Raw genomic sequence first — 288,358 nt, 5'->3', positions numbered from 1 at the left:
CATTGTTTGGCCCAATTTGAAGAGGTCAGGGCAGGAGAGTTTCTGAGGGGCAGAGGGGCACAGGGCTCAGGGTTACAAAGCCCTTGGCCCCATTGTTTCCAGGGCCAGCTCTTTCCCTGCTCTCTTCTGAAGTGGCCAATCAGTCAGTCCCCCCTTGAGGCCTCTTGGTCTCTGAAAGGCTTGGCATCCACTCCACATAATGCAGTAGGAGGAATATTTAGGTTCCCTGACACAATGGTCCAAACAGCTTCTCTCCAGGACTGGACATCAGATAAGAAAGGGGACCAGCATGCCCCCAAAGCCTTCTTCCCAGCAGCAGACCTTTCAATAAAGTCCTCTGGTGTCCCTAGGACTTTGCACGTGTTTGGTCAAATGGGTTAAACATTAGAGGTATCTTTATTATGGCCTTAGGCTATCCTGAACAGCCTCCTGGGGTGGTGGGGGCGGGGATTGGGGTAGAGAAACACACACAACATGACACACTTTACCTCCTGGGGGTAGAAAAAGACAAGTGGCAGCTGAAGGGGAGAGGGAAGCATTGAACCCATTGTTTTTTATAGGTTTATAAGAGAGTGGGGGAAGAGGGCTTTGAATAGAGTGAACCAGCCAATGGGAGACAAACCCGGGCAAAGCTATAAGCTTTTCTATGGGGCATAGGGCACGTCTAGGAGTCTCTGTGGAAGGAGCTTCTTGGAGATTCATGGTGGGTTTGGGGCCATGTTGGGAGTTAGATTGAGTCTTTACAAATTTTAAGATTGGAAATCGTTTCTAATTCTTCAAAGCTTACCAGCATCCATTGCAAACCGGGAAGGAATGTTGAGTTTTTTTCCTCTCTGCAAAGGAAGGGTTTCACAGAGAGAAGCATGTACATGCCAACACACAGTCCCCAATTTAGGATGGCTCAACCTGCCAACTTTATGACGGTGCCCATCAGTGAGCACCACCAGGAGAGGAGGACACAAAGGCTCCTTTGGAGAGCACTGTGCAGTCTTGCCGTGGTGTTGGGCAGTTTAGGTGTATTCAACACATGTCTGACATTTCATGTTTATGATCGGAACATCATCCCAGGTTGAGTATGCTAAGAATCATCTACATCAGATTACAAAATTTCCTACCACACAAAAAGGAATATTATCAATTGCCTGATTATATGGAAAACTAAGGGGTCAGGTAAGAGCCCATTGTGGGTCCCATCAACGACACTTTCTCCCTTGCTGGGATAGCCTCTGAGCATGGCTAACTCATCACCTTATTTGGAATAAACTCTTAAGACCGCCCTGAGGTACATTCTCCAGGGGTGGAGGTGATGAGTGACCCAGAGTCAGTGAAAGTCCCAAGTAGCCTTTACTTGATCTTCCTTGACAGAGATCCTTCATGTGAATGACCCCTGGTGCCCAGGAAATGATACCAGCTAGATGGTAAAGGGAGAGCCAGGTCAAGAGCAGCCTATGTCACCTCAGCTGCCAGGATGCCACTGAAACTGAGCTACGAGTCCCTGTAAATTGGTTAAAGAGACAAGGCTCAACAGGAGAAAAGTCAGTGGGAGTGATCAGAGACGGGAGGGCTTTGTGCCAGAGGACACCTCAGCAAAACAGTGGAAAATCTGAGCAGACCCAGGAGCCCTGGGGTATCTGAGAGTCAACATTTGCATGCAGCTGGAATCTGAGAGGCAACCCACAAAGAGGGAGTGCACCTCTGGTGGCCATTCACAGTCTGCCAAAGGACAATGCCTTTGTAAAAAAGAAACAATTCTTCATCGATCCATCGCTTTTAATTCGGAAACCATCAAGAAAATATAACTTCCTCGAGCCTCTCCGGGATTTCCACACTAGCCCTACATTTTTAAATCCTGCAGCGTTACAGTGAGGCAGGTGTTTGAATTATGGAAGCTGAACCCATGAAGCAAATATTTATTTTATTTTGAATTATCTGATTATCTCAGGTTCTCGAGAAGGGACAAGGTGGGGGAGGGGTTGCGTGTGGGAAAACCAAAGCCCTCACTCCCTCAGGACAGTTAAGGCTGACCCTAGTTGTAGCCCAGGCAGCCACTTCCGGGGCAACGAGCCCACTCAGCCATGGGAGATGAATTAACTGTTTCCTGCAAAGGAACATGACACTGTTAGTTTCTTCTCACACCAGAGTGGGCTGTCAAATTGGAGTTAAGAGCAAGGCAATGATCCGGATAATTTAGAGATGAGGGGGCAGATGGTTTGGATATATATTTATGCCTAAATACCAAAAGAAGGCTACTGACCAAGGCAGCCTGAAGCAGTTCTACTCTGAAAGATAATGATGTCTTTAAGGAAAACCTAATCTGTTGAGTGTAGACATCAGCACTTGAAAATGTTGACTCAGCCTGCTAATTTTAAGACCATAATCCATTTCTGGGAAGACAAACAGGTCTTCCCTTCCTTGCGAACACTGTTGTCCTTAAAAAGAAACCCAAAGAAAAGTCAGTCGTTTCTCAATGTCATGAAGACCGCACTCTGGAAACAGAATGTGAAACATGTAGGCACAGGCATCTGGACCCCACCACGAGGTATACTGGCTTGTGCGCCATATTTGCTAACCTACATATTTGGTTGATTTTTCCAATTGATCTGGTACTGCTCTTTGGCATGTCCTCACTGGAAACAGGAACTGTTGCCAGCTGCCTCTCCATGGGATGAGGCCCATGTGACTTTCCCTGCAGGTCTCGGTGTCATTGTCCTTTGAACATCTTTGTAGACTAGTTCTGTATTTCTTCCCACACATAATGAGCAATACTCCTTTCACTGCAGCTCTTTCTGCCAATAAAACAGGTTAATTTATCTCTCCTGACCTCAGTTTCTTCATTTGTTAAATGGAGATTATGCTTCATAAAAAGATACAAAAAAAAATATCCACATGGAAGATAACAATTAGTGCCCAGTGGGTATATGATAAACACAGTTCCTTCTTCTCTTCTATCTATGTCATCTTTTACAAAATGTATAAGGTTGGTTTGGGCTGTGTGTGTGTGTGTGTGTGTGTGTGTGTGTGTGTGTGTGTGTGTAAGACAGAGATGTAGAGACTACAGAGACAGAGACAAAGACAGACAGGGACAGAGATGCATCAGGTAGCCCAGACTGGTCTTGATCCGGCAATCCTGCCTCTGCTCCCCAAGTGCTGGGATTCCAGGCATACACCACCATATTCAGCTTCGGGTGTGTTTTTGTATGTTGTTTTACCTATTCCTCAATATCAATTACTGTCTCACAGAAACAACTTATTCACTTTTGTAGCAACAGGACCTAGCACAAAGCATAGAACACAGGAGGACATAATGCTCAATGAAGGACTTACAAAATGATAACAATTTAGGAGACTGATGAATATTTATCTGACGCTTACTATGTTCCAGACAGTTTCCAAGGTATTGGACATACAGAGTGAATAAGAACCCTCCGGAATAGTTTAGTCTAGAGGACATGTTGGACTATAGGTAAGGGGAAGAAACCAGCCAGTATCCCAAGATGCGTCATGGGGAGGCCATGATGATATACAGTGCTCAGAGATGGATGGGGGTAGGTGGATGGATTGACTCACAGATAGCAAATGGGAATTTTTGAAACAAACCTCCCAGGAGGTCCATGGCATCAAGGAAGCACTAACCTATACATTCAGGTCTTTTCTTGCCACTCATTGATACTTAATGACCCTTTTGTTTTGCTGTCTTTGAAGACTGAGGTCATCTTAGGGAACAGTAAAGAGCACCCAGTGTGACAGACAGCCGCCCACTTCCCTCATCGTCCTATGGCTGCCTATGGGACCAATTATCCTACCGGCCTAGGCTTGAAGTGGCCTTCAGTGTGTCCCTACGTTCAGAGGGGAGATGAGGTCCTGAGTGAATATGTATCATTGACATAGCACAAGCATGTGAAGGACTCCAACACCCCAGACCCGCAGAAATGGCAAAGCCTTCCCCTGGTCCAAGTACAAGCGTTGACAAAGATTGACTTTCAGCTAAAAAGGGCATACACAGAAAGTATCAACCACAGCTTGCTCCTCCTGATGACTGCAATCTAAAACTGCTCCCCTATGAATACCTCCAACTGAGATTAGCTAAACCTTCTTCCTCATTCATCTCTATACAATAAACCCACTTCCTCAATCAGTAGTATGAAAGAAAAAAAAAGTGCTGAATTTCCTACCTGCCGGTGTGTCTCCCTCAGATCACATGGCTCACCCAATCCTAGCTTTTCTGTATGGGTGTCTGCCATTTCTTTATTCCCTGTCACCCAGATAGGTCAACACCTAAGTCGTTCAGGATGTAGCAACTGGATGTTCCTGCCTACTCTCCTTGCTCAGGTATCCCTCTTGCTCTTTGTCCAGGACCCTTGCTAGAATCCCGTGGGCATCATCCCACCTGTCCAGTTTGAATGATATAGCTGACACTCCTCCCCTGCAAGAGAGGTTCAAGAAGACCATCTCTGGGTACCAGCGCAGCTCTCCCGTGTGTGGTGCTAAGTCATCAGGACACTGGAGAACCCACTGTCAGGGAATCGTTGGTTTCTTTCAAGTAGTCACAGAATCACAGCCACAAATAAAAGGAAAAGTACTTTGTTTTATTTTTAAATAGATGAAATGCCTTTTAAGTCCAAGGTTTCAAAGTGCTCTTAGAATGTGTCATATTTATCCCTCCATGTAAGGATTTTTCTTGTTCTTGTTGTTGTTGTTGTTAGAAGGACAGACAAGAAAAGCAAAGTGTCTTGACCAGGAGGACAGCTGGTGTCCTTAACAGACCCAAGGAAAAATAAAAGCAAGACTCAGGGTGTCCCACTTAGTGAACACCTTGCACAGAAATGCTCAGGTTCCAGTTTCTGCCTCATAGCTCACCCCCCTGCTTTGCTGCCCCACCTCACTCTACCACTGTGGTCTCCTGACCCACTCTACTCTTGGGAACTCTCCTGAAATCAGATAGTTGCCAGCATGCCTCCAGTGGACCCCAATCTCGGTTCAGACTCACTGTTTTTTGAATACTTCAGTGTTTTCCCTGATAGGGACAGGGTGCACCTCCCCCATCTCTGCCTAATACAGAGCCAACCGTCTACCTTTCGAGGGTCTAGTGCACAATCATTTTCTCTGTCTTCTCCAACCTTTCTGGTGCTCAAACGTATTTGCTCTGTAGGTAGCACTTGTTGCTAAGTATAGTGCGCATCCTATTTGTTTTGTGTGTACACCACTGACCTGTGTTCCCTGAGTCCTCAGTAATGACCCCGTGTCATAAAGTGTCATCCAGCCTTTGTGGGGACAGAATACAGAGGTGGGGCCTTGCACAGTAATGCTTACTGGATGAATGAATGAACAAATGAATGAAGGAGCAAACAAATGACTCATTGTTTGCCAAGGGCTGCTCTTCAACACAAATTCTCCTCCATCACAGATGCAGTAACCATAAAGGCAAGGGAAATCATTTTTTCGCCTTTGTGGCTTAATTCTTAGTCTCTCGAAGCAGATTTGTCTATTAAAATGCCCTTCAAAGGTCCCCTAGGTTTTGTTAATAAGACTAATGGAAATTTCATTTCCACCATCGCTACCTTCTAATGGAATTTTCTAGAGGTGCTTTTCTTTCCTCCAACACTTTTCTAGGCAACAGTCTTTCTCTTTTATGTCAATAACTTTGAACGTGCAGAAACCCTGATTCTAATGCATAACCCAAGCCAAAAGTGTCATTTAAGACGTCTTAAATCTTAGAGATAGTAAGAGAAAGGGGATTAATGCCACATCCCCATAATTAGGATATTTCCAATGAGTAAGCTATTGGCAGCCCTTACAGAGATGTGTGGATAGACTTCGCTCCTGGAAATTGAGGCCAGGTGAGCTGGGCAGTAGTGCACATTTGGGTTTTAATGCCCAGAAACTTTCTCATGCCAACATTATAGTCAATAATTCATGCCTTCATGAGATGGGAAATTAAAGAACCAGACAAGTTTTCGGTTGTTACTTTGTTTGTTTGTTTAAATAAAGATGAACTTCTGGCAACAGCAAACAGACCACAGCATGGACCCTGGGAGACAAGATCTTGTTAAACAACACCCCTTGGCCATAGCCCAGCAAAGGCACTTCTCACTGTTTTTAAAAATATATTTTGAAAAACCTTGATCTGGTTCTGTCAGAAGTCTCTTTGGGGAAAGTGAAATTCTAGAAGAAGTGTGTTAGCACTAATTTATCCAGGAGCTGTCATCTAGATACCTGATAAGTGGCTGTTATCTGCTAGAACCAATGTGTTGATAGTTTCTTATTTCCAAAGGGACCATGCCCTTCTTCAATAGTCTTGACCAAATATGCTGACACAGATGGACAGGACGCCCGTCAGCCCCATAATACTCCTCTCTGGTTCCCTCAGCAGTCACATAAAAGACTATCATTATTTTTGTTTTGTCTTGTCTTGGTGGCTTTGGTTTGTTTTGGTTTTTGTGCTCTTTTTCATTGATGTAAAATTCCAAAACATCATGTTTACTATTTTAATCAATTTAAATCACTGAATTCAGTGGCATTTGGTACATACCCACTGTTCTGTCATTGTATACTACTGATCTATTTTCTAATTCTTTATATACCTCTTAGGGATAGTTCAAATGAATGGGATAATACAATATGGAGCCATTTGACCTGACTTGTTTCACTTAGCACAATACTTCCAAATTCACCTGCCCTTTTGTGGCTGAATAGTATTCCATGATGTGGGGGAATCATATTTGTATTTATAGGATTTAGTAGTTCATGTTTGGGGGACATTATTGGTTTAGGAAATCATGACAGAGACATAGAAATAGTGTTCTTGTCAGAAGTCAAGCTCACATATAGGAAAAATCACCTAAGAAGTAGTGAGTGAAATTTAGACCCCAGCAATTCAATGCTGGAGGCCTGAAGCCTGTTTATAATGTAACTACTCACATAGGAACACATACATATGAAATTGTAGCTCAAATCTTAAATGATCTTTTAATAAAAACCCAAAGCCAGATATTGGGGTAAATGCTGAAAGATCAGAGAGACAAAGAACAAGCCACTGCCATGCCTCACCTCACCAACTCCACGAATCCTCAGACTGAAGTCCTCTGAGTCCTTACCCAAAAGGCTCCAGCCAACCAAGTCTTTTAGTTCCTATCTCCCCATGCCTTATATACTTTGCTCTGCCCAGCCATCGCTTCCTTCCCAGTGCTGGGATTAATGGCATTCGTACCTCCCAAATACTGGGATTAAAGGTGTGTGACACAACTGCCTGGTTCCCTTTTCTCTCCTAGACTGAATCAATCTCATGTAGTCCAGAGTGACTTTGAACACACAGAGATCCAGATGGATCTCTGTCTCCCAAATGCTAAGATTAATGGCATGTGCCACCACTTCCTGGCATCTATGTTTAATCTAGTGGCTTGTTCTGTCCTCTGATCTTCAAGCGTAGGGTACACAATATATCACCACATGAAATGATAGGTAGATGCAAAGCTTACACCCCAACCTGCTTTTCCCACAATGATTCACATCAGCAAAAATGTAAATACCTTGAAAGTGGTGAACCCTCTGGATTGAGCACTCTGTAGCACTTAAAAGATTCTTAGTTCTTAGAAAAGAAGCAATGCTCACAATACTCAATTAAAACATAAAGCATCATGAATATTTACTCCTTTGTTTTATTTATTTATTTTACATGTATAGGTGTTTTGCCTACATGTATGTCTGCGCACCATGAGCATGCCTGACGCCCATGGAGGTCAGAAGAGGGCATTGGATCCCCCTGAAGTTGCTGTGTGATGTCATGTGGGTCCTAAGAATCAATTCTAGGTCTTCTGGAAGAGTAGCTAGTGCTCTTAACTGCCTAACCATCTCTCCAGTCCAAATTTAAGTACTCTTAACCTACTTTCTTCTTTAAAAGTATGTGTAAATGCTATATTAACAAAGAGCACTTCAGAACAGCATAATCATTGAATAGTCTCTTTCCAAAAATAATCTTCTGAATTTTTCCATCTTTGTCTTTTAGGATTAAAAGTCAATAGATTGGGTAAAACCAACAAATACACAGCTTCTAAGCCATTCCTCCCTCCTCCACCCAAAGCCTGCTCAGTGACAGTTGGAGATTCTCAACCACAGAGGTCTGTTCATTACAGCTGCAGAGTCAAACCTTTTTCTCAATAAAAGAAAATCCATCATTCCCACGGAAGGAAAGGGTACCAAAGTCAAGTTTCTACTTTCCTCTTCATTTCCCGTTAAGTCTCCTCCCTCTGTAATCTAGCCAAGATGTGGCCAAAATGGTGGAATTGAGGCACATGGAGCCAGATATAACCCCTGATTTCTCATTTTGATCTTTGGTAAGGGGCTCAGTGAAGGATTCAGCCTCAAAGTCTCAAGAAAAGGCATGTAGCTCTAGGGTTTGAGTGAGATAAGATACTTAAATCTGTGTGTCTGAAGGGATTCATTGAGCTGTGTCAACACGACAGACATCTTACTGACGTGAGGAAGTACAGACAGACCAAACTGAAGTAGGTCTGCTGTAAATCTTCCCAGAAAACCAACTCCAACATGTCTGGTTCTTCTGGAGCCACTCCAGCACAGTCAATGGTAGACACAGGACTGGTGTGACAGTGAGGCAGAAGCCCCCACCTACACACTTTGCAAAGTGATTTATATCAGCAGGAGGCTTGAAACTCCTGTTTGGGTTCTTTATTAAATTGCCTTTAGGATATTTGATTTTCTAAAGTGGAGTCAAAACCTTCACCCAAACTGAAAGGAGTCCCTCCTCTTTCTCATGAAGAGTTGGAAATGCCGTCATAACGAGCCTCATCTCCTGGCCTAGCCCCACTCTGGCTTGCCTACCCTCTCTCTCTCCACCTCTGGTCCTGGCTGAAGTCAAGACCTTCAGCAGGTCAGGCTCATTTCTAGATCATAGACTACGCACACATCCTTCCCTCCCTTTGCTTTAATCCACTTTGTCTTCAAGAATCGATTTAAATATCACTTCCAGGGACAAGGAATGGGGCTCCCTACACATTTCCCAACCTGATGATCTAAGTGTGGTTCCTTTGTTCTGTTCCCATGGAGCATCTTAGGCTTAAGTTTCCCAAGTCTAAAATGAAATGTTGGCATGATTATTTGTTTGAAGTTTATCCCCTCAACTAGGATGTGAAGCTTGAAAATCTGGAAACATGACTCTTTTGCTCATCCTAGGAGGTAGGTTAGCAAATACTTGTAGACTAGACAATCAAGGACAGCTTTCCAACCCTGGACTCAGAAACCGCTCTGGGCTCTGTGCTGGTGTCTCACTTTCTGACCATTCCCATTACCTACTCTGCACATTTAAAGGGAAGACAAAACTTAGTCCACCTTAATCTGGCACTCCTGGGACTCTCACATGTTTACTGGGAAGCTCTGAGACATGCAGACAGCTAAACCACGATTACTATGCTTTCCAAATTCCCAAAAGAAAAACATGAGCACATGGAGTGGTGTCCTGCGTGTGTCCTGCGTGTGTCTGCTGGAGCAGAAATACTCCCTGTGGTGTCTGTTTATTTCCTGAATTTTATGGTTCTTTTGGAAATTCAAATGAGCAGCAAAATGAATGTGGAAATGGCTGCCCCATTAGCTTCCACCAGAGGAAACTCAACTGCACTACACAGAAGACAAATCAAAGCCCTGATTGTCACTAGAAACCCAACATGGCTGCCATAGAAAAGGTCAAACTGAAACTATCGGAAGCCAGGTATAAAATGAGATTAAAAAAAAAGTTTGTTTTTTTTTTTAGCCTCCAATAATTCCCTACATCTCCAGCAAGTAATTCCTTCCCATCTGCTGCTGATAGCTGAATGTCCCCTCTGATAATGTTCTCAGGTGTCAACAGATAAAGTATGGCTGCTTTGATCTCAAAGCACTGATTGTCGTCGGTTGCCCACGCTTTGGACACGTTCCCCTTGGAAGCCCATCCAACAAATTTCAACAGTTACGGGGCTAGTGTTTCAAATGTGGTCAGACTCTAAGGCCCCTGCCTAAAAATGGGCTTGAATGGCTTCCACTGAATAACGCCAGATTCCTGACCAAAATAATAATAATAATAATAATAATAATAAGAAGAAGAAGAAGAAGAAGAAGAAGAAGAAGAAGGAAGAAGAAGAAGAACCCATCCTTACCTGCTCTTTGCCCTATTCTCCTTCTAATCTGTACTCCCATCCCTTAAAAAAAAAAATTGGAAACACTGCCAAGATCTTTCAAGAACCATTCCAAGGAGCCTTGGACAGCCTGGCTCGCTAAAAGGATACCATTGTAATGTCAAGCGCTCATATTACAGCGACGTACATACATGTCTCACTGAAACCAAGGTTTATGTGTTTCAGGATTTCTCCTTAGTTAACCACAATTGCAGGGAAATGGTACCACAGTCATTGAGTTAAATGTGGTAGCAATTACTTTGCTGGCAAAGGAGGAGGAGGGGCTTGATGGCCTGAGTTCTACGAGTCGGGATTAAATAACCGTGTCTTTCAGAGTTACACTGATAACTTGGAACGCTCCCCTCACGCTTGCAACTTCTGAGAAGCCTGTGTTTCTCACAGACAAGCCATTTGGGCCTAGCCAGGAGGCATGTCAGACAACTTCAGGAGGGAAAAAATATATCAAAGAAAAAAAATTCATATGTATGTGCATATGTGTACCAGCACAGGCGCGGACACAGGCACACGGACAAAGCTACTCTTGAGTTTGCAGATTATTAAATGCTTTTAGATACCAGGAAATAACTTGAAAATTGCTTTCCTGTATCATATTTACTGAAACAGTTCTATGGCATGCTTTAGGGAAAGAAAGATAGGGGTCGGGTAACCTGAGCATTGTTTAATGGTCACTGATTTTACTAATGGCTGGCCAGCCTTTTGGATTTCATTAGAACACAAGAATTCGATAAGATTCCTGGGAGCACACTAAACCTAGAGGCCCTTTTCAAATGTAATATAGTTTATGTTTAGGGTCCCAATTTCACTTAGAACAGAAAATGATTCCCTTTCTGTATCTTCCACCACTGGCTAGAATGCCACAAATAGTTCAGACCTAGAGTTCCATAAGTCAAATATAAAGAGAAATATAGATCCACACCTATCTCTTCTTCTGCCACCAAAGTATGTCAGCTCCTGGACTGAGACACAGACACTCTTAACACAGCACAGCAAACCAGCAGGTTGGGGACAGAGAGGTTTTTCTAGCATGAGAAACGATGGAGTGAGATGTTTTCTTCTTATTGGGCACTGCACTGATACCAAGTTCAGAAATCCAATAATCTGCAGACTCACCAGGGTGTCTAACAGCTTGGGCTACCCAACTCACAGTTACTAAGAAAAACACCCAAAGGAATCGGAATTCGATGAGGTGTCTCTAAGGGTGGGAGGCAGAGTGAATTTCTCTGAAGAAAAGAAATTCCCTAAAAGAGCAAGGTAGATTTGAATGGAGGGAGGGAGAGACAAAAAATGAATATGATCGATCGACAAGTACACAGAAAAATAGGTGGTGGGTGGCTGGTAGATAGATAATAACAACGTATCTATTGACTTAGGTAGGGAGAGAGAAAGATCTAAAACAAAAACCTACAGTAAACAGGGCTAGAAAGGTGTTTCTTGCCTATAGAGAGACTAGCTCTTTAAAAAAAGCTTTTCTTCAAATCCCTTTGAAGCTCAAATGGCAACAACCAACTCTAATATTTATTGACTAAGAGAACATGGCAGACACTATATAACAAGTCTAAAAAAAAAATGTCTTTTTGATGCAATCTAGTGTATCAGAGGTGGCCCCAAATTCACTGTCTAGACAGGGATGACCTTGAAATTCTTCTCCCATCTCCACCGCCAAAGCACTGAGATTATAGGTATGCACCAGCAAACCCAGTTTACAGGGTGCTGGGGTGGAACTCAAGGCTTCCTGCATGCTAGGCAAGCACTTAACCAACTGAATAGCATCTAAATACATAAAAGCAAGGTAACAAGTTAAGTAAAATCTGTCAGTCCTCCCTCTAGAGTGATTTGGAGGACCAGACTGTCAAGGAAGAGCCAGCCCTAACCTGCAGCCCAACCTACATCCCCCATCACACTTATCACTCTGTATGCCTCAATGGCCCCTGGGAACACATACATTCATCTTCTAGCCTAGGTATCTTATATCTGCTCAAGCCACAGCACCGTAAGTCCCCATCAGGAGTTGAGGGGGCCCTCCAGGTCCAAGTCCTGGAAGCAATTTGGGGACCTACTGGCAGAGATCCCAGCGAGGTGAGTCAATGTCCCATGGGAGACATCAGGCGACACAGGCTGTGTAGTCCTTAGTCCAGGAAAGAGATGCCTGAGTGAGCACAGGAAAGCACAGGGCAGGTCTTGCCTGGGTCTAAGGCTGACGCTTCCAGCAGCTGTAGTTCTGATTAGCCATTGCAGGCATTAAAGAGAAGATCAAGAGCGTGCTGAAAACAGTAGGAAGTGAGCATGTGAGTTATCACACTGTCCCAAATCTTGGCAGGTTAAAGCAGTAAACATCACTTTAATATTCAATTTCCCTAGACCAGGAGCTGGGAACAGCCTAACAGGGGGGTGGAGGTGGGTGGGTGGGGTCTTGGAGCAAGGTCTTTCCTGAAGTTTCTGTCCCTGTGAAAGTCTGGAGGAAGAGCCTACCTCAAGCCCCACCCATGTGGCTGTTGACAGGCCTGCATCCCACACAAGATCTTAGCGGGGAGCTGTTCCCCACCACATGGACCACCTCACAGAATGAAGGACTGGGAATAAATTTATCTGTCCTTTTACGCTTTGATGGAGCTGGGGTATGTTTGAACTTAGAATGCTTCCCACTTCTCTGAACGTTCCCATGATATAAGTGGAGTTTCTCCACATACACTCCCAATTTCCTACACTCAATTCAGAGTGCAACCCCTAGGGAGTAAGGCTATACAGGGATAGAGGAAACTACACACAGGAAGGAACCAGGGAGGCATACGGTTGTGGGGGGAGGAGGAGGGTGTTCTTCCCTGTGGGAGACAGGGCTATTTTCAAAGGATCTTTCTACAAATCTCTTTGGAGGTCAAATGGCCATGACTGACTTTAACATTTGTGTGGCCTAGAAAGGTAAAATAGAGGCTCATATGCCATAAGTCTAAATATTTTGCAGTACTGGGATCATGCACAGTGCCTCCCACATGCTAAAGGTCTACCCTTGAGCCACACATACACACCCCAACCCCATGAGTCTAAATATTTAGAAGCTATCAATCACAATAATAAACTGTGTATTTCACTCACTTGAAGCCCCCATATGACATAACCAGCTTCGGTCCAGAGATGTCCGCAATAACTAGCTTTGGAAGAAAGTGAGGGGTGGGGGCGGGGTGGCTGAGAAGAAAGGTAAACAGGGAGTGGTGGAATTCTTCCCTTCTCCACTTTCCTGGAGGACCAAGTGACTCTTTCCTCTGCCTCGCTGTAATAAATCTGGGTCTAGCACTTAGAGATGGAACGTCTTTTTTTTTTTAAACTCTTCATTGGCATCCTTCAAACTGGCACATATCCCCTGACTCCAGCTCAGATATCCATAAGCAACATCCGGATGGCCAAACCCCAGTTGATCATTGGCGTCCTGGATCCGATGACTCTCTATGGCCCTTCCCTAGTCTACTGTGACTGTTTGATTTTGTTATCGTTTCCCTTTATTTTGCATTTTGCATCTAGCTCCAAGACTCCAGAGGGATGGTAGAGCACTTTTGAGTAGGATGGTGTTACCACATGTACCATCCTCACCATGAGCATGCTCCACACAGGCAACCATCCACACACCATCCCCTGGGGGCCCCCCACCCTCTCTTCCCTGTTTTGTGCAAGGCCAGACCCCCAGAACACTTCCCTATCTGCCTATTCCTGAGCCCGGCTCCCCAGCCGAGGGTACCCAAATCCCTTGAGTGACTCCTGTTGAAAAAAGCCCACCCTGCCCCAGTGCTGTGGGGATTTCAGCCTAGAGAGGAAAAGGGGAATCGTCGTCTAATTTTTTCCTCTGTAGTCCCACATCCCTCTTCCGGGGTCTTACTTGAATGCTGCCTGGAACTCTGTGGCAGTCACATGGAGGTATGCTGTCTGGGTCAAAAAGCCATCTGCTAACTCCATGCTGCAGTAGATATCACAAAAACTAGCGCTACTACCCAGAAGTCACTTTAAGACAGACTTCCTTTGGCGACGGCCTTTAAAAATACGATCACTTAAAAGCCCGGCTCGTTCTCCTAAAAGGATAATTCTCCTCCCCCAAGGAAGGGAGCAGACCATGGGAACACAAGGGACGGAGTTCCGATACCGTGTGGAACAAAAGGCTAAGACGTTTACGGACTCTCCACTTAGTCCCCAGTTCACTATGTCCATAAAATCCGTTACAATTTTTAGTATGATAAATTTCAGACAACCTATAACTCCACCTGATGACTTAGCAGTGAGTAAATCATTTCTTATTTCTAAGGAGCACTCAAGGCATCCATTAAATAGGAGCGGAACTGCGTGTGCAGAGTTCGCTGAGGCGGACTAGAGCTGCGGCTGCGCGCCTAGGTCCCCGCCAATCAACTGTGGAATGCAGACTTCCAAAAGCCTTGTCACATCTGGTTCAGGTTGCTGATGGTCCACAGTGGCCTGCGTTCATTACCATCTAATAACCACCTGGCCTCTGTCAAGGCCGCCTAGAGTCGAGACTGCAGCCTGACACCTACCTCTGCTGCGGATCTCTGGGTCCCCGAATCCCTATCCTTATGACCTCCATGCTGGCTGCCACAATGTCACGGCATAGTGGGTCAAGCTGCCAGTGCGTGCCTTAGAGTCATGGATGTCAGTTCTGAAGGACACCCTGTAGATCACATAGGCTTTCATATCAGCCTGTTCTTATTCACAGCGTGGGGACAGGAGAAGCCACGTCTGGGAACAGTTGTAAAGAGTCAAGGAGTTTTTATTTGGGACACCCTCATAATAAACACTGGCACCTTGGAAGTGCTACAGCTGTTGGTTGAGTGAATAAATAAATAAGTAAAAGGCTCTTTTAAGTACAAAAGTGATCCTGGATTGTTTTTCTTTGCTAAAGCTGAGGAATCCACTTGTCCTTTTGTTTGTTTGTTTCTACTCATTTTAGTTTTTGAGACAGGGTCGTACACTGTAGCCAAAACTGACCTAAAACTTCCTATGTAGCCCAGGCAGGCCTTAAATTCATAGGTATCAATCTTTCTGGTTCAATATAAATAAAAAATCTAAATAAAATATTACACACACACACATGCATGTATGTTTATCTCTTCCTATAAACATTCAATGACAGTTTTCTCAATCATTGAATGCATGGACATATAACAACAGCATTTGCCCCACTCACCAGCTGAAGGTTTATGCCTCCAGTCACTACGGTTTTTCTGAGCAGTTAGGATGGCTCCTCTAAGCAGCCTCTGTGCCAGGGCTCATGAACAAGACCCTACATCACTGTCAATTAAGCCAGCAAGTGCTGAGGACATAGACTGAGCCCAGCAGGCAGGCGCTAATGCAGAAACTGTGACCTAGCTAGCTCAGGGGAAAGTTCGGAAGCAAATAGTTACTCATCCTAGAATTTAGTTGTCTCTGCAGTTCCATGACATCACTTAAAAAAAGCATGGCTTTGCTTTGGATGCCTATAAGTGACTATGAATAAGGAGAGTCTCCCATTCCTTAAGTCAGCCTGCCGGTCCAGGACAAGGGGTTCTCTGAATTGGACAGTAGTCCTAGAGTGTCTGGAGTATTGCTAAGCTTAGAAAAAGGTTTGGGGCCTGGGATGGAAGGACCTCGCTCTCAGAGCTGGAATGTACAGAATCTTAAGAAAGCAGTGTGTTGTCTTCCCCATGTGCCTGGGTGGATGAGGGACAAACAGTTATAATTTAAAAGCTATTTTTTTTTTTTTGTAATGAGAAAACGTCTCACTACATATCCTCAGGTGGTCTGGAGACCAGTTATGTAGACCAGACTGGCCTTGAACTCACAAAGATCTGCCTATCTCTGTGATCTAAAGTATGTGCCACGACACTTGGCGTGTGAAAAGTTTTTCCAAAAGTGCCGGGGGAGGGGTCGTTGGCTCCTTTTTAAAAGCTTGTCCATCCCCTCCTCAGCACCCTCCCCTCTTGGTTTCATTGCTGGTCTTTACAACAGAATCCAGTGTCATCGCTTTGGGTCTTCCTAAGCAAGGCTAACGATTCTGATAGCAAGGGGCACTCAGTGGGTTGTTCATTCCCCAAGGGGCACTCAGTGGGTTGTTTACTTCCCGGAAAGGGGAGAAGCAGATGCTAGAATCACTTGGCGCTTCCTAACTGGCGCTATCGTGGGGACTCTCGTTGACTTCCCTGGCGGGGCTTTTTGGACTGTGGTGATCCGTGCTACAGACCACCCAATATGAAAATAAACGTACTGCTAATTCTCCTAGCACACAGCCAAATGCAACAAAGCCAAAGGGAACAGGCGGGCAGCCCCCCTTGCAAGGAGCCACGTGTGTATTGCTCACACAGGGAGTGCTGTGCTGTGGCAGGCCATTGGGGGAGGGGGATCTAATGGGAGTTTGTAGCACTGCAGGAGGGGTGGGTCTAGGTAACACGGGGGGGGGGGGGGGGGGGGGGGGGGGACACTTCGCACTGCACAGGGCAATGGAGAGGGACACTGTGGGAGGTTTGTACTGTAGATGGGGGGGTTCCTACAGTGAGGTTTACACTCCAAGAGAATATGTATGGGGAACGCAGTGGGGTTGTCCTGCATGAAAGGGGTGTGGAGGGCTCACACGGTGGGAGACGTTTGCACTTCAAGGGAGATGTGAGACTATCACACTGTGGGGGTTACCCGGTGGGTGTGTCCCACAGTTAGGGGTTTGCTGCCAACAAAGGCCTTTCTTAGGAGGCAGCAGAAGGACCCGCCCAGCTAAGCCTCCATCTTTGACTTGTGAAGATCAGCACCATCTTTAGAGATGACTGTCCATTTATGCAACATTTGTTTGGAAACTCGCTCGATTTCACGAGGCAGACGTTTTCTGAGTACAAAATGAAGATGAAAAATGACAAACCTCTTGTTTTAGAATGTCCCCAGTCCTAGTGAACTGTCACGGGTGAAACTACAGTCACCTGCCAGCTCAAGGGTCTGAGGGACCAGTGTCCTCAGGGACACAGGCAAAGAGTCTGTGGCAGCTTCTCCAAGAACTGACATATGAACACTCGGCCACAGTGACAAGGAAAAACCCATTCAAAGGAAAAGGAAAGGAAGGATATTCTAGAAAGAGGAACAGACTTGTGCCTCAGACCTCCCAGCAGTTACTTAAAACACTGTGACCTCGAACCAGCAAGCACACGCTCCTCTTTTCACCCAGGAAGCAGTCAGGGTTCCAACACTTTAAAAACCTGAAACATGGGCCGGCAAGATGGTTCTCTGGGCCAGGGAGGGAGCTTAGCTGCTGCCAAGCCTGATGATCTAAGATCAATTCCAAGAACCCACTCGGTAGAAGGAGAGAACCACCCGCAAGTTCTCCTCTGACCCCAGAATGTGTGCTATGACACACACACTCCCCTGTCCTCCTGGCACACACACACACACAGACACACACACACTCCCCTGTCCTCCTGACACACACACACACACACACACACACACACACACACACACCACACACACACACACACTCCCCTGTCCTCCTGGCACACACACACACACACACACACACACTCCTCTGTCCTCCTGGCACACACACACACACACACACACACACACACACACTCCCCTGTCTTCCTGGCACACACACACACACACACACACACACACACCACACATGCACACACACACACACACACATACACACACACAACACACACACACACACACACACACACACAACACACACACACACAATAAATACATGTAAATTTTTTTTAAAAAAATGAAAACTGGCACAATTTAGTGAAGATGACAGGTCATTTTATACCCGGACCGAGCGTGGACCGTGGGAGGCAAGTGTGCAGACACCAGAGGACACCTCCATGACTGTTCAGTCAGACCAACTCAAACCAGGCCCCAGGGGAAAGCACAACTCCCCACATACCCAACATGCTGCTTTCAAATAAGCTCCATTAGGAGAACTGGAAGGTAGGATTCTTTTAAGTGTGTGTGTGTGTGTGCGTGTGTGTGTGTGCGTGTGTGTGTGTGTGTGTGTGTGTGTGTGTGTGTGTGTGTGTGTCCAAGCACGCATATGGAAGTCAGAAGACAACTTACGGAGAAGCCTTTACGCTCTCAGCTATTTCACTGGCCCTCTGAAAAATAGAATTTTTTAAAAAAAAAAAATTAATTAAAAGTAGAAGGCTGAGAAAGGGCTGTTGCAAGTTCAAGACCAGCCTGGGTTATATAGGGAGTTACAGTGTGAGACCCTGCCTTTAAAAAATGAAACATTGTAAAGCAACTGAAGCCCTGTTAGCACAGCGGGAATAACAGAACACTTCGAGTAAAAGTCAAAGAAAAAGGGCAGGTTTCGCGTCACCCTAAAAGAGATAATGTGTTCCATCCTGCTGTTTTACTATTTAAAAAAATTAGTAACTCACAGGCCCACCAACCTCCTTACTGGGATGAGCAGCAGCTGTCCCTCAGTCAGCTTCTGGCTCGCCATCAGGTTTTCTAGAAAGAGAAGATAGGCAGAAAGGAGTCCGGCACTCCCAAGACCAGAGTTACAGCTGTGTTCAAGCAGGCCCCACCGGGAAACGGAACCGCGGGGAGCCATAACGCGTATGTGGATTGCATTGAGGGCCAGGTGCTTGGAGAATGAAAAAGAAATGGATAATGTACATGTGTGACTCTCAGACTAGATGGCCAAACACTACCTCAAAGCCTTCACAGCAGCCATTTCGGTACACTGAGCACATCTGTGTAAGTAACCTTCACACACCAGCCAGCAAGGCATGTTCTGTCTCTAAACAAGGGCTGTGACTAACCATGAATACTCCAGCTGGTACATGAGAAATGGGTTGCCGGAGGTGGAGCCCAGAGGATGCCCTGGACACGGTGAGATGTGAAGGCCAGGGGTCAAGAGCACAGCCTCCTGTTGCTCTGAGAACTCCGTTAAAGAGTCAGGCAAGATGATGGTTCTCCTCAGTGGAATCCTGAAGCAGTCTGGCAGCTGGGAGACAGAACACTTAGCTCATGGGCTGGTGTGCAGGAAGAGACTTGAGGGGGTAACCCCCCCCACACACACACACACACATGCCCAATATGCTTAGTCTGGAACAAATGGGTGATATGGAGAGGGGATCATAAGTCTAGGGCGCTGAGACAGGGTTTTGTCAGGTCCGTCAGCCTTTCAGCTTCCATCTCTCTCAGCTTTCTTTTTGTCTGTGGTAATTTGGTGGCTGGAGGGCTTATGAAGGGCTCATCCCCTATCAGAATCTGGAACATCTGGGAACCTTTATTATGTGGAGATTTCTGGAACTTCTATCCCAGTGGTCTTCAGAAAGACTCCTCAAATCCCAATGCTCTTGAAGTCCTTAAAAATAGCCCTTTAAGGGCTCAGTAGATAAAAGTGCTTGACACCAAGCCTAAAGACCTGAGTTCGATCACCCATGGAACACACATGGTAGAAGGGTAGAATCGATTCCCGCAGATTATTCTGATTTCCATGCTGGGCCATGGTACATGTGTACACACACACACACACACACACACACACACACACACACACACACACCCCGAGATCTACACTGAATAGATATTAGTTTTACTAAAGTGACTTCTCCCACCAGAGGCTACCTGCCGGAGGAATCTCACCCATTACTAAGTGGAAGCTGGTCTTCTCGTGCCTTGGTTTGTCCCGTGGCACTACAGAGAATGAAGAGATTTGGTCTCTCTCTTGGGAGAGTACCTCTTGATCTCTTTCTACCATGATGTGGTCCAACCAGTTGGGTGAAGAATCTGTGGTTCAGAGCAGATATAAAGAACAACTTAACAAATAAACTGTTGGGGAAGGAAAAGCACTCACTATCTACCACAGATCAGTCATCCTAGTACCTGCGAGAAACCAGAACCCTGAAAGACTTGAGAAAGCTTTATCTCCCATAGCCCACAGCTTAAGCTCTGCAGGAGGCATCAGTGCATTCCTGGGATGGTTAGAATGTCAGAGGCCAGTTCATGGGAAAGGGAGACTGCAGCCTAGATGTCTTCCCTGCTCAGTGGGTCCTCATGAGTGACAGGTGAGTGAGCTTGGGGGGACGGGGGTGATGAGGGCCATTTGACCCTGGAGTTTTTCTCTTCGAAAGAAACTAGAATGAATGTGGTTTTGCATGGCAGGATGAAGATAATGAACTCTGCCCTCCTGCAAACCCCAGGGAACTAAGAGCAAGAGCGGTTGAGCATAACTCAGTTTGAAATAAACTCCAAAGCAAGAGGCATCTTCTGAACCTGCTCCCCACTTGCTTTCCTTGCTGTGTCCTTATACACCAAATGCCCTCCTCTCCTCCATCCATGCCACATGCAGGCTGTGAGATTTAGATCAACTCCCATCAAAGATCATTGGGGTCAGTCTATACGGGTTCATTTACATCTTGGCTTTGCCCTTTAGAAGTCATGTGAGCAAGAACAAATGGTTTTCTCATTTCTAAACTGAGAATAATAACTGTTAAGGATTAAATTAGTAGGAGTAGGGAGATGGCTCACTTGGTAGAGTGCGTACCACACAAGCATGAAGACCTGGGTTCAATTCCCAGAACCCACTTAAAAGCCAGGCATGGTAGCAAACACCTAAAACCCCAGCTCTGTGGAGGCAGAGACAAGAGAATCCCTGAGGCTTTGCTGACCAGCCAGTCTAATCAAATCATCAGGCTCAGTTAGGGGCCCTAAGGTAGATAGATAGATAGATAGATAGATAGATAGATAGATAGATAGATAGATAGATAGATAGATAGATAGATAGATAGATGAGGTGGATAGATGGATAGATAGATGATGAGGTGGATAGAAACAGAGGAAGAAACCCAGTGGCAACCTCTGATCTTCACACATACATGCACATATGTACACATACACACACATGAATATTTACACACATAAAATTAAATTAACTGCCTGGACTGATGACACACACCTGTAATCCCAGCACTCAGAGGCTGAGGCAGAAGGATTGCTACCAGTTAGAGGCCAGTCTTGGCTGTATAAGTTCAGGCCTATCTGGACAGTGGTGTGAGTCTTTTATCTCAAAAACAAAAACGATTAATTAATTTAAAAAGAAGTAAGCCATCAAATCGAATATTCACTTAGAATACATAATTTCTTCCCATTAAGATTTTCTTTGTTAGTTACTAGTGTATGTAGACCACACCAGATGTTATGTAGACCACACCAGATGTTGGTGGCTGCTTTATTTTTCCAGATACTTATTTGCAATTTTGGTTTAGAATTTCTCCCTTCCAGACAGATAACTCAGGAGAGATAATGGATAGGAAGACAAGCCTTAGGAGGTGAAAGCAGGAAGATCAAGAGTTCAAGGCCAGCCTCAGCTACATAAGTTCAAGAACAGCCAAGGCTACATACAAACCATGTCTCAGTTTTTTAAAAGTTGAGAAAGGATAGTAACAAAGCAAAAAAAAAAAAAGAATAAATAAATATAATATAACTGTATGTCCCCAGTGCCTGGCACAAAAGCAGTACTAAATAAATGGGAATGTACTGCTCAAAACACCATCATCATCATCATCATCATCATCATCGAATGCATTAGTGGACTAAGAACTGAACATTGAATGTACAGTGCGGAAAGGGAACAGAGGGTCAGAAGCAGACAGGACCAGAGAGAAGAGAGTCCCGGAGTCTGAAGCTAGGAAGCTAACCTCAATAGAAGGGGTGTGCGTGAGATGGAAAGTGGATCCTGGAAGCATTTTCACATAGGGATAAGGGCAAAGAAGGAAAATACACTCAGGACAGGCTTCATGAATGTGTGGTCCAGAAGCTATCCAAGGCCCTGAGCTCAGAAGGCAGCAGCTTGGCTGGCGTCTCTGCACTCACCATCTTAAAGTTCTTACTATGTTTGAACAAGAGACCATGCCTCCCCCTCATTTTCCTCTTACACTGGGCCCTGCAGAGGATGCAAATGGTTCTGAATCTATAACATTGCTTTTTCCACTCACTCTACAAAACATGCACGAATTCAAATGTGTCATGTCATTATACAACGTCACCGCCCACTGGACGGAGTAAACCGAAGTCATGTTTAGAAATGCAACAGTCGCTAGGAAGGCTGATGGACAAGAGGACTTTCAAAGCAGCTGGAATCTGATTTTTCCTGGAAAGGGGCCTTGTTGCAGGGAACTGGCTTGCTCCAGGTGACAACCAGGCTGTTTATCTTAAGCCAGAATAAGGCAAAAATCCCTGTCACAGGATTCAAGCCACAGGGTTCATAAATTCCTGATATTCTAAGAAACCATAGAAGGAAGATCATTCCAATGAGCAGCATGGACGGGGTTAACTTTTTCCCACACTGAAGAGTAGGGTCTCAAAGAGATTTTGATATTGAACAAATATCTATATACAACCTGACAGCTGAGGGGGTGAGGGCCTTTCAAGTCAGTGTAAACACCGAGGCTGACTTCAGAGTTGGCGAACTCAAACTTCTGAACAGCGTTTTTATTTCCAAATGGCATCCCCACTCCCGCCCCCAATCCCCACCAAGAAGTCACTTCTTTAAATAAGCAGCGAGGGTAATGGCATGACGAGCAAATTTCACTTCTGTTCAGCTTTTCCATCCCCAGCACGGCCTCCGTGAGGCCAGATGGTACTGGAGTCATCGCTCGTAAGTCAATACATCTGGCGACATTCCTGAAATGACCAACCTCGGCAGAGCAGCATCAGGCTCCTACACAAAGCCCCTTTTCAGAGCGCCTGCCCTGGGACCTGTCTGCCATAAGCAGAACCTAATGTGTGAAAACAAAGTAAAACTGAGCTCCTTCACCGGCCCTGGCCCCCCCTCGCCTGTGAGTTCAGTTTTCACTGTTCTTGCTAATGCAATTCGCACCCCTTGCCCTGATTCTGCACCTCCACCTGAACTCTGCCTGATAGTGAAACAGCCTCTGAGCCCTGACTGTGTTGGAGCTGCTGAGGGTGCAAAGCCGGCCGCCATCAACCCAGCCAGTCAAGTTTTGACATCCAGGTTGCAGAGCCCCTTGGGATATGCTGTACCTCGAAGGACAGAGAAGAGAGTCTAAGAGGCATGGGGACCAGCCCCAACACCAACCTTTCACCAGGGGAGTTTATGAATCAGACCCTGTCGGTAACCTCTGACCTCCCACTAGACAGCAGTCCCTTAGAGAGCTGCTTGGCATAGCCATAAAAGCTGATGAGATATATCTATAGGTGAGGGAAAGGACTGAAATTTAGATGTTTATTAAAACCTTAGGCCACTTCCCAAAAATGACTTGGGTGGTGTGTCCTGAACCTTCCAAGTGACTATTCTAAGCAACACATTTGAATGAAGTCTCTGCCTAATGGGGATTTCATCACCTCACATTCTTGAGCCAACGTTTGTTGTCTTAATTCCAGTCAACTACAACGGGCTGGATGTCAAGGCATTCCACATCAGGATACAGGAAGAGGTAACCCAGATTTCATTGCTGTTCTCCGAGACTTACTTCCCTGCAGTGTCTTTCTCATAGCAGCTTCTTCTAGTAGAAGACATCTAACAAAGAGACAGTGAGAGATACTAGCTCATTCCAGTGTGGCTAGGCATGATGAAGAAAAGAAATTTCTGGGTGCAACAGAGTAAATGACTTGAGGTGACTTTGGATGAGAAAGCTTTGACCAGAACCTAAGTATAAGATGGAGACAGCTATGCAAAGCCAACAGACCTCCATGCTAAGGGGTTTGTGTCTTGAGCAAAACTCCGAGGAGGAGACGAACTTGGCTCAGAGAGTAGGAATGGGATGAGCCTGGGGAGACAGCAGCAGGAGAGGCTTTATTGACCCAGAAAGGATTCTAGATACTGATGGAGTCAGTGGTTCATAACGGCAACACCTTTGTTGTCATGGTCAGAGTGAAGGCAGTGCTCTGGCCTCTAGCTGAGTAGAAACCAAGGATGCAGCAACCATTCTACAATGCAGACCCCCCACAAGTCAAGAGTGATCCACACTGTCAACAGTGCTGGCATTCCCAAACTCTCATCTAAGTGCAACAGGGAAACAAGGAGAGGCCAGGCTTGAGAAGAAATGGCCCAGTTTGACAAAAAGAATATACTAGAAAAAAAGTATGGTATGACGTCTGTGATCACCGGTATGTGAACTTTTTCAGGGGAGGAGGGTGGACAAACACCTGCTTACCCAAGACAGAACATCAAGGACTCACCAAAGGGACAGATCCCCCCAAGTCCAGCTTGGTGAAGCAGTGAGTTTACTAGGTTCATTTGCAACAGCATGGATGAGGGGGTTTACTTACAGGAGGGCTGGGGACCCCAAAACAGCTTCATCAACAGAAAGCCTCACCCTGACACAGACGACACACACCTCCTCACAGCTGCAAAGATGGAGTTCCCACTTAAGCTTCTACTACCTAGAGACTCAATCACCTACCATGCTGGCTAATCTTTGTTGTCAACTTGCCTACATCTGAAATTAATTAAAACCCAGGCAGCCAGGCACACCTAGGAGGGATATTTCTTGGTTGGATTATTAGAAGCCCCACCCTAAACCTGGAGCACACCTTCCGGTGGCAGCCCATATAAAAGGACGTGGAAGAAGGAAACCTGCTGGCCTCGCTCTCGCTGGCAATTTCATCTATCCTGAGATATCCTTTCACTGGTGTTAGAACATACTTCATCGGGACTCCAATGTAAGCTGAAAACAGGAAGCTCTCTAGGACGTCCCTAGGACTCCAGCACCAGATTGGGACTACTGAGATATCCAATCTTGCTGACCGAACAACTAACTACCTGATCTTTTGGTCTTTCAGTCAGGAGATAACTACTGTTTGACTGCTTGGATCGCAGCCTGTAAGGCACCCTAGTAAATCCCTTTTAATCTCTGTATGTATTACTTCATTCTGGGTTGTTCCTTTAGAGAACTCTGACTAATACACCTACCGAGACCACGTGTCACTCAGGCAGAAGTTCACACAGCTGGGAGAGGGTCCTGGAGGGAGAGGCTGGAACCTTGGGTGACAGTCTCATAACTCTGCAGCTCCTCCTTCTATAAGGGGAAGTCTACAGTCTACAGCCTCAACTTTATCGAGGGTCTCCCACAACTAATCAGAGCTGCTCTCTGTAACCACTCCAAGGTTTAGACAGCATGGAGGAAGAGTGAGCAGAAAAAATAGTGGAAGAGCTGAAGGACAGGGAGGAGGGTTGTGAAACACCGTCTTCAGGACACGGCCATCACACTCAGGTACTCACAGCAGCTGTGGCAAACTGTGCGCAAGACTGGGCCCATCGATACGCCATCAGATGGGGAATGGGCTTAGGAGGCCCCACCTACCCCAGGAGCTAAAAGCAGTTAATACTTCACTGGAGAGGGAGACTCCTATGCCTCAGTGGTGCAACCACTTGCTTTAGTTAATAGCCCCCACTCATGCTCATGACCCTAATCAAACTTGGAACACACACACAGAAGCATTAAAGTGAGGGGGGGGCGGTGATGGGAAGAAGAGGTTTGCCAAGGGGGAAAGACATGTGAAAGGACAATAGGGATGAATATGATCAATGTGCTTCATATATGTGTATAAAATTGTGAAAGAAATTTGGGGGAAAATACAGTTATTGCTATAATGCTCCAAGTGTTACACAGCAATTGCCCTGATGCATCACCTTGCTGGCAAACGTTTTTGCCCTCCTTCAGAAGAAAACCTACAAATATCTCAGTACCACATTCTCATACCCAACTGCCCCCCAAAATAGGCACCACCAAAGCTCAAACTTCCCAGAGCAGCAGCCAGATGGGCAGTGCTGTGTGTCTTGAACTGAGTGGCCATCTTGGCAAATACAGCTTCCCTTCCCACTCTAAGTGACACTGGAGCTCCACACCTGGGTTGACCAAGAGCGCTGACAAGACAAGAATGTGGTTGGGCATCCTTTCAGGTTTAGAACCTGGTGGTAGTCAGGGCTTCAGAGTCCTTAGGCACCAATTCACGAGCAGAAAGTTGTCTCCTAGGTAGAGAGGCAAGTGGAAAACTCTGTGGCCAGCCATAGATTCCACATCATGAAAGGCAGTGGGAGTCCCTCTAAATGTTCGACCCCAAACACCAATGATGCTGTTCCCTTTCTTCGGGAACATGTGGGTATAGAACCATTCAATATCACCAGGGCCTACTCATCATAGAAGAAAATGGGAAGTGGCGATTCCTATTACCCCATCAGCATTTCCTTCTACAGCTAGAGATTTTCAACGAGATCCTTCCTAGCTAATTCTATTCTGCTCCGACTTTCTTCTTTCTCATTTCCCATCAGAAAATACTGAAGCTGTGTCTTGCTATGTGCTCACTGACATGTTGCTAGGAAGCCACTGCCTAATCATTTTCTGTGGAATATTCTGACCCGTGACAAGACTGTAAATTCCTTAAAAGTAGAAACTGTGTCTGGCCAATCTTTTTAAAGCTGTCCATGAAGCCAGACCCACTCCCTACTCTATGCCTCTTCCTTCATCTGTAAAAGGGTTAAACTCTTCGAAATGGTCCAGATTTGATTCATTAATATGAAGCACTTTTCTCTTTGATGTCAAACACTGAAAGATCTGAACAAAGCATGTGGGATATTTAGCATCTTAGAAAGAAATGAAAAACATATTTAAAAACCAAACTAACTGAAGATTGGGTTTATAGGCCAAGCAAAATTGAAGCCACAATATATTAAAAAAAAAAAAGAGGGGGGCACGTAGTACATTTGGTGACGTTAGGAGGACATTTGTAATGTTTCTGTTAGTTTTTACTAAGTGCATGTGTTTTGGCTTCTTCTTTGATTTCTCAAAAAAATATTGAAGGCCATTTTAGAATGACACTGAGCTCTCAGTCCAAAGGACAGGAACAGTAGTTTAGAGATGATTTGTCAGGACCTGACAAAGTTGGAGATGGAATTCCTTGTACATTCTATACCCTGAGAATCCCACGTGTACCATTGACAAAGACATTCATTATAGTAGAGATTGAAACAACCATCCCTCATGTAGCACGTGTGGAAATAACCTGTCTCAGTCATTTGACAAAATGTAAAACTTCATTTCACAAGTAAAATAAACTAAGAAGAATTGCCTATATCAACATCATTTGCTCCAACTTTCAAAGTGTGTATTTATTATTTATGGATACACACTCATAGTTTAAAATGTATAATACATAAGCTCGGTGTGGTGGTGTGTGTAATCCCAGCACTTAGAAAGTTGAGGCAGGAGGATGGTTGCAACTTTAAGGCAAGCCTGAGCTATATAATAAGATTCTATCTTTAAAAATACCAAAAATAAGCCCTATAAAACACAAACAAGAGTGACACCCATCAAATCCAAGAGACGGAGGTGACTGGCAGGCACTGAGTAACAGTGATATTATGATTTTTTTACAATGTGGATATTCAACTTTCTGACTATCAAAGTAGCAGGAACCATTTCTGCATTCCAAAAGAATCAAAATGTATTACTCCTTCGAGGCAATGACTATGAAATTTGAGCATTCTTTCGAATTCCATTGACCATTAGTACGGTAGGAATCAGCTGTGACTAGTCACTGAGTGCATTTGCTTTACTGCACCATTAAGAAAAAGTAATTTTGAAAAATTTGTTCTGGGTGGAAGGGTTTTTGTAACCTAAAGTTCTCCTTTTTCTTTAAAACTATACCAAATTGTTCTTTTATAGCATTATTTAATATGTAAATTATATTGCCATACATAAAATATTTTTATAAAAAAGAAATAGACATTTCTAGAATGTGCTGACTGTGAGAAGGGGTGACCAAGGGCTCAAAGTCAGCCACAACCAAGGGCTCAAAGTCAGTCACAACTGTCATATTTTCTTTTTGGTGGTACTGGGGATTGAACCCAGGGCCTCCTGAACGCTGGGTAAACTTTCTACCACTAGGCTATATCCTTAGTCCTCTGTCATATGTTCATTATTTCTTTTTAATGGTCTCTGAAACTAATCTGACACTGATTATTTTTATGATAGTATGTAAGCAATGGTATGTTATCCATGCCATTATTTTTGGATATAGTTTTTAAGTTTTGAAACTGAAGCTAGAGCAAAGTTTTATTAATTTGACTTTGAATTAGGCTCTTGAGTGAGACAGGATTTTGCAATATAGCCCAGGCTGACCTCAAACTGGTGACAATCCTCCTGCCTCAGTTTTTGTTTTTTGTTTGTTTGTTTGTTTGTTTTAGCTGTCATTTTTTAATTGAAGGAAATTTTCCTCATACACTATATTCTGACCATGCTTCTCCCCTCCCCCAATTCCTCCTAGATCCTCTCTATCTACCTACCATTCCCCCATTCTCTCTCCAAAAATCCAACCCCTCCCAAAATAAACCTAACAAAACCAAAGCCAAAATAAACAGGCAAAAGACCAAAAGACCAAAAATAATGCCCAAACAAAGCAATATGAGATAAAAGGCTACAGAAACACCACTGAATGTGTTTTGTATTGGTCAACTGCTCCTGGGCACGAGGCCTGCCGTGAAGTGCATTGAACACACTGAGAGAGACTCCTTTGGAGAATACTAATTGTCCCTTAGCAAGCGGGTATCAGTTACAAATGACTTCTTGGTTAGGGGTGGGAGTCCACTTCCCCCTTTCAGCACTGGGACCCCATCTGGCTTGAACCTATGCAGGCCCTGTGCACACTGCCGCAGTCTCTTGAGTCCGTATGTACATCAGCTCTGTTGTGTCTGGAAGACTCTGTTTACTTGGAGTCACCCACCACCTCTGGCTCTGACAGCATTTCACCTCCTCTTCCACACAGATCCCTGAGCCCTAAGGGGAGGAGTTTAATGAAGAAATCCATTCAGGAATGAGTGCTCCAAGGTCTCTCACTGTCCGCACATTGTCCAATTGTGAGTCTCTGTGTTAGTTCCCATCTACTGAAGGAAACTTCTCTGGTGATGGCTGACATGCATGAGTTCACCAATCCAGCGAGGCTGGGCTGACCATCAATCCTCAATGATCCCCATCTGCTCAGCGGAGCGATTGCAAGTGTGTGTGTGCCACCACACCCGGAGACCTGAATTCGGGACCTCATGCTTGTACAGCAAGGACTTTGCCCACGGAGCCTTCTCCTCGGTTCAAGACTTCATCGCAAAATTCTACAGTCAACTATTGAGGAAAGCGTCTCTCCTAACAGTTTTGGTCCCAGCTGCCTCTCTAAGAATGCCAGAAATGTTACTCTTTAGATTCTCAAAGGCAAGGAAAAATAGATCTATTCTAATAGATCGAATCTACAAAGAGCTTGCACTTCCTGCGTAAGGAAGGTACAGTTGGGTTGGGTTTGGAGCTCTGCTCTTTGGAGCTAGACAGCAGACATAGAGGGAAGCTGATTCAGGGAGGTGTCTGCAAAGAGCGTGGCCCAGCACCTCACTCTAGGCCCAAAGCGTGGGAAATACAATGATTGGTGAGCACAGCGGACCATTGCCTTTGTGCGCATCCTAGAATCTCCTGTGATTATTGCTGCAATACTTCAGGGGGCCTGTGAATGCCAGCTGATCCCAGTGAAGCATTTCTACTTTTTGCTGAGCTCTAGCCCCTAAACAAGGTAACATGTGTCAGTCTCATTCCCAACAGCCTGGGCCACCTGGACTTCTAGCAAAATGCTTGACATCACCCCAAGGTGCTCTCTATCTCATGTAGGGCCTGGGTGAGCTGGAAAATGACTCCCGTGGCTCTCAGTGGAATTAAAGCCTTCTGGGACCATCCTGCCCTGGAAAGTCGGAAGGACTGGACTGAGTGTGACCATTGGCACTTGTCATAACAGCAGCGAGTCCAGTTCCACACTCTAAACACTCTTAAACTGAGTGTCTCAGGCTGGGCAGTAGTGGCGCATGCCTTTAATCCCAGTACTTAGGAGGCAGAGGCAGGCAGATCTCTCTGAGTTCAAGGCTCTCCTGGTCTACAGAGAGAGTTCCAGTGTAGGTAGAGTTTTCCTGCCTGGCCCACAGTCAGGACAAATCTCTCTCACCTGCCAGTCCCACAGCCTTTCAAACCCAACCAAGTAAACACAGAGGCTTATTTTGCTTACAAACTGTATGGCCGTGGCAGGCTTCTTGCTAACTGTTCTTACAGCTTAAATTAACCCATTTCTATTAATCTATACCTTGCCACGTGGCTCGTGGCTTACCGGTATCTTCACATGCTGTTTCTCATCGTGGCAGCTAGCAGTGTCTCTCTGACTCAGCCTTCCACTTCCCAGCTCTATTCTCCTCCTTGTCCCGCCTATACTTCCTGCCTAGCCAATGGCCAGTCAGTGATTTATTTATTGACTAATTAGCAACACATTTGCCATACAGAACATCCCACAGCATTCCAGGACAGCCAAGGCTACCCTGTCTTTAAAAAAAATTTTTTTTTTAATTTTTTTAATGTCTCCTTGCCATTTTCTCGTCCCTAGTGAGGTCCTGGGTTACTATGCGAGAGAGTCTTTAGCTATATTCAAGCCATGAAACTCTTTTATTGCACCCAAAATAGACTGCAGATAAGGCTTCTCCAATGAGAACATTGTTCTGAAGAAAGAATTCACTGACAGCTCAGCCATCCAGAGCTGCAATGTTCTCTCCTAAAACTCCACGGAGATTGTTTTCTTCACAGCAAAGTAAATACATAATAAGTGCATAGGGCTGGTTGAATCTCTCCTTTCCCTGGAGTTACGTTCACAGCATTGGTGAAGCCTGCCTGACTTCACACCGCCAAGTCCACACAGAAGCCCAGTCATCCACTTCAGCTCTTCTGCTCTAGGCCAAATTAAATGTCCACTCTGGAGGAGGAACAGTAAAATGTACAGGGATCCTCCAGCTAACGCTTCCAAGGGAGTGTATAGAGTGACGCATGCGTCAGCCACTTCTACCCGTCTCTTCCCGGGTCACTTTGCCTCTTCCAGAAGTCATCTCCAGTTCAAAGACACATGGTCTGAGAGTGACCCCATACATAAGCCAGCTCGATGTCACAAGGTGCAAAGGCAACAATGGTAAGATCTCCCAAAGACAAAGGTCATGTGGGCCCCAGTGAGGCTTATTGAAACGGCACAGTGCTGTCATGCTTTGATTTCATGTAGTTATTTGCCTGTGCTCTAACATTATGTCCTGTTTGGTTCTGAATGCCAGTTTGGCACAGTCTAACATCCCCTGAGAAGGGACTCTTAATCTAGGGATTGCCCGGCTCAGCTTGGCCTATAGACATGTCAGTGGGGCAGTGTCTTGATTATTAATTGATGTAAGAAGGCTCGGCCCACAAGGAACAACATCATTCCCTGAGCAGGAGATCTTGAGCTAAGAAAGAAGCCAGCTAAGCATGGGCCTAAGAGCAACCCAGTAAGTAGTATGCCTCCACGGTTTCTGCCCTGACTTCTGTCAGTGATGGACTGTGACCTGGAGGTGCAACCAAATGAACTCTTTCCCCCTGTGAGTTGCTTTTTGACAGAGTTCATAGAGCAGCAACAAAAGGGAGACGAACACCTTGGCCCCTCACTCCCTTCTGAGAAGCATCCTCTCTTAGTCACTTGATTCCGCCCCTATACCTTGAGACCCTAGAGCCCAGAAATGTGTTCTTCATGCTATGTCTTCTCTAAGAGCCAGCATCCAAAGGCACTTAGCATTGCATGCCTCAACCTGAACGCAGGGATCAAAGGCATAATCACTCCACATCAAACTACAATGTTCCTTAGCTCATCTTGTCTGAACACATAGTCCTCCAGAAGCACCTGAAGCCAAATGCATTCCCATCTACAAAATACCACCCTTGGATTAATTTACCAACTTCCTAAAATTTCCAGATCAACCCTCTCCCAACTCCCCACCCCATTACTGAATCAAGAAAAACGTCTCGATGAATACAATGAGCCTGGCACTAACATTTTGAACAGCAGTTTTGAACTTAACTTTCAAACTAGCTTCTCATCTATCTGCCAGCTGCCTTTAAAACAGCATGTCCTTATTTAGTTTAGGCTTCTGGCCTGAAAGCAAAGCAAAGCAAATATCAATAACAATGAAACGTACACTACATTAATTGCAAAAGGAAATGAGTTTTTAAACAAAGCAAATGCTGCGGGCCACGAGTTGCCCCTGCTGTGGCAGTGTTCTGAGCATTTCAAAGGACATTGAAGAAAATTGGGAAAGATCAATATCAAGACAACAGTGATCTGCGGGAGTAATAAGTAAAGATGTCTGTCAAGGCCCATTAACTGCTAATCACACGTTGGATCAAAACCAGCAGAACAGCTCCTCGGCTAATGCAGCGACTGCCTGTGGGTCATCCTAAAAACTCGGCCAGAGCAGCCCTGGGTTTGAGTCATGTTAATAGGACTCCTGGTGTTTTGTTGCTGATGAGGGGATGGAGGGCCTTCCAGAGGGTCTCCACTTGAAAGTGTAAGTGAAGGTCCATTCCAAGCCCCATCAGATTCTGCAGAGAACACTGATAACAGGGACCAGAAGATGTACCACTCCTGAAGAGAGCTTGTCAGAGCCACAGAGCAGATCGGGATCACCCCCAGGGTCTGCCCCATGCTGTGGAGTTGGATTCCAAAGATGTGAGCCAGGCTTTCTCTAGATGGGCGGGGAGGGGGGAGTTAAAAAAACAAATAAACAGAAAAAAATGTGTGGTTTTAACACATTGCATAGAAAATAGAAATCTCTTAAGACATACTCCAGGGACTGCACATTTTTGGGCAAACTGCACATTATTTAAATCATCATAATTACAGATGATAATGCACTTTAGGTGTTGTTTTTCAGTAATTATAACATTTTTATTTATAAAAACAATTAGACAATTAAACTAATTAAACAATTAAAGTTCCTAGTACCTTTTTTAACGTATGGTACTTCATAAAACATTTTCCTCTACGAAGAGGGACCAAACAAAATTTACATAAGTATCTAGATTAGCTCCTTTTTCCACGGGCAGCACAAACTCTGCATGCTCTCATAGGAAATTTTTTCTTTCCACTTGCTGGAATACATGTAGGTTCATGCTGCTTCAAGTCACCTGATCGCCTTTTGGGTAGATCTTTACGGAGGTGCTCCTCTTGCACCCCCAGGGGAAGGGCTGGACAGATGTATCTCTGGTTCCTGAAAGCCTTCATTACTGTCATCCATTATCCAGTCTCTCGCCCCCGACAGCAGAAACTGATTACACTTCTTTTTTGCTTGTGGACTGAGGATGTTGTACACTCTGAAGGAGTTAAAAAGTCCACAGTTTATAAGGGACAGCACTACTTTTTTTGTCCATTTCACTGTTTTCCTTAGAATGGATAACATGTAAGGAACTGATCTGCATGGTCAATGCCTTCCATGTGGGCACTGTGTTCTTTAATGCAGGTCTGTTTTTATAATATTCTCTACCGTTTTCCTATTTTTTTTTTCCCATTGTGGAGACAGAAGTTTCACAGACTGTTGATATCATTCGGACAACCTGCTTGTCTTTCCATGCTAGGAGAAGAACATCACCTTTTCTGGAAAATATTGTGTCACCTTTCTTCATTCTTCACGTTTTTCATTTTCAAATGTGGCGGTAAACCTCTATTCTCCCTAACAGTCCCACAGACTCTAGTATGGTTCTGTAGCAACAATTCAACAGTAGATGTAGCAGTGTAATAATTATCCTGGTAAATATGGTGCCATATGCCAAGACAGGGTCTAAGGGCTAACAGAACAGTTGTTTGCAGTCTCTCCTTCAACAGTGTATATTTCCATATTACAATCTCTCCTTCAACGGTGTATATTTCCATATTACAGTCTTTCCTTCAACGGTGTATATTTCCATATTACAGTCTCTCCTTCAACAGTGTATATTTCCATATTACAATCTCTCCTTCAACGGTGTATATTTCCATATTACAGTCTTTCCTTCAACGGTGTATATTTCCATATTACAGTCTCTCCTTCAACAGTGTATATTTCCATATTACAGTCTCTCCTTCAACGGTCTATATTTCCATATTACAGACAGAGCCAGAGTCACTCTCACACACCATCCCAACAAGCGAACCGTAACTGTTATTCTCACTAGGTTGTATGTGGGAAATTTTAAACATCCTCTCCATGGAATCATTCCCTCGTCCAAAGACAGCTGTTGCTTTGGCTTGTATATTGTTCAAAATTTATGGAAGAAATAATCCAGCACAGGCTGGATCTTGAAAAGTCTCCTCGAGTGACTGTCCATTTTGGTGTTATCATTGAAATGCCAGAATGTCCATATTTGCTCAAATCTATGGCGACTCTTTGTCTGTGGAAATATAGGGGTACATATCAAAGGATCTGTTGACCAATAGTCTCCCAAGCTATATTTTCTTGTTTGGCCCATCAGAATAATTAAGTCAAGGGATTTCTTGATATCCTTCTGTGGAACTGGAGGCCACTTCAGTGTTCTAGATGGTGTTTTGAGTTTCACTGCAGTTTGATCATGATGGTTGGGACAGCTCTTTGTACAACATCTCAAACAACTCAATACCAAATGAGACATTAAATTCATCACCAAAAAAGAGATTGGTCACAGAGAATACAGAGTCACACTGAGAAGGAGATGCAGTGACCCCGGCACGACCTTCAAACATCTGTAAGTGTGGTAGTGTGATAACCAACAATTATCAGGAGCTTCATCAGTGTGGGAATCTCTTGAAAGCATCACCACCTTGGTTTCCTTCCAGGGGTAATAATGTCACTGTCAGGAGAATCGGGAGAATCATCTCCAGCATCATCAGAAGCAGTCATCAGCATCTTTGATCTCACTAGCAATATCTGAAAAATTATCTTTACTTCTGGAAGTCTATCAGTTTCATTGGTTTCCCACCTTTTTCTGAGCGAGGACATTTCTAAAAGTGCCAGGAACTTGAAGACAAAGATTATTCGAATGATCAAAATACAATGTAACTGCAATGCTTTATGGGTTTGTGCAATTATATAGTTTTTCGTAGATTAACCTGCATGGTTTCCACCAGTGAGATCTCCTCATTCGATGTGGACAAGACAGTATGCTGATATCTAAGGTCCATAACAGATGGAGAGTGAAAAAAAAAAAAAAAACATGAGAAAACTTGTGAGTGGTTCTTAACACAGAGAAACCCTCTCTTGTAAAAGCAAACAACAAAATAAGATTTATTTTTAGTTTAGGAATAGTTGCCTGCATATATGTATGTGCACCCCAGGTGTGTAGTACCTGTGGAGGCCAAAAGAGGGGGTCAGATCACTTGGAACTAGAGTTAGAGGCAGTTATGAGCTGCCTAACCTGGGTGCTGGGAATCCAGTTCTCTGCAAGAGTAGCAAGTGCTCTCAACAGCTGAACCATCTCTCCTGCCCCATATATATAATATTTAAAGAAGCTATTTAAGGGAAGCCCTCCAGTCTCAGGATAAGCATTCATGGGTTCTATAGCTGATGCTGAGCAACCAGTACATCCACAAACCTGATTTCCAGAATGATCCAGCCCTGCTCTTCAACGTGGATCTGCAGCAGAAATGTAGCTGCTGGGGCCTCCCTCAGCCCCACTGAGTCATATGGAAATCACATGTTATGGGGAGTCAGAGGCAAGAGAAGGACCCTGAGATTGAGGCCAGTCTGGGCTACATAGCAAGACCCCATTGGAGTGGAGGGGGGGGGAGCGGTCAACAGAGAGTATGGATTTAGTGGCAGGACTTGCTTATCAATATCTACAACCTTCCAGATAGTGAGTGCTCGTGAGGTGGAGGCAGCGGTTTTTGTTTTTTCTAATTGCCTGGAAGATGTTAAGTCCTGAAACTGCAGGAATGACCTAACTGAACACTTGATGTAATCACCGAAACTCCACCTGGCCTCCCTCATTTGATGAAGGAGGAAACAGAAAGAGATTAGAGGATTGAGCAGGGCTTAAAGAGCACTGCCTTTCAAGTGCTGGGTCAACTTTTCTTTATTTTAAGAAAAGCTCAGTATATCTTCTGGTTCTACCACTCGATGTAGAGACTCAGTGTAGGTTAAGAAAAAGCCTTTGTTTGCTTCCTGTCTCATCAATCAACTTCCTTGCCTCCATTCCTCACGTGCACAGAAACACGTTTAGCTGCTCTCTCTGAACAACTCTTTATATTAGAAGCCTGAGGTGTCCTCAGGTTCAAAGAACAGCATTTCTAAGGTGTCTTCCAGTTCAAAGAACAGCACTTCCTGGGGGCTGCATGCCTTGTCTGGAGCCCTTGAAGGTGGATTACAGACAGTAGCTGGCTGCATATTTGAACAGCAAAGTCTTGTGAAAATTGCTTCTAAATAATTGGAGATGTGCTGGACTGTCACATGGATCCCATGAGACAGTGAAAGAGACAGATGGTTCATTTCCAAATCCTTCTCTATCTAGAAATCCAAGCTGAGGTGAGGTGGGGTTAATCTTGGCACAGGAGAAAATTTGGTTTCTCTGATTCGCATCTATAGTCAATAAAGGAAAGCCTCACAGATCTGAATCCATGAGAGTAAAAAAGAATATTTTAAAAGCATGTTTAGTAATAATTGTTATATAAAGTCAGCAGCAAAACTGGAAAAATACTATATATGCCATAGACAAAGGACTATTATCACTAATATAGATGGCTCAGTGGTTAGGAGTACTGGCTGCTCTTCCAGAGGACTTGGGTTCAATTCCCAGCACCTACATGGCAGCTTACAGGTGTCTCTAACTCCAGTTCCAAGGAATCTGACACCTTTACAGATATACATGCAGGCAAAAACACCAATGCACATAACTAAAAATAAATAATTTTTTTAAAAAAAATCTATGTGGCGAGGGATAAAATACAGTAGAAAAAATGGAAAAGAGCATAAATTAACAATGTGAGAAATCAAATCTACCACTGATGGTTGGTGGACAAACAGAAAAAGATTCAAACTCAATAATAACTAGAAAATTTCAAATATTCCTGAGACACCATTTTCCTCTGTGAGACCAGCAAAAGTTTCAAAACATGACCACATATTCTCTTTGTCTGGTTGGGGGGATGTAGACTCTAGGATGTTTCTGAGGAGAATGAAAACTGATAGGACCCATCTAGGGGGAAATGTGTTGATATCCAATAGATAAAATCATTATGTACACATGCATTTATGCTCAGCCATTCTACCTCTGGAAATCTCTCTTGAAGACATCTCTCCAGCAATACAGCAACATATATGTGCTCACAGTCCCTCTTCTAGGCACCTTTTAAAACAGACTCTACCTGGAAGAGAAGTGGGATGATCTATGGTACATTGATCCATGGTCTTAGTTAGGGTTTTGCTGTGATGAAACACCATAACCAAAAAGCAAGTTGGGGAGAAAAGAGTTTATTTGGCTTACCCTTCAGCATTGCTGTTCATCACTGAAGGAAGTCAGGACAGGAACTCAAACAGGGCAGGATCCCAGAGTCAGGAACTGATGCAGAGGCCATGGAGGGGAGCTGCTTACTGGCTTGCTTCCCATGGCTTGCTCAGCCCACCTTCTTATAGAAGAACCCAGGACCACCAGCCCAAGGTTGGCACCACCCACCACGGGCTTGGCCCTCCCTCATTGATCACTAAGAAAATGCCTTACAGAGCTCATGGAGGCATTTCCTCAAACAATAGTTACTGTCTCACACTTCTGGAGGCTGGTAGTCCAAGAGCAAGGTGCAGGTACTCCTAAGGCCTTAAAGATAGGCAACAAGTTCCTTGACCCACTGGGCCATCTTTTCAGGCCAACCAGCCTTTTAAAACACACACACACACACACACACACACACACACACACACACACACACACACACACACCACACACACAAAAAAAAAAAAATACACACACACCAAATAAGAAGTAACCACTTCATTAGTTAAATTAACATAAAGTATTTAGATCCTAGTATCTGATTCTGCCCACCACCACCCCCTCCACCTCCAACATGATTTATTCCTCCTGGTGCTTCTATGAGAATGAACATGAACACAGCCAACAGCCCAAGGCAACCTAAAAGCTTGTTGATGTGGGATGCTGGTCATGTCGTCTCCAACTTGAGTTTTCTGTACTAATAAAACTTTATTGCTCAAATTCATCCCCCTCCAAGTTTCACATCTGAGAGGGAAAGACACAAATTCCCCAGCACATTCAGTATGGAAGTTGTACCCTTTCATCCCAGGAAGTGCGTCCTACCCAGACAAGCTTGTTTTCTAACCCTTGTTCCCTAGCCTCCTGCACTTCTTCTGTTTGATGCATCTTTCCTTTTCCTTACTCTTTCAGTCCCAGGAGGATTTTTCCATGTGAGAACCTTTCCTAACAGCCTGAAGGCAGAGGTCACCTCCTCTGATCCCTGCTTCCCACAGTTCTTGGAGAATGTTGTTTGTGATGATCTGATAACACTTAGCCACTGTGTGCTCTCTTGTTCACACCCCCCCCCAAAGAGGCTGAGTTCTGTGGAGGCCAGCAGGGTTGTCAGACATACCTGAGCTGTAACAGGAAATGCCTGTGTTTTCTGGCCAGATGTGGAGCAAGAGTCTTTGCATCAGGCGGGCCTAGGGTTGACCAGGTATATGGGCTCTGTGGTTGATGTGCTGGGTCTTCAGCATCTTTGTGCTCACTCCCTCCACAGCGTCTTCACCCTAACAATCCTCATTTTCTCCTTAGTCCAAGCTTTGCTGATTTTCAAGTCTATATTTCAGTAGCGCCCATTTCTTTTCAGGATTAGAATCCCAGCTCCAAGCCTCAGATAGATGTTTCACTCCTATTTCCTTGTGAGCAAGGATTTATGATGCCTGGGTACCCTCACCTCTCTGGACTAGCTGCCCAGCAAGCCCTTCCCATCCCCCACTGCCTACCACCACAGCTGCCCATCCCCCATTCTGAACTAAACTCAATATAGAAATCAGGTTTTATTATTCAAGTCTACCTGATACAACATTTCCAAAGAATAGCACAGAGTACCTGAAAGCTTTAAATTGATATGATTGTAATTGTTAATGCAGTCCATAGCTGTATTTCAATGTGACCAGGAATAATCATTGTGTTGTCTCAAATAAGGAAGTCCCATGCTTACACAAGCAGATTATCTTATAAGAAAATCAGCCAGTGCCAATAGCCTACAGCTTTTCTCTCCTTCCTCTGCCCTCTCTGGGCTCTGTAGCTGTTACGGTACCTATGAGAACCCAGAGAAAGGAAGTATAAATGCCACAAGAGGAAATTCATCTCTAAGGGTGCTTTTGGTCAGTCGCAGATCTGTATGAATTAATTAAGTCAGATGACATTCCTCCTGAACCCTAGCTAATTGAAACTGTCTGTACCAAGGGAACTTGAGTTTTAGTATGAGATGAGAAAGGAGCACAAGAGCTTTGGTTCTGAGATCATCTGAGAGGCCAAAGCTGATGGGATTAAATGTCACCATTGGGAGGCAAGTGATTACTGTAGCATCCAGGAGATGGACAGAGATACCCAAGGGGGTTTGCCTCATGGGAGGTTTAACAGACTACCAATGAACTTGGGGAAGCTCTTCAGCCTGAAAACCATTAAAATATTCATCTCAAAATGTAACATCAATATGCATCCTTGCCCATGAGCCAGATCTCTTGACCTGAAAAGATGGAAAGTCTAGAATCTGCAACAAGCCTCACTCCAAGGCCACAGGATCATGAAGTTTGAAGCAGGAAAAAAATAAAATGAAAAGATGAGGGATGGTCTTTATCCAATGGTTCTCAACCCTAGGAAGAGGCTGGTGTTTAATGTGAGGGAAACTTCATAATTTCCCTTTGTAATATTATCTCTTGATTAAAACTAAAACTAAAAGACAGAGAGCCCAACATCATTTCATCACGGGGAGGGGCTCATTAGACCTCAACCCTGCCTAAGGAGCCATAGGCAATTAAGATTGCAAAGGGAGGTCATACTCCATAGTGGTGTGCCCACCGGTACGTTGTCCCCACTCAAGGAAAAGCCCCCCACACCTGTTATGCTGTTAGCAGAGTAGGTGGGTCATCAGCCTCGCAATGACCCCCACCCATGCTCATACAAGCTGCCCTAAGTATACACAGTAGTGCACACACACACACACACAAGAAAAGCAGATGTGAGAATAGGGAGGGAACTTGGGAAGAAAGAGAGTTGAGAGAGGGGAAGGGGGACTCAAAGTGATAATGATAATCTGAGTTTTACATATGGATTCTATATAGGAGCATAAGATTCTATAGTAAAAATTAATTACTATTTGAAGTGAGATCAAATATGGCTACTAATTCAGAATCTGAGTCAGCTCATGCATTGAATCCTGCAACATCTATGTGCATGTGTGTGTGAGTTTGGTGTTCATGTGGAGTCAAAGGCAAAACACCCTCTGCCACCTTCTCTAGGGTGTCACATCTCTGCCAAGCACTTGTGGTACAGAATCCACCCAGGAAATTCAGAGAAGGAGGTGTGCCCTCACCAACTCATCTCTGGTCCCACGTACAAAGCCAGCAGGTAAAGTTCATAGAAAGAAAACATGAAGGACACACGTGCTAGGCTTTGCCCTCTGTGAGGAAGGTCAAGGGTGGCTTCATTTGAGGCCAGCCCAAAGGTACAGAGAATTACCTGACGCAATTTCTCTTCAGCTTTTGAGCCTAGGCACGGAAAATAAACTGGTGCCACCCTGAGACTGTCAGCTCTGCTTAATTCTCCCTCTGAGACATTTCCATTTCTTATTAGCTGTGCAGTTCAATCCACGAGGCACACAAGTACTCCTCTTATGCACAGGGAAACGATGCTTCCACAAGCGTTTGACCCCTGGGACACATGAGACAGTGTGCCCCTGTCCTCAGGGCCCAGGGTCACCAGCCTTGTCAAAGGAAATGCTTTGGACATTTTGCTCAAGGCAAGGACAGAGACACTTGTCACCTGGGGTAGAGCCTTAAATGGAAGGCCCGGCCTCACCTGTAGGGCCTAGAACAAAGCCCTGGGTGTCTTTCCTAAGCTGTCATGAGCACTCAGACATGCCTTCCTTCTTACTCACATTGTAATGTTCTTTTGTGTTTAATATTTGATTTTTTTCCATTTTTTTTCTTTAAAAGGACTGAAAAAGCAACAAGAGTCGCATAACCAAGAAAGGAGATGATGTGTCTAAATGTGAATATAATGGCACCAGGGCATAGCCAGTAAAACCCAGTAAATCACAGTGAGCAAAAGTCGTTCTGAAAGCTGCTGCCTGCGCTGTGCCAATATCAAAGAGCCAACGCTCTGCAGACGGGCGCAGTTTGGGACGGTGTGGTAACGCTTCAGCAGTGCTGGAGGACTGGTCGGAGGTGACTAAAAGCTAGATTTGTGTCCTTATTTTAAATCCCATTTCCTCTCCTCTGATATCTTCACCAGCGATTGACTACAAAAATGAAAGTATACAAAGCATGAAAATCAGCAAGCATGCCTGGGAAATATGCAGCAATTGATAACCTGTTATCAGGCTGCAGGCAAGGTCTCAGCAGGAAGGGTGGTCAGTGCACAGTGACCAATGCTAGTTTATTGCTGCTCTTGTTGCAGGCAACTGTGTGTGGTGTATATGTGTGTGTGCACATGTGTGTGTGCACATGTGTGTGTGGGCACCCACACCCATGTGTGCAGCCTGCCTATGTGGATATTAGAGGTCCACATCAAATGTCTTCCTCTATTGCTCTTCTTTTTTCCTTTAAAAATTTATTTATTTATTTACTTATTTTATGTGTATACGTGTGTCTTGGTCAGTGCTCTATTGCTGTGAAGAGACACTATGACCACGGCAACTCTTAGAAAGGAAAGCATTTCATCGGAGCTGGCTTACAGGTTCAGAGGTTTGGTTCATTATTGCCATGGTGGGAAGCATGGCAGCATGAAGGCAGACATGGTGCTGGAGAAGGAGCTGAGAGTTCTACATCTATATCAGCAGGCAGCAGGAAGAGAGAGTGACACTGGCCTGGCTTGAGCATCTGAAACTCAAAGCCCACCCCCTCCAACAAGGCCACATCTACTCCAACAAGGCCACATCTCTAATAATGCAACTCCCTATGAGTCTATGGGAACCGTTTTTCATTCAAACCACCAGAGCATGTTTTGTCTGCGTGTATGTAAGTGTATGTAAATATACTGCCCCAAAGAGGCTGTTAGAGCCTCTAAAACTGTAGTTGCCTATAAGTGTGAGTGGCCATGTGGGAGGTAGAAACTGAGCACAGGTTCTCTGCAAGAGTAGCAAGTGTTCTTAATCAATGGGCCAGCTCTGCAGCCTTATACACACACACACACACACACACACACACACACACATACACCTTATTCCTTGGTCAGCTTCTCTCACTGAATCTGGGGCTCATAGACTGGCTCCTAGGAGCGCCTGTCTCTGCCTCCCTATACTGAAATTACAGGTATGCCCATACATGCACAGCTATACCAGTGCTCTATAAAGATTACAGGGTTTGGATTCATGTCCTCATGCTCACACAGCCACCACCTCGTCCACTGAGCCATCCCAGCTGTCTGTCTGGAACTCACTATGTAGACCACACTGGTCTTGAACTGAAAGCAGTCCTCCCTGCCTCAGCCTTCAGGGGGTTGGGATTACAAGCATGAATCACCTTGCATGGCTATGGTTTTTATTTTTAAGCTCTGATACAAGAGTTATTAATGAATACTGATTCCTAGAGTCAAGATCTGACCATGTACCTTGGCTTAAAAAAAAACTCCTCAGAATCGCTCTCCTGTCTGAAGCAGACAAAATATGTAAAACAATAGTTATCTTGGCACTAAGTATCAGGCTGTGGAGAACACTGATCCCTGGGAGACAGAAAGCAAACAAGGTAAGTCCTTCAGTTCTCTGGAGAGAACTGTCAGGGTATGGCACAAAGAGGGGGAAACTGAGGCAGAGCTTCACAGACTCCCTAAGTTGAAGTCAAAACTGAGAATCTGTAAAAAGCAAGGCAACTCAGGTTCGCAGAACAGAACACCAGAGAAGAATTAGGGGCATAGAGAGAAGAACCTGGAGATCTAAACAGATCTCTTCGAGGTGTGAACAAGGTATAAGGACATTAAGGATGCCAGGGGAATAGCCACAAAAGGCTGCAGGCAAAGGATGCCGGGTACATACACAGAACCATCCTAGTTCCCACCAGCCAGCCTGAAAAGTCAACATTCATGAGGGAGGCATTGTGTAGAGTCCTCAGGAAGGTCTTGCTTCAGTGACGGGGAATAATTAGTCCGAGAGAGGGCTGTGCTCTGGCCCAGCCTAACTAATCACACACAGAAGACTCAAAGAATGATACCGTTTCCAAGTAACTTAACTGCAGCCTAGAACAAAGCTCGAGAGTGTTTATAGTAACAGAGAAACAGCACCTACCACGGGCAAATCACAAAGTGTGGCGTTCCACCAAAGATCACCAGGCATGCAGAGAGACAAAGAAGAAAGAGTCCAGAATGAGAATAATCAGCCAATGGAAACTTACCCACAGCTGATTCACATGCTAAATTTAGCAGAGAGAACATTAAGGACGTAATTTGAATTTTTTTCATTTTATTTCACTTGTATTGATCTATTTCAGTTGCATTGAGGGTATATATGCTACATATATGCATGTGAAGACTCCACAGAGTGTGTATGGAAGTCAGAGGACATCGTGCGAGTCCCAGGGTTAAAACTTGGGTCATCAGCTTGCCAGCAAACACCTTTACCCACTGACTCATCTCACTCACCAAGTTACTAGAACTCTTTGAACATAGGAAATACAGTTATATGGAGTCCCATCTACAGATTAAAAACTGTTAGATGGGACTCATGGCTAATTAGACAGGGAGATGAAAATCAGTAAACTTGAAGGTTGAAACCGTGGGGAAATGTCCAAAACAAAACATGCTATGAAAGTAATAAGTAAGCAAGGAAGCAACACATTAGTTCCCTGAGGGACAATCCCACATCAACATCTTAAATCGTGAAGCTCCCAAGGGAAAAGACACCGACGGAAGGGTACTTGAAGAAGTACCGACAGAAATGTACTAACAATAAAAATGACAGACCAGTAATTCAAGAAACTCATCAAAACCCACGTGAAAGGAATGCAGAAAGCTGCAAAAAGAGACATCATCAAAAGTAAACCCAGAAAGATGGTTGATAAAGACGAAGCCTTAAAAACAGCCAGAGAGCCGGGTTCTGTCCCGGGCCCAGAGGAATGAAAAAAAACAAGAATGCCACCAGCACTGGAGCTGGCAGTAACACAATCAAAGAGTTGGTGAAGCAATGTCCTCACAGGGACCAATGTCCTCACGAAACATCTGTCAGTATTGAATTCAATAACCAGGGGAAAACACCTTTCACAATGGAGCTAGCAACAAAAGAAATAACACCGACGGGATTTGAACTTGAAGTGTGGGATAATAAGTACGAAACCATCCTGATGTGAACGAATGTTCAAATAAATCCATGGGGCTAAGAGACAAGTTCTCCATATAGCAGTTCCTGAAGGATTTCGATAGCAACGACACTGTCAGGTAAACGTAGCTCCACTCTCCCTCCTGAGCGTGGTTGACACGGAGGAACTTCCTTCTAGAGTACAGTGCGGAAGGGAGCAAAGAGGACGGACGGTGGCCACCATGGACAAACCTGGCAAGCACACGCTCACGCAAGTGACTGAGGCTGTACCAATCGTGACAGGTCACAGGGATGGGACTTGACCTAGACGTGGCGGGGCAACGCTGACAACCTTCGTGGGTTTTGGATTTCCTCCTAAACTCTACAACTCCAGTCTGACCATGAGAAAAGCATCAGAAAGTGGGAGTGTGGGGGAGTACCAGGGCCTGGAGAGATGGCTCAGCAGATAAAAGCACGGGCTGCTCTTCAGGGGACCTGGGGTTCAATTCCCAGCACCCACATGGCAGTTCATAACTACCTGTAACTCCATTTTCAGGTGATCTGACACCTTCACACAGACATACATGCAGGCCAAACATGAATGCACATAAACTAAAAGTAAATAAATTATATATTTTAAAAAAATACTGCATTTCAGGGTATCCTACAGAATGAGCCTTCCTCAAAACTTTCTCAGATCTGAGTTGTCCTTGATGATCAGTCTGTCTCTGCCAGGCAGAGCCTCAGGGCACGGGCAGGCTAACTTTGTAGTGCTATCCTGGATGGACGTCTCGAATACAGAAAAGGTATTAGGTTAGAGGAAATAAAGTTAAGGAAATGCCAATAAAGTTTAGATTTAATCAATATTCTTCTTTATTTGAAAGCTGCTGGGGAATGGGAAGCTCTTTTTATTAACTTGGTGGTTTTCAGAGTTAGACTCGTCCCCAAAAAAATGTAGTAGTAACAAAATGAAGGTAAAACAACAGTGTTCCCCTACACTCTATACAGGTGACGTTAGAAGATGTCCTTCAGGTGAACGACAGCGGACATCATATGGGATGTGGAAATTCATAAACAGTTACTACATGCATAAACACGTGGTTGTCTTGTTATTTGTCTCAAAAAAAAAAAAAACTGGTGTGGTGGTGCACACTTTTAATCCCAGCACTCTGGAGGAAGAGGCGGCCCGATCTCTTGTGAGTTCCAGGCCAGCCTGGGCTGTACAGTGAGACCCTGTCTAAAACAACATCAATAGCACCAACAAGATGGTTGACTCTTGGTTTTACCACAATGGACAGCCCTATCCCTCACCCCCACACTCCCCGGTACAGCGCAAGCTCTCGTGGATAACTCAAAGCAAGCAAGCCTAACTCAAGCAGAAGAAAGGCAACAAAACACAGAAATCAAAAGGATCTACCCTAGGAAAACAGCCACAAAAACAGAAAGCCAGTTTTTTGTTGTTACTGTTTCCATTCTGGGGGTAGAACCCAAGACCCAGGACCTCATACGGCTCAGACAAATGCTGCACCATCAAGTGACTCCCCACCAAAAAGCTAACTCTTCAAAAAATACAAAAAATGAAAATATACATCAAAATGGAGCTAAAAGATAACATGACAGAGGCGTTACAAAGAAAATATGGAAACCAACAGCTTTATGACTATGAAGTTGACAGCTTGGAAAAATGGAACAATGTCCTGAAAATCACAATGACTCCGCTCCTCAGAAAGCAGTATGAAATACACCAGGTCTATGACAGCTCAAACCAAAGCAAGACGTCGCCATGTGTTGATCAGGATGGTTGTGATTTAACAATAGTGACAGCATCACATGCCAGCAAGAATGCAAGAAACCGGACAGTTCACGTACTCCCAGGAAGTCTGCAAAATGGTAGAGTCACTCCGGAAACCAGTTCCTAGTTTTATAAAATGAAACATGGAACTGTCATGTGGCTGGCACTGGCTGCCTCGGGCATTTACCCCAGAAAAGCAAAAACATATATTTATACAAAATTTTACACATAATCTAGTGTGTGAATTGCTAAAACTGTGGTATATCCATTCCATGGAATATTATTTGGCAACAAAAAGAAACTGACCATTGACGCACACAATGACTTAGAGAAATCTCCAGGAATTGTGCTTTGATAATTTTTAAAAGCTGATGTTTGAAGGCTATATACTATATATATATATATATATATATATATATATATATATATGCTCATTTCCAAAACATTCTTGAAACGACAAAATTATAGAGATGGAGGGCAAATTAGTGAGCAGGGTAGCATATGAACAACAGAAGTTTATGTCTCTCAATTCTGGAGGCTAGCAAGTCCTAGACCAGGCACTAGCAAATTCTGTGTCTGAAGAAGAATCACTCCTAAGAGAGTTCACTATGACCTCAGAGCAAGAAGGGGCAGAATAAACCTCTAGGGCAGTGGTTCTCAACCTGTGGGTCACAACCCCAGAGGATAGAATATCAGATATTTAAATTATGATTTATAACAGTAGCAAAATTACAGTTATGACTTAGCAAAAAATAATGTTATGATTGGGAGTCACCACAGCATGAGGAACTGTTTTAAAGGGTCACAGCATTAAGAAGGTTGAGAACCACTGCTCTAGGGTCTCTTGTATGGGGCATGAATTCCATCCGTGAGGTCTCTGCCCTGTAACCTAACAACCTCCCAAAGTGCCCATCGCCTTGAGGGCTGAGATTTTTAACATCTGAACTTAGGGTGAACATAAACACTGTTATACCTTGAGTTAGGCAAGCAAACATTTTGTTTGTTTGGTTTTGGGGTGTTGTTTTGAGACATGAACTTGCTAGTTCTCAGAGAATGACTGGGATCCCTGATCTTCCTGCCTCTACCTCCCAATGGGGTTACATTGAATACCATTATGCCTAGCTAGACAAATGTTCCTAACCCTAGACAGCAAAAGATGCAACCCATGAAGAACAAACCCATAAATTGGACTTCACTAAAAATAAAACTTGTGCTCTTTATAGGATGAAAGACAAGGCGGAGCCTCAGAAATTTTTTCCAGACCTTTGAAATGTGGGATGAAATTGTGGGAGGGGAGGGCTTGTCTTTATGAAAACTCACTGTAACTGTAACCAGGTTGATGAGCAAAGAAAGAAAACCAAAAGCAAGCTGAGATATGAAAGTGGGTCTGTCTGCCTCTGGGGAAGCAATCTATACATCCCCTTCATTCTGAAACCAGCACCAGTGGGAGGCCCAGTTCAGCGCACACACCCTGGTCCGGTGAATTCAAATGAATGTCAAGGTCCTGTGTTTCAGAGGAAGACCTGGGATGAGGGGAGAGGACAAGTAGGGTCAAACAGTACCTGAAGACAACGAAAATGGCAGATGGGGGCAACTTGGCTTCAGAACTGTGCCTCCCAAACAGTGGCCTCGGCAGGAAGCAGCAGCAACATCCCCTAGAAACTTGCTGGAGACATCAGCCCTCACTCACCATGGACCTACTGAACCTGAGGCCAAGGGTAGGCTCACCTCCTGTGCCTCACCAGCCTTCTGGTTACTGTAGGGGTGTGAGAAGGAGGCCTTGGCCTTGAGTGCATATTGGACTCATGTGGGGCACTTTCAAAGCCAGTGCCAAGAAGAAGAGCTCTTCCCAGAGATCTTCATTCTAGTGATTGATTGGTTCCACCAGGGATCAAGCCTGGGCTCTAACATTCCACCCCAGGGGCATGTCGGGTCCCTGGGGACAATCAGGAAAGATCACTGCCTGATGCTTTGCTCCGGATGCAGACTCTCCAGAGAGGGCTGAACATCTCGAGTCCAACAGGTGTCCCTGCACCCAGGGGATTCCAGGGGTCCTGCCGGTTTTCAGAACCATTCATTAGGAACTTGTTTTCCCATCAGGTGCTCTCAGCATTGCCTAACAGGGCTAAGCCTCGAACCCAGGACCTCATTCAACCAATACACTGTTCCATCAGCCCTTCACCAAACAGCACCATTCATGTGCCAGCTCTGGTGTGCTCATCTAAAAGACAAAAAAGGAGCAAGGGGACTCTGCCTTGGCCACGTGGCTCATGACAGTGTGAGGGCAGGGACAATAATATGAGAAAGGGGACACACAAGGAAGAGAGAGAAGGGTTCCTTTTTTTTTTTTTAAGTGCATTTCAGATAATAAAAGAAGGTGAGTCAGTCAAGATCTCTTTGGAAATACCCAGAAAGGTCTGCCCACAGAACAATAAACATGCTTCCCTTCCCACGCTACCCCTGGCCCACTTCTTCCTAGGGAGGTTAAACCAACAATTTGTTTTGTCTTTTGAAAAAGGGGGTGTAGACATCCATCACCAGGGAAGAAAAATTAAACAGCGCTAAAGCCAGCTGAGATGCTTCCAAGAGAGATAAAGGCCAGAAACAGAGTCAACTGGGCCGGAGAGGAGGGCGATGAGAGCGATTAACCCGTGCACAGGCGCTGCCAGCTGCCAGCTGTAGTGGCTAGGGCCAGAGGGGCGAGGCCTGCAGGCAGCTGCCAGGGCCAGGGCCGAGCTGGTTCTCGGAGTGCTAAGTCAACATCTCCCAAGCATTGTTCGGGATGGAGCCTTGGGCTCTCACCGGGCTGATAAATGGACAGATTGTAATTGCTTGTTTACAAGTCACTCTCCTCCTCGAGAGAACGGCTCCCAAGGAGCCGAGTTGACTGTCACCTAGCCCTTGGCTCCTGGCAGCTGGCACAGACCACCTGGCATGAACCACCTGGCAAGTGACCCTACGAGACGTTTTCTGTGGCCTTACATAAATAGCCTATTCTTTCGAGGGGATTGCGAATGTTACATAAGATCCCGGCTAATTTCCCATGTACCGGTTAGCACGGGGGAACAGGGACCTTCACTATCTGAATGGCCCGCACTGCACTTGGAGCTGCACAGTGGATTGAATGTGATGACCCCTCACCCCGCTCATGTTCAGGTGGGCCTTGGAATAGGACCTTGTGTGGAGTTAGGATCGGTGGGCTTAGTGACTGAAGAGTTGGAGAGTACCCGAGGATAGACTGGACCCTGGGACCAAAGAAATGGAAAAAGTCACAAAGAGAGGAGCCACAAGGGACAGGGGGAGGGATATTGGCACATGGCATGAAGCGCCCAGGGCTTCAAAGCTGGAAGAGATTTTCCCTTTAGCATTTAGAGGGACCATGGCTCAGCCAATGCCTTGATTTCAGACTTCTGAGTTTCGAGAAGAGTGTGACAATCCATTTCAGATGTCTGAAGCCAAACCAAGTCAGCAACCCGTTTGTTTGAAGGCAGGAGGACAGGAATGCGGGCACTAGGGGCATTGGAGTTTAATCCTCACAACCGCCTTGGGTGGAGGTGGCAGTGCACGTGACTAACGAGGATTTTTTTGGCGGGAGAGGCACTAGGAGGAGCTCAGAGTGTCACTCAAGTTGACACAGCCAAGGGCACACATCGAAGGTCCTCGCCTTTCTACTCCTGTCCAGAACACTTCCAAAGGAAGGGATGGGAAGCAGGGAATGCAGTCAGGACTGACTGACAGAGCGCACCCACACCAAGGCTAGAGCCCCATAGAGACCACCTGGGTGCATGGCCTTCACCATTGAAGACCAGGCAGCGCCATCCTGCTCCTGGGAACAATGCTGCCCCACGTCTCAGCAGAACTCCTGTTTATGAGGAACACATCACCTTTTCAACTACAAAGACACAGTGTAACAAACTTTCTTTTGGGCCACCAACCAGCTCCTAAATCATGACACGGAGACTTATTATTAGTTATGAATGCTCAGCCTTAGCTCCTTTCTCGCTAGCTCTTATAACTTAAATTAACCTATTTCTCATTATCTACATTTTGCCTTGGGGCTTTTTATTTTCTTTCATTCTGTATGTCCTACTCAGTGTCTGGCTGACAGCTGCCAGGCCCCAGACGTCTCCCTTTCTTTCTCCTTTGTTCTTTTCTTCTCTCTTAAGTCTAGATTCCTCCTTCTGCTTATTCTCTCTACCCTCCAGCCCCTACCTATCCCTCTCCTGCCTAGCTATTGGCCATTCAGTTTTTTATTAGACTAATCAGGTGCCTTAGGCAGGCAAAGCAACACACCTTTACGTTGTTAAACAAATGCAGCATAAACAAATACAATACACCTTTACATAGTTAAAATAATATTCCACGACATAAACAAATGTAACACATCTTTACATACTTAAAGTAACTTTCCTCAACTACCTAGAGAGGCAGGATACAAAATCAAAGAAGCACATGAAAGAGGAGCCTGTGTGCAGGATGTGATGTGTGAGTTCTGCTTAGGAAGAAAGAGTCACCTTTCTCTAGAGTCACATCTATGATTCTGTTTTAAGATGATAGTAAAGCAATATTTGTATCTGACATCGGCATGTTAAGATCTCAAAGCAAAAAAACATAAGGGAGACAAACACACACAAGTACACACATACACTCACACATACACAGGCACACACACATACACAGGTACGTACACACACATACACAGGTGCACATATACAAGTGCACATGCACACACACACAAGTACACACATACACTCACACATACACAGGCACACACACATACACAGGTACACACATACACATACACAGGTGCACATATACAAGTGCACATGCACACACACACAAGTACACACATACACTCACACATACACAGGCACACACACATACACAGGTACGTACACACACATATACATGTGCACATACACAAGTGCACATGCACACACACACAAGTATACACACATATACAGAAACACACACAAGTACACAATACACATACACAGGCACACACATATACAAGTACACACACATACACAGGTGCACATACACAAGTGCACATGCACACACACAAGTATACACACATATACAGACACACACACAAGTACACACACTTACACAGGCACACACATACATACACAAGTACACACACATACACAGGCACACACACATATACATGTGCATACCCACACATACACAGGCACGCACACACACACAAGTACACACTCACACATACACACACAACTTTTCTTCCTTCTCACTCTTACCTACCCGTACTCTGAAGGGTGTTTAAAATGGGTGAAACCTGGAAGACAAAGCCCTCCTTGCCCTGATGCAGACTTTAAAGATTTTAAGATCCTGAAATATAATAGATTTTAAAAATTTTTAATTAAAAATTAAAAAAATAACCCCAGTTGTCAAAGGATATGCTTCCTTGGCATATCCTATCCATGGGGGAAACTAGAGAATCTCCTACCTAGCAGTCAGCAGGTAACCAACTCTCATGGCAATTCCTGGAATGGGCAGCCACAGAGCCACAGAGGACTGGTTTTGTTTGGAGTTCTCAGGGGGTTGGGGGGTGGGTTGAGACAGGATTTCTCTGTATAGTCCTGGCTGTCCTGTACTCACTCTGTAGACCAGCCTGGCTTCACACTCACAGAGATCTGCCTGCCTCTGCCTCCTAAGTGCTGGGATTAAGGGTGTGCGCCACCACTGCCTGGCTTTACAAAGGACTTTTGAAATATTTGACAATTTTAAGCCTGCATATTCTGTACGTTCCTCCACCCTCAGTGTCTACCATCTCTCATCTCTTAGACACAGCCTTCCCCGGATGGAGGACAGGTGGAATAAGTAAATCTTATGAACAGAAGAGAGAGTACGAGCCTGGGAGAATCAGCAAGCCACCAAATTTAGCAAGTGGAAATACAAGGTACCTACTTAAGCTGAACTCCATCTACTACATAGTGTTAGGAATTATTGGGCAGGGGTGGGGGGGGGTGGGGGGGGTGGGGGTATCCCGAGCATGCAGGGAAACATGCTGGGTAGATGCACACCATGCTGGTGACAGCCAGTAATTCACAACCCTGATGCTGCATCCACGTGGAGAGTTTATTATCATAGAATGATGAAGGAAAGAGATGATAGGAAAGAGAGAGAAAAGGAGCGAGAAGGGGGTTGAGGGTGCGCGCCTCGTGGGAGGAAAAGCAAAAGAGAGAGGAAGGGGAGGAGTTTTTCCTTAGATTGAGGCTTTTATGTCAGGATGTGGGGCGGCACCAAGGGGTGAGATTTCAAGGGGCAGATCAGAATATTAACACATGCAAATGTTTTGTAAATATAAGTTTTCAAGTTGGGGATTCATGAAGCCCAGGCAGATCTCAAACTTGCTATTTGAGGGTGACCTTGAACTTCAGAACTCCTGAATGCTGCAATTTCAGACATGCCCAGTTTATGGGATGCTAGGGATCAAACCCAGGACTTTTGTCCGACTTAGCCACACCCCAGGCCTGCATTTGTGTTCTTATTGACTAAATTTGCAAGCCTCCTTGGGAGAGCTAGGTCTGGATTTACATGGCGACGGTTCAGCTGGGAACTATGCAGATGGGCATGGATTAGTCGGCTATTCAGGGATTCAGCTCCCTTGCCATACAGTGTACAGGGCTCCCTACCAATTGACAGGGTGACAGCCATGGACACAAGGCTAATCAGGGTCCTCACAGCCAGCTTTTCCACAGCATTCCTGGTGTTCTTTTAGGGACGGTGGGATATTGACAAACTCAACAAGCACCATTTTCTTTCCAACCTTAGGTTTGTGTTCCTATGGTCACAGTTGCCTAAAATACTTTCCCTGTGTATTTGTGAAGGTGTGTGATGGGTGCACACATGCTCGAGCTTATACATACTCAGTTGTCTCTCGGCTTCATCCTTTGCTAGGAGAACATCTATTAGTCCTTTGAGAACTGATATCACATAACAGACATCGCATTGGAGTTCACTTGGCTTCTTCAAAATTAGGAGCGGGAGACCTCCATGCTTAGTCCTTTGCCCAGGGCCATCCAGAGTCTCTGTTGTTGTAGACAGGCTTGTAGCTAGAGTTTTCCTGCCTGGCCCACAGTCAGGACAAATCTCTCTCACCTGCCAGTCCCACAGCCGCTCAGACCCGACCAAGTAAACACAGAGACTTATATTGGTTACAAACTGTATGGCCGTGGCAGGCTTCTTGCTAACTGTTCTTACAGCTTAAATTAATCCATTTCTATAAATCTATACCTTGCCACATGGCTCGTGGCTTACCGGCATCTTCACATGCTGTTTCTCATCGTGGCGGCTGGCAGTGTCTCTCTGACTCAGCCTTCCACTTCCCAGCTTTATTCTCCTTCTTGTCCCGCCTATACTTCCTGCCTGGCCACTGGCCAATCAGTGATTTATTTATTGACCAATCAGCAACACATTTGCCATACAGACCATCCCATAGCACAGGCTCCTCCACTAGCCGGTGATGGACAAGCCTCCTCCCCCTCAGTGTGACCCCTCCCTTTCCTCACTCTGCTCCCCTGAACCCAGCAAGCCACCAAACAGGATTCCTCGTATGAAATTAAAATGCAATCCTCCTCCCCCCATCCCCACCCTACCCCAACCCCAGCCTGATTCAAATGTTCTCAAGAATTTTAAAAATTAAACCAAGAGAGGGCCTGGGTGTGTGGGGGGAGTGGGGCACCTGGACAGTCGTTCAGGTCCCGGGTCTGTGAAGGCACCCTTCACCCACACCTCCTGTTCTGCCATTTTGCCCAATGGGTCATGTGACTGTCATCCACCAACAGCTGCAGCTTGGGGTTCCGGTTGAGTCACCAAGAAAGCTCAAGGCCTGCTTGTGCCAGTGTCCTCTGGGTCATTCTCGGAACTCTCTGAAAAGGTTTGCGTAGAACAGGCACTGACTTGGTGCTCAGTGGCCCTCATAAACAGAGACACACACACGTTTTGGTCACCAATTTCAAGGATACGGTCAGGCACAAAGGCAATAGTAAAGGCCGAGAGACCCACAGCCTCTGCCAGCCAGCTGTAGGGAACAAGCAATGTCAAGAACCTCATCTGTATTTCAGGGGAGGAAAAGTCACTTGAGAAAGCCCCACGGTACAAGATCAAGCGGAACACAGAGAGACCATGCAGGCTGGGAGTCTGAGGCAACCTTTGCACCCAGTGTAAGCCCTGCCCCATCCTCAGGAGCTGAGCCCTAGAGGGTTGCCGCTGGACACCCACACATCCACAGAGACTGTGTTAAACACAAGGGCAGACACTTATTATACACAGCCACTAGTATACCTGCCACAAACTCGGGCCCAGCATATTCGGCCCCGGCAGTCCAGGATCTACTACCCAGAGCTTACCAATAGACACAGGGGACTCTGACCAGTAACATCCTGCCCTCACCCCTAGGGTCAGGATGCTGGGGTGCTGAGGACCCTGTAAATGGGAACGGGACTTCTCCTGAGGAGGCTGCTAGCCATGTGTGTAGTGTGGCAGCTGCTGTTGAAAAGAGCCACAGCAGCCTGTTCTACCTGTTAGAGAAGAGAGACAGAGATTGTGACATTCTGCGACTGCCTATAATGCAGCTAACACTCATCCCACTGGATTTATTGTCTCGTTAAATATCCCAAGCCATGGGTCAGGTAAGGAGACACCGGCCCATGGCAAACAAGACCATGAGCTAGCCAAGGTCACCTAACAGTAGCAGATTTCAGAGGTGGCATGTACATTCAGGCTCTGTCACCCCATCACCCTGTGGGGACCCTCACAGGACATCTGGTGTGCCCAAACTTAAAACTCCAAAACTCCAGCAATGAAGGCCTGGCTAGTCTCCTCAGAGCCAAACAGACAGGATGACCCAGTCTCTCCTACTCAGGCTTTAGAAATGGACCTCAAGATGTCCACTGTCAACCATCAGAGAGCTGCAGGACACGGGAGGAAGAAGCAGCGGAGGATGAGGGGTCACAGCCGGGGCTTGATCCCTGAGCTCAAGAGCCCTGCTAACCCTGGCAGAATCTCACAAAAAGGGACAGACTCCAGGGCTCTGAGAGTGGGGAATGACAGTCCTCTTCAGGGCCATGCCCTGTGGTTCACGGCCAGGATGACTGGGAACCATATCTTTTAACCTGCCATGGCACAAGCCAATGTCTCTATTCTGCTAAGGCCGTACGTAAACTTTTTACAAAGATTCGATATTTCAAGTGTGAACCAGCAAAAGTTCACAGATGTATTGTGTATTTTAAATTCTTCACATGGGTTGATGAGGGGGCTCAGAGGTTGAGAATACTTACTGTTCTCGCAGAGGACCCAGGTTTAGTTCCCAGCACCCACACTAAACAGCCCACAACCGCCTGTAACCCCAGTTCCAAATGATCTAGTGCCTCTGGCCTCTGAGGGCACATCCCACCCCATTCCCCAAACAGTCTTGGTTCAGCTACATTCCACAGCAAAGGACACGGGACTGTCACTCTTCTAGTTCCTCCAACTGAGACTGGAGGGAGAAACTCTCCGCACTGGCCTCTAAGAGGCGACTCAGTATGTTTTGGAAGACCTTGAGACACCCACTGCAGTGGGTAGCCTCTAGGATCTAGAAGCGAACAGCCACCTAGAACGCAAAACCCTCAGTTCTACGACCTCAGGTGCTAAACTCTATAATGCCCTGGAAGGAAGTGCTGGCCCACCTGCTCGACACTGGGCTACAGCTTGGGGGACCCCAGCAGCAAAAGGCCTGTTCAGCAATGCCAGTCCCCAGCTCAAGGAAACACTTGGGGGTAACAAATGTGTATTGGTCTCAGCTTGGAGATTTATGGCAAATAGATACGTGCCGTAGAAAATTAGCACAGAGGCAAACTTGGGATTACGTGAAAGGCTTCGGAGGGGCCACATTGCCCCAAACTCCTGCATTTGGCAGGCTGTGTCCACAGCTCTGCTGGGCAAAATGCTGTGTGGGCAATGAGGGGGTAGGCTCCAGTCAGGGCTAGAAGCCTTTGCTTCAGCATCCCTCCAGCAAGCGTGGAAGAAGCTGGCACTTGCTGCTCTAATGTCATCTCTGAAGCTGTGACCAGGATGCCTTATTTCACCATGAAGCTTGGGGTCTCAAACAAGCAAGATGGCACCTGAAGATGTGTGTGCTACCCCTGACGTAATAGCCTGCTTCCCTGCCTACTGCGAGTCTCCTATTAGAGAAGACACTGACTAGTAAGTGATGGGGTGCTTTCTGGGTTGCAAGTCCTGGGTTTCTTCAGGGCCTCCCCCAGCACACACTAGGCCTGTCTCTGCTTCTGCTTCAATCTGCAAATAGTCACAAACAAACAGGGTCAGCACGCCAGCTGTCTGTCCTGAGCTCTTTGGTCACCTGCAGTGAAATGGCCCTTACAGCTTTTCATTTCATAAACCTGCCCTTAAACCACTGGACAGCAAAGCCGGAGGTGTATGAGCTACACTAGTTTGTATGTGTCTGGGGTGTCACTTTAAATGATGTCCATCATGAGGTTGGCAAGGGGCGTGGCAGGCTTCTCTCCATCAAGGTCTGGATGCAAGGCACGCGTTCTCTGCTCAGCATGGAGATAAAGCTGGGTGTGGTAGTTCAGGCCTGTAAGGGCAACTCTGAGGATACTGAGGTCAGCCTGAGCTAGAGCGTGAGTCTCTGTTTCTCTCTCTCTCTCTCTCTCTCTCTCTCTCTCTCTCTCTCTCTCTCTTCCTTCCTCCTACTTCTCTTACACACACACACACACACACACACACACACACACACACACACACACACACTCCAAAAACAATTGACATAGTACAAAAAGGATGATGTTTGTTAGGAAGAGGGTGCAATATTCAAGAAAAGAAGTGATGTTAAGGTAAAATGGATTGCCGGGGTGGGGGTGGGGCAATTACTCTTTATTTCATCCTGTCAGTTCCAGAAAACTCGGATTTTTAAAGAAACTAGAGGGGAGGGGACAACTCCAGGTTTTACAGCTCCGGACTCAATCCGCTCGCAGCAGCATTTCCAGTTTGCAGACCGTCAGCCGAGCCGGCTCTCCCTGTGCAGCGGGGTTAGGTAAGTGGCTGGTGCCTGAACGAGGCTCTGGAGTCCCCAGCACTGCAGCTGGCCACAGCAATTATGAAAATGAGGAGCTTATAGTGGAGACTGCAGGCTTGAAGGTGCTGGCAGCCTTGTGGCTACTGCTTGGAACTTGTACCCGATGTCAACTCAAAGAAAAACAGAACAAAATGATGGAGAGGGACCAAGACTCCATGATGTCATCCAAGCCCTGGATCTGGTTATAACTGAAACTTAAATTTCCCACCCTTCACACCAGTATCATTTGCTGGGTTTCTTTTTCAGTCACTTGCAACCAAACTGCCCCTTTTTAAGATATGAAATCCCTTCAGCGTTATAAATGATGCTTCGTTGCAATTATTGGCATGCCATTTATTAATGACCAAGGGATGAATCCAGATGTCTTCTTTCGGAGAATTAGTCACTCTCTCTTGATTTGTTTTTCACAAATTAATGATTACTTACTTAAGAAAGCATTGAGCCACAAGTATCAGAATAGCTAACAGAAAGTAGGTTCCATCATTAGCCTCGAATAGCAATTGAGCTAGAGGTTAGTCGTCCCAGGTTGATTGACTCAACACTTCCAACTCTCCAGCAAAGCCCTCGGGTTTTTCTCTCCCTTCTATTATGCCGCCCCCCCACACTAACGAAGGAAAGCAGTAGAGACAAAGGGCTGTTTCTTTGTAGTACGTGCTACCTACCCATTGTCAGAAAGGAAAAGCTGCCCTGAACGTGTCCCACACCCCACATCGTCCGCCAGGACTTTGTTATAGGTTCCCTCATAAATCACCTCCCAGCAAGAAGTGAGGGGTGGTTTCTGTGACTGGCTTTGACCAGCTAAGGTTGAGATTTTTTTTTTTTTTTTTTTTTTTTTTTTTGGTTTTTTGAGACAGGGTTTCTCTGTGTAACTTTGCGCCTTTCCTGGAACTCACTTGGTAGTCCAGGCTGGCCTCGAACTCACAGAGATCCGCCTGGCTCTGCCTCCCGAGTGCTGGGATTAAAGGTGTGCGCCACCACCGCCCGGCAAGGTTGAGATTTTTATCAGGCACAGTGGTTGTCTGTAAGGAGGTGTCCATCAAAATGGTTTCATTCACCTACCGTTTTTGGAAGCAGGACATAGAAAAAGAAAAAAAACACTAGGCAGGTGAATCCCAATTTACGGAAGTCACGCACAGCCTTTATCTTTGCCCGTAAAGTAAAACCACAGTGAGCCAAAGGGAAAGGCACCTATGTGAAAGCTATTTCAGATGCCTGGAGCTAGAGGAGATGAGCCAAAGCCAGAGGGTGGGGTCAGATCTACACACAGCTTTGCCTGCCTTTGGCAACGAATTCTAAAAATACAGACCTCTGACAGCATCTATTGTTTTAAATAGCAAATGCTATGTATAGGGCCTCTACTCCTGCTTTACTAGTTACTAATTTTTCATGGTAAGGAATGAGTGACAGCAGGTTGGATTTAGCAGAACAGGTGACGGTGGCATTTGATGCTTGGAGGTAGTATTTCCCGGCTCTATGGCTCTTCTCTGTGCACCGATGCCCTCATCCACAATATGAAGACATTAATAATGCTCACCTTGGGAGTCCAGAGGAATGGCTCAGCAGTTGAAAGCATTCATTGCTCTTGTAGACGACCCAGGGTTTGGTTCCCAGAACCCTCATGGTGGCTCGCAACTGTCTGTAACTCCAGTTCCAGGGGGATCCGATGCCTGCTTCTGACCTGTGTGGGCACCAGGCAGGCACATGGTGCACAAACAAATGTGAAGGCCAAATACTCAGACAGATAAAATACGGAAGGCTAAAAGACAATTTGTTAACTAATAACGTTCACCAGCAGGTGAAGGTGCTCGCCGCCAAGACGGACAGTCTGAGTTCAATCCCCCTGGAAGACACACGGAAGAAGAAAAAAAGAACCAGCTCGCGCAAGTTGTCTTCTGACAACGCATGCAACATGGCATGTGTATGCCCAACACACACACACACACACACACACACACACACACACACACACACACACACTACCCACACCAAATAAATAAATAAATGTAAATAAATAAATCAATCAAAATTTAAATACCAACAACAATAACATCACCCTGTAGGTGCCAGCTGCAAACTGGCACAAGCCAATTGGGTTTACTCCCTGTAAATGGCCTCCAACACTGAGACTCACCTGGGGCCCTCCTCTCCTCCCCCATCCTCCTTTTTGAAGGCCACTCTCAGGCAGAGTTCTGCCTCAGCACTGAACACTGATAAGCAAGCTGGCAGGAAAACAGCTGTACGACCTCTTCTCTAGAGCCCGGCAGTGATTCTGCTTGACCTGCTGAAATAGTCCCCGCAGTGTCAATGGCACAATAGCCAAGCTTCAGGTGCAGGCACCAAGAGCCCTTCAGGGGCAGCAGAGATGACTCAGCCAGTGAACTCTTTGCTTTGTAAGAAGGAAGTCCTGAGCTCAATCCCCAGAACCAGTTCTGGAAACAGTGGGTGCTATGGTGCCACTTATCACTCCAGGGATGAGAGGCAGAAACGGGAAGGCTCCTGAGCATCCCTGGCTAGCCAGTCTAGACTACTCAGTGAGTGCCAGGCCTATGGGAAAACTTGTCTCATACAAAAACAAGGTAGATAACACCAGAAGAACAACATTCAAAGTTATCTTCTGACCTCCAGGCACAGGTACACACACCACACACACACACACACACACACACACACACCATACCATATACACAATACCACAGACACACACACACACACACCACGCATACACACACCACACCACACCACACACACACACACACACACACACACACACACACACACACACACATCACACACCATACTACACACTAACACACACACCACACACCACCACACACACACACCACTATTCATCTGCTCTCTTCCCTACTGCCATGTCCATCTCCATCTCCATGGACCATTGCTCCCCACATCTCATTCTCCCAGTCCATCTTTCCCACACTGCCTTCTAATGGCAGAGCTTGAAGCCCCTGGTCCAAAGCTTCCCGTGGCTCCCACTACCTCCTGAGTTTGTCCTGACTCCTCCTGATACCACGTTCCACATGAAATGAGAGTCTTGAGGGGAGGGAAGCTAATAGGGATAAGCCATTAAATTTTCCCTCTTGTTTTAGTTAATTTAGGAGATGTTTACATATTGGGGTTTGATCATTTGTTCATTCAGTAGATACAGTCATCCAAAGACACTCAGAAGCAGGGCTGGCTCTTGGAGAGGTCATGTGACCTCTCTTTTCCATATTGTCTGGAAAGCGGAGAGGCTGTCCCTTCAGCACTTCTAAGGCCCAAACATTGCAACCTTACCCTCAAAGGAAAGGGGCCTTGTAAGGGAAGTGCTTCCTCACTGGACCACACTAGACTGACAAGTGGAGCCGTACTTCAGGGCTAAGATTTTAATTCGGGTCTAGTCTTTTAAAATGCAAGACATATGGAGTGAGTACAGAGTGCCAAAGGAGGCAGCATCGCTCCCTTTTCCAGTAATCTTCACCAGCCACAAGATGGATGACCCCTTGACCCTTGTTGATCCAGTTACCCGAGGTCAGCTCACACATCATTAAAAAGAGTCAGTTCAAGCCATGGGCACTTTCCCCTGAAGGCCCAGTGATATTTTGCCTTTAGCATGGTGTGTTGTTCAGAATCCTCTGGGCTTACTGGAATTTCTCCACTGCGTTTGATTCCCTGGGATTCATGTTAAAAGAGAATTTTAAATAACATCCTTCAAGAGGCAGTGACCTGTAGGTGACTTTCCTACCCCCAGCCCAAGTCATATCCACCTAAAACAGCCTGACCTGCCATCTTGAAGCAGGCTGTCAACTCCTATCTGACAAAAGGCAACCAGATCAGGGCCTCCCCTGCCCCAGCTTGCCTCACATCAAAGCTAAGGAGCAACTGGTTGGATTATTCATGCCGGTCATGGTAGAGCTAGGAAGGACACATTCTGCAGGTCTCTCCCTGATGCTGGGTCCAGTGACATCATGAGGGTAGCTGGAAGTCAGCCCTAGCAGGAGTAGTTCCATAAGGGAAGTCAATAAACCCACGAGTCAAGGCTTCTCCTGCCCCTCCCCCCCCCTTGAGCCTTCCTCAGCACTTACCCAGCATGCACTGCTTTCCTGCCATGCTCAAGCTGAGGCTTCATCGGCACTGATCAACACAAATCCGTACAACCCCATGGCTTTGCTTCGTTGTGGTTATTGTAAAACTTCCCTGAATCCCAACAAATTAAAGAAGCTTGGCATTCCTTGGTGAGAGCTTGTGCCTGTCCCATCATCAAACTGTCTTCTAGAACTCTCTCTCTCATTTATCTGCTAAGACACTTCCCAAGCCTTTCTCCCCTCAAAACTGGTCAGAAAACAAACTGGTCTTTATTGCTGTCTTCTCTGGGCTTCCCTGAAATCACATTTTCCAGCCTTCAACACTCTCCTGTGCCCAGAGGAAGCCTGGAAGAAGGGTGCCAGGTTAGACTGGGTTGCTCTCTGTTTTCATTGGATGGCTTTCACGGACTTACACGGAGGACCGCCTTGTTCTATGAGTCTTAAGAGGCGTCAGGCTTGAGCAAGGGCTCACATCTGGCCGAGAACCTACCCTGCTTGATGTGTCCCCAGCCTATGTGGCTCTTCTTGGTAAAAATCAAGAGCACTTGGACAGGTTCAAGGTTGTTCTTACACTCATGGTCCATGCCTCAGCCTAGGCCAATGGGATGTATGGGCCTTCTTTCTGGCCACAGAGAAACAGGAGCACCTCGTGGTTAGCAGGTGGGAAGCCAGACCTGAACTAGGTTCTGAGCTAGCTAAATGTTCTTAACACCTCAGTGCTTCCTGTGACCAGAGGGCCCCTTCAGCCTCTTGGGGGACCATTTGACCTGTAACCAGTGCTTACCTGGAAAGAGAGCATTCTCACTGCACTGCTGTAGTACTCAGGTTTAGTCATCCACATAGCTGACCTGAGTATAATCCCCAGAACTCACATACTCACATGGTGGTTAGAGCTCTAACTCCCACAGAGTTGCCCTTACACTTTTCCGTGTGCACACATGCTCAAGTACGCTCATACTTGAACAGACACACACACACACACACACACACACACACACACACACACACACACACGCTTTTCTTTTTTAATTCAGAAAAAGAAGCAGAGTCCCCACACCACCACTGCTACCCTCTCCCAGACTCTTGCCTTCCCCCCATTCTGCTCCCTGCCCCCCACTTCTGTAAGCTCCTCATTGATTTTCACCAAGGATCAGACTAGGAAAGCTAGACAGAGCACCTGCCTCCTTAGAACAAACCACCAAGGACCAATGATCCTTAGAAATCCAGGGACAGAGCTCGGGAAGTTGCCCTTGGTTGCTGGACAGAAGGTAGATATAGAAAAGGAGATAGATTTAAAAGCCAGACTGCCTCACACCCAAACTGTGCACCAGAAGTGCACCCCTCCAGCTCCACCCGTGCCTCACCCCACCCCACCCCCACCCCCATAGGAGATCCTACACAGTAACAGTCAATCATTTAAGTCCTAGCAGCAGGGGAGACAGTATGTGCCTCCGCTCATCAGAACCACCACTCCAACGTGCTCTGAGTTCAAAAGGAAACCCACAGATCAGCTTTTCCTACCCGCTCCAGCCATCGGGTGTGGAGCAGGCCATCCTTGATCTAATTTTCAATCGGTAAGCAGAAGTGGCAGTAGTCAGGGAGAAGAAGGTCAAGGCAGCTGGATTTGTGTGTAGCGGGTGCACGTGTGTCCGTGCACACGGGTGTGCATCGGCACTCTGGCGGGAGCTTGTGAATGGGCACGATCCAACGGTGGCTGAGCTGATGGGTAGAGGAAAAGAGACAAAGAAGGTCGCTCACTCCCCAGTGAATCATCAGACGTGGCTCCAACTGCGTCACCAACTAAGAGAGGTTAGAAACCTCTAATACAGTGAAAGCCACAGCAAAATGATCCTGAGCTTCTTCGTAACCAGCTTTTTAGTAAAACCTCATGTTAGCGTTATTCCTGTGTCTCTGAACACTCTCCAGACCCATGGAGCTTTTCCATTCAAAGAATTTTCAAATCCGTTTCCTTCAGCAAACATCATTTGGATGGGGACATCAAGTTTGTACTCTGTGGTACAGGGCCTGGCGGATAGCGCTCTCTCTCGCTCTCTCTCTCTGTCTCTCTCTGTCTCTCTGTCTCTCTCTGTCTCTCTGTCTCTCTGTCTCTCTGTCTCTCTCTCTCTCTCTCTCTCTCTCTCTCTCTCTCTCTCTCTCTCTCTCTCGTGTGTGTGTGTGTGTGTGTGTGTGTGTGTGTGTGTGTGTGTGTAAGACATCAAGATGCCTGAACTTTTTCTATGCCTGAAGCAACCTTTTACGGGCATAAGCACATAAGCCAAGATTCAATTTGGCAGCCCCAGGGAACAGCTTAGCACCATGATGTACCCACCCAGCTCAATTTTGCACAACCAGGAAAAAAAAAAAGCTCTGTGGCTCCACACTGTGCTCTGAGATGAAAGCAGGAATTTCCTGGCCCACAGTACAACTCAAAACCACGGAGGCAAGTATGAGGGAGAAAGCAGAGAGAGAAACTTGGTCACTCATCCTCAGTTGTTCAAAAGAAGAAGAAGAAGAAGAAGAAAAAATTACATTTCTGATAGCTGGAAGAACTACCCAGCCCTTACAATCCAGCTGTTGCTATATCGTACCTCAAAAGGCTTGAGTAGTGTAGTATTCTGTTTGCAACAGCTTCAGTCCAGAGCCTGGAAGATTCCCTAGCCTTAGTGGTCAGACCTGGGGTCAGAAACCATGTGGACCCAAGAGGTTGCTCCTGGGGAAGAAGGGTGAACACCTGGGAGCAGATGACAGAGGCTCGAAGTGACCTGGGTGGTGGTGAAGCCTACAAAGCTGTGTGCTTGCTTCCTGGGAATCCCTGCGTTCTGTGAAAATTCCTGTTTCTGTGTTATTATTCAATTGTTTTCAAAGAATATTTAGTCCCATCTCTTCTGCTTTGGGTTAAACTGTGCTTCTCCTCAGACCCAGCCTTTGACGTCATAGCAGCCTGTGTGACTGTGTGTGCAGAGGAGGCCCTGTCATAGTCCATCTGGGATGATATAACAAGATACCTCGGCCTAGGTAGCTATCAAAGCTGAAATATGTTGTTTATAGTTCTGAGTGCCATTAAGCCCAAGACCAGATGGCTTCACTGTCTGACAAAGGTGGGCTTTCTGCTGTGGGAACAGCCCCTCTTGCTGCAGTCTTGAACTGGAGAAGGTGCCAGCAGGTTCCTTCAGACTTGTTTTACAAGGGTACTAAACTCACTCCTGAGGGTTCTGTCCCCCAAACCCAACTCATTACTTTTAAAGACCTCACCTAGGCTTCAAGATATGGAATCTAGGATTTGCAAGATGGCTCAGTGGTAACGGAATTTGTAGCCAAGACCCATGACCCGAGTTCGATCTCTGGGACTCAAATGATAGAAGGAGAGAGCTGACTCCCACAAGTTGTCTCTGACTTCCACACACATGCCATGGAACATGTGCACACACACAAATCAATAATAAAAAGACAGGAAATGTGGGAAATCACAAACATTCAGACAATAGCAGGTCTTCAAGAAGTAGTTAAGGTTGGATGTGAGGGAGCCCTGATCCAGAGAGTAAGTATTCCCATGACATCTGTCAGAGAACTTCCTCTCTGCACATGCTCAGAGGAAAGGACAGAGCAGCTGTGTTGAAGCCCAGCCCTCACCAGAAGCTACCAAGAGCATAAACGTCTGCCTAAGCCACTCAACTTGAGGGATCTTGTTCTCACTGCCTGAGAAGATTTGAATGTCATCACTTCCAGGAAAGTGAACTGAGTCCTACCCTATTAAGTTGAGGGAGCAGATGGTGAATTAAGCATCTTCACTATCAAGTTTCTGCTCTGTCCAGCACAATGTAGCAGTTAATATTTTGCCTAAGTGTTGCGTGGATTTGCTGAATACATCCAAATGGATGAGAAACTATCATTAAGGACTATGTCCCATTCTTCTTATTGCTCATGGATACACACACACACACACACACACACACACACACACACACACACACACACACCTATAAACCCAGCTGATTGTCTGCTTGGTACAACAGAGGTACTGGGAAGTTTAAGGTCTGTGCTTGACTTTATGCTCTTCTAATCCACACTGTCTCTCCTCTTACGTTACTCATTGTTATGATATTGGGCATGGGAGGCCCTGGCTGGCCCAGACCAGGGTGCCCCACACATGAGGGAAAACATGCCAGGCAGATGCAGCAGCCAGCTTCAGCTCATGGACAGTCACTCATATCCCCAGGCACTGTATCCATGTGGAAATAAGTTTATTATAACAGAGAGATGAAGAGAAAGACAGGGAAAGAGGGAGAGAGAAAGAAAGAGGGGGCAGGAGAGGGGTTGAGGGTGCACACCCCGTGGGAATGAAGAGAGAAAGAGGAAGAGAGAGAAGAAGGGAGAGATTTTTCTTAAATGAGGATTTTAAGTCAGGACACAGGGTGGCCCCAAGAGGCGGGTTTCCAAGGGGCTTGGTGGGGTGGGGCAGAATACTAACACCCATCTACTGGAAGCCCATTTTATTTGAGGTCTTTAGGTGCCTGCTTTGTTCCATTCTCCACTAGCTTCTCTGGGTACCCTTCTGCCCTGGGGAGGAAGCTGCTTACACTAGTGTAGGCAGAGTTTTTTATGTCTCAACCTCCTGCTCCCAAATAACCAGCAGCTGCTTCCCAAATAACTGACTCAGAGACTCAGTATTAATTATAAATGCTTGGCCAATAGCTCAGGCTTGTTACTAACTAGCTCTTACAACTTAACCCATTTATATTAATCTATGTGCTGCCCCGAGGCTCATGGCTTTTACCTCTACCCCATTTTGTGTGTCCAATTTGTTCTCCATCTGGCTGGTGACTCTAGACTCTGCCCTTCTTCCTCCCAGCATTCTCCTAGTCAGGCATTCCTGTCTAACCTTATTCTGTTCAGCTATTGGACAGTCAGCTTGTTTATTAAACCAATCACAGAGACACACATTCACATGGTGTAAAGGAATATTTCACAGCACACTAGTCCAGTGACTCCTAGTCCAGCCAAGACCCATGCACTCCCAGGAGTGACAGGGCAAGAGGGTGAAGGGAGGAAAGTAAGGAACTCAATTAAGTGACAAATCAGTGATTTGGAACTTAGGTCACCAAGGAGAACAAAACAACACTATCCAGGCTAAAGGAATAAAATGTCTATGATGATGAACTACTGGGGAACTTCTCAAAAATCTACCAGCTGTAAGAATAAGTAAGCACAATACAGATTGCTTAAAAAGGGAAAACCATGAGGAGGATGGGGTGGGGATGGGAGATTGGGCTGACAGAAAGAAAAACCACGAGGAGGCTGTGTGGGGGGGGGGGGGATGGAGGAATGGGCTGACTTGTAGAACCTTCCCAGTGCCCGGGAAGAGGTGAACTACACACGCTATTGGCTCTGGACAAGGGAGAGTGTCAAACAGGATTAACACTCAACTGCTCTTCCTCCACCTAAGATTTCTTAAGCTTCATTCCCAGATGCCTCTCTCCAATGGGGAAGCCAGGCTAGATGGACTGAAATAACTGCTTTATCCATGTGAGATTATAATGAGCAACCATAAAACTGTGCCTTCCCAGAGAAGTGTTTTGCTCTGTGGTAGAGAGCTTCGTGTCCTTGTCCAGTCAAGAGAGGCCTATTAGAGTACGGTGTAGAAGGAAGCTAACTGCCACGTGATACTTGCAGTTTCTCCTGGTCAACATTCTGTGTGAACACACTGATTAGACTCTCTTAAACAGGTGGCCAGTGCTTAGGAATGTCACCCAGGCTGAAGAAATTCTCAATAGAATCTATATATTGGCCTTCTCATTCACATTTGGGGAAATGGCTCTAGTCCCTTGAAATCTCAAGATGACAAAATCCAGGGATTGATATTTGACCTCCATAGAGCAAAAGACTAAGGACCCCATTTGGGCCTGGGTTCCAACAGTGAAATTCAACTTCCATTTTAACATTCAGTATTGCTCCTTCTACTTTCTGAGTTTTTTTTTTTTTTTTTAAGAAATCCACAAAATTTCCATTTATAAACCTTTGCCAAGGCAAGAGGGCTGAGCCATCAAACTGAACTTGATCTTGTGGGGGATGAGTAGGTTTGAATCCAAATTCAGCAGTCCTATATACCTATCAAGATTTATTGTCTATTTATGGCCACGTTTGCAAGGACAGAGGTTTAACGGCCCCTGTTTTACCAGAAACCATGCAGACCCAAATAGTGTGGTTTTGACAATGTTTATATTAAAAAGAAATATGTGATTCTCCAATGCTGCTCTAGAATAAAGTGACCACATTCGAATGTGTTTCTCATAAGTTTAGAGGCTGCTAAATGTGACAAGGGGGTTGTCTCTGGTTGGCAAATGAGGAGCAAGGTTGAGGTCACACCTAGTGGATAGCAGAAGGCAGTCAGAGTCTTGGTTCAGAGCACCTTGCACTAACGCCAACCCCACCCAGGACAGGAAGCACAAAGGACGGTGCACCCAGGTGATGTGTGCTGATGTGTACTGCACACCAGTTGTGCTCACAGTTGGTAGAAACTGAGGAGAATCATGGACTTCGGGCTCATTCCATGCCTTCTCCTCATCTGAGTACTCTGCAACCTCCCAGGGAGCATCAACAGTTATACCCAGAAGTACTGGTCAACATCCCGCCAATTATCTTGCTTATGAGGCAAGTCTAGCATGCTGTAGTACTATTTAATACCCATTGGTACTCAACACCCATTCTCCCATTCTTCTTACACACCTGCTTGAGTGGTAGGGGCTAAAAAGCTGGACGCTCCATTTCCTGGATGCCCCTGCAACTAAGTCTTCAGACACATGTTCATCTTACCCAAGCAGACTCAAGCATGGTGATCAGGAAAGCAGAAGGAAGGCTTCTGCTGACTCTCCCCCTTCTGGTAAACCTGGCCTTGGAGCCATGTAGCTTCTCCATGGCAGCATTAGTGTCTAGGATTCATGGGTGTCAGGGACAGGGGACATCCATCTGGCCAGTGTTTATCACAGCAGACAGATGTGGTTGTGCTCTGGAGCTGGTGGGGACCGTGGTGGCTTTGGATTGCAGGAGTCAGTGGCTTCCATTCTGCATTTGTCAACCTGGAGCCTGCTTCCTCACTCCGCCTCCTCAATAATTCTATAAAACATTTGACATTTGGGAAAGCACTAAGTAAATAAAACTGTGCTCATTGAAATGGTGTCTGAGAGAAACGCCAGGCAGGAACAACACATGTATGGATCACTCATTGTGAGTTAGGAAGTAGAAGTGGCAATCTGTGTAACTCACTTTAATCTTTACGGGACAGAGCGGGGGTGAGTTACTTCTTCCAGCCCTGAAGCAGTGAGGACCCAGTACAAAGGAGTGACTGACACACCTTTGTTGTTCACCGTGCTTCCAGAAGTGCTTCTTTGGGACCCGAACACACCCGGGAAAGACGATGGAACAACTCTTTCCCTTCACAGGCCGCTCACAAGTTCCGATGCTGTGTTTTCGGATGGCCGAGGCTGTAAAATAAACTTAGATTATGCTCCTTGACCTTAGAGTGACAAACTTAGAGTGTACAGCCACACAAGGTGTTTACAGCATCAGAGGCAGACGTCATCAGAAAGAGTCACCCACATCCCAGTGCCTCTCCATACAGTAGCCAGGAAGCAGGTGACTACCCTAAGCGACCCAAGTGACTGAGCCACTGCATTCAGAGCCCTAAAGGACATTTATACTTGAAGTTGACTTTGGCCCTTCAGCCTCAATGTCCCTGAGCAGATGGGGGAAATGGTGCCCCTGAGTACCTGTTCATCTCCACTTTGATCCCATCACTGGATCAGAAATCAAATTCCAGTGAGACTACTACCCTCTGTGACATCTGCCCCTCCCCCCACACTCCAGTGAGGCCTTCTCAAGGACTTGCACACACACACACACACACACACATACACACACACACACACACACACACACACACACAATCTCCAAATGGCCATCACTCCACATTCAGGTAAATAGGCCCATTCCTTCCATTGCTCTGCCTGTCTCTGTGACAGCCAGTGTGGCCACGCCTCCACTGGCACTCTTCCTAACTCTTCAGCCCCCTGTTCCCTTGGGAGAAGCCCTGCAGGTGGGCAGCCCTCCCAAGCCTGCCCTCCCGAGTCCTTGTTGTGGGATAATGCTTTTTTGTACACTAGTTTAATAAAATGCTGATTGGCCAGTAGCCAGGCACGAAGTATCAGCAGACAAGGAGGATTCTGGGAAAAGGAAGGCTGAGTCAGGAGACACCAGCCCGCTGTCCAGGGATCAGCATGTAATGGCAACACTAAAGCCATGGAACATGTGGCGACATATAGATTAACAGAAATGGGCTGAGTTTAAGTGTAGGAGCTGGTCAGTAGTAAGCCTGAGCTAATGGCTGAGCAGTTTTAATTAATATAAGCTTCTGAGTGATTATTTTATAAGTGAGCCACCAGGACTGCAGGGGCTTGGCAGAACTGGAGAAACTTCAGACTACAATTCCTTGACCCTTTGTTTCCATTCCCAGAGAGTTATCTGTTAGCCAGGCAGGCAAAGCCTCTAATGCTTATAACACAATCACAGATTGGGACACGCTTTCAGAACACAGCTTTCCTTCCTTCTGACAGGTTCTCCTCATGCCTCGCTGTCCACTGTTCACTTGCCCCGGTTTCCACGCTTTCTGCCCCTTACTCCTTTTTTCCTGTGTGGTCAACTTAGGTTCAGTCGTTGATGCAAGCATTCTCCTACAGTATTCTAAGTTCCATTTCTCTTCCCATGCTGCCATGTCAGAAGCAACATAAATGCCAAATGTACCCCACGGTCTGTCCACTTCACCATATGCCCCTGACTTCTAAGCACTAGAGTGTCATATCTAGACTGAAGGGTTGCCATCATGCAACAGCCTCCCCTCACCACAGGGCATTCTCATTTTGCCTGTCCACAATGTCTCCTCACTGAGTTCAAACTTCTCTTCATCACAAACATTATTTAAGACTCACATTCTACCCGAGTTCCTATTTCTATCCTCCTTGCTCTCTGCAGGTGACAGAGAAGCAGAAGCGTGGTTTGGAAGAGAATGCTGACTGGACCTTCTACCCTTCCTGTTCAAAGGGAGAAGTTGGGGCTAGAAAGAAGGCTCAGTGGTTAAGAGCACTTGTAGCTCTCGAGGAGGACCGGGAGTTCGAATCCTCGCACCTCAAACAAGGAACTGAATGGAAACAAGATGAGTCCTTTCCTTGATACAGAATAAAGATTACCAGGCTAAGAAAAAGAGAACCAAAGGGAAAATTAACTTAGATAATCGTGTGTGGGTAGAAGCCACCACCACTCACAATCCCACTGCAACTCGCACACCGGGCGGGGGGAGGGAGGGTGCGGGGCACACTGAGCCGGGTAGGCAGGGCTTCAGGCACTTAGGAAAGCTCTATCCCATCTTGGTGTCACACAAGAACCATGCCACCTTGGGGACTTACAGAATGGAATGAGGACACTGCAGCAGCAACCTTTGTTGCCCAGGAGGTTAGTAGACAATTCTGCAGATATTAGTCTGCTCAAGTGGCTCTCTGGGGCTTGGTCCGCCACCTTTGGAAGTTTGCTGTCTCATGAGTAGCACCTCTCTTTTTGAGAAAGAAGAACCTCCTATGTTAATGAAGAGTCTTTTTCTGCCATGCCTTGCTTAAAATAGACATGGAACTGAGAAGGAAGCTAAACAAAGTGATTGTCTATTTTGGATGCTGGAGTGGATGACCAGTATACAGAGGACTGGGGTGATACCCACATAGTAGACAAAGGGCATAGACTCCCATAAATGACTACACTAGTCTGGAACTTTTTTTTTCCTGAAGAAAATACATCAGGGCCTTAAACCTACAGGCAGGGTCAATACTTAGTATTGGAGGGTTACCTTGTTGTAAGTCAGGCTTCCTACCATTTGGGTGTCAGAGTAGCACATGGTTGGGAGGGGAGCAGGACCAGAAATAACAAGGTCAAGTATGAGAAAGTAAAGCCGGAAAGGTACGGAGGAAGGTAGCCTCTAAGATCTACTCTGGCCTCAGCCACACTCATAGGAATCTTACTTACCCTGAACTTGTGCCTTCCAACCAGATGATACCCCAACCCCTCAACCCATGGCCGGTTTAAGGACATAGCACCACGTAGAAGGCAAGTAAAAAGCACCTGTCACAAGTTCAGGATACTGACCCAGCCATTTAAACCTTGATTCTTGTCTTAGTTTTATTTCCTATTGCCATGATAAAAAAAAAAAAATCCTGGCAAAAGCAACTTAAGGGTGAAAGGGCTCATGGTCCATTATTTTCGGGAAATTAAGTCAACAGGAACTTGAAGCAGCTAGTCACACTCACAGTCAAGAACAGAGAGAGAGTGAAGGCATGCACACTAGGACCGGGCTCACTTTCTCCACTCTTACACAGTTCAGGACCCCCTGCCTAGGGAATGGTGCCACCCACAGTGGGTAGGTCTTTCCACCTCAATTAATACAACCAAGATAATCCTCCACAGACATACCCACAGGACAACCCAGTCTAGACAACCTCTCACCGAAACACTCTTCCCAAGTGATTCTAGACTATGTCAAGTTGACAATTAAAACTAGCCATCACCCCTTACCGGCAGGTCACACACTGCCATGGAAGAAGCAGGGACCAGTTAAGGCAGAAGAATAGGGTCTCAGCATTCAGTCACTTTATTCTGGACAGGCAATCTACCTCCTAGTCTCTCTTTTCTTCTGGACTTGTGCAGACTGGGGAAGTCAGGGATGGAAGAAGGGCCGGTGAGATTCCTTAAAGCTAAAGCTCTGATTTTTTACTTCACACACACAACCCAGCTGCTGTGGAGGAGGAGCATGAACCAGACATGCCCCTCCTCTGTGTCCAAGTAGTCTCAGCAATGGTGGCCCAAGTCTCTTGTCCCATGGAACATTGCTCTTCTGCTCTCTTCTCAGGCACGTAGGAGGTAAGATTGCTTTTTTTCCCCTCACTTTTCTACTCTTTGTTGGTAAACATTGGCAGGACAGGCCCCATGTCTCCTTGTTTCAGAGACTGCATCCAGGAAGGGTCTATTTCTTCTAGGAAAACAAGACTAGAGTCTCAGTAATGGACACTTAAGCAAGATTACACAGGGTCTGAGTCCTGTGGTCCCATGTCATGCAAACAATTCCCCCTGGCAAACAGTTTCCTCTTCCTGTCAGCATCTAGGTAACACAGGGCCACACCCCTGGCCTTGGCAATTCATCTACAGATCTGCAGAGCCTGCGGCAACCGGGCATTCTCCCCAGAGATCTAAAAAATCAAAAAGGAGTCAACAAGTCGAGCTACAAGGCTGCCTTGGCAAAGAGAGACGTATTAGTGAGGCTTATCACTATGGAGCGAGCCCCCAAACACAATCCTCATTCCAACCACAAAACCAGCGTGACCCGGCCACTCCCAGATGCTTCCTTCTCTTTCTTCCCTGGAGTCTTCTGCCTCCCCCCCCCTTAACTTTTTTTTTCAAGTATTACACTTGGAACTTTTTGCTCCAATTATGGTTTGGAAATTTTTTTCCTATCCTTCAGACAGCAACTGTAGCAAAACTTCTCTCGAGCTCCAGGCTCCTCCATTGCCCAGGCAGTGTAATGGTTCCATCCAATTGACTCAATCTACTCAAGCTGATATCTGAAATGGTCTGACACCCACTTCATTAGCATCAAGGGCTAATTTCGTTTGAAAGGAGTTTAAAGCAGCCAGGGCTTAGATTCTGGGGTTAATTGGTCTGTTTGCCACTGTTTGTCAGAACTCTATTGAAAGAACATCTTCAAAGCCCGGCTGTGATACTGGCTCCCACACTGTCTGAAATGCTTCAGATGTCTTTATCAATGCCAAAAATGCAGTGAGTGAAACAGCCTTTTTACTCAATTATTTCTGCAAACCAAAAAGGGGAATCCATGCAGATAGATAATGAGAATTGACACAGTGAAATTAAAGTGCATGCTCAGACAAGAGCCCAGCTTTTATCAACAGTGAGCAATGGAAGACTCCACCTGCCCTCGCCCATTGCCCTCAGTCCACAGCATCACACAGTCCTGGGCGCTTCCTGTCATCTTGTCTCCCAGAATCCTTTCTATCCTAAAACTCCAACCCACTGGAGTTCACCAGTTGCCTAGCAACCCATCGGCCAATTGGATTTGATTTTCAAATATCAACATCTGCAACTGCATTCCAAATTATTTTTTAATTCAAAAATTTATGTCTGGAGACAGGGAAAGAAATATATATTTAAAACAAAATTGTATTTCCTCATACAGCTTCCTCCTAGCACCTGTCCTCAGGCAAACCACAGACTCCTCAGCTGCTTTTCAGAAGCCCAAGTCTACACTCCTATTTCCCATTTCTTTTGGAAGAAGAGAGGAGTAGAAAGAGGGAGCCAAGTGGGACGTCCATCTAGGAATCCAGCAGGAAAGGAAAATGAAAATATACCTCATTTTACTACAATTAGGGACGCTACAAGCCCAACAGAAAGTCTATCTCTGCCTCAATTTCATTAAAAATTTCAATTATTATTGATCTGAGCTTACACACATATCAGATGGGCAACCGTGAGAAGTGAATGAGCTACCATTCTGTGATGGGTTATTCTGCTTACACCAAGATATCACTGCTGCTCCTTCCTCACATCTCCCCAAACCGAACTACAAGCCCCAAACGAAATTGGACAAGTCAGCTAGCACAGAAACTGTGATAGCCCACACCTAATAAAGTTAACTTTATACTGTCTCCAAGTAGCTCACCTTTTAAGGCCCTTGGCCTCTACTACATGAAAGCCTTCCCTCCCTGGGGTGGTGTGTTGGGCCTGGGGTGCTTTGGGAATGTAACTTGCAGTTCTTGCCACTATTGAAATTCCCTGGTGTCAATATGTTTGTGTGCTGTTTGGGGGGAAGATGATGAAACAGAAACCCCCACAGGGAAATCAGATTTGGAGAGCTCAAGAGCAAAGGCAACTCTAGCAATAGCACCTTTCTGTAAGAAATCCAAATGGGTTGCAAACCGATGCTATCACTCCATTGGCCTCTGCTAAAATGAACACATTAGCCTACCTGCCTTCCATTCTAGAGGTCAAATTACCTGCTGGAGAGGAAAGGAAACACTAAATCATTGGCTGTAAGAAAAACTAGTCAAGAGAGACCTAAGCAAGGGGGCAACAGAGACTCGCCATCCAGGGTAGGGTCTCCTTTCTGGAAGGGGTGTGAAGAGAGTTAGCTAAAAAGAACTGCAGGATGGGCAAAGTGCCAGAATCAAAAACACATCAACACATTTGACTCACCTTTCAGCAGAACACCCAGGCCTTGGTGAGGCATGGGCCATTCCTTGCTTGCCCAGAGCAGAGATCTGATTACTGTTATCTTTGCTTCCACAACTACAAATGTTATCATTACTTCCCCCGCTGATATGGCTCTGTTTTACAAACACAATAGAAGACTGTACCACTCTTGCCCTCTCACCAGAAGGGCTGGCTTAAAAGGAGGGAGGGGGGACCGAAAGGGGAGAGAGAGAGAGAGAGAGAGAGAGAGAGAGAGAGAGAGAGAGAGAGAGAGAGAGAGAGAGACTGGGGACTGAGACGCCCAGGATATTAAATGAGCCTTTCAGGAAGAACTGTGAGAGCATGCACACAGGCGCAGGCACATGCGCATTTAAAATGCCACAGCTAGAGCTCAGCATCCAACGGGCATCATGTCAGAAAGAGTGATTTATTTCACTGGTTCATTTCCTCCCTCCCCCAAATTCCCAATGTGCTTTGGGCTCAGAACCTTAAATGTGAGGAACAGAAGCCTGAATCATGATAAACAAGAATTAGTTATAACTATGACGGTGGCATATCCCTGGCCTCCAAAGAGCCCCGTCTGCTTGCCCAGACTGCTGACACTTTTTCCATCCAAAAAATAAAACCGCTCAGGGTTGGAAGTGGGGTTCCCTGCAGCCAACCTGTCCTGCTCGCCGACCACCTGTTGGGGCAGAAGGAAACCTGATCATGGAGCCTCTCCAAGCCAGAGCACCTATGCGCACACACACACCCCCAAGTCATAGTCAGGAGTACAGAAAATATGGCTTCCTAAATGTGCTGATCCCATTTTGCAAGCCTGACTTCTATCAGTTCTCTCTCTTTCCTCCATTCTTTCTCTGGGATAGTATCAAAATTCCTGAGCGGTCCCTCTAGGCCTGAGCAGGAAATGTAGATGCGGTTGTGGCAGGCCTGCTCCCCAAGGCCACTATCTCCAGGACAGCCACTAGTAGGACTCTCTGCCCTACGACCCTCTGGCAAGCTGTCTGTTCCTTTGTCATACTGGAGCTCAGCACTACAAGCACTTAGCATTTAGCACTACAGTAACTAAACACTAAGAAGACCCAGCACTGTAATACAAACCACACTTTGCTTTGGCTTCTCTCTTGTTTAGACCCTACTAGAACCCTGTAACTGGATTTCCTTTTTCGGCAGGCCCAGCTTCACATTCTTGTTTATTTGTTCTAAGACAATATTGCTAAGATTCATTTTATTTTTTAATTATGTGTACATGTGTATATACATGTATGTCTATGCATGTAAGTGTAGGTGCCAATGGAGGCCAGAAGAGGGCGACAGATCTCCTGGAGCTAGAGTTTAAAGGTAGCTGTACGGTGTCCAATGCAGGTGCTGAGGATCAGATTTCAGTCCTCTGGAAGAATGGTGCTTGCTCTTAATTACTGAGCCATCTCTCTAGACCCCAAACAATGTCATTTTTCTTTCTTTTCTTCTTGAGATCTAATCCACATGTCTTACCGTGCATTCTTTTAGGCCTGTCATAGTGGCATACACTCATATTCCCAACACGTAAGAGGTAGAGACCATAGAATCAAGAGTTCAAAGCCAGTCTTTATTACATGGGGAATTTGAGAACCTCACCTACAGAGACCCTACGTGTGTGTGTGTATGTGTGTGTGTGTGTGTGTGTGTGTGTGTGTGTGTGTGTGTGTGTATGAAACAAATCACCTTTGACCAACTAGGGCAAAGGTAGACAGATTTCTGTGAGTTCCAGACCAGCCAGGGATACTTAGGGACTGTCTCAAAAAGAACACACACACACACACACACACACACACACACACACACACACACACACACACAAATCAGCCTTTTAAAGTATAACAACAGTGGGTTTTGTGCACTTGTAAAGGCATAGGATTGACCCAATCCCAGCATATTTCATCAGCTGCAACAGAGCCCTGCCTGCTGCTGCTTCTGATTTGTTTTCTAAAGAGGATCTCAAGCCCTATAACCTCTAAGTTATATATTGAACTCACCCCTGGATTTTGCCAAGCCCTATAAGGCCAGCCTCCTACAGATCACTGGGCAGCCAGTTCCCATCAGAACAAGGTTTCCAGGAACAACAGACCCCTCCTACAACTCAGATCCCCTAACCCTCCTGAGAGTTCTGGTAAGTCAATCTGCCATCTTTCTTTGCCCCACCCACCCCCAATCCTGAAAGAGCTGGCACCCAGCAACCCATCTCTTCGTGGATTTTCCCTTTCAAGTTTCAAACACTTGGCTCTTCGGTTCACTGAATTGTGTCATCCTTCCCTGAGGCTGGTGAGAGGGAGAGGTGATTGCCACTCCAAAGGTCACAGGGCAAAAGGAAGTAATAGTTTCCCAAATAGAGGCTAACTCCTCCAGTTCCTCCGTGGTGTACCTGGAACCCAGGCTCAGGGGCCTCCCACACAGAGGTGCGCCAGAGTAATGCCCTTTCTCTGCATAAGAAAAGTGAGGAAATGACTTCTTTAGACTTTTTTAAAAAGTCGTAAAACTTCTGAGCCCTTGACACAACAAGCCAATAGCAGGTATGACCAAATGCTACATAAGGATGTGTCTGAGGCCTGGGCCTGCCACAGAATTTTTAATTTGGGTCTCTGGTCGTCTTTACACTCTGAACTTCGGTTCATTCTGCAAAATGGCAAGCTAATTCTAACACATCAGGGTACTTACCTCTTGTGAGAGCTTACTCTCCCTCGGTGCTTCAAGAAATTTCTGTTTTTATTTCATCTAATTAAAAAGTTGAGGAGGGGCTGGAGAGATGGCTCAATGGTTAAGAGCACTGACTGCTCTTCCAGAGGTCCTGAGTTCAATTCCCAGCAACCACATGGTGGCTCACAGCTTCCTGTAATGAGATCTGGTGCCCTCTTCTGGCCTGCAAGGACACATGCAGGCAGAATACTGTATACATAATAAATAAATAAATCTTAAAAAAAAAAAAAAAAAAGTTGAGGAGATGGGAGAACTTGGAAGGAGGACATGGAAAGGGAGAAATGGTGTGATTATAATCTCAAAAAGCGAAAGCATGCCTTCTAAAAATGTGAGGGGGTCAGCAAGCTGGCTTAGCGGCTGGAGATACCTGTTGCCAAGCCTCATGACCTGAGTTTGATCGCAAGTCCCTGCAACTCCTGCAAACTGTCCTCAAGTTTCTATGCAGATGTGGCACGTGCATGCCCACGCAAATGCACACAAATAAATAAACATAAAAATAAAGAAAAATGTTTAAAAAGTTGAACAATGGGTGAAAGTTAAGTGGTGACCAGGGCACAGAAAAATCCCAGAATTCCCCTCACAGTGGCCAAGGCCAGACACATGGGGTCAGTCATTGTCACTAAACAGAGGAGTCAGTGCAGGTGGCCAAGGCCAGCTCCCTACACTGGGGAGAAAGGAAAGGAGCCAGTGAATTCTAGTCATGTGTCAGCAAGTGGGGGAGGGGGAGGCAAATCTGAGTTTGGAGCTATCGGTTGATGGTGATGATGGTGATTTGGTCAACCACCGTGAGATTGGACAGATCCCCTATGCCATGGCTGAACAATTGACATTCAGCGGTTGCTACCATTTAGGAGATGAAGGACCCCTGTTAAAGAGGGTTAGAGGATTAAAAGAGGTTAAAGAGGTTAGACGATTTTATCAGGGCCATACAACTTGATACTGAGAGCGAAGAACTTTTCCTCCACCTGCCTTTGGGCTCTGCTTTTCTATGCAGTTCTAGCTCAGCCTAGGCTACAATATGAGACCATATCTCAGAAAAAAAACCAACAAAGCAACTACTTTAACTATCTCATTGAGAAAAATGTATCCCTACCTCATACCATATGACCCAAACAATTTCATTAGAGCATTGAAGTCATAAGACTACCACAGGGTGTAACAGGATGATGAACAATGACACTGTTTCAGGATGAACCCGTTAACAGTGCAGTGGAAGGGCTCCCGGAACACCTCAAAAGTCCTAACAGACCGGAACACCTCACAGATTACCTTTGTCCCTGTGAAGAAGAACAAGGTTATTTAAAAAGCCAAAGGACAGAAGAGAAACATATTATAGACACATACCTCCTTAACTTCATAAATATCTCCTAGGAAATAAATACCAGACGTCCAACAGAATACAGGTTAAGGCGATGAAAGAGCTATAGTAAAGACGTGATAAAAAGTCTCTTGACAAAACTCCTAATGAAAGCAAACCATAGAGTTGGCCGAGGTCTAAAGGATTAGTAAGAGTGTGGGCAAACACGTCCCGAGCCAGAGCTGCCGGGCATGCATGTCCTTTCAGCCTCCAACAGGAGCAATTAGGCAGCCAATACTTGCCTCCGCAATCCTACTTTCAGAGATTTAATACGCACGTGCTTACATATGTAGGAAGTGATTACACACACATATTATTGTCTCATTGTTCTAAGTGAAAAAGGTTGGAAGTAAATCAAACCGTTTAATAGGAAGAAAAGTGGTTAATAAACTGTGGAACAGAAGTGGGATGTTGAGTGTGTGAGTGTGTGTCTGTATGTGTGTTATGTGCTTGTATATGATGTAGTATCTTTGTGCGTGATATGTGTGTGTAATGTGTATGTGATGTGTTTGTATTTGTGTGTTTGATATGCTTGTGTGCATTTGTGGTATGCTCGTGTGTTATGTGTGCGTGATATGATATACTTGTGTGTGAGGGTGCTTGTGTATGACATGGTGTGTGATGTGTTTCTGTGTCATATGTTTGTGTGTATATATGTTGTGTGCTTGTGTGTGTATTGTGTTTTTCTGTGTTACATGGTGTTCTTCTGTGTTATGTGTGTGATGTGGTGTGTTTGTGTATGATGCCATGTGTGTGATGTGCTTGTGTGTGTGATGTGGTGTATGTGTGATGTGGTGTGGCATTATATGTGTGTGTGTGATGTACTTGTCTGTGTGTGTGTGAGGTGTGTGATGCGCTTGTGTGTGTGCGATGTGGTGTGTGTAATGTTGTGTACATGTGGTGTGGTGTATGTTTATGTGTGTATGTGTGAAGTGTGGTGCATGTGTTTGGTGTGTGTGTTTTGTTTGGTGCATGTACATTTGAGTGTCCTGGTACAGACACCCATGCATGCACATGTTAAGGCCAGAGCAGAACTCAGGGTACTTCCTCTATCACTCTCTGCCTTATTGCCTTGAACAGGGTTTCTCACCAAGCCAGAAGCTCACCCTTTCAGATGGGCTGGCTGGCTGACATGGTCCTAGTGTCTATGTGTCTGTATCCTTCCTCTGTCTTTATTAAGATTGGAGTTACAGGCATACACAGTGTCTTAGTTAGGGTTTCCATTGCTGCAATGAAACACCATGACCAAAAAAGCAAGTTGGGGAGGGAAGGGTTTATTTGGCTTACATATCCATATCGCTGTTCACCATTGAAGGAAGTCAGAACAGGAACTCAAACAGGACAGGAATATGGAGGTAGGAGCTGATGCAGAGGCCATGGAGGGATGCTGCTTACTGACTTGCTCCCCATTGCTTACTTAGTCTGCTTTCTCATAGAACCCAAGACCACCAGCCCAGGGATGGCACCACCCCACCATGAGCTAGGCCTTCCCTCATCCATTAATAATTAAGAAAATGCCCTAGATCTTATGGAGGCATTTTCTTAAATGAGGTTCCCTCCTTTCAGATAACTCTAGCTTATGTCAAGTTGACATAAGACTAGCCAGCACAAAGTTGACATAAGACTAGCCAGCACAACTGACCCCTTGTCAACTTAACACATGAACACATCACTGTTAAGCCACAACCTTTCCTTTCTTATTCATCCCCAAGATCTTACATTAAAATCATAAATAACTTTAAAAATCCCACAGACTTTACAAATTCAAACACATTAAAATTTTAGTCCCTTTAAAATTGCCAACCTCTTTTAAAATCCAGTCTTTTAAAATTCAGTCTCACAACTGTGGACTCCAGTAAAATAAAAAATAAATAAAATACTGTCTTACTTCAAGGGTAAAGAATCAGGGCACAATCTGAACAAAGCAAAACCAAATGCCAAAAGTGTAAACAGCTCAATGCCCAGTGTCTGGGATTCACTCACGATCTTCTGGGCATCTCCAAGGGGCTGGAGTCACTTCTCCAGCTCTGCAGCACACACAGCTTGTCTTCTAGACTCTGGCTGGCTCCACTCCACTGCTGCTGCTGTTCTTGGTGGTCCTCCCACAGTACTGGCATCTCCAAAATGCTCGGTCTTCTGCTGCAACTGGGCTGCATGTTCACAGATAGCCTCTCTTAGACTGTTCATGGTGCCAAGCCTCAACTTCTCTTCATGATCTCCTCACTGGGCCTTCAACTGCCACTGAGGCTGCACCTTCACCAACAGCCTCTCCTGACCTCTCACAGTTCCAGGCCTCAGCTGCTCTCCATGACCCCTTCATGCTTTCAAACCCAGTACCACCTGGGTGACTCTTATATTACCAAATTTGGCCGCCAGCATGAAGTAACAATCTTGGCTGCCTCTGGAACATGGCTTCTGCATGCTGAACTGCAGGAAACACTTCCTAGAAGATTTCACCTCAACGATGCTGTTCTCTTCTTAGTCATCACTAATTTCTCCACTTTGGTTGCCCAGCATCAATTGTCCCAGCAAAGCAAAGTTTCACTTTAGTAGTTCTGGTATCTTGTTAATCATAGCTGATTCTTCAGCCCCAATCAACCAGAACCACAAAATCTTCAAACTAGCAAATAACCCTGATGGAGTCTTTAAACTCCCCTCTGAAATGTCGCAAGCCAGGCCTCCATCTTCTGCACTGCCCTCAACTTTCTTATTTTCCAGGCTCCTACAGAACATCTCACCAAGCATTGAATACTCAATGGCTTTTCTTGTTCAAACTTCCAAAGTCTTTCCACAATCCTCCCCCAAAACAACATGGTCAGGTCTGTCACAGCAATACCCCATTCCTGGAACCAACTTGTCTTAGTTAGAGTTTCTATTGCTGTATGTGTGTTTCTTTACATGGGAGCTGGGAATTTGAGCTCAGATCCTCATGCTCGCACAGCAAGTACTCTTAACCACCGAGCCATCCTCTCAGTCCCTGGAACAAAATGCTATGCAAATATCAGAAAGGTAAGTGGGTCCTTTATCTCACTCTGTGCAATAGGCTACATCCCAGCCTCTATGACACCATTTTAAAAGTAACATAGAAAGAAGTCAAGTTCCATGATTTGGGATTTGATAGTAGACTTTAGATATGACACCAAACATGTAAGCAACCAAAGAAAGATACGTAATTTGAAACTTATCAGCATCAAAAACTTTTGAGGATCAAAAGATACATGAGAAAAGTGAGAGGACAAAGCTGAGCACCGTGGTACTGTGATCCCGGCTTTGGGGGACTGAAGGAGGATGGCGAGGCCAAGGCCAGTTTGGACTACTTAGTGAGATCCTGTCTCCAGAAAGAAAGAAAAGGAAGGGGGCAGGGGAAACAAAAAGAAAAGCAAAGACTCTGAACAGATGTTTCTCTAAAAAGGAGATGCAGCCAGTTAACCACTGGGATTGGCTGTCACTGATACAGACTTTCCTTTGATGATAATAAAAATCTTTCCAATTACACAGTAGCAATGCTTGCACAACATTGTAAGCGCATGGGAAGCTACTGAAACACACATTTCAACATAGTTGTTATGGTCTAGGGATGTAGCTCAGTTGGCAGAGTGCTTGCCTAGCATACAGGACACCCTGGGTTCAATTGACAACACCACATAAAGCTGGGTGTGGTGGCACACACATCTCATCCCAGTACCTTGGAGGTAGTAGCAGGAGTATAAGAAGTTCAAGAGAATTCTGAGATACATGAGAGCCCATCCCCCCCCCCAAAAAAAGTTGAAATGGTAACTTTCATGTAACTTATATTTTACCTTAAGAGCAAAAGGAAGTTCTTTATGTATCAATAGGACTAATCCCCAAGATACCTGTTAAGTAACATTAAAAGTAAGTCTCTGACTGTAGAACTATAATCAACTCTCTGATATAGAACTAGAGATCACAGGCTATCATTTATACATTATAATGCCCTTATTAATATGACATAATTTTCTGGGAAGACAGGCAGAGAAGCAGACCTACCCCTGAGCCACCTTAAACTCAAGCCAAACACATTCTTCCCAGGGTGCATGCAAGTGTTGAACAGCGCTTGCCTCTGGCCTTGTTCTACAAGTCAGTTTGGCTCCCCACCCTTATCCTGGGCTTCATACAGGCAGCTCTAGGCTGAGCTTTGCATCCTCTGGAGAAACCCCTTCTTTGGTGCCCAGTTATAACTGCTGAGCAGGGTGCTTGGGCAAGCTGCCCAGGACAGAGCTCCACAGAGAGACTGTGCATCATGTGCCTTCCTCCTCATCCAAGGCTGGAACCCCATGCATCCCAGTCAGTCAGCTTTATCCAATTCTGTTATGAACTAGGCTCCTCCCTCATATGTTGAAGACCTAATTCCAGTAACATTAAGAGGTAAGGCCTTTGGGAAGTGGTTAGATTTAAATAAAGTCCTGAGGTAGGGTCCCCAGGATGCGATAAAAGAGACTAGAACTGCTTCTCTGTCATGTGAGGACATGTTTGGAAGGCAGCTGCCTTCACACCAGGAAGAGCCTCACCAGACACCAAGTCAGCAGTGCCTGTTCCCATACATCTAGCTCCAACAGCTGTGAGAAATGAAGTCTGTCCTTGAAGTCAGTCCATCTGCATGTCAGCTTTGCATTACTGTGACAAAAGACCTGAAATAAGTGATTTATAAAGCAGAAAGGTTCACTCTGGCTCACTGTCTCAGTTCGTGATCTCTTGGTTTCATTACCTTACAAAACTGGGTCTGTGGTGAGGCAAGACATCCTAGCAAGTGTGTGTGGCAGATGAATCTGCTCAGTGCACATAGTCAGGACGCAGGGAGGTACAGGAAGGGGCCAGTCCTCCAATAACCTACATTCCCTCTGTTAATCTCCATGACTTAAAAGTTCCACTACCTGCAACACATGGGAAATCAAGCCACAGTACCATAGACCGTGCCTTATGATAGCTGTCCAAACCGATGGGGGGAGAGTGGGGAGGAGAGGGAGAGGGGAGGAAGAGGGAGGGGGAGATACAAGGAGAGGGAGAGAGGGGGAGCAGAGGAACAGGACAAGGGAGAGGAGACAGACAACAAAGGATTTTCAAGGCTACCTGTCTAGCTCATGTGTGCAGCCAGCAGGAATTGGGAGCTTCAGTTCTACCCCTGGATTTAGGGTACCTGTAGCAGGAATCTTAGAGAGTCTTATTAATAAAATCAAACCTGTGAGACAGGTATTGGGGTGAAGCTGGAAGATCAGAGAGACAGAACAAGCCACAGCCACCTCACCTGGCCAGCTTCTCAGCTGATCTTGTTTCCTCAGACTGGAAGCCTCTGTGTCCTCATATCCGAATGGCTCTCAGCTGAACTGTGCTGCTCAAAACCTAAAAGCTTAACCAGCCAAATGCTTCTAGTTCCTGGTCTTCACGCCTTATATACCTTTCTGCTTTCTGCCTCACTCCCTGGGATTAAAGGCTCTCTTTCTGGGATTAAAGGTGTGTGTCACCATGCCTGGCCATTTCCAATGTGGCCTTGAACTCACAGAGATCCAGAGGGATTTCTACCTCTGGAGTGCTAGGATTAAAGGTGTGAGTGCGACCATTTTCTAGCCTCTGTATCTAGTGGCTGTTCTGTCTCTGACCCCAGATAAGTTTATTAGGGTGCATAATATTTTGGGGAACACAATACCACCACAGGTACCCTCAACTGTCCCCCTCCACTGAGGGCATCCCACTAGTCAAGTAACATTTTTATATTAAAAGTTAGGCATTTTCATCTAGCATCACCCCAAAAACACATCCCCTACTGTTCTTGGTGCTCAGCTCAGAGGAAAACAAAATCGTCAAATCAGTTCCAACGCTGGAGGCATCGGCAACTGAGGAAAACTTCTCAAAGGACAGCACAGCGCTATATTTTATGGGTGATTTCTGGGATTTTCAAGGGTAATTTCGACCATATGTTTTCCTCGGGTCACGTGATGGCTTTAGCCTCTATCCCCCGAGTTAAATGTGATTGCTCTCTAACTGACTGTACGGCCAACGTCTCTGTTCCAAGATCCAACGTTATTAGGAGACAGCAAACTCCCCAACCCTCTGGCTCTTACAGTCTGTCTCCTAGTAATGTCAGAAGCTACGACCATAATGTCTCACCACCGTGACTGCCCAAACTGAACAGAGACGACAACACCAGCCATGGTAAAGTGGGTGGGGGAAAGCCAAGGAGGCTTCAACCCTATGCCGGAACTATAGGCAACTAAGAGATGCTGAGAGTGGGAAGAGACCACTAATTGCCACTAATCCAATGCCAAATGGTCAGCCCTGAAAGCATACACGTGAGTAACATTATACAGACTGAGCAGAGGTATTTATGTACTTAGGAATATGTGTGTATATACACAGACGTATGTAACAACAATTAATGAAAAAAGAGGCCATGGATTAGAAAGAGAGCAAGGAGTGGGTATATGGGAGGGTTTGGAGGAAGGAAAGGGAAGGGGGGATGTTGTGGTTATATTTCAATATAATCTATAGTTAAAAACCAGACAAAAGATGCAGGGGTAGTTAGATCACTCACTCCCATCCAAAGTGTCTTCACACACCTCTGACCTACCCCTCCTGAGTGTCTACACTGCTTGCGTTGTTCCATGGGGGTGCAAGGAAGGGTGCAGGTGCTCAGAGAGTGACCACGCACAAATCTCCCCCAAACTGAGGCTTAGTAAGGTGACATGATTATCCTGTTACACGGCTGAGCTGGGGGTTGGGGTGCGGCTGGAATCCAAATCCCCAGTTTCGCCCGCTTCGCCATTTGGGCTAAATCACTCTCCTCAGCTTAGCTCACCCGATTCTTTTTCCTCAGTGCTAATTTATGTCTTCAGTTTGCATCCAATTTAGCCCCTTCTACTCAGGCTGCTTCCTTGCCTGCAAATCCCCCCGGGGAGGCCTTCAGATGACTCCTGCCCAGAAATTACTGCCTTCAGCCTGAGCACACGTGCCCGAGGCATTCCTCTGGGTCCCGAATAACACCATGACATCGCCAGCCACCTTGGCCAGCAGCTTCTCCACTGGCCCGCTGACATTTCCAGCCTCTCCGTAGCCCCGTGCTAGAGCAAATGCCACTTGCTTCCACAGCTACCTGCAGTTCTTGTTATTTTCTTGTCATTGACTTCGTGCTGGGGTTTCTAACCACCCAATCCAACTTCCCTGCTTTTATTTCTTTTTCTGTCCTTGGAATCTGAAGCATCCCCCGATTTACCACCATCTGCTACCTTAATTAATAGGCTGTTTACCTCCCCTGCAGGACCTCGCCGAGATGCTCTTGGATGCCATCCCTGACTCTGTAGAGTTGCGGGGCCTTCATTAGTCTTGGTTTATAATCCAGCCTTCAATCTAGCTGACAGCTTGCATCTCCAAGCCAATTTGAATTACATTTTTTTCTCGTAGGATTTCATAAGACACAACTACGCTTTATTCAAACCTGGAACAAATTACAGTTACAAGATTCTCTCTGTCCGGTCCTTTTATAATTTGAAAGGAACCAGAAAGAGGTGGGGGTAGGGTGGGCAAAAAGAGCATTAATCTGGTTTGTTTGATATAAATTCACTGTGCTCTTCTCTGCATTGAAGTCTCGGGATTTTGTTGCAAGCAATTCTCTTGCTGCATGACATAGTTGGGTGCCTTCTGCCTCCCTCCATGTCACCACCCTCACCAGCAGACTTACATGATACCCAGTGCAGTCACACACAAATCTATGGCCAAAAAAATAAATGAAGAAAGTGACTTTTTTAAAACCTGAACTGCCAACGCTCTTTACCATCAAAGATGGCAACTTGTCTAGAAGACAAAATAGCTTGTGATTAGATCCTCGTTGTTGTTGTTGAGCGGAGGAGGTGGCTCAGCAGGTCATCCACTTACTGGACAACTGTGAGGACCGATGTTCGGATCCCAAGACCAACGTTAAAGCCAAGCACAGTAGACGGGCCATTATTGCAAGCGTTCCTTAAAATGCAGTTGTCTATGCTCTTTCTTCCCGGATGAGTAGGGGGAGAGGGATGGTATAGCATCTATCAGGATCCTTCTGTGGCTCAGACCCCGAGTGAGGGGTTCGCCCCTGTGATCACAATGATGAGTTTAAACCAGCCTTGTCCACATCTCCTAAAGATCTGGATCAAGGTGTAGATCTCCAAGGCTCACTACTATACACTCTGAGCAGGGGTTTGAGACTGGGACTCTAAAAGGCCTGCTGGGTGTTTCTTTGGTGGCTAAGTGAATTTTGGAAACACCAAAATTTCAAAACACCCCAGAAATATCTATTTCAGCACCTTTTTGTCTGCCATTTGTCAGGTATAACGCTCAAACAGCTTTAATAATCTGGCCCGCATACTCAGACTGTGAAGACATAAGCCCAGTACTGAAGAAAGGCTTATAGGCTTCTGGAGCCCATGCCTTCTTCTTGACACCGAAGAGCCTCCATTGTGATGGGAAGCTTCCTTTTCTGTACAGTTTTTTTTCTCTAAGATGTCTCAGCATTATTTTTATAAGATAAAAATGTTTTTCAGCATGCCCAAAGATATTGGTTCACATCAAAGCTCACATTAGCTCTACTCATCATAGCCAAAATGCTAGACCACCCAACTCCACAGTAAATGAACTGAGAAACAAAAGGAAGAAACATGTCCATGCAGTGGAGTATCATTTGCCTATGAAGAGGAGTAAAGCTCTTAGACACACTACAACATGGGGGAAACTTGAAATAAGATGCAAAAGACAGATACTGAATGATGGCACTTGAGAAGCCTGAGACAAGCAGGCTCATAAAGACTGAATGTAGAATCTTTTATGGCAGACTGGGAGGAGGAGAAATGAGGAATTATTTAATGGGGACAAGAGTTTCTGTTTCAAGAAAAGGGAAAGTTCGAGAAATAGGTTGTGACTCGGGAGCCCATAATTTGGCCTTCACTTTCTCTGTAAAGCCACATTTCTCCTTGATCGGGGCCTCTGATGCCTGCAACACAAGGACCCTCTGAATAGTAAGGTGTAAGTCCGATTGCTAAGACATCTTCTGCCCCCACATTTTGTTTCAGATAGACCCTTGCTAGGTAGCCCAGGCTGATCCTCCTGCCTCAGCTTCCTAAACACTAGGATTACATGCATGCACCCCTCGCCCCCGCCCCCCGTGTGCCTTCTGTTGTTGTTGGTGGTGGTGGTGGTTTTTGTTGGTGGTGGTCTGTAAAAATAAATATGGCCAGCAAGATGACTCTGTGGGTTAAAGTACTTGTCTTGTAAGCCTGGTGACCAGAATTCAATCCTCAGAACACACATAAAGATGGAAGGAGAAAACCAAGTCTACAAAGTTGTCCTCTGACCTCCACCTGTGTGCTGTAGCATGTATGTGTCCATATACACACACCATGCACACACAATGATGATGATGATGAATATTTTAAAAGAAATGTTTAATGCAGAGAGTAAGTGACCACAGGGAGCTCACCCCTAATTGGTCCATCTACAACACAACCCCTACACTGAGGCTCAGAAACGTAGTGGAAGAGGGGGCAGAAAGATTTAGAGTTAGAAGACCAGAATACCAACCTACCTACCTGGTCTAGACCTACCTGTACGGTCTAGACATGACAGGGAGACTGAGTCCATGAAATCTCAACAGTACTGTTGCCTAAACAAGGCCTGAATAATGACCACACCAGTCAACATGCCAGCACGGATGGAGGACATGTCACAAGGCCCCACCTCTCGATGAAGAGATACAGGCAATCCATGGCTGCTCTGGGAGGAAGAATCACTTTTCTCCAGGGTTGAGTTTCTTGACAGGTTATTGAACCCCAAGCCCTGAACACATACACATAGAAACAACACTAAACAGACTCAATAGTGTGTGTGTGTGTGTGTGTGTGTGTGTGTGTGTGTGTGTGTGTGTGTGTGATAATTATAAGAAAGAAGTCATAAATTCAAGCAGCCATTGGGGAGGAACACGGGAAGAGATGGAAGAGGAGAGGGAGGAGTGGAAATTATATAAATACAGTACTGACATATAAAATACTCAAAAATGATAAAAAAGAAATGATTTTGGAAATTTGATGTATATGGGTGTTTTGCCTACATGTTTGTGCACTATGTACATGCCTGCAGAGCATCAGACCTCCTGAGACTAGACAGTTGTAAACCACAATACAGGTGCTTAGGAATCGAGCCCAGGACTTCTGGAAGAGCAGAGTACTCTTAACAACTGAGCCACCTCTCCGGCCCCAGAAATGATTTAAAAAAAAAAAAAGAATGAATAAATAAATGCAAATGTAACTCCCTTGACCCCTGAGAACATCATCCCAAACCAGTTGGACCAAATGAAAAATTTCCTTTTATGGACAAAGCATCTCATCTGATAAACGGGTAGCTGGCTAACCAAGAACATGCTAGAAACCTTTCAGGCTGCAGTCTTCCCATTCAAAGAGCAGATGAGAACAGGAGATAGGGGAAAGAGAACCATGGAAAAATTGAAATAATTAATGTATGCCTTAAATTTGGCTGGAGGAGTTATTTAAGAGCATTGTAGCTTCCTCTACATGATCGGTATCTTCAAGGAAAATGTGATTTTTTTTTTCCCTCTTCAGAGGAAAGCGGTTCCAGCAAGAGGCTATAAAGACTGTAGGCACACAAAGGTTAGGAGACGGTAAGTCAAAGAGGTGGCAGGTCTGTTGTGTCTGAAAAGACACGTGCAGCCTGACACTGAGTTCCTTCCTGCCCAGGGACTCGTAGGGCAAGAGAAATAAAGACCATGATGGGGCCAGGGATATAGTTCATTCAGAAAAGTTCTTGCCACCCAAGCACAAGGACCTGAGTTCAATCCCCAGCATACATGTGAAAAGCTGGGAAAAGGGACATGTACTTGTAATCAGTGGTGGGGAAGTAGAGGCAGGAGGATTATCCCCTGGGGCTCCCAGGTCAGCCAGCCTAGCCTTCTTGGTGAGTTCCAGGCCACTGAGAAATCTTATCCCAGAAAACAACATGGATGGTACCAGAAATGTAGAAGCCAAGGTTGCCCTCTGGCCTGTATGTACATGTACACATTCATATACACACATACATACCAGACCAGACCATGACGATGTCCTAAGCCTTTGCGGACACTGCTTCTGTGCGGGACAGACATCTATTTCCCTGCAGAAAATGAGGTAGCACTTAACCATCACAAGGAAGAAAAATACCATTAATCTTTGCCTGGAGTGATTTGACAATAGAACTCGTGAGAGCCAGAAAAGAGCTCGAGGCGAAGTGAGATGTCCCCTCAGAAGCGGTGGAATGGGGCATGCCTTAAACAAACCGCAGGTTTTGTTAGACATACTTTCTGCCCTCTTTTAATAGTTAACCTGACCCCAGCTCAGGAATCCAAGATAGCAAGGCATCTATTGTGCCCCTGGAGAAAGCTTTGCAAACCCGAGTGCCTTACAGCCTTGGCTGCAGCCATTGTCCCAGGGATTCAGGTATGGCCCTTCCTTCTTGGATCATACAGCCCTCCAGACCCACACTGAGCTTATCTCCCGCAGGAGACTCAAGGGTTTATGATTTTAAAACATAACTTGAGTACGTCTCCGTCTTATCTCAGAATGAGTTTCCCTCGCACTCAGCGTCCCAGCTGCTTCTTGCTGCGCAGCCAGACTCCTGCAGAGATAAAAATACCACTCATTTAGGTAAATGATTAAATTGAAAGTTACAATATTACTGATTAAGTTTGCACAACGAAGAGGGGAAAGAAAGCAAATTCTATGAGAGGGTCAAGAAGTGCCTGCCCTCCTAGGTGACCCCCAGGCAGCTCCCACCCTGAATGGCAAGGTTCTTATGAGGGTTCCCTTAGGGGAACCTCCTCCACTCCATGTCACTAGGGAGGGTCTCCGCTTTCAATCTCAGAACAAATACTTATTGTCTCCTCTGTGTGTGGGAGGGGAGGGGGTGTGGGTGTGTGGTGTGCTTGTGTGTGCTTGTCTGTGTGTACCTTGGGCTGTGGAAGGAACTTTCTGGAGTCAAGCATATTTCTTAAACCTATCAGTCATGAAGTTGCTGGGAAAGAAGATGTGGGTTGTGTAAAGAGAATCAGGGTGATGGCACATAGTGAATGATTTGGACTATGTAAAACTGAGTGTAACGAATACAGGTAACAGATAAAGATAAAATAGCCACCAAGGTATATGATAGGACAGAACACCTGGGATGAAGAGAGAGGTACCTTGAAAACCCAATGTTAATCCTTTTCAGAGGCCAGTCCCACATCTACAGAAGCCAAGCCCAAGAGTCAGTGTCTCCCAATAACAAACTCTGGTACAATTCTTGCTACATCATCACTCCAGCCCTATGACCCACAAATTCCCAAAGATACCAAAAGCATGCTCCACCCTCTTACCTTAATTTTGGTATGATAGGAGAGAGAAACATTCTAGCAAGCCAAAACTTGTCTGTCCATCATAGCCATCCACCAACAATCACCACAGCTTCCTACTCACCCCACCTTCTTGTTGAATTCCTAGTCACAGGAAGCCCCAAGTAGCCTGGACAGAAGAGTTGGGCACCCTCCAGATCCTCACAGAGAGTGTTGGAAGCCATGGAGAGTGGCGTCCATTGTTCTTGCTTCATTTTGCCCTAGAGCCCAGCCCTGTGCTACTGATGAGGATGGGCAAGGAGATATGCCCTCATGAACAAGGCAGCTGCCACTCACCTGTCCTCTAATAATTAGTCACACCACCAGATTGGCCTTACAACCTTTCACCACTTTAGACTCTGGGAGGCTAAGTTGATGGGAGAAAGATCCTGGAAGACACAGCGTCTAGGGGAACAATGTTTCACAGGAACCATATGTCAGGAGAATGATGTGTAAGGGGAGCCAGGTTTGAGAGTGGAACAGTTTCCTGTGTAGTGGTCCAGTCAGAGCCCAGGATTCCATTGACCCACATAACCGTTCAACCACACAGGGCCCCTGATCACCACCACCCAGTTTGACCTCAGCCTTTGAGTTTTTGTTTGTGTGTTTTTCTGGGGCCCTTTGTTCCATTTTGCTCTTTGTTTACAGAAAAAAAAAATTAGACAATATCAAGTTCCTAGACAATACCAAGTTCCATGTCCCCCTTTATTAAAAATGGCATTGAAGTGATATTTTTACAATGGACATGCTAATATAGAGTCATAACTATTAGCTAAAGCCCATTGTTTACATTAGGGTATGTTCTTGGACTTATACATTCTATGGATTTTAACAAATGAATGATAACATATATCCATCATTATAGGATTGTGTAGAAAACCTCCAAATCTAAAATCCCTACGCTCTGCCCTGTCATCCTCTCGGCCCCTAAACTGGCAGAAGTATGTTTTTATATCCAATTTGCTGGACAAATATATGCAGTCTTAGTTTTCCTCTTTAAAAAGTTGATCAACTCAGGTAGAATCATCACAAGGCTGAGCTCACCGAGTTTCCCCAAGCCCAGTCAGAGACATTCGATCCCACCCCACCCCCCCCCACCCTGTTCCTCCCAGTCTCTGAGCAGAATACAGCACTCTCTGCTCCCTCTGCAGCAGAGCTGAGCTCCGTAGGGAGCTCTAGTCTGGCCACAGAGGATGCAGGCAGAGGATGGAGGCATTGTCTTGTACCCTTGCCTGTGAGTGAATAGGTGGGGTACAGATGATATCCAAGTTGTGCTGAAGTGGATGGAGAGAAGTATGAGTGAGCGGTGAGAAGACAGAACAGAGCGATGCCAAGTATCCATTCTCAGAGCGTCACCAAGGCGTCCACTGGGGATTCCAAGGACCCTTTCTAGGGCTCATGAGTTTATAATGATTTTCATAACAATATTATGACATACTATCCATTCACATTCTTGAAACACCATATGAACAAGTTTTCTGTCTATATGATATGCCATCTCTTAACAGATTGGATGTATAAGCCGTTATAGAATCCCAACTGTCTTCTGTTAAAACAGACAATAAAAATTTTTCAAAAGTAAAGAAAACAACTTTCCCTTTTTAATATATTTAAAATATATTTTAATGTATTTTATACAACACACGTATGTATGTGTGTGGGCATGCACATGACAGATGCACATGCGGAGATTAGAGAACAAAGTGAGTTTTGGGGGATTGAACTTGGGTCATAAGCCTTGATAGCAAGATCCTTTACCCACTGACTCATCTTGCCCACGCCTCTTCTGTTTAGAAGAGTTTGAATGAAGCTGAGAAGCAGCAGTGGGCAAAGTCTTTCTGCACGACAGACTACCTGCTGGCACACACCTGGGTGCACACCACACACAGCTACGCACGCAGGTCCATAGTGAGCAAAGGCTCACAGGAAGAAGTGCTTTCCTACGTACATGAAAACAATTATGTCCCAAATCAGGTTTCTCCAGTAACCATGCTATCACTAGCCAGACCTGGGTATATCACATAAATACACTGTTACCAACCACCTTCTGGGATGTACCTCAACCTTGTCTGCTTGTCTCATCCCAGGCCCCATCCAAGGATCTGGGCATCCACATAATGACGCACTTAACCACTGAACATCACTCATTCACTGATTGCTCAAGTCATACTTCTTTGTTCAAGCCCTCTGTAATCAAAGGCCTAGAGGGCACTAGAGATACCAGGAGACCAGGCCCCTGGCCCTGGCAGATGTGCAGTGCAGTGGACCGTTGTAGAAGGTGGTTTCATCGCAAACCATGGTAAAGATTTCGACCCCCTACCTCAAATGTGGAGGAAGTGGTAGAGAGTCAAGTCTCAATGCCTCTCATCCACCTCCCATCGCTGGATGTGAGGCACGCCTCCTCGCAGCCTCCTGGGTAATTCCTCCTGTCCCCTCTGCCTACTAGAACTCCTTCAACTCCAGCACTCTCGATAGTTGCTAGCCCCAGAAAGCTGGAGTGACGCCATTTCTCACAACACTCCCTCTTCACATGTTTGAAAGCACTATCTTTTCTCTAAAAAAGAATCTGATTAGGAACAAGTTCTTCACTCATGTGTCTCTGTCTCTGCGTGTGTGTGTGTGTGTGTGTGTGTGTGTGTGTGTGTGTGTGTGTGTGTGTGTGTGAGCATGCAGGGTGTGTGTGTGTGTCTTCGTGTTTTCTTTTGTTTTTTCAAAATGGGGCCTTGAGCTTGTTACATAGGATGATCTTAAACTTCTGATCCTCCTGCTTTTGCTTCTCAAAACGCCAAGATTACAGGTGTGCACCGCCATGCCCAGCTTACACAGCACTGGGGCTAGAACCTAGGGCTTCAAGCATGCAGGAAAGGATTTCCCCACTAATCTACCAAACCATCTCCCTAAATGCCTCATCGTGCTCTGAGAAGGCCAAGTCCCTGGATCTCCCCTGACCCACTGGCCTCCTCAAGTCTCCCTGCACTCTTTCTGTTTCTGCTATTCTGGATGCACACCAAGGTTCCACAGTTCCACTTCTTCCCCTGGCAGCAGGCATACCTCAGAGATAACAGGAGCTCTCACAGTTCATTTAGGTGGCCAGGCTTCCCCTTGGTGGGGGACACTCACTAGGGAAGGTCAACATGGCTTTGTTAGAACAGAGATAACCCTCCTGAGTAGAGAGCATCCTAGCTACCTAATGAGTAGGTTTCCCAGGCCTTTCTCTTGGACTGTACATGTGTTTGTAAAAGAAAACAGCCGAGAGCCAAGGACACTACATTCCTTTCTTTATTTCCTTTTCCTTGTCTTCTTTTTATCCTAAAGATTAGGCCTGGGCATAGTGAATCATTTTTTTTTAATCAAATAGAAGTATCAAAGATCATCAGAGTATGTAAAGTGGCCCAGGATGAACCAGCCTCCCGAGCAGGCCCCAGGCTGCACTCTACACTATCTGTAGCAGGGGCTCCTGGGATCTGCATGGAAAGGGCTGCCAAAGTGTACGTGGAGGGGAGCAGGGCAGGTTTCCGTGTGGGGTGTGGAGGACGACAGCCACTGCTGAGATGGCTGCGGATAGCCCAGGCCCAGGTGGGGAGGACACTGCTAAGAAACATTTCAAGTCCTCCACTCTTCAAACCTTTAGCCAAGGCAAGAACATGAGAACACACATGAACCCAGAAAGCACAGGAGTCCTCTTCCCTGCAGCACGTGCTCTGTTAACACCCAGATCTTAAAAACCCCTCCCAGAGAAGAAAAGAGGAAGATCCTAACAGCCCTTGTCTGTTTTTGCGCACGCGCGCACACACACACACACACACACACACACACACACACACACACACACACACACTAATGCCCACTGACTTTCTTCTGAGGTCATCTGTTATGACCTGTTTCTATTCACAGCCCTTATTCTGGGGACACAGATGGAAGCTTGGGTTTGAAGAAGGAAACATCTGAGTCCCTGGGGTAGAGTCCTTCCCCTGTAGTCCTTTGCGGTGACTAATTAATGTCTCTTCCCTATTAGTTGTACATTCCCTCAGGGTAGTGTTAGGCTTCAAACTCAAGACAAAGCTCACTCAGTACCTGTGGCTCCTCCCAGCATTCCTCACCCCACCCCCTAACCTAAACCTCTCCCTCATAGGGCTGGGCTTCCGTGCCCCACCCACCCCCACCCCTGCTCCTCCGGCATGATCCCTAGATAACTCAGCCATTTTGGCCATGCCAGTCTCTTGGTTGATGGCTCCTCTCTTGCTCTCCATGCCCCCCTCTCCTCTCATGGTCCAGGTTAGTCTGCTGGCTGTGTTCAGCCTGGACTCTTCCTCTGCCTGCTTTCTCCTTTATCTACAATAAAAATCCTCCATACTTTAGGAGTGAGTAGTCATGTCCTCTTCCTTTTACTTCATTTTTTTCATTCAGGTAGTGTGTAGATTTCCTGAGTCCTGGTATACCCACAGAACCACACGCACAGGAGATGCTTAATAAGTGGGGGCTGATAGACTGACTACGTGTCAGGATAGGTGATGGAACAGTGGGGTTAGGGTGAGGGACACCCTTGGGGAAGTTTAGAGATCCCTACGAGTTCTCTCAATGGGTTGTCAATCAAATGCACAGCCTTGGTTTCCCTCTCGAAAGTAACAATTGGCTTGGACCTAAGACCCTGGTTTTCCTTCTATCCTTCCTCATCTTGGGAGCACTTCCTGGCAGCTTCAGAGAAGAGCTTGGTTGGCTCCTAACTTTAACTGCAGCATTTCCTGCCAGGGGAGTTTTCATAATTGCTACCCACAGCTCCTCAGGGCCAGCCCTGGGTGGTCCCCAAAGGCCTCAGGCAAACAGGGCTGGGGTTTCAGAGGCCTGAATCGCAAGCCCTAGCGGACGGTATTCTGAAGGAGGAAGCAAGGCTGCAGTTTCCTGTCTCAGCCTTTGCGGCCACTAGGCAGCTGAGCCAAGCCATCTCTCAGAATGAGCGGTCGGTCAGCTCTGAACAGGCTGATGTTCACAGGCCTGTGCCACCCAACAGTGCACTCCTGGCTCTAAGATGTTCAAGAGGGAGTGCCACAGAGAGAAGCTCAGCAGCTCCCAGGTGCCTGGGCAATCTCAGCACCACGGGCATTCCCAGCTTGCTGGCCCTTCAGCCCACACCCTCTCTCCTTCCCTTTCTTTAAGCAGCACCATCCTGCTCTCCTTCTGTGGAATGAGCTCTTAGCCACTTGGACACAGTCTGATGGGCTCATCATTCAGGACATATGCCTTCCCCCCCATCCAACCACAGATGCCTGAGCCCCCCAGCAGAATACACGTGCTCTCCCGGGAACCTGAGTTATGGGCAGAACCAAGGCAGGAGCAGGTCTGCTCCCATTCTAGCAGCCGCCCCCCCTCCCGCCCCCGCTTCCGCCCCCCATTCTAGCAGCAGCTCTGTGGCCACATTCCATGTGCTTCCACCAAGGGTCCTCTCTGGGCAGCCAAGCCTCTACGAGTTTGCCCTGACCCCCCAGCCTTCTCTCTGATCCCTCCAGCTGCTGCCACGTGCTTTTTTTTTTTTTACTTCCTCTTCCGTTGCACATGACTAATAAGCCCCAACTGACATGTCTACATCCTAGAGCAAAGGCAAGGTGATCACACAGCTAACTGTCTTGAGCAAGCCGAGCCATACTCATGCCACAGCGGCAGGGCACAACGATGGCAGAAAGGCCAGAGCTTCAGGTCTGACACCACCTCCCGCACCGCCTTGGCCTGAGGACTCCGTGGCTCTGACTGTGTTTCCTTGTCTCTAAAATGGCAATGTTTTCTCTCCTTGTGGCACGGGGGTGTGTGTTGATACAATGCACATAGGATACTTCTGTGTAGTCGGGAGTGGATGGTGGGGGTTCGACGTATAGTCCTGATAGGAACATTCTCCTTGCTCCCCACCCATTCATCCCAGGAGGCATCTGAGAATCCCAGTCAGCCTCCTGCTGATCAAACACAACAGAGTCAGTCACCTCCGTGCTTTTTGACTGTGCAGAAACCTGGGGTGTCCGAGCCCAGCCTCCCAAAGCCCCTTTCAGGAAAAGGCTTCTTGAAATAAGAAGGGTTTGGGCTGCCAAGTTGAAGCAGCACATAAACCTTAGAACCCACAGATTTGAGGCAATTCTAATCTTGGCCCAAACTGGCAGAAGGAGGGGTGTGGGGGAGGGGCGGATGAGTCAGAGATTCCACCCCTCCGAGGGGGCAGCCTAATATGGCGTTGGGGAGCCAAGAGAGACAACTTAGGTATGCTTGGATTTCCAGACTGGAGCCACGGCTCTGGCCAGGGACCAGCTGCGCACCCCCACACGCATGCACACACCTACCTCTCAGACACACGGAGCAGAGCTCAGGGTAGGGAATGAATCAAAACTGAGGCCCAGAGCAGCTCAGAAGAAGCCAGCTGACCTACTTGAAACTTGACACAGGAGGTGAGGGCTGGCTGCTGTCACCCAGAATGCACCGGGGCTCAGCCCCTTGTGGCCCTGTGTCTTTGGGCATAGGAAAGCCCCTGGCTGACTCTAAGGTCTCCAAAATGCAGCTGCTTTTGGATCTGTGATACAACACCCATGCTGTGACTAACAGAGGCCTCACCCCAAAGGACGTCTGCCCCTATGAATGCCAACGCTAGGAGCGGAGAGCTTCCAGAGGTGAGATTTCAGCTCCTACCATAACTATGGGTTATGAAAGCACAAGTTCAAGATGGCTCTTGAAGGAGTTGGTGAGAAGTTGGCTTAGTTTGGTCCTGGCTAGGCTCCTCGCTAGCCATGTATGTGACTGGGGGCATCTGCTTGGCCCATCTGTGAACTGATGGAAGTGGAGATGTGGTCCTCATATCCATTGTTCCTAAGAATCATCTGGAAGTTTTGCTGAGCCCTTGCTCAATAGACTGGGGAGGAGCCTAAGGATCTGCATTTCCAACAAGTCCCTAGGGTTAAATTAAGAGGGAGAAAGAGTGCTTTATCTTATCTCCACATCCCAAGTCCTCTAATTAGACCAACTTAGATCACACGCCCACTCTGGCCAATAGTTACACAGCCACCTTGTGGTAATTGACCAGGCCAAGGCCCTGGGCTCCATCCCTGGAGACAGGATTAATCAGCATCCCCAGAAACACATCAAACAGCAGTGGGACTGTTGGAATGAGTCAGGGGAGAGAATTATACTGGAAAGGTGAGTAGTAATTACCCATGGGGTGGGGCAGTGGCAGAGCCATCGTGGAGCCCGACCAGGCTGTTCCCTCCAGCACACCTGACTATTTCTGTTTGGACCCTCTGTTGAAGAGGTCAGATCTTGATGGTGTTTGCTAGATGTAGGCTCCTGATGAGGGTGGGAAAACTCTAAAGAGACACCTTCTCCTTCAGTAGGAGCAAGGCTTGACCATTACAGACGAAGGAATTATATCCCAATCCTTGCAGGAGAGTGGTAGTTCCCTCAACCCCCCGAATGGTATTCCTGCAGAAAACGTCAGTAACACTCTAGTCACCTGGGTGCCCCAAGCACAAACCCATGCTCTGCAACAAATGTATAAAAAAACTATAATTCAGTCTGGGACACAAAGATATTTATTTATTTATTTATTTATTTATTTATTTATTTATTTATTTATTTAAGAAAATGTGAACAAGCGTCTACCTTCCCCATAGAGAGCACCAACAGCAGGTCAAAGTATAATTCCTCTAAGGTCCACCTTGGCAAACCAACAAGTTTATTTGGCCTACTTAAGAGCATAGGTAAGGGGTTAGTTCCAGGAGAAGGGGTGACCCCAAAGCGGTAGCACCAGTAAGAAGCCTTACCCAGCATGGATGACAACTTTTCCCAAAATGACGGAAGCTCCTCTTCAGCTAATCTACCATACCCTGTACCCACTATCCCCTCCCAGGACCATGGGATTCAGTACAGCTGGAGCAGAATTACATACAGCTGGGAGAGACATAGAAGAAGGAGTGGATGGAATCAATGGTGAGGCTCTAATGACCCTCCTCTAGCCTCTCTCTTATGAGGGACCATCAACAGGCCTCCTCTTGAGGGCCTTCTCTGCAGGACCTTGCTCTCCAGCAATCTGATATATGAAGTCTGCTTCTGACATCAGAGAGACTCCTGAATAATGACGATAATAATAATAAGATGATGATGTGGTTGTTGGTGGTGTTAATATGTCTCTCCCTTTGTCTGTGGGGATTTGGCACTCTCTTTTAGGTACCTGTTGGGATCAGAAGTTCAGGTTTGTAGTGATTTGCTCTAAAACAGGTCAATGATTTGCTCTCCCTCCACTGGTTCACCTAAGTCTGCTAGCTGAGGAGATGAAGATCACAGAGATTTAGCATTTGGTCCACAGTCTGAGATGTAAATCTTGGACCAGGAGGGGCTCTCGAGTTTAAACCTCAATTGTATTCAAAGAGAATCAGAGTGCTCGACTTGAGCCTCAATTACTGGGAAATGGAATAATGTTAGAATTCAACCAGCATGGAGGCTCTGTGCTCAAGACGTCTGAATTCACTGAAACCAGGCCATGTGACCTCATGTAAGTCCTGTTCCCTCTCTGTGCTTCCGTTTTCTCATCAGCAAACATAAGTGTTTATCTCTCATAGGTGGCTATGAATACTACAATGTATAGGGCACTGGAATGCTTGCCAGCTGTCTGACAAGTACTGATAAATATTAGCAATGATTATTTGAGTCAGATGACATAGAGGAAGTCCCTCCTATGGGTCACGAGCTAGCAGAGCAGTTGCACATCGACAACCTTGTCCTCCACGTGACCATAGTCTTGGAGAAGATAAGACTCAAAGGTAATCCACAATACACGCTATCACTGAGCTTTGCATGAAACAGGAGCTCTGTCTGGAAGAGACCAGGAAAGACCTTGGAAGAGTAGGGTGGCTGACAAAGACCTTGACTCAGGAGGGTATCAGGAGGAGGAAACTAGATGGGGTGAACAGAAGGTATGGTATGAGCAGGCCTGCTTGTCCATGGGATGACGGCTTCAGGGCAAGAGAACCATGCAGTTCTGAAGGGGAAGGATAGGACAAGACTAGAAAACTGGTTGTGTAGCGGGCCTTGATTTGGGCTTTGCCCTGAGGCCGCAAGAGGCAACGGGAGTTTTAGGCCAGAGAAAGGAATGGGACTGTAGGATTTAAAGAAACAAAACCAAACAAACAAAACTGGAAAGTGGGGCAGAGAGGAAGGGATGAGGCCAAGCCAGTTGGGAAGCTGCGCCCAGGCAAGATCTGACCATGGAGATGGGAAAGATAGCCTGGGCTTAGGGCATTTCGTAGGAGGATAGACAGGAAGTGGTGGCCAACTGAATGTTAAACAGACAGAACAAAGGGGGTGGGTCATCAGTCTCCAGCTTAGGAGGTTGGGTGGGCATCTTGACAGGTTAGAAAGTTCCAGAAACAGGAGCTGTGTGAACGGAGCCCATGGACAAATATCAAGAATAGTTACATTTTCTTCAGGCCACTGCTTCACACTTAGTACCTTTCTTTTATTTCTTTAAACAGAATGTGACGGAAGGACACAGGGTCAACTTTCAGAAATTTCCCTGAGAACACCTCCATGAGGCCTGGAGCTCCATTTCCTGATCACTCCATCCAGAGCATTACAAATACATCCCTAGGCTCACTCAGAGAACAGAGAAGACACAGCCACAAATGCAAATCACTCCTCATGGAGGACTTCAGCGCAAATGGTAGTCCTCCTTTATGTAACCCTGTCCTCATAGGAAAATATGAGAAAATACCAACCTTAACCATGGAATAAATAGAGGGGATGAGGGCTTTAAAATTAGGGGTTGGAAGAATGGCATACTGTGAAATCCCAAACCCCAGGCAGGGTCTAGGGAGCCACAAACCACACGGATTTGAACTTCAAGAGGAGATGATGTTTTGAAGGGCCTGGAAATAAAGAGTCCCAGGTTCAGCTGGGGAAGGACGAATTCTCATCCAAAACACATCTTTATGGCTGGGCTTTGGGGCCCGGAAAGTGTTCCTCATGGAAATGCTGAACAGTCTCTCCACGTCCTACACCAGTGCGGCTCTGAGAAAAATCAGACTTTCCCCTGCAACTAGGTCAACTGGATGGGTGGAAGGAGATTCCCTGAGAATTTTGAGATTTCTAGGACGTTAAAGAAAGAATTGCATTATGGACAGGGATGTCTTTTTGTTTTTAATGTATTTATCCTTTCACAATTTCATACATATCTACAAGATTTACTTTGGCCCCCATTACCCTCTCTCATTCACTCCCCCCCATTACCTTCTCTCATTCACCTCCTCCCTCACAGAGCCCCTTTGTCTTCCCACCAAGCCCCGCCCCTTTTATATCTTGTCTTTTGTTTGTTTCGTTTGTGGTCCACTGCATTGAACTAGGGCTCCTTGCTTGAGCAAGAGGGACTTTTTACTTGAGTAAGGACAGTTTACCACTGGCTATGCCACTAAAGGCTATGAATGCCCCTCAGCCATCAACCATGAACTGTCAGTATAGCTCCTTTAGGGGAAATAGAACCTGACAAGCCCCTCCCTATCCATAAAGAGATGTTGATGGACCCCATATTGTGCAGATAGCCACTGCTGCTTTGAGTCCATGTGTACAACGGCCGTCCCAGTGGACCTGAGATTTCTGACTTTGCCTCTATCTGAAACCCAGTAAACTACTTGTGAGAAAGAAAAGGCAACCAGACAAAAATCTCTTCTTGTCCAGAGATGTCAATTTGTGAGCCCTATATCATCAAAGACCCTGGACCACTAAGCTCCACTCAGGAGTCAATGGCTCAAGTGTCCACAAATGCCAGAAGACACTTCCAGGGGTGATGCTGGCTGGCTAGATGGGCATTGACCAGATGAGATGTTATGTCCAATCTGAAAGGAACAACATCTTACATACACCCAACAATTGTGGCTGTAAGGAAAAGTAAGCCAATGGCACCAGCATCGAAATTCCTAAAAGACTCATTGAAATATGCACAATCTCTTGAAATCCTCTAAATTTTAACATTGAGAACAAGTTCCAAAATATCTTAGACACAACACGGGCCAAACAAAGCACAGCACACTGGCGCCCTTCGAGATCTGGGCTCTGTTGCCTCCCAACATTATCAAGACAGAATTTCAACACATGGGTAGAAGGAGAGAGAGGCCTTGCATCATGCAGAATTAGGGTGCAGCCAGCTCCCAGCCTAAGTCCCTTCTGCAACTCTTCTACCTACCAACACCTATGTTGCTTGGTCTCAGCTCCTTGATCTGTGAAGAGAGGGGAAAGGGTAAGGTGAACATCAGGGACTTCAACCAGTATTCTACACCAGGGGTCAGTAGACCCATTCACTGAATAAGGTATTTTCTGCAAAGCAGAGAAGCCCTTCAGCTTTTGATGGCTCAAGAATTAGGGTAGGTGGGTCCCTGGGTACAGTGTTCCAGATCTCGGGTGATGTCTCATGAGGACTCTCCCCAAAATGATTGAAAGTAGACTAAGATGAAGCCACACCGTGTGAGATACAGTGGCCATGTTTGTATGAGTATCAGACCTCAGCTGTATCTTTCATTCTTCTCTTCACAAGAGGCTCAGAAGGTAGGGACCTTATCAATGCCTTTGTCTACATCTGGAAAATGAGGAACTGGAGGCTCAGAAGGGCTAAGCCAGGCAGGCCAAACAAGAGAAACAAGGAAAACATGGAGAAATGCAAACTACTACTTCTTTACAATTGAATCCTATCTGGTTAGTTTCTGTTACTAACATTGGTTAGTATACTCAAGAGACTTCCAGTTTAAGATTGTCTTGGGTTACTAAGTGAGGTTACTAAGAGGGAGAGGGAGAGAAAGAAATCATGGAATAAATACAGGAGAGAGTAGCTTTAAAAGGTCACTAGCAAATACTCATAGATCAGTCCCTAGTCCAGCAGTCACCAGAGAGGCTTCACTGACACCTGATGGGAGCCGATATAGAAACCCACAGCGAAACATTAGGGAGAGAGAGAGAGAGAGAGAGAGAGAGAGAGAGAGAGAGAGAGACCCCAAATCAGAGATCTCCATTGGGTCCCTTCCCTTGGAGCTCATGGAAACCCTACAGAAGACAGGGAGGAAGGATTGTAAGAGCCAGAGAGCTCAAGAACACCAGGAGAACACAGCCCACAGAATCTACTAAACAGGACTCCTAGAGGCTCACAGTGACTGAAGAGATAATCATAGAGCCTGCATGGGTCTGAGCTAGGTCCTCTGCAAATATGTTATGGTTGTTAGCTTGGTGTTCTTGTGGGATTCCTAACAGTGGAAGTGGGGGTATCTCTGACTCTTTTGCCTGTTCTTGGGACCCTTTTCCTCCTACTGGTTTGTCTTGTCTAGCCTTGACATGAGGGTTTGTGTCTAGCCTTATTGTAACTTACTATGCTGTATTCAGTTGCTCTTTTCTTAAGGAAAATGGAGGAACAGTAGATCTAGGGAAGAGGTGATGGGGGAGTGGCTGGGAGTAGTGGAGGGAGGGGAGGCTGCAGTTGGGATACATTGAAGAGTCACTGCAAGAGACTAGAAGGAGGCCATGATAAACTAAGGCAAGTCTCTGTCAGGAAAAGCCACCCTTTCTGGGCAATAAGCTCCCAGCTCCCACTGGAAGAATGGGGCTTACTATAGAGAATTGGTCAGAACCACCTACAACCACTTAGGGGCAGCATGGGAAGCTCTGTATTCCAGTTAGTGTAACAAACTGCCTCATCCTGGACTTCACTTCTATTGGTTTGAAATTCTTCCACCACGTGGCACACTTCTCTTCTACAACTCAGTTTAAAAACAACTGAGTCACATGTGAAATGAATGAGGCTCTCTCTCCTCTCTGATATTGTCATCCACACACTGAAGGTGGGGAGGATGGAACTCTGTAGATATCTATTTGATGTCTGTGAGAGACAAGTCTGCTGGACCACCCTTCTGCCTGAGTGTCCTGGTATCAGGGAGGACATAGTAGATGCGTTCCTATTCCCTGTCCACTGAGAGAACTAGGGTCCCTTTCTCTGGTGTTTGTACTTGGGACACCCAGAACCACCTGGAGAGCTCCTGTCTGCTCCTAGCATATGCACTGTGTCCCAGAAATCTATATCCTTAAACAAAATCTTGAAGGGAGCTTAAATCTGGGCCATGGCATCCTTCCCATGGTCCATAGTTGGCCATTTCTTTTATTGGGACAGGGTCTCATTCTGTAGGCCAGGCTGGCCTTGAACCCTCCTCCATCTTCTTGCCTCAACTTAGAAAGTCCTGTGGTTGCAGATGTGTGGCACTACATGTAACCTATAAAGTCCTCTGTTATATTTGTACATTTTCTTGTTTTGCAGCCCTGGGGATAAGCTATGTCCTGATCTACTCTGATTTCTTATTTACACACATCTATGTATCAGACTTGAATATTGTTTTGCCTCTTCCGGGGGAGTTCTCAAGGTTCCCCGAGAACAGCCATCTCGAAAGCCGCACCAAGGGTTGTGATCTTGCCCATATACTATGCTTGAGAAACTTGGGCACACAGGGCCTGAGTGTTCACCAGGGACACCTGGATGGTGGGGACTGAGATGGGTTTGAAGTGCGACTTCAAGACTTCATGGATGCTGAGCTTCCTGGCTCCAGTACCATCTCCTCTCAGCCTTTTTGGAACGTTAAGGGGCTCCTTGTGCCCCACACAGAAAGCTCCATCGGGAAATCCAGTTGAATTTTGCTGAATGTTGTAAGTAAACATGATGCTGTCTCTGTCCGTTGCTATTTGTTCTTTGACTTGGAGGATGCCTTTCCAAAGGGGACATACCACTCTGTTTGGGGCTCTCAGCTGTGACCCCCAGCTGATTGCCTCAATGGGCTTTCTCAGTTGATTTCTGCAGAAGGTTTTAAGTCCCTGGTTTGATGATACCTTTCTATCTATCATCTATCAAACTACCTCTTGCTATTTATTTTTTCACTTCAGCTATACACTTAATAAACTCACCCACTCTAAACTGAAAGCATGGCTATTGTAGATTGTTTCTGAACTATGTAGAAAGAGAAAAACTGATTTGAGTACACCACACCGTTTCATTATCACCAAATTCACACATTGAAGCTCCAACTCCTAATGTGGAGATAGGCTTTGGAGATAGGGCTGTATTAAGGTTGAAAAGGGGCTGTAAAGGGTGGGACCTTATCTTAGTTACTTGTGGGGGCCCACAGAGGCTCCCTAGTAAGGCCTTACTCAAGGTCAGAAAGTCTGAGCTTGCTTTGCCCAGCAGGGCTACAGAATGGGATGATTTGGCCAAGGGCACAGTTACCAGGTGTTTTGAAGAGTCTACACTTGTTGGTACTTTATACCTCGACCTTGAAAGGGGAGGTCTTTTGTTCCTCCCCTTGCTGATGTATACAAAGCCCATCATGATTATTTAACTTGGGGCGACTGGGTATTGACCCGGGGCTCTCTCAAAGTTATCCTGTGTCTCTGTCTTTCTCATCGTCTCCGTCTGTATTTCCATCTAATACTTCCTCATTCCTCACTCCTCCCTGCAAGAACCCTTCGACAGTTTGGAACTGGCTTCCTACTTCTCCTCTTGCTGTGATGAAATTCCACGGCAAAAGCAGCATGGGTTAAAGGGTTGATTTGGTGCACAGTTCAAGGGTACAGCTGCAGGGTTCGAGATTAAAGGGTTGATTTGGTGCACAGCTCAAGGGTACAGCTGCAGGGTTCGAGGCAGTTGGTCAGGTTGTGTCCACAGTTAGGAAGCAGAGTGGTGGATGTCCATGCTCAGCTAGCTTTCTCCTTTTTATGCAATCTAGGACCCAGGCCTAGGGAACCGTGCCACCCATTTTAGGGTGGGCCTTCCTACTTTAATTAACCCAGTCAAGATAACCCCTTACAGGCATATCCAGAGATTTGTTTCCTAGGTGATTTCCTCTTGTCAAATTGATAATATTAGACATCATAGGCTTTAACCAGTAGGATTGGTGTTCCTATAGGAAGACTCTCTCTCTCTCTCTCTCTCTCTCTCTCTCTCTCTCTCTCTCTCTCTCTGCTTTTATTTCTCACTCTCTCTGTTCCTCCCTCGCTGTCTTTATGACTAAGCACCAAAGAAAGAACATGTGAGGACTCAGAAAATTATGGCCATCTGTAAGCCAGGAAGAGAGCCCTCACCAGACCCCACCGGACTGCTCCCTGAACTTGGACTTGTAGCTTACAAAACTGTGTGAAAATAAGCTTCTATTACTTAAGCTTCACCTTCTGACGTATTTTTATCCTGGCAGTCAGGGCTAGAATGACAAGGACAAACCTAGAAGATGAGGGAGAAAGAAGAGACTTGGCAGGGCCAGGCACCGCCCAGAGGTCTCTCTGCCTAACACCCCCCTACTCCCATGATCTCCTCCACCCTAAGGTATCCTATTCTCATTGTCTCCAGAATGCCTTTCCTCTCATGGAAACAGGCTGTGCCTATTGCTAGGATATACCAAGACCCTTGGCTCTGCCAAGTAGTAAAGCACCTTCCTTGCTAGGGCTATATTAAACATATACCTAAGGCCCCCTTTGTCTCTGACTCAGAGGTCACTTCAGTTTTGCAAGCCTCATGCTATCTGCGTTCCTCTGAGGATCAGTCTGGCTCTCCAGATGCGTCCACAAGGCAATATAAGGGTTGTAGGCAGCAGGGGAAGGACACCTCTTCTTCCTTCTTATCTGCCTGAATGGGGAGAAGGGATGGTCAGAACTTGGACGTGACTGACTGCTTGGGAGAAGGACTGAGATCCAAACTACTCAGGCTAAATTAGACTCCAACACGTGGCAGGGTCAAAGTGGCTAGTCAGGGGAGATTTTGATACTCTCTGTTTATCTCAGACCCTCACATTCAGCCCCCACCTAAACAATGTGGTTTCTATAAAAACGTGTGCTTGGTGTACACAAGTACACAAGTGCTCTGAGCCCAAACCCCCTGCTCCCCAAACCACTCTCCACGTAGACTTCAGCCAACTTATCCCTAAAGAAATTCTAGAACCATCCATGCCGGCCCTGATCCTGTACCCACCATCCTTTCTCACTAGCTGCTCTGCTCTCCAAGCCCATCTGAACTCTCCTGTTAAGATGCTCCTGGGTCACGTTAAGGATCTTATGTAACCAGCTGGCCCTACACAGTGTGTCCACCATAAGAATCTTGAATGTTCTTATTGTTCTGAGAAGCGATAAAAGCCTGGTCTACAAGAGTGTGTGTGCTCATGCTCATATAAACAACTGTAAATGCCCCTTCTCAGGCCTGGTCTACAAGAGTGTGTGTGCACATGCCCACACAAACAACTATAAATGCCCCTTCTCAGGTTTTCTCAGGGTCTTTCCCAGTCCACAGGTGCCCTGTAAACCAGGACAGGCCAACAATGCATGCCTTCACTATGCTCTCTGCATCCTCACCTTCTCCCTCGAGCCCACCCAGTCTTTGAAAAGAGTCTAAGTTTCCACCCTGGGGATCTCCACAGGGCTCAGTTTCCCTAGAGCGGCTGTGTGTACCCAGCTTCCTTTATGAGGGGTCACCCCTTCCTCTCCTATCTCCTGCACTTGACTGAATTTACCCACTGTCAGGTCAGTAAAATAAGAGCTAAGTGCTTGATTGGCTTTCAGCCTCATTTGGAAGACAAGGGATTGTTGAAACCAGATCTGAGCGTTTTGATTATCAGTCTCCATCACCTGTACACATTTACAGCCAATGGAGGTTTTTCTGTGGATCTGTTTACACGGGGGAGTGGCGTGTGGATTTATGGGGCAAGTGACTCTTGGGTCATTTCAAGTCTTCAGCAACTGGAGCTTTGCGAATGCTTTTAACTGCAGTTGTTGAGAAGGGGGAAAAAAGGATAAGAAAAGAAAAGACACTCCTAGTTACGTATCCAGGTGAGCTGCAGTGGCTCCAATAAACATCTATCCTAAGTGACCTTTGCCTTCGAAGGGAAGACAACAAAAGACCTTTTAGCCATAGACATCTGAATGCACACAACACCACCACAGTGACGGAAACCTCAACTGGGCCAGCAAGACCATGAGAGGGCCATCCGCCTGCTAATCCAGACCAGTCAAGGAAGATGGTGTTACAGGACCAAGTGTTCCCTCAGTAGAGAGGCCTGGTTGACTTCTTGCCAAACAAGCATCCCTCACAGCTCAATGTCAACCTCTCACCCTCTCTCCTTCTCCCAGAATGGTGCTATTTACTTAGCCTTGGGTTTGTGGATCTCTGTGGCAACCCTATTTGGAAGAACAATGGCATGTTGCTTATATGGCACTCCAGGGGTGAAATGGTATCAGGAGGGCTGGGTTAGACACACACATGGATTGTCAGCTACCTTCAAGGCACCTTAAAAACATTTGCTTGGCCAGAGCATGTTTAGTGGTGCTCACCATACCCCTCATCTCTCTCTCTCTCTTTTTAATGTGTATGTGTGTGTCCTGCATATATATGTATACCATATGAGTGTTGATTCCCATGGAGACCAGAAGAGGGCATCGGGTCCCCTGGATCTGGAGTTATAGACAGCTGTGAACCACATGATGTGGGTGCTGGGAAGCAAACCAGGGTTTTCTGCAAAAGTAGCAAGTGCTCTCAACCACTGAGCATCTCTTCAGCCCCAGCAGCTCTCTCTTTCAATTGGATGCCATTCTTGAAGCATCATCTAGTTTCAATAAACTGCTACCTCGAAAGTCCTTGCCTACAGGCCACCTTCAGAGGTCCAGCATCCCACTAGCACATCCTGTCTAAAGCAGGGTCCATCAAAGTATTCTTCACAAACAACAATGGATGGGTGGCAAGCATTGTCATTCTCAGCTCTGCAGGTCATCACTGTTCAACCATTCCACTCGGCCATCACCCACCAAAGCTGCCCTAGACATTATGTAAGTGAAGGGGTATGGCTGGGTCCCAATAATGTAGTTATGAACACCGAAACTGGAATTTTATATATCACCAAATATATCTTTTCATTCATTTTAAAATTGTTTCTTAGCTTACAGGAAATACAAAAGCAGGCAGGAGTTCCATTTGGGTCCAAGGACCTTATTTTCTCACTGTCTGATCTAAGCATGAACGAACAAGCTCTCCCACTACCACATTCCCAGCCTAGTGATTTGCTGTGGGTTACATGGGTCAGTGTTTTGAATTTGCCTTTCTTACTTGCAACTCTGGCTGCTCGTGGGTGATGACAGCAATACAAAAAATGTCTTCTGCCTTTTTGGGTCAACCTAAAGGCAGCAAGAGGCCACCAAAGGGCTGGGCTCCTGGGGAGAAGAGATCATGCCAGGAAAGAGGTTTCCTATTACCTTCTCTACAGTGATAACGTATACAGGGAAACAACCTTTCCTGTAGGAAGCAGCAAGGCAAGTCCCAGTGCCACATGAAGGGGCTGCCCTGCGTCTGCATGAGCCTCCAGCCCGGCTGGCCGGAAGGCTGGGGATGTTGACAGAATGCTTGTCTAGCATGCAGGGGCCCTGGTTTATGTGGTCCAGTTCCCAACACCACATAAACCAGGTGTAGAGTTGCACACCTGTAATGCCAGCCCTCAGGAGATAGAGGCTGAAAGATCAGAAGTTCAAGGTTACTCCTGGCTACACAGGGGTGCAGGGCCAGCCTGGGATATATGAGGCCCTGTATTTAAAAAGAAAAGAAACAAACAAACAAATAAAAACAAGATACTCCATTGTTAGCCAGGACCTGGGAGACTTCCCTATAAAGAGGACAGCTTGTGCCAGCCTCTCCAAGCCCCACCTCACACACGGCAGTCTATCAGCATAGCCGAGTCAGCATCTGACTTGAAGAGTGTCGGGCTCCTTGATTTTTCAATGTAGAATTTCCCTTTGTCTTAGGTTCCCCTTTGGGTTTACTGATCACAGCACAAACCCTGGAACTAGTCTTGCCCTGGAGAAACCATCAAAAAAATGCAGTTCCGCATTTTGCCTGAGCGTGCGAGCTAGTGGGAGTGGAGCGCAGCGGCCGTTGTCGCCGTCGCCTTCCGCCTCCCCACACTCCAGACAGCGGGGTGACTAGGCCGCCGGCCCTCGAGCCGAGACTTGTCTCTTATTTAGTTCTCGGGAACTCCTGGCCAACATGAGTGATGTAGAGGAGAACAACTTCGAGGGCAGAGAGTCTCGCTCTCAGTCAAAATCTCCAACGGGAACTCCTGCTCGCGTAAAATCAGAGAGCAGGTCAGGATCTCGTAGTCCATCAAGAGTTTCCAAACATTCTGAATCCCATTCTCGATCAAGATCAAAATCCAGGTCAAGGTCAAGGAGGCATTCTCATAGACGCTACACTCGGTCCCGGTCCCACTCTCATAGAAGACGATCTCGAAGTAGATCCTATACGCCAGAGTATCGTCGACGACGAAGCCGGAGTCACTCTCCAATGTCTAATCGCAGAAGACATACAGGCAGCAGGGCAAATCCAGATCCCAACACTTGCCTGGGTGTCTTTGGCCTCAGTTTGTACACAACAGAGAGAGATCTTCGTGAAGTATTCTCTCGATATGGACCATTGAGTGGTGTCAATGTAGTTTATGATCAGCGAACTGGAAGGTCACGTGGATTTGCTTTTGTGTATTTTGAGAGGATAGATGACTCTAAGGAGGCTATGGAAAGGGCAAATGGGATGGAGCTGGATGGTAGAAGAATTCGTGTGGATTATTCTATCACCAAGAGAGCACACACGCCTACACCAGGCATTTACATGGGCAGACCGACTCATAGTGGTGGTGGAGGTGGAGGAGGAGGCGGCGGCGGTGGAGGCGGCGGTGGTGGTAGACGACGGGATTCTTACTATGATAGAGGATATGATCGAGGCTATGACAGATATGAAGATTATGATTACCGGTACAGAAGAAGGTCACCTTCTCCTTATTACAGTCGATACAGGTCACGGTCAAGATCTCGTTCCTACAGCCCAAGACGCTATTAATAATGGAGTGGTTGTGGCCAAGGACTCTCTGCCCCCCCCCTTTTTTCCCCTTCCCCCTTTGATTCTGGATTTCTAAGCTTCCAATGCTTCCTAGTCCTAAAAACAAAACAAAAACCTCATTTATTTCATCTATAGTGTGGCCAGTTATGTTGCTATTTTCCACCCTTCGTTATACTCTTAAAGGTGTAATTGTCATTTAAGTCCTTGAACATCTGAGTAAAAAGGAGCCCAGTGTTAGACTTTGTGGTTCTTCTCTGCCTTTACTATGAGGAAAAAATGATCTTTTGAAAGCTTTTGTGACGAATATTGTAGTAGATGTCCTTTTATTAGAAATCTGCAGTTATAACAAACTGCTTTTTAACCTTCTTTGGGGAAAGATAAATAACACTTGAAGTAGGTCAGTCATGTCAAGTTTGTCTGGAGTGGCATGGAACAGGATTAGTTGAGTGTAGAAAGTTTGAAGCTGTAGGAGAAAAATATGCAGAATGTAACTTTGAACCTAAAAAATTAAGTCACCTTTTAGGAATTAAAAACTTGTAGATTCCTATAAAACTTGTTATATTTGAAGTTACATGTTAAACCTTATAAACTTAAAGTGTGATTTTTATGTTAAATTTACAGAAACTTAAGTATTCCCTTAATCACTGAAGGAAAACCTTTATTTATTACCTAGAACAATTGTATAACTTGCTGTTAGAAATTTTGGTATTGGTTGGTTATTGGTTTCGTGGGTTATTGTATTGGATAGGATCCTAAAATTCATGTGGGGAAGAGTAATTTCAAATAAAAGTTAATTTGAAAAAAAAAAAAAAAAAAAAAAAAAAAAAAAAAAAAAAAAAAAAAATGCAGTTCCTATCTGGTCTAGCTTTTGGACCATAGTACGCAATCCATTCACCAGCTTGGTCTGTTCCATCCTCAAAATGGATAATGGTCCTTTAAAAACCTGATGGAGCCGTAGAGTTAATGCGTGTTTACATGGTGAGCACAGCAGACTGACTGCTGTGCAAACATCATGATTGCTTGAGATTTTGATCATTATTTTCAATGACTTAAAGCACAGTGAACGGTTTTGTTTGTTTTAGAAGAGCCCACCTGGTAGCTCACTGGGTAAAGGCCCCAAGCCTAATGATTGAGTGTGACCCTGTAATCTATGTAAAGATGGAAAAACAGAATTATCTCTACGAAGTTGTCCCTTGACCTTCACAAGTGTGTCATGGCATGTGCATGCCCATACACACATTAAAAAGTAATAAATACATTTTTAAAAAGAGGCATGGGAGAGAGCATGATCCTGGGCATATTCACAACCAACTAGCAGTAATAGTGGCATATATATATATATATATATATATATATATATATATATATATGCTTATTTTATCTTTGTATTTGTTTATCTCAATAACTGCAAAGAGAAAGAGAGAACAGCTAATAATTGAATGCCACATAACAGGGACAGTTTGGTTCATCCCACATAAAAATCTCATTTAACCCGAATTTCATTTGACATGGAGATCATTTATTACCCCATTTAGAGATCAAGAAAACATTAACATTCTTTTTTATTTGGCTTGGTGTTTTTAACTTTTTATTACGTGTGTGTGTGTGTGTGTGTGTGTGTGTGTGTGTGTGTGTGTGTACAAGTGCTATACTTGTGGAGGTCAGAGGACAACTTGAAGGTCAGCTCTCTCCTTTCACCATTCCGGTCCTGGGGATTGAACTCAGGGCATCAGGCTTGGCGGCAAGTGCCTTTACCCACTGAACCATCTTGCCAACCTTGAGTTTGTTTTGTTTTGTTTTTGAGATAGGGTCTCTCTCTATGGGGGCTGGCTGACCTTAAACTTGAGATAGTCCCACCGCAGCCTCCTCCATGCTGGGATCACAGCACTACACCACCATTCTAAGCTCCTCCTTTATTCTTGGTTTATCAGATGATGTGTTCTGTCTTTTTCCAAGTACATAACGCTACAGATTTGACTTGTGATGGATATAGGCAAAATTCACTGACCCTCAAGAAAAGGAATTACAGGAGGACCCAGAGCCTGAACAGTCATGCCCAAAAGGACACAGAGTTCTTTGTGGAGAAGCAAAGTCATTTGTCCACATATATATTTTAAAATAAATTTTATCTCTGAACTACTCCATGGCCTGAGGCTCCACTTTGGAAATGTTCAACACTGGCTGAGTCAGAAGTGCAAAGCAGTTTTGAGGCTTCCATTCAAAACTGGCCCCAAAGCTCCAGGAAAATGGGAGCCCAAGGGGCCCTATTCAGAATGATACGTGAGAAGCGGAAGGCTTCTCCTGTCCCTGCCCAGAATAGACTGCCAATTCCCTTGAAGGCTTCCTAGGATGAAATGTGACAGGTGATAAGCTCCACTTTCATCTCTTAAAAGCCATCAATAAATAAGTAAGTAAACAAATGACATGAAAACGTGGGCTGGAGGATTCCAGTGTGCATGCAAGAGCAATGGCACATTTATCCGTCCACACAGGCTGCTCAAGGTTGCCAGGCTGTATTTGGAAGAACACTGGAGATTTGAGGTAGAGATGAACCAGAAAATCTCCACCCATCATCAAGTACAGGCTTCTTCCTTCATCTCTCAGCCAAGAGGGGAAGGATGGAATCATTGACATCTCAATGTCGTGTGACTTTTGCTGGGAGGACATAATCAAATATCTACTCATCCCAGATAGGACACACCAACAGACCACCCAACTGGTTTGGTTAACCACAAACTACTAGACTTATAGGAGCATGGGTGAGGGGTTACTTACAGGAGTGTGGGTGACCCCCAAACAGCTACATCACTGAAGTCCCCCAGCATGGACAATGACTTCCCATATCTGCACAGAGTACCCCTTCAGTTAATCTTCTATACTCTATAAGCTCCAGCATCTCCCAAGGCTGTGTGCATCTGGGGCAGAACTACATACAGCTGGGAAAGAGCACGGGAGGGAGAGAGATAGGGGCTGGAAACTCAAGGGAGTGTCTCTGGGGAAGGCAGGTAGCCAAAACCACTCTGGTTAAGGTGGTAATGGCTGCTACATTCAGAGGACAAAATCAGTAACACTCAACCGTTCCATTGCATGAGAACCCATGAGACCTCCCAATTGTGGAAGCTACTTTGTAAGTGTGGAAGGAAGGCCAATTCATTTGGAAGGCAGTGCCTTTTTCTGAAAAGCCCAGGAAGGTAGTATATGCCTTTGACCCATGATCTGAATAGTACCCACCTTCTCAGTTATGAAGTCCATAGGGCACTTCATACCTGTGAGCATGAGATAATAAAAATATAGGCAACAGCAAGTGTTAGTAAGGATGTGGGGAAAGTGGGAGATTGTTAGTGGGAACACAAAACAGGGTAACTGCTTAGGAAATGAGATGACAGTCCCTCAAAAGTTCAGACACTGGGTTATCCTGGGACCCAGCAATTCTGTCCCCAGGTATATACCTAAGAGAAATAAAAACACATGACCCCATTTTCACCCCACCCCTGTCACTGATATGAAGAGACACCATGACCACACAACTCTTATAAAGTAAAACATTTAATTGAGGTGATGGCTTACAGTTCAGAGGTTCAGTCCATTGTCATCATGGCAGGGAGCATGGCGGCATGCAGGCAGACGTGGTGCTAGAGGAATAGCTGAGAGTCCTATACCTTGCAGGCAATAGGAAGTCAACTGAGACACTGGGCAGTATCCTGAGCATAGGAAACCTCAAAGCCCACCCAACAATGACACACTTCCTCTAACAAGACCATACCCACTCCAACAAAGCCACACCTCGTAATAGTGCCACTCTCAGATTATGGGGGCCAATCACATTTAAACTACCCCCCCAAAAACAACCCCTATAGATGGATGCTAAAAGGCAGTGCTATTCATAAGGTCCATCAATAGATGAACAAATAAATATATTGTGTGTGCAATATACCCTCACAACAGAATATAATTTGGAAATAAAGATGACATACTGATACACTGCAATATGGATGAATCTTATGTTAAATAAATGAAACCAGACATGGAAAGCAACCTACTGTAGGACCCAATGTATGTGAATCGTCTCCTCAGAGAACAGATGAGAATTGCTAGGAAGGGAGTTGGGGAGTGACTGCTCATGGGTACTGGGTTTCTTTTTGGAAACTTGGAATTAAATTTGGAGACATTCTGGTATTGAAGGTTGTATGGTATTGTGAATATACTTTACAAAAAAAATCACTAGTATGCATAAAGAATTCCCATGAAGAGGGGGACTGTCTGCCAGAGCTAAACCTCTACAGGTAATCCTTATGGTAAGACCTATGATGAATGTCCAAATAGAACCTGGGACTTGGCCAACACCACCAAGCTCTACAAAACATGTTGGTCGATTCAATCCCAGCTCACCTGCCAGGTCTTTCTATGGCACCAGACAGGTCACAGGCTTAGTTGTTTAAGCTCTTTGGGTGACTCTTAGAGACCTGCAGCTCAGTTTCAAGTTTCTGTTTGCACTAGCTAAGCCCTCTGGAATGGTCTAGAAGCCTTCATTAGCCAGGACAAGCTGGCAGCCCAAACCGCTATGCTCAGCATGGGAGTGGGGTCCCTGAACCACAGCTGTGCACAGGTCTGACACTACGAAATTGTTCTCATTTCCTGAGTGTGAGGTTCAAGAAGATCCCCCAACATCAGATGGTGAGAAGTTCCCAGGGGAAGAGACTGAGCAGTGGATGAGGAGCCCTTTGTGCCCAAGAAATCCACAGAACTCTCCCAGAGGGGCTATCTTTGTTGCCCAACTGTCCATCCTCCCCATCCTATGATACATCACAAGTAGCTGGACTTCGAGGTAGCCTTCTGAATGTGCCCCTCCTACCTGGAAACAACAGGGTCCATGACACACCCAAAACACCTACCATCTTTTGGTTCTTCACAGATGAACTCATTTCCTGGTTCATTGACAACCATCTACTTCTCAAAGCTTTCCTTCCGTCTGGGGTGGGGTGGGGGGTGGAGTATGTGGGTGTGGCCCTGAACTCCAGGATTCTCATCAAGCTCTGCATATATTCCTTTAGGGTGGTTTTTTTTTTTTTTTTATTTCCTATCTTTTTCAGGGATTTCCTGTTTTCTTTCCCTCCATGACAAATCTCTCAAAAGTAATTCTAAAACTAAAATCACCAATAGCTGCTTTAGGATTCCTGCTGACCCAGCTCCCTAAAACAGACAAGTCTGGCAGTTCTTTCACTGGAATTGGCATGGTCGAAGTCAGTGTCCTATGAGATGTGTAAGGCTGATCTACACAGAGACGAATGAACATTAGATCCTATGCCTGGGTTTAAATACACCAGTAACAGCAACAGGTCCATTCTGCCCAGATCAAGGGCATCCAAAAGATGGGGATGGCCAGCTAGTAGCATAACCACCCTGCACCTAGGTGACTTTTCACATCTTTGCTTTCTCAGTGCTCTGCTGGAGATGAAACCCAGTGCCGAAAGCTTGTAATGCAAACACCCTGCCAACCGAGCTACAACCCCAGCCCACACCCACATTGCTTTATTTATTTTTTTTTTTTTACTCACATTCTTTTCGTGGGGTCATTACCTTGCTCTACTAATAAGAAACTGAAGTACAGACCAAGACCAGATGCCACCCTCCTGGTGCCTAGTGAAACCCTGGCTTCAACCACGTCCCAAGCCAAACAGGGACAGCAGGACAGCACTATTGAGTGACCCTCAACCCCACACGGCTACAATTCCAGTGAAGCAGCTGCTCCTAAGCAATTCCAATGGAGCCTTAGAGGTCCTAGATCCACATGCACAGACAAGCGACACGCTCTCTTCAGAGGTTTAGCAGCAGGAAGTAAATTCTCTCTCCACGCACCACAAGGAGGACAGCCTAGACGGTTCTAAAAATCTTGTCATTGACACCTCCTCATCTTTAAGTCACCTTTAAGGTCTCTCCCATGATGCTTCTCTGGGAAGTGTAAAGGACCCAGGAAGGAACAATGTTGAGGTAAGTAACTTAGCCAGGGTTGAACCAACTTCTGATTTTCCACTGATCAATCCGTCCCAGGCACTGCTGTTCCCAGGCAACCCTGTTAAGTCACCTCAATGTGTGGCCTTCCAGCTCTGCCTCTTGCACATCCACGCCACCAAGCACTCTGTCAACACCTCTGTCCGAGCACAGGAAACCATTGGGTAAGACACAGGTATTAAAAAAATAAGCTGCATGACATTTATTTTGTCTTGTTAACATTAATATCTGTAGAAACATTTTTATTGTCAGTATAAAAATTAACAGGTCTTATTAAATACTTTCTCCAATTTCAAAACACATAAAATCAGTGTAATCTGCATTCATTTCGCACAACTGTAGCAAAGTGAGTGGGTGTATCCAAAGCCAAACACAATCCTTGAATATGGAAATCAACAATAACCACCATCTTGTTGGATGTAGCGATTAAGCCAGATCTTTCAGTGAGGTCTTGTCTGACAAAGGCGGAAGCCAGAAGCAAACCCTTAAGACAGAAGGAGCTCCCAAATTCCCAGCAGAGTAGTACTGAGATTGTGATATTCTGAGAGCCCCAAAGGGGTTTCTGATGCTGAAGAACCTGAAACTGTTATCAAAACTCACGGAGGAGAAGCGAGGCTAGTGTGATGGACGTGTAACTCAGGCAGAAGGCCAGCTGCCAGACAGAACCCACCCTGCTATCATTCCAGTGGAAGTCTGTCCCCAGAGAGTAGATTAAGGCATCTTGGGAGGAGGACGCTGGTACCATTTGTCTTGGGACGTCTGTTTACATGATACACTGGGGTGACAGAGCTTAACAGGTTTCTTGTAAGTGGGCAGTGAGGTGTCTAAACATAATCATCGGACAGCAGAGTTGAAATACAGATAAATCAAACACATCATTTCCCCCCAAATTAGTCATATATCGTAAATATTTCTCTTCTCAAAGGATCCAATAACCAGTTAAGTCCAAGCATAGATTAACTAGTCTTCTGTGCTGCCTGCATAGAAATGTCACTTAAATTACAAAACAAAAAAACACCCTATAAATGATTAATCGTTTCGTATATTACCAATTGGTTAATAAATTAATGTGACACCATTTTCCCTGAAAGCAAAAGTATTTTCCCACCTCTGCTCGGTGAAAATTAAGAAATTCTAAGAACAGCATTTAGCAAATATCTATTTAAAAAAAGAGAGACCAATTTTCTAGGTGCATCAGGACATCCATTTAAAATCAATACAAAAAATAATTCCTTGTAAATATATAATATATATTTATACATAATTTGAATATATTTACATACATCCAGCACCTATATACTGCATTTGTGCTCTGTAAGTATGTGCTGACATATATTTTCTCCAATTATTACAAAATTAACAAGGGAAGGCAGAACACGTGTCTGCCTCGAGTCCTACTGGGGTGCACCCCAGTACACACGGTGGGGGAGAGGATGGCGTGGTGGCTTGCGACTGTCCACTTATCAGGAAATACTCGTCCTCTCCTGGGAAGGTGACATGTTTCCAACCGTATAAATCTTTACACATGTGCCAAATATGCTTCCCATTATTTACTTCTTCTTTGATCCATATGTACAAGGGGAGGTGTGTCACACGCTCCGGAGGCACAGCCTCTCTGCTCAGTGTCAGTAGGTTCCTGGTGCTGTCCCATGTGGGGACAGGAAGACACATTCGCTCATGTTTTAACACTGCCGTTTATGTGTGGATACTGAGGCAGGCAGGGTTCATAAGGCATGGGGTCTGGAGAAAACACAGAATCGTCCCCTGAAGAACAAGAACTCCTTGTGTCGGGATAACTAGGAGAATACTGTTCGAGAGGCTGAGTGAGGTCCAAGTATTCCTGCAAGAAGGGAAGAGAGACGTTTTTATTTCATCTTGGGTCAGGATAACAAGGTGAATACGGTTCGAGAGGCTGAGTGAGGTCCAAGTAGTCCTGTAAGAAGGGAAGAGAAGAATCTCATTTCAAACAGAAGTTCCCGAGACATCTCTAGCAGACTTGGGAAAGGACAGGGAACCCACCCCCCCAAGGCCCAGTTCACCCCCACTTCACACAGACCTCCCTGAGACCTCAACCTCATCCACTCCAGGCTGCCCTGAACCTTCTCTTATAACGCGACACCGATAAACCACCAGCAAGTAGTAGACAATAAAAACACAGTGAACTGCTCGTACTGGGCAGTCAGCTCTGCCCGCAGGACCTGGGTACCTACGATCGCCCTCCTCACTAGAGCTCATGGTTGGAGTTTCAAGCCCAGTGAAGTAGAAACACCACAGGACCCCTTTAAATAGCCAGGCCATGAATATGTATTTTCTGAATCGCGGTCTACAGTTGTCGTTCCTAGGATCATTTAAGGGGAAGGCTTCTCCATTTGTTGCATAATTTAACAGATGTAATTCATTACTCTCAGAAGCTCTCAGAGTTAACAACGTAAACAGGTTGGGGAAAGGCCTGGATACCCTCATGAATGTTAAATCCATAATGGGCTGTTAAAGGAAAAATCTAGGGAAAGGGGGGTTTAGTCTTGAAAACGTGAAGTTCATAAAGTTTCTCCACTCCTCAAAGCATCCCTGACTACTGCCGAGGTCTCTCTGGCTCACTCAGAATTCCTCTTCCTCCAGCTCTGGGCAGGGAGAGAGCCCTGGTATATTTCTGTTTGACCCATGAACAAGGCTGCTTCTCAACATTTGTACATGGGCAGTCGAAAAATCAAATTAAGAGGCATATCTTATGGCAACCAATGACGTGAAATGATATAAATTCATATGAAATGATATAAGTTTCCCAATTTCAGAGTCCATAAAGTTTTAGTGGAAGACAGGCACTCATTTATTTACATAGAGTTGGGGCTGCTTTCGTGCTAGGACAGCCGAGTTTCGACAGAGACCATATGGCCTCGAAGCTGAAAATGTTTACACTCTGGCCCTTACAGAAAGTACTGGCCAACCCGGGTTGGAAACTAGGAAAAGATTTCTCTCTGTCTCTCTGTCTCTCTCTGTCTGTTCTCAATGTGTATCTCTCTGTCTCTGTCTCTCAGTGTGAGTGAGTGAGTGTGTTGTGTGTGTGTGTGTGTGTGTGTGTGTGTGTGTGGTCTGTCTCCTTTTTTTTCTTTCCTTCCTTCCTCTATGTTTTGAAACGGGGGTATCAAGGATTGCAGGCTGGCCACCAACCTGCTGTGTGGCGGAAGATGCCCTTGAACTTCTGATCCTCCTGCATCTACCTCCCCGAGAGCTGGGACCACAGGTGTGCACAATCATGCTCGGTTTATGGAGTGCTGGGGGATGAACCCAGGGCTGTGTGCACACTAAGCAAACACTCTTATCAACTGAGTTACATCCCCAGCCCTGAAAAGATTTCTAAACAGGGGCCTTCCTACTCTCACTGCCTAGCAGCCCTGGCACAGTAAGGTGGCTTTGCTTACACACCCAGAAGCCAGCAATCCTCTGTGACGTGTGGTTTTGCTGAGAGGGGGCAAAAAGCGCAGACTACAGCACAAACTGCCCCAGCGTTATCAGCAGAGAGTCCATGGAATGTTGGCGACCGTACGGTTTAAAAGACAAAAACCACTATAATTCATCACCAGGGTTGGCAAGAGAAAGAGTCGCCATCCAAGAAGGGGGATGTGTCGGCTCCAACAACATCAGCATTAACCACACAACCAGAAACAAACACGCCCACCACATCAAAAGAGGACTTTTTGCTTACAATGATAAAAATGAAATTTTGTCCTAAACGGAACCATTTTTCTTGAGCATGTGGTAATGATTTTAAGAAGGAAAGAAACTTCGATTTTTATATCCGTTAGACAATAAGGCATTCTGCTCTCTTATTTTAGGATCTGAATATAAAGTTCAGTCGAAATGGGTCCCTCTTTAAACATAAATATATCAATACTTAACATTGAGTGCAGACCTGGGATCATTATATGAAAACCTTAGTGCCCTTCCCAGTTTCTAAATGAAGTTGTAACTTTCAGATCTGATGGGCCGGGGGGGGGGGGGGGGGGGGGGGGGGGGGGGGGGGATATCACTGGATTCCAAGCCTAGGGTTAAAGGAACTTAGGCTAGAAACAACAATTTTGGCAAGAGAAGAAAGTTGGCTTTTCCCTCCTCCCCGCTTCAACTATTCCTTTCTTTCAACTTCTGAAGGTCAGCTGTGTTCATTTAACGCAGGCTCCCTCTTCGTCCAGCCCAAGCCCCGGCCACGAGCACGAGATAAAGTTGCCACATTAAGGCTTTACATCTCTACATTCAACTGTTTTTCCTTCTCATTACTCTATTTTTTTTTTAAATCAGAAATTAACTATATTCTTTTCCTTTTAAGTATCTGGGAGATTTTAAAACTTTTTACAGGTGTAAAATCTACATCAACCTCTTTTTTTTTTTTCATGAGGGAATATTGCTTGACACATTCAGGGAATATCTCAAAATTTGTTTACAATTTCTAGCAGAGGGTTTCCCTGGACTGTGTGGGTCTATCAGCTTTTTTGCTTGTAGAATACTCTTTCTAAAACCCTAACAGTCACTTGGTTTATGTTGAAGTCAGAGACATGGCTGTATTTAGGCAAAGAGTAACAGAAAATGGTATCTTTGGTTGGCATAAATTATAAGTACAAAAACTGAAAATATTCTGTGTGTATTTGCATGTGTGTGAGTTTACGCGCATATGGAGGCCTTGTTTTATGAGACAGTATATCTTGTTGGAGTTTGCCCAAGAGGTTAGATTAGCTGGCCACTGAGTCCCAGGGATCCACCCGTCTCTACCTCCCCAGCGCTGGGATTACAAGAGAACACCATCACACCAGGCTTTCGGGGTGAGTGCCACACTTGTGTGGCCATCACTCTAGCAACAACTAGCTACCTACCCCCCAACTCCACTCCTAGGATAAATATTTTAACTATAGGCTCCAACTGTCAACTTAAAAATCCTGTAAGTCACTCATAACAGAACTACATAACTCATACATGATATGTGTGACACATGTGTCACACAGAAAGATCCAAGCCACATGTCTTTCCAGATAGGCTCACATAGGGCAGTACCACATGGAAACGATAGAATCTCACTGCCTTTCACCAAGCTGCTCAGCCCCCGAGCACAAGCAGCATTCACACTAACTACCAGGACACAGAATCCAGGGCTCACGTTACATGCCAGTACCTTCCCATGCACACCAAAATACTACCACCAAACATTTCCACTTCTTCCTCTCTCTTTCTACACACACACACACACACACCACCACCAGTTGCCATTAAGACAACTCAGGAGAGCCTCATCCTCCAGCCTCATGAGTCAGAATTCTCAAAACTCAGTTCTGAGGAAAAAAAAAAAACCCAACTGGAAAGGAACACACAGTTTAACTCTGCTTGACCCCCTACACACACACACACACACACACACAAGCCACCGACTCCAACAAGGGAGCTTGCATTTAACAAACAGGCATCTCCTGAGCCAAGCAGGGTCTCCAGGCTTCTGGAAGGAGGCTTTTACCTCGTTGGTTGTGAGAGTTAGAATCCGATCCAAGTCTTCCACCAACTGCTTGAATGTGGGTCTCTGTGAGGGTACAGCATGCCAACAGTCCCTCATCATCATATACCTAGGAAAAAGGATTTCTCTGGTGAATTGATGGCATTAAGCACTTGATACACAGATGTGGATGGTCTGAACAGGTGGCAGGGAGACATGCCCGAAATAATGAACTGTAACTACAGAAGCACTAACATTACAGCAACTTCTCTGCAACCCAGAACACTTTAGGGGAGCGACTCTGCGTCCAAAAGGGGCATCTATGTGTTTTGCTACTACCTCTCTGACCTCTGTGAGCCACCATGATGTCACACTTTTCAGCCACCTCTAGAGAATGGAAGAGACAGAGCTGTACTCTCCTCTCCCTCCAAACACTCCTGCCTGAACTACACTTCAGGTTTTTTTGTTTTTTTGTTTAAAGGTCTGTTGACAAAAGTTCCTCAGTTCAAAAAAACTATATGTACTCAGTAACCACAATTAGAAGGTTTATGCAAACTAATCTGCCACCTCGGAGCTTTGAGCTAACTTCCTGATTAACTCTTAGATCGTCCAAGCTTCCCACCTTATCTTGATTATCAGTTTCGACAGACCCTCTATGTTAGAAAAAGCAACAGGAACACAAGGCACACAATAAATGCCTTTATATAATACGCTATAAAAAGTGGCCATTCATCAGCTCTCCACTGCGCACCCGAGAGTGCTCCTTGGGATTACTGCTCTGAAATCCCCATGAAGGAGCACACAATAGAAGGCAGTCTCTGGGACAATCACTTTCTTAGTTTGCCCCAGAGGAGGGGGGGCACCTCACTGCACAAGGCACGCGTCATTAACACAACACAATTTCACCTACAGTGTGAGGAAGGCGTTCCTAGAAACCAGCTCACACTTTCATAAGCAGAAACGGGACCCTCACGATGGCACCAGATGGCACCAGGATAAACTTTGGGTTCTCTGCTTGAAAATACGGGTAGCCAAACACACTAGTCCATTCCATCAGAGTTAGTGTGGTTAATGTAATAGCAACTTCCTTTTCCTCTGTGTGTGTGTGTGTGTATGCATGTGTGCACATTTGGAGGTCAACCATGGGTATTGTTCTTCAGAAACCATCTACTTTATTCTTTGAGATAGGGTCCCTCACTGAGACCTGAGGTTTGCTGTTTTAGGCTGGCAGGCTGGCTGGCAAGCCCCACGGATCTTCCTGGCTCCACCTCTGCAGTCTGTGGGATTACAAGTGCACACACCACTGTGCCCAGACTTTTGTGTGGGTGTTGGGAATGAACTCAGGTCCTCATGCTTGTGTGGTAAGCACTTTCCCAAATGTCCCCATCACTTTTTTAAAAAATTAACTTATTTTCATTTTATTTTATCGAGAAAGGGTCTCATTCTGTAGCCCAGGCTGACCTCAACCTTGTGGGAATCTTCCTGCTCCAGCCTCCAGAGTACTGGGATTACAGGTGCGAGCCACTGTGCCTAGTTGTCATGACAACCGATCAGTGATTAATGGAAAGAGCCCATTTCCTACTTGGCATTGTTGGCACCGTGAACAACCTTATACATTCCACAGGAGCAGCCCTGTGGCATTTCTGCTTGGTATCTGACCTACGGGTGTTCATGTCACTGTGTGGCACAGCACACTCCTTCCCACGGGTATCCAGACTGAAGGCCCACTCCATACACTTTGGCAAGATGCCTTTCTTTAGGACAAGCCATAGTTGTCTGTGGATCTTTCTATCTCAGTACTGGGAGTGAGCCCAGACAGTCTCAACAGTTCTCCTTAGAACATGTTTAGAAAATGGGGGCCTGAGGAACCCAAGACGTGTCTGGAGAAACAGGGCAGATGTGGTGAGACTACAACATTGTCAGCAGGGCGGCCTCAGCCCTTACAGCTCATTGGTGCAGTTGGCGGGCTTGTCCATCCTGTGTCCCTCCTTGAGCAGCTTAAAAAGTTCCTCCACGGAATCCCTGGGTAGGGCGAGCCCCCTAAAGTGAAGATCTCCCACATTAACACCCCAAAAGACCAGCTGCAAAGAAAAAAAACACAGCATTAGTAATGTGCCCAGATCGCAGAAACCTAAACATGTCAGTTAAAAAAATAAACACCCACTCACTTCTAACATCCATAGATAAATGAGCCCTCCCGCAATCCATCCTACATGCCCTTTCCTGACCCCTCAGGAGCCTCCCTCAATGAGGACGACATGCGGATGGTCTGATGGAATTTTCCACTAATTGACAAAGAGCCACACCACTGTCTCATGAAGTTCTTTGTCTTTTATGTGGCGCGAACTAATGTGGGAGGTCTAGACTCCTCGCCTTCAGGCTTCTTCTGGCTAAATCACCCATCTCCCTGGTGGCTGCCACAGACCTGGATCTACAGATGACAGAATAAGGCCAGAAAGCTGACTCTGTGAGGGGATGCCTGCCCTAGATGGCTGGTGGAGCACCCGCAGGGCAAAGATTCTGTGACTTCGTGTGATGCGGAGGGAGCCAGCCCAGGGCTGGGATTAGTGTGGAAGAATTTCACGCCCCAGAAGAAGAGGCTCATCCAGCAGAAAGTGAGAAGACCTCGCAGGGTGCTGTTTTTATGCAACTTCTCAGAGAGGTACATTTGGATTTCCCCAACCTAGTTTGGTGGACTCAAGACTAAGAGAAAATTAAGCAGAGAATTGTAGGTTACTTGTGTCCTGCAGTTCTGGACGACACTCATGCAACACTGAAACTGTCCCTGGTTTTCTACTAAGCATAAGCAGGGACCACAATATAGGCAAAAACAGTTCAGAGCCTCAGTATATTTATGTACAAGCAAAAACTGTGACTCCCTCCTAGGAAGGCTGCCGGGACCCAGCATGCTGGGGCAGAATCAATAACCCACATCAGAAACCTCCCCCCCCCAAAAAAAAAACTTCCAAATTAAAAACAAAACAATACAAAACCTTCGTCCTTTGGAATACCTACAGACCCATAGGAACTTGCAAAAAAAAAAAAAAAAAAAAAAAAGCATCTTTTATCCAGTTTCTTCTAGTAACATCTTTTAGCTAAATTTCCCAATCTACAATATCAGTTGGAACCTAGCTCTAACAGTAGTTTAAATGAGTCATCAGAGAAATATTATGTAATTTCTACTGTATTTCTAGAACATCATCAGAGGCTAAGACAAGACTGAAAAATTTATAATAACCACAGCAAGCAGATGTGGTGATCATCCAAACTGACCACGCCTCATTCAGCACTGACCTTTAAGGACAAGCCCGGGCTAAAGAACAATCCCAGACACCTAACTAGGAAGGACTTCAGGGTCTTCTCTCTTTTCTAATTTTTATAGGCTTTTTGTTATTTTGTCTTTTTTTTTTTTTTCTTTTCAAAGCTGAGGACCCAACCCAGGGCCTTGCGCTTGCTAGGCAAGCACTCTACCACTGAGCTAAATCCCCAACCCCTCTAATTTTTATAAAGATAGGTTCACACTACATATCCCTGGCTGGCCTTGAGCTTGCTACATGTAGTCCAGGTTGGTCTTGAACTTGCGATCCTTCTGAGTGCTAGGACGAACACGTACACTCCCAGGCCCAGCCAAGAGTGTTTCTTTATGGGAGTGCAGAGCATGCCACCCACTTGACAAATGAGACCGAGTATGGTGAGTGAGCATCTGGCATCTGTGATGGGTGCAGGGTGCTGCCACTGTGGCAGGAGGATGGCGTCCCCACCTCCCAAAGGTAGGCAGATCAGTAACCAAACACTGGGTACCAATCTACCACAAACTCATGATGCCATCTGAGACCCCTGACTCCTATGCCCTCTACGAACATGTAGAACCTAAGTAGTTCTACAACTCAACCCATATAGAAGCCAAGGACAGATGTTACTTACACGTCACTCTGATGGGTGTAAACTCTATCAAAAAGGGCTTCAGGAGCCATCCACTTGACTGGAAGTCGCCCCTGTAAGAAAATGTAGAAACCCCTAGGTTTTACAAGAGTACTACAGAAGGCCCAACAGGGCCACATGCTATGTCAGAATACTGATTCATTTTTGCAGCCCAGGCAGGCCCACAACTTACAATTAACCCAGGGTAGGCTCAAACTCTTGGCAGTCCTCCTGCCTCAGCTTTTGAGCTCCCACACCTGGCTTTCTAATGCTGTCAAAATTTAAAATAAATGATTTAAGAACTATACTGATTGGTTAGGTCTTGCAAGACCTTCCCACATGTGTGGAGGGAGACAAGTCTGTGCATTTGGTGGTATGTGGAGGAAATTACTGTGGTGACATGCACAGGACCTCTGTTTGCTTGTCTATAAAAATTAAAAAAAAAAAGTCTCAGATCAAGTCAGGACTTCCTGGCTGGTTCCAAGAACCAGGTCTGAAAAGTAGATTTAGGTCCCTGTCTTTTCTTCATTTCCCTCCTCCAACCTGTCTTGAATTTGGGCTCCAAACCTGAGCACCCATCTAGCACCCAGTGGTAGGCAGCCCATGTTCCCCTAATACACCACTCCCAGGTATCTATCTACCTTACCCTCTGAGGGAAGAGATGGGTTTCTAATGGGTTTCATCAGTTTACCACTACGGGTAGAAATAAGCTCCAACCAGCTCTGTAAATAATGGCTAAGATGCATAGTGTCCAAGTTTCTTTGCATTCTCATTATCATCTGTCTCCCTAGCACACAGCTATACCCCAACATCCTCTGAGTCAGAATTGAAGCCAGCACACTTCCAAGCTCTAGTCCTTGCTTTAAGAGCTGAGCCATCTCGCCATCCCCCAATTATGAAGGTTCCTAAGAGAGCCATTACAAAGCCCCGGAGACTGATTGTTATTCTGTAAAAAAAGAGTGCTCCATATATACTAAACCTATCTCAGATGTCGCCTAAATTGGGTGATGGAGAGTTAAGCAAAAACCACCGAATGAAGTATGGAGGAGGGAAGCCCCCACGGCTCTCCCACTGATAAACATGCGTCATCCTGTAACCTTCCTGGCCCCACCCCCCAGTGTGACGTCACGCACTCACATTTGTGGTCTTTTTGTAATAGTCTATGTTGTTGATATCCCTGGCCAGGCCAAAGTCTGCTATCTTCATCACATTGTTCTCTGTCACCAACACGTTTCTGGCTGCCAAATCTCGATGGATACACTGTAATCAAGGAAGAAGAGAGAGAAATAATCCCTATGTGTTTTAGGAATCAAAAGAAAAATAGACTCTTTAAAAAAATGCAAGACAGAAAACACATCCCAAGTCAAAAACTGGGTGCAGAATACTTTAAGAGCCACACTGGGCTGTAAAGTCAACAAGCTGACTAGTGTCATCAAGAGCCCCAAACCTCATGATAATCACTCATCCTAATTTAAATAAACAAACAAAGGCCCTGGTCATCTTAGTCAGGAAAGGCTGATTACATCACCACATTCTCTTTTATCTGCAAGTGCTCCACAACATCAGTGTGTCTCTTACAGTTTCACACAAACTGGACATCAGATACCACTCAAAAATCCTGGAGTTCAACACTTGCTCTCTCGAGTAGGCAAAAGCCCAACTTTCAGATGACTGGGTTCAACTCCACCTGTCTTCTTCATCCCTGTCACTTCTCTAACAATGTGACCTCAGGTCCTACAAACACTGGCTCTCCGCAAGGTCTAGTTCTGTCATTTCTGTCCTTCCTTCCCTGAGTGCTGTCTGTCTTTCCCACCCTTGCCTCCAGGCTGTATGAGGTCGGCCCTCAGTTAGACCCAACTGGCCTCTTCTAAGACCTGCACGTTTTCCCTCTCTGCAGATGGACACTGTAGATGTCTGTTTCTAGAAATGATGCCTTTCCTGCAGCCCCCGCCCCCTTTCCCCTTGCTTCACTCTCTAGCAGACCCTTGGGCTGACTCTCCTTTCCCCCTGTCCCTCCAAAGCAAAGAAACTGCTACAAGCTGTTTGTGTTTCTTCTATCCTTGGGGCATCAATTCTCAGATACACAAAGCAGTTACAAACCTCTACCTCCATCCCGGCCTCTGCGGAGACTGGAGGATTCACTGTCAAGTCATTCTGGGACATTTCCACAGTCAGTAATACCCTCTTGACATCTCAAAGTCAACATTCCTACTTCCCTGACTCCTATCCTGTTTGGTCCTTACACAGAAAGGTCCATATTCTACACTCAAGGCCTGATCATTCCAGCTCTAAGATGTCTCCAAAGTCTGTCCTCCACAGCTCATCCCTTAGGCCAGGTTGCAGTCACTGCCCTCCCCTACCCCCGTGGACTGCTATGCTAACTGCCCAAAGGCTTTCTGGATTCCCCTTTTGTGCCGCATACACCATGTGCTTCAGACACAGTCCAGCATGTCCTTTCCTGGCTCACTGCCCAGCCAATGTCCATCTATCCATATTCTCAGTGCAGTCTGTTAACAATGCCCAGCCTGTGCAGGGGCTAAACTGTGTCTGCGCATACATCAGGACCTGGTACGTCTCTGCTTGTTATGATACATCTGATGGGAGGGTGCACTGTCTCAACAGTAACCAGTCTCAGGAAGGTTTGGTCACTATTATTTACGAAGGCCAGGCCATCCACAACTATTGTGTTTCAGCCGTACTTTAACAGTCTCTGATTTCATTAAGATACACGGTAAATAGGACCCCGGATCACCCACCTCTATTTTTAGAAGAGATGTGGTACAAAGAAGCAAGCACCACCCTCAAACACCTTTATATAGGTTACGAATCAAGGTTAATGATCACCCGAAGCAGAGAGACTTCATCCACTGGCTGAGCGAACTGGGAATGACCTATTGTAAGCGCTCCATGAAATGACCACATAAAAATGGAACTAGCCTAACTGCTTCTGAAACATGAATAAGGAATTTTAGCTTTGCCCTCACCCACGCCCGAGCATCCCCTGTGTTCACTTGCATGTGTGGGTGGGCCAAGATGAGAGATGAGGTAGCAGCAAGCCACCCAAGTCTGCATGTCCCCGGCCAGCCTTGGAGTGGGAAATGTGAGTGCTCCCAGGGCTGCCTGCAGCTCTGCCTGGGCTGGAGCACATTGCCGGTTTGGAGGCCTCTTCAAATTCAACTTCCAAGGCCCCGGCCAAGTTCCCCTGGTGGTGTGTGTGCTCCTGCTGACATGTGTTCTCTCTGTTTGGCAAGCCGAGTGGTCAGAAGAATCTGGCTTTCCTTGCAGGGGGCTCCGACCACACATCGAGGCTCAACAGGGACAGAGAGGCTGCCACAGGCTACTGCTACCATCTTGCTCATTCTGTATCCCAGGAAATAAACACCAAGGGCTAAACAGAAGACCGGGAACCAGTGCTCAAGAAGAAAATAGCAAAAGGCAAGCCAAATCCCCAAATCCTACCGCACACAGAGGTCTGAGTTGTTCTCCGGCCTAGAGTACTTACTGTCTACAGAATGTAGGCCCTAGGGAAGTTTCCCCACAGGTTCTTAAGGAAAGGAAGTCCAAACACCCCTGTGATGAAGACAGGGAGCTGGTCCACATGTCATCTTACCTAATTCTCATGGTGACCTATGAGATGAGTGTCCTAGGTAGGGATGTGGAGCTTGCTTTTAAATAAAATGAATATCCTTGAACTAGAAATAGCAAGGATTTTTATAAGCACTTTAAGGCAAAAATACCCCCATTGCTATCTAGTTTACTATATGTGCCATACTGTCTCTTTCCTTGGCTGGCTCCACCTCCTACTCACACAGAAATGTCAGTGGCCTGAGGTCAGGCACAGTGTCTCATCTGAATACTCTCAGAGCTGTCCTCTGGGTTGTTTTCAGAGCTCTGGGGCACCAGCAGTTCTTTCTCACCTTCTACAAACTGCACCTCTGAGGCCCACCACTCCCCCACTTCCTCATCTTTCACGTTCTAGAACTTGCTCTTCATTTCTAGAAGTGATGCCCCCTAAGGGAAGCATTCTTAAGATCTTCATCCAGCGCCCTCGCATACCTCTGCAGAACCTTCACTGCAGATGGGCATGAACAAGAGATGTTAGGACAACACAGCTAACCAGAAACGCACTTAGAATCATTTACCCTGGGCTCTTCTGCAAACTGATGGAGACAGCCACATAGTGTGACTAACCACAGCTGGGGGCAGGGACTCTATTGATCTGCCCGGATCTGGAGAGAATCAGGAAAGCACTGAGGTCAGAGTGTGCCTGGGCAGAGGTCCAGGGGACCCATGTCTGGAACCAGTCCTTCCCCCTTTAACCCCATGAACATATAGGTCTTACCACAGAAGAGAAGACAGCGATTTTGTCTACCTGGGTGCAAAGCATCCCCATCATGCCCTAGCTATCCCTGGCACTCTCCTCCATAAAGGGATCCTAGCCTATCTATGGTGGATGACCTTAAGTACCCATGATGCACTTGTTGTCGGATGCTTGCCGCGCTGTGTCAGGCGACATAGACTCTCAAGCGGTAGCTGGCAATTAGGAATAAGAATAACTATAATGGTCACCATATTATTTGTGAGGACAATCCTACTCCCCACTGCTTCTGCAACCCCCAAACGCACTCACTCCCCTTTGCAAAGTTCATGGGACAGCCCTTGCTCCACTCTACCTAGCGGCTGCAAACCAAGAAACCTCAAGTCCACAATACGGGGGCAGTGCGGAACTTCCACTAATTCTGTGATCACACGGAACTGCATGTTCCTCCCGACTCTGAACAGGGATACATAGCTGACCTCAACTTCAGCCCAGAAACCCTTTTTGTGGTGCCCAAGAGTGGCATCCTGGCCTCTCAGCCTCCCTCATCTCCGCTTCCCCCCAGTTCACCACCATAATCGAAGTCACACCCTTTGGTCTCCTCTCCTCATGATGTGCCGGCCTCAGGGCTGAGCTCCAGTCTATGGCTTGTTGGCTGACACCTTCCCTTAACCAGCTCTCCAACGTGAGCTCTGCATTTTCTACTGAAATTACTTCCTGTCCCGCCTCCTGGCTCCCAGGTCTTCCTCATGTTGGGAAGCTACACTACCATTCAGTCTCTCAAGCTGGACATCAAGAGTTGTCTTTGATCACCCTGCTTCCCCTCACCTAATCATCCCACTACATGACGACAGTAAAATGTGCCCAAATTCCAACTACCAAATTCTTTTCAGTGTCTTAGGACCTGATAAAAGTTTGGCCCAAAGAGGAACTCGGTATTTCCATACATGCGCCATACAAGGGCAAACTATAAAGCACACACCTGGCCCCAATAGTCACCCTTGATCGCTCTGCACAGCCCAAGAGCCAAGGCCAGGGGCCCTGCCTGGCACTGCAAGGCCCTGAATGAGTAGGGCTTTATCACAATGTTTCTAGCTGTTTATGTACTTACTTTTATTTCACATTTACTGGCATTTTTTTTTCCTACTGTTACTCATAACTCTTGTTTCAAGAAATCAAGAATGACATCTGTTTGGCCACCCCACTGGACATTCCAACCCAGAGAACAGTCATCTGGGGAATCCTGGGGACTGAAGAAAATGAAGAGGTGGTTCTCCTACCACTTCTGCATCAGCTGCAAGCCATACTGCATACAAACACTTCCCCCATCTCCCACCAAGGAGGACTTCCAGCAGCGACCAAGCCTAGAGAAGTTAACAGGCTGCCTATGGCTGACTGCCTGGCCCAGGCTTCCATGGGAAATAATTCAAACATTTCACGGTGACATAGTGCCATGGCTGTCCACGTTGGCCAGATTTGTTTATAATGTTCATTCAGTTACTCTGTGTGCAGCCTACACATACCAAAAACAAACACACATACCCACGCGTACAGGCATATACATATACCTATAGGCACATACATGCATGCACACATATACACACACAAATGCACACATGTACAACTCCATACGCATACACACGCACCCGTGCATAAGCACACAATCTGCTTGTTTTCACTGCTGATCCCTTTAGAAGTGAGCTGCAAGCATCACAGTTACTTCACATCTTGGTTCCTCAACATTTCCTAATCCAAAAATCCAAACCATCGCAGTGTTGACGGGATGCCATGAGTGGAAAATTCCAGACCACAAAACTTTGTTTTATGTATAAAATCATTAAAAATACTATGTAAAGGTACCCTCTGGCTATGTGAATATAGTTCATAGAAAACAGTTGATTTTAACAGACTTGGGTTTCATTTAGGTCATGTCTCGTTATGCACAGGCAAATATTACAAAAACTCACCCTAGAACTCTAACTCTGGTGTTTTTAAGAATTTGGGGCCGGGCGGTGGTGGCGCACGCCTTTAATCCCAGCACTCGGGAGGCAGAGCCAGGCGGATCTCTGTGAGTTCGAGGCCAGCCTGGGCTACCAAGTGAGTTCCAGGAGAGGCGCAAAGCTACACAGAGAAACCCTGTCTCGAAAAACCAAAAAAAAAAAAAAAAAAGAATTTGGGGTAAGAGATATCCCAACTATGCATCCCCCATCTTAACACAATGCCATGGTTACCCCAGTCCAAACCCAACTTGAACATAGTAGTGTTACATAAGATACAGTCCATGTTCAAGGATCAATCCCTAACAGTAAGATCTGGCCTTCACCTCCCACTCCAAAGAGCCAGCCTAGGATTGTCACACTTCTGCATTGGGCTGTTTTATCTCTTAGCCTCTTTAATCAAATCTATCTTTCTGTCTCTGCCTGTGTGTCTGTCTCTCTGTCTCTGTATTTCGTGTCTTCCAGGCTGGCTTCAAACCCGATACTTAGCTGAAGATGACCCTGAATTTCTAGTCTCCTGAGAGCTGGGACTATGGGTCTGTAGCACCATGCATGGTTTATGTAATGCTGGGGATAGAACCCGGGGCTTCATGCATGCTGGGCAGTAACATTCTACTGCATCCCCAGCTCTCCCAGTATTTTTTAAACAGGCATGACACAGATAATCTAAAGTGGTATCTTGTCAAATGTCTCACATTTTATTTCTGTCTGTCTGTTTCTTGATGCCAAAGATTTTCTTGAGGGCAACCCCCTCCCCACCATGTGCACATACACATGTACAAAATCAGAACACTCAAAACTGCTCAAATTTGGCTTCTTGAAACCTGTATGTTAGGAGGTTTTATAGTTGCTACAAGAAAAAAAAAAACAAAAAAGAAAACTTATAAGCTGTAAACTCTAAAGAAAATAGAAAAAAGTAATAAAATAAAGCAATGCAAAACTCAGAGCACATGATAACTCTAAGCCATTGTTCCCAGGCGATGGAGAGCAGGGCTCAGGACCATCTAGCCCTAGAGTGCCCGCCACCTGCACCTTCCGACACAGGTCACCTGATTCACTCTTGACACTATCGAGACACTATCTGGAGAAATCCAGATTTATGGCCCTTCAAGTAACCCATGCTCCAAATGACAGAGGAGCGCCTTGCCAGAGGATCATCCTTTTTGTCTCTAGCAACCTGAGGAGTTAAGGATGATGGAAATGCAGCCAGCTTCATTCCAGGCAGGAGCCAGCCCATCTCCGCCCACACAGCACCCTTGTGCCCTGTGTGGGATTGAGGAAGGGTGTCCTAGGTCCTCGGAAATACCCACGAAAACTCTGAGCACCTGCCTAACACCTTCCAGAATAACTGGAATGCTTTGAGTTCCATTGTGAGTGACTTGCTTGGAATGCCAACCATTCACCTCAGGGGACCTGGCCAACTTCTGACCACAGGATCACCGAACGAGACAAAATAAACAGAAATCCCAGACTCTCAATGTCAAAACTACTCCTGTGCTCAATCTCCATTCTCAGATCATTTAATTCCACATCAGGCTGATCATTCTAAATTTAACACCCAAGTCTATGCCCCAAGCTCACTCCGAATGAAGCCCATCAGCCCAGGAGCACCCCACCTGCCCTGCCTTGGAACGGAGCCCATTCTCCTGAAGTTGCTATGCGTTTGCTCTGGCCATTCAAGAGTCCATTAAACTGGAATATAAACAACACCACAAATACTTTCCATGTTGTACAAGACATGCAAGGACTTGACCACGCAAATGAACATGTCTGAACCGCCCAGCTTCTTCAAAGACTTAACTGGCTTTTGCATTCAATCAAGCGGAATGGGAAGGACTCACTTTTTGGGAAGCCAAGTACTCCATGCCTCTAGCCAGCTGGTAGGTGCAGGACACTAAGTCCTTGAAGGTCATCTGCTCCTCAGGAACTCGGTTAATGTCATAGGAGTACTCCATGCCAGGTGGTCTCCGAGCTCGGAGGTATTCCCGGAGATTGCCTTTCGAGGCATATTCAACTATGACATAGAGTGGCCCTGTGACAGAGAAAAGAAGTTTCCTAAGGCAGTGAAGGCAGGAACAACCCTTGGGTGACTCAGCAAAGTTTTCGGTCATTTTCAACCCACTGTGGTTTTGTAGTGCTTGAAGATTGAACCCAGAACCCTGAACACACTTGGTAAGTGCTGGATAGGTAGTCTGTCACTGGCAAGAGAAAGGCATGGATAAAAAAAGACCTCCATTTCCAATCTTTCCAAAATGGTGATGATCAACATGATAACTTCCAAAGGTTTAAAGAAATAAGACAGAGTTGTAGTAACTTTCGGGCCAGTGCCCTTCAGTGCTTCTCAACCTTCCTGATGCCGCAACCCTTTAATTCAGTTCCTCATGGTGTGGTGACCCTCAACCACAAAATTGTTTTCGTAATTACTTCCTAGCTGTGATTTTGCTACTGCTGTGAATTGTAATGCAAATATCTGATATGCAGGCTATCTGATATGTAACCCCCATGAAAGGGTCATTTGACTCCCAAAGGGGTTGCAACCCACAGGTTCAGAACCACTGCTCTATGTCTTCCTGGGAAAGCAACAACCATCAGAAGCCTGACCCTTCCATTTCCCTTGAGCCACTTGTGTGTGTGTGTGTGCGCGCGCGTGTGTGCGTGTGCATGTGTGTGTGTATGCGTACACATATATTGTAACGATATATATATCGATATAAATAAATACTAAGTTTGTAGGATGAAATAAAAGATGAGAATTTAGATGGCTCAAACAGCCAGAGCATGCTGTCGACTCCAGGGCTGGAAAGAATGGTCCCCGGGCCACATCCTGCCCAATACCAGTCTGAGTCATCATATTTTATTGTCCCACAGCCATGCCCATTCACATCTGTATCATAAAGGCTGTTTTTCCAATATGATGGTAGTGATGAGTGTTTGTAGCAAAGACCAAAGGTCTAAAATATCTACAGTTGCCCTTTGGAGAAGAAGGTTCCAATCCCCGCACACCTTAAAGGAGCCGCACAAGCATTTTTCAAGTCTCCCAATTACTGTCAGGTTGATTTCTAAAGCGCCTGTCGGCACTCCTGAGAGCACCCAGGGAATCGTTCCCCCTGAGGGAGATTGCTCTTTCCTTCCACTTTCTCTCTGTAAAGCTATTCTTGAGAGCTCAGCCATCTGCTACCTACAGCAAGACAGGATTCCTCAGTCCCCATTTTAAGGGAAGAACTTCTCAAGCAAAACATACTGGCCTTATTTTAAGATATCTCTCTTGGCCCCTCACACAACAAAAGCATCAGAAGAAAGCCTTTTCCAAAACAGCCCCCATGCCAACTTCCCATGACCCCCAAGGGCAGCCACAGACCTGCTGTGCATCTGAGGCTGGTAACATTTTCCCAAGGGTAGAATAAAAGTGACTTTTAAAAAAAAATGTGTGTATGTATGTATGCATACATTTGTTTGTATTTGTATACGTGAGGACACAAGCAGGTACGTGTGTTTATCTGTGGCAGCCAGAGGACAGCCTTGTGTTTTAGACAGGGCCTCTCACTGACCAGAAGCTCACCGAGAAGGCTAAGCTCGGGGTCCAGTAAGTCCTGGGATCCACCTTTCTCCACCTCCCCAGTGCTAGGATCACAAAAACTCAACTTAAATACGGATTTGACAGGTCCTCATGCTTGCAAGGCCAGCCCTCTATTGACTGAGCTATCTCTCCAGACTCTACTTTTCTGTATTTTTTGAGACAGTCTTATTATGTACCCCAGGCTGGTGTCAACTTGTGATCCCCCTGTTTCAGCCTCTTGGGTGCTGGGATAGGTGTGCACTACATGTCTGATGGGAATATACGGTCTTGAGAAGCCCTAAGAGCAGAAACCCGACAGCACCGTTGTTTCTAGATGAAGTCTGCTGGCCAGCAGTGCAGTGTGTGAACAGAACACACCCCCTCCTCCTAACTCACCATCCTGGGTGCAGGCGCCCAAGAGGTTGATGATGTTCTTATGTTTGCCAATCATCTTCATCATCTCCATCTCTGACACCAGATCAGAAAGGTCCTTCTCTGTGGCATCATCTAGGAACATGAAATAGGTGAATCATAAGTCAGTTGGTTTCTCCCAACTCCCAGGCTGTCTGTCACTCTTAACCATCAAACTCTTAGAACACCATGGAGCTGAATTTTAGAACCGGAAACATATTCCCATCTAATCAGTGAGGAGATAAAAGCTGAGGCAGGGAGTGTCATGCTCTATCAAAGAGGTCACATGGTCAGAGCTGGGACCAAATCTACGCCCCCAACACTAAGGCCAAGTCTTTTACAGCAAAGTTCTTGATCGTGAACTAACCCCATCCTGTGATGTATCTAAGATACCTTCCAGAACACACCAAACTTCCTGATGCCCCCCAACAACTCCAAGAGCGATAGGGAGGAAACCCTAGGAGGAACATTGGGAATCACTATAAAATTTGTTTTTACAGAGCAAAAATTCCGAACATAACCTTTAGCTTTTTATAAGTTAGGCCCAGGAAGTAGGCCAGAAGTGCATCTGTAAATGTGTATGCATACAGAAATAGTCTGAGTGAGCAAAACGCCTTCTCAATAGCTCCCAATTACCACCCTAAAAGAGAAGTACAAGTCACATCTCACACGCATGGCAGAAGCCCAACACACACGGGCTCACAGCTTCTAATAAGTGCTAAGACCCTTTCCAGTGTGCCCTCCTTAAAGCTCATTCCTCAGCTGTCATTTTGTCCTGTGTAGTGCTAGGGCTCAAACCCAGTGCCACGTGCATGCCACTCAGGCAGTCTACCACTGAGCTAATTCAATACAGAAAAAAAAAAAAAAAATCTGAGCTAAAAGAAAAAGATAAGGGCTGAATCCAGCTTAAAAAATGAAATAGGGGCATGGATCTATCCTCACCTATGTGGAGAAGAGGGAAGGGAGGTGGGAAGAAAGCACTCAGTAGACACATAGTTGAGCATGCTGCCTTCCCTAGACTTTAGCCATACTCTGGTTGTCACAAAGAATCTGAGAAGGCTTTGGGGGTAATGTCCTCCCACCATGATTAAAAGGATAGTGGACAATTGTGCTTAAAGAAGAGGGCCAACCCCTAAACCTTCCTTTTTACAGCAGCCCCAGGGATCTAAAAACCAGGAGTCCTATAGAAAACTGTATGATGCCTGGTCCTCCCTACCCCAGTTCCCAGCAGGTACCAGGGGCTGCCTCTGCCCTGCTACCCAGATACTTGCTATCTTCTCTGTGGTATCAACCTCCACAGCAAGGACCATCCGAGTTCCCTGGGAATCTCAGGTCAATAGCTAAGAAGACAAAATGAATGAATGGTGTTCCGGCCCTTTCTTGTCTTCATGTTCTCAGCAGTGAGGGATGTGGTAAGCATCCTGCTAAAGAAAAAAAATGGCCTAACTCCTGAGCATGTGCAACATCTACACTTACAGGACAGACCTCTCTGCCGACAAGCTGGGGAAACACTGGGCACGAAATCTTTCTGAGATTCCCACAACAGGATATATAATGTGACCTTTCCTTTTAACTGTTCATATAAAAGAATACCATGCAAGGATAAGTTAACAGTAAAAAGTAATTTAAGTTCCTTGGGCATCAAGCTGGGTTGGAAAGGTTGTATGCAAACATTCAGACTCCCACCAAAAAAAAAATAAAAAATAAAAAATAAAAGGACATTTACATATCCTGGGGTGATTACTTACATGTCCCTGATATTCTGCATCAGCCCCAGTCCTTCCTCTTTGGCTTCTAAGTGACTCTTGAGATCCACATTTTGGCAGACAGAATGTGGCTTTCTGTTTCCTTGCCCTCCTCCTTCCCACTCCAATACCTACCTCTCCTTATTTGCATGTTAAAGTTTGGGTCCCGAATTTACCGTATCAAACCATATCAACATTCCCACCCAAACCCCGAAACTTCCTAAGCCCATGAATAACCAGGAGAGGCGAATCAATCAGGACCTCTTATTAAGAGTCAGTCAGAATAACTGGGCCCAGCAAGCTTCCACTTGCTCCTAAACTGGCTTTTCTTTTCTAAGCACACAGAGCTCAAGGTAAATCCTCTGTCTCAGATGCTCATTTATCCTGAAACCCCTTCAACCACGAGGTCAAGTATGTGCTCTTTGACCCCACATCACTGCAGAGTTCACATGTCACAAAAGGAACACTCTCGATAAGGCCCTCCCTGCCCTCCCATCCACCCACTCACCTTTCAACATCTTCACTGCCACGGTGACGGCCTCCTTGGGTTTGTCTTTATCGATTCCCACTGCTTCAGCCATGACTACTTGCCCGAAGCAACCTTCCCCCAGGGGCTTGCCCAGCGTCAGCCTAAATGTGTAAATAGGGGATTAGCGCAGAGCGTCTGGCAGAGGGGCACAGGGGAGGGAAATTCCAGAACTAAATATAAAAATCTTCCAGCGGCATGCATATGGAACCAATGAGACTTTGATGCACACACGGGGTATTTTCTTAGTGACGTTTTTCCAGAACGTCAATTACTGTTGGAGCAGCTATTAAATTTCACGTTTGTGCTCTCCATTTATTTTCTTTTGCTTTATGGAAGGTGTCCTTGCTAGCGAGGTGGTCAGCTTCCCTTGTGTGCCAACTGTGAGGAGCTTTTGGTCTTGAGCCAATTAAATATTTGTAATTTAAAATGGTGCAGAGGGAAAAAAATGCAAAAGGCTGCTCTTATTTTCTGTCCCCGGAAAAGTGGCAGCTTTCAAATCACTATTACACAATACCAGTAGATTTTATGGTTACACTGCTTGCCAAGTTACAGGATAGGACTCTTCAGCACATTGCAAAGAATCTGTAGTTTTTCATTGGAAGCAACTTCTAGAAAATGGGCAGGATATTTTTTTGACATAAGTTTAGAAATCCTTATCACTACCCAAAATAAACAAGGAAGAAAATAGAAAGAAAAAGGCACAAATTACATTTTTAAGCATAAAGGCTCTCTGCATGTCAGATAAACAGCCTGCCACTGTTTCAGGTATTCATAGGGAAGTCTTTGGAAGACTTTTGAGTGGTTTCTATTTTTAGGGTTTTTTTTTATATTTATTTTTAATAATGTGTGTGTTTCTGGGGAGGGGGTATGGACATGTGAGTACAGGTACCCATGGAGCCCAGATACATCAGATCCCCCAGGTCTGGAGTTACAGGTCGGGGAGGTCTCTCATCACGGGTGCTGCGGACTAAACTCTGTTGCTTTACAAGACCAGTACCCACTCTTAACCATGGAGATCGCTCCCCAGCTGTTTTTTTTTTTTTTTAACATAAGCACAGTACAGACAAGTATTGAGCTGTCCTCAGTATACAGCATTTACAGTAAGTACACAATGTTTTCAAAAGCTCAAAAAAGAAAGAAAGAAAGAAAGAAAGAAAGAAAGAAAGAAAGAAAGAGAGAGAGAGAGAGAAAGAAAATGAAGGGCTATGCTGAAGGCATCCCCTTTCAGTCCAGAAATAAAATTAAATTGAACATCTTGGCAGAAAATAAACATTTGCGTTGGAAAATGGTTAATTTATGTCCTATTGCCCCGTTACAAGCATAACAAACCTCTCTTTGTGTAATTTTTGCCTCCAATCTAATAAACCGCTTCTAAATAGCCTTCATTCATTGGAAATCTGCTCCACCTACATTTGTGCTAAACACCGCCTGGAAATGCACAGTGCTCAGATTTTCCACACTTAGGTACCCCTGAGTGGGAGCCCCTGGGCAACATAGACTCGCACTGTTGACTGGTGTCACAGGTGGCCAAAAATACAGACTTAACCTGAACGCTGCAAGTTTCTAACTGAGGAGCACAACTCCCCAATTCAGTCTTGTATACATAGGAATGTGCACATGAACCCAGCTATTTATACAATCACACACAGCTAGGAGGCTGGCAGGGGTCGAGAGAAACATCTCTTCCTCTCTCAAAAGTCTGCAGGTAAAGAAACCGTGCTTTGTGCTTTCTCTGGTACCTCACCAGTAACATGTCCAATAAACATTCCCTGAATGGATGAAGGAAGGAAGGAATGGATGCTCTTTTCACTCTCTTTCACAGTACACAAATAAGCTGGAAATGATTTCCATTGACACAAACTGTAGGCTACATAGACAGTAACTCAGCCCTGGATTAGGGTATATGTGAAAATCTCTAAATTGGGAACCAATGTGCCTGGAATTGTATGACTCAAAGACCCAAGTGAGGTCCAAGCCTCCTTCCCCTTCCAGTTAGAACTGGCCATCCAGTCGAGGGAAATCTCATCTTTGTGTTCCTGAATCTCTGTATATACATACACACACCCACATAGTGTGTGTGTGTGTGTGTGTGTGTGTGTGTGTGTGTGTGTGTGTGTGTGTGTGTGTGTGTGTGTGTTAAACAAAGCACTAACGGAATCTTAGGAAGACACTGCAAATGTCAAGATAGTGGGCTAGTTGTTTTTAAGCAAGCCGAGAGCTTACTCCTGTGTCTCTGATGCAGAAAGAGCCAATATTTCTACCTTCTGCTACTCTCAAGCTGTTTAGACTCCAATCCTACAAGAAGGAAGCCACCAGCCCTCCAGGGAGCTTCACTCCCTGGAGCTAGGGTTGCTCTCTACCTGGAGGGGAGATGGCCTACCATCTGCACCACCAGCTCTGTTAAACACACCATCTCACTCAAGTTTGCAGTTCAAAGGCCTCTGGTTACCAAGACACACGTGAAAATGAGAGTCTGACCACCGAGAATTGTGCTCAGTCCCAGGAGGTGCAGACCGTGACCCTCATTTTATAGGCAAGACATCCAGAGGAACTGAGTTAATCCCTCGGGTCTGCCCAGCCACGAACTGGCAGAACTGGAATTCAAATCCAGCCCAGGCCCAGGCCAAATTACACGGAGTTATTCAGGCTGGGCCGAGACACAAAAAACAGCTCCTAGGAATGTCCCGTTCAAGCCTGCGTGGCAACCTTGTGCCTCAGCACATATCTAGATACCTCCCTATCAACCAATAAGCAAAAGTATTGTAGAGCATAGAACTCGGGTACCAGGTGCCAGATTTGAAACTTTTCAGCCCAATATCACGCGAATAACTATTAAAAACAAAACAAAGCCGAGCGGTGGTGGTGCATGCCTTTAATCCCAGCACTCAGGAAGCAGAGCCAGGTGGATCTCTGTGAGTTCGAGGCCAGCTTGGTCAACAGAGCGAGATCCAGGACAGGCACCAAAACTACACAGAGAAACCCTGTCTCGAAAAAATAAATAAATAAAAACAAAACAAACAACAGCAACAACAAAAAACCCAGATCCTTAAGGCAATATCTAGTAACCAGAAGTTGGAATGTCAGCTCTGTTTTAAAGACTGCATAACTCCATTTTTGTTCCACCTAACTAGGTCTAAATTGTCTAGAAACTTAAACAATGACAACCACATGCCATCTTGCTTGGTTACTAGGCAGAACTTTGTAAATAAATAAATAAATAAATAAATAAAATAAAAATTTCAATTCTTCTTTCCAGGAGTTGGTTATTCAGACACACAATCTCACTCCTATTGACAATGTCAGAGTAAGACCTTTGCAGCTAAAGGCCATGAAAAGAAAATGTCAATCCAATATTCCCATTTATAGCTAAGCGTTCACTGGGGCTATGCACAGAAGAAGTACTCACTTATCTCTGGGGAACTCCCATTTCGGATCCTCTGGCAACTCATACTCGGAGACCCCTGCTAGCATTGGGGTATCTGCCGTTGAGGACAGCCGAGTCGTTATCCTCACCAGCGGGGTGTTGGAGTTCATGGACGAGCTAGACTCAGCCGAAACCTGGATACAAAATGCAAAGAGGCAGATGTAATCCTGGCTCTACCTGAGGAGCCTGGAAGTGAGCTGGGACCCAGCCAGAGCATCAGTTCTTACAAAGAAAGGGGAAGGAACAAGGCAAAAAAAAAAAAAGTGGATCAAAAGGAAAAGTCACAGGAAAGATCAGGTTTCCCCATAAAAATATTTATAGAAGTTTAATCATGGTATTTCTTCTTTTCATCTTAATTTTTAAAGACAGTCACTTAAGAATGTGCAGACAGACCCCACAGGCTTCATTACCATCTTTTTGCCTTTCCTTATTCAGAGCCTTGGATGAAGAAGCTCTCTTAGTCCTGCTCAGGCCACGGACTGATGTTGTGCTCCTAAGATTCACTAACATGCAGGCTGGGCTCAAGTACAGGGTGCTGGTCAGGCATGGACAAGGTCCTAAGTTCCATTTCCAGCACCATAAAATAAAAACAAATCCCAAACTGAATCAGCAGCAGGGATTCACAAATACCTAGCAGATGAGTTCTCCCACTTGCCTTTGCAAAAAGCAAAAAGGGGATCTCAAGGAAAGAGCTGTAGGGTATGCATGGGAAGGGCATTCTGGTAACTCAAGGGTCTTTCATTCAAGGAAACCCAAGGCCCAGGCATTGGGAGGTCATTCTTCATCTCTAGTCCTTCTGAAACTTGATGATGTCCAGACCATTTGGTGAAAATGGGTTGGCTCTTGTCCCTTTAGCTCCAGTAAGCAGGGCAGTGAACCCATGAGACCAGGAGTTGAGGGAAAGACACCATCACTCAGAACCACCCGGGAAGGACCCTCTCCCACCTGGCAGTACACAGGCTTCACCGAGCTATTTTCTCATGTCCCTTGATTTGTAGCAGCCTATGTCAGACACAGTGTTTATCTCTTAAACACACGGTCTCTCCTTGGCGGATGACTGAGGAAGAAAATTTCCTCAGAGCCCATGTGAAGGCTGTGCCTGGGTATGACCACACAGCCTTGGTCTGACTGTGGGCTGCTGGGTACTGCTTTATTCTGGACCTCGACTGAGGCTTTGGCCGAAGACACATGGAATGTCAAGGTTAGACAGGAACCATCCAGGGTATCACACCAAGCCATCCTGGCTTCCATCCCCTCATGGCTGATGATCCCCAGCTGAGCAGACAAACATCTCCTCAATCCAACCAGCACAGATGAAGCCAAAGGAGCTTTTCCTGGGTGGATCCTAGACTCTCGTCAGAGGAACCCAGGACTTAGGTTCTTCCCAGGACCGTCTCATTTGGCACACCTTTCTGCTCTTTGTAAACCCCAACCACCCTTAACAGAAGTGAGAAAAGGTGCCTGAGGTATTAAAGTCAATGATGTTCAAGGTTATCCTTAGCCACATAGGATCTCTGGGCTTGAACTATCTCAGAAAAAAAAAAAGAAAAGAAATATTAAAATCAAGGAGTGAGTTTTGATGTGAAATCCTATTATCATTTAAAATAAACATGGGAACGTTTCTGAACCTTCTGAAGTTGTCTTTGGGGAAAAGGAAAGGTGACTTTTTTTTTTTAATGAAAAAATTCATCTACGTGTGTTTGTATGCCTATCTGTGTGGAGGGTCGGAGGACAATTTCTGAGAGTCAGTTCTCTCTACCACATAGGTTCCAGGAATCGAACTCAGATCATCAGGCTTGGCAGCAAGCGCCTTTGCCCATCGATCCATCTCACCAACCCCCAAGGAGAAGCTATATCTAAATTTTACTATGCAAACAGGGCCTTTACTCATCGTGGCACAACAAAAATTGATTTTCTTTTTTAAAAAGAAGGAACCAAAGGACCGATAATTTTGTAATAGAGAGCCACACCCTCAAGGGTCCCAGTCTCAGAGGCAAATGCAGAAGCAAGCAGGAAAAGACGAGCTAGGAAACATGTGAGTTCCTCTAGAATCCACCCCCTTGCTCCCTACTAAAGCCACCAGAGTAGGAGCCACTAAGAGCCCCAAACAGAGCCAACAGGGGATGTCTCCGAAGCCCCTTCCACACTCTGCGTGGCGTCCAGCCTGCGGTGGTGAGCGGTCCTCGTCTGCAGGCTGCACCAGAAACCAGGAGCTTTCTGATAACGTCACGATGTCCACTTTCCACTGGCCACAAAAATACCATGAGCTTCATCCACAGGAAAGGGACTCAGAAGATTCTGGAATGGGGTTGGCCCACAGGGCTTCTCTGGAACCACCTACCTGACTAATTCTGAATCGGGGCCACGGGTTATGCTTGCAGAAAGTGTGTGATTATTCATTCATTCATTCATTCATTCATTCATTTGTAAGATCTTTCTGGTAGTCCTTCCACACAAACAGGCAAAAAAATCATCACTTACTGTAGTAGAAATTCCCGCCAGAGGAGCGGAGGCAGGAAGTCACAGTCAAATTAGTAAACGTCAGCTCGGTAATGATGACAGGCCCCAGAGAGCAAAGAGTCAGCAGAGGCTGCATGTAGCCGGGACACTCTTTACAGGGCCATCAGATCAGCTTGGCCCTGCATCATCGACCCTAAAGCTGCAGAACTAAACTGTCAGGACCCTCGGTGTGCTAGGACCAGTGTGGAGGGGACACTAATTGGGAAATCTCAGGAGACCATGGTGCTGAATGATGCTCATGTTCAGCAGCTAGCGGCACATCCCAGCTGTGGCTTGTCCCTGAGAGTCAGTGCTCACCCAGGGGAGGCTTGCAGGATGGGATGCGACCACAGGCATTTTCTGGAAGGCTACCTAAGGCTAGCAGTGGTCACCTTCGGGGAGAAAGATCAAGAATTGGGAGCAGAGTAGGAAACAGGTCTTATTCCAGCACTTTCTATATCATTTAGATTTTATTACCATGGTCTCATGTTTCTTTCGTGTTTTAGTAGAAGTTCTTTAACTAAAATATCATTTGGAATAAAACAAGCATGAACTAAGAGAAAAAGGAAGGCCCAGGTTTGAAACACACAGATTTCAGGTAGAAAACAGCAAGATCCTTATCTTCACCCCTCTCTTGAGCCACTAGGCTGTTTTATACGTTTCTACATCCTTCAATGTATGTACCCAGGGACCATCCAAGGCCAAGCTCCCCTGGGTCTGGTGGGCTACATCCTGGTCAACGGCACTGTGTGCTCAAGATCAGATTCCCGGGCCTATAATCCACACTACCTGTGCGTCTCAGGAGGTCTCAGTCCCAGCTCACAGAATGAAAACAGAACAAGCTAAATGCCTGCTGCTGAGCTGGGCCAGCCATAGCCCATCAGAGTGCTTTGTTGCGTGGGGTTGTTCTGATGTTAGACAGGATACACTTTAATTGCAGGTCTGACTTGCAAGATGGGCCCCTCAGCTGCCAGCCAGGATGGCCTGGGGCTCCAGTAAGCAAGACATCTAAAACAATGTAGGAGTTAGGGGACAGTCCTAGGGCAGAGGTAGGAAAGCTGAGGGGTAACACAATTCTGCTGGTGAATATGACTTAGGGGCTACCTCAAATCAGAGAGATGTCCCGTCGGGTCTGACACTAACTGCTCTGTGGAGAACCTCTGACCCCACCCCCACCCCCAGGAATGAATACCATAGTCCTGCGACACAAGTTTCCCATACACCTACACACCTTGCAATAACGCATCTCCACAAGGGTGCAATGTGGACCTTTTTCAAAACAGAAAACAGAGGGAAAAAAAAACTGAGAATAACATGGAGAAAACCTTGACAGTCTTTGCTGTAGCCATTGCTATTAAAATATAAAACTGTGTTTACTTGTGGGAATTGCGTTCAGTATAAAGTGCAGATTCAGATTCAGTGTACAAGTCTGGGAAATACCTTTGTAAAAAAAAACACACCGAGAGAGAAAGGGTAAGAAAATACCCAAAGTATCTGAACATACAGAATCTGCTCTCCCTGTCTACAGAGGGATATCTTAATTTTTCCTCCATGTATTTTACTATACTTTTAAGATCCCCTCTGGGACTGTAAAGCATGGCTGGCTTTCTCTTCACTCCCCTTTCCTCAGAAACTCAACCTGTCTGCAGGGCTTGGCAACATCTCTGGCAGGGGCTCCCCCAGGAACCCTGTGTTTCAGGGCTCCTTCCTCTGAATCATGGCCCCACCACCCACCTTGGAAGACATTCATTTCCTCAGAACCGACACATTACTGATTTTATTTCTTTTCTTTCTTCTTTAATTATAACTTCCCTCCTCAGATATTCTTCAATCCTTAATCTAGAGACTTCAATTTTGGAGTTTCCCTTTCAACATACTTAAAAATATTCCCACTGTTAGAAGTCACTTACAAACAATAAATGCTAACACTCTAGTAAACCATTTCCCCACCCACCCAAATCTTGGCAGGCGGTTTTTTAAAAGCCATGCACTCTTCACAGTCTCCAATTCGGCTGCCTTACATGGCGGGATCTCCTTACCACGTGCCATAAATCAAGCTTTTAACTAAATGTGCTTTTCATATATTTCCATAGCACATATGGGAGATTAAGGGAGGAAGTGGGTTTTCTCCCCATTTCTTTTTAAAGGGCCACCAAGAAATAGCGGTATCTCTTTATTCTGGATTAAGTTGAACACCCAGAGGAGACCTCACAGATGACAGAGCAGGCAGAATCGAAGATGCGGTGGTGAGAGATGAGCCCTGTTTACTGACACATACCCTTGGACCACAGCAGACTTGAGACACCCTCCAACTTCCAGGCAGTGGATGGAGCCTTCCACATCAGAACAGAAGCCCAGGGTGCACGTACCTCTGCTACAAGTCTAGCTCCACCACATCTCTATGGCCAAGTAGAAGGCAAGCCCCACACCAAGCTTCAGGGGACTTTTAGGGGTGGATTCTTTCCTCCTTCCATGACAAAAGCTGCGTTATCACTCAAGCTTCCCCTTAAACAACCCCTACCACCTGCAGATGCTTGAATGGTCTGTCACAAAAAGAAAAGCACCTAGCCCAGGAATTCTGATCAGACTTAGACCTCATCAGCAAAAGACCAGGGTAGATCAGTGTCAAAGAAGCATGTCTTTCAGAGGCTGAGAGAAAAGACAGGCTGAACCGAAGGGCAAGGAAGGTGAGAGATCCCCATGAAAGGGCAGGCTCCACTTGGGTCATCTACAACTATCCAGGTGCACAAATGTTTTCTAGAACCAGTATACTGCAGCACTGGATTGACTCCATCACAAAGGAGATTCCAGATCATGGTGTTGAGCTGTTAAGCAATGATCGAGTCAGAACTAACTTTTGCTGAGTTTGGTATATCCCAAGACTATGAATACATCGCCTTGAGAACAGCTCTGGAATCAAGCATCCCTCCATCCCAGCCCTAATAACCATATGCCACAAAGACATTATGAAATTGTTCTCTGGTTTTCTCAGCTACCCATGTCAGTGGTTGAGGCTAGGGACAGACTCACTACAGTCCCTTGTGAGACTGGGACATGGGTAGGTTATGGATTCGTCTGGACATGGCCAATCAACAGATAGCTGAATCTCCATCTTGCCGTATTAAAGCTTCTGGCTTCAGAGGAAGAGCTAACACCCTGGGAAAGGTGAGCCAGGCTTCCTCTGACCCTCTGTGCACCCATGCTCTCCCTGACAGGGATTTGTGGAAATAACAAGGCAAATCGCTCCCCTTGGACTCAGGGTACACAAAGACCATTTCTCATTGGCCACTGATGGTCCAATTGACTCACAAGGTGCTTCTCTGGGTTGGCTACTGCCATTTAACACACTAAGTTGTGATGATATTGTGTCCTACAATACATTGTGCACCCTAATAAACTTATCTGGGGTCAGAGAACAGAACAGCCACTAGATAGACATAGAGACCAGAAAATGGTGGCGCACACACGCCTTTAATCCTATCACTTGGGAGGCAGAGATCCAACCAGATCTCTGTGAGTTCAGGGCCACACTGGAAACAGTCAGGCATGATGACACACACCTTTACTCCCAGGAAGTGATGGCAGGAGCAGAAAAGTATATAAGGGGTGAAGACCAGGAACTAGAGGCTTTTTAAGCTTTTAGGCCTTTATCAGCAAGTTCAGCTGAGATCCATTCAGATGAGGACTCAGGATTGAGGAAACAGGATCGACTGAGAAGTTGGTGAGGTGAGGTTGGCTGTGGCTTGTTCTGTTTCTCTGATCTTCCAGCATTCACCCCAATACCTGGCTCCTGAGTTTTTTTATTAATAAGACTGTTTAAGATTGGTGTCACACTAAGTACCAAGAAGTAGAGGGGAGCGAGTAGGTGCCTCCTGCAAAGTGTCCAGTCCTGACCTTGGAAAGGAGGGATGAATCCTCATTAACAGGCAGATCCCACAGGCTACTACTAGCTTATAAACTTGCTTTTCTTTCTCCAAGCATCAAAGTTCATAAAAAGTCTCCCAAAATTAATGTTTACTAGAAAAAGGCTATAAAGACTTTATTTGATACTGAAAACAATTAAAAAACCTACCTTTTTGCTTCAGAAACATAACATAAAATGAAATATCTGCTTTAAACAAGGTCAGGGCAGGGAAGTAAACATCAAGGAGGAGGAAGAAGGGCTGAGAGGGAGATGGTTCAGTGGGTAAAAAGCCTTCCTTGACCTGAGAGCAATCTCCAGAACCTACATTACCAAAAACAAAAACACCAAAAAAGCCAGGCACAGTAGCTGACACTTGGAATCCCAACACAGAGCCCCCCGGGGCTCACAGGCCAGACAGTCTAGCCTACTCGGCTAGTTCCAGGCCAGTGAGTGAGAAACTTCGCATGGAGGAAACCAAAAGGGGTAGGGAGTGGACCACACCTGAGGAACGATACCTGAGGTTGTCACTTTGCCTCAGCACACATCTGTACACACCTACACACCTGCCTGCACAAATGCACACACACGGAAGAAACAACATGAATAAACACACCAACTTCTCTTGTTCTTAAACAAAGACAAGGATGAAATGAGTGGAGAGAGGCTGTGAGCCTCCATGCTGTGCAGGTCACGAATCAGGGCCAGGCTGCATCATATAGGAGCTCAGGCCAACAAGAACCGAAGCCTAGCCTCTGAATGCCTGGGAGCAGCCGTCCTCCAGACATCTGATTATAGGCTCATCTGTCGCCAGGTAAAGGCATGCTTGGCATCCCTGAGGAATTCACTCTGTCATTAGCCTATCTTCGGGCCTTTGTGGGACTTTTCCCTCCAGCCACAGCCCAATACCCTCTTTATCCAGGTACAAGATAAGCATCTCCTCCTCCACTCAGTGGGCTGTGCTTTGGGAAGTCCTTTGGGAAGAGCAGTACCACACTCTAGGAAACCCTGGGGTACATCAACACCTCTTCAACCCATTTATCTCTCAGACTTACTTATCCAGAGGGCCTGGTATTCACACACTTTCCTTATACAATGTGACCCTGCTGGAACATTTCAAAAGGATGTCGCAGCCAATGGCCAATGGGCAGGCTTTATCTGACATGAAATGGGTTCAATTTATTTTCTTTTGGTGATGCTGGGGATTGGACGTGCTAGGCAAACACTCTACCACTGAGCTACAACCCCAGCCCAAGAATCCTGATTTAGGCCCGTGCAGTAAAATACGTGCCCGGTTTAGGCTGTGCATTTACTAGCTGACAATGAATAAAAGAAAAGGGGAGGAAAATGAGAAGAAACCCAAATTTTCCCCTTGGCTACACAGGGAATGTGAGAAAAACTGAGAGCTTAGGTGGAGATGAAAAAAGTCAGCCGGCCAGAGAGAGAGGAGAACATGATGAACCCGGGTGTCAAAGGGAACTCAAGAGCATCTGCCTTCTTCATATAAAGCAAAAGGAAGAACATGGCAGCAGATGTGAAATTTTTTCTGTAAGAGATGATGGAGCCAACAAGTTGGTTCATCGGGTAAGAGTGCTCAACACCAAGAGCCCTTTTGATTCCTTGGAACTCATGATGGAGGAAGGCCCTGGCTCCCATGGAAGTTGTCCTCTGGCTACTGTAGACATGCTATGCCATATGCCTGCCCCCATGCAAACACACACATGCAAACACACACACACACACACACACACACACACACACACACACACACACACTACATAAACAAAACAATGTGAGAAGAGTTTTCTTTAAAAGTGATGAGGCTGGAGAGATAGCTCAGTGATTAAGAGCACTTGCTGCTCTTGCAGAGGACCCAAGTTCAGTTCCCAGCACCCACAGCAGACAACTTACAACTACCTGTAACTCCAGCTGCTAGGGATACAATGCCCTCTTCCGGCTTCCCAAGGGCTCCTGTACACATGTGTAAATATACATACACATAAAGATGGATTTTTTTTCCCAAAAGATGAAATAATTTTGGGCCAATGGCCTAGCTACATCAAGTTACAGAGTTCACTTGTTTCCCTATGACAAAAACAAATAATAGAGATGGGGACATCACTCCCTTTGCTTACACTCCCTATGCCAGAGTTCCAGTGTGGAAGATGAATGGTCCAGGGGTAAGAGATGAGGATAAGAGATAAGGCTACGAAAGGGTGGTATTCAGCCTAAAGCCTTAGCAGTACCTGGCCAGGTAATATCTTATGATTAGATTCTCCTAGCAACTCACTGGGCAATGAATTAACTTCAGCCCCATCTTGCTTCTCTAGTCCCACAAATGACAGCGGTGCCACTCAAAGTTGTAATAGCATTCTCAGGGGCCAGAAGGAACCTACCGGACCTCTTTGATCCCCACGCTCAACACAGTTGGTCCTCGGCTACATCCGACATATACTGCAGATTCTATCCCAAGACTCTGCAAGAAAACACCTGAGGGGAACAAGGCCCCAAGGACCTGCTCAGCCTGTAGTGTGAAGCAGGGTTGAGAACAGCCAGGCCTGTGTCCAAGCCACGACTGGCCAGCTGGTTCCCAGTCCCTCCCAGAACTTGTCCACAGAAAGGACTTTACTAGCCAAAGGCCTAGGAAAGGCAGAGTTGGGTCAAACACAGAGACTCTTAAGGTGTCAACGCAGCATCACCTGAGGAAGAGTTCAAAATGCAGGCTTCCAGATCCATTCAAGATCTACTGAATAGGAATCTCTGAGGCTGAGACGAATGAATATACAATTTGAACACATACCTCCAGGTTCTACTAAGATGCACAGTGGAACCCAGCCAGTGCTGGCCATTTCAGTTTCTACTTAAAAACTAATGGCAGTCTTATCAGAATCAAGTTCCAAATCCTTTCCTAAAGATTTGCATCCACACATCCCTGGACCATAGTCCCCATGAACAAGCAGAGAAGAATTCAAATACTTCTTTTCCCATTTGCTTTTGAACGAACGACACAGAGAAGGTTCTATCTTGCCGCACAGAACTAGAACTTGCCATCAAAAACCAAGCCCCAGGTTAAAAGTAACATTCTCCCTGTCTCATGTAACAGTCACCTTGTCTGGGGGCTGGAGAAGTGGCTCAGTAGTTAACGAGTGCTTGCTCCTCTTCTAGAGGACCAGAGTTCAACTCCCACCACCCATGTCAGGAAGCCTCCAACTGCACATAACTCAAGCACTAGGGGATCTGACACCTCCATTTGGCCTCCACAGGCACCTGAATACATGTGCTTATAACACACACACACACACACACACACACACACACACACACACACACACACACACACACGTGCACATATATACATAAGATCATCTTATCACTGAATCCCTAGCCACATCTATAACTTATAGGCAATAATATAGGCATACAATGTTATTCTAAAAACTAGACAGATGCAGCCAAAACCCAGTTTAGAAGAAATCGCAGACCATTCTCATGCAAGCAGTAGTTCAGTTATACCTCCAGACTGTATGTTTCTTTCTGATCTCTACTTGAAACAAAAAGGCAAACTAGAGTCTCTTTCCAATTCATCGTGAAAGCTCCATCTGAATTTCCAAGCCTGTCTCATACAGGAGCAACGTATCCCAGGCACAAATACCTATTCTTCCAACAGACTCCTGTCCTTAAATATTACCACCAACCCAGAGGGCACTGCCTCCAGAGTAATCCCCCTGAGCAGCTCTGATTTGCACACTGCTGTCTTTCCTTCCTTTAAAATTAGACCCCATCCACCCCCACCCCCCACCCCCCAGCAGCACGGTGGCTTGAGACTCTAAGTTCCAAACGCTGACTGATCTTCCGCACAGCGGCAGGTTAAACCTGCCTGCTGAAGCTCCCCGAAGTTAGAGGGGGATATCAAGGCAGAGGGAAAGATCTAAGAGCTGGCTGGGGGATAAAGGGGAATAAGTTTCTTCAAACTCTTTATCTACTTTCTGTTACCTGTCTCCGCAGGGGGATGCGCTTGGTCAGCTTGTGCACAGCTGGCTGGCTGCTGAAGTCCGGCTTCTTGGTCGTGGTCTTCATTCGGCACAAGATGACGGTCACCACCATGCAGGCAATTAAGAAGACCCCTATGCAGTAAATAGCTATTTCCAGGTAATCTGGGGAAGCTGTGATCTCCTTTTCTCTAACAGGCGCTAGATTGCAGATCATAGGAGAGGAACAAATAAGCAGGCCACAGAGTTAGGATACCAGAGGGATGCATCACAGTGTACGTAGCTCAAGGAACCATTCTGGCAACGAGTACTTCCCCATCAATAAGTCAATGCAAAAGGATACCCAGAGGCAGAACAGCTATGTGCTTCCTGCCTGGGCCCAACAAATAGCCAAGGGCTCCTCAGTTTATCACTGCAGCCCAGGCAGCCACCTTCTCTAGCCTCAAAGGGCCTCTGCCACCAGTGAGTAGCTGATCCTAAATTGTAATGGGAGACTACAAAGCCACATTCCACTAGGCCCCTGGACAGAGCAGGACACCCAGTACACCCACCACAGGAAAGTGTGGTGATGATGTCGCTAAACATAAACCTAACTGAGAATTGTTTAAAAAAGGAGCACGTGCACTTTTGCTTCTAAGGAAACAGGGACAATGCTTTGCTGTTACTAAGGGAGGCACTTCAAGGGAAGACTCAATAGAACCCTAGCGGACCGCAGCTCCATATGGAGTTCACAACCATCTAGTAGGCTGGCCCAAAAAGTTTCTGTGAGTACCTTCATACAATCTAGAATATTATTCAGTTAAACAAATCTATCAACCATGAGATAGTCACATATAATATATATATATAAATACCTAACAACCACTAAAATGTTGGTATATCCAGTTATATTAACTTGTTACTGAGCCTTTAAAAAAGATGGTACTGCATGTGAATAGAGATGGGATTGATTTAGCACGTTCTTCTGTCAACTCTATTGGTCCCTCCTTGGTTCTGAAATGGTCACTCTACAAGCAGTGTATTCCCAAACATTATTATCCTCAAGCTGCATTTCCTTAAGGGGGTAGTGTTGTCAGGCAAATTGGTTAAGAAGTGCCAGTCGGGCACTCACAGAGCACAGCATTGTAAGTACAAGCAAGCTCAACAGGAGAGGCATCTCTGTTTCAAGAATAAATACTCACAGAGCAGATTCATAACCAAAGGGGAAGATGGGTGCAATGGTTATTCTTTTAAAGCTTATACATTTTAATCAGAAAAACAAATATTTGCAAAGACAATCAAAACTCTCAGCAGCACAGCACAAAAACAAAACGATCAATTTATTTTCATGAGCTATAAAACAAGCATGCAGTAGGCATGGTACTCTAGAAACAAGGCATTAATAACTGGAGTAGACGAGCATCACGAGCTGCAGCACACGGTCTATGCAGTTTTCCAAAGGAAATGTGAGGCAATGCATGAGAGAAGGCAGCATTTATCGAGAAAGTTGGACCAGAACAGAGGCATTGGTTAAAGACTTAGAGAGCAGTGGGCTTCGCTGATGTGTATTTCTCTAGAAGGCAGAAATAACATCAAGCCCGAGATGGCATACACATGCTCTGCAGTAAAAGCGAACTGAAGTCCACCCTGTTAAGGCATGCAGCAAGCCACCCGATTCCCAAGGTAACACACTGCTTCTGCACACCTAAATCCAGAGGTGCTCCTCGGGCACCCCGAGAGAAATCTCTGTACTCAATTGAGATGTAAGTAAGATGGACTGAGAGGCATCAAACCACACAAGGGATTTCAGCAAAGTGGAATTTGCAATGGGAAAAAAAAAATTACTTTGAATTTTACCAAATAATTTTGACTTCCTTCTTAGGAGCAGAGGGGTGGGCTCATTGAGTCATCAGCTCAATGATTCACTAAAATTTCAAGATCCCTTTGGGGTTTATAGGTGAAATTTTACTCAACATACAAGCATGGGATCTCCTTTAATGTGAATATCTAAGGCAGTTCTTCTCCCTGGGGGGGGGGGGTCATTTTGAACATTTTTCTTTGCACCTTTATGCAATGGATAAAAGGGGCTATTTCTAAGAACAGAAGCTGTGTTAATTTTATAGCAATCAACCAAGAAAAGAGAAAAACCCACCGAGAGGAAGAGCAGTATGTACCTGGCAGAACTGTCAACCATGCAGAGTGAAAGGATATCCCAATAGAGTTACCCGCCAAGCACGTGTATTCCCCAGCATCCTCAAGAGTTACATTCCGAATATAGAGAACCTCAATCTCTTTGTCCGTGGTGTTAACACCGGCGGCCTAGAAAACAAAGGAAGCAAGAAAAGGGCTAGACAGAGGAATGATTGTGGAGGGGGCCTTGGAACCAAGAGGCCTCGTAGCAGCGGCTCCAGGGGGTGCCGGCCGTCAGGAGATTCCGACTGCAGCCCATCCACAAAGCCCACAACCGAGAGAGACATTGAGAGACACTGGCCAGCTCACCTCTGCAGGCCCGTCACCACACCGGCGTCACCACCTAGACATGCATGCAGTTGAACACATGGAGAAATGAGCCCACAGAGTTCTCTTTGACTTCGTTTTCATTTGGATTTGGGGGTGGGTTGTCAAAAAGTTTGTTGCCCAGAGGGCTACTCTGGGTTCTGGTCCTGTTGGATGCAAACTCCCATTGTGAGAAAAGGGGAGGCTCTTCTGTGTGGTGGAACAAAACATGGAAGATGAAGCTGTGAGGTAGTCGGCTCGCACATCCATTGCGCCCCATGGGAACCAAGGAGGTTATCTTGGTTACCAGATTTTGGTTAATTTCTCTCAGGCTAAAATCATCTTGTCTTAAAAAAAAAAAAACCTGGATTTTTTTTTTGGTTTACTTTTTTAATATTAATGTCTGAATGTGACTAATAATAAGTGAAAACTTAACCTTCTACCTTCAATATCATCTAGTCACACATTCACTAGAAGATAGATAACCAGCCTCCAGTTTCAGACAGGCTTGGGTATGGGATCAAAACAAACAAACAAACAAACAAGTTTTCGTTTGTTCGGCAAATCCTATCATGCCAGCATTTCTCTCCACAACCCGTATAAAAAGCAACGTGAGCCCTGCCTAATAATCGGATACTGCAGACTCAACAGGCGTGCAAACTCCAGGTTCACATGCTACTCAGACTCAGTGAGCACGAGAAGTGTGCAGTCCAAACACGACAGACCAGAAAGAAGGGCTTGAAACCAGGGCGGGACGGGGGGAATGGATAATCTTCAAGCACTTTGAACACTGTGGGCATTTTTCCATGGCCGCTGGCATGATGCCAGCTGCACCACCAAAGAAAGATCATTATAAATATACCAAGGCCATAAGAGTTATTCTAGAAGCTGCCTGCTGCCTCCCAAAGCACCGAGTCTTTTCAACTTCCATATCCAGTTTTCTTTAAAAATAAAAATAAAATAAAACAAAACAAAAAAAAAAACCACAAACACAAAAACATTGTTACCTTGCTGTTTGGGCAGGACAGTGAGCCAGGCAGACTGGTTGGCCTGCCCTATATAATTGGAGACCTTACATATATACTCCCCAGCATCCATCTCCGTCACATTGAACAGAGCCAGCACTTCTGCATTGGAGCTATTTATCCCCGAGTGCTAGAACAGACATAGGAAAACAATATAACGGCCAACCAGGAAGGACTCGGTGCTGCCTATGGTCCCACCACCAACACACCACAAGAAAACAATCTCCATTAATCACTTCTAAAGGGCTGTGGGAGGGTGGTGAACAAAAAGTCGTGGAGTGGTGGAGATCAGCGTGATCCGACAGAGGAGGTGGAGAAGGGTGAACGGTTGGTGGAATGGGTGCAGCGCTCCCGGCCGGTCGGCTTTCTCCAGCAATTTGGATCCTGGGTATTGCTGGCTAGAGAGGAGACTTTATTGGTTGAGAGTTCTTCGTTAGCCTCCTGCCACTCCCATAGCTGCATAGGAAGGCTGTTCTTTGTAAGCACACTCCCTGCGAGCATGGTAGACAGGCAGTCATGGCTCAGAATGGACAGTCGAGACCTGGCTAACCATGCGGAAGTGGAAGCTAGACCTGAAAACTAAAGAGGCTGAAGCCAAGCCACAAAAATGCGAACTTGTGGGGGAGGGAAAAAAAAGGATTTCTTTTAATGAGAAATACAAAGAGAAGGGAGTTCTCTTCGTTATTTGACAGGTACAGAAACATCCCCCCAAGTTTACTCTCTGGACCACACGGAAGTCAAAAAAGGTGAGAGAGAATTTTTTGAAAAAGCAAAGTACTGTATCTAAAAGGTGGCTACGAAAATTTGATTCTAATAAATATGACATCAAATATCAGAAAACAAAACAACATCAGAAGAACACGAATACACTGTCTGGAGGTTTTCAGGTATTTCCACCTACTCCATCCCATTTACTCTGCACACTGCCTTGTAAGCAGGCACCACGATCCCAGCTTTAAAGATGTGCACTAGAGCCTCCTCTCAGACCTCAGGGCTGATAAACAGCTGGATTCTCTGACTCCAAGTGTAGGAGCACTTCGCCTACACCACAGCTCCCTTCAGAAATGTTACCAGCAGGCCTAGTGGCTACCAGTTCCTGAATACACTCTACTGACTAGTCCATAAAGAGACCCATCTCAAAAATACAACAGGAAATCAAAGATCTGGTCAAATCCCCAAGGGAGCCCCTCACTTGTGGGCCCCTCGGGATCCAGAAAGTCCTCACCTTCAGGACCTTGAGGTAGGGCAGCCCATCAGGCCCGTATTTACTGCCGTTTTTTTCCACGTGCTTGATCCACTGGATGTGGGGCTGGGCGTCACTGTACACCTTGCAGACAAACTCCACGTCCCCTCCGACCACCGCAGAGGCATTTGCAGGCAGTCCAGCTTGGAGGATGGGCCGGTGTGGTGATCGCTCTGATGGAGAGACGCGGTGGGAGGGGGGGAGAGAGCAATCAATGAGTTGTGTTGTCCAGAAGGCTGTCCGGGAACTCAAGCCAAAAAGGCCTCCCATCTGCTGGCTGACTCCGCTGGAATAACACGGGGGCCCCATGCACAACGCACAGGACTTCAAAGCGGATCACTGGAGCACAGCCCTTGTAAAGGACACTTATTTAGAGAACCCAGAAAAGAACGCATTACATCGCAAGTTACAGACTACCTAATGAACGAGGGGAAATTCTTTATTTCAACCATCCAGGAGACAGATGGAGCCGGTGGAAGGACACTTATTCACTTACTTGGCTTGACATAATGCCTGGATTCACTTTAAACACAAGCTAGACAGCAGGGGCAAGTGACATGGCTAACTCTTAAGGTCACCCTGAAAAATCAAGAGAGGTTCTTCTATGCATGATCTCTCCAAGTTCATTGCTAACATGCTCTGGGAAGTCTTGTATCCCCCGCTTTAAAAAGCAAATTGCAAACTAACGTTCCAAGTGAGGATGAAACCAAACTAACTGGATCCCTCTTTCTATCATGACACGACTCTATTCAGCGGTCTTTTCTTTAGTTATTCATTCATTTTGCAAGTACCAAGTGTCACGATGTGCCAAGCACCAGATGTAGATATGTAGATATTCCTTAGCTTTATCAGATGTGGTACTAAAGAAACACAGGGACAGATGCCTGTTTCCAGGTTAAGTTTCACAGTCTCAGAGGAGGCCCCACGGGAGGGATGCTTGCTTGGCCCTTCTTTTCTAGCCTCAGAGAAGAATCTCAACAAAGCACACTCCTCCTTGTCTTATACCAGAAGGTTCCTCTCCAGGTGAGAGGCATTCTCAGCAGAAATCCATAGAGGGACTGGGTCAGGCGTGCTGGCAACTACACGTGAGGTCCCTCAAGAACTAAGTAATAGCCAATTAAAAACGGACTAAGAACTTTCACCAAAGACATCCACATGGTTAACAAGCAGCTGAAACGATGCTTAGCATCTGTAATCATTAGGGAAGTGCAAATCAAAATTATCATTAAAAACATAATAAGACCATTGAGGGCCTGGAGAGTGAACCCCTGCACCACTTCCTGTACTAGGGTAAGTACAGAAAGTCTGGAGAAAAAAAAAAAAAATGTAATTTATCTGATCCAGCAGTCTTCATTTTAATGAGGATCTGAGACACATCTATCACAGAGCTATTCACAACAACCAAGATTTTAATTTAAACAACACCTTCAATGCCCATCAACAGAAGAATGGATAAAATAAAGACTCTGGTCTAAAAAAAAGCCGGGTGGCAGTGGCGCACGCCTTTAATCCCAGTACTCGGGAGGCAGAGCCAGGCAGATCTCTGTGAATTCGAGGCCAACCTGGTCTACAAAGTGAGTTCCAGGACAGGCACCAAAACTACACAGAGAAACTCTGTCTCGAAAAACCAAAAAAACAAACAAACAAACAAAAAAAGAACTCTGGTCTCTATATACAATGGAAAAACTAACTATCTTTAAAAAGAAGGAAATCAAGCCGGGCGGTGGTGGCGCACGCCTTTAATCCCAGCACTCGGGAGGCAGAGCCAGGCGGATCTCTGTGAGTTCGAGGCCAGCCTGGTCTACAAAGTGAGTTCCAGGAAAGGCGCAAAGCTACACAGAGAAACCCTGTCTCGAAAAACCCAAAAAAAAAAAAACAAAAAAAGAAGGAAATCATGCAATCTGATGCCAATTGACAGCAGGAGTAGACCTGGAAGACATCATGCTAGGCAAAATACACCAGTTACAGGACAAATACTGTGTGACCCCACTTCCAGGAGGGATGTAAAACTCTTAAATTCATCTATCATAAGAACAGAATAGTGGTGGCCAGAGATGGAGAAGAGGGGAAATGGAGTGACTAATCACAGAATATAAACTTTCAGTCATGTAAGATGAATACATTCTAGAGATCTGGTCTACCTACGACTGAAGATAAGGTACTATACACTTACAGCTACATCGGGAGTACATCACACGTTACTGCTCTTACAACAGTAAAATGAATGAATAAGTAAACAAAGAATTAACAGACTGGGCTGCTGTTTGATCTCAAATACAAAAGCAGTGTCATTACAAATTTACTGGAACCTTCCTCACAGCAGCTCTATCAACAGCCATATGCACCCCAGTTACCAACCCATTCACAAATACATGCTTATACACTCCAACACTTGCCCCTTCCTCTGTCTCCAACCATGAGTTCCACTGTGCCAGCTTAACAAATGCACTTCAGACAGAGCTGAGCATGATGGCATATATCTTTCATCTCAGCACTTGGAGGCCAAGGCAAGTGGATCTCTGTGAGTTTGAAGCCAGCCTGGTCTACACAGTGAGTTCCAGAGCCAAGGTTACAATGGTAAGACCTTGTCTCATAACAACAACAAATAGTTAATAGAAACAAGGAGAACCCCTACATACCATCACTACTAAACCAGCCCAACAACAGCCCCATGTTTGAGACTCTCTGTGAACTGGGCTGGAAGCGGCAAATTAGAATGATAAATCTCTAAGTCTTTCTGTGTTAGGGCCTTTCTGATCCTGTGGAATTTGCTGAACCAAAGCCAGACCATATACAAATTGACTCTACTCCATAAGCCTGTTGCTGGCCCTTAAGGAACTTTTTAAAAAGAAAGAAAAAGTCTGAGCACATTTCATTCTGGAATCTTCCATCACTTCATAGACACCTACATTTCCATACAATAAAGATAAAAATTTCAGAGCCCCCCAAAGAGTCATTCATCTGCTCCTTTATCACCCATGTAGGCTGAGCAAAGAACAGAGGAGTTGGACCGTTCATTTTTGTGATTGGAAAACAAAAATCTCGAAGCTTCATTTCTTCATACATCACAGGAAACCCTCGAACCCGGGATGATGCCCTGCTTCTGGGATGGGCCAGAGTGACTTGTGTGCTATCGGGAATAACCAAGGTCTGTTTTAATCCCAGAGGGGCCCAGTAATGTGAGAAGTACAGAATTAAGTCCCCCTCATCCATGGCTCCTCTGTTTTCCCCAAGCCTGTGTCCCAGGAGTTCTACCAGCAGGATGGAGGCTCTCTGCTGGGCTGGCTATTGCCAGCCAAACTCACAAAATATGTTCATTTCTACCTGTCAAATATCAAGAAGGTCAATTCCTTCCGATAAAGAAGGAATTGTAGGGCTGAGGACATGTGTCTGTCAACCAAGTACCTTCTACATAAGCTTGAGAGTCTGAGTTCAAGCCTCTAGAGGACACGTTTAAAAAGCCAGGTGTGTGTGACGGCACACATCTGAGAGAAACTGGAGAAGTGGAGAGAAGAAGGTCCTTGGAAACCAATGGCCAACCTAGACAAGTCTGTGAGTTTCAGGTTCAATGGGAGCCCCTGCCTAAAACATATAATAAAGTGTGTGTGTGGGGGACTAAGGAACATAAGCCTTTAGCCTCCACAAATGTGTGTGTGTGCGCATGCACACACACACACACAGATCGAAGGTGACTGTGCATGCGTGTGCATGTATGTGTGTGTGTGTGTGTGTGTGTGTGTGTGTGTGTGTGTGTCTGTGTGTGTGAATGCAGGTGTCTTAGAGGCCAGAGGAGGGCACTGGATTCCCTGCAGCTGGAATTACAGGCAGTTGTGAGCCCCCCCCCATCATGAGTTCTAGGAACTGAACTTGGGAGTCCTCTGCAAAAACAGCACATGCTCTTAGCCACCAAGCTGCCTCTCTCTCTCTCTCTCTCTCTCTCTCCAGCCCTAAGGAAAAAATTTTAGGTATCAGTTCATTCCTTGCCTCGGTTTTCCAATTTTGTACTCACAAATATGCTTTAGTGCATGTATGCATCCATGTGCATGTGTGTGCATGAGCAGTCTAACTATTGACAGTCTTTCTTTAGAAACAAAAGGACAACAAAATCTCTGAGGTTTTGAGCCAGATCTACCGAATTTCATGGCAAGCCTGTTTTCCTTCGCCATACTTGTTTCTAATAAACGGTCTCACATGCAAACACTACACACGAAATACAGGGACTGCGAACAAGGAGTGCTTTCAGAAGGCAGCGTCTCCTCTTGCGCCAGCCTTGGGCAGGGAATCTGTCGCTGGGGTAACACTGGCAGGGCCTGGGCCACAGCTTGCAGTCTTGTTATACTTTGTGGTCAAAGGGCTGCTGAGCTCCGGTTATTAAGTTATTCCAAGCTATCCGGACTATTTTCACCCAAAGGGAAAAAAGAGACCTCTGCAATGGTTCAGTGTTATTGCATTTGCAAATTACAGCATACCGAATGTTAGAGCTCGCAGTCTTGAATTCATCTTTCCAAATTTTCTCACCTTATACGAAATGACCTCCTAACTACTCCCTCTCCCCTCTCGGCTCTTTCTCACTTTGGGCAGAAAAACTGCAAGTACGGTTGCTGTGTAATAGAAACCTTACACCGTCTCCCCAAACTTCTTACAGCTGCGCTCAGTATAAAATGAAACCTCAGAGAATGTTATTTAAAATGTTTTTTAAAAGTCAGTAGGCCTCATGTTTCATTTCTCCACACCAGGCTTTGATTTCCTTTGCAACCTTAGTCTCTGCCCTTAAACAAGTCGGAGAATGAGGCCTGAACCGTCTTGGAAAAGGTCCCAGGATGCCAACATCTGCCAACTACCACACTCCTCTTCTTGTCCCTCCTCAACCATGGATCTTCCACTGGTGTCAATAGACCCTTAAGAATAGCTATGGGCCTGCCAGGGTGGAGGGTGCACACCTGTGATCCCAGCACTCAGAAGCCCAAGACAGGAGAAACACAAGTTCAAGACCAACGTGGGCCACGTAGTGAGACCTTCTTCTTGTTGTTGTTGTTGTTGTTGGTTTTTTTTTTTAAAAAAAGGACAGACAACAACAAAAAGCAGCCACCAGGAAATTGGTGAAAGTGCATGGGAACACTTCCGGAAAGTTGGGGTGCAAGCAAGTCAGATGGCGGATGAAGAAGCTTGGCAAAGCAGGTGGCCTTCCCAGGGGGCATAGGAGAAGAGGGTGGGGGTCCCAGAATGACAATCCTCCAAATAGCTCCCCTGAACCTCATCTAGCCCCAAGCAAATCAAAGCCCACAGGTTTGCAGCTTTCCACAGCACCCTGAAATAAAAGGATTAGTCCGTGAATTATTTCTGGATGAGAGACTGAAGCCTAGTGCTGGCTCAGCTCCTCTACGTGACAGCAAGAATCACATCTCCTCCAGCAGGCAGGATTTACAGTGTGAGGCAAGCTTCTCTTACAGCATGCTCAACTCTCCGATATTATAGAAAACACATTTTTCTTTTTCCAGGGAGTGAAATAAATACGCAGAAGGCAGATAGGCTGACGGGCAGCTTACCTCTATTTCCTGACTGCAATTTAAAATAGTTACAATTTGGACTTGCACGTTGTAGATACATGGACCCAAAGTGGGGGGAGGGGTGTGGGGGAGGGGGGCTCCCAGATAGCCATTTGAGGCCCCTGTGTGAATTTCAAATTAAGACACCATGCAAATGCAGTCCAAAGGGTGTGGCTGTGGCCGATGGGACAGTTGGCTGCAGCTCTGGAATGAGGTTCCTCTAAATAAATGCTTAGTAAATACAGACTGAAGTGCTTTAAAAAAAAAAAAAAAAAAAGCCCTCCGCTTGTCTCTCCCTCAGGCTTGCTCTGGCCCCCTCGCTTCAAGTGCCCACTTCACTCCTGCAGAAAGTCCAGCTGCTCAGAGACTGAATAGACACATTAACTCTCTTAAGCCTTGCTCTGTAGCTGGGAGCCAAGACCCAGCCAAAGAGGGTAGACGCACAACCGCTCGCTTCATTCCAAGGTAATTATGGAGCTGGGGGGGGGGGGGGAATATCTGAGTGACGAAGAACAAATCTTTGTTAATTGACCACTGAAACTTTATAACACGTCAGGACTCCTCTGGACATGATGATATGTCGACCTATAAGAGACCAACAACTTCTGCTGTGACAGAGCAGAGGTCTCCTGTCTTCAGATGCAGTAAACAGGTAGCTCAGGGATCAGAGGACCGAGCTCTTAAATCACACCTATAAATTAGTCAAGCCCAGCGTCCCTGGTTTCCTGGCACACTCCAGTATCCTGAGTTTTTCTCCTCAAAAGTTAAGCAGCACTTTGTCTGTCTGTCTGTCTCTCTCTCTCTCTCTCTCACACACACACACACACACACACACACACACACACACACACGGAGGAGGAGGAGGAGGAGGAGGAGGAGGAGGAGGAGGAGGAGGAGGAGGAGGAGGAGGAGAAGAAGAAGAAGAAGAAGAAGAAGAAGAAAACAAAAGAAAAAGTTGAAAGTTACTTTCTCTGGCAGCACCACTGAAGCCATGCCGAGTTCCCAGGAAGGTCCTGGAAACAGCCAGTGCCCTCTTGGACAACCCATTCATTGAAGGAGTATGGATAACTTCGCCTGCTCTGCCTTTAAATCGAAATCAAATTTTAATTGCCCTTCTTCCAAAATGGCAGTTTCTTAGCAACTGCACAGGGCTGAACAGAGAAAGAACCTTCTGCGACCTAGAAGATGAGTGGAAACAAGAGAGAATTCTTTTTCTAAAGCCAGCCTGGCTTTTCTCTCAACAATAGGCGGTGGCTGATTTTGCTGCATGAGAACGCACTAAACCAGTTCGTGAGGCATGGCTGTTAGGAGAGGTAGCCATCAAAGCACTGCTCACTGGCGTTCAGGGCCCAATAACCTGCTGAAGGCCTCACCACGCTCATGCTCATTACAATTAGCAGAATGAGTTCACTGCCCTGTCAGGCCTCTGCTGACATAGTCACACCAGACAGGCTCAATCCGGTTGAATTCTGAGTTTTGTTTTCTTTTCCCTAACCTTTTCCCGGCCTCCAGATAGCAGCACAAAAGATGGCCAGAACTACAAATGATCGACAGACAAAGGCAGTGCGGAGTTGGGATTAAGGGAGCACTGCACTTTCAGAGTGAGTGCGAGTGCCCAGGGCAGGAGAGTAGTGCATAGCCCTCCCTCTCTCTCAAGCCCGCCCCCTCCCCAATAGCTCCAGCTGTCCTGGAACTCTCTGTGTAGACTAGGCTGGCCTTGAACTCACAGAGATCTGACAGTCTCTGTCTCTTGGATTATTATTATTTTTTAAATGCGGAGTCTTGCTCTGTAGCCTGAGCTGGGCTTGAACTCATGGTCCTTCTCCCTTGGCTTCTCAAGTGTTGGGTTACAGGCATGCACCACAGGCCCAGGGCTCTTGATTACTTTTTCTGTCTTCTCATCTCTCTTTTCTTGTGTGTGTGTGCGCGCGCGCGCACACACACACACACACACACACACACACCCCGTGTGCACAGGTGCACACCTCCATGTGGAGGCCAGAGGTCAATACTGGGTGTGCCTCTGGGCTACTCTCTCCCTCCGGTTCATTTTATTACTGTGTAGGACGGATGCGGGGAGGACCTGCCCCAGCACTGTGTAGAGCTGCTTCTCTCCTTGCACGTCCCGGGGGTTCCAAGGATCAAATTCAGGTCATCAGGATTGTAGGGCAAGCACCATAACCACTGGGCCATCTCAGCAGCCCCTCCCCTTTAGTTTCAGAACTAAACTGACCAGGACTGCTCATCAACTGACATGGTTGGCTGGCCAGCAAACCCAAGAGATCCTCCTGTCTCCCCGCTTTTTTGCATGGAAGCTGGGGATGGAAACCCCTGTCCTCGCGTTTACACGATGTGCCCTCTCCCCAACCCCTCCCTACTCCTGCATTACTTAGAAAAAAAAAGATTTATTTTTATTATTATTAATAACATGAGTGTCAGGAAGGTGCGAAGTATGTGTACTTAAGAGCTCAGAGACACTGGATCTTCCAGAGCTCAAGTTACTGGTGGTTGTGAGCCACCGGATGTGGGTGCTAAGAAGCAAACTGGGTCCTCTGCGAGAGCAGTATGCACTCTTAACCACTGAGCCCCTCTCCAGCCCTCCACACCGCTTTTAAAAGAACAGAGCTGGTACTGCAGAAGGTGCCTGGCTTGCTGTCTTTCCTCTGATCTTTGCTGCTGTGCCAGCAGGTAACCATCCCCTCCTACGGGAACATCTGCCTATGCAAAGTCCTGCAGAACTGGGCTGGCACTCTGGCTGCCTCCAACCAACCCCACCCCAGACCCTCTCCCACACCTCTGCAGAGACAGCAGAGTCTGGGGAACAAGGTTGTTTAGGAAGAGGTGAAGTGCCTCCCCTCCAGTGAATGCTGAAGTCACATGAGTTCTTACGAAGGGTGCACCACGCAAAATCAAAGAAGCAAAACACCACTGATTCCTTTGTGCTTGCTCACTGGCGTGGACAGGCAGAGTGAAGGGCTGGCTGGCTGGGCTCAGGGCTGGGAAGACCAAGCGAGTACAAGCAAAGGACCTTCCCTAAAGAATGTCACAGATGGAGAGGGTGCCTGAACTCGTCTTCTCATGCAATCAGATTGGTGACTACCGTAATTGTCATCATAGAACCTTCATCCGGTAACTGATGGAAGCAGATGCAGAGATCCACAGCCAAGCACTGGACCGAGCTCCTGGAGTCCATTTGAAGAGGGAGGAGGGATTATAGGAGCAAGGGGGAGTCAAGATCATGATCGGGAAAATCACAGAGGCAGCTGACCCAAGCTTGTAAGAGCTCACGAACTCTAAACCGACCGCTAGGGAGCCTGCATGGGACCAACCCAGGCCCTTTGCATATGGGTGACAGTTGTGTAGCTTGGTCTATTTGTGGGGCCCCTAGCAATGGGACCAGGACCTGTCCTTGGCTAATGAGCTGGTTTTTTAGAACCTAGTCTCTATGGTGGGATGCTTTGCTCAGCCTTGATGAAGCAGGGAGGAGCTGGGTCCTGCCTCAACTTGATATGCCATGCTTTGTTGACTCCATGGAGAGGGAGGAGTGGATGGGGGGAGTTAAGAAGGAACGGGAGGAGAGGAGGGAGGAGAAACTATGGTTGGTAAGTAAAATAAATTAAAAAATTTGATTTAAAAAAAAAAAGAATGTCACAGACGATGACTCGGCTTGTACCCCAAACGTTTAAGACACCCTTGAGCCTCAGAGGCATGCCAGCACTGACGGCGCTTACACCATGTTTAGATTCGAAAGTGCCTCTGCTTTTCTTTAAAGGGGACTTGGCTTTGGGAGATAAACAAGTTCAGGAAACCAGACAAGGGTGATGTTTTGAGTGTTAAATATCACTAACCCATACCTTCAAAAAACAGTTTTAAATGGTCAGTTTTGTGCGATACACGTATCGCAGGCTTCAACCTAGCTGTATTGCTGACAATGACCTTAAACTTCTGATCCTTCTGCTTCCACCTGGGATTATCGGTGGACACCACCACACCCGGTTTCTGTGGCACTGGAAACGGAACCTGGGGCTTCGTGAATGTTAGGTAAGCACTCAACACCTGAGCTACAACTACCGCTTTCTAAAAAGGAGACACAGCAAATATCATGGCTATTGTGACAATATCGTGGAATCACTAAGGTTTACTCCTAGGGTTGTGGCAAACCCACACTCTTAGCTGGCAACCCTTGCTCAGTTTACTGAACGACAGTTGTTCTTGCAACACTAAGTCTCCACAAGGTTCCCCCTCCACTGGGCTTCCGTGTGGAGGCTGATGTCAACTCAGACGTCAGATGTCCACAGGCTCCCTCCTGGGGAGCAGAGGTAAACACAGCTGAGAGCCACCCCACCGGGCAGGACACCATAAAGCCCTGCACCCCACTTGCCTAGGGGGAGCAGCACAATTCAGGAATGTGTGATTTTAGCTGGTGTGTGCAGAGCTGGGCTGCCCTCACAGGAAAAGCGTGCTGGACAAGGTTTTGTTCCTTTGAAATTGCTCAGGCATTAAATACACCCTCTTATTAGACAGGCTGAACTCAGAATCAGACTACATCTTCTCTCAAATGATTTGCAAAGAAACAAAATGGGAATCACTAGAAAAGCCCCAAAGTCAAAATGCTATGCCTTGGGTTTCAAATGTTATGCAAATATCTACCTGAAAGGATCAAGTTAGCCTATATTTAGAACTATGTCCCTGAAAAATATTCACAGGTGCCCAATTAATAGATGTGTACAGAGCTTGTTGTGGTCATGTTTTAATGAGAATGAGGGTATGCACAACCTAAATGTGATTACATACTATGGCTACGGCAGCAGCATATGGGTCACAAGGAGGAACTGAAGAGACTGGCATGTGTAGGCACAAGGATATCTCGAAGATGACTTGGCACCTCTCATCAGCTTTCACCATTTAAAGAGCCTCTCTTAGAGGAAGTCCAGAGAGCTCCATGCTAATCCCTCAGATGCCTTGTTTTGCTCCTGGGGTGGATCAAGCAGAAGGAAAAGTCTTCAGCCCATCTGAGCAAACAAGAAATACCTCCCTCAGGTACAGACAACATGGGACGCTGAACCATCAACTGCTTGGAGCCCAAACAAGGACGCTGAAAACTACTTGTGGTTCAAGAAGCACTGAAGTAGTGGAAAGACTTGAAATCATCACCCAGATCCCAAACACCGCACTGCCAACGTGGAGGATTCACCGTCACAATACGATAAAATGTTCTAATGTCTCCTCCAAACCTTGACAGTAATAGCCTCTCTTCACAGGAGAAACAGAACATCATCCCCACAGCAACATCAGTGTCTTTGGCCACCTCCTCCCCACAGCCTCCTGCCCTGGACCTGCTATGTAAAAACCACACCAGTAAGAAGCAACAGACACCCTTCAAAACCTATGTTAATCGCTGGGCGATGGTGGCGCACGCCTTTAGTCCCAACAGCACTCAGGAGGCAGAGTCAGGCAGATCTCTGTGAGTTCGAGGCCAGCCTGGTCTACAGAGCAAGACCCGGGACAGGCACCAAAACTACACAGAGAAACCTTGTCTCGAAAAAAAAAAAAAAAAAACCAAAAAAGAAAAAGAAAAAAAGAAATAAAGAAACCTATGATAACTATCTTAGCAGCACATCCTAGCCACATCCCCCTTCTCCATGGACATAAACCAAATGGGAAGATGATAATAAACACAGCAGCAGGGTGTTCTCTGAGAAAAGGAGTCCACGAGAGCAAACCTGGATGCATCACTTACAAGGGGAAGAAAATGGCGTCAGGGTCATACTCACTCCAAATGGGAGCTGGCCTAAGACTCAACAACACGGCTCTTTAGCTCATAGTGCTGACTAAGCTGTATGAATACATGTATTAAAGACTCCGTGGTTTTTCTGTTTCAGAATTTGAAATACATTAGGATGCCCCAAACTCCAACTAGAAGTTACTCATGAAATAGTTTCTATGTTACAGGGTAAATGTGTCTTATCGAAGATGCTTGGGGCCAGAAGTGCTTCAGATAAAGGGATTTCTCAGATGTCAGGATATGTGTGCATCTGCTTCACTGGTTAAACATCCATAATCCTAAAACTCTGAAATCTGAACTTCTCCAAAATCTGAAACTTGTAATCAGTGAGAGAATGAAGACGTCTTGGAGATTGACTTGGCAGATTAGGAATGTTCAACCTGAGGGGCCCATTGCCATACACTGTCGCTGATGTCCACGGAACACATCCTCAAACTATACTTGCGCCCAGTTGTCCTTTAGTAGCTTTCTACCTGCCTGCCTCCACCTGCATCCCTGTGCCCAGCCCTGGGAAGGGTCATCTTCACACACAGACCTATAAGACATTAACCCGACCGCAACACTTGTATATCCTCTACCACAGATGCCCTGCCAAAGATCAGACAGCCAACCAAATATTAGCCTCTGTGTCGGTCACCTCTACCAGGACTCCTGCCAGAGCTGAGAGGAATCAATAATCTTCCTTCCTCAACTGTGAGTCAAAGGGCATCTGAAGGTTTGCAGGAACAGAGCAAAAGTAGACCAGTATCAATCACCAACAGGTCCCTACCAGGTTAGTGCCCATGAGCCATCATCTGCTCCTAGAGCTTGCAAAGGAGTAACCTCTTCCAGGAAAACACTCATTTGCCAGTCAGTGCCTTTGAAGCAGCTGACCGCTGACCAGACTTTGCCCCTGGAAGCCCTGTGGTAAGGCAGGAATGCAGAGCCGCTCTGGAGGAAAGGAATCTCATTAAACGGCTTTGACCCCAGGGAGTTTGGAAATCCCCATCCCGAAGAAAATACTAAGCTTTACCATTCCTTTAATGAGAAAGAGGCTGAGTGTGTGTCTCTGCCTGGAGACAGGTGAAGAGGCAAAGGATTGTCTAATAAGAGTGACCAGTGGTCACCCGCGCCATGATTTAGAACACTGCTCTCATGGCAACTCTTTCTCTGGTGGGTGCTACAAAGGAAGCAGGTTCTCGCCCACTGTGGTTTGAATCAGAAAGGGCTCCCATGGGCTCCGGTTTTGAATGCTTGACTCCCAATTGGTGGCACTATCTTGAGTGCTCTGTGGCTGGCAGGCATGGGTGGGCCTTTGAAAGACAGACCTGGCTACGCTCTCCCCGATTCCTCAGCCACTCCACCTCATGCTCCCATCACGGCCAGCTGTACTCTGTCTTTCCTCCAGCGATGGACAGAAATACCTCGGAATCGGTGAGGCGAAATAAACATGTCTTCCCCAAAGTGGTAGAGGGTATATGACCAGCAACACAAACGAACAGGTAAGGAATCAACACACAGAAGGACTAGGGCTTCCTAAGGTCACAGAAGGCAAACGTGGGATTTAAATGCTTATGCCCTGCTTAATTCCCACAATTTGGCAAGGAGACTCTCACATCCTGTGGCAGCCATGGCTTGGGAAGGTAAAAATGGCTGTGGGAGCCACAGAGCAACAGGGATGAGTTTCCCGACAGCTGCTACTCTGGGGCTGTGATTCTGTGTTATTCACAAAGGCCCTAACTGTGACCTATCACTTGCCTGCAACCTTAACCCTTAGCCCATTCACAGTGGAGGGGCTCGACGCCTTGCTCCAGCTTGACTTCCTAAGGCCAGAGCTGGCAGAGAAAGCCAGCTCTAAGATAAGAAAGGTGTCAAGCTATAGCAAGAAATGGGACAGTGTCAGTTGGCAGCGAGGTCATAAATATGGACAAATGTAAGCAAGGCCTGGAGGCCAGGAAAGCACTTCAGGGCCCCTCGGGGCCCAGTGCTGAAACCTGGCTGGTGCTGTAGGAACATAGGCCTTCCAACCAAGAACGGAGGGAAAATCGGCATTCAGAGCCTTGAAACCTCCAGATCTTGGTGTGGGTCATTTCAATGCTCCAGCCAAGCCCCTTCCTGTCACATCAAGCTCTAAGAAGCCACTGTCAGATGACAACCAAGACTCACATAAGGTCTTCCTCAGCAGAAATCAAGGAGATCTACTAGTGGCAGGTTCTATAATGAACTCAATGGTTAACTGATTCACTATGAAACTTGCTATTGCCATGTCTTTATTTTCATGTTTGATACAGGATCTCATATAGCCCAAGCTGGCCTCAGACTCACTTTGTAGCCATAGATGACCACGGGCTTCTAATCCTCTCAAGTGCTGAGATTGCAGATATGCCATACCACAGCTGGTTTTAGGCAGGGCTGGGGGTTGGACACAGGACTTCACCACGTATGCCAGCCAGCTCTCTACCAGCTGCGTCACACCCCCGCCCCAGCCCCTGCTAACACTTTTCATCAGTGACTTGAACACTACTCCAGAGCCACAGCAGGTCCCAAATTGGATAACCAGCTATGGTTTTAGGAATTCTGACTTCTCTGATCCCTTCCTCACTGCTCTGAGATCGCACTGAAGTCTGTCATCCCAGCCTTCAAGGAGCAAACCAATACTTTGTGCAATATCTCCCACTCCCACTGGAGACTGCCAGAGGCTCCAGGCCAGGGGTTGGCCACACGGCAGGGCTTTTAACAGTCTACCTGGAAGAAACAAGACCTCATTCCTCCTGAATATACACCTGAGGTGCTCAGCAACATGCTGCCAGGCTGTGTCCCATCACGTCTAGAGCTGAGCTGCGGAGGATTTGTGTCAAGAGCTAGCCAACAGTATCATTCCGGCCTGCCAGTGACAGGTCAGGACTGGCGGTAACGGCTGAGCCACCCCCACCCAGGCAGCAGTGAAAGACAGCATATGACAGCCCAACCACCCAACATCTGGGGTGGGAGATGAGATTCCAGAGAATTAAACTAAGGGATCTGAGGAACTATCCGTACCTCCACTGCACTCTGCCCCCCACCCCCCCATAGCAGACATCCGGAGAAAAGGGTCACCAATAAATATCCAATAGTCTCTGGGAACATAGAGCTATAATGGTTAGCAAGATCATAATTCAAAGCCAAAGGGACTCCATGAGTGAGGAAGGGTACTAATCTCCCACTTCTTCATATGTGTGCATGTATGTATGCTTGCATGTGTGTGGGTCCAAGCATGTATGTAGCTGTGGAGGCCTGAGGTACACATCAGGAATTTCTTTGATCATTTCTACTTTATTCTTCGTGGCCGGGTCTCTTAAACATGGAGCTCCCTGGCACAGCTAATCTCACTAGCCAGCTTGCTCAGGGGATCCTGTCTCCACCCTCCAAGGCTGGGGATGCCACGCTCACCCAGCATTCACTGGGGTTTTAAGAATCCAAACTCTAGCCCTCAAGCTCTCAAGCTTGGCAGGTGCTTGAGCTACTGAGCAATCTCTCCCTTGCCTGAAACTAACTAGTCTTCTGAGTTAGAGCCACAGAGACCAGGTCTTCTGAGTTAGAGCCACAGAGACAGGGTCTTCTGAGTTAGAGCCACAGAGACCAGGTCTTCTGAAGTTAGAGCCACAGAGACCAGGTCTTCTGAGTTAGAGCCACAGAGACCAGGTCTTCTGAGTTAAAGCCACAGAGACAGGGTCTTCTGAAGTTAGAGCCACAGAGAGCAGGTCTTCTGAGTTAGAGCCACAGAGACCAGGTCTTCTGAGTTAGAGTCACAGAGACCAGGTCTTCTGAGTTAGAGCCACAGAGACCATGTCTTCTGAAGTCAGAGCCACAGAGACCAGGTCTTCTGAAGTTAGAGCCACGGAGATTGGCTCTGAGATGTCTGCTCTGTGGTCGGGTCTGAGATGCCTACTCTGGTGTCTTCTCCAAGACCTCGCATACATCACTGACCCCTGCTGGGCCCAGATTTCCTCAGCCCTGAGATGAGGGTGAGGGTTGAAAGAAGGAGAAAGGAGGTTCTGTGATCCTCTGTCAGCCCAAGAGCCAAAGCAGTCTAAGATGGCCTGGATGATGTCATTAACCAAAGGTGCAAAGTCAGCAGGAAACAGAACTTCACCTACTGGTCCCCAAGGGGCACTTAGGGACTAGTTTACCTAGCTAAGACTTGGAAAAAAGCAAGGCATGATAATGTACACTCGCAAACCCAGTGTCGGGAAGACACATACATAGGAGCTGACTACTCAGACTAGCTAGCCTAGGGTCACAGTGACAGACCTGGTGGCGGGGAGTGAATGGCTCCTAAGGAGCACAGAAGTTGTCCTCCAGCACCCACACCCCACTAGACACGTTCTCTCTCTGTCTCTCTGTGTGTCCCTCTCTTCTAGTTGAGACCAAGAAAAGCTACTAGAGAGCAAGCCCTTGGGGACATTTGTGTTAGAGCAGTTTTAGAACACTCATGCAGCCACCACACAAGTGAGGTCAACCTCTTCTTCCCGATTTTACTGATTATAAAGCAGGTTCAGAAGAGCTCAGTAGCTCTTCTGGTGCCCACGGTGTTTCTGCCAGTGGACTGGCTGCTCTTATCACGAGAGCAAGCTGTATTTGTTCCTAACATGCCAGGGCCTCAGTTCTTGGGTCAGACCCAGTGAAAAGAGTTAATGACTTCTAGGTGCCACTTGGTGGGGGGAGGGGGCATTCTTCAGATCAAGGACTTCAGCATCCCTCCCTGAGGAATCATGGTGAAGACTCACCACCCCCACCCCTAGCCATTCACTCGGCAGGCTGTTTCATTATTGACACAACCACCGAGACACAGATCTTCGTGCTAATTTCCCTTCACTGTAAATGGCGGAAAAGTAATGGTGTCAATTTTAATGAGGATCAAGCAAGGCTCCTCACAGGACCTTGTCAATGAACAGCAATCTCCTCACACACAACAACAACGGCCTGCTGTTTCATTCTGGAACACAAGAGTATCGCTTAAACTTCCACGGCATTTACCCAGATGTGCGGATGTGGAGCCTGTATGCCTCCATGCTTCCTAACACCGAACCATAGATGGGGGTGGTGCAGAAACGCTCCAGCAAGAGCTGAGCTGCCTGGTCACTGGAAACAGCTGCTAGTTTTCTGTGAAATAAAGAGGTAACTGAGACCTTGTTACCACACAGCAAAGTACTGCATTTGGGCTCCAGGGCCACCAGGAGTTTGCTGCCTAAGCCTGAATCCTTTCTGTTCCCACTTGCCAAGAAGATGTTCAGAACCCTGTAAGTCTTTATGAGGCTCCTCGCTGACTCAATTCTCATTTTATTAGTGCTTCTCAAAGCAACTGCTGGGGTTTTCAGGGAGAAAAAAAAAAGTATTTCACACCTCTATCTTTACTGAAAAATGTCTTCTATTCCACTGACTTTTGACTTCTATTTATAAAGAAGGTTCAAGGCTTAGAGAAAAAAAAATCACTGGAGTTGTGCTTTAATGGATATTCCCAACCAGCATTGTGTCATTATTGGCCCGGGCTGAGCTGGGCGATCTCCCAAACTTGTGACATAATCAGGCCTCTCTCTGCATTACTCCATACACTCCATGCTCCCTCCACATCACACCACTGAATCATACGCTCTTTTCAGCAAGACTGATTGCCAGGGGATTAACATTAGACAGGCCAATTCCATTATTCAGCAGCCCCATTCAAATCCCAGCCCTAAACTCTAAGAGAGATTTCAGAGCTTTCACAGGGATGAGCCGCCAGCGAGCTCAAAGGGGAGGTGGGGCGAGGGGCTTTTGAATGTTTAACACAACGACTCAAGCTAAAACCTGCTGTAAGCAAGACCCTGGGGCTACATCGGCCCTGCCTTGACTCTTCAGTTCTTGGAATGGCCCCAATCATGAATAATTTGTAGACCTGTGCTAGGCTCAAATCCCAAAGGACTCTTACAGAACAATTTTTTTCCTCCATAATAAATTACTTAATTTTAAATTTAAGTATTCAGAACTTTTAGCTCCAAATCTAACTTTCTTTTCTTAATGCAAACACTTCGTGTCAGATTCAGTCCACGCAGCCTGAGGTAAATCCCAAATCATGTGCTCCTTGATGAATGGATTTAGAGCCATTTGTGACAGAAGAAATCCTCTCACACGTCACTCCTCTGTGTGTGTGTGTTTACTAAAATATCTGAGCCTAGCATACCACAGATGTCTCTATAAGAAACATGACCAGAGGCAGGCCTGATGATGCAGGTCACAAGATGAGCTACTCAGGATGCTGGGGTGGAAGATCAAAAGTTTCACCTGCCTGGATAACACAGCAAGGTCAAGGCCAGCCTGGGCAACTTAATGAGATCTCGTCTCAATATTTAATAGACATATTTTTAAAATGTCTGGAAACAGCTGGGCGATGGTGGCACACACCTTCAATCCCAGCACTCGAGAGGCAGAGGCAGGCGGATCTCTGTGAGTCTGAGGCCAGCCTGGTCTACAGAGAGAGTTCCAGGTCAGCCAGGGCTATTACACAGGGAAACCCTGTCTCGAAATGAAACAAAACAAAACAAAACAAACAGAAAAGTCTGGAATATAACTCAATGACAGAACACTTGCCTAAGGCATGGCAGGCCGTGATTTCAGTCCTGAGTATTTGGGGATGGGAAAGTGGGAGACACAAGCCATGTGTGGGGGTTAGCACCTATAATCTCCACACTAGAGAGGTGGAGACAGGAGGAACAGGAGAGTTCAAAGTCATCCTCAACTACGCAGCAAGTTCAAGGCTAGCCTGGACTACATGAGACCATCTCAACAAACATAGAAGTAAATAAAAATAAAGACATAAAAGAAGGCTCTGTCACTCTTTCATGGATAGTTAGTGTGTAAGTATTACACAATGGCCTATCAAATTTCACATTAAGCCTTCTGAATAACTCAAAATACTCTTGTCACTTAAATGCTTACACTCAAATGGAAGTTAAAGATATATAACTTTGTATAAACTTGTATAAACTATGCTTGGTAAGGTAGAGATTTTGTGACTGTAACCTCACTTAACCAGACAGAAAAACCAATATGACTTTCTTTTGTTTTTTTTTTTGTTTTTTTGGTTTTTCGAGACAGGGTTTCTCTGTGTAGCTTTGCGCCTTTCCTGGGACTCACTTGGTAGCCCAGGCTGGCCTCGAACTCACAGAGATCCGCCTGGCTCTGCCTCCCGAGTGCTGGGATTAAAGGCGTGCGCCACCACCGCCCGGCTCCAATATGACTTTCTGTTTTAACTTTTAGTTAACCTAAATCTTCAACTAAATAAAACTATGCAATTTGGTTAATCCCACATTGAGGAAGGTTTTTAATGGTTCTTGGGCAGCCCAAGAATTTGCAGAATCTTCCTTTAAATAGTTTACATTTTATAAAAGGACAGAAATACTCATAAGTAAGATAATATCCAGGTCCATGCATAGGAAATGTTGTAGGAGAGTCCATGTTTACAGAGTAAAGCGGGTAGCCACGTTTGTGGAGTCACCAAAGGCCGTGAGAAATCAAAACAGATCCCTGGGAACTCTTGAGTTGAGACCTCAGGCAACGGTCTGCACACGGAAGAGTAACCCAAAGAAATGACCAGGGACAGGAAAGGAGTCAAGTCAATTCAGAGCACAGACAGCTTCTATAGGGAAGAGCTCTGAACCCACCATCCCCACAACACAGAGAGGCCTAGCCGCAGACTCCTGTCGAGGTCTGTGAGCAAACACAGCTACCAACTCAGAGCTGACAGGACTTGGAATTGCCTAGGAGACAAACCTCTGGGCAAGTCTATGCAGGAGTTTCTAGAGTAAGTTAATAAAGGTGGGAAGGGCCACCTTACAAGTGGGTACCCCACTACATGGACTGCACAAAAAGAGGAGGGAGGTAGGTGCCTTGTTCCTGACTCCACGCCATTGCCACCATGGCAGACTCACGCTGTGAGCCCAAATGAAAGGCTCCTTCCATGGGTTGCTTTTGTTGAGTGTTTTGTGCAACAACAAGAAAAGTAACTAATGTAGCAACCAGTCAAATCTCTTCATTAGTCACAAAAAACTCATGATAACCAGTAAAACTTGGGAGGAAACGTTCCTTTTGGGAACGACAGGATGTGTAACCGTAAGATGGGTAACAAAAATGATCTACTTATCTTTGACAAAAACGTATTTGTGAGCTCTCAAATACAAGTGGTTCCCTTTGCTCAGAGAAATGTCTTCCAGGAATAGACGGTGAACTACCCAATGACCATCTCTGACATTGGCTTTTTTCTTCCAGCCAGGCACAGGCTCAATCATTATATTAATTTTTTCTTTACTCTTCAGTCAATGTGTTAAGTTGTCCTTCTTTAAACAATGTTGCCTCTCTTTTAAAATCAAATTTTTCCAGGGCTGGAAAGGCGGCTCAGCAGTTAAGGGCACATACTGCTCTTCCAGAGGACCTGGGTTCCATCCTCAGCATCCACACTGGGTGGTACACCACTGTCTATGGCTCTAGCTCCAGGAGATCCAATGCCCTCTTCTGGCCTCTACAGGCACCTGCACTCAATTGCACGTAGCCACACACAGACACACACTTACATAATTAAAAGTTTCCCTGCACACACTAAGATTATTTAAAGTAATCTTAGCTTCCAGAATGAGATGTTTCATTCTGATTATTTTATACTTTTATACTGATGAAAGATAATGCTTCAGAACCAAGAAGATTCCCCCTGAAGCCCATAAAACCTGGCTATTCAGGAAATAGAACACAGTCATATGACAGACGCAACCATCTCAGATGATATCTCATGGATACAAAAAAAGAGACAAGCCGATTCTCCCTAAGTGTGAGGAGAAAAATACCCTCACTGTGTGGTTTTAATTGAGTCAAGCTAGGATAGATTGGCGGTGTACTGCTGCCCAAGAGGCCAACTCACCGACAACATCCAGGTGGTATGTGTGGTTGATGGACCCGTACTCATTCTCCACGAGGCAGGTGTAATTGCCTTTGTCCGACGGGACCACGCTCTCCATAATAAGGCTCCAGTGCTGGTTTCGTACCTGAAAAAGCCAAAGGAAAGGTGGTTATTTATAACAAACCTAGCACCAGATACCTGTGGTGTGCTTTCTTGACTTAAAATGAATATTAATATTAAATTCATTTGAATATTCATTTTAATGGATATCGTTCTGTATAAATAAAACATTGATTGGCCAGTGGCCAGGCAGGAAGTAGGCGGGACAAGGAGAGAGGAGAATTCTGGGAAGTGGAAGGCTGAAGTGGGGTAGACACTGCCAGTCTCCGCCATGACAAGCAGCATGTGAAGATGCCGGTAAGCCACGAGCCACGTGGCAAGGTATAGATTTATAGAAATGGGTTAATTTAAGATATAAGAACAGTTAGCAAGAAGCCTGCCACGGCCATACAGTTTGTAAATAATATAAGCGTCTGTGTGTTTATTTTATAAGTGGGCTGTCCGACTGCCGGGGCTCGGCGGGACCCAGAGAGAAGCTCTCCAGCTACAGAAGTTGGCTGGGGCTAAGAGTGGACACAATATGTTCAGCACCCACATGGCCTGGGTTCAATTCCCAGGGAAGTGGGTGGAAGTAGAGAATGTGGAGGAATTGTAACCTGCCCTCACAATTAATATTCAGAATGGTGATGAATGATAAGAGAGGTTTCCCTAGAACAGCCTGGCAGGCAGGTAGTGGCACACTCTGAATACACAGGGCTATCCAGGAGGACACAAAGATATGCCCCCGTCTTGGATTTGAAGTTCCATTAGGAGAACCCACATGGCCAAGAGATCCAAATCACTAAGCCACACAATGTCATATCTGACTGGCAGGGAAACTACTAAGGCCACCCTCCCAGTGGGAGCCTGCAGTCCCCAGAGCACCATGGAACCACCTGGAGCCAACACTGGTGATCACCAGCTATATGCCACACCTTCTGCCTTAGCTAACTTAATTCCCCAAGAAGCCCTTGGGTCAGATCTATTCTTGTTCCGACAGCTTCTTGTTTCTTTCTCTGGGCCCCCAGATCTATGGAAGTTTCAAGCAGTTTCACCTGGGACCATGGGTCTGCCCTTCTCCCTTCCTGCTGGGAGACGAATAAAAGGCACGTGTTCCTGGTATTCCCAGAATTCCAGGCATGGGAGCAAGGACTCCAAATTACTTATCTGTTTGCAAGTGCCTTGAGACTTTCCAAAGATAAGAAGTGCACATAAAACGGGCCTATTGTGAGTCCCACCCACAGCCTGTCAGCTCACACTAGGTTCTAATGTTCTCATCTTACGAGAACCTAAACTAGAAAGTAAGGAGAGTCACCTCACAGCCACTCCCTTCTAAGAAGAGAGGGCAGGGCAGTCGTCTCATGATGCACCTGCGAACAGGGGTAAGAGTATGCCATGACTGTTACTGCAGGGAGGCGGGGGGGGGGGGGGGGGGGGGTACTGCTGCTGAGCTCAACACCAAGGTCATCGTTCCCACCAGGGTGTCACATGGTGCCACTGAGGTAAGGAAGGGGCTGGATCCCTCTTAACAGCACAAGCCAAGGGTTGGGAATGAGGCTAAGCATCGCCTTGCTTAGATGCCACTGACTCCAACCCTTGCACAGCTGTGGAGTTGCCTCAGAGTCCAGCACAGGAAGGTGGCAAAGGAAAACCAACCCACAAGCGAGATAGGTGGGGGGAGGGAACGAATCTGAGGGCTTCAGGCTGATAACAGAGGAAGTCTGTGCTCCTCAAAAGACTCACATAGGTCTCCTTGCAGGACCTGCAAGACAGCCTGAGAGGAAGAGAGATGGCTTCCTCACAGGTAAAAGTTCCCTACCCCACACAGTATCAGAGTCCTGCTGGGGGAAACACATGCCAAATTCCACGGTCTTACAGGAACCGATCTAATTCCCGTCCCAGGGTGCTACCTGAAGCTGGCACTCTGGAAGATGGGGAAGAAGTAACCAGCTCTCTTGCAGAACTCAAGGCAGACCCTCTGCATCCCAGGATCTCAGGAATATCAGAAACGGCTCTCTCCTTGCCAGCCACATGGAGGGTAATTTGGGGATGCAGCCACAGGCTCCAGAGTCACCAAGCCTCATAATCCAGCCTTGAGCCCTGCTGTAAATATTCAGTTCTTTGAGCCCCCGCTCAAATGTCATGCCTGTAAGCCTTTAATCATGGCAGCGCCTCACTCTGGACCCCATCCAAACTGTCAATGTCTTTCTTGTGCCTGGATTCAGACTCTGGCACATGGCATATTCCAAATGGATTTGCCCCTGAACTGTTAAGGGAGGTGACGTTGGCTGTCCAAGACATCAGATCTTGGCTTGGGGCAGTACAGCCTGGCAGCTGCCTTTCTGGATACCACCACCACCACCCCACCTCTCTTGCAAAGCACATGGTCTGTTAGGTGTTTCCTTGGGTCTTTGGCATTCTAAGAAAGAGCCCTGAATATTCATCTCTTGGAGACACACTACAAATATCAATAAGTTAGTATGCTATTACAGTAAGAAGCACATAGACCAAAGAAGGTATCTCCACCCTCCTAGAACCTTATTACTCAATCAATATCCCCCACATGCAGTGCTGTTCATATTTTCTTTCTGACACCACTGCTCGCAACTGAGTTCCTTGACACACCATCACACCCAAATTTTAAAGCTGTGGCGTTTTGCAAACAGATGCTCTTAGAAACCTCCAACAGTGGGAGGTAGATGCTTCTGTTGTAGAGGAGAGCCTCCTCTTAGTGAGAGTAACAGCGAGTCAAACAACCCCAACAGCAATTCTGCAAGAAATGGGACACTGAGTTCGGAAACGTATTAAATCAGTGTTTGCACACCAAGCGTCCACGTGACCTGAAGAGGGTACCCTTGCAGCGAGCATGTGAACAGCACCTCGCCCTTCAGCGTGCTCTTCTCAGTGTCTCAGATCTGCAGGGCCACAATTATTTTGTCATTTGGGTCAAATGCATATACATTGATTTTGCTTTCGGAGAACAGGGAATATAAATACCGCCCCCCCTCCCCGAGCCAAAAAATCTGAAAGGCTGTTCAGTCTCATTAGCAATCAAGGGAATGCAAATTAAAACAATAATGAGACACTTGTTCACCAGCTGATTAACAAAAATTAGGAAGACCAGTGTCACTTTCGAACTTGGCGGGTGAATATAAGGGAACACAGAGACAAATGGAAAACGGCAACATAAAGCCAGAGAAACCAGTCCGAGGAACAATTTGGTGGCACCCGTTAAAATTAATGACATTTTGTTGTTGTTGTTGTTGTTGTTTAACCCTGTTAATGCTACGTCTGGGTATCTTGTCTGCACAAAATAACCAGTCTAGCCAATCAGCAAGTTCAAGGTTCAGTAAGAGACTTTGTCTCACAAAATACGATAGAAAGTGACGAAGGAAGACACTTGATGGCCACCTCCAGCCTCCAAACACGTGTGTGCACACACAGGGGCACACAGACACACGAACTGAAAGAGAAGGGCTCCTCAGCCGTCTGCTGGGTCCTAGATCCTGCTCTGGAGAACGTCCGCATCTGGATCTCTCTAGCTGACCAAGAACAAAAGGCCAGGGACAGGAGGAGCCCTGCATCAGGCAGCATTCCTGGAACTTTATTTTCATTCCTGCCCACAGCCAAATTTGTGTGGAATTCATCCTTATTTTCCCGCTGCCAAGAAACAGAACTGGTGAGCAGAGCTCCAAAACTATGTTCACCAAGGTCTTTCTTGAAATAACATTTCAGTATTGAAACAAAGCAGACTGACGCTAAGCCCCTGAGCAGTTAACATGGAGCACGAAAAACAGACTCCACAAACGGTCCACACCCCAATGTGAAGAGAGAAGGTGGTTCAGACAGCTGGTTTGTTTTGTTTTATTTTCCCAGACTCTTCGGTTATCTCAAACCTCTCTGAGTGCCTGTGAAGGCTTCAGCTATGTCCAGGTGCCATAGGGAGTGAAGACTTAACATCAATGCAGAATCGAACATATCACCAGAGAGTCGAGGGTCAAAGGCCCCAACTGTCACCTGGATGTTTGGCTTCCTCATTGCAAAACAACAAAATATTCAAAGATTTCCAAATACCCAGGTGTGCACTACCAAGTGGAATAAACATCCAGAAGCTGTACCCTGAGCCAGCTCGGAGGAGGTATCCATGTGACAACAGATGCCCCTGTGACTTCCCAGAAAACAGCAATCGCTGAAGCCTGGGCTTCAGAAAGGCAGTCTACAAATACACCCGCTGTTGTTAAGATGTATGGAATCTCACTATTCCATATCAAGCCCCATTTCCAGAAGGCTCTTGGGGATGTCAAGCCATTCCTTCTGGATGTAATCGTGCACGGGGCTCACACATGTGGAGGGACTGGCACTCGGGGCTGCTGGTCATCATTTCTGTCATTACCCAGAAATGAAGGTAAACACTCGTTAATGCTTAAACCGGCATTGATGGGTAGCAGTTTGCTTTGCAGGGGGCTGTCCAGAGAGCAGGGCTGCACATCAGCCCCGTACCACCGCTAGTGGAAACAGAATCTCTCCACTCTGCCCAGTCAACAACCCCTGAATCTCTGCAGAGGAAGTGTGATTTACAACTGCAAAATGCAAGGATGCCCAACTCAACGGCCTGTTGCCTGACAGCGCTAACAAAGTGGGCGGCAACAGGGCATCAGCAACGGGGCATCTCACACCTTGCAAACTCAGCTCTTTAACAAGGCTGACCTTCAAAACCTGAACAAAGAACTTTCCAGTGAGTCCACTAGGTATCCACCCCAGAGAACTGAAAGCAAGGACACAGACAGAAGAACAGAAATGATCACAAAAGGTGGTAGGTACATCCATTTGATGAACTAGGAATCAACCATAAATTACGCTTTGACTCATACTAGAACATAGATGAATCCTGAATACATTACATCATGTAAAATAAGCTGGGCATAAAAGGCAAACACCCTGTGACTCCAAAATTTCATAGACAAAAAAAAAATAGACTTGAGGATCTCAAGTACTGGGGGAGGGGTAATTTCTTAATGGGTGCAGAGATTTTATTTAGAGTAACAAAAAAGTTTTGGAGATAAAAATGGATTAGCAATATATGGTATTATAGGTATTCTAGGACAATTTTTGGTGGATATTTTTTTAAGTCTCATAATCCAGAGAGGTGGCAGAGTTGGAAGAATACAGAGAGAGAGAGAGAGAGAGAGAGAGAGAGAGAAAACCATGCTTCTGGTCAAGCTTTACTTCAGTACCAACTGCCATTCCCTCCGCCTCTCTGACTAAAAAAAATACGGATGCATGTGGCGGTGCATGCCTATTACCTAGCACTAGGCGGTAGAGGCAGGAAAATTGAGTTCAACGGCAGCCTGGGTTACACAGTAAGTTGGAGGCCAGTCTATCTCAGCTATCCAGTATGTCTCCAATTAAACGGCAAGAATAAGTGCAGGATGCCAAATATTGCTACACTGAAATTAGTCTTGGTCCTTTTTGGGGGGATGGGGGTTGTTTTTTGTTTTTCCCTTCAAGACAGGGTTTCTCTGTGTAGCCTTAGCTGTCCTTGGCTGTCCTGGAACTTGCTCTGTAGACCAGGCTGGCCTCGAACTCACAGAGATCCACCTGCCTCCCCTTTATAAAAATACTTAATAATTTTTATTTTAATCAATGTGTATTATGTGGGAAAGATGTGTGTATGTAAGTGCTGGTGCCCTCAGAGGCCAGAGGCACACCAAATCTTTGGGTGCCAGGAACTGAACCCAGATTCTCTGGAAAAGCAGTCCATGGTCATAGCCTCCAAGCCACCCCTCCAGCCCAAGTTTTGGTCCCATTTTTTCAATTCTCTGATTTCAAGTGATTTTGTGTTTTTCCTTCTCCCTAAGATGGCCCCATGCACAAGTCATTCCAAAGCATGCTGGGGTGTAGTGGCCAAGGGCCACGAAGCCATAAACAGCCAGAAGAGCTTGCAGGACTGGCCTGGCCATCAAAGCCGAGGTGGGCTCCAGAATGACAGGTTTATGAAGAAACAAGAAAAGTTGCGCAAATAACCAATGTTCCTTTACGGAAACTTCCAGGTCTCTGGCTTTCTGGAAAAACACACTGTGGAAAACTTGACACCTTGCTTCATTAAGAGGCAAACAGGCAGGAAATCAGAGGAGTCAGGGGTTGGGAGGCGGCAGGCCCTCTCTGTGGGGTTTGAGTTAGGTAGGTCTCTTCAATTAAGTATCCCTTGAATGATGACAGGGCTCAGTGAGTAAAGGCCATCACCTTCCAAGACTGATGGCTTAAGTGTGATTCTCTAGGACCCATCTGGTGGAAGAAAAGAACCAGCTCCTTCCCACAGGTTGTCCTTTGACCTCCACATGATACACCTACACACACACACACACACACACACACACACACACATCAATAAGTTTGTTTTGTTTTTAAGTAGGTCTCTCCTTTCAGTTCTGAGGGATGCAAAGCTACAGCTTGTTTCCACACAGCACCTCAGGGCAAATGCTGGTAGGTGCATTTGTTTAGAAGTCCACATAGCAATGAAAAAAAAAAACACCAAAAGGAGATGCCCACACAGGGACCAAGACACCCAGCACTGTCCCATGAAGGCCCAGGTGAAGTCTCAAGTAGACAGGTATCAGGCAGGCGGATATACCAGGAAGGGGACCAGCCCCAGGAGAAGGGACCTCCCATGCTTCTCGAGCCAGGAACCTGGGCAGGTTTAGCGCAAGAATTATGCTTTAGGGAACAATGTTTGCCAAGCTGAAAGCTGCAATTTTCCTCAGTCCCAGAAGCCCCTGGGGCTCCACAGAATTTCTAAATTCCCACTGTCACCAAATAAACATCCTATGGGTGTCAACCTTAATTGCCCTGTTGTGAAAATCTCTATTGCACCATCATTTACATTGGATGGGTCACCTCAGGGGCCACCAGGCCACAGCCTCCTTCTGCGTGCACCAGAGAGATCAGGAGAGCAACAGGGCAGGACCACACATTCCAAAGGCCGGCTTTCTCTTTCTCCTTTTCACCCCCTTTCCTTCATCTTTTGGGGGGCGGCATGCATAAGTATATGTTTATGTACAAATGTGTACGGATGCCAGAGGTCAAGTTTGGGACTCTCCCTCCCCACCTTAATTTTTTGAGACAAGATCTCTCAGCAAACCCGAGGCTCACTGATTGGACAAGGGGAGCTGCCGGCCAGTGAACGCCTGCCCCGGGAGCACAGGCACACACTAGTATAGCTGGCTTTTGTCACGGGTTCAGGTATCGAACTTGGGTCCTCATGCTTGCAAACATTTTACCAACTGACCCATCACCCCAGCCCTCAAAAAAAAAAAAAAAAAAAATTAACATCAAAATGTTCTTTGGATTTAGAGATTTGTCCCTAGTCACTCAAATTCCTTTCTCTTTGCCTCCAGAGAAACAGCTCAAACACTAATTAACGAAACCCCTCAGGGTGGGGTGGGAGGGTTGGAGAAATGGCCCCCTGGTTAAGAGCATTTGCTGCTCTTGCAGAGGACCCAGCATCCACAAGGCAGCTCACAACTACAATTCCAGTTCCAAAAATCTGATGCCTTCTTCTGAACGGAGGGCACCAGGCAGGCATGTGTGCACAAATATACACACAGGCAATACCCATACATATAAAACAAATTAGATGAATCTTTGAAAAAAAAAACAAAAAAACAGTCCACAGGCTACAGCCATTCTTTGGGGTCCTCCTGGGTGTTCTTATTCAGCGCGATGTTGTCATGGGTAATTAAAATTACCTGCACCTGTTAAAAATCAAGGGCATCCCCTCATTAAGCCCCTGTGCCTAACAGCTCCATAATCGTAATCACTCATTCACATCTGCAAAATGTTCCTTATCCATAATAATGATGTACAGCCCATTTATTTTAAGACCAAGAGTCTCTGGAGACTCACGGGCTCGCTTTGTACCTGCTTAGAGGTTGTCTTTCTGAGTAGAATTAGGATTCTGACCACCATTCTCACAGTAAAACTGCATTTAAATAGTTCAAACTGCATCAATTCTATGCGTTTCTACAAGCCAGAATAGTAAGCCAATGGGTGGGGGGGGGGGGGGGGGAACAGGGTTTAAGTGATGTGACACTCCCTTTTAAAAAAAAAAATAATTGATTTAATGTGGATTGGTTTGAAGGTATGTGATCCCTTAGAACTGGAGTTAGAAACAGTTGTGAGCTGTCATGTGGGTGCTGGGAATTGAACCCGGATCCTCTAGAAGAGCAGCCAGTGTTCTTATCCGCGGAGCCATCTCTCCAGCCCCTGGTGACCCTCCTTTTCTAAGCAGCAATGACTAATAAAACCTTTGTCTGTTATTTTTATTTATTTATTTTAGGGTCTAAACTAAGAAGGAAAGGACAAATCAACCTCATGACTCCTGCGTCTACTAACAAGTAGAAGTCGCGGTTGACAAATGAAGAGTTTCCACGTCTGAGGTCCAGCAGACCTACCAAAGGGCAAAAATTCTTACAGAAGCAAATAAGCCTTTGAAGATGAAAGCCTGCTCAGCCAGCCCCAGCTCTCTGACAATGGGAAGGAAGCCCACACACGCTCTGCAGGGTGGCATGGGGGCTGGGTACCACAGTACCAGGTTCCACACAGGGAGAGACCAGTCTGTTCTTCCACACACGTTCCAATGCTGCCTCCACAAACACCTCCTTTTAAGAACTGGGCATTGGCGCCTTCTCTTTACCCATGTAGAAGTTTCTTAGATGGGTCTTAGTGATACCCACACTCTTGGCACTTATGCCCCTGCCTCATCTCCTCCCTGGGGACCCATTTAATAAAAGGGAAGCGCAAAAGGGCTGGGACATTGCTTCCATGAGGAGGTGACAGAAGGCTGACATCTTGGTTCTTCCACTCTGGCTCCTCCGTCTGCTTACCCTGAAGATGACCACTCTCATGTTGTCACTTGCTTTGTGTTGGCCCATGTGGCAAGGAGCAAGACAGTGAATGCTAATGGCAACTGAACACTTCCTTCCCTAGTGTAGCCTTTGAGGGAAAACCCAGCCTTAACTAAAACCTTGCACAGTCCTGGAGAGACCAAGACAAAAGACCCCACCAGGCTGCACTCAGATTTGCAGTAAGACTGTAAAGCCTCAACCTGGAGCAACTTGTTACACAGCAACTGATAACCGATACACCCTCACCTCTTCTTCCAAATGCACAGCAGCAGGCTTTCATAATAAGGTTTCCTTAAATCCTCTTCACACGCAAAATTCTTAAAATTCTATCCATGCTGAGTAATTTGAAAATTCCATCCCTCTCTTTCAAAGAAAAAAATATCTTTCCAACTAATCCTCAAACCTTTCTCTGTTCCTCTTTTTTGTTTATTTTTTTGGTGGTGGTGGTTGTATGTAGCCCTGACTATCCTAGAGCTCACTGTGTAGAGCAGGCTAGCTTTGAACTCAAAGTGATCTGTCTGCCTCTGCCTCCCGAGTCCTCTGATTAAAGACGTGTGCTACCACATCTGGCTGCCTGGTGCTCCTTTCTCCCTCTTCTCCAGTTGTACTAATACCACATTTCCTTCCATGCCCACCTGATGCAACAGGCCCTTGAGACTTCATCTTTCTCAGCAGCCTCCAAACGCCAGATCTTAAGTTGGCCTCCCCGCCAAACCAGGGCCCCTCCGACTGGAGGCCGTGTCCAGCCATGCTCGCTTTAGCTTCTCCAGTGCCTAGACAGTGTCCTATATGAGGACACTCAATCAATGATGCTGAATGGATGCGCAGAACTATACTTAGCATCCCAAAAAGCCCTCTCAGGGATGTCACAGAGATCCTGTTGCCCAATTCCCCCAGTGCCTGATGGGCCATTGAGCATCTCTGGTGATGGAGATGGAGAAGGGGGCGGGGGGGGGGGGGGGGGGGACACGACGGCTTCTGTCATTGTCCAGCATCTCCCCCTATTAACACATACTAGTTCACACTCCCTCCTCTAACCCAAGCTATTCACTCTCAATACAACCCCACCCTCACAGGGCAGCTGCGCCAGTTCAAGTTTTACAGACCATAAAGCATATAGAAAACAGACCCTCAACTTTCGACCCCCTGGTTATTAAACTTTCCTCATGTAAAGAAGAATGCAAATGGGGACTAACTTTAAAATTACAGGGGCGTCCAGGGTGATCTTTTAAACATATCAAACAGTGACGTGATCGATTATAATAATTACGTCTTTTTAAAAATGCATATTCCTTCTGGTCCTGCCAACTTCAGAGGACTTTGAAAAGTAAACATTTCAGAAGTACAGGGCTTTTGAAGCTCAGTCCTACCTTATAGCCTCCGATGCGATGCTCCTGCTTAAACTCCTTCCCGTTTTTCAGCCACCTCATTGTGGGCGTTGGATTCCCCCCAGCGGGACAGCGGAACTTTACAGTGTTGGCGGCGGGGACAGCATGCAGCCGCTTCTCCATCTTCTCTGTGTTGGTCCAGTATGGTGCTCCTGAATCGGAAGACAAATGACAGGCGGTAGATGAAGGGATAGCCTCATCAACCCCAGAAAGGTAAGGCTGCTTTGTGGTGCAAGAAAGGACCTGATTTTCTTTTGACTCTTTGAATAATATTTATGTTAGGAAACTATTTTCAGAAGTCTGGTCCAGCTGGCCTAGCAGAAGGTCCCCAGAGGGGCTGCTTATTGGGTTATGACTATTAACAGGGAAAAAAAAAAAAAGCATCTGAAGCACCTTCTCTCTTGTTCCTGTCCAGTGCCAAAAAATAATTTCATGTCAAATCATGCTTTAAAATGCTACTTTAGATTCACAGAAACAGCCCATGTAATAGCATGGGCTCAGTCCTCCAAAAACACATCATTTTAGATCACCACGCCTATTAAATGGTCATATATACACACTGTAAAAATAAACTGTCCTCGGGGACCACATAAACTTGCCCATCAGAACTTTCTTTCTGTGTGGGCATGAGTATAAAGGGTGTTCATGTGTGTACCGGCACATGTGCATGTGTGTAAGGCCAGAGGTCAACCTCAGGTGACATTCCTCAAGTGCCAAAAGCTAAGTGACTAGTTTTTTGAGACAAAGTCTCTCAGTGGCCTGGAACTTAACCAGCAAGTTAGGCTGGCCCGCCATAGAGACCCCAGGGATCTGTGTGTCTCTATTTCCCCAGGATCGGGATGACAAGCATGTGCCATCATGCCAAGCTTTTTCTAACAAGGGTTGTGGGGATCCAACTCAGGTCCTCATACTTAACAGAGCAAGTCCTTTACCCACTGATCTAACACTCTAGCCAGCCCCGAGCAATCTTGTAAATGGTGATCAATAGCATAAATTATCTTAGCATGATAAAGTGATCCTGGGAGCCATCATTAATTTCCTAGCACCTAATTTGATAAATCAAAATATTGTATTGCTAAGTATAGCTTAATTTTTTAAATGAAAGAGATCTTTTTTTTTTCTTTCCAGTGGTGCTTATGAACACTGTAATCCCCATGCCATGGCTAAGCTTAACAGAAGGCAACTAATCAAATCCTAAATAAGTCACGGCCCCTAAATGGCCCTCACAGTCACAGGTACAAGGGATTTTTTTTTTTTTTTTAAGTTCAGAAAAAGAGGTAGATCTTTCAATGACCAAGTAACAAGTAAAGTACGTTTTATAAACAGGTGCCGCACCATCAATCCAGAATGCTGCTATCAACTCTTTATGCCAGTGCTAACAGCTCGAGGCTACTCCTGACCCAATATTTGTTTGCCAAGCATTGTTCTAAGAGCTTGTACATGCCTAGCATGTGAATCCTCACAGCTCAGTGGGGAGCCATTACCGTCCCTGTTGCAGGTCAAGGAAACTGAGGTACTGAGACCTTACCTGCAAATAGTCACAGCACTAAAAGTCACACAACCGAGATTTAACCAACATCAGTCTGATTGCCCAAGTCCCAATTCCTAGCCCCAGTCTCCTTGCTAACACTGACCAGCTTCACCGAGAAGTCATGCCTTCGAGTGTGCCTTCTAGACACTGAACACTAGATCTGAAACAGTCTGTTAGGGCGAACACTCCAACCTCGAGTGTTGTCCAGAACTTCCGGGCAACAATTATACTTTCCCCATGGTAAGGGGCAACAGGAGTGGCCCGCTCACTCCACAAACCAGAGGCAAAATGGTCCCAGCCAAGGAGTATATTTGGCAGTCTCCCCTCTGGCATCTGCTGGGAGAGGTTCAACCTGCACAGCTAGGCTCTCCTGTTACAATCCCTCTCTGGAATAACTGCCCCTGCCCGGGGCTGTCTTGCCCTTGGTTTTGACACCTGCTATGAGAGGCAGGGCTGGGATGTCTTATCAAGAGGGCACTGTATCTTCTTCATGCTAATGCATTCCCAAGTGTCAAAGTGGTGGGATGTAGGTGGCAACCTCACGACACTAAGACTACAAAACCACAGCTGCTCACCCATTTAGAGCAGAGGGAAAGCGGGGAGGGGGGAGGGGAGGGGAGAGGAGAGGAGAGGGAAGGAGGCCAAGCCAGAAGAAAAGAGGTTGCACTATTTCCTTTCAATCCAGTTGCATTTGCGATATGCATCTTGAGGACCTTGTAGCTAGGGCACTGGATACTTGTAAACACATCTATTCTTCTGAGAGTTCACCAGGGGAACCACTGGACTCCTACTTATCACAAGACCCCAAGGACCTGGCATACCCTGAAACAATCATCTTTCATTTTAAAAGCTTCTACTTAGAAAAAAATCCATCCAAAGCCACTGAAAGCAGTCATTGAGATCCCAAAATAAATAATGAGCTTTGTCCCTACACAAAGACTTTAACAAATCTGACCTAAATGGAAAGCATACCTCATGCTGTCAGGTGTCTGGACTCATGTCATTTGTTTAAGTAAACACAATGGCCTATTCACATGAATTAGCTAAATATTAATGCAGTCACTCTTTCAGATAGCATCAATTACTGCTGGGCTGAGCTCTGGAATGTCCTTTTTTAAAAAAAAAAACATAAAAGAAATCAACAAATAGGTGCTTACAAACCATTAGGCATGATTTTCATGTTCTTTCTCTGAGGTCAAAAAGTAGGAGTTGGCCTCAGGAACTAGGAATGTTCTTTTCTACTCTAAGCCATCCGTGAGGCTGCACCACCGCAGGGGACTGCCCCCCAGCCACGTGCAATGCACTGTCCTGGCTTGTGCCAGCAGCACACTGGCAACCGAAGCCTTTGTCTTGGTAGCCAAGGAATGACTTAAGGAAGAGGATAAAAGAATGTGGCTGGGTTTTCTAACAGGTAGCTGCTTCCCTCAAGGGAAACTGTCGCTAGAAAACATGCTCTCACAAAACAGGCACTGGCCACATACCACAGTCTGGACACTGCTTGCCTCAGCCTCAGAGACCCAAGGTGGGTGGGGGCACCATGAAATCCAATCACTATGAGGCTGTAGCTGGAACTGAATTTCACAACAAGCCTTGGGGAGCCGAAAGGTCACCGAGCTAAGTTGTTCAAGGTGCCAGTGTGCCAGGGAAGGGACGTCCCTATGCTCTAGCGTGCTGCTGATTTTCTGGCCTCCAGCACTCTGCTGAGGGCTACCTCGGGACAACAGTCTTTGCAACTGAGCCTCCTTTAAGATGGCGAGTGTGCATATTTAAAAAAAAAAAATAACATGATGCTTGGAGAAGAGATAAGACTATTATTTCTAACAGTAACATGGCCTTTCCCGATATAAGCTTCATAATCTAGAAAAATAACACTCCTATACAACCATCATGCTGTGTTTCTTTCCTTCTGCAGCAGCCTCCTGTCCTTTGAGACAGTCTTGCTTTGTAGCCCAGGCTAGCATCAAACTCAAGGTCCTGCCTCCTCTTCCCTAGTGCTGGCATCGCAGGTCCAACACCCCGGACTCTGCAGATTCTTCTCCTCAATATTCCCTGCCGTTTCCACCAAGTAACTACGTACAAACGTCCAGGCACCAAAGAGGTAGGATATACAATCAGAGAAACAAGGGCCAAGCATCTTGGAGAAGCCAAGCCAGCCTCTTCCCTACCAAAGCTTGGGAGCATGTCCACAATTCCACATGGAGCAGGAAGTGTTGCCACGGAGTCAAAGCCTGCAGATGCAGAGATGATCCTGGTACCTAGCAGATGGCCACACACTGGCTATTCAACAAACTTACTGGAAAAGAATTGGCAAGACAGCACACAAGGTTGCCTGAAACCAGGACCGCAGGCAGCTGCCTTCTCTGCCTCCCTTGGTATCACCTTAGAGATACGGAGCACACACTCAAAGGCACCGATTTGATAAGAGGGGATTGTGGTTTAGACCTCCAAAGGCCAAAAAAGCGAAGCACACCACGTCACTTGTGAAGTAAATGAATGGACTTCCCTTTGGCTCTGACATTCATAGATCTTCCTCCTGGAGATCACAGCAAAAAGAAAAACAGCCTGCTGGTCACAAAATACGAACAATAAGGAAATCAAACAAACAGTCGATGCAGCATCACAAAGAAGTAAAATCCAGTCAGAAAGATGCAGTCGACCTACTGAGAGCCAAGAGCAGCCGTCCTCCTTTATACCAGCCAGCACTTATCACCTCTGGGTGATCATGCTAAGTAGATTCTCACTCTGCTAAAATGCAACTGAGTTCAGAGAGGCCCTGACTCCACTCAGTCCTTCCAAGGACCCTACGGCCATCCTTAGCCATTCTGTCCCACCACGGAGAAGGTCCGTGCCTCCTCCGCTGTAATGGTTGCTTCCTCATCATGGATGCCAGCTTCCACGCTCAGGGTGTCCATCCTGGAAAGTACACCTGCTGGTGACTGCCAGCTAGCAGGCAGAGAACAAAATAGGCCACAGCTTGAGTTGCAGACAGGGTAGGAGGATGGACAGCTAGGAAAAGCTTTACTATAAACCAAGGAAGCTGTTCTGATAAGGTTCTAATATTCTTCCCAGGCATCTGTGTGCTATGCAGGTATTGATTTTGTCAACAAATGGTAGGACTACAGGGGTTTTTGACCCTGCAATTTAAACTTAATGATAAAACATAAGCTGCTGGGCCTGCCCCATAAAAACCCTTACACGGCCAAGTATTGACATCTAAGGTTTACAAGCTGTTCTCTGTCCAGAACCAAAAGCAAGCACAGCCCCATATTTTAAAGGAAAAACAGAGTCATATTACAATGTTCCTCCATCTGGCCTGATGGCTGACAGGATCAATGTCACCCAGAAAGGTTAAGTGATTTGATCAAGGTCACAAAGCCAGAGGCCGGGCCAAGGCTAGCCCCCAGTCTCCAGATCCCTTAGCAATGCTCTTCAACCACAGCAGGCTGCCCTGTGAACTCTCCCACAGTAATTAAGTCAAAAGTTCAAGATTTATGTGAGCCGGGGACGCTGATGACTGCCAACTTTATTTTTATTGATGCAGAAATTTTAAAACGCACGAGCTGTTTCAGCTCTTAGATCAAGTCTCCCCAGCTCCCTAAAGCCCCACTAAGGCCCCTGCCTTAAGTCTATAATTAGGGCTTTTAAAAATATCACTAATCAGGACATCTGAATGCTATGCCCCCTGATGTCTTTGGGTTTTGTTTGTTTTTTGTTTTTATAATGTCACTATCCTTGCGATAGACTGTCATTCATCTGCTTTTGGTTTGATATAAACTGAGAGAAACCAAATCTAGCAGAACTGGAGGGTGGGGGGTGGGACTTAGAAAAGAGTGGTGTCACTGTTCTAGCGCTGTGAAAAGACACCATGACCAAGGCAACTCTTATGGAAGAACGCATTTAGTTGGGGCTGGCTTACGGTTTCAGAGGTTTAGTACATCATCATCATAAAGAGAGCAGACACGGTGCTGGAGAAGTAGCTTGAGAACTCTACATCCTGGTCCATAGGCAGAGAGAAAGAGACAGAGATTGGTGTGGGCTTTTGAAACCTCAAAGCCCATCCCCAGTGACACATTTTCTCCAGCAAGGCCACACCTCCTAATCCTTCTCAAATAGAGCCACTCCCTGGTGACTAAGCATTCAAATATATGAACCTTTGGGGGCCGTTCTTATTCAAACCACCACAGGTACAGTCTGGCTTCTAGAAATCTCTATCAAACAGCCCACTGAACAGTGATGTGTTTTATCCAAAACATGTGGTGTGTGTGGGGTGGGGCGGGGTGGGGTCAGTCACTTACAAGAGAAATGACTAGAGCCCCCTAGGACAGTCCATGGAATTCACAGGATCTGCTGCAAGACAAGGTTTCCCAACCACCGACAGAGCAGCTAGCCAGGGTCAGGCTCACCATTAGCACCATCTGCCATGAGGCACCTGAACCCACCTTCTGAGGAGGTTTCCATTAGGAAGAATTTCCAGAACATTCCACAGCCTACACACTTTGTCTTTTTCACTCTTCTCAATTCGTGTATTCACCAACTTGGACACCACCTCTACCAAGTTTTAAAACACAAAAACATCAGAACCATAGTGACTCAGAACTGTTAGCAGCAACAGGGTAACCCATGAGTCTGGGGTCTCATACCACGGACTTTGGTGAAACTAAGACCGCTGCCTTTCTCTCTCAGGTGGGGTAAGGGACATTTGCCGGTCTCAACAAAGATGAAACCAAAATGGAAAAATCCCTCGTCACTAGAAAGGACAACTCCAACATCAGGAATCTGGATGTTGCTGTCCTGCTGTCCCACTGTCCTGCTGTGGAGCCCCTCCAGTTAAGCAACAGAGCCAAACTTTTAGCCAAACATGAGCTACACTAGAACTAACTCTCAGAATCTTCAGAAACAATCACTTTAAACACAAACTTGAGGAAAACAATTTTTTTTAACCTCCATAAATCTGCTGTCAGATAATCTACAAAGACACTTAAATTCCCAGAAAAGGCAAGAACTAGGTAAGTTACCTTTCCTGTGCTGATGCATAAACGGGGAACCGTCTACACCCTCAACCTGGATGCATTTCAAAAATCAGCATTTGAATTGGTAACATTTGGTCCAGAGAAAACAAGTTAAGTTGAGCCTACGCTTATGATGACTTCACAGGATTGCTCAGGAGAGTGAGCGGGTGCTAGCAAGGTGTGAGGACATCAGCTAGTCAGCTGCTAAAATACGACCTAGGGACGGCGCCCGCCCTTCACACCTCCTCCGATAGAAGGATTTGACTCAAAAGGGGATGAGGAGCCTTCTTCATCCTGTCAGCCAATGCAGGGGTGCATAGTGTATGTGTGTGTAACAGGATGTTAGGAGATGCTAAATTTTAAAGGGGTCTTACGGTTGCTAGGTTTGAGAAATCCTGGGAAAGAACATCAAACATGTTTTACTAGAGGAGCCCTCAGAGCATGTTGGACCCTCTCTCTAAGCAAGGGTCACAGCATGAGGTGTTTCCTAAACTTAGTACAAGATTCAAGTCACTTTCAGCAGAGACTTCTTCTGAACTAGGGTTCCAGAGAATACCCTTTGAGAAACAGTGGCTTGCTTTCTTCATATATGGATCAGATCTGAACAGGGCTCTGTTTTAAGTGAGACCCATAAAAGATGCTTGGGAAGCCTTTAAGGCCAACAAAATATTCATTCTACACCAGGCTGGTCCTTGCTCTCAAGAAAGCAATGAGTTACTGAAAAAGACAGGTCCGCCATGCCAGGTCACATGGTAGACAATGTCACAAGGTAGAACAGGTGAGTTCCCAGAGCTTATATGACAAGATAGGCTCCACTCACTGAGCAAGAGGAGAGTTAGAAGTCAGAAGCAACCCAAGCGCTCGAGAATATCCACCCAAAAATCGAACTGCACTTTCTAAGGCCACCAGCTTCTTAACCAAAACTGCACTGTTCTGTTTCATTCCGTTTGCGTTCCTTTATTTTCTGCTGCATTGGTGATGGTCAATCCCATGACTGCCTCTTAATTCTTTTCCTTAAACATGAGTGTGTGGGTGGGTGCATGCATGCACATGCATGCTGACTGTGCTAGATAGTTCTATGTCAACTTGACACAACCTAGAGTCATCTGAGAGGAGGGAACCTCAATTCAGAAAAATGCCTCCATAAGATCCCCTTGTAGGTGAGCCTGTAGGGCATTTTCTTAATTAGCGATTGATTGGGGAGGGACTCAGCCCATTTTGTGTGGCCCCACCTCTGGGCTAGTGGTTCTGGATTCTTTAAGAAAGCAGGTTGAGCAAGCCATGGAGAACAAGCCAGTAAGCAGTACCCCTCCATGGCCTCTGCATCAGCTCCTGCCTGCCTCCAGATACCTGCCCTGTGTGAGTTCCTGTTCTCACCGCTTTTCATGATGAGCTGTTACATGGAACTGTGAGTGAAATGAACCCTTTCCTCCCCATCTTGCTTTTGGTCATGGTGTTTTATCACAGTAATAGTCACCCTAACTAAGACATTGACTATGGGAGTCTGATCTCGCTTTCCATCAAGTGGGTTCTGAGAACTAATTCAGGTCATCAGGCTTGGTGCCAAGCACCTTTCTACCCACTGGACCATCTCCCAGCCCTCTTAGTTCTTGGTGGTTGTTTTTGTGCTTGGACTTGGCAACCATGCTTTCTGCACTCTACACAGAACTGAAGACCTCTGTTGGTCAGGGAAGCTTGCCTTCCTACAATGAGCCAGCAAAACCAGATAAACGACAGTCTAGCAATCTGGCAGAAGAAATCACTTGGACACTTTTCAAGCTGAATAACACAAACTTAAAACATGCAACATCCGGGGCCGGGTGATGGTGGTGCACACCTTTGATATCAGCACTCAGGAGGCAGAGCTGGGCAGATCTCTGCAATTCGAGGCCAACCTGGTCTACAAAGCGAGATCCAGGACAGGAACCAAAACTACACAGAGAAACCCTGTCTCGGAAAAAAAAAAAAAAAAAGGCAACATCCCAAAGGGAAGCAGGAAAATGGCACTCACAAAACCCAAGACTACCACAGTTGGCACAGTCACGAGAGCACCACCGGATAACTTTACTCAAGTCAAATATTCAAGTACATGCCAGTGGCATCTCCAGACAACAGAGGCACCAGAGGAATCAACGTGGACACAAGGATGTTTCCAGGTGTCTGAAAATGCCAAGAATTCAGACCTTCTGCATTTTCCCTAGTAATCAGGTCAGGTATTTGACACTTGAGGTGCAAAAAAAAAAAAAAAAAAAAAAAAAAAAAGTTTGAACAGTAACATCCCCTTTCCCTCCTTGCCAAGTATCCTCGTCCCAGGTCCCAGCATTCTTTGGTCCCCACACACAGGCCACAGCTGCTTAATCTCAGCTGCCCCAGGCTGCACCTGTGCATCAGACCAGGCTAATCACACTAACAGATGGCGGAGGCCAAGTAGCCAGCTAAGAACTGCTATCACTTTAAATAGCATCTAATGTTTCACAGGCTCCTCCCTGAAGCACTATCTCCCTGGTACAGCTAACACCAGCCCTTAATCACCACACAGCGCCCATCTCAGGGACAGAGCGGGTGTCATTTGAGAGCTAATTACCAAAAGCCCCACTGCAGGGTGAAAGTGTGGCAACCTCTCGATGGGGTGGCACCATTACACACCACGCTTTATTGCCCGGCCCTTCTACACAGATGCTAGGCAGTCAGGCAAGCAGTCACAGCAATATCCCCAGAGGTCCCCAACAGGCAAACCCCGAAACACTAGGAGAGTCCAATCACTCAGGCTTGGCTGTTATATAACCTATACCTGCTGTTACACGTCATGACATCACGTGTGTTCCTAGTGATGTCGTCAGGCAGCAGACCTGACCCAGCACAGAACCGTTCCCAGGTGTGCCAGCAAAACCAAGTGGGTGGAACCTCATGTCTCAATCAACCATGGAGGCACCCACATGTGGTACCACTTGAGAGCTATAAACAACTGTGCAAACATATCAGCTCACACACACCCCACCCCCGTGGGGACCTGGGATGCCCACGGGTACCAGGCTTCAAGTGGCTGGACACTTCCCTTTGCTGCCTAAGACTATTTTCTGGTCACTATAATAAGACTTGTTGCTTTCTGCATCAAGGGTTACTGGAGGCCGAACCTGAGCCGACAGCCAGCACCAGTGCCCTCCAGAGCCGGTTTGGGAGGGTTCCGCCTCCTGCTTCGGTGAGAGCCAAAGAACGGCAACTATGAAAAGCATATTCTGCTGGGTCCGTGTTGTGACCAGAGGATAGGAAGAGAGGTAACAAGCCTCTGCAAGGCCGTCACAGATCACAGTAGCAGCACATACTTGCACTTGCCTTCTTGATTTTTATGAATGTGGCTGGTAGTTTGTGCCTGTTTGGGGCAAATCTGTCTGTGTGTGTGTGTGTGTGTGTGTGTGTGTGTGTGTGTGTGTGTGTGTGTATGTGTGTGTGTCCACAAGGCAGCAGTTCTTATACCTTAATGTGAAATGAAATACACACACACACCCCACATCTCTAAGTAGGTCTGAAGACAAGCTTAAGGAACGGGTATCTCTAGAGAGTTGAGTTCCCACGTGACGCTAACACTGCTGGTCCAGGCACACTTTGAAAACCACTCTCCTAAGCGTTCACTCTCCCTAGAGTAAAAATTATATTAACCAAATTATTTCTCCTTATGCCCAAACTATTGAGACTTAAGAACAAAGCCAAACATTCACTGGAGTGACAATATTTATCCCAGGGCCTAACAACATTCTCTCTGTTAGCTAGCCCAGGCTAAGCGATGGTGTTTTCAATAAATGGTACAGGAATAACTGTGAACAACATCCAGAGGCAAGAGGAAACAGACCTACACCCAGACCTTGCAAACAGATCACAACTGGAATATAAACGTAAAACACGAAACTATAACGCTCCCAAGGAGTGAGAGGACTGCCCTGGAGTTTACTCCTGACTTCTTAGAGACAACACCAATGGCGTGAGGGGACCCACGAGAGAGCCGATAAGCAAGACTTTAAAATGCTTGCTCTGGGAGACACTGTCAAAGAAAGGGATTCTCACACTAGGAGAGATGATTTGAATGAAGGAGTAGAGGACTGTGACCCAAAAATATAAAAACTCTTGAAACTCAGCAATAAGAAAACAAACAACTCAATTAAAAAAAAAAAGCCAAAGCATTTAACAGACACTCACCAACAAGCACATATAAAGATGCTTCCCATCCTTGTCATGAGGAAACGCATTCTACAATGGCAGAAATCCATAGCACCAGCATCACCCAATACTGGCAAGGATGCAGAGCGAGGGGAGCTCTCCTTCATGGATGGTGGCAACACAAAATGCTGTGGCTGCTTTGGAAAGCCGTTTGGCAAGCTTCCAGTGACTCTGAACTTACCACAGCATCTAACAGTGACGTTCCAAGGAGAAGGAAATGTATAGCTAAAAATCCCACACCTGGTCTATGGCATCTCTACTCGTGACTGCCAAACCTAGGCAACAACCAAGATGTCCTTCAATGGAGAGATGCATAATCTGTGTACATACAAACTAGGGGATACTGTTCAGTACTAAGAAAAAATTAGCTGAATTCATTGGAAAATTCAGGGGAAAAAAATGTAACGCATATCACTAGGCGAAAGGTGCCAATCTGAAAAGCCTACATAGTGTATGAATCTAACATATGCTATTTCTGAACAGGCAAAGTCTGGAAAGATTGGCTAAGGGCTGGGCGGGTGTGTGTGTATGTGTGAATAAGTAATGCTCGGCAATGTTTAGGACAATAAAATTTGTGTGCTAGCACAATGATAGAAACATATTGTTATTCATTTGCATAAGCCCCAGGTCCTACAGTGAACCCTGAGGATCACAGACCTTGGGCTCCGGTGTTGAGTGGATGTGGGCTCTTCAGAGGTCTCAAGTGCTGTTGACAATGGGAGACGCTATCCTTGGGGCAGGGGAAGTCTGTGAGTAATCTCTTGATGTTGCTGTGAGCTATTCAAATTGTATCCTTTTTCTTTCTGATCCTCCTGCCTCCGCCTCTGGAGCTTAGACTGCAAGCATGTGCTACTGTGCTCAGTCATGTAGTGATGGGAGTTGAGAGCAGGGCTTTGCCCATGCTGGGTAAGCATTGTACCAATCAAGGTACATCACCAGCCCTAAAAACATATTTTAAGGCCACAGGCTCATTTTAGTAACTAATTGTTATTATTTATGACTCATTTAATTCACTTGTGACAAAAAAAAATCCTTTCACAATAACGCTGAATACAACAAGCATAGGGTGTGGGGAGCAAAACAAACAGACAGAACCACCATCTCTTTGTAACAGTCCAGTCCTACCTGGAGAATGTAACTGATTCTGTGTTTTGTGTCTTTGTGGAACAAATGTTCACAAGCACTGAGTCTTCGAAGCACACGCTCTCCTTTAATCTAACTTCCCAGAAGACATGGCTGCCATTCCCATCTGAGGCACAGACAGCAACTGGGCAACCGAGAAGCAGTGAATCATTACTGGATCTCTGGCTGCCCAGCTCCAAAGAAGCTGGTCATGTTATTGTTACTGAGCAAGTCAGCGACCTCAAGAGTGAGTGCCCAGTGCCCACTGTCTTAAGACATGCCAACATTCACCCCCTTTCTCATCACCATCCTCAAAGTAGGACATGCTTTTTCCCCTCAGCAAGAGGCAACGTTGCAAAGGCTTGGGTCTCTTAGCCTCAGAACATTGTACTCTGGGCCAGATAATTCTTGTTAAGCTGTACGCTGTGAATAAGGAACATCTCTGACCTCCAACCACAAGCCACCACCAGGCCCCATGGAGGACTTTCCAAAAGAGATCATTCAGGCAAGGTGGCTCACACCTGTGGGCCCCAGTCCTCGAGAGGCTCATGGAAGGATCACACAAGCCCAGGAGTTCAAGTCCAGCCTAAGCAACAAAGTCGAGACCTTGTCTCCATGAATGAATAAAGCAGTAAAAACAGTGAAATACTCCAGGAGGGAGGAGAGGCTATCACCCCTAAGTCAGGAAAGGCATGATGGGGGTTATGAAGAAGACCAAGATGGCCACAAGTCCTACTAGTGGTCTATTAACACCGAGAGACCAAAGAAGAAAGTAGAACCACAGACAGAAACAGTGTTTGCAAGAGAGAGCTATTGACACACAAAGAAAGGACAAGTGGCGAGAGGGTGGACAGCAGCAGAGTTTATTCTCAAGTTGGAAAATAGGGACAGCAGACATAGGGGGGGCGGGGGGACAATGAGGGCCAGGGACACAGCACAGCAGTTCGGAGGAGTCGACAGAAGACAGGTGAGGATTCGACAGAAGGCAGGACTCCCCTCTTCTCTCCTCTCAGGGACCTTCAGAGGCAGGTTACTTACTCTGGTTGTTCCTGTTCTCACTGACAAAGTCTTCGGAGCTATCTGTGTCGTCCTCGTCATCTCCAGATGAGATGGCATCTGCATTCAAAAGAACATATCCATGGATGCGTTTGCAAAGGCAAAAGTCACCACCACCTGCGGCTGAGCTCTTCTCAAGAGAGAGCTCAACCACCCAAGAGCCCAGGAGCAATGGCAGAGACCTTGGGGTGCTAAGATGGTTTTAGTGGCTTAAAGCGTCTCTGTGAAACCTGTGTTGACTCTCAGGATTTCCTCCTATCTAAAACTGGGATGGGTTTTGAGCTTCAAAGAGTATTCAAATCCCCAACAACTTTTAAAATTTTTTAATGACTTTATTTTTATTTTATGTACACTGGTGTTTTGCTTGCATATATTTCTGTGTGAGGGTGTTGGGTCCCTTGAAACTGTAGTTTATAGACAGTTGTGATCTGCCATGTGCATGCTGGGAATTGAACCTGGGGCCTGTGGAAGAGCAGCCAGTGCTCCCAATTGCTGAGTCATCTCTCCAGTCCCACCCCACCCCCAACAAATTTTGACTCTATAATAGCCAAACATTGGTTTTATTTCCCCTTTTCAACACTTGGGGTTCTCTTCAAGATAGAAATGACTCCCTAACAAAACTCAGTTTCCTGAGTGGGCCTTCTGATTGCTAACCAACATTCGGAAGGGAGAATTCCCAACTGGCCACAAAGGAGGCCTGCTGCTACCCATTCCCTTCACTATACAGAAGGAAATAAAAAGGAGAGAAATTTAGGGTTTAACAAAGGAACCCAAATCTAGATTCCCATATTTCAACTGTATACTGTAAATGCCAAGAATGTGGGAGCGGGGGGGGGGGGGGGGGGGGGGTGAAGAAGACTGTGTACTCTGCTTTGGAATATCTCTGTCACTTGAGAAATCTGTGGTATACTGGGTCCCAGTGAGGAATGTCAGAAATAGATCAGCCAGGCACAGTAGTCTACGTCTGTGGTCTCAGCTTGTTTGTGTGTTTGTTGGGGTGGGGGGTGGGGGGAGTAGTTGTTGGGGAATGGTGGGAGGCTGATGTGAGCCTAGGAGTTCAAGTCCAGCCTGGGCAACAAAAGAAGACCTTGTCTCGAATGAATAGCAAACTGACACTGTCTGTGCCTGGCAGTCAATGAGTACAGTCCACTGTGATTTCACTTGGCCGAAAATCATAACGACTTTTCAATCAGAAAACAACTGCAGAAGAGGAGACAGAGCGTTCGTCACACTTGCAAGCCAACTCACCTGTGACATTCACCATGAAGTACCAAGTGTCACTGTCTATCGTGCTAGCTGCAGTACAAGCATAGAGGCCGGAGTCTCTAGGTGTGGCGCCTTTTATCTGCAAGTACTCCCCAATAAGCACTGTCCTATTGCTGGGCCCCAAGTGCACCCCATCCTTAGTCCAACTGATCACCGCGGCATCTTTCAACATGCAGTGCAACTCTAGCGACTCCCCGGGGGCGACCACGTACGACTCTGGTTGGGAGATTTGGTATTTGGTTGGTGGCTCTGCAGAACAGGTGGGAGAGAGAAGACAGAGGCAGATGGGGAGGAGGGAGAGAGGAGAGAAGGTCCAACAAAGGTCAGTGGAGGCCGTTCTTTCCCAGGAGACACTGTTCTTGTTTGACAAACGGCCTCGGGAGGTGCCCATCTCTCACCACACCCCAGAAGCCAGGAAGCAGCCCCCACTCAGACTTGACGGACAGCCCTGGAAACAATGGCCACAGACGCAGCCAGCAGAAGCTGTCCTGTGCTGGTTTGTTTCCACGGACTGTAAATCGGGCTTTAAAAACCAACCACGCCCCAGAGTAGAAGGAAAATCCACGAGAAATGTTTAAAGGTGATTGCCAAGCTAGCCATTCAGCACGACGGGGTGTGTGATACATGCACACACATACACACACTCTCAGACTGACTTAACTACTTATTCATGTTTCACTTAGCCAAACTTTTCGATGCGAAAATGTCTCAAATTTGAAGGCAAATGAACCCATCTACAAAACTCTTGGCCATTTGAGAAGCGGCAACTATTGGCTTACTCTTTTTTTTTTTTTTTTTTTTTTAATTAGCTCTCAGGGTTCGATCAGTACTGAGCTGGTTCTGTACTGGGTGAGCTGGGAGATGCTGTCTTCTTCAAAATGATAGAAGCCTGGATGCCTTTAACATCCAAAGAAAGAAAAGGAGGGGGTCCCTAACAATTAATGGCCCTATCCTGTAAATCACCTTTTAGATAAGGATGCTGTCTACACTGTCCACCCCTCATGCTACTAGCGAAGCCAGATCCATCCTGCCCCAGTCCCCAGTCTCCTCAACACCCTTCTCTTTAAAGAACATAACATCTCCCTCTCACTCCTGTTTAGCTCAGCTCCTTCTCTGATCCCAGATTAATCATGACCCACCTGGCTGGAAATAAAAGTCTCTCCTACTCTAAAATCCATCTGCCTGTCCCTCAAAACTACTGGAACAGGACACATTGCCTGTGAATATCCTGACTTCCTGAGGAATCCTTCGAGTCCCAGACGGAAAGCCCAATTCTGATAGGTCTTTATGCCCCACTCCCCTCTCCACCCTGGAGAACCTTTGACATACACAGAGGAGGCAGACAGACAGAACACCATCGCAGTTCTCAAAGAGGCAGGGCAGGATTAGACCATGGGCCTTCCTCAGGGCCACGGTGACCCTGAGGGTCCATGAAGTAAGCTTTCATGCCCATAGTGAGAGCTGTGGATGGTACCCAGAGTCCCAAGCCTAGAAAACACAATGCCTTCCGTCCAATCTGGGACAATTCCAGATCTGGGCAGCAACATCACAAGGCAATTATTCTGCCCAGAGCTCGCTCAAAAGAACAAATCTCCCACATGACTAAAATACAGTCCATTCATGCTTTAGTCCCACTATTTAATAAACATCTGGTGCACTCTGACCTCCACATACACAACATGACACGTGTGCCCATACATCATCCACATACTCAATAATGACGATAATAATAAATAACAATAATAACAACAGCAAGTAAAATAAAGGGTTTATATTTTTAAGAGCAAGGAAGAGAAGTATGGAGAGGAAGGGGGATTCAATTTGACCAAAATCTGATACCACCTGCCACTCTCGTCCCAACATCTCTGAATGAAAGATTCATACGATGTTAGAAAATGATGGGGCCTATCCACTGAGAAGCCCTTCCTCCACATGATAGCAAGAAAGGATCCAGACTCGCTGAATTCAGGCGGCCCTGCTGGTCCATGCTGGACCAGTTCACCTGCACTACACCACCATTTCTAGTTCTGCCCTGAGAAACACCGGATGAAGAGGGGCTCTCAGGTAGGGCAGGATCCAGGATGTCTGGTAAAGGGGCACTCACTGCCCTGGGTACAGGGGGACACCTGAGCGCATTTCCTCTCCGTCCCGCATAACCTCGCAGCCACAGGGTCCCCAAGACACAGCACTACCCAGGAGCCACCCACTGTGAACTTGATCTTGCGGCCACAACCAACCCAGGCGATGTCAGTCATCCCAACTGTTGTTCTGTAGTTCCCCAGGAAGACGACTGAGACAGTAAAGTACCGTCCGCAAACACACGTAAGAAAGGTAAGTATCTGCAATCAAGCCAGTCTCGCGTCAAGGCAGAAAGCACAACTCCTCCTACCTCCGCGACGGCCATTTCACAAGAGGACCCATGCAGGGGGCGGCAGCATCGGTGGTTAGCCATGCTACCTCCTCCTTGGGTATCCTAGCAAGGAGGGAAAACTAAGAGAGGGAGGGGAAAAGGAGGGAGGGGAAAAGGAGGGAGAGGGTCAAACGCTGCAGAGCCAGGGAGGAGATAACAGAGAAGGACGCTGAGGGATGGGTGGGCAGAACCACAAGGGGGGAGAAAAACCAAACGGATGGCATCCCAGGCCATCCAATGTCCCCACTGATCTAGCTGGTAGGTCCCTGCAAATGGAGCACGCGTGAGCTACATCGTGGACCAGGGTACTAAGAACATGGGACCCCAGAGGCATGCTGGGAAGAAGCCACCCTGTTCCTGCCTGGCCCTGGAGACTTGCTTCCGAGCTGAAGCCTTCTCTTCTGTGTCCAGATCCTTCAGGGAACTTCCGGGCTGGCTACTCACAAACAACGTCTGCTCCTAGAGTCCTGTAGTATTACAACTCTCCATCGTAATCACCTCAGAGTGCCCTACAAGGGACCAAGGCACCAAAGGCACCGAGCTCACCACACCTCACCTCTCTCTCCCACTCAGGCGGCCTTCTGATGCAGGCCGCTCCTTGCCGGACTCCACCAAGCCACTGGCTCTGTGTAGCACGTGACTATTGGCATAGGGCAAGGAACTCCCTGGGAAATCCAAACAGTCCCTTTTACAGCAATATCAACATTTCCTGGATTTAACATTTCTGATGCCACGGCTTGCCATTCCGTTTTCCTCAGAACACTCGCTTTCAAGCCCCCTCCCTCCCTCGGCACTCTCCACAGCACAACGGGGAGAGAGAAGGTTCCAGAAGCTGCTTTTCTCGACACCAAATGTTCTTTCAGAAGTTAGATAGACAGAAAGCATGCTCTCACACATTTTTCATAATTAAATGGAAACTTGGAAAGAAGCGAGGGAGCGAGGCCATACCTTGTCATTGTTACCTAAACTCTCTGAACAAACAGGGTGACATGTTTACTTTCTGGGAGGGATCCACTCAGCTGTTTCTACCTGCCACAAACAAAACACTGGCTGGAGGCTCTCCCGTGTGGAGGCTTAGCTGTGTTTCTACCCACAGGTTCTAATCCCTTGAGACATGCCAGCAGTTTCCTGTGTGGTAGGTGTATTTTCAGTGAGGTGACTACTCTGATATAGTCTGGAGGTGGGGGAGGGGGCGGTCCTTCACAGCGTCAAAAGTCAGTAATGAAAATATCAACTGTGTTGGGGGCATGGTGGTACTCGGTGGGCATTTAACAGGTTGGGTTAGGAGGGTTGTAAGTTCAAAGCCCACATGGGCTACAGAGTGGGTTTAAGGCCTACCTACGCTACAGAGTGCATTCAAAGCCATGAAAAAAAGTATATCTATGGCTCTCACCCTGTCATGGGCCCACTTTCTCTGCAAGATGTCCCTTGAGTCACTCACTATTCCTTGGAAGGCAATAGAGATTTAGAAATGAGGGATTTCTGACCCAGGTGAAAGGGAGACTGAGGCAGAATCTTCCTGACATGCCCCCTCCCCAAGTCCTTCTGCAGATCCAGGTAGGCCACAGCCTCTGGGTGGGACCCACCTGGATGTCACCAGTGACAACTTGTGTTTACCCTCCTATAAGTGAGCAAAGTGAGGAGACTTGCTGTGTGAGAGCCACCCTAGGAAGGGATCCTGCAGGAGTAGATGAGGCTGGGAACGAGAAACCTCACAGTGCACAGAGGGACTTCTGCCTCAGCACCACCAGGATGGCAGTCTTGAGGCTCCCAAACAGCTCTAGCGGCGAGAGATGGGAAGCCGCTTCAGGTAATGCTTTATGTTGCCAAGCCAGCGATAGCAGCACTTCAGACTGTCACTTTTTATAATGTTTGCCTATAAACTTTTCCCGTGTGGTTTCTGAAATGGCGCCCAAGTGCAAACAGGGAACAGATGGAAGCCCCAGTCCTGCCCTGGCCAATCACCTCCTGCAGAATGCACAGCGGAGTCTCACCGCTCAGGGGGAAGGAGCCACCTCTGCAGACCGCCTCTGGGCCAACTAACCACACCACATTTCACACATGGAGCCACTTCGGGCTGTCCCCAGGATGACTCCACTTCCAGCGACTACAGGATCTGAGTTAAGGATATGGTGGGGTGGCCCCAAGCAGCCTCACTTTAGGGAGTCTCCCCACAAGGGTATCTGATCCCCAAAACACACTCCTCTAGAAGCAAAAGAAAGGGAGATCGGCACAGATTCACCCAGAAGAGGGAAATGTGGGGAGGAAGGGGGGAGATGCGGAGAAAAGAGGAGAGAGGATGCAGGTTGGAAAACCAAGGAGAGAAGCGGGGAGGAGGAAGGTGGAGAAGAGGAGGCATCCTCAGTAGGCCTGTCCTGTCAGGGGACTGGGCTGCCCAACTCAACTGTCCCCACCTTCCGGCACACCTCTAGACCATGAGGACTGCGTCAAGAACACTGCGGCAACACAATAACATGGCCTGGTGCCCTCCCAGACAGTGCCAGCTAGTACAAGACAAACAAAGGCCACAGCCACAGGGCTGCCAGCAGTCTTGACAGAGAATAGGGATCAAGCTGCCAAATGTCACTGCACAGTCACAGGACACCAGGAGCAGGACAGGTGAGTGGCAGTGGGTTAGCCCACTCTGCCCTCCGGGCCACAAAGATGCCCCATAGTGGCCACTCCACAGTCCTAGTGGGCTGGGTTCACTGGCCACAGAACAGTGTTCGGAACTTGAGATACTCTTTGTAACTGCAAATCAAAGGCGTCCAGAGAGGAGGGCAGATGACACCTGGCATGCCCACCTAGGCTTTTAGAAACCGGTGACATCTGGCCGCATTGGGACCTTGGAAGAGCCCCGTCTGTTATTTTTTGCATGGCCTGGTTGGCGTGGAGCTGGCACCAGAGCTCAGCGTAAAGATACTAAGGGCAACGGGGTCCCTTGGTGGCGTCAGGAAGAACCACCTCGGGTGGGTGGCCTGTCCTCAGACACAAAGGTGACATCCCAGAGCTGGCCGCCGCAGCTCCTGCTCGTTCAGAGCGTCCCCTTTACAAGAACCAACTTGCAAGTCCTGATATCAAACTCAGGCCTTATAAGGCCGTGGTACAATTCATTCTTAAAGAGGGGAGGGGGTCAACACCCACACAGGACAAAGCTGGAAGTTCTCAACCTCAAGAAATATTGCGGCATAAAAAAATGGGGGAGGGGGAGGAAAGAGATGCAAAGGCGGGGAGAGGAGATGGGTGAGCTGGCTGCCAAGGCTTTCTGTTTACAACCAATAGCTGGAGCGTGTATTCCAACACATGTCGGGACTGCAAACTCCCTGTGTCGTGTCAGCATCAACCCTGCTAATAGCTACCTCCGCCGCCGCCGCCGCCACAGTAGCCTGACAGCCCCAGAAACTCTGGGCTGGCTCAAGCCGCCCCATCAGAGAGGACCAGTAAGTAGTCAATGTTTCCAATATGGGAACCATTACACATTACGTATTTAGGCACACCCCTCATAATTTAGGTTTGGCTTTGAGAAACGGGGTGAACAGCCCTCTGTGTTTGAAAGAAATTATGCTGAGCCCAGGAGAAAAATCAAAATGTAAAAAGGGCAAAAGGACCTAAGAATGCCCTCGCTGGAAAATGAGTCACTGTATCAGCCAACACTTGGACTCCAAGTGGCAGTTTCGCTCCTTACCCATCTGCATTCCCCTCTGCCACCCCATCCTAGCACGTGATGATGATGTCCAGGTGACAAAAAGACGAATTTCACTCCTGGTCACAACAGAGGCGCCCAATTCAGACAGTCCCAGGAGGGCAATTCCCACGGGGCCATGAGTAGAAATCAAACCGTGCAGTCCACACAAATCCCTAGCTATTGACGCTTTGCTTGAGCAAGAACTGCAAAATGGAGCCTTTTGTTCAGAGAGTGTGTCTATCCCAAAGAGCTCAGCCATTGGATTCCGTAGCACCCAGGAAGTAGAAACTGGCATTACAAGTTATGTCGAAGCACCTAGTACCGGAGGCTCAGAGGCACAAAGAAGAGTCTGTATCCACAGTCTGGCCAGCCAGACCCAGGTCTCCTGCGTCCTGAAGGCGCACTTGCAGAGAAGGCGTGAGCTTCCTAAGGTCTGCAGGACTCCTTGGGATGCGCCGGTCTGGAAACCTTGCCATCTGGGGCTGGATCCACAGACAGACAAACGCCACTGGGAAACTGGTGAATCTCAGCTGTGGGGCAAGGTTTGTGCTCCCTGTCATTACAACATCAAGGAATGGGGTGAGGAGGTCTCTTTAGGTGAAGGCCTGAATGGAAGGGATCCAACCTACAGTGTTACAGTCTTAAGGTATACCACCTACAGGGTTACAGTCTTAAGGTATACCTATAGTGTTACAGTCTTAAGGTATACCTATAGTGTTACAGTCTTAAGGTATACCTACAGTGTTACAATCTTAAGGTATACTCAAGTGTCTCTCTGGAAAACTAATTTACCACGTTGCCCAGGTCCCAGATTCCTCCCTCCCTCCCTCCTCCCCTCATTCATTCACTTGGTGGCTTGCCTAGCCAGAGGCATACTGTCCCCTGTCTCCAAACCACTATTCCACTCGAGAGGCTCCTATGCAGCTTTCAAAATCCAACCCAAGTGTGTCCCCTATGAGATTTCCTGATTCCTATTGCGACAAATGTCACCATCCCTGTCCCCATGACATCACAGCCTTGTTTTATCCATGTAGTATCTACAACTGGCAAACACATTTACCCTCACCCACCAGTCTCGTGGAGAGATTCTGAGGAGGTGGGAGAAGGGAAAATAAATGCAATGATCCTGGTTTATCGTGCATAAGGACCACCTTCCGGTGTCAGCCTCCGACATGGGCTGCGTTCTCACAGGCTCTCAGATGAGGATGGTGCAGCCAGCTTAAGGCTTGCTGCTGTCAAATGATGACACAAAGAGAGAACCCAAGGCTTTCTGGGAAGTCCCTCCAGTACCCCGATGTGAGGAGCACATGGAGAGAAAGCGCTCTGTGCATAGTAGGGCAAGAGCTCTATCTGCAGCCCTGCACTGGCCAGGGGCCACCTGGGGCTTGAGTTTATGGGTCACAACCTGATTGTAACAGGTCAGCCGATGGGTCAGCAGAGGATTTATGCAGCCCCGTGAGAATGTCCACTTGTATTCCTCTGACTCCAAACCAGGGTTTTCTTTCAAATGAACTGATCTGTCACATCTTATATACGCTGCTTCCCTAAGTGGGGATTCCTGCAAGGTTCCCAAGTGGAACTAAACATCTGAAGGTCTTGGGAGGCTCCTCCTCATCTAGGCCAGGTCTAATACCTGCTTCAAGAAGCCTACTGTACCTTCAGGGACTGGGGAGATGATAGCTCAGTAAAGTGCTAACCTTGCAAGCATGATTTGATTCCTCAGAACTCACATTAAAAAATAAAAATAAAAATAAAAAAGCCAGTTGTGGTGGGCGGCAAAGACCGATCCATCTGCAGGGCCTGCTAGCCAGCCAGCTTAGCCTATATAGTGAGTTACAGGTCAGTGAGAGACCCTCTCACTAAAACCAAGGTGGACAATGCCTGAGGAAAAACTGAGGTCACCCTCTAGCCACCACACAAATGCAAACATACATGTGCTTACACGCTTACACACACACACACACACACACACACACACACACACACACACACACAGAGCACACTTGCTATTCATCCATTCAGTGAATACACACACACACGGGTTACAACCTGTAGGAAGTCCCTATAGTTAAAAATGCCAGCAGGCTGTTATCATAACCCCCTAGATGGTGGGGATAAGGCCTCCAACACCAAACGACAGGCAACAGGCCCAGGAATCTCGCAGTGCCTAAAGCAGCTACAGTCTGAGGGCCTGCATGCAATGAACCAGGGTAATTGGCAGGTGTTCCTGAGGCCGAACTACATTCCAGAGGCGAGCCTGCTCGGACTTCACGTTGCCTGTGGCTCTTCAGAGCTGCATCTGGAACAAGCTTGCCTCTCTGACACCGAGATAAATATTCAATAAATGGCATACACTCAAGTAGAGATATTTGCCCTCTAATTCCCTTCAGGGGCAGATCGATGCCCAAATCCTATGTGACATTTTCCTTGCTCAGAGCAGGCCCTCCCTCCTCCGTTTGGTAAGTACCTTCTGAATAAAAGGATAGTTTTAAAGTAGCCTGGCTACAAAAGGCAAGGTTAAGAGTTAGCCCTGGAGGGCAGGCTGCCTCCGGCTTCTCGGACTCCAGACCTTCGAGGGGGTATTGTTCAGCTAGTTTATTTAAAGGGCTTGGCCTTTCTTTTCCCAGCAGGACCCTAGTTACAACACCATTCAGAGGCTGCAGATGTGTCCCCAGGACCAGTCCCCTCCGCAGCATCCCAGCCAATTGCAAATGAAGGGCCAGCAGCTGGAGACTGAGAAACAGATGGCCTTCCTGCTTGGGATGGGTTTGATCCTGTTGCTGGAGCTCAGCTAGCTCAGGCCTGCATGGAAGCCGGAGGAAACTCCCTGGCTGGAGGAGCGGTCAGTAAGCAGCTGGACAGCAATGACCTCGCCCAAAGTTGCTCTCAGGAGAGGGCAGGGATCATCCTGGAGCTGGGGGAGATACCATTCCAGCTGGGTTAATACCGCAGGGCCGAGAAAGGCAGGCCAGGGCTGTAAGAATCACTTTTCCGCAGTGTTTTGCAGGGAAAAGCAAGGCTCTGGGGATGCTATCGAGGAGGCCTGAAACCCACATTTGCTTGGAAGTTCCTAATGAAAATGGCACCACCACGGTTAACCTTTCTCTCCTGCCTTACAGACCTCAGATTTGCCTGGAGGGGAGGCTTTCAGAAAGCAAACAAATCTGAAGAGTGGCTACCTTCAGACTTCACCACTGAGTCCAGAAGACCCGGGCAAGGCGCCCGGACATTGTGGCTTCCTGAGGACAAGGTGTGTCACTATGCCAGGCAAGGAAGGAGCCGTCACTACTCTGCCCACGACCAGCAGGGCTTTCCTGGCCTCTCGGCTCTTGCCATTTCCTGACCTCCATGATGATTGGACAAGAAACCAGAGAGATGAAGTGTCAGGAAAGAGACACCAAGGAGCAGAGCAAAATAACCCAGCCGCAGCATGGCGCGGCCTCCTCAGACTGGCCACCCCTTCAAGGGTGAACACCTTCCTACAACCAAGATGAGATGGGAAGTGGGCATATTGGTGTGCCCTGTAATCCCAGCATTCGGGAGGTGGAGACAGGAGAATCAGAAGTTCAAGGGCAGTCTCAGCTACACAGCTCAAGGCCAGCCTGGGCTACATGAGACCCTGGCTCAACCAATTAACCAATAAATTGGGAAACTGACTCGAAGGTTATTAATTACCCTGAGACTGGAAAAGCACATCTAGAGCATCTTCTCTCTGCTGGCTTGGGAAGTGGTCATTGTCCCCAAGGACTGTAGTTCTGAGGGAAAGCTGCCTTGCTTCCTTCTTATAACCGTGGCCATGCCTCACCTCATGCCTGCAGCCTCTGAGCATCCCCACTCACTGTACAAGCCACCTCTACAAAAACCTGTATCCTGGCCGGTGCCACTCACCTCTACACCTGGCTAGGACCTGAGTGCACTTTTTTTTTTTTAAGCCACCAAAGTGAACTTTGCTGGCTTTAAAAACAGGCTTCATTTCCTGGCTTCTTCTGCCCCTAGGAACACCCTTCTTTGGCCAAAGTTGGAGGAGGAGTGGGTGTCTTGGCTTCCAGCCTTTAGTTCTTGAATTTTTTTTTTCTTTTTTTCCTTGGGGAGAGGGGAGGAGACAGAGGGTGGGCAGAAGGGTGGCGAGTCCCTAATCTCTGGGGAGGAGTGACATTGAAAGGGCCCCCACACCTATCATTTCCATAGCCACGGGCTGAAGGAGTCCTGGGTAATCCTGTACAGGTGGCCTTTGACTTCCCACCTGGTTGCAAAGCAGAAATACCAAAAGAAAAGCCAGAAATGCTATCAGGATAGCAACCCAATCAAGCGAAGGTTTCGCAGGATCTGAGGCAGACCACCAGGGTGTAAGGGGCAAAGAAGATCTTGAGTGACCTACGAACAAATGGGCAAGACCAGGACAGTCCTTCCTGTCCCAAGCGCCTGTCCAGTGACTCAGCATAAGTCACCATCCAGGACTCTGTGCAGTCTCCCCACAGCAGCAGAGGGCGGACTTCTTACCTACATATCACCGGAGGCCATTATAGAGAAATCAAGGGTGGGAAAATGTATTGCCCGAAACTCTTCTTTAAATGACTTAAGGAAGGGATGTGGGTCCTTGAGGAAGATCAGCCAGCCTGTCCTTTGAAGTTTTACATTCAAATTAGGGGTAAGGAAAAAGCAAGAGGGGTGCTCAGCACTCCACCAAATATCCTCTTGCTGAGGAAGGAGGAATCAGCTGTGGAATCCATCTTCCACCAATAAATTCACCTAGAGGCTAGGTGTATGCTGTGAAGTTGTCCAGCGATCCCAGCATTGCCAAGAACTGCTGGGATTTTATTCATGAAATGGGATCCCTGGGGTCTGCTTGTTTAGTGGAAAGGGACAAGATGTCGACATACCTAGTACATCTGAGACACCACAGGCACTTAATAAGTGCCTGCTCTCCCATCATCGCCACCTTCACCATCATTATCACAAGGAACGGTGAGAAGAGTATGACCTCATCCACCCTCACGGTAGCCATCACTATCCCAAGAAGGGAGCTGAAGGACATGATCTCACCCTGAACCTGTGCTCTCATCAACCCCTCCTAGAGGAGCCATGCAAATGAACACTCAGCTCTTCCACGCAGACTGGAAGGCCAGTACCTAGCAACCCTAGCAGGCTGATGGAGAAAGACATTATAGGAGAAGACGGCAATTGGCAATCTCCACCTGCTCTAGGGGCAGGTCCCTCACTGGCAGGACAGAGCAGAGCACATTACAGCACATCCAACCAAGCCCATAACAACCTCTCCACCATCCTTCATCGGGCCTACATTGATCCTTTAGAAACCTCAGGCAGAAGACTCTCTTGCCAAAACACAGCCATACCTCATAATGTGTGTTCTCACTATGTACTGTGAGGCTATAATTGACTTTCTTAATAAAGAAAAGAAAATGCCGACCTCGAACACTTGGAAGCAGCAGAAGGGTCACATGTCTAAACTCCGGATGGGGAGGGGCTTGCAAAAGTCCACGGGGGCAAAGGGAGTGGGATAAAGGAAGGTCTGATGTTCCTTTCTATTTAAATATCTGTACATTCACCATTTATCATTATAGATTACAAGGCAAGCATATTATCAGGTCTTTGAAATATGGGTTTTATTTGCTTTGACGAGGGTGTGGGATGGGAAGAAATCAGCATTTGCCAAGCACCTGCACTGAGCCAGGAACTCCAGTCCAGTTTGTATTCAATCTGCACAATTTAGAGAGATATTATCTTGGTGTTTCAGAAGGGTTATCTCACTTGGCTGAGGTCAAGTAGATAGTAGAGACATTCAAACTCAGCTCCCAAGGGCAATTTCCTCTGAGAATATACCTCCAGGAAGCACATCGCACACTATTCAAACCAACTCCACTTGCTTCTATTTAAAATTTTAAGAGTCAAATGTTGACTTGGTCTTTAATCTGAACATTTCTCCATATAGGTCATATATTCAGCAGTGTGCCCGCTACAACTCGCTAAACAACAGTCTTAGTGGAAATCCAAAGGGTTGGGGCGAAGCAGGAAAGAGGCGCCTTGAAGCAAGCCACATGACTTTAGTTAGGGCTAGCCAACTGTCAACTCTCAATGTGAACTTGAAGGGTGTCCAAAGAGAATAAACTTTAGGAAGATCTCCAGTTGCAAAGATCTCTAGTTTCGATCGGTAACAAACACACCAAGTTGGCCATTTTCAGTGTCTGGATACCTTTAAAACTTGGTCACATATGGGGAAAAAAAAGTGTTTGTAAACTATCAGGTGTAACAACACCCTACTGTATAATAAAAGAGAAATTCCAGGGTTAGGAAACAATCATGGAATTTATGAGTTTATTTAGCTAGCACTCAGGATTGAGATGTTTCAGGAAAGGTGCTATATAAATAACAGAAATAAACATGCCTGCCTGGTTCTCACTCCTGAATCTATCAGCATTCTCCTTATGAGCTACTTTTAACATCCTCATAAAACATGCTCACCAGAATCTGAAATTCTCTGTGTACGCATTCTGTCCAGAAATTACTTGGGAGTCATTATTCTTTAGTTGGACGAGAATTTAAAGGAGAGGGTATGTTGGGGCTGGAGAGATAGCCCAGGGGTGGGAGCACTGGCTGCTCTTTCAGAGGACCTGGGTTCAATTCCCAGCACCCACATGGCAGTTCACACCTATCCGTAACTCCAGTTTCACACCAATGCATATAAAATAAAAGTTAAATAAATTATTTTTTAAAAAAAAAGAGAGAGAGAGAGAGAAAGGGTCTGTGACGTTTTAGCTCCCTGACTTGGTCCAGTCAAAAGCAAGCAGTGGATTTTCTTTTATTCTCATGATGTAAAAAAGTCCACAAAGGGCACCTTTACTTATGGCGGGCGGCCTCAAGCAAATGAGCAGCACATTCCACATTTCATCACAGGACTGGAGACTTGGCTCGGTGGTGAAGACCACCGGCTCTATTTTCAGGACCCACATGGCAGCTCATGACCATCTGTAACTCTAGTTCCAGGGGACTGGAAGCCCTCTTCTAGCCTCTACAGGCACCAGACACATACATGGTGCATATGCGTACATTCAGGCAAAACACTTACACACATAAAAAGAAATACACTATAAAAAAAAAAAAGAATAGTGCAAATTTTCCAAAATTACTGAAAACTGAGACAGGCTCTTCAAGGATGACAGACAGCTGGGTATGGAAGTTGAGGCAGGAGGATTGATAGTTCTAGACCAATGTGGGCTACAGGGCAAATTCCAGGCCAGTCTGGGTTACATAGCGAGACCCTCTCTCAAAAACAAACCACCAGCACAAAAGAATGATCACAGTTTATCCTGATGGTTAAATACACTTTTGCAAAAATACAGCTCCAAGCTTTCACCAATTTTGGGGGGTGCGGGGGAGGGGGGGTGCATGTTGGTTTTTTGATACAGGGTTTCTCTGTGTAGTCCTAGCTTTCCTGGAACTCACTCTGTAGACCAGGCTGGCCTCAGAACTCAGAGATCTGCCCGCCTCTGCCTCCCAAGTGAGTTAAAGGCTACCACCACCCGGCTCACCAATTATATATTAGGACAAGACTACCACTAAACACCATTGGCCACCATGCACGAGACTGCCATCTTGGATTTTTCTATCATTCTCTACAAAGCAATCATGACAGTAAGAGCAAGGGAAACACGTGTAAAAAGGGCGTGTGCAGGTAGCAGTAAAGTCAGAGGCATCCGATCCCCCTGGAGCTGGAGATAAAGACAATTATGAGCAGCTCCCTGTGGGTGTTGGGGACCCAACACCCATCCTCTGCAAAAGCAGGAAGTACTCTCTAATCACAGAGCCATCATCCCAGCCCCTTCAGGGACATTTCTGCACAGGAAACCCATAATTATCTGTAAAATAGCCTGCAGCACTCCCCTTCCCCAAAATAATTCCTGGGCTGCTGAGCAAGCCAAGACACCTTGCTGGATCAGACTTCCCAGGGATTCGATCAGAAATAGAAAAGTAAGGCAGACCCTGATGAACGGGACTTGGCTGTCCTTTAACAACCACCCTGACTGTGTAAGTAGCTTAACAGTGTGCAAGTGTGAGGGCTACTGAATGTCCAGGGCTACTGCATACACTCCACAGAGAATGTGAACATTAAACATCCCCTTCCTGTTTAAACACTACCCCAGTATTTCATAACCATGTAATTATTCATTAAATCTGTTATTGGAAACATTTCATACTGGAATGCTTGGTTATTTGAATTCTCACCATCAACAGAAAAAAACAAACAAGCAAAACCAACTTTGAAAGACCTTGGAGCAGAAGAGATGGCTCAGTGGTTATGAGCATAGGCCACCCTTGCCGAGGACTCCCATTCACTTCCAGACCCAACTCCAGGGCATCCAAAACCTCCGGCCTCCATGGGCACCTGCACTCATGCACAACTACCCACCCAGAAATACACATACCTACACCCAACTCCAAATAATTCAAAATAAATCTTAACAACAACAAAAGCAACAATGAAAGGTCTTTAGTGCTGGCTGGGGGGGGGGGGCTTTATTTTCTTTAAGCAATCTTTTAACTGACTAAAATAAATAGGCAACACAGACAGACAGACAGACAGACAGACACACACACACACACACACACACACACACACACACACACACATACACACGGGAGGGGGGCGGGGAACGTGAGCGCCTTGCTCTACTTGGATCAGCGGAAGCCAGCAAGAAACAGTTAGACAGATGCCAACTTTCTCGGCTTGCCAGATTTTTGCTCTAGAAGGAATATTAAACACAGTTCTTTGTCCATGAATTGTGAAATACGTTATATACTAATGAAGAATGTGTACTCCATTGTATGTTTAACAGCATGCGCCTGCTTTTGGTTTAATTGACCAAGAATAAGCCCTTGTTCCTCAGCAAAGTATCAAGTTACAGTCAACTGTTAAATATTCACACTCATACTGAGGAACAAAAGTGCAGATAATAGGAAACACAAGACTTATTTTAAATCATCCACTTGCACCATGCAGATATCTCTTTTCTCCTCTTTGAACCGGCCATTAAATGTGGAGGGTTGAGACCACAGCACGTGGCCTACTCTCTGGCAAAGGACTTAAACTACCCTGGGAAAGTCTGGCTTAAGGCGGTCTCCATGCAGACCTCACACTCAAAGTCTCTGCTCACCTGAATCCTGGGCAGCCTCGCCCTCACCCCTACACCCTAGAAGACTGCTTTCACCCCTACCACCCTAGAAGACTGCCCTCGACTCTATACCCAAGAAGACTGCCCAAAAACTAGTGGTTTCTTTCAAAGGCATGCAAATTACCTTCCCCCAGGTTGTCACTTTGCAGAATTTCACTTTGCAGAGGTTGGGAAAGTAATTAAGGGTTTGGGGTTAGAAAAGCCCTTTTATTCTAGCTCCTGCTGGGCTGGGGTAAACAGATTCCCTTAATGTCAACAATTACTTAATTAACCAGAGCAGGTGACAATGTCAGGAGAACCTGAAGATAAGACATGGACTGGCAGTCATCAAGCTTGACTCCAGTGGGACCATTCAAATATGAATCAACAGAACAGTTCTTAGCATCAGGACCAGCCCTCCCCAGTCAGCAACTGTTGACACTGTTGTCCTTTGTCATGAGAGACCAGTTGGATACAACCATTTCTAGTCTGAGACACTGAGTAAAATCGTATAGAGATTACTTTCTTCTTAGGTCAACTGACTTTGACCCAAGCCTGCTGCTGCCACTTGAGAAAGTGTCCCGAGACACACGGGACAGGACAGGATGGGGGATGATGACATACATTACATGATTAAATATACTACAGAGAACTACATGACTGGACAGAACACTTCCCTAAAGGGTCAAAAAAAGAGGGACTCCTTAGTAGGGGAGCACAGGCTCTTTCTGGGAACCTCTTGATTACATACCTCTCTGGCCCAACAGACATTATCTAAACTGAGCTTCCAAATTAGCAAACCAAAGTCTTGCATGGTAAAGCTTCAGCTGATCAAAGGCAAGCCTAGTGTTGGCTAGCTAAAGTTCTCGTGGCACTAAATAAGACAGCTGGGGACACACACACACACACACACACTTCATTTGGGGTGGGGAGACACCAGAGCCTTTAGCATGGAGCGGCATCTCTCACTTGATTATCTTCTAATCACCAGGACACCCATGGCAACGTTGATCTAACAGACAAGGAGAAAGTGCGAATCCTGCAGGGATCCCTCCCAGGGCAACCTCCATCTCAAACAGAGATTGCTCGCTGCTGTGAGAACTGGCACCACCTTGTCCCAGCTTGCTGGCAATGGTGGTAGCCAGAGCCACCATCAATGCCATCAACGCCAGAAGCTATGCTTTCTCTCTTTCTGTCCAGATCACTGATGAAACATACACCTCCTGAGGGAGTAGCCAGAGGCCTCTGGGGATGTTACTGTTCAATGACTATTGATAAAGAGCTTCTCCAAACTCATCATCTCGAACCCTCTGTAGTAGAAGGGGAAACTGAGACCCTCAGGTTTCTCTGCTTTACCCCAGCCTGTGCTGGTGAAGCTCCACACCTTCAAGCACTTTTTTTCTCTTCTTTTTTCTTTTTCTTAGCATCTCCCAACTCTGGATGTGATTCGAAATTCATGCAAACTCTGAATCTAGGGCAGTGTACCCAAGGGCATTGGCAGCGGCGTGTGACCTACAACTTCTGGGACTTCGTGGCCTTCCTCCCTAGCCCTACATGCATCTACAGGTCCCCAGGTGGTGGGATCTGCTTTCAACAATGCTCACATTGTTGGATATCAGTTCTTACACAAAGAGCCATTTGGGGGACTCCATCTCACTGTTCTTCCTTCCTCTCCCCCACCTGTCTTCTCCCTGACGTACACACATCTTGCAGCCTTCCTTAGGTAATTAGAAGCAGCCCAGGAAACCCTCCAAGACCATTTTAGACTAGACACAGAAATCAACTCATAGCAACACTGCCCCGAGAGTCCAAATGAAAAATGACAATTCCTTCCTCACTTGGGCTGTTTCTGAAGCCCGCACTGTAGGAAATCCCAGCCCAGCTTCCTGAGTTTGTGCTGAGCCACACACTCCAGGGAAAACCAGCAATTAGGGGAACATCCATTTTAATTATTAGCAAAATTAAAGAAGTACAGACCAGACTTTGAGCAACCCAATCCCTTCCCCTCACATTAAGCCCTTTGAAAACAGGTCACTGTTGCAAATTACCCTCTCCCCGATGTCACAGGATAAGTCACAAAGAGGTGGTGGTTCCAAAAATGGGTCTGAGGCTGCATGTTGAACAAGCCTTACACACCAGCTCCAACTGTATTTCCTTCCCAAAGTCAGGACAGGTGCCACAATGTCTCACCTGGTAATTTGTAACATTTCCAGGCATCTGTGAGGCCCAACATCCCCCAGGCTCATTCACACAAAGCCAGTGAGAGTGCCTGGGTAGATCTGACTGGAGACCCATCTCTCCAGCCCACCTCTCGGATGAGTATATAGTCCTCCTTGTGGACAGACATCCTTGGGGGTTCTGTCCACCCTTCCTCCCTGGAGAAACACACTGCTCCTCAGGACCCTGATTCGGGGTGCATAACCACAGCAGCTCAGTTGACCTGCCAGCACTCAGGACCGTGACGGACTCCAAAGCCCAGCCGGCACCAGGTGGGCCTCAGCAAACACGTTCATTAAGTGGCGATGAGAGCTAGGATCTGCGGCGTCACGCTCGGATTACCACTCAAAAAATAACTCGCCTACCAATATTCCCTCCCGATGACAGATTTCCATGCTGCACCAAGCAGAGAGGCTTGGCTATCGACCACGTCTCTGAAGGACCTGGGAGAAGGACCAGATCTTTGCCCAGCTCAGTATTTCAGCATGGCCTCCTCACAACTAGCTTTCCACAACTAGCTTCAGAACCTTCTTTTAAACAATGCAAAGAAAACATCAGCTTTTGGAGGCTGCCTATTTCCGTTAGCCAAAAACCAGCGACTCAAGGCTCTCCCTCCATCCCGAAAGCAGCTGCAGAAGGCCACAGATGACGGTCATTTTGCTAAAACACATCCCCTCCAGAGTGCTGCAAGGTATTGGCTGAAAAAGAGCTCCAGGCTGCCTCCCTCACCCAGCACAGAGAACAGAGCAAACTAAACCACTCCGCTCCTACCTAGGAGCCAAGACCCTCCTTTCTAAGATCTGCTGTGGAAGATGTAGAGAAAGATCACCCTTCTCAGGCACCTGACTAAAAAAAAAAAAAAAAATTCCTTTCCTTTAATGACCACTTCCCCAAGACATGTCCCCACAACAACTTGGTACCTTAAAAATGGCATGCAAGAACTTACCTTCTGGTTCTAACGTAGTATCCTCAACTAAACTGAAGGAGGGCCGGGCCAGGGACAAGGTTGCCATGGTGACCAAGACCAGGCAGATGAAGTGCCCCCAGCTGACCATGGTCACAGTGCCAATCCCTGGTCCTCTTCCATATCTCCATGTGGACGGCAATCCCATCTGCACACTTCCTCAAGGACCATGGGCTGCCTGCAATGCCTTCAGCCCACGGTGGGGCTCAGGAGCCAGAGCGCTGTGGCGTGGCTGTGTTCAGGCGGCGGCGGCTGCTGCTGCTGCTGCTGCTGCTGCTGCTGCTGCTGCTGCTGTTGCTGTTGCTGCCGCCACTGAAAGAGATTCAGCCAGTTAGTACAGTCTTTTCTCGTGCCAACTCGCTTAAACCCAGATGGGATAAAATCGTTTGTCAGCTGTGATCAGACACATTCTTTTTCATTATCGACAAAAGCCTTCCATCCTCACCTCAGTGTCCCAGGTGTTTCCAGAATGGTCCACAAGCTGGAGTAGGCTAATCTTTTATAAAGCTTACTTTTAGGAGACACCAAGATGAACCATAGCTGTAGGACCCAGCCACTCAGCTACACACACAGAGTGTGCCCTTCCATCCACTATCAAAGCTACCAGGTTGCAGAAGCAACCTGACCTTCCTCCCTCTCAAGGGCAACTGAAAAAAAAAAAAAAACGAGTTTAAAACGCTGGGCTTGGCACAAGCAGCCTCATTAACTTTTCTTATTCCAGCTGGCCTTTAAGAGGCTGACAGGAGGAGGGTCTGCTCCGAGAACCACATTTCAGCTGGGCTGGAGCTGAGCGGCGTGTCCTCCCCCCTCCCCCCCCACCCCACCCCTTCAGTGTAATTCCCGGGAAGAAAGGAGACCAACAGAATCAAAGAATCCCAGGAAGGCTACAAAAAATTCCCACCAGTTTACACTTGTCAGGATTCATTTTCAAACGCAGGCCTGTATTTGAGTCTCTCGCCAAGTAACCACTTACAAAGAGTGAGTTTGATCCAAACGGGGGATTCAAAGCCTGAATTCCCTTCCACTTACTACCAGGCAGTTTTGTACAGGCATACTAACTAAATGTCTTCAACCTGCGTCAAGGGGGTTAAGATACAGAGCAGACACAAACCTTGATGAATAATGCAGGAGTTTATTACTAATGGTGATGATACCTGTAAGCTGTCCTGGTATGTGATTGGCCTGGGGGCTTTCAATATGCCAACCTATTGGCTAAACTTCCAAAGTATCAGTTACAAGGGGGCACTCAACTTACTCGATCCAAAGCAGAGAGAATTTCCCAAGAAAGCTTACCACTGAACAAATAACTTTAAATTTGTTCAGTGTCCTCAGTGACTAAGCCTTGAGTCAGAATGCACAAGTTTCAGTGACTCTGCAGAAGACAGTTGCAGGGAAGGACTGGACAAAACCCTGGGCGCTGGATTCGGTGAAGCACGCTTTATGAGACTGGGGTTGGCTGAGAGTTCCAATGCCAAAGAAAAAAGTCTAATCCTGCGCTTTTGATGCTTTCAATTATGACATAGGATTCCAACATTGACAGAACCTCCCTGAACAGGCCCTGTCCTAAAATCTGTTCCTTTTACTCTTCACTGGGAACTCAAAGGAGTATAGGCGGAAAGAGGAGGCATCCTCTCCAAACCGGGAATAAGAAGCTTGTTTTGGTTTTGGTTTTTAAGCACAGGTAAAATGGTATCGCTAACAACAAAAGCCAGGAAAGTGTGTGTGTGTGTGTGTGTGTGTGTGTGTGTGTGTGTGTGTGTGTGTGTGTTTAGGTGCTCAGCATTTTTTAAGATGCCTTAAAGGATTTTTCTCCCCAACTCTTTTTCTTCTTAAAGTCAAGAGTCCCAAAAGATAATTCCCTATTTCTACATACCTGTCAGAGCAAAGTCCACAAACATTCTCATTGATTTACTAAGAACTTCCAGAATTCAGAGAAATTCTCCACCTCTCAAGCACTTTACAAACAATCTCAGATCCTAGTCGGTCTTGCCGCTTCCCCACAACCCCTACCCAGGAATGCCTCTGCTGGAGCAGGAAGATGGCCAGTGCCCCGGGCTGACTCAACTTGAACGTTGGTTCTTCTCAGGCCCAGGCCCCACAGCAGCCACCTCCTCAAACCTCTGTAAGGCGAGAAGGAAGGCAGCAGGTCTGCGCAGCAACTCACCGGAGTGGACAAAAGTGCTGAGCGACCTCCTAGGCAGGATAATTAGGTCCCAAGGCTCGGTGTTGGGAACACAGGCCCAGCATGCTGCTGGCGGCCACAATCCCAGCTTCCTGCCTTCAATACCATAATCCTTCCTGGAGGCTGAGCCCCAGTGAAAGCCCCAGCGTGTTTATTTTTCCCCCTGAAAGGGAACTCTCTTCTCAGCCTACTAGGGAGGAGTCCTCACCCTCGCTCTGTCGGGTGGCTCTTCACGGCCACCCGCCCCTTAGGGTCACCTCTGCGCAAGTCTGCCTCCCAAGACAGGCAAAGTGACCGGCAGAAAGGGCCTGTCTGGGGAGCTTGAGCAGTGCTATACAACTTTGCACACTCTTCTCCATCCTCAAGAAAGCAGGCTAATTGAGGGCCAACGGGGGGGGGGGGGGGGGCTGCTACCTTAAAGGGGCTCTCAGTCCCAGGATGCCTAAGCAGGCTGAGCAATTGGCATTTTGTTCCCAAGTGGATTTCTCATGGCAGGAGTCAACACTACCAGGCTAATACTAAATGTAGACCTCAGTCCTGGCTCAAGGCTTCCTTACTTCACGCCGTGGCTGAACAGGGAAGGGAGCTGTCACGGGCTGGGGGAGGGGAGCCTTAAACACAACGAAATCCCCAAAATGCAAGCTGCCGTAAGACCACAATCCCCTGCCCTCCTGTTTCATTGGGTACTTTGAGCAGCTTGGGGTGCACATCACCACCCCACTTCATTGTAGTATTTCTTTCATTTGTCAGCCTGAAATATCCAGTTTTGTCCTTCTTCTTGGGGCGCTAAAGAGCTCTGAGAAATCTGCATTTTAATTGACATTCCAACGAGAGGGAGAGGGGCGCCTGATTGCTTTTCTATTCAAACTAAACAGGCTTTTCAGATGAAAATGAGTCGAGGCTGGTGGAAGATTTACAGGGATTTGGGACGCCTGGGACAATAGAGTTTTAAATGTTGATAGCATTTCACACCAAACACATAATGGGTGCCCTGAGTTTTAAAGCAAGTCTGCCTTTAAGGGTAGGTTTTATTGAACTGGGGGGGTGAGGAAAGAAGGTCTTGGGAAGTTTGCAGGGGCGCGGAGGAGGCTCCGCGCCTGGGGCCGGCCTCCCGAGCCTGCTCCCTGGCTGCGACGGTGGAAGCCAGCGCCACGCAGGGCCCTCGGCGGATTCCCCCGCGCTGAAAGAATGAGCGCGCAAGTTAGAACTCGCCTGCGCTTTCGACATCTCGGCGCGGCTGCGGTCGGAGCAGCTAGGAGAACTAGGAAAAGTCGGTCCAGTTCGCCCCCTAGCCCCAGGCGCGCGGCGATCCCTCCTGCGCCAACCGCTGTGGCGGGCGAGAGACGCCCGGCACTGGAATCCGGGACCCGAGCCACTGCCTCCCGAAAGGTGCCACCCGGGCATCTCCATCCCTTGAGGGATGTCGCCGGACACACTCCAGCAGTTTCTTCCCAGGAAAGAACCTCTCCCAACGGCCTGTATAGTACCGGGTTGGAGCTCCCAGAGCCCAGGCACCCCGAAGATGCCCTTCCCGAGCCCCCGCCTTTGGGCTGTGCCACTGGCAGGCGGCCCCATGGCGCGCCGGCTCTGAGCTCAGAGGAACGCGCCCAGTCGGCAGGATTGCCCGCCGGAGTCTGACAGGGTGCCGGCGGCAGACACAGATGTCAGCATCTGGATGGAGGTGCTGAAAGAACTCCCCCAAAGCCAGCCGTCCACATGCATTCGCTCTCCCACCACCAATCCAGCCAGAGACCGACAGGGCGCGCCCCCAAATCGTTTCCCCAGCGCCCTCCTCCTAAGGATCCTGCGCCCCGGGTCCTCCTACGGCGCCCACTTTCCCGGCTGGCGAAGCTCCCGGAGGCGTTCGGCACGGCGATTACCTTGAACGGCAGCGCTCCTCCGCGCTCGGTGCTGTGCTGGAGCCCGGAGTGGGTCGGGATGGAGCAGACGATGAGCTCGGAGGAAAACTCCAAAAAGAAAAGGATCCCTTGGTTTGCAGCCGGCGCCAAGGTTCCGAGGCTTCACGCACGCCCCGGATCGCAGAACAGCGAGGACATGACGCCAGCGCTGCCCTCGGATCTGGGCAGCGAGAAGAAAGGACTGGGGTTTGGCGTTGCCTACTCCAAACTTTGCTGGCGAGTGGCGAACACTCGCAGCACGCAGGAACGCTGAGGCCCGGGGACTCACGCCCGGCCCCCGCCAGCCCGGAGAGCAGTCGCCACGCCGGGCCAGGGACGCGCAGGCAGCCCCGGCGCCGGAGCTCGTGCGGCCGCGCACCCGATCGTTCGTGCGCCCGTTCCGCGCCCGCCGCCGCCGCTCGCCTCTCCCGGCGCTCTCCCCGCGCCGCCCGCGCCGCCGCCGCAGCCTCCTCGGGAGGGTCACGCCCCCCGCTGAAACCCGAGCCGTTTCCTGGACGGCGGCGCCCGCTCTGCCAATCAGCGCCGCGCGCTGGGGCAGTCCCGAGCCCCGCGCCGCTCCCGACGCCTAGCCGCCGCAAAGAGACACCCGCCCAGGAGGCTAGGGCCCCTGCCGCGTTGCCCTTAGGGGTGCGAGGATGATCTCTCAGAACCTGACTAGTGATCCATCGGATCGTACGCCCTGGGTCGCCGCTGTCCCCTTCCCTAGCCAGCTTCGGTGTACGAAGTGGATGGGTTACATTGTTTCGTGTCAAGTTAGGAAACAAGTAACAGAAGGCTGTGCACCTTCACACATCTGAGAATATGTCTGCAGGTTACTGGGGCTGGACATTCACGCCACGGAGCTTTGAGGGTGGAAGCAACTAATATTCGTGGGAGATGTTAGCGTTATCTTGTCCTTCTGGACAATAGAAGGGAGTGGGGGGGCGTGTCTTTGGGAAGTCCTCTTTTAGGAAGGGGACTTGTGACTAGGTAACTGTACTTAATTCGCACATTTGCCTTCCGAGCAACTTACCCAGATTCTGAGAAGGAAACTGGAGAGCAGGGAGGTTAACACAGCTGGCTGTTGTTAATGTGGCTGTCTTCGAAAAAGCCAAAATCTCCAACAGAAAATACCTCGCTTAATAGTATCAATGTAGATTAGCATAAAGAAATCCAAAGGAGATTTGGCTGGAGAGACGTCTTGGCAGTTTAGAATGCTTCCTGCTCTTCCAGAGTGCCAGAATCCAGTTTCCAGCATTCTCTCAGGCCCTCACAACAGCCTGTAACTCCAGCTACAAGGGTATCCAAAGCCTCTGGCCTCTTTAGGAAACTGCACTCATGAGCACATACCCCACACAAAGAAACAGACACATTAAAAAAATAATAAAATAAAACTAAATCTTTAAAAGAAAAAAAAGGAGACTGGAGAGACAGCTCAGTGGTTAAGAGCACTGCCTGTTTGTTCTTCTAGAGACTCTAGTTCAATTCCCAGCACCCACAAGCTGGCTGACAACAACCTCTAACTCCAGTTCCAGGGGTTGGAAGCCCTCTTCTGGCCTCTGCGGGTACTGCATGCGTGGTGTGCAGACAGACATGCAGGCTACATCCATACCCATCAAATAAAATGAAGATAGATAGATAGATAGATAGATAGATAGATAGATAGATAGATAGATAGATAGATAGATAGATAGATAGATAGGAGAGAGAGAGAGAGAGAGAGAGAGAGAGAGAGAGAGAGAGAGAGGAAATCCAAGAGTCTAGAGGGCTTGGAGATGTTGAAGAGTGGTAGATCACTTGCCGAGCATGTACAAGGACCTGTGTTTGATCTCCAGCCCAAAAAGAAAAAGAGAGAAAGGAACTTACATACTCAATTCTATCAAAAAGAGTCATCTGAACTTGAGCAAATTGGATTCTTCTCTCTGAATCTATGTTCTTCAGTTGCAAAGCAGGATTCCTTTACTAAATGTCAGGCCAGGCTGTAAATGATTGGCATCTCCCATTGTCTCTTCCACTAGGCTATCTTGGGATCATTTATCTTTCAATATACCCTCTCACTCATCCAACCCTTGAGCAACTGTTTTTAAATTCAAGACCATATAAATTGTAATCCTAGCACTCAGGAGTGTGAAGCAGGAGGATTGCCATGAGTTTGGGGCCAACTTGGTCCACACAGTAAGTTTGAAGCCAGGCTGGTCTACTGAGCTACATTTTGTCTAAATAAATAACTTAAAGTCATAATTATTGAGCCAAATATAGTACCACAGGACTGTATTCCCAGAACTCTTGAGATCCTGACTCAAAAAGGCCACTAAGTTCAAAAGGACTCCTTCTGGCACCTGAAGACAGACAGAGCCAGATAGTAAAGCCCACCTGTGACAGCAGGTTTGGAAGGAAGTGGCACCTAACACTTGGACTTTATACCATTGACACACATGGATTCCTCAGGCCCTGCTTGACTAGATCATTTTTATTCACAGAATAGCCTGGGAAACTTCTATGCAAATCACTGAAAAGCTAGGAGAAACAAATCCATTTTCTATGCCCCAGGCAAATAGCTATGAAATTATAGTTTGGAAATTCAACAAAAATAGCAACCCAATCCCCAAACAAAATAATCTGTCTATATGTTTAGTGGGGAGGGATATGTTTTGGATGAGTCCTCTGGCCTGGATCAGAACACCTCAGCCAGGTGACACTGGGCTATTCACTGCAGCGCCCACGTGTGTTATTCTCTGACCTGGAATCACAAACACGAGGCCGTGGTCCCGCTCCATGCCAGTACTTCTGTGTTCCCTACTGATGGGAAACTCCGTGTCTCAGGGCACAGAGAGCCCTTTCCCATTCTGCAGCGGGTCCACCAGCCATTGAAAATGAGGTTAGCACATTCTCACATAAATTAATGGCCCAGGAAGCCGCTGTCCCTGTCCCCCATTCATCCATAGCTTTATGGATGCTGAATGGGAGGGAAGCCTTCCGCTGAAAACAAAAACACCTTCTTTAACGTCAGAGGCAGTGTGCAGAATTTCTTCTTTAAGGAGATGAAAAGGTAGCCATCCATCCAAAGTCCCTGATTACCAAAGAACACTCTTTTTTTTTTTTTTTTCAAGTGAGCAAAGCCTACAAATCCACAGTAGGAAATTCTTAAGTTTAAAAAAAAAAAAAAAAATTAAGTATGCTTGGAATTTTTGGAAGAAATCAATTTTGCATCATATTTAGACTTCAAGTGACCTCAAGGGTCTGGGGAAGCTTTTGCCCCAGCCAGGCTTCTGAATGAGAAAATAATCTCTTTGCAGGTTTTCTCCTCTCTCCCTTCTTCAAGTGGCTGGAACCCCTTTTGTCAATGGCCTCCCGTGAATGCTGTTACTAATAAGCCTATTAATGAGTTTCCACGGCTGAGTGTGAATAGGTAAATAAGCCCCAATCTGTTGAGGTTCTGGGGGTGAGGGCAGAAAAGGCAGCAAGAACTGAAGGTGACAGTTGGAACTGAAGGCGGCTGGGCGGCAGGTTTCAGCTGAAAGAAACCCCAGACAAGGCCACATTCTCCACCCTCCACCCCCTGCGGGGCCTCCTTTCTTCCCAATTTTCCCCTTTTACAAAATGTCTTGAGTAGTCACCCTTTTCTTTCTCCCCAAAAGGCCTCAGGATGGCCCCTCCCCTCCCCCAGCTCCTCTAGTAATGATCTATCAATGGAATGAAGGAGAAACAGGGGCACCAGAACTCAGCTATCCTATACATTTCAAGAAAGAAATTGTGCGGTTAACCCCGTCGCTGGGAGAGGCGAAAAGGAAAGGCGGAAGACTCGGCCTCTCTCTGTTGAGATTCTGATGTTGCCTTTTAATAACGTGTGTTTGAATGGGTTGTGTTTCCTTCACCCTATGGAAAAGTTGGGTGAACAAAGGCTGTGTGACACTGAAGGGCTCTCCAGCCCTGCCAGTGTGGGCCAGGCTACATGCAAAATGATGGGTTTTCGTCTTCAAGTGACATCTCTATAAAGTCCAAAGCATGGCTAGAGTTCAAGCTCATGGTCCAGGACTGCAGCCGGGCAGCTTACTCCGGGATGAGAAGAGCCCACACTCTCTCTCTCTGGCTCCGCCCATCAGTTTGTGACATTTCACTAAAGCAAAAGACGTTGATCCCATATTGACACTGAATGTCATCCAGGATTCTACACTGGATGGACCTGCTTCCCTGGGCATAGGGAGTCCCTCTGGAAGCCAGACATGGCGATGTACACCTGTAATCCCAGTACTAGGGAGGTAGAGACAGGGAACCAGCAATTCAAAGACAGCCTCAGGTCGTGAGCTGGGGGCCATCCTGGGCTACATGAGACAATGGCTAAAGAAGAATAAGGTCCTCCTAGAAAGACTATCTCACTTGGATGCCAAGGGAGTGTGCTCTGTGAGGGTGGAAGGCCGTGCGGCGTTCCCCCTCTCCATAGTTAGCTCCTCCAACTATGTGAACCTGAGCCGGCCACTTCAGTCCTCGGGGTCATCTGTTTTCTCTGTCCCGAAGGAGGGGAAGTAGTGGCTCTGACGTCACTGCTGCCTCGTGGATTCCAAAAAAAACATGGATGGATGAGGATGGGACAAACACCAGGGGACTTCCAGGGGGTTCCAGAAACGTCAGCACATGGGAGAGGCCATGTGTGTTCTATGATAACCACCAACCACCCCACAGGTTACTCTCCCCACTGCCCAGGACAATCAGGGGATTGAGCCTACGATGGCTGTCCTGTCATTATTGTGCTATTACTAATAATTAGTAAGGACCTCCATTAATGCATTCCGGAGCCATCACGGCTGGTAGGCCCTCCCACCCCAGCAGAACAGCCCAATGAGAACCACCTGAGAGGTCAGCCTTGGCATGGTGGTGTCCTCGGTTGCACAGAACGTGGGTGCAGGGAGGGGAGTGAGGCACCTCAGTGCTGGTCAATACCTGCTGCTCCTGTGCAGTAGTTACTGGCGGATGTGGAAAGGACTGTATGGAGCTGGGTGGACCGCACACTAGAGGATACAGGTGGCCCTGAGGGCCACCCTGCAAGGAAAAACAGCATAAACACACAGCTCCAGCAAACCTGATATCATGTACCTCTTCTCTCTGGAGTCCACACGATGGGTGTTGTACACGCTTACACCTTTGCTGGATATTTGAATCATTTCATGATTAAAAAAAAAAAAAAACACAAGTAGAGGAAACTCCACAGGTGGACCATGTGGGCTTTCATCTCAACACTGCCCCCTTCTGCCCTGTGCCCAGTGGACAGGGATGAGTCTCTGCCATCTGCTTCCCTGAATACGAGAAGGGACCCAGTTTGGCTAGCTATGTAGCCAAAGCAGCCACATGGTCGGCTATGATGCCGTCGGTTTCTTGGTGGTTGGCAAGTGGCATGGACAGCACTAGGTCCAGGCACCCCAGGTTTGGTTTTCATCCCACTGCTGTCCAAAGGGTTGACTGTGATCCCTGTAGTGCCGTGCTCATCATTATGAGCGGAGGTGAGCCGCCGCCCCCAACCCCCACTACACGCACGCCTCCTGTCTAACCTAAAGGAGAACCTCTCTGATGATCTCCCGTGGGTCTCCTGGCCTACACCTTGAGGTCCAAAGAAGCTGAGAGGTTGTCATTTACCTGTCACTGAAGGACGTGCTGTAGTGCAGGAACTCAGCGGCTACGTGGAAGAATTGACAGCTGTCTGCGGCACTGCTGATGACCCCTGCCTCCTCACAATGAGCCTCCACCGGAAAACTCCTCTAGTCCTGGCCCATTGCTATTTAAGAGCAGTGAATGGCATGTTATTTCTTGGCTGCAAGCCTCCGGGCCCTTCCCTCGCCATCCCCACCCAAAGCACACAGGGACCACCTCCACTACAACAGTCCACCCCGCACCCCTTCGGCAGACCGCAGAGAAGTTTTGCATAGGGTTGTACCCCAGTGCTGAACAAATAGGAAGAGATTCACTATTATATCCAATTCTACCTTTAGTTCCTGCCTGCCCCACATCCCCACCTGGAGCCCTATGCTCCAATTTGGTAGCACTAGCCACATTCTGAGAGTCCCCAAGCCATGCCATTGTGAAAAAGATGTGAGAAGCTATTGCTACCATGATTCTGTGCTGGACTGTGTGGGCTAAGCCTTTGCTTACATCCTCCTCCTCCTCCTCCTCCTCCTCCTCCTCCTCCTCCTCCTCCAACCCTTCAGGAGTTCTTCCTTCCTACCCAAGCCCATCTAGCCTGCTCCCACGGCCTGGAAAGGAGCATCTTGCACTGCCAGTAGGACTCAGGGCAGTGGTTCTCAACCTTCCTAATACTTCGACCCTTTAATACAGTTCCTCATGGTGTGGTGACCCCCAACCATAAGATTATTTCATTGCTACTTCATAACTGACTTTGCTACTGTTATGAACCATAATGCAAAGATCTGTGCTTTCCGATGGTCTTAGATGACCCCTGCAAAAGGGTTGTTCTACCCCTAGGGGGTCGCGGCCCATGGGTTGAGAACCATTCCACTGCTTGGCATGGAAACAGCATAGGAGAAACCCTGGGGAGGTTTCCTTCAGCAAATACAATGTTTGCTGCTGACCCCACGAACCTGTGTCCTGCATTACCTCCCCACCCCAAGACCCCCTTGAGTCAGCCCTGGCTCTCAGAGAGACCTTCTATGGGCCTCCAGCTCCCCACACTGAAGTTCACTGTTCCCTCCAATCCTTGGAAATTCACAGCTGTGAGTACCCAATGAGAAGGGCTTGCTGAACCAAGATAGCCATGGTCCTGGGGCAAGCCCAGCAGGTCCTGGAGAAAGGAGCTGGGTGGGCAGTGCTAGGCCATCACAACTGGAAAGGCACACAGCCTCTGCCTCTCTGGGTTCACAGGGCCTGGCCTGTCGGGCGTGCTAGAGTTTGGTGAGCTGCGCTGGTAGCTAACGTGCCTGCAAATAGATTCTCACTGATTGATGGGAACTGAAACATAGCCGATTCCGGTCTCTTTGTGGGGGACCCGGGAAGCATATTTCGATGAGATTTTCCACACAGTGAGGTCCACCTGGAAACTAGGGAGAACAAGCCATTTTAGGGCAAGACTGAATGAGCTGCATGTCCCTCCCCTTGTTTGCAGTGACCCAGTTTCCACGGTGCGTGCCTCCTTTTCTGCCGATTCCTGCAGTTTCGTTATTCTATTTCTCGAGGGTGTGTGTCTATTTCGTCCAACTGTGTAAAGAAGTTGCCTTAATAAACCAAAAGGGAGGAAAATGCTGCTGCCAGGACCCTGCTAAACTCAGAGAAGGAGGCAGGGAATACAGAGCAGGATGGCGTGTAAAACCACAAACCCTGTAACCCTTTTAGGGTCCCAGAGCGCTTGTATTTTGTCCCCAGGTTGGGGAGAAAGGCCTTCAAGGAAGGGAGATTTCTTTCACAGATTTTTAAGAACAGCACTGAGCAAAAGTCGACTTCTTCTCTGAGCTGATACTCTGGGACCCAGAGGGCAGGTGGCCCCAGGTAGAGGACACTTCGGACCTCAGGCCTGAGTCTGGGGGCTCTTTGTTCCTCCGGCTCTGCACAGGGAGGTAGATGAGCAGCGGACGCTAGCGCCCCCGTGTGGCCGTGGGCGTACCTGCGGGCAGAAGAAGGAAGGGCACAGGGAGGCCCGCGCACGGGCTCTGGGTGACCTGACTGGGTGCAAGTGAAGGGTTTTCCAGGATAGCAGGAGCATAGCCATGCTCGCACTGCTCCCGGCTTCCAGTGGTCCCTGCTGTGCAGCTGATGCAGTGATTGGTGAGGAGGCGTGTCTGCAGGAAGACCCCAGGTGCTTGCCCAACCCCAGCTGAGATGGACTGTCTCAGTGTCTGGGGCTGGCATCCCGCCTGAAAGGCAAGCATCAGCAGTCCCGGGCTTCTTCTCTGTCCATAGGGTGGCTTTACCCCCTGGGAGACTGTTCTGCATGGCCTGCTTGTGACCCCATCTCTCCACCTGGACAGGCAAGGTTTCGAACAACCTCTGTAGCTTTGCCTTAAGCTAGAGTCTGCCTTCTGCCCTTAGCGTATCTGCCTGGGGGCCATCTGCACTGCAGCCTCCAGGCCTGAGAGGTTCCCGGCTCCCTACCACCGAGGCCAGTCAGTGCCTGCTCAGGGCTGTGCTCCTGTGAAAACAAACCGGGCGGAGACAAACGGTATTGCTTATCTCCTTGCTATGATCAATTACCTGAGAAAAGCAACTTAAGGAAGGAAAGGTTTCCTTCAGCTCCATCCTGTCGGGAGTGTCATGGTGGTGGGGGCTGGAGACAGCTGTGGGTTTGCTCCAGTCAGGAAGAAGAGAGCTTGATTTCTCGTTTTTTACTCGGTCCAGGATCCCCGCCCACAGAACGGTGATACTCACATGTAGGGTGTGTCTTCCTTCCTCAATTAATCCCATCTAGATATTCCCTCACAACTATGCACAAATACTTGTTTCCATGGTGATTCTAAACCCCACCAAATTAGTAGCCAAAACTGACCATTGCAATTCTGCTTTCTCTCCATCCGTCACCCTGCCCAGAAATGAGGACCACTACCTTCACTGTCCAAGAGGTCACTCTGAGTTTTGGTGGGTGCCCGTTTGCAGGATCATAACTCAGGGCTCTTACACGGGGAGGAGCTTTCTGGCAGACATTCACTGGGTGCTCACTGTCCTAACAACTCCATGGTCTTTTAGGGGTCAGCTGCTTTCAAACACAAGAACACCCCGTGAATACCTCTAGGTGATCCCTGGTAACAAGGCATGCTATGGTGTTAGAAGCCCAGCCAAGAACACTGTCATGGGGAAGGGCCTGGCTTTAGAGATGCTGCCAGTGGCTGCATCTTTGGCTGACCATAGTGGGTATGAACCTAGGATTTGGAATCTAGCCGTAATGGACTTTGTGTCTGACCCTTCTTCCCACAGACCCATGTGTAAAGTGAGGTACAAACCGCTCTGCAGGTCTCCGGGTCCTGTGTCCGTGGGTTCAAGCACTTTTTTTTTTTTAAGAGACAGGGTTTCTCTGTGTAGTCCTGGCTATCCTGGAACTCACTCTGTAGACCAGGCTGGCCTTGAACTCACAGAGATCCACCTGCCTCTGCCTCCCAGGGTGCTGGGATTAAAGGTGTACCCTATCACCACTTGGCTCTGTGTCCATAGATTCAACTAGCTGAGAAAGATATTTGGCAAAAAAAAATATATTTGCATTTACCGTGTACATATTTTGTGTGCTGGGTAATCTTCCCCAAACCATGCAGTCGAGTGACTCTTTACATCATCTCAGGTATCACAAGTAATTTAGAGGCTATTTACAGTTTACTGGAAGATGTGCAGTTTATATGCAAACATGATTATCATTACATGTAAAGGACTTGAGCAGGCACAGACTTGAGTATCTGTAGGTGGCCATGGAGCCAGCCCCTCACGGACAGAAAAGGACACGTACCACACTGACATCTACTTAACCGTCTGTAGGGACTGAAGGTGCTGGGAAAGGCCTTTGTTCACCGGAATGACTGATCTCTTTGCATCATTTCCACACCAAAGCCTCTAGGCCCACCCTCGCTGGAACCCAGTTCTAACCCTGACCTCACTTCCTGCCGCTTCCCTCTGCTGGCTGACATTAGACAAACCATGTGGCCCTCCCAAACCCCTGCATCCCTGTCTGTGAACTCTGACCCTCAGACATGACTGGCTTTGAAACTGTCTGTAGGCATTGGTTTACACCATCTAGGGCAGAATGCTCCCTCCCTGTATTTCTGCTAACAGACACTTGGCATGGCCCAGAAAGCCGCCCTATTTGTTAGCTTCTCTGAGAGCTGGAAGAGTCATCTTTATCACTTATATCCCATTTGTGCCATTCTGTAAATGGGGGGAAAGAGCCATTGTTTTCTTTATAAAAAGTCTCAGTGTGCTGAAAAGGGGTTTAGAAACCATTGTCAGCCTCATTTCCTCCAAATGAGACACCACTTCAGAACTCTGAGGAACCTGTTTGCCAAATCTGTTAAATATATATATATATATATTCTATGTTATATATACATTATAGTTATATGTATGTATATGTGTGTGTATATATACACATATATATAAAATTCCTTGTTATATCTGAATTTGAGGTAAATAGTAAACTAATTGTTTTTATTGTATTTGCCCATACAGCATCATATGAGCAATATCACATGGGATATACAAACATCAAAGCATTATTCATCATTTATTTGAAATTCTGATTTACCTGAATATCTGGTATTAAATATGGCCTCCCCGTGCTGGATAGGAGCCAGTCTTATTGGTATTCCACCTTGCTTTACTGTTGCTATGGTAAAGCACTGACCAGAAGCAACTTGGGGAAGGAAAGGCTTATTTCACCTTTTCTGTTATATAGAGTTCATCATGAAGGGGCATTAAGGCAGGTGCTCAGAGAAGGAACCTGGAGGCAGGGACCATGGAGAACGCTGCTCACTGGCTTGCTCCCAGGCTCACATTCAGCTACAAGGATGGTACCGCCCACAGTGGACTGGGTCCTCCTGCATCAGTTGGCGATTAAGAGGTGCCCCATATACATGCCCACAGGCTGATCTGATGTAGTCAATTCCCTAGTTGAGGTTCCATCTTCCAATGTGACTTTAGTTTATGTCAAGTGGACAATAAAACCAAGCAGGACACCTGGGTAGAGTGGGTGGGGCAAGCCCAAGGGAGACAGGAAGCTAAAAGCCTTCTCTTCTGGATTTACACAAGAAGCGCCTTGTAAGAACGGGAGGGTGGGCCAGAAGAAAACTCCGTAATGTCTTCCTTGGGCTTGGTTTCTGGGGCCACTGCAATAACCTGGGCTTGCTTCATAGTGACTGACGTGTGTGCTGACAGAACTGTTTGTGGCTTTGGTGGTGGCTGCCATCATATCTTTTAAACCCAAGCTTCCCGTTGAGTGAGCTACCACCCTGGGGTTGGACCTGAACCATTAGAAATGTGATAGTTGGTTGTCAACTGTGTATACAGAATGTCCATCAGATTTTGCCACCATGACGGTCACTCTGAAACCCCAACCTTAGGACACCACTTCCTCCAGGAGTCACAACAGACCCTGTATGACTCTCATGAGGAAGCCTCTGTCCATTCCTCAACATGCAGGGACCATATGCCCCAAGAATGATATACCATTGGTTCCCTGGGTTTTCTGCTAGGTTAACTGGAGACCTAGGCGGGATGGGGACCAGCCTATTACAGCACCCCTCTCAGCCTCTGTGGCTCTTGCACCCCATCAGGACAATGCTACAGGGAGCTCAGGTACAAACAGAGCCTTTGTCCTCAACGGAGCCAGCAGAGCTCCTGCTCTACACACGTCCTGCCTCTAGCTCCTTTATGTCTCAGACCTCGCCCCTGCTACTGGCTCTGGCTCTCAGAACATGCTTTCTGTTGGAACGTCTTCACTGTCGTCAGCAGTCTCTGGTGACCCCACCAGTGTTGGCCACACCCCTGACTCGTCCTTTCTACCTCTCTGCCAACTGTCTTATCCCCAGACCCATTCTATCTACTTTCAGTGTGCCAGATGCTCGCCTCCGCCACACATTGCTTAGCTCCAGACAGCTAACTCTGCCTAGGTCTGTCTAACTCTGTCTAGGTCTTTGGTTTCCGTTTGACTTGGGCTCCACGGCAGCTAGGTCATCTAGTCTCCCTACATTGTGTGCCAGTTGCAACATCTGTTCTGTAACTGTCTTACAGCCCCCTATTCTGGTGTAAGCAGTTACCATGAGAATAGAGACCAAAACCACACAAAGGGAGCCAGACAGTGTTGCATGCCGTGGGAGGCAGAGGCAGGCGGATCTCTCTGAGTTCAAGGCCAGTCTGGCCTACAAAGTGAGTTCCAGGGCAGCCAGGGCTACAAAGAGAAACTCTGTCTTGAAAAATCAAAAAGGTAAGATAGATAGATAGATAGATAGATAGATAGATAGATAGATAGATAGATAGATAGATAGATGATAGACAGAACACCACATAAAAGTGCTCTTGCAGGCCCATGGACCAGAAGTCTGGGTAGGCTCTGCTACTCAGACAATCTGGGCAAAAATCTGCCTCTACATTCACACTCTGGATCTCAGGGCTTATTTTTCACACATTCAACAGGAAGCATGTCCCAGCCCCTCCCTCCACTTTCAAAGTCAGCACAACGTCTAGTGTCTCTCGGTGCCATGTAGAACTGGCCTCATATGCTGTCACATATCTCTGCTCCAGCCAGAAAAGGTGTCCCTTTTGTTCACCTGCTTGAAGAGAATCCCCATCCAAATAACTTCATAGTGTAAGGAACCTCTAATTCTCTACCATCTGAAAAGTCATTTTGGCTGGATTTGGGGTGTCAAAGCAGGGACATCCTGAGGGGAACAGAGACCACACCTTGCTGCAGAGAGAACGAAGAAATTCTTCTCCTGGGGCTTCTGTAACAAAAACCAAGCGGCTGGAACATGGGCTAACTGTCTCATGGGTTCTGGAGGCTGGAAGTCCCTAGTAAAGATGTCTGTGGGGCTGTGCTCTCTCCGAAGCCCACAGAAGACTCCTTCCTTTCCTTTTCTAGCTCCTAGAGGTTGCCTGCCATCAAGGACCACCCCAAGCATTCTTAGCATTCCATGGCTTATGCCTATCACTTTACCTGGCATTCCTCCTGTGTGTCCTGGGTTAACTTGCCTCTTCTTAGAAGGACATCTGTCCTATTGAACGAGAGCCGATCTTAAGGAATACATCTTAACTTGGGAACACTTCTTAACTTGATGACGTCTGTGAGACCCCACTGTCAAACAGGAATGTATTCCTAGGTGCCCCAAAGATGATTCTAGGAGAGCATTCCACACAGGAATGACCTCTACCTGGGCATGGTCAACAGTAGCAGTTCCATACCCAGGGCAGGTCCCCTCTAGGTCACTGTGGGTGCCAACCAGAATGGCAAACGAGAGTCTGTCCCAAGTCATCCCTCCCTTTAGCCTTCCAGACTATTTGACCCCTGCCCATCTTAAAGTCAACTTCTCCACTGCTCTTTACTGGGCCTGGCTCCTGGCTAGGAATGACCTTTCACATCTTCTGAGCCCCCCCCAGGTCCATATCTTGAGTCCTCTTCAGATCTCACTATTCCAGGAAGCTGCTGACTTCTCATCCTCAGCCCTACCCCAGGGTGCCACGCTCTCTGGCAGGGCAAGCAGAGGAAGGAGCTGGCCAGAGAAAGAGCCAGGCTGTTAGGAAACTCACAGTGAAGATGCCACTCACCAGGGGATAAAGACACAGGATGTTTCTTCTGGGGTGGGGGGCACAGTTTACATGACCGACGTTCAGGCAAGAGATTATCAGTCTGCCTATCCTGTGCCCACAATAATCCATCGTACCATCGTGACCTTCTCTTCATAGAAAGGAAAACAATGTCCAAATCCTTGGGCCAGGGTAGCCTACCCTTCTTTTTCTGAGACAGGCTCACATAACCTAGGCTAGCCTCAAGCTCCATATGTAGTCAGAGATGACTAAGAACTCCTGCCTCTCCTGCCTCCACCTCCCAAAGTGCTAGGTTCCAAAACCTACACTCCCATGCCTGATTTATGCCATGCTGAGGATGGCACCCAGGACTTCATGCTTGCTAGGCAAGCACTCTCCCAAATGAGCTACACCTGCAGGTCCCTTAGCCCTTTCTCTTTTTATTATGCTTACTCCCAGTACCCACCCTTTCCACCTGACTCACTGTGGCACATTAAGGATTCAGAATTGGGGTGAAAGGAACCCTAACTCTTGGCGTTTTGAGCGACAGACACGATGCTGGTACTGAATGACGTGATGCCGCATGCCTGTTCATTACTGACCTTACATTGGCCTGCCTGGAGCTGTCGAAGGGGAGAAGTTGATACATCCCTCCAGCCGTCCAGGGATCTCACACCGTGCTTTCAAGACATCCACATTTAATAAATCAGAACACATGTAGACACAGAGCAGTCCCCAGCCACAGTAGAGTTTTGTGGAGAGCAAAGAATGACTTCCAAACACTTCGGCAATCTGACCTTCCTCATTTCCGGAAGTGTCTTTAAGCTCACTCCCCAGGCACACGTGGGAACAGAGCTGGAGGAAGATGAGGGACAGCTGTCCCAGCTGGAGGAACAGAAAAGTCAGGCAGAGTCTCTCAGGCCATTGTTCGTCTTGGGAAGGGAGGCTTTCCCAAGGACTGGTCTCATCATCTTCGTGTGAAGTCTGGTACAGAGTCTGGTACTGCCCAGGAAGGAACAACTATGGTTTTTTGAATGGACAAATCAATAAAATTATTGTAGGCTGCCAGAGAAGGTTCTAGAACACCTCTAATCCCTCACCCCAACCCCCCAACATACCCTGCAAGTAGAAGCTTGGTTTTGAACCCATGCAGTGCCAGAAGCAGGCTACCCTCCCCTTACAGCCCACCTGAGGCCTGGCTGAGGGCAGTGTGGTCAAGAGAAAGGGAACCACCCCTCAGCCACGGTGGGTCAGAGCTGCGAGCCACGGCCACATGGGAGGCAAAACCCGTTTGCAGCTGTTTATGTGATGTGTATCTGATGGATAAATAAACTTCATTTTCCAGGGCTGCCAATCCCTAAACATGTAGAAATATACATTCGCTCAGAAACTAAAAAAAAATAAACAACTGTGGTATGTTTGACTGCATCATCTTAGCGGTCCCGCTACTCGCCTTTCAGCTGCTTAATAAACTCGGTTTATGGATCCCTCCTACGGGCCTGTGCAGAGCAGTTCCGCTCTGAGGAAATGTCCCCTGTTAGGCTGGAGGGGGGAGGGAGAAGGAGAAACAAGCGGAAAATCCTCCTGTTCCAGCACCGGATCCTTCTGGGCAGGTGACATTCATGGGGCCTGAGAGGTGGCCCAGGAGCTGCAGCTGCCCGCTTTGGCTCAGCCTGAGGTGGCAAGCTGACACTGCCTCAGGGCACCTTAGATGGGCACCTGCCATTCGCATCCTTTTGTCCCCTGTGGGACACACAGACCAGGGCAAGAGAAGAAGGGGGGGATTGGTTAGGTTTTCCCTTCCTCCATGTACCGCTGGAATCAGGTACCAGCAACCCTTTCTCCTTCCTCTCTTGACCCACGCTGACATGATGGGATGAATGCCACTCACCCAGTGGGTCTACCCACAAGAGGTCATTCATTCATTCATTCATTCATGGAGAGCCCACATGGCAGTAGGCCCTGGTTTTTGTGCACAGTCCAGGGACACAGGATCCAATATCAAGAGATGGAGGCCCAGACATGTCTTAAGAGTTTAGCTAAGGACCTAGAAGACAAAAAGAAAAAGACCCAGAGCCTGGGGATTATTTCTCCACGGAGAATCTTTCTAACTGCCCTCGTTTTCCTTCCTAACAAAGACTAGAGGAAAACTGGGTGTTTCTCAGCTGTGCAAACCAAGACTGAACCTCACAAAGCATACAGATGTTACGGACAGGCTGGACGTGGGGACGGGAGGATGTGCGGACAACATGCAATCTGTAAGACATTTTCCCCCTGCAGTGTTAGGGACTGAACCAAGGGTCTTAAATGTGTGTGTGTGTGTGTGTGTGTGTGTGTGTGTGTGTGTGTGTGTGTGTGTGTGTGTGAGTGTGTGTGTCTAGGTTTTTGCATTTGAGTACAGGTACCTTCAGAGACCAGAATAGGGCATCAGATCCCCTGGAGCTAGAGTTATATAGATGGTTGTGAGCCACTCAATGTGGATGTTGGAAACAAAACTTGGGTCCTCAGGAAGTACAGTTAGCACTCTTAACCAATAAACTATCTCTCCATCCTGAGCCAAGAGTCTTTCACATGTTAGATAAGAATGCTCCACTGAGTTACACATCCAGCCCTATAACCCAGATTATAAAAATAATTTGAGAAGATCTCCCAGGAAAAGATCGATTCCCCCATGCCAGGGTAAAGACAGGGATGCCCAAATGATCCTGGGACAAGGAGGGTAGTCTGCCTGTGAAATGAAAGATGGATGGCGGTGTCTGCAAGGACTCCTTTGCCACTGGTGCTGGAGAAGTCATCTACCAGACCCAGTGCACGTTGTAAATTCACATCCTGACCATCCACAACATTTTGTAAGAAATGAGGGAAATGTGTTGTTAACCCTAAGAAATTGTATTAGCAAACCCATTTCTGGGTTTCTCAGGATGTTAAATGATTCAAAATGCAACCGCCTTTGACTGCCACATAGTTCTGCTGTTGACTGGGCTCAGAAGGGCAGTTCTGCTCTAAGACGGTGCTTCCAAGAACTGCTCTTATCCTGAAACTCACGTGGCTGGTGGTCCATGCTGGCTGTCAACAGAAATACCTCAGTTTCCCTCCTTGTGCCTCTCCACATGACTGGGCTTCTCAGTGTGATGGTGGGTTCCAAACAGGAGCATCCCAAGCAAATGCAAGGCTACAAATCTCTACCAGCAGCTAGGAACTTATAGAGCAACATTTTCCATATCTCATTGAGCAAAGCAAGTCAGAAACTGCCTTCACCCCTGATGGGAGGCATGACAAAGAGTTGGAAGTCTTCACACCACCACAGGTCACTTTGGGAAGACAGTGAACATGCTTGAGAGCATCCTTACAATGCTGAAGACCTCACTCGTGGGTTGGCTTGTAAGGGAAAAGTCAGAAGGAGGGTCAGTCACAACCAGGGAGGAGACCCACAGCACAGAGGTGCAAAGTCCTGGAAACAGAAACATCTGCACCTCCTCAGCTACATAGGAGATGGGGTAGGGATTTGATGCTGAAGTGCCACTGACCAGGTCTAACCATAATGGCTTCTTTCCGCTGGAGTTTGCAGGTTCTAGATGCAAAGCGGAAGTCTTTGTTGATCACAAACACCCACTTCACATCCATGGGTGACATCAGACCAGGAAAGCCATTTTCCCTCTGTATCCAAATTCAAAATACACGCTTTTCACCAGTGGCAATACTGTGGACTAGATGGAATGGCGGTGAATCCTGGAGCTTCATTCACGTGTGGGAAGTCAGTGCTCTACAGACACAGCACATACGGGACAAAAAGTTCCCCCCGACACACACACACACACACACACACACACACACACCTGTGTTTTAGCTCATTTCCCTAACCCTGCCTGACACACATATACAGACCACAGATGTCACATCCTCAGCCCAGCTGGGCCCTCAGGACCCCCTGCACATCCAGAAGGCCAGTTCTATTCATTCCTGGGGAAGGGGTGTCAGAAATCACTTTAAATCACCTTAAATGCCTCTCTAGAGAGTAACGCAGAAAGCATAGCAGATTTCCAGAGTCTCTCACCCCCAAGGCAATTCCAGAGCACAGGAAGGGCACACCGTTCCCTATAGCTCAGCAGCCTGCACAGAGCTGGCCACTGACCCCGGACATCTCTGTCCTCTGCTGCCCTAAACAGCATGTAGCTTATCAGCAGTGGCCATGTATTTGTCATTTTTTTAAAATTGCATTTATCCTCTCCCCCTACCACGTGTGTGCACGTGTGTGTGTGTGTGTGTGTGTGTGTGTGTGTGTGCGCGCGTGCACACAAGTGTGTGTATATGTCCATGTACCACTGTGCATGTGTGGAAATTAAAGTGCAACTTGTGGAAGTTGGTTCCCTCCTTCTACAGTGTGAGTCCTGGAGATGGAACTTGGGTTATCAGATTTGGTGACTGGTGCCTTTGCCTGCTGAGCCCTCTGGCCAGCCTGCCACATGGCTTTCTTCATTCTTTTGGGAGGTTTCCCCAAGACAAATTTAAAATCAAATGCCTGAAACAAACAAGACAACTGGTCCCCACACCAAAGCATGACCTAGATTTGGATATTTTTTTGGGGGGGAGGGTTGTTTGTTTGTTTGTTTGTTTGTTTGTTTGTTTCGAGACAGGGTTTCTCTGTACAGCCCTGGCTGTCCTGGAACTCTCTCTGTAGATCAGGCTGGCCTCGAACTCAGAGATCCGCCTGTCTCGGCCTCCCAAGTGAGTGCTGGGATTGAAGGTGTGAGCCCAGCTCCATTTGGATTAAAACAAAACAAAACAAAATACTTTTTATAGGGGCTGGAAAACTAGCTCAGGGGTTAAGAGCGCTGGCTGTTTTACCAAAGGACCTCAGTTCAGTTCCCAGCATCCACATAGCCGCTCACAAGCACCTGTAATTCCAGTTCCAGGAGATTCGATGTCTTCTGGCCTTGCTGTGGGATAATCCTTCTGTAAACCGTGTGAATATATGTCACTACCATTGGTTTAATAAGCAAGCTCTCTGGCCAATAGCTGAACAGCATAAAGTTAGCCAGGAAAGCCAAACTCAGAATGAGGGGATGAGGAAGGGTGGAGTCAGGAGAGGACGACAGCCTGTGACCGAGGAAGCAGTATGTGTAGAGAATGAGGTAACAAGACATGAGCCACATAGCTAAGTATAGATAAGAAATATGAGTTAATTTAAATGTAAAAGTTAATGTAGTAACAAGCCTGAGCTATCGGCCAACCATTTGGAATTAATATTAAGTCTCTGAGTGATTATTTGAGAGCAGCTGTGGGACAAGAAACTTCTGACTACATGGCCTCCTTGGGTACCTGGCACACACATGGTGCTCAGACAGATATACATGAGAGCAAAACACCCAAACATAAAAATAATATGAAAATATACCTTAAAAAATCATATAGACAAACTTGCAATAAACAACCAAGAAATTCTAGACATGTTCCACTAAATCACACAGGTTTGTTCATGTATTCACTCAACTAGAACTTAACAGCAAGCATGAACAAGATGTCCCTGTCATTGGGAGTGTGCAGGGAGGTGAGAACACTGGTGCTGAACCGACCATTACAAGTGTGAGCAGAGGTGTTTGAAGGGAAGCCCCAGCGCCCGTGGATAGATGTACATACGGATATAACAACAACTAGTTAAGAAAGAGGCCATGAATTTGAAAGAGAGCAAGGAGTTTTACATAGAGGATTTGGAGGGAGGAACAGAAGAGGGAAATGATGTGATTATATTATAAGCTCAACAAATAAAAGCAGTAATAAAATAATAAAGGGAACCACTGGCCAGCAAGATGACTCTGGTGGTGAAGAGCCTGCCAAGTCTGACTCTCTCAGTCCCCCACACTCACAGGCAGAAGGAGAGAAGTAACTTGGGTGAAGAAGTCGTGCTTTGACTCCACACAGGCACTGGGACACACGTGCTCCATCCCCGCCCTCTTGCACACAAAATCAATAAATCTAGTGTTTCTGTAATTAATAATAGCCTTCGTTCTGTATATTTCAAAGCTGTTAGCCCAAGTCTTGTCTGAGAATGTAGCATACTTGGAGCAAATGATTGATGATGCACTGCCTGCCCACAGCTTGTTGGTTGTTCTCTGCCCCACGTTTAGGACGGGGAGCTAGTGACCAAATATCATACGCAGATGTGTCTAAATGTCACATCACTGGAGAGATGTCGGTAAGCAGACATGACCTCAGTGGAAAGCAAGCCGTCTCTCCTGGATGGAACTCCAGGATCCATCAGTTAAGACAAACACCAGCCCTTAACTTCTTTTGAGTTTGTTTGTTTGTTTGTTTGTTTGTTTGTTTGTTTGGGGAGTCAGTGCTCGTTCCCAGCCTCTGTTCTAGGCACCCTTTCCCTACATCTATTTTGCATGATAAAAAGTTCAAATTAGGACTGGGGAGATGGCTCACTGGGCAAAGCACTTGCTGCTCAAACATGAGGATCTGAGTTCAGAACCCCAGAACCTACATAAAGTCAGGCATGGTAGCCCATATCTATAATCCTAGCATGCCTATGGCAAGATGAGAAACAGAAATGGGAGAATTCCAGAAAGCTTGTTGACTGATTCATGTAGTGATGAACAAGGAGCCTCTGTCTTGCACAAGGTAGAAGGCAAGGACTGGCAACTGAGGTCTTCTGGCCTTCACATGCATGCTATAGCATGTGTGTGCCCATACCTACACATGAACATACACAAACACAAAGATAAAAAAAAAATCAATGCTGACAATAATAATAAATCACCTTGTGTGGGCTTGATAAGGTTGCTGATTTCAAACTGCTGGCCCCATTACTGGAGGCCTGCCCTGAGAAGGGGCTTGAGTTTGATGAGCCATCAAACCCTGTCCTGAACCTGCAGAAGTAGAGAAGGTGTGTGTGTGTGTGTGTGTGTGTGTGTGTGTGTGTGTGTGTGTGTTCCAAAGACACAAAACAAGGATCCAAACAAAAGGTACAGGTAAAGAGGTTCTCACAGCTAGCCTCAGAATGGCCCCAGAGGAAGAGCCTTCCCTCAGCTGGGCATGTTGGCACCCTTTGATCCGGAACTCCAGGGCATTGAACACCTTGGTTACACATGTCACCTAAGTTGAGTCATTGCATGAGACTCCTACAAAAATCAGTGTGATAACTGCAGCAAGCAGGAATCAGATTCCTTCCAACAACTTCACACCCAAGTGGGCACATTTCCATGACTATCAACTGATAGGTACTAGGAATCCAACTACTGAATAAAGCATTCTTGTGCCCATGAAGTTTATCTTCCAGGAGAAATAGATCACAAACAAATAGATAAAAAGACTGTCAAAGCCCCAAACTGTTGTGGAATATTAGTTTAAGATGTGTTACATTAATTTATGCTGCAGAATATTTGTTTAATGATGCAAAGATGTGTTGCATTCTTTTATGTTGCATTTGTTTAACTCTGTAAAGCTGTGTTACTTTGTCTGTCTAAAACACCTGATTGGTCTAATAAAGAGCTGAACGGCCAATAGCTGGGCAGAGAAAGGATAGGTGGGGCTGGTGAGCAGAGAGAATAAAAATAGGAGGAGAAAGCTAGGCTTGAGTGAAGAGGGAGGAGTGAGAAAAGGAGAAGGCAAGGAGGATGGACACCAGGGGCCAGCCACTGAGTAAGAAAGAAAGCAAAATATATAGAATAAAGAGAGATTAAAAGCCCAGAGGCAAAGCATAGTTATGGGGAAACGAGATAATTGAAGTTAGGAAAGCTGGCTAGAAAGAAGCCAAACTAAGGCCAGCATTCGTAAGTAAGAATAAGTCTCCGTGTATTTATTTGGGAGCTGGGTGGTGGGCCTCCAGAGTAAAAACACCAACTATACAAAATAGTCCGAAGAGAAAGGAATTTGGTGGAGGTTCACTTCGTCTCCTTGGCTGCTGACTCTCTGTGGGTAGGTAGCCATGTCCTAAAGCAAGGGTCCACCTGAAGAGCAATGCATGCAGGTACACACACGGGCACACACATATGGTATCTAGAGCAGTGTGTGGCATTCAAGAGACTCTCCTCAGACAAATGTGGGAAACTGGACATCCACACTTCCCACCTTGCTTTGACCACCTAAGACTTTACTTTTTCCTGTCTCCGACCCTGACTCAAGCAAACCAGCCACACCTGGAAAAGCAACACTGTCTCTTTAAGGCCCTCTTAGATCTGCCCAGTTTTCTTTGGCATCAGGGCTGGGCATCTCTGGGAATCTGACCCACATCTGCCCAGGATAAAGAACAATGATCAAGCTGAAACATGCCCCCACCCAGCACACCTACTTAATTGGTGCTTTGCTTAAGCTAATGTTTCAGATGATGTGGGCCTCCCCAGCGCGCCAGGCTGAGGGAAAGCCACTTGCTGAAAGTCTTCTTAGTGCCTAATGCCTCCTGTGCACACTGGCGTGCAAGCCTGCCAGCGTGCACGCTGGGAGCCAGCCTAATACTCTTAGCTTATTAGCAGTGACGAAGTTCACATGCCAAGCTCTTTTAACTTGTTTCTAGAAACTTCTCCTGAACCACAAGACTAGAATAGAACAGCAGAGGAAACAGTGATTAAGAGGGGGTGTGATATTAGATTCATGTAACCAGGAGGGCATCTGGCCTAGCATCTTCATAGCTGAAACAATGACATGATGTTCTATTTATAAAGTGCATTTAAAAAAACGTTAGCTAGCCAGGCGGTGGTGGCGCACGCCTTTAATCCCAGCACCCAGGAGACAGAGCCAGGCAGATCTCTTTGAGTTCGAGGCCAGCCCGGTCTACAGAGCAAGATCCAGGCAGGCACCAAAACTACACAGAGAAACCCTGTCTCAAAAAACAAAACAAAACAAAAAAAAATGTTAACTAGGAGCTTGGGAAATGCCTCAGTGGGTAACAGTGCCTGCTCTACAATCTTGGGGACCTGAGTTTGAATCCCCAGAACTTTCATAAAAAGCCAGGTATGACTGGGTGTGCCTGTTACATGGGGTGGAGGTTTCAGGAAGACAGGCTTATACAAAAAAGAGCTCACTGGTCAGTCACCGAGTTTCCAGTTCAGTGAAAGACCCTGTCTCAAGGTAGTAAAGTCAAGAGTGATAAGGACTTAAGTCCTGTCCTCTGTGTGTGCATGCATGGGTCCACACGTTCGAGTCCATACAACATACACAAAGCCGGAAAAAATAGCAGTTAAAGGTGACATATACACACTACTGTCCAACAGGGCATTTTTGACAGTGAAAAGGGCAATGTAATTGTACCAGGACAGCAGGTATCACACAGGACTGTCCCAGGGAAGCTAGCTGTGTGGTCACCCTTGCTGTTCTGACTTACTACAAGAGAGCCTTAGAAACCACCAGCTCAACCTATTGATTGGACCCATGAATCTACTGAGTCCAAAACAGGTTTTAAAGGGCATGAAGTCACGTTGGCTGCTATTAGCAGGACATAGGTTTCAGGTCACTCCAGTTTGACCCCAGGATCAGGCTTACTCTATGGATATAAAGATCCCAGCTGGGGTCTCCACAGATACATCTGAGAGAAGCTATAAGGTGGTCGCCAGCCTTCACTGTAGTTATGCAAGGGCCTTATGCACAAAGGATGGCAGTGAGCATCCAAGAGATTAAGAAACCCCTCCAAGGCCACATGACAGCAACCGGAGTTGCTGGAACTAGAAAGGTAGGACCCCTTCAGGCCTGAGCTCCTGCACTAAACACAAGGTACAGCATTTAGTCTATTATAGTCTCTCTCTCTCTCTCTCTCTCTCTCTCTCTCTCTCTCTCTCTCTCTCTGTGTGTGTGTGTGTGTGTGTGTGACTACCTGCTTTTTAAATTGCTTCTAGGTTCTGATGAGAGAGAGAGAGAGAGAGAGAGAGGGAGAGAGAGAGAGAGAGAGAGAGAGAGAGCGCACACGCCTGGCCCTATGGGTGGTACCCCATGGCTCGCAAATAAACTTTTGCTGAGTGGGGATGTTCTGGAAACCTATCATATTGACGACAATCCTAAAGAACTCACATTTCCCCCCACAAGCCACAGAAACTCTCCACAGGAGCCCAGAACGTGGCTGCTGAGTGGGCTGTCTCCCTCCAGTAAGAGGAGAGTGTGGCCTGCTACTTCAGAGCTGAGCCTCATGCCTGCTCCTCCAGGGTTTCACCCTAAGCTGCCTTCCCATTTCCACCTCCTGTCAGGAGGATGCCGATTTCATGTGTGCTGGAGCCTGTTCCCTCAGGTTCCGGGAACCGATGGAGTCCATTCCTTCTCAAGGAACGTTCAGGAAGTCAGGCAGAGAGCTTCCAACTGGCCCTCATAGAGGGATTCACACCACGGCCTTCAGAAAATGCTACAAATTAGGGCCCTTTCCGGTCTTTCTTGAGAACCGGTTGTTAAACATTCACCGTGGGCTCCACACTTCCTTCCCCTCACCCTGCTGCTTGTGTGTGCCACGATGCCGTTCTTCTGCTTTCCGGGTCTCTTCTACATCATGCTTTCTCCACAGGGCCCCACCCCCCACGCTTCTCGCATGTTCTGCCTGGCCCCAGCAATTGCAGACAATCGGTATGCCCCATTGTTAGATAAGGGTTACCTACAACAGAACCTTGGTCAACGCAGGCTCTCTCCCCACAAATGAGTCAGTTCTGAACACGGCTTGTAAAAATGTGTTTACAGTGTCTCTCAGATCTCTGCCTCACACATGCCTTTGCTTGCTAGAAGAATTACCCAGTTCTCTTCCACCCTCCCTCCCCCTCCATGTCCCAAACAAAGTGTGATCACCATATTTTTTTAATCTCCAGCACGCCCTGGGTCTTGTCAGGCACCCACATATGGACTGAGTTTCTCTTTAAACAGGCTAAAGTTTCTCCTGCCTCCATATAGTCTTTACAGATCTGACTAGGGCGAAAAGCACTCGTCACTTCCAAGCCAGGCTGCCAAGAAAAGGCACAGCAAAGGCACCCTGCCTCCCCCCTCACCCAGCCCCCTTGAAAAAAAAAAAGACGAGGAATGCTGCTTTACAGAGTTAAGTTCCAGCCAGACAGGCAAGCAAGCGGACAGCCACAGACTGTGGTAACTCAGAGGCCAACATCCCAACGGCTCTGTGCTGGACTCCCAGCCAAGCCACTTGCCTGGTGAAACCCACCTTCCCCCTTGCATTCACTACTGCAATCTCCACCCATTGGAATTCTCTGAGAGCAGACACCCCAAGGTTAGGGCCTCCACTGGCTCTCCCCGTCCACATTTCTTGAGGATGGCTTTAACCCTCAAAGCTCTTTAGCAGTTCTCTAGATCTCTCTCGCCCTCCTGCCCTTTCTCACTGCCACTCACCCCCCGATTTGCTCCCACACTTGTGGTGTGTTTCCACAAGAAGATGGGAGTCTCTGAGTGTTGTGGCATGATCACGCCTGGTTAGTTTAGCTATAACTCAAGTATTTCGGAAACAAAACGAAGAGACGGTGGGGGAAAAAACTCATGCTGCCGATGAGTCAGTTGCTGAAGAGGATGAGGTGGTTTTGAGACAGTTGTGGAGCAGTGATGATCCTAACCTTGTCTCAAGACTACTGCTCACAGTGCCAGAAGAAAGCAAGCCGGACCTTGGCAGTAGCCCCATCTCCTAAATTCACCCTGTGGGGGGCTGCTTGCTGCTCACTGACAGCATAGGATGGAGAGGGACTAGGAAGTGGGAGCCCCCAGGGAAGCTGGTATTTTGGCCGCTTGAGTAGGAAACCTTCAAGCAAGTCCCTTTAGTTGGTGGCTCCCCTCAGGCAAAGGAAATCCCACTGCTTACCTGGTCCCCACTGCTGAACCCAGAGCAAAAGCTGTGCTCACTCAAATGTGCCCGCAGGCAGACTGCTTTCCCTCACGCTGTGTGCCTAATGATTAGGGACCCACAGTGTCCACAGTCACTCTGGTTATGAGCATCACCTTAACCACTATCTACTTCCAATTCTGTATGATGCAGGCAGCTAGCATGTGTCGAGTGCTTGCTGTATACCAAGTACAGTTCTTCCAGTGAAATGGACATAATCTAGACTTCCTCACCTCAGTCACCTTATGTGTGTGTTCAGCCAGCATCTAGTACATTCAGGCTTACGTCACTGTTGCTGCTATCCAGCTCTAGAACGTCTTCCGCTCCCAAATGGAAACTCTGTACACATTTGCACTTTCCCAGCTCCCCTGGCCCAGGCACCCTCCTGGATCCCTATCTCTATGGATTTGACCACTCTCGGAACGTCATCTAGGTGGGATTGTAGTGGGGTCATCCTTTGGGGTCTACCTTGTTGTACTCAGCATACTGTGATTTCTCATATATCTTTATATGTCTTTGATTTTTTTTCCATAATTTAAAAAAGCCCTCTTACCCACACAAGCTATATGAAGCTGGTACTGGCCATTTGGCCCTAGGCCATAGTTTGCCAGCCTACCCCTCCCTGTTTGAAAGGTTTTCACAAGTCTGGTCACCTGCCTTTTGATAAACAGAGAGAGACCAAGAGAGTCATGTACTGGCCGGGCAGTGGTGGCACACGCCTTTAATCCCAGCACTTGCGAGGCAGAGGCAAGTCTGGTCTACAAATCGAGTTCCAGGATGGCCAGGGCTACACAGAGAAACTCTGTCTCAGAGAGAGAGAGAGAGAGAGAGAGAGAGAGAGAGAGAGAGAGAGGAAGAGACAGAGAGACAGAGACAGAGACAGAGAGACAGACAGAGAGAGCACAGTTATCTATCACAATACAACACAGCCACACTGTGGCCATAAGCAAACCAGAAACAGGACATAAATGCCCCACACTTGTTCATGAACACTGTTCCATGCTGAGTGACACAGCTGGAAGTCACCATTATCTCTGGCAAACACGAAGACAGACGGGGTCTCTCTCAGTCTTCCAGCCTGGAGATGGGAGGTTGGGACGGCTGGAACACCGCTGAGTGACAGGAAAAATGTCAAGTGTGCACTTGTCCTCTATCACTCAAGTCAAACGACCCAGTCATATGCATTATTTCTATATACAGCGACGCTCCAGATGCCTGAAAGATGCATTTTAAAAAGCACCGAACACTGCTCTGCTCCTGTGAGGTGGCCGAGGTATCTTGAGTTTGCAGCCCCAGGCTCTCAGCAAACACCCTGCCATATTCTATCTTTTCTTTTCCCGGGGAAGTCAGAACTCACACACTTAGGTTTTTCTGCATGTTGGTAGTGAAAGCAGAGATGGGATGTTGGACCCAAAGGGGCCTCACCCCACTGGCTCAGCAATGTGGACCATGATGCTGGCTGATGCTGGGCTTCAGCAGCCAGGATCCTGCACCTGCAGATGGTATACACGTCAAGGACAGGCAGAGATTGTTTTTTTAACAGCTGTCTTTCAAAAGCAGGAAAGAGAGAGGCTGTGTGTCTTTTACCGGGTCTTCTGGGTGAACTCATCACTTCCTTTTCGCAGTCCCTCCCCCCAGGAAGTCAAATTTCTGAACAGCGAGCCCTGGTTCCAACCTTTTCTGCTGGACAATACACAGCACACTCATGAAATAGGATCTGGCTCCATGCTCTTCCTACAGGAGCCCATGCAAAATGAAACAACGGTCCAGATTTTAATCATTAGGGGACAAAATTTTGCGAGGCGGGATGAAGGGGGTAAAGATGCCTGATAAAGGGATCCCTGTCTTCAGTGAGTCTGGTTCGTTGTAATTTCCAGATTGGCTGGGCTGCCTGATCAATAAAACCAGCTCCCTGGGAATGGATAACAGCGACAGTGACTCGATTGTAACAAACAGGAGACATGGGGGAAAACACAGCCCTGGTTGCTGATCCGGTAGCCAGAACACAGTTCGGAAAGGGCCTCTCTGTGGAGCTGGGAACCCAGAGTTGCAGTGATGTTCTAGGGGTCCGTAAAGGGAGACTGGCCCTCAGAGATCATGGTCCAGACGAGAGGTGACATCTAGTGATCTCAGTGATCTCAACCTGTTTTTTTTTTTTTTTTTGGGTTTTTTTGAGACAGGGTTTCTCTGTGTAGCTTTGCGCCTTTTCCTGGATCTTGCTCTGTAGACCAGGCTGGCCTCGAATTCACAAAGATCCACCTGCCTCTGCCTCCCGAGTGCTGGGATTAAAGGCGTGCGCCACCACCGCCCGGCTGGTTTTTTGTTTTTTTTTGTTTTTGGTTGTGATCTCGACCTGTAACCCAAGTCAATTTCGGATGGAAAAGTGCTAGAGGATTGAGAGAGGAGGTTTTGGGCAGCTGGGGTGGGTTTAAGCAAAGGGCAAAGAGAATCCAGAGCTACCAGTGTCTTCTTCATGTTGGACCTCCACGGGTCAACCTGAACCATGGCCTCAATTCAGACTCCCATCTCAGGTGACCCTAGACTGTGTCAAGTTGGTCATTAAAGTTAATTAGGACACAGTTAAATAAATGAAAAAAAAAACTTCTGCAAAAATTAGAGTCCAAACTTAAATGTCAGACTAAGAAAATGATTTATAAAAATATACAACAAACGATGAAGATGTCTTCCAAGTAAAGGGATATTCTAAAATAATAATTTTAAAAAGGTCCTCTTTTAAAGCATGAAGAAAACAGAGCAGTGACTAATAAGATAGAAATAAGCTTTTGTGGTAAGTCTAAAGAATAATCAATGTCCCTAATATCAAAGGACTTCACAGTGGAGCCACTTTCAGATGTGGTGTTCTACCTGTGAGAAAGTCTAGGAACATAAGAGATGCGCTCTCAGCCACCGCCAAGGACAGGGCACACCCGCACACTTCAGTGGGACGGAAGTTCGGGCAACTTTTCTGAGAGGTTTTTTAACAGATGTCAAACACGTCTTGGAAATGTGTTTGGTTTTTGTTTTTTTGTTTTTTGTTTTGTCCTAGCAGGTTGATGCCCAGAATTTGTCCTAGGGAAAGAAGAATACAAAATTTTGTTTTAAAAAGCACATTGGCTTCCTTATGGATTATAATAGTGAAAGACAGGAAACCCGCAGAATAGCCAGCCGTGAAGTCACTAAAAATAAAGAGCCAAACAATACACCAGGACATAAACATGACAGTTTTGAAAAGGTTTAATGACATGGAAAGATGTTCACAGTAAAGTAAGTGAGGAAAACGTTGCAAAATGGAACAATTTGGCGACTTTTTGTAAAAAGTGAAAAAAAAATCCCAACTGGTATTGACATAAAGAAGCATCTGGAATATGGACTCTAAGGTGTTAATGGAAGTTGTTCCTGAATAGGTGGAATTGTATGCGAACACATGCATATATGCTCGCTTGAGCACACACACACACACACACACACACACACACACACACACACACACCTTCTTCTATTTATTTATATTACATGCATTTTCTGAAATAATCATGTGTTTTTAAACAAAGAGAGAATGACTTTAATAATAAAAATGCATGCAACTTTAATAATTAAAAAAACACAGTAAAGAAGAAACATGCTAAAAATGGCAAAAGCAGAAAATTCAGGTGAAACAGAAAATTTTGTAAAACAACATTGCAAAGATGAATATATTCCCACAAACAAAGACATGGAAAATCAGGGTCACCAAGAGGGCAAGGTAAAGGTGCTGGCTGTTTCGATCTCTGTAATCCTCAAGATAGAAAGAGAGAACCAATTCCACCCTACAACGTCGTCCTCTGAACTACACACATGAATTTTGACATGTTCCCCCAAACACACACACACACACACACACACACACACACACACACACCCATCATACACACACGATAATAATAAATAAAAATGTAAAGATACTGGAAATTGTTTATCACTATAAATAGTAAAACAACTACAAAATCAATAAATGAGAAGGTATAATTTACCAATTAACTAAAATATTCATGTTAAAAAATAACCAAGTTTTTTCTATCTATAAATATTTGGTCTGCCTCAAATGTGAAAATCCACAAATCCCTGTGATTTGGTTTTTAAATATTTATTTTTATTATTTTTAATTATGTGGGTGTGTATGTATCTCTGTGTGAGTATGGGCACGTGAGTGCAGGTGCCCTTGGAGGCCAGAGGCGTTAGATCTCCTGAGGTTGGGGTTATACATAGTGGTGAATTATCCCACGTGGGTACTGGGAACAAAACTCAGGTCCTCTGCAAGAGCAAGTACATGAGTTTAACCACTGAGCTACCTCTCTAGCCCCTCCTTCCCTCCCTTTCTCCCTTCCTTCCTTCTTTCTTTCCTTTTTGGTTTTTTCAAGACAGGATTTCTCTGTAGAGCTCTGACTGTCCTGGGATTCACTTTGTAGATCAGGCTGACCTAGAACTCAGAAATCCACCTGCCTTTGCCTCCTGAGTGCTGGGATTAAAGGTGTGTGCCACCACCACCCTCCTTCTCCCTTCTTTCTTAAGCAGACCATAAAGAACAGTTTTTCCTCATAATCTGCAGGTCTTCCGAAGATCATTGTGGCGTCTCTCAGGTCTAGCTGCAGCATAGATGTTGATGCAGTTGCTGTAGAAGGTAGGGTAGCCAGAAGCCCACGGTCCTAAGTGCTGGTAGGATCTTACTCCTTTTCCCATCCCATAAAAGGCCTGGAAAAGTGCACGGCCCTCTCACCTGTAGAGAAAAGTATACTGCTCATACAACCAAATTCACTAGGAAAGTGGGGAAGGAAGCCGAGCTCCATGGCTCTCCTGTCACCAAGTGTCATCTTCAGAAGCTTTCAATGCATCATAGTGTCTCCCAGTGACAATGGCGTTGATACCTGACGAGAGCAGAGTCCTGCAGAGGTGAACAAGCAGCAGCCTTGGCGTCAGCTGGGGACTCGTCACTCCAGAACTCTGGAGTCGGAACCTGCATTTCAACAGGATGATGTGCACATGCGTAGAAGAGTCAGAAGAGCAGGCTTAGAGCTAAGTGCACAGCCCACCTGGCTGGGGGCAGCAAGGACTTAGGGAAGTCTCCGTGGGTGTCTGCTAATAAATACAGATAGGCAGGGTTAGATGGCCCTGTGTCACCTTCCTGACAGAATGATGGGGCTGGGCCACCCTGGGAAAGCTGCCGAGGCAGATGAAACACAGAAAGGGGATGTTCACGGAGCCACCTGCCCATCATTAGAAATGGAGTCACCACATGGGATCAAACTCAGGCAGCCAGGCTTGAATGGCAAATGCCTTCACCCACTGAGCCGTCTTCACACACACACACACACACACACACACACACACACACACACACACACACAAACACATCCTTTAAAAATGGCTGTCCGAAATCACAACCATGACTCCAATGCTGGTTTACTGAACATCTCTCGGCTCATACCCCCATTTACAAACGAAGTGAATAGGTGTGTCAGGTAACTCACATAAAGCACATTCAACAACACTCCAGCACATAGTAAACACTTGCTGCCAGTCGGTATTTATCAACCAGCTCAGAGACTACTCAGCTCAGGTCAGGTACAGCAACAGATGGAGGCAAGCTCTCTCTGAACATCCTGACTTGATAAAAATCCTTCAAAAGGAAAGTCTTACTTTATGGGCTAGACACAACTACAGACTTGCCGCCCCGCCCCCCACCCCCAGCTCCCATCCTTCCTGAAAACAGCGGGCATCAGTCAGTAGCTGCAATCAACACAAACTCTGTGGAGTTTAAAAACCTGTCTAGCCTTAGTTCCTGCCCAGAAAGCTGTCTCCCAGACAACCTTACAGGATGCTTCTAGAAGGTCCCTTATTACTGCTTTTCTTCTGTGAATCATCCACAGATGCTGTGTCTCTGCTTTTAACACCAAAATGTTTCCCTCTGGAAGATGGTCACCACCACACAACCCCTAGACAGTGCGGCTCAGAGTCACCCAGCAGGGCTTGGCAGATACAGTTTGCTTATAGATGTGTTCCACTTCTGGGTGGCTACACCGTTACATTCGGTGATATCTGCCAATGAACCTCAATCCTTGCACCTGTACATCGGGTACAATCGGGCACTCTACATTTGATCTTCATGAAGACAGGATGAATGCACACATAAAGCTTGGGGAAGTCCTTGAGTTAGTCTGCTCCTTCTGGAGATGTCAGATGCCACCCCTTGGCCTCTCCAACACTCCTTTGTTCTGAGAAGAAGCCCCTCAACTTATTTCCACCCACCTTCACTTGGGCCCCCTTTCTCAACATCCCCAGGCACCTATAGAGCCAAGCAGTTGCTCTGGGTGAGGTCTTGACCCCCCTGCTGAGCCAACTTCCTGACTTTATACCCTAAGTACTCAAGCATCCCCCTGGCCCATCCTGAGGCCACTCCTGAGTCTGGCTCCTCAGCCCTGGATTTGAACCATGACAACTTTAAAAGATGCTTCAAACTGGTTACTTCAGCTCCTCACCATGTCACCCCCACACATGGGCTTAAAGGTCTCTTACTTAGTCGCTCCCACCTCATTCCTACCCCCACACAGTGTGTCTGAACTCCCGCAATCCAAACAGGGACACACATTAACTCCTGCCCTTCTGGCCTTGAAGGAAAGGGGCAGAATACAGAGGAGGCCTTCTGCTGCTCCACCCCAGTCCTAGAGGAAATGGTTGTCCCATAAATTACCAGGAAAGCACCAAAGCCCCTCAAGCTGAGACACTGTAGACCATGCCAAGCTCTGAAAGACAGAGCGGGCTTCAGGATCTGTCAGGCCAGCCTGGAGCAGCTTACTCATTCCCTACATTCTCTTGGGATTAGGGTGTATGTTCCCTTCTGGTTTTAGAATATTCCAGATGCCCAAGTGCACTCACAGTCTCTACACAGAGCCCACTCTCCCATGTACACTGAACCCCTCCTGGGGATGCTGACTCAGAAACTGGCCCAGCCATCCCCAGGAGGGGAATTAGTCCCCCTTCCTGTCCCCTGCATCACTGTACAGCCCATGTGGCAGTAATATGACACCCAAAGCCACACTAACAGTTTACATATGACTGAGAACAGAGACTGCAGCCAGGGAGAGAGGCCCAAAGTTCCCATCCTTCCCACACGAACACCACAGGACAGTCCCCATGCACATGAGTGGAGTCTCCAACACCCCCGGCCGTGCCATGGGGTAACAGTGGCATCCACAGGCTCAGAAGGGTGTATTTGATAGTCACAGGTGCACTTTGAGCTGTGGGCCTCTGACCATTAGCACAACAGAACTATGATTTGTCTCCTGTTAGCCAAGCTGGTCACAGCTGCCAGAATACCTACAGCCATGAAGGAGTCCTGCCTTGGTACCCTGGAGACGGAGAAGAAGTCCTGTTATGGATTGTCTACAAGGCCCCATGAAGGCTGATTCAGCCCAGGCACAAGGATAATGAGTATGGGGTCTTGTGAAGGCCAGGATGGACAGAGCCTATCAGCTTTGTGCTCACCTGGGAGCCTGTCTTAGAGTTTCTATTGCTGTGAACGGACACCATGACCACAGCAACTCTTACAGAGAAAAACATTTAATTGGGGGTGCTTGCTTACAGGTTCAGATGTTTAGTCTGTTGTAGTCACAACAGGAAGCATGGTGGCATGCACGCAGACATGGTGCTGGAGAAGGAGCCAAGAATTCTACAACTGGATTGGCAGGAAGAAAGAGGGAGCCAATGGGCCTGGCTTGAGCTTCTGAAACCTCAAAGCCCACCCCCAGTGACACACTTCCTCCAACAAGGCCACATGTCCTAATCCTTTCAAACAATGCTACTCCCTATGAGTCTATGGGGGGGGGGGGGGGGTGCCGTTTTCATTCAGACAATCATAGTGACTCAGCCCAGACCACTGAATTGGCATCTGCATTCTGCCATGATGGCCAGCTGACCGGCGAGCATGCTTCAGGAGTTCAAGAAGCTGAAAGTCCTGATAAGTTTGTTGCATCAGCCAAATGATGCAGCGTGGCTATCAGCACTGGCCAGGTTAGCAATCAAGGAGAACCTGGGGCCAAGCAAGATGGCGCAGTGGGTAAAGATGCTTGCTGCTAAGACTGAGGACTTGAGTTTGATACCCAGGACCTAAATGGTAGAATTGGAGAACCAATTCCTCCAAGTTGTCTTTTGATCTCCACACCTAAAAGGCCATCTGATAACCTCAGTTCAACCCCCTGGGCCCACACAGTGGAAGGAAAGAACCAACTCCCACAAGTTGTCCTCTGACCCCCACACACAGACTGGCATATACGTGTGTACACACACAAAAATAATTGTAAAGCATTTTCATAAACATTTGTAGTAGGGAGAAATTGAATCTGCTCTCAAAGCCACTAAGAAGAGGATACCGGGAGGGAGAGCCTGAGAGGAGCCATGGCTGGCTCCAATCTGGTTAAATATGAGCCACAGCCTGGCATGCAGAGCCCCATCTAATCTCCACGACACTGAGTGTGTCTGGAAACACTGTGGATTGTAGCCAGGTAGTCACAGATGCCATGTAGTGGTGCTCAGGTCTCATTAAGACAGGACCTTGCTTCTTTCTCACCCACTCCCCACTGGGAACTAGAAATAACCCATGACAAAAGCAGGTCAGCCATACACACAGTTTTTGCACAGCTTTTTAAAACTATTAATTTATAATGTTAATAATTGTTGTTATTAGTGGTACAAGTATTTGTGTGTGTGTGTGTGTGTGTGTGTGTGTGTGTGTGTGTGTGTGTGTGTGTGTGTGTGTAGGGGTCTCACTCTGTAGCCCAGACTGGCATCAAACTTGTAGAAATCCTCCCGCCTCAGCCTCTTGAGTGCTGGGGCCGGGGTTGCAGGAATGAGTTTCCAATGCTGGACAATGTCACAGAGTTAAAGCTCTACTTCCTGAACACTTCCCAGGACCTGTGTAGCTGAAGCCAAGGGGAAGCCTGAGCCAGCCCCTGCTTGGGTTCCTGGGTCAAGCTTTTAGGCTCTGCCAGCTACACCCGCTTCTCTTAACCCCCAGTCACCCTGCCCCTCATGAAAACCCTCACAGGCTCCAAACCCAGCTGTGGAGAGCACATTGGAGATGGAAGTCTCCCATCTCCTCACACATTGCCCACTTGACTGCGCTTGCTGGTGCTGTGTCTGGTGTACGGCAAGGTGGGCCACATGGTCCTGGATCCGTAACACAGTTACCTCACAGGGTTGTTCCAGAAACCCTCAGTCCTTGTGTAGGTGTCTCGTGTGAGGGTTCAGTGATCCGTCCCCTGAGGAGGGCTCTTGTGAGCGTGGAAAAACGACACAGTGAAGGAGGAGGGGAGGCACAAGCTTGGATTTAAATTGGTTGCGTCTTAGGGAGCACTCAGGACAGGGTAGGGAAGAGTAAGCATGGAGTAACAGGGCCCGGCCTGTGACCTAATTCCCTGTCCTGAGAGAGCCACCGAGGACTTTACACTCAGTGACCCTGGGCCAGGGCTAGTCCCACCCACCGTCACATTTATGCAGGTATGTTAGGTATGTGGATATACACATTCATGATGGTCAGAGGTCAAGGTCAGTCGTCTCCCTCTACTGCTGTCCATCTTGATTCTGAGGCAGGGTCTCTCACGAATCTTACATTCTCCTGTTTGGTTAGACTAGCCAGCAAGCTCTGGGGATCTGGCTGTCCCCACCTCCTCAGCACAGACCACAGGCACACTCTACCAAGCTGACCGTGAAGGCTGAGGACCTGAACTCAGATCCCCAGACTGGTGTTAGTGCTTTCTTGGCTGGACCATCTCCCAGCCCCTTTATTCCCATTTTCATTTATTTACGGATTGGTTCAGTTTCTTTGCTGTACATGGAACCCGGGCTGGCCTTGGTCCCCAGTCCTCCTGCCTCTGCCTCCTGCGTGGCAGCTGTACACCGAAGGGCCCGGCTTGTCTTGTCTTCTGACCTTCTCTGTGCCTTCTCGGGGGCATCTCAGTGTCCTCAAGGCCATGGCTGTGTCATGAACTCCTTTAGGCAGAAAGGAGTCCACCTGGGCTGAGATGCAGGGCTGCTTCTCAGAGTCGGTGTGCGGAATGTGGCATCCCAAGGAAGTAAAAACTCTCCTCAGAGCCTTTCTGAAGTGTCACTCGCCTGGAGGAACAATTGATGGGCTCAAGCCTCACGAAGGAATGCTGTTTGTCCACAGAAAGGAATGAAGTGCAGTGACAGAGGACACCATGCACTTGAAACTGCTCTGCTGAGTGGGAGACCCAGACACAAAGGCCACATACGGTATAGCCCTCTGTGTACAAAATGTGGAGACCAGTCCATTTCACAGACACTGAAAGTCGATGGGGACAGTAATGGCTGCCCCCCCCCCCAGTGAAGAGGGGAGTGAGGATACCTGGTGCTGTGGGAGTGGGAACCAGTTCTTTAGAGATGAGGAAAACAGCTGAGAATTTCCTATGGTTGTGACACGGCATGACACAGGGAGTGGGCCCATGACACTGAAATACAATTATACATGGAACATTTTCAGTATTTTGTTCTTTGGGCAGGGACTCACATAACCCAACCTGACTTTGAACTCACTTGATAGCCAAGAATGACCTTGAGCTGCTGGTCTTCCCCCTCTACCCCCTCAGAACTAGGATTACAGGTACACATACACCATGCCTGGTTTATGTGATGCTGGCGCTAGAACCCAGGGCTTTGCGAATGCCAGGCAAGCACTCTACTGACTGAACTGCATCCTTAGCCCCTACATGGTTAATTTTATTGATTTTAATCTCAAATTCTAAAAAGCTAGGGTGGGGGTCCTCAGAGGCCCCAGATTTAGACAAGAATGTCTGCCCCCTCAGGCAGAAAGATGTCCCTACTTTAGCTTGGAAGACTCTCAAGGCTCGCTAGTAAACCAGGACTGCACTCTACTTCACCATAGGCCTAAAGGAGAGAACAGGGGAAGGAGGCAAGGAGGCAGGCAGGCAAGCAGGAGAGAGTGTCCCCAGCTGGGATGGAGACTCATCCTCAGCTTGTATGTCCTTGAGCAAAATTTGAAGCATCCCTACGTCTTGGCCTCTCCTCTATTGGAAGCAGGAGGGGAAATAGGAGTGAGTCCCAAGTCCCTTGCAGCTGACTCTAAGGAACAAATGGGACAGAGCTGTGGAAAGCAACCCAGTGTCATCTGTAATTACCTATGACAGTAGATTCATCAGAGAGAACACAGGAGAAGTCATATTAACTATTACCAAGAAAACCCACACAAAGCAGAGTCCAACACTGTACAGAACCCCAAAAAGCTTTTAGGTCCAGTTCTCAGCCTTCTAGGGGAACTGAAGAGCCAGGCTAGGGGACTCTGAGGCATTCACATGTTCGGGAGGACTATGCTGGGCCTGATTCTGTGCCAAGCTCTCTTGTAAGCCCCACATAAATGGAACAACATGGGCAAGCGCTCACCCTCGGGGAGTGTGTGCTCAACCTCCTTTTGGCAAATATTCAACAGCAGGTCACTCCACGATGATGAAATGAGACAGAGCCCCACAGTGGGCAGCTCAGAGCATTTATGATGTGAAGCAGCATTGACACACCTGAGCCAAGAGGGGGTCAGGTGTCCCAGGCCACCAGCCCAGAGAGCCAAAATGCTGCTCTTTGGAGATTGGCACTGTCCCCTTGGACCGTCCTTTAAAATGCTAGATTCCATGGCATTGATGGAAACCCAAGTGCCAGACTGCTGGTCAACCCAAGAAAGAAGAGAGGTGCTGACACAGAACAGGAGGCCTGGGAACAGAACAGAAAACTGCCCATTCTAAGCCACCTGGGCTCAAGGAGGCAGAATGTCTGGGTGCCGAGGAAAGCCAGGGTACTCGACCTAGTGAGAATGTGAAGAAGACAGCATCAAAAGCCTGTTTCCACAGCCTCATTTTCAGGATCCAGGTAAATTAAATCCCAGAAGATGTCCAAGTGACAGAAGATGAGACAATAGGTCACTAGTTCCAGTGGCTGGCTGCCTGGATCCAAGTGAGATCAGGTCGACCAGATGGCCATGTTCAGTCAATAGCTCCTGCAGCCGAGAATCAGTGCTTCCCACAGGCTCCTATGGGCCCTGGGACTCCAGACAAGTGTGTAGGGAAGGCGGGTGAGGATGCATCTGAGCAAAGGCATAGTGGACCTGGGTGGCAACCTACCCAAAGAGGAGGCAGGCAGCGGGAGGGCTAGAGACTTTGACTGGTAGGTAGCTGCTATACAGGCTGGGGGGGCGGGTAACCAAGGAAGCAGGGTAGGGAGGAAGAGTAGGAGGGAGCAAAGGAATCTGGGACTGAACACAGAGGCCGCAGACATACTGTTCACAGTCCAGACAGCCTGTGCCAGCCCAGGGCTATCCTGGCATTGTCCTCAGCCTCCCGAGCCTGCCCACAACCCATCAATACCCCTTTGTGGCTCAGGTACAATCTCAAGCCTTCCTCTGTAGGCCCTGTTGTGTCCAGAGGCCTGGCAGCATCTGCTACCTCGGGGTGGAGTGAAAAACTGGGAGGCAGCTTCTCCTGCTGGCACCAGAAGCCACAAACAACCAGCTTATCACTGCCCCTTTGTGCAAGGGAACAATGGGACCCAAAGAGCCCAGCCCCCAGAGAAAGGAAATTGTAGGACAATGACCGCCCCCACCCACCCCCACTTCCTAGTTGGCATGGAAATGAAGGGGTGGGAGAAACCCCAGTGTCCTGGAGTCTGAGTCTGGTGACCATGTTCCTACTTGCAAGGTGTCCACGTCCCCCAACCCACATTCACAGGAACTTACCCTAGCTGCGTCTACCTGGGACCCCAGGCTGCCAATACACCAGTACACTCCTGGTCTCCGTGGAGTCCTGCTTGATATGGATATCACCTCCGAGCTACCATCTGTCACCACTTCCCATGACCCCCGGTGACTGCCATGAGCTCTCTCTCCCACCTTGCTTCATTTCTACCAGCTGCCCATCTGGGCCCTCTAACAGTGCACATCTGGACCAGTCTACTGGAGCTGCCACAACAAAACACCACAGCGTGTGGCTTAAACAGCAGATACTCACTGTCTCTGTTCTGAGGCTGGAGGTGGAGATGGAGATGTCCAGCAGGCTCTGTCTCTCCTTGACTTGCCATCGGCCATTCTCAGGCTGTGCCCTCCCGTGGCCTGGCACGGATGCCCTGCCACGCATCACGTCTCCCCTTCTTCTTGTCAAGATACCAGTCCTAGTGGATGAAGGCAGAACCCTAAGGCCTCATCTAACTTTAATGACCCTTCCAAAATCCCAATTTACAAACACAGGCCTATTGGGGATTAGGGCTCAAGTATACAGATTTGGGGGAGGGGGGATATGATTCAGTCCTAACAGTCTTCAACAGCATCAGCAGTAGCCCCTGTCCTTCCCAGTCCTACTAGTATATTCTACAGGGGTTCCCCACACTACAGCCCTCCTGGCCACCCGGCTTTACCTAGCATTTTTATTTCTTCTTCTTCTTCTTCTTCTTCTTCTTCTTCTTCTTCTTCTTCTTCTTCTTCTTCTTCTTCTTCTTCTTCTTCCTTCTTCTTCTTCTTTGTGTGTGTGTGTGTGTGTGTGTGTGTGTGTGTGCATTTGCACACATGTGTGGAGGTTGAAAACAATTTCAGATGTCATTTCTCAGGAAGTTTCTCATCTTTTGTTTAAGACAAGGTCTCTCGTTGGCCTAGAACTTTGCCAAGTAGACTGGACTAAACTGGCCAGTGAGCTTTAAGAATCTGCCTGGGGACTGGAGAGATAGCTCAGCGGTTAGGAGCACTGGTTAAGAGCACTGGCTGCTCTTCCAGAGGACCCAGATTCAATTCCCAGCACCTACATGGCAGCTCACAACTGTCTGTAACTCCAGTTCCAGGGGACCTGACACCCTCACACAGACATACAGGCAGGCAACACACGAATGCACATAAGATAAAAATAAATAATTAAAAAAAAAGACTCTACCTGTCCCACCTCTATTACATCATCACTGGGCTTACAGGGATGCACCATGCCTGGCTTCTGTGAAGATTCTAGGGATGGATCCTCACACTTGTAAGGCAAGGGCTTACCCACTAAAGCACCTCCCCAGCCAATACGTTATTTTTCTCAGACCTTCCCATGATACACAATAATGTGTACGTATTTGTATGTTGTCCCAGATCCTTGACTGAGATGCAGGCTTACTGGGGGCAGAGATCTGTCTGTCTCATATGGTACAGAATCACTCATCTCTAGAACAGGACCTGCTCCTTAGCAGACGCTCAGTAAACACCTGTGGGAGAAATGAAGGAACCCCCTCCTACTCACCTTACTGTACTCTGGTCCCTTCCTAGATTTTAAAACTCCCTGAAACTCCGAGTCCGGCCCATGCTGTTCCCCAGGTCTAGAACATGTGTCGAGCCCTGCTCCATCAGGACAGATATGTCTTCTCTAGCATTCAGCTCCCAGGAATTCCCCCGCAGGGACTTGCTCTACATCCTTGAGTGGGCTAAGCCCTTGGCCACAGGCCACCAAACTCATTATATTGCAATGAGATTACCTTATCTCTGTGACTGTATGGGTCAAACCAGACTGAGAACTCCTCAAGGACAGGAATGTCCCATCTTCTCCACCCAGCATAGAGTCTGGCTCTAAACTCACCTAAGTCTCAACTAAGCATAGATTTCACAACTGGTCTACTCCAAAGCTTCGTTCTCTCATTCATTTATCCAAATTATAACAATGGAACATTTACAACCGTTTCTCAAGCCAGGCTCAGTGAACTTAAGGAATCTGTGAAATTGGATGGAAACAAATTATACGTTTAATTTTACTAACCTACAATGAATCTCCACTGCTACCATGAACACAGACTCTGTCTCAGTTTTATTTGTGTTACTGTAATAAAACACCCTGACAAAAGCAATTTGAGGGGGCAGGTATTTGGCTCACAATTCCAGGTTCTAGGCCATCACTGTCGGGATGGAAGTCAAGAGGCAGGTCTGCAGCAGCTAGTCACATCCACAGCCAAGGGCCGAGAGGGAATAAATGTACCCACACTAGTGTTCTCCTTTCTTATAAACCAGGACTCAAACTCAAAGACTAGCGTTGCCCATTCTTAGTCTGGGTCTTGCCACATCCGTTCAGATAATAAAAGACAGTCCCTCACAGACATGTAGAGGGCAACCTAACCTAGACAGTCCTTCACTGAGACCCCCTTCCCAGCTGATTCTACGTCAAGTTGACAAAGCTAACCATCACGGACACCAAACCACAGTAGTATCAGCAGGCCTCGTGACTTCTCACTAATAGAAGTCACAGGACATTCATATCACCCCATAATTGTAGTGGGTATAAAATGCCATGAGCTTCCCTCCCCACACTAATATTAACACAGTTATTCAAATCTTACTTTATGTTAATATAATGCATATATGTCACTTATTTTTATATTTTAATAGCCATCTTTGATATGTTTACCTATGCTTGGTTTCCTTTCCAATCCTTGGTGATTTATTTTAAAACATTGGTATTTTTTAAAACATTTATTTAAAAGCATTATTCTAAGAAGGGGTCCAGGGACTTCACCTGTTGGCTCATGGATTCTCAGGTCCCAGGGCCCAGCTCTTTCTTAGGACCTCAGTTTCTACCAGGAATCAGATCAAGTCTTTACTTTTAAGAGCTGAGCCCTAGTGGATGACTCCAAATAAATGAATCAATAATACTACAACAATCGCGTGAAGTAAATGTAATAATCCATGCCGGTAGGAGCTGGAGCAGGGTTGGGGGAGGGACTGCTTTCCTGAGTAGGGAAAGCCCTGGTAGGACAGGATGGAGATCCGAGATGAGTGAGCTAAACCAAGAGTCAGGGAGGCGTTTTCCCAGCAGAGGTAAGCCTGGGCTGAGCAGTCGCTGTGTCTAGAGGGGCCGTGGGGGATAGAAACAAAAGTACTAGCCTAAGGAGTGCAAAGCCATGTTAGGAATTGGGTTTCAACCCTAGGACAGAGGGAAGCTACTAGAGCATTTTAGGAAATTGCTTGGTCTAGGTTAGAGTTCAAAAGTCGTGTTGACTTCCGGGGTATGTGGAAGCTGGAGCAGCTGAGGAGGCCGCTACAGAGAAGAGACTGCGGAGTCTTCGGCCAGGATGAACGCTGGACAGGGGAAGGGGGTTGGTTGGGGATGTCTGAGAATGGAGCAGACAGAACCTGCCAGCCTGCAGGGGGTGAGCTGGAGGAGGGGAACTAAAGATGACATCAAGGTGACTCCACGGGGGGCCTGAATAACATGATGGGCAGTTGATGACTGTGAAGCAGGAGTCAAGAAGGAACTCTGTTCCTGAGGGCACCGGATCAAAAGCCAAACTTCTGTTGCCTGACACTAAGTCCCAGTGCCCTGCCCAACCCAGACCTCTGCCTGCTCTGCTAGTGAGTCTTGTAGTCTGAGCCCCGCTCCATCTGAGTAACCAGTGACTCATTCTCCCTGAGGTCTGCCTCAGTCCTGTCATCCCATCCTTCAGCTCCTGCATACGAGCCTCCTCCTCCACGTTGGCCTCCTGTGTTTCACATGCTACCTGCCCTGCAGGCCCCCTGTCTGGCACTCTGTCTTCTTCCGGGTGGTACTGGTCCTTTGGAGGCAGGAGGGGATGCTCTCCGGTGGGCATGTGTAGTGGTTACATTTTGTTGTTGCCGTGATGAAACCCCTGACACAGATACTTTAGGAACTAGTGTGTGTGTGTGGTGGTGGGGGAGGGGTATTTCAGCTCCCAGTTCTGGAGCACAGTTCGTTATGGTAGGAGGAGCGAGAGGCAGCTCACATCCTGCCTGTGATCAAGGAAGCAGGGAGACAAAGGCAGCTGCTCCCTGTGCTTTTAATTCAGCTCAGGACCCTAGCCCATGGGGTCATGATGCCCTCATTTAGGACGAGTCTCCTCACCTCAGTTAACCCACTCTAGACAACCTCTCACAGGCATGCCAGAGACTAGTATCCTAGTTGACTTGAGATCTTGTCAACCTGATAACCAAGACAAACTATCACATGTTATGTACTCCTGTCCCAGGAACATGAGGCCCACTCCAGGGCTAGCCTGCATACATCCTAGATGCCACTCACACTCAGTCTCTCCGTGTGTCCTCAGGACTGCTAACAGCGGTATCTATTGGCTTCTGAAACCTTTTACTCCATAGCTCCCGACTTCAACAGTTAATTTTAAAAATGGTAGTTATTATGAAACGTGATATTTAAAAGCATCTGGGCTTGACATGAATGAGGCCTTGGGTCCCATCCCTAGCACTCCTCCAAATGTGTTATTAAGACCTGAAATTCTGCTAAGGACATTCTGGATCCAAACATAAAACCTGAGTCCAGCTTGACTATTGCTTCTTCACTAGCCTTCGGGTCACAGACAAAACCAAACGGAGGTGTCCTGTGAAAGCCAGACCACTTCATGCACCTTCGTGATGGGGAGGCGAGGGCTGCCTGGGCACCCAGCTCTCCAGACTCTGGGTTTGGCGTCTCTTCTCGCTCCCATCTCACGAGTTCCATTGGTTCTCTCCGCACGGCAGTTTTGAATCCCAAGCGCATCTCATTTTCCATAAACACTGCAGCATGCTTTTCGTTCTTAGCATGAGTGTTTTCAATTCCCTGCCAGAGCTGGCTGTATACACAGACCCAACGCGGAGGAGGAGCTGCTTCCCTAGATTCGAGGTAAGAATGCTCCGGGTGCTATTATTGCCTGGGAACCTGACTTACCTTGAGGCTGGCAGAAAAGAGGACTCATCATTGTAGTAAGTTACTTTTCTGTTGCTATAATAAAACACCATGGCCAAGAAAATTTAAGGAAGAAAGAGTTTAAATTTGGCTTACGACTCCAAAGTCATAAGAGGTAAGAGTCCATCATAGATGGGAAGCAGAGCCACAAACCACAGGCATGGCAGCAGGAACAGGCAGCTAAGAGCTCACCTCTTCAAAAGCAGCACAAAGCATAGAGAGGGAACTGGAAATGGGATGAGGCTATATAAGCTCAAAGCCCACCCCTAGTGACAGGTTTCCTGCAATGCTGTACTTCCTAACCCACCCCAAACAGCACCACCAGTGGAGGGAGGGGCCAGTGTTCAAATATCCAAGGTCCTGGGGATTATTTCTCATTCAAGCCACATCCCAGATTCAGTACTTATTACACCCTGACCATAGGGGCAGGTGTGGGACACTCAAGGCTCATTCTCCTCATTAGATGGGAACACCTCATTATCACCTGCTGCCAGAAGCCATGGAGACAGAAACACTGCAGCTTCCCTGATGGGTAAGGGCATCAAGGAGAGCCTGGGCATAAGGCCTGATGTCAGGGATGTGATAAATGCCAAGATTCTAACCTGGTTTTAGTGGAGTGGTCCTGGCATAGGAACTGGGCCCATACTGCAAAGGAAGATAGTAAAGAACTGGATCCTAGCGAAGCCCTGGGGCAATGACTGACTTGGGCAAGTCCATTACCCCTCCAAGCCTCAGTACTGTCCTTTGTAAAGCAGGGCCAATGCTTTCAGGGCTGGGGCTAACTGAGTCTGAGGTTTGGAGAACCATGCCCAGCACATAGCATTTGCTCTATAAATGACGTTGACATTGTGGAGCAAGAGCCACACAGTAACCAGTGCAACCCTCCACGGCCACAACAAAGCAGGGGAGCAGCTAGCTCTTCGTGGAGGGCTCACACTGCTATAAACACGACAGGCCTAGAAGGATTCCCAAATAGCTGCCTCGGCTCTGTTTTTATTTTTATATTTTACAACTCACCTCTCATATCAATTCACTGCAGCTATCTACTGACCTGCCAGCCTCCAGGCCTGCAATGCTCCTACCAAACAGCCCAGCCCAGAGGGAGTCTTAAATGCTGGGGTGGGGGTTGGGGAAGGATTGATGGATGTGAAGGGGACCAAGGAAGATTTCACAAGCCAGATAGATTTTTGCAGTCTATTGATTTTGGAAGGCTGTTTGCACAAGTCATCTGAGGGATCTTCCAGGAGGTCAGCCCACAGTGCGGCGCCTGGAAAAATGAAGCAGAACACTTGTTAATTCCTTCTGTGGCTCTGGGACCACAGGGCTGTGCCAGGCCCTCCTCGTGGACTGCAGGGCTCATTCCACACCTCAGTTCCTCTGGGGAACCCAAGCAGGGCAGCAATTCCCTGCTTCTGTTTCAAAAAATGGTGAACACATGGACAGACCAAGAAGACTCATGTTAGAAATGACACCTGACTCCACTCTTCCTACCTATATTTCCTTTCTGTTTAAATGTGTGTTTCTTAATATTTATATGGTGGCTTGTACAATAAGCCTGATACAATCCTGTATTATTTTATTTTTTTAAAGACAGAGTCTCACTCTATAGTCCAGACTTCCAGACCAGCTTAGAATTCACTACAGTAATGTCAGTTTGGAAGAAGCATCTTTGCCTTTTGCAATGAGTCAAGCAGATTTAGGGTTGAACCTCAACTTGACGTACTCACTAATCCTAAGTAGCCAAACCTTCCCAACTTGGTGCCCCCATATGGGAATGTTATCCACTTAGCAGGATTGCTGCAAGCCTACATTTTGAAATAAAGAGGAAGGAACACCACCTCTGAGGCCATGTTATAAGGCTCACCTCTCACCTAGAAGATGAAGTTGGCAAATGATTTCCATGCCATGTACTTTTATATGGCCCATGAGTTATGCATGGCTTTGATGCTTGCAAATGGCTCAAAAACTCAATAGTATCTTGCTGTGGAATATTACTTTACACTGTGTGGAGATGTGTCACTGTGATTGGTTTAATGAAGAGCTGAATGGCCAATAGCTAGGCAAGAGGTATAGGCTGGACTTCTGGACAGAGAGAACTCTGGGAAGAAGAAAGGTAAAGTCACTAGCAAGATGGAGGGGAAGCAGGATGAGGAGTACAGAGTAAAGGTAATCAAGCCACATAAAAGAACATAGATTAAAAATATGGACTACACAGAAACAGCTGACCTGAGCTCACGGGAACTCACTGACTCTGGACCAACATGGGACTGACCTAGGCACTTTGCATGTATGTGACAGTTGTGTAGCTTGGTCTGTTTGTGGGGCTCCTAGCAGTGGAATCAGGCCCTGTCCCTGGAGCTTGAGCTGGCTTTTGGACATCCAATCCCCATGCTGGGTTGCCTCTCCCAACCTTGATGTAGGGGGAGGAGTTTGGTCTTGCCCCAACTGAGACACCTGTCCCTTTCTGAATGGAGACAGAGGAGGAGTGAATGCGGGGGGTGGGGGTGGGGGGTGGGGGTGGGGGTAGAATGGAGATGTCAGGAAGGGAGTGGGAGGAGAGGAGGGAGGGGAAACTATGGTTGGTATGTAAAATAAATGAAAAACATTAATAAAAATATAGGCTAATTTAAGTTATAAGAACTAGTTAGGAACAAGCCTAAGCTAAGGCTGAGCTTTCATAATTAATAATAAATCTCCATGTTGTTTTTTGTGAGCTAGTGGCCCAAAGAAAAGCCCAACTACATATGGCACCCAATGTGGGGCTCAAACATCCAAACATAGGGCCTGAGAAAGAAAAAAAAAAGTTTTGGACAAGGAGCCAGATGTAGCTTCCTGGTCCTGCAATCTCTCAGGTGAGCCTGTGCTCAGCAGCATACAGAGGCATGGCTACAAGCTGCTGCCTGCAGGCTGGAGCCAACCACCAGCACCATTCACCAGTGCCATGTGCTAAGCTGAGCTGTGCTGGTGACTGATATGGCAGTTTAAGATTTGTCTCATGCGGTCAGAAAATGCTGCAGATGCTTAGCAAAGCCAGGTCCAGATACAGGAAACCTCTAAAAAGGCACAATATGCTTAAAAATGTGCTTAGATGCTGAAAAAAAAAGAAAATGGATATAGACAGTCATAGAAAAAATAGTTTAAAATAACAAAGTAAAATCTTTAAAAAGAAAATAAAATAATATTTTTAAAAAGCCATGAAAAGATGGGAAATACACAGGGCACCTGGATCCTGTATGGTGCTTTATTGACTTTAAATTTTTTGAATGCTAATGAACAGAGAATAACATCTGCTGAGAGATATTGGATTGTGGAAGGAACTGCTGAATTAAACCAGCCTAGATACCTTAGAAATGCCTTAATTTTAAAATAGAAGTAAAAAAAATGTATTGCTTTGGGGAAGAGGTTTTACTTTTGTTTCCACAGAAAATGAAAGGCTATGGATTTGTTCAAGGTTAAAGGGGTTCAGGTTTGATTGGGGGGGAACCCTGAAAATCCTGGCTATAGACATAAAGAAATAAACCTAGAAAAACCACAAGACAAGTGATGTATAGTTTACCTGTTCAAACATAAAACAAAAAAAAATTATCTTTGGCTGGCTTGTGTACAACACACAGTTCATACTTGTGTTAATGCAGATATGTATGTTATCTTTGAAAGCTTGTGTGTTTTCAGAACAAGGAGACCAGACACTAATGGAAACGGGTGGCCTGGGTGATCCAGCCTCTCAGAGTGCCTCTGTTGCAGTTTCCTCAGAGTTCTACATCCAGAACAGCTTCAAGGCTGCTGACTGAGATGGTCTAGCCTCACAGACTAGTCCAGACCTCAGATAAGCCCTACATTTTTCCCATCACACTGAGACTAGATACCAGCTAGCTCTCCCTGGACTTGACCATTATCTTAATTTTCTCGGGGTCCCCTAAAGATGCCATCACCGCTAGACATCAGGAAGCAGTCTAGAGAACATGATGCCCATATTCCCAAGAGGGCATGGTGGATGGTTTTTGATCATTTGATGGATTATGGATGTTTGTCATCACTTGGGGGGGTTGGTTACTAGTTGTTATTAGTAATGGTCAGGAAAAAAGCTAAACAAAGGAGATCAGATTCAAGGACCTCTTTCTGAAGAGAAAAAGAGGAGATATACTATAGAAAAGATGGGATAAAAGGGTGGGCTGTTGAGTCTACTTTTGAACAACCACTAGTCTCAAATATTTTATATTGGTATGGATTTTTGTATATTGATACAAATTTAAGGTTATTTTGTTATACTATAAATATGTTTCTATTCTTGTTTAAGGTATTGTACTTATACAGCTCATTTAAAAATGTAATGTGAAGTTTTAGTCCTTAAAATCTATTTAGGATAATAAAGAAATACAGATTGATAGTTGTCTATAACTATCAAACTTAGGTATGTTTTCAAGGTCATATAGAGATATATTTTAGATAGATAGATGATCTTCAAACACTTCAAAGACCTATAAAATATGGCATTTAAAATGTTTTAATAGCATAAGGCTTTTCTTGACAATGAGACATGTCTGCTCCTGAAAGCACCAATTTACTTCAAAAAAGAACTTCCAATTGGAATTTACTTTCAATATGGTAAAGCTTACCATGTGAGCAAGAAACTGCCCTCACCTTGACTGCTGACAATATGCTGTCCAAACTGGACAAGCAGGACACAAAGTAAAGCATCTACTGAACTTTGCCAAGAGAAAGAGGGAGAGTCCTTCAAAATTCCCACTTCATAAAAAAGTCTGTCAGATATTCTAGGCTTGTAGGCCAAAGATGAATGCCTCAGCATTGCAGAGGAACTTTGGATGACTGTCCAGGCAGCCATTTGTTGCTGTCATGTCTGTAGTTTTGGAAGTTGCTTTCTCTGTACTTCCTGTTTACTCAAGCAGTATTTTATCCTTCTTGAGTCTCTGATGGAGATTGAAGTGTAGATAGTTAGAGTTTTACAATTTTTCTTGTTACCAAATTAAAAAAAGAAACTTAGATAAGAGGTGTAAAGTTTACAAGGTTAAGAAACATAAAAGCTTAAGTTGTTTATCTAAAAAGATGTTTTAAGGTCTAAAAAAATACTTTTAGGATGGTAATACAAGTTATGAGAAAAATTGGTTTAGGTATAAAACTTTAGACTAAGATAGAGTGGATAATGGAATATTTTCTCTAAATTTGCCAAATGCAAATAGACCGGACATTGTAAATGTAATTCTTACCTGATAATTGTTCTTTTTTGCATATAGTTTTTACTGTTAGAGTTAAAAATCTTTCTTTTTTATTTAGACAAAAATGGGGAAATGTCGAGTATTCCTTTATACTGTGTGAAGATGTATCACTGTGATTGGTTTAATGAAGAGCTGGATGACCCATAACTAGGGATACGGTATAGTCAGGACTTCTGGACAGAGAGAGCTCTGGGAAGAAGAAAGGCGGAGTCCCCAGCAAGACAGAGATGAGGCAGGATGGGGAGTGCAGAGTAAAGGTAACCAAGCCAAACAAAAGAATGTAGATTAAAAAATATGTGTTAATGTAAATTATAAGAACTAGTTAGGAATAAACCTAAGCTAAGGCCAAACTTTCATAGTTAATAATAAATCTCCATGTCATTTTTTGTGAGCTGGTGCCCCCTCCTCAAAGCCTGATTACAGTATTTCTTGAGACATAGAAATTACATGAAATTGAAGCATCAGTGCCTCCCAACGTAGGCTGTAGGTGAACTCTCTCATGCTGTCTTGGTGTCCCTGTGGCTGAGTGTAGTGGTCAGCACAGACTCCACAGCCCAAGGTGCCTACAGTGCTCATTCCCTGGCCCTTACAGAAAACATTTTAACAACTCTCAACTTAGAAAGCCTATTCTGTACAGAGAGAAGTCTTTAGACTTCTTGGACATTGGGTTTCTCTATCCTAAACAATCCATACATTCTGGATGAAATGAGAACTGCAAGTGAATCCAGCTGGCCAGACTGTCCCCAAGTCTTCATCTTCTTCACAAACCTGTTCTGAGTCACCCTTTTAACAGAGTGGCACATTCATACTTTCCCTCAGGTGTTGTTCTTGGTGTCTGCTGAAGAGGGCCATTTAAGAGCCTTTTTCTGAGAGAGAGAGAGAGAGAGAGAGAGAGAGAGAGAGAGAGAGAGAGTTTCCTCAGAAGAGTGACCTTCTATCACCTCTGGCATTTTGGGTCAAGTCACTCACCCTAGAAGTGTTGATATCACACAGAAGCAATAATGTCCACACCAGCTGTGTGCCTGGCAGCTCAGTCCAAACACGCATCCACTGGAGAAATGGAGAAATTTACATGTTGGAATCTATGAAATATACAGCTTAGTTCATTACCAGGCTGTAGCAGGAATCTTAAATGGTCTTATTAATAAAAACAAACCTGGAGCCAGGTATTGGGGTGAACGCTGAATGATCAGAGAAACAGAACAAGCCACAGCCACCTCACCTCACCAGTTCCTCAGCTCATCCTGTTTCCTCAGACTGGAAGCCTCTGAGTCCTCATCAAGAATGAATCTCAGCTGAACTGTGCTGCTCAAAAGCCTAAAAGCTTAACCAGCCAAAAGCTTCTAGTTTCTGGTCTTCACACCTTAGATACCTTTCTGCTTTCTGCCATCACTCCCTGGGATTAAAGACGTGAGTCACCATGCTTGGCTTTATCCTTGAACACACAGAGATCCAGGTAGATCTCTGCCTCTGGAATGCTAGGATTAAAGGCGTGTGCTACCACTGCCTATCCTCTATGTTTAATATTGTGGCTGTTCTGTTCTCTGACCCCAGATAAGTTTATTAACGTGCACAATATTTTGGGGAACACAATACCACCACACCAGGCATGGAGGCGTACTCAATGGACACAAGGGTGCTACTCGATGGACATAAAGGGCCTCTCCCTCCTCTCCACCCTATTCTCACTGAGCTCAAGTCTCTGCTCACAAGGAAAGTTGATGAGATTGCATGGTGTAAGCCTCAGAATCTGACTGACTTAAGAAAGGTTGAATGGGCTAGCAGGATTACCACACAAGCGGAAATTCGAATCTTTGTGGGAATCAGAGTCAGCGCTTGGGTTGAGTCTAAGTCCTGAGAACCAAGGCTGGAATCATCTGGTGATGCCACTGAAGCCGGATTCAGGTCAGAGAGAAACAAAGTGATTTGGGGAAGGGTCATGACAGGCTGTGGACAGGAAGGAGGGAGGGGTGCCATACTGTACATGAGTGAGGCTCGGCCTCCCACTGAGGCTGCTGGCGGAAAAGGCCTGTGAGAGCTTGCAAAGCCACCGCTGACCCCCCTTGCTGCAGCCAAGACAGCCAGCTCAGTGTTTCACACATGCTTAGTGGAGTCAAATGTCAACCACAAAGCAGGCTGGTTGTTTCCTGTGGGTAGAAAAGCACACGGACAAGATGACTTGGCTGCAAAAGTGACCGGTTTTTGGACTAGGAAAAGAGACTGGTCACCCAAGAGCTTGCCTTGTGGGCATGACTACCTGAGTTCAGTCCCCAAGAACTTACATAAAAAAAGCTTGGAGTGGTGGTACCATATGCTTGTAATTCCAGCCCTGAGGAGGCAGAGGCAAGGCAATCCTTGGGCCTCACTGGCCAGGAAGCCTAGGCTACTTGTTGAACTCCAGACCAGTGAGAGACTCTGCCTCAAAGAACATGGTGGATGGTACCTGAGGAACTATAGCCAAGGCTGACCTCTGACCTGATACACATGCACACACCTACATGTGTGCATACACACTTGTATAGCACACACAAAAGTGATAAATTATCATTAAATATGACCATGTACATCCATGCAGTGACCCTGAGGCATCAAAGAAACCCCTGACTTTGAGCAGTTCTTCTTACCTAGGTAAGATGGCAAAGTACTCCTCTATCTGTGACACTGGGTGAGAGGGTCATCTGTACTCTGAGGACACTCCGTTCCTCCTTCCCTTTCCACATCATAACATTTCTCTTGACTGCCCTGGCTCCCTCGCTGTATTAGTCTGGGCTTTCTGGAAAAATGGCCACACAATTAAAGAGGCTGGCAAGTCTAGTGTGCAGGGTGGTCTGGCAGCTGGAGACACAGTGAGGAGTCTGATTTTGAAGTTCAAGACTAGGGGATGACTACTGGAAAGACACCCTCTGTGTGGAGGTCATTCTCTTGTTCCATTCAGGCCCTGAACCGATTGCCCAGGGCCCACCCACTCTATGGAGGGCACCCTGCTTTTCTCACAGAATACTGAGTTAAAATGTTAGTCTCATCTGAAAACCACTCTTACAGAAACATCCTGCGTAATGTTTGGCCCCGTCTCAGGCCACCTTCCTCAGCCAAGTTGACACATGAAGGTAGCCGACCTAGTCAGCATATTGTGAGGACTTACTGAAGGGCAGTGCTGATGGCGATTACTACCCCAGTACGTGTTGGTTGGAAATAATGGCTGAGAATTAGCATGTGCAGCATGGCAGCCCGGAGGTTCAGACATCTGCTGCCATGTTTCAGAGCAAGGAACAGCCCCAGGGGGACAAAGAACTTAGCAGGGAGTCTGGGACTGGGTTTTATAGGACTGAAATGCATTCTCATGGGAACGATGCCTCCATGCTGTGGGATGCCCAAATGTGGTGGGGGGGTCTACATGATGGGATGCGGGGATGCAAGGCAGGGAGAGAAGTTTATGGAAGGCCTCAGCACACCATGCAAAGAGTTCTCTGTTTTTACAACAGAATCCTGTCCAGAGCTCTAGAAGCCCTGTTTGGCTATCCTGACCTTGGCTCATCCCCCATTAGGGGGTAGCCAGTTTACAGAGCAGCCCCTTAGAGAGTACTCGCATTTGTGAGAGTACTCACAAAAGTGTTCTCATGTCAAGACCAAGTTTATGAGATTTGAAAAGAAGTGTGGGTGTCCATTCAGCCAAGGACTGGCTCCAGGAGGGAGCGGCCCCCTCAGGCAGGAAGATGCTGGGAGGCCGAGCAGGCGGCCAGCCTACTTGGTGGTAGGGAGCAACCCAGAATTTTCCAAGGAGAAAGCCAAGTGTGGAAGCAGCTTTCAGACACTTCTTCCAACCTCTGGGCAGCCAGGGCACATGGTGCCAGGTTCAACACTGACAAAGTGACCCAGTGGAGCATCGGAGTCAACACCCGGCCCTGGGGACCTGGCCGTGTGTCAGCAACACCAGGAGAGAGGAATATCCGGATGGGACCGCTTGGGTCCTGGGGCAGTACATGGGATGTTGCTTTGAATGAGCCCCCTGGGAAGCAGCTTTGCATGTGGGGACAGGGCTCCAGCACTTTCCCGTGTGCCACTTCAAGAGAGTTGCCAAGAGTCAAGCACACAGGTACTATGGCTCCTTTGCAGCCTGTTCCATGGGAAACTTGTCTTCAAGGGAGACTAAGGCAACAGCATTGGTGGATTCTATTGGAAAGGCACCATTGTGTAGGTAATTTGAAATACACATCCTCTGTTGTCCTTAGAGTGGTGGAGATGTGAGCTTGGGTCCTCCTGTGTAGAGGAAGGCATCTAACATCAGGAGAGTGAGTCCATCCTTATGCACAGCATCTTGGTTCCAGGACACTAAACTCCAAAGACTTCTTCCAAAACTGATGTCTCTTCCTGGTTCCTTGGCTCTGCTGGTTCCAATCAGTGGATGACAAGCATCTTTGTTTGTCTGCACTGTCCTGAGCCTTGGGGATATACCAGAGAACAGAATCCACAAACATCCCTGCCTCTGAGGAGCTTGCATTTTAGCTGGGGCTGGGGTTGGGAAGATAGAAAACAAACGTATTAGAACATGAGTAAACTACATAGTGTGTTACAAAGGGAAAGCTGCTTCAGGGGATCAAGGTGGAGCTGGAGGGAAGTGGACAGCCAGGGGCGCTGGAACAGGGGAGGAGACAGGGTGTGTGCTGAATAAGGTAGGCATTTGGAAATCCGAATCTCAGAACTAAGCAAGCATGATTTACCAGGGCCCCAGGTTCTAGGCTCCGAAATCCACCTGCCTGCAGGACAAGCTTTACCAGCCAGGGAACATGAGGCTATCCTGCAGATGAAGCTGTGTCCACTCAGCTTCCCTACCTGCCTGTCTGTATCCTGCCTGTCTGGTCTGCATCTTGTCCCTCCTTTGCTGGGATCAGCCCCACATTGCATTCCATTGTGGTCTGAAGACTTTCCCAGCTCCTTGCTCCAGGCTAGCTTCCCCTCACTGGAGTTGCTCCTAAGAAACTTCTTGCTCTCCTAATCCCCTTTGGACATCTGCTTTCTGGGAACTCCATGAGAAGGAAGCAGAGTAATTCAACAGTGGAGCCAGGCATGGAGCAGAGGCTTATTTAAGCCAGCGCCATCAGGTTCTCTGCTTGGGTTGGAAGGTGCTGCCTGGCCACTCTGTGCTCCTCCATATTCACCGACAGATCTTTTCTGTCACCTCTGAAGTGTCTGTCCCACTTAATCCCTCCATGCCAATCCTGCTGCCATAGCCCATAAGTGTTGTGTTGATCCAATAGATCACTGCCCTGAAGCTGCCCTCCTCTCCCACACCCAGGCCATCCTGGCTGCTCAGGTCCTTAGGACACCTCAGCTTCTCTGCTCCTCCTCATCGCGACTGTAGGTCACCCTAAGGTGCATACACACGTGCCTTACAAGTTGTGTGGCCATGAGTGGGACATAGCCATCATGGGCCCTGGGAGAGTCACTGGGAACACCCTTTAGACTATCACATTCTTTTTTTTTTTTTTTTCTTTTTTCCCCGAGACAGGGTTTCTGTGTAGCTTTGCACCTTTCCAGGAACTCACTCTGTAGCCCAGGCTGGGCTCGAACTCAGAGATCTGAGTGCCTATCTGTGCAGACCCAGCTACTGGTATCCTCTAAGAATGCCACCCAAGCTCCCTTTCTGGCCTTTGATTCTCACTAGTTTACTAGAAACTCCCCCGCAGAGGCCAGGAAACACACTGTAGGCTTCCGGTCCCTCTTCCCTTCTCTGTAATATTATTTCCTGCCTGTGAGGGGCCACGAGGATTAATCAAGTTGATCACTACTATCACTCTAGAATGATTGACTAATCATACTGAGACCTTGAATCCGGCTAATGATAACAGAACAGCAAAACTCAAGCCTCAAGCTTGCAGACCCTGCCTCTGCTGCCAAGCCCTGCAGGCCTGGCAGTACATGTTGCTCCTCTGTGCTGCAATATTCCCATCTGTTCGATGTGGAGAATCGTGGTGCCAACACTCTCCAGCCTGTCACCAAGGCTGAGTTCATAATTCGAAATTCTCACCACAGTACAGGCACAGACAAGCACTCTGTGTGGACTGGCCGGTGAGTAGTCGTCTTGTTTACCTTTTGCTAATTGTTAGAACCGCAAGCTGGCTCCAGTGTCGCCCAGCAAACACTTACTATGGGGTACCCCGCCCATGGCCCTGGGAAGCTTGTTTGCAGCTTTGCATTCTGAAAGAACTTGAAACTTGCAGCTGAAATCAGGAGCTGCAAGAACAAAACAGGACGGGTGTACGCCAGGCTTGCATTCAACAGCTTGGACGTTTGGCTATACCGACTCTTCTCTCTAATTTCTCCTCTCCTCTTCTCCCTTCTCCTCTGCTCCCCTCCTCCTTCTCTTTTGTTTTGTTGAGGTGCGGTCTCCTGTAGCCTAGCCTGGCCTTGGACTGTCTAGTCAAAGCTGGTCTTGAGCCCTTGGTTTTCTTTTCTCCTTCCCTCCAAGTGCTGGGATTACGGGTATCACCACCCCCAGCACCTGCTCACGCTCTCAACATCATGATCCACTGCTTTTTTTTAAAATGCACAAACATGAGTTTCTCAACCTCGGAGCTTCTCCTTAGTAACCATAATCCAGTTGCCAAGCTGAAGAATTGAACACTGACATGTTTTATCTCATCTATAATTCCTGTTCACCTTGCTCCACAGTCCCAATTATTTCTCATATCACTGTCCTCCAATTCCACTCAGAATAAAGAACTATATCTAGTTGTTCTGTGTACTTAGGAACTTGTAATTCAGCCACCAACCAGGTCTTGCCCCTATTATTTGCAGGAAGAGAAAGGTATACTAGAGACCCATGTATCGTATGTCTAAATGCATAAAGATTAGTTTTAAAAATCAACTGTTAATATGTTTTGTACTCTTACTTACCCTGACAATGTGCCCTCACAATGGCCTGGAATCCCATGTTTGAATGTAGCATTCTTGAACTCTGTGCTCAAATTGATGGTGTAGGGACAGCAGACTCCTGTCTTTGACCTGTAGCTGCTTCTCCTGGCCAACACAGGGGGCCTTATCTGCACACCTATGGAAATCCCAGTCAGCATTCCCAAGGGCCATCCCCTGATTACCAGCAGCATGGCCCTCAGTGTGGGCTCTGAGGTACCTATACCAGTGACATGATATGTCACCGGGATTGGCGCCAAGGGATTAAGTGGAGCAGACAGAAGCTTCAGAGATCTCAGGAGCCCCCACACATGAAAGGAACTGCAGAGACCCTAGAAATGAGTTCTTGGATCCTCTAGGGCTAAAAATGCTGGTTGCTATGTCTTTGTAGCATGACCTGGAAGGACAGGAGGGCTCAATATGGGCATGGCCTTTGGTCTCCCAGGCTATGCCCCAAGGAACAGAGTGCAGTTTGAAGGGACCAGAGGAAGATGGTTATACTTGGGTCAGAACAAGGGTCTTCTTGCCTGGGTGTTGTGATTCCCTATTTTTCAAGGGCCTTGGGGTAATAAAGAATACAGAAACAGCTATCCTCCGTGAGTCTAGTGCTTAGGTTATGAGTGAGCCCATAGTATAACTACATTCTCAGAAAAGCCTCCTCCTTCCTCTGACTTCAGAGTCCTTGCTTTCCCCTAAAGACATCGCTCTAGTTACTTTACTAGGAATATTTGTGTGTATGTCATTGATCTCTTAAACATGCCTTGAGATCAGGATTCAGGCCTGTTGCCTCTGCATTTCTTAGCACTGAGTACACGGTCCATCTGAGTAGATCATCGGAACAAGGGTAGTGAATGCGTGGATAAATGCATGCTTATTTCCCAGAGGGCAGATAAGAGCAGAGACCGCTGGATGAGTGGATAGGTAGTTAGCTAGATGTATCAGTACGCTGGATGGGCAGGTTATGTGATGGTTTATACCAGCTGCCAACATAAGATCTGTAATCACCCAGGAGGCAAATCTCTGGGCTGTCTGTGAGAGAGGCGGGTCTAGGTTCTAGGTTGGGTTAACTAAACTGGGAAACCCCACCCCCCCAATGGCGAAGTGGGGTCCTTAACTGACTAAATGGGAGAAAGTGAGCAAACACTAGAATTCATCTTTTTCTGCTTCCTGATTTTAGCCACACAATGTGAGCAGCTGCCTCATACTCCTGTGGCCATGACTTCCCACCATGACTGACTGCATCCCCTCAAACTGTGAGACAAAAGAAACCCTTCGTTCCTTGCTTAAGTTGCTTTTGTTATAGCAATAAGAAAAGTAATCAGTACAATATATGCCTGTATGTATTTATGGGCTGGGTAGGTGGTGGATGGATGGGTGGATGGACAGGTAGGTGGTGGATGGACAGATAGATGGTGGGTGGATGGACAGGTAGGTGGTGGATGATGGACAGGTAGATGGTGGGTGATGGACAGGTAGATGGTGGGCGATGGACAGGTAGATGATGGTGGATGGATGGACAGGTAGATGGTGGGTGAATGGACAGGTAGATGGTGGGTAATGGACAGGTAGATGGTGGATGGATGGACAGGTAGATGATGGGTGATGGACAGGTGGATGGTGGGTGATAGACAGGTAGATGGTGGGTGAATGGACAGGTAGATGGTGGGTAATGGACAGGTAGATGGTGGATGGATGGACAGGTAGATAATGGGTGATGGACAGGTGGATGGTGGGTGATAGACAGGTAGATGGTGGGTGATGGACAGATAGATAATGGTGGGTGAATGGACAGGTAGATGTGGGTGATGGTCATTCTTACCTTTCCTGAACAGCAGACAGTTTTAGGGACTGGTAAGAGCTGACAGTTTTAGGGAAAAAAAACCTTGAAGTGGCTCTGGGACTCCCCACAGAGAATATGAAGAACAGAGCTGGCAAAAGAATCAAACGTCCTTGTCTCCAAGAGCCACACATACTTCAGCCACCAAATGAGCAGCTTGTAACCTCTTGTCGTAAAGCCCAGTCCTAGGCTTAGCATGCATAGTCTACCGCCATTGTCCCTGTCCCCTGTCCACTGGGTCTCATGTCTTCAGCTTGACAAGGGCTGGAGGACTCATGCCTGTCACATGTGCCCCCAAACCTGCCAGAAACCTGGGAACAGATGCTGCTCAGTCCCACTGACTGAGATGTGGAGTCAGCCAGGTGGCAGCACTCTGAGATGCTCTGAAATTGGGTCACCAACAAGCTATCTCTCCAAGTTTCCCAGAGAAACCTCTTGCCATGTGCCTAAGAATTACAGTACCCAAAAAAGAAATAAGTGGGGAGGATTCTCATTAGCTATCCCTGCTGTCCCAGCTTTCAGCAAAAACTTAGGGCATAAAAGCCAGCCTTCCACATGCGCCCAAACGATTCACAGATTCCAAACAGCAAGAAAGGCTGGGAACTGGCCACATGCAATAAATTAAAAAAAGAAGAAAGAAAGAAAAAAAAGAAGAAAGACAAAGAAGATTAATTGCCTATGGAAATTAAAGATAATCGGAGTGCCGTGATCGTATGCACCAGTGGGGAAAGGTTTTCAGAAATGCCACATTAGTGTCTCTGAGAGCTGGGATGAGGCTCTCGCCGTGACAGCAAAGTGCTGGATCATGTGGCCAGTAACTGGGATGCTGGGAAGGTCTAATAATAGTCCCGTTCTTGCTGCCTTTGCACATTTGAGCATCAAAATGACCCCACCAAGGACTGCCCTGGGGAGGCTGGCACACAGCCAGGGACTCTCACGGTAGATCTATTGTGCTTACAGGGCTTTTTAGCTGCTGGGGAGAACCCATGGGCCTGGGGACAAGGGGGTGGTCAGGATGCTGGCCTAGAGACAGAGCGAGAGAAAGCTAAAGGCAATGAACACACTCCCAGACTCCTCTCAGCCCTCTTGGATCTCTGGGCCAGGTCCCGCCCTGCTCTTCTGCTGGGCCTGGCAGCCAGCTCTCCACAGAGCAATAGGACAGGAAGCCACAGCAGGTCTGCAGCTGGGTGCAGAACCGGCCCCGGGAGGCCTGGAGTAGGAGGAAATTTGTTTTGGATGTGGGACCCAGATTGGGGGTAGGGGAAGATAAGGAGATACCCTGATTTAACTGGAAAGGAGGGGCCGTCCTGAGCTGCAAGTGTGGAACTTCCCTCATTCCAACTGCCAAAGCCGCCTCTGCTTCCTCAGCAAGGCGGCCGCAGGACATGGCACCAACGTACCTTCCAGGCCAGCAGTCCAGGAATGCCAGGACTCCATCGATAGACCTGTGGTCTGTCACAGCCTGTCCAGTTTGGCAGCAGCAAGCCACATGAGGCTACTGAACACTTGAAAGGTGGTTTGTCCAGCTTGAGACGGACTGTGAATGTGAAACACAGTGGATTTCAAAGAGCTATGGTGGGGGGGGGGGGGGGGGAGAACACACAGTGTCCCAGTAGTAACTATCACAGCAGTTACTTATGGAGGTGACAAGATTTGCGTTTGGGGATTAAATCGAAGCTACAAAAAAACCATTCCACCATTTCATCACGTGTGATTAAAAACTAAACACTGCACATGTGGAGTGCACTGCAGTCCTGTTGGCAGCTCGGGTTCATAATCCAATTTAGCATCTTCGCCTCCAGGTTGCCATGATACCACTCAGTTCAGTGGGAGCCCAAGTGGCAGGACATCCTTAAAAGGACAAAGGGCTCTCAAACATTGCTACAAACCAGCCTCCTGTCAAGCTCTCTTGTGTGTGTTCATGTGCCTATGCACATGTGCGCACATGCTTATGGGGATCAGAGGAAAATATAGGGTGTCTTCCTCCCTCGTTCTCTGTGTGTGTCACACACACACACACACACACACACACACACGAGCGAGTGCCTGATGAGGTGGAAAGAAGGCATTGGATCCCCTGGAACTAGAATTACAGACAATTGTGAGCTGATGGACATAGATGCTGGGAAACGAACTCTGGTCCTCTGGAAGAGCAGCAAAGACTCACTGAGCCATCCCTGCACCCCGTCCATCTTATTTGTTGAGACAGAGCCACCGAACATGAAGTCTGGCTCACACGGACTGGCTGGCCAGGGAGCCTCTTCCACCCTGCTGTCTCTGCCTGCCCAGTGCTGGCATTACAGGTGGGGGTCACCGCAGCTGGCTGGCAGGGAATTGAGCTCAGCTCCTCACACTTGTCTGGCAAGCACTTAACCAACCGAGCCACTGCCCCAGGCCCTCAGGTCAAACTTGATGTGGCATCCAGAGCAGGCAACAGGGAACCCTGGCACCAGCCTCTCTCAAAGCTCCCTAGGCAATAACAGTGGAGAAGCAGGAGTTTCACATGAGGCCACATCCCTTGGAGGCTCTACTTCAGGGGCTGCCAGAAGAGAAGCTCCATTAGGCAAAGCAATGGACTCAGGTAAATAGAGTGAGGTGGAGGTGGGGGGCGGGGGGGTGAGAGAGAACGGATCCATTTTGGAATTAAGAAAAAGTAGGACTTGGATATAGCCTTGATTTGGGAAATATTCAGTATTCAGCGGATTGAGGGCATGAGCTGGGTTTGAGGCCCAAGGGTGAGAAGCAAGTTGGAGACCAGGAGGAGGTGAGGTGGATGGAAGGATAATATTGGCAAAGCTGTTGGGCAGCTCCTCTGTGTGCTTAAAAGCCAGGATTCAGGATGCCTGGCAGTGGTGGCGCACTCCTTTAATCCCAGCGCTCCGGAGGCAGAGGCAGGCAGATCTCTGTGAGTTCGAGGCCAGCCTGGTCTACATAGCAAGATCCAGGACAGGCACCAAAACTACACAGAGAACTCTGTCTTGAAAAAACAAAGACAAACAAACAAACAAACAAAGGCAGGATTTAGGACTAGACTCTTGGTGAGAGGTCGAGCGGCCCAAGTCTGCCTGAGAAGCCAGTTTATGAAACGAAGTCCTGGGTCACCAGGGGGATGTGACTTTAAGACTAGGGTCCTGGAGGTTGGGGATTGAAACTGTCTGTCCCTCTTGGTGTCAGTTACCAGGTTTCTGGCCTTCCTTTTTCTCCACGCCTTTGAAGCACAGAGAATTGCAAGGGCTGGAGGAGTCGACTCAGGCCACAGTTAAGAGTGTTGGGATTAGGAAGGAAGCCGAACTACAAAATAAACAGTGATCGTTTGTAGACTTTCTGTCTCATTTTGCTTTGTTTGGGTATTTTTTTTTTCTTAGTTGTCTTTTGCTTGCATATTTTGGATTCTGTTTTTGTCAGGGTTTGTGTGTGTGTTTCTTTTGTTGTTATTGTTTGCTTGTTTGTTTTTGCTTGTCTATTGAGGGAGAGAAAGAGCGTAGAGAAAGGGAGAGGACATGGAGTTGGGTGGGTGGGGAAGTAGGGAGGGGCTGGGGGAAGGGAAAATTGAGATCAGAATATGTTGTATGAAAAAGTATTTTTTTCAATTAAAAAAGGAATAGGAGGGAAATAAATGGCACCATAATAAATTAAGGGGGCTGAGACAGGGGCCACCTATGGACCATGTGAATCCATATTTTCCCTTTGTCAACCATGGATGGAGCCAGCCAAATTATCCCAGGGCATGAGATACAACTGGTGATCAGTTAGCCAGGCCTGGTAGTGAAAGCCTGTAATCCAACACTCAGGGAAGTCATGGTGGCAGGAACTTGGGGGTCACAGTGTGTCCATAGTCAGGAAGCAAAAAAAAAAAAAAAAAAAAGATGAATGCTTTGCTCATCTCACTTCCACCATTTATGTGGGCAAGGATCCCAGCCTAGGGGATGGTGGCACCAGCCTAGGGGATGGTGGCACCCACAGTAGGCAGGTCTTCGCACCTCAATTACCCAATCAAGGCAATCTTCTCCAGGAAAGCTCAAAGGCTCATCTTCCGGGCAATTTCAGACCCCATCAAGTTGACAATTTAGATAAGCCATCGTATCCAGATATCCATGTCGTTCATGCAGCAACAGGATGAAGGGAACAGAGGTGAATCTGAGCCCTAAGGAAGGGGCTTCTGTGGTACTAGTGCACCAGTTTATTTTGTTACCATGAAGTGACCCTTCAAAGAACATTTCTGGCAAAGGTGACAGTTTCAAGGGAGACCTCAGATGTCACTTCTGGCTGGGCTTTTCAAATTAGCCCTGTTCTAGAGTCGTGGCTACTTTTATGTTCGTCAGCCCGGGAAGCACATGTTTACCCGTGTGAGAGTTGGTATAGCATGACAATTGTAGCCTGGGTTCAAATCCTGACTGCCGCTGGGTGACTCTGGACTCGGTGCTGGATCTCTCGACGTCTTGATTTCCCCACCTGTGAAACAGGATCAACCATCGTGCTGACCTCACAGGATGTCACGTCAATCTGCCTGGCCACGTCAGTCCAGTTTTCACCACTGTCGTCAAGTACTCAAGGCTGCTAGTGATGCTCCGTGGACGAGCACTGGCCCAGCGTGCACAAGGTCCTGGGTTTGAACAGCCGCATTGTTGCCAGTTCTGGGCATTCAGGAGCAAGCTGTTGACAGGGCCCGTTTAGCTGTACCGTACGGTGGGTTGCGTTAGAGTGAGAGGGCACACAATGGGAGCCATCCTATGATAAAAGAGGAGGCTAGAAGGTAGGGGAAGGAGTCGGCCTTGTTCCTCTATAACAACTCACTCTCAAGGGAACTGTCTAAGGTCCCATCATTTCTTTGTGGGCCGTGCCTCCTCATAACCTAACCACCTTTTGCCAGGCCTCACTTCTTGAGGTCTCCGTCACCTCCACAGGACTACATGGCAGACCAAACTTCCCACACAGGGGCCCTCGGAAGACAAACCACATCCAAACAGTAGAACATCGAAAAAGCTCCCTGTTCTTTTTGCCAGTTCTAGGATAGGCCAGAGAGAGGTGCCAGGCTGATGGGTGGAAAGACTTCTTCTTATGGGCGAGGGACTGCCAGCTGTACCCTTCTGCCAAGGGCCTGCTTCCCCGGCCCTGACTGGCTGCCTCTTCATTCAGGCCTGCGGCAAGCCTTCCTGAAACCCCGCTTCAGGCATCTGTGGTGGTCAGTGTTGGGGAATGTGAATGATCAGTTCGTTTCTGGAGCCTTCTTTGACGAGAGCCAGGCTCGCCCAGCAAGTGTGTGGAAGTGGCGGACCAGTGACTTAAATGAGGAGATGCCCCGCCTTCCTCGTGAAGGAGGAAAGAAAGAATCCTGTTAGATAACCCATCTCACCTCTCAGATGAGGAAGGCACGAAAGGCTGGGGACGGCCTCACCGTCCATGTAGAACCAGTCAGTGTTGCAGGAGGAGCCTGGCAAAGCCACCTGGGCCACAGGGGCCACTAAAGAGAAAGGGGGGAAACGTGTAACAGAGGCATTGTCTCATAAATCACATGACGCAGTCATGACAACAGAGTGCTAACCAAGTAAAAAATCAAGAGGGGTGTGGGGTGTGGCTCAACAGTACTGCGCTTGCCCAGCACGTGCAAGGCCTGGGGATTCATCCCCAGCACTGAGAAAGAGGTTGGGGGTGGGGTGGGTTGAGGGGATGTGTGAGTATGAATGGAATGCCTTTGAAGTGCCCCCACCAAATCAGAGCTGTGGTCTCCACCTCTGGGGAGGGAGCTCCACCCAGGGTGTGTGCACACGCTCTTGGTACCTCTTGGGTTTCTCCTTTGAAAACTCTGTCCCGTTGCACTGGGTGGCAGGGTAAGAGCAGCTGCAAGCGTTTATGTGCAGCGCTCGAGTCCCAGAACAAGCAGAGGCAGAGTTCAACCTACGAAATCCGAAGGGTTTTTTGGCCAACAAATTCAATGTGACCCAAAGCCTATTAACACACATCGAAATCAGCCTGAAGTTTGGCAAGGGAGGTATGGAAGCTCTTCCCTCGGGGCCACATGGAAAGTTCTAGTTAAACCCTCACCCAGTCGTTATGAAGCCAGCTTCTGAACCAAGTTGGGTGGAGGCATGAAACAAGATCTCAGTTGGTTTCCAAATGGAAGCAGGGCTGGAGCTGGAGCCACCAAACCTGCTGGGATGTCACAGGGCTCCGCTGACCCCAGGGGACTCACCAGGGAGAGTCTCTAAGCCGTGAAACTCTGATGTGACTGTGAAGCGTATCACTAGCTTAGTCTCCCATGTCAGACAAAACCCCACACCCACCCTCTGACCCAAGTCCTGGCTGCAGGAGCTGTCCCAGCCTGTAACTAAGCCAAGCCTGGGACGAGCACAAGGGGGGCAAATTCCAAGTCAGGAGCCGGGCGGTGGTGGCGCACGCCTTTAATCCCAGCACTCGGGAGGCAGAGCCAGGCGGATCTCTGTGAGTTCGAGGCCAGCCTGGGCTACCAAGTGAGTTCCAGGAAAGGCGCAAAGCTACACAGAGAAACCCTGTCTCGAAAAACCAAAAAAAAAAAAAAAAAATTCCAAGTCAGGGGTCTGGCACCCTGCCTGATCCGGACCTGGACCACCCTCCAGAATGATCCTGTTAAGAGGTTTAGCAGGTAATGGTACTTGCCACTAAGCCGGATGACCAGAGTGCAGTCCCCAGGACTGCCTTGGGAGAAGAAGA

General features: G+C 46.9%; 2 protein-coding genes and 1 long non-coding RNA gene across 3 annotated transcripts; 1 reads left to right on the top strand and 2 right to left on the bottom strand.

The window, feature by feature from the left end:
* The first annotated feature begins 110,107 nt into the window (after window positions 1-110,107).
* LOC128125083 (transformer-2 protein homolog alpha) lies at window positions 110,108-111,912 on the top strand. Its single transcript, XM_052762063.1, has one exon. The coding sequence runs from the start codon at window positions 110,260-110,262 to the stop codon at window positions 111,103-111,105; it is 846 nt and encodes a 281-aa protein (XP_052618023.1). The 5' UTR covers window positions 110,108-110,259; the 3' UTR covers window positions 111,106-111,912.
* A 5,380-nt stretch (window positions 111,913-117,292) lies between these two features.
* Fgfr2 (fibroblast growth factor receptor 2) lies at window positions 117,293-225,039 on the bottom strand. Its single transcript, XM_052714721.1, is given in 19 exon segments — window positions 117,293-118,954; window positions 122,609-122,714; window positions 124,529-124,598; window positions 124,601-124,665; window positions 126,509-126,579; window positions 127,643-127,765; window positions 134,662-134,852; window positions 136,773-136,883; window positions 139,041-139,162; window positions 142,468-142,619; window positions 152,879-153,075; window positions 155,028-155,172; window positions 157,600-157,790; window positions 177,854-177,977; window positions 188,205-188,374; window positions 201,135-201,212; window positions 202,401-202,667; window positions 220,844-221,173; window positions 224,924-225,039. Coding segments are annotated over 18 exon segments (2,514 nt in total). The 5' UTR covers window positions 221,010-221,173; window positions 224,924-225,039; the 3' UTR covers window positions 117,293-118,789.
* A 40,357-nt stretch (window positions 225,040-265,396) lies between these two features.
* On the bottom strand, window positions 265,397-282,571 carry LOC128094721 (uncharacterized). Its single transcript, XR_008213037.1, has 4 exons — window positions 281,654-282,571; window positions 275,550-277,434; window positions 273,895-273,975; window positions 265,397-268,958 (listed from the first exon to the last, which is right to left on the bottom strand). It is a non-coding gene; the product is annotated as an uncharacterized LOC128094721 (long non-coding RNA).
* Window positions 282,572-288,358: the final 5,787 nt, after the last annotated feature.

This window comes from Peromyscus californicus, unplaced genomic scaffold (genome assembly GCF_007827085.1).
Source record: "Peromyscus californicus insignis strain IS unplaced genomic scaffold, ASM782708v3 Scaffold_4__1_contigs__length_199733344, whole genome shotgun sequence".
Taxonomy (NCBI): Eukaryota; Metazoa; Chordata; class Mammalia; order Rodentia; family Cricetidae; genus Peromyscus; species Peromyscus californicus.
The sequence above is the reverse complement of the archived record's forward strand: the minus strand, read 5'-3'. Positions and strand labels throughout refer to the sequence as shown.

Coding starts and splice junctions, on each gene's coding strand:
- LOC128125083 (XM_052762063.1), top strand. CDS start 110,260: ATGAGTGATGTAGAGGAGAACAACTTCGAGGGCAGAGAGTCTCGCTCT.